Source organism: Cavia porcellus, unplaced genomic scaffold (genome assembly GCF_034190915.1).
Source record: "Cavia porcellus strain 051 isolate PalLab524CR breed Dunkin Hartley unplaced genomic scaffold, mCavPor4.1 scaffold_23, whole genome shotgun sequence".
NCBI lineage: Eukaryota > Metazoa > Chordata > Mammalia > Rodentia > Caviidae > Cavia > Cavia porcellus.
The window spans coordinates 45092813-45381170 of NW_026947506.1; the positions used below are offsets into that span (position 1 = coordinate 45092813).

Sequence of the window (288358 nt, forward strand, 5' to 3'; positions counted from 1 at the left end):
CCTAAATTGTCTTTTTGCTACTTGTACACACACTTACACTTGATTCGAGAACAAAAGATGATTTATTTTAAAACTTCCACTTCTTCATAGCGGGAGTTTTGCCTCATACCATTTGTGGGGTGTGCAGTATTGAGCTCCTGTAAACACACCAAAAACTTAATACAAAACCCCATACCATGATTTAAACTCCACATAATCCTTTTCAAGCAATTACTTGATTTTTTTTTGCAGCTTTTTTTCTGAATAGTCAGTGCATTTAACCCGGCCTATAAATGATTTCTCAGCAGCTATAATGGAAGGAATATTGTTTATGATCTTAAAATCTTCCTAGTTGACTTTTCAATATATAAAAACGGATTCTAGAACCTCATCAGAAGACAGCAGCAAATACTGGATAATTTGAAATAAATGTAAATCCTACTGGACTCCAAGCTTCCACATATTTTAAGGGTTATTGTAGACTAATTGTTAAAGGTCCACTTGCTCAGGGCTCCCTCTCTCCATGTTTTCATCCATCCAATCATTCCCCACTGTGCACCTAAATCTGTGGACAATGAGTATCTATTGTACCTACCTAACTGGACCGTAGAGGACTAGGAGAGTTAAAAACTATGAAGGGCTTCAAAGCCACAGGCTTTGTTTGTGATCCTGTGTTTGTGATGCCTGCTCACATTATTGTAATTAGATCTTATGCTCTGAGTATAAATGTCTCATGTGAGGGACTGGAATACAGGTAGAATGAATTTTAGACTGTCATTCCGCTTGAGTTTATAACTTTGGAAAGTTTCATTCTGAATGCAGATAACAATTACTTGATTTGCTTTAAGGTGATTTCATGACAAAATCTAAAACTGTTCAATTTAAAGCTTGAAGTTACACTGAAAGGTAATTATATACACTAGCTTTTTTGGGTATTGATTTTTATTTTAATACCACAAACTATAGCTTCTTTTGTTTATACTGTTTGCATAAATTAAAAATATTTTACTAATGTAGGTCTGTGGTGCCTAACAGTTACATTCACCTGGGGAAAGTGGTCCACCTAGCATTGCATCTGACACCCAGAAGAACTTCTGGGGTAATTAAATGTGCTACTGGATCAGGGCTGTATTTGAAACTTGAACTCTAAGAAAGTTGTCTTTCCTGCTTAGAAATTGAAATATTACCAGTAATTAATCAGAGTCTGTTGTAAAGGCAACTGTGTCCCTCTCGAGACTCACAGGGTGATACTTTCAGATGTGTCACCTGCTCTAATTGCTTATTGAATGAGTGAAATAACAGCTTAGCATTGAGAAAGGAAACCTGAAAACCTCCAGTATTTCACAGACTTCAGAAATATTTGCAGTGCTCCTCCTGTGCACATGACAGCTGACCTTATAAATCTCCTGAATTTTTAACAGCAGGAACAGTAGTTATTTTCCTGTTCCTTTCTGGCGTGTGTCTTCAGATGCACAAAGACTGTCCCCACTTCTTCGTTATTAACTAGTTTGTATCTCTGCACATGCTCCCTGTACTGCTAAGTGCAAAATGATGAGCCTACTATTTTCATTAGAACAGGAAAGAAAATGGGAAATTTCTGTGACACTAATTAGAAGCTGACAAATAGCAAGTGTTCCATCTCCAACTCTCTTCAGCCTAGCCTTAGCTGAGGTGGGAATGTCCTGCTGAAGCTGGACTCTCTTAGCACTTCCTGTTCCCAGTAGCCGCAGCTCTGGACTCCTTCCCTTCCGCATCTCTGAGGAGGAACCCTTGTCTTCTCCCATGCCAGCAGACTCTTGGTCAGCAAATGCTCCTAGTGAAGATGTATAGTCTCAGATAGAAACTCTACTTGAATTATTATCACCCATGAGGCTCTTCTCACATTTTTGTTAGTCTTAGTTTTCTTATCTTTGCGTTCAAGACATTTTCACCTTTCTGATAACACATTGGAAGGGGGACCATGAGAAGGTACACACATTGCCCAACAGCAGTCTGATCTCCGCCATTCTGGCTGCTGGTATTGGAACGTGCATTTTCCCAGGTTTCTACCCTCCATGAGCAGCAGTCCCACCATCCATGAGGCCTCTGGCACAGAAGAATTCTCCTACTTGGCTCTTCAGCTCAGTTACCTCCTCTAGGTTGTGATTCTTTTCATTTTGAGTGTTGCTCATTGCTAGGAGTCCTTATGCTTTCACACCCATTTTCTTGTCATTATATTCTAAAAGTCTTGTATCTCTCTTGGTCAGATACAATAGGAGATAAAAAAAACAAACAAATAAACAAGCAAACAAAAAATCCCCCCCAAAACAGAATGTTGAGAGACCTGCAATATTGTCAATTTCTTACCTTGAGCTTCAGATAAATACATTGAAATTGTGGTGACCTTTCCTAACCCTAAGACAGTGACACTGTGGTGCCCTTTCTAAACCTAAGACCTGTACTGATGGAACTTAATTCCACTGAGGTCCCTGGTACAAGGTCAGAATATAGAAAGTATAAATATTTCAGAAGTTCTTTATTAAAGTGACTTGTTACATCCAAGAAAGTAGGCAATAAACCCCACATTATTTACACATCCAGAGATAAAGAATGGCCAACTGCTAAACTATGATTCTCACACCAGTCAAATTATATGATTTTATTCTGTGTACCGCTGGCTCTGTGGAAAGTTCTGTTTTATCTAAAGGTCTTGGTCAACATCTCTGCTCTGCAACCCACTAATTGCGTTCTGGATAACTGGATTAAGGCATAGCATATTCTTCAGAATGTTGATATTCAAGGTTAATGGGGCAGAAAAGTAGGATTGAGTGAGGAATTACTTAATAAATAATTACTGTTGTAGTCAGATAGAGACCAAACAAATGGGATAGGAGGGGAGGGAAGGGAAGAGGAGAGACGAGGGGAGGAAGACAGAATACAAGGAATCATCTTCCATGGTGAGGGGGACTCACAGATCCCAACCCCAACGCTGACCTCCTGAAGGGGTGTGGACCAGGAGAGTCACTGGCTTTAGTCTGAAGGCAGAAGACCAATGTCCCAGATGGAAGTAGAACATTGGTAAGAGGAAGCATATTTTCCCTACTTCTCCGTGTTTCTGTAGTCAGCCTGCTAAGTAAGTGGGGAAGGCTCACCCTCTCCCGTGATGCCAGTGTGTTCTCAGTCTACTGTCATGAAAGCTGACCTCGCCAGGAAGACTCACAGACCTGCCCTCCATGCTGCTTGACCATTTACCTGGAGACTTCATAAAGCTGTCACACGGATGCTTTTAATAATTTGGTAAGTGTTTTCAACATCTGTCACTTTATTCTCTGTACATAAGTCTTGTAAAAAGTTACAAATGTTTAGTGTTTGAAACGGACCTGCAAAATTCACTTGCTTGTCAGCCTCTGTGTTACAACACCCCGGATTTGGAGGCAGATTTACTTACACTGACAGGCGTTGATCAAGATCATTCCCAGAATATCAGGCCCTGATCCTGGTGGTCTAGGGCTTACATAGGATAAGCAAGCAGGAAGTGCACAGGCAGCATGGCTTGTCACTTAGGCATTGGTTCTTACAATATACATCATAATGACAGCTACACATCACAGTGACCAGCTGTTTCTAAGAGACAGAAGCAACCAGAACCACAACAGAAGCTATTACCTGGGCAACTATGAAACTGAAGTGTACTGGCTGGGGTGGGGGCCCTTTTGGTTACATCTGCACTTGAATCCAAGGCGTCAGGGTCAAAGTCTCTCGATACTGCTATTTGCTCATCAGTGAATCCAGTACTAGCACTGACCTCAGTTGACTTCATAGTCCTGGTGGAAGCCAGGACTTCAGAATCAGCTGAGATTCTATCTCACTCCAGAAAGAATGACTGTTATGAAGCCATCAATAACAAATGCGGGAGGGGCTATGAGGAAAAAGAACCCTTCTCCACTGTCGGTGGAGTGCAGACTGGAGCAATGCTGTGGAGAGTCCTCAAAAACTAAGATTGAAGCTCCCGTATGACACAGCTATTTCTCTTCCTGGTATCTTCCCAAAGTAGTTAAAAGCAACAAACCACGGTGACACATGCACATCTGTGTTTATAGCAGCAGAGTTTGCAAAACTAAGTCTTGGAAACAACCCAAATGCCCATCAAGCAAAGAATGGACAAAGAAGATGTGCTTTTTATACAATGGAGTACTATTCAGCCATAACATAGAATAAACAAAACATTTATAGCCAAATAGATGCACCATGAGACCATACTGTCAAGTGACATAATGTAGACAAATGTGTAAATAGCACAATATCTCTCTGCTGTGCAAAACTGAAAGTGTAAATAAGAGCCAAAATATGTAACAGATATCGTGAAATAGGAAGAAAGTGTTCCAAGGGAGAGGGAAAGTAGGAAGGGAAACCCAGAAAGGAAAGGAGGGAAAAGAAAAAATGAGACAGAAGAATAAAATGGAGATAGTGCTTTTGTAAATGCGCAGGGGAAGAGGGGTTGAAGGGAGTGAAAGTGAACAGGAAAAAAAGAGGCATCAAGATGTATCATATATCTTATGAATTCCCTTCTATGAATGTGCTCATTATCTCTACCTATACAATAAAATTAATAGTAAAAAACCTCATTAGTAGAGCTTTGAGAGTTAAAACTGTACTAAGTAAATTTCACCCACTTTGCTTAACTATTCCAGGTACTTTTCCCCCCAAACATTTACGACTCTAAATTTCTCCTTAAATAACTTTAAAATAGATTGGTTCCCTGGACGAGGCACTTTCTAGGCTCCATTGTGGAATTAATGTCCACCTCCAAGAGAAGCTCTCAGTGCACATGGAATTGTCTTACAGTTACCTTAACATTGGAGTCCCAGGTGCTCTTCTTTGCTTATTGGATATATATCCTTAAATGCAAGAGTATTGGGTTCACATTAGGATAAACTGTGAGAGAGAGAAGAGTCACAGTTTAGCAAATATCACCTGACATTTCAAAATGTATTAAGAGATTTATGTACACAAGATATTTAATATGAACCTATAAATAAAAATAAAACATTAAAATATGGAGCTCTTATTTTGCACACTTAAGTTTTAGGAAATAGTGCATGGCAAACTTCATTGCAAATTCCCAATCCCATTCTATAAAGCTTGAATGCTTTATTTCTGCCTCTGTTTGGGTAATTCCAGCATTTTATTGTAGTTATGTCTTTCCTCTCCTACACAAGTATTCTAGGACATGGGCCTCGCTGGTGTTTGATCTGTCCCCGTGTCTCTTGAAGGCTTTCCATACCCAGAAATATGAACCCAGATGACAATAAATCTATCAAGTCACAGATTCTTTCAACACCTTGCACAGTATTTAAAGGAAATTGCTTTATTTTATAACCTATTCTAATGGTGAAATATGTTACAGCAGAGAAAATGACATAATAGAAAGAGAAAATTCTTGGCCTGTGGAATTAGAATATGCAAATTTTGTACTTATGTGGTCTCCCTAAGAAATGTATGCTCCATATACCTTAAGTTTTCAGCTGTTCATGGAAGTTTTATATAAGACTTGCCTTATCCTAAATTCCAACTTGATTCCTAGATTTGACTATGAAATGATGGACAGGAGCACTCTCCTGAGTGTCATAGATTTCAGTGCCTTGGAGGGGGAAGACATGAATCGATCAACCACCCCAGGAGGAATGGAGGAAGTTAGGAAGGAGTGTGGCCAGGACTGGGCCAGGCTTGGTGATGGCCTTGCTCATGATGTCACAGTCCTAGCAGAGCTGCACCCTGAGCAGAGCACAGGCACGAAGAGGAACAGACAAGCAAATGCCAGCAAGGGAAAGAGACCAGGTCAGCACTGGGCTTACTCAGGACAGGGTGTGCAGCACATGATGCTTCTGTTCTTGGGAGCAGGGTCTCCAACAGTAGTGATGCTGGCTTATTGGACCTGAAAGCAAATCTTAGAATGAGATCAGTATGATCAGAGCTCACAGCATAAGATAAGTGTGATAATCATGCATATGTGGGCTTTTAAATTTGGAATATGACATTGGAGTCAGTGAGTTCCCAAAAAATTTTAAAATCTTAATTTATGAAAGCAATGCTTTTAAACCAAATTTCAAAAAATGTGAGGGAAAATGTTCCATAAAAACAAACAAATAAAAACACAAAGAAACAAGTGCCACTGTAGCCAATTTCACAACTGAGAAAAGTGTCCAGATGGAGACAGAAATGTAACTTTACTTCTTTTCTGTCATGAGGAAAAACTAGTTGCTGTTCAAAAGTTTAGTTTCAATTTTCCTTTCCTGCAACAGGTACTTTAGCACTACCACCTATGCACCTCAGGATTCTGAAAAGGCTGTGATTGGACTTAAGATTGCACATGGCTTTGAATTGACCCCCGAGAGCTGACACAATGGAAAAAGGACCTAAGAGAGGTCACTGCCATGCTCCAAATTAATCCTGGGAGTTTTCCCACCGGAGACAAAGCTAAGCTGTGAATGCACTTGTGTGGTATGGTCCATTTAAACAGATATGCAATTCACATGCACAAATATACTGTGTCCTCCTGGGTATTGCTGTTATCTGGTTATCTGGGATGAGGAGAAAAGTGTTGTGGCTAGAAAATGGACTTTTGCATGGCATGGTAACATCAAGACTCTCTTTCATTAATACAGATCCCATTTACAAGGGGTTAAAGATAGAGACAGTAGAAATAGTGCAGTAGACTTCATTCAGTTGATTTGTCTCAGGCCTCATTATATGAAGCATGATTCAACATGGGTGAATATTTTGGTTAGAAAACTATCACAGCAAAAGATGCATTGCCATCAGGTCCCTTGAATATTCCTCTCACTGCAAACCTGCCTTTGCTGCCGTTCTCACCTCTTTCTGAAGCAGTTCTGGAAGTCACTTTGCAGTTTTTCACTTGCGCTATTGTGGATACTTCTGTGTCCTTACTTGGCTTAAACATTAATCTTTCCTGATCATTTTGGCTTCAATAAAGATTCAGAAGTTGCAGGGTGCGAGATCCAGTGAGTAAGCTGGGTGAGATACTCTGTGATACCTTTCTAAGCCTGCCTTTCTGTTAGATGGCACTCAGCAGCTGTTCTCAGCACATTTTTGAGTATAACCTGCAGGCCCTCATGAAAGACACTTCCAGAACAATTTCAGTAAGTGGCAATAGCAATGGAATCAATGTGTGTGAGAGGGAAATGTGCTAAGTAGAATTCATGGCAATGTGACTTCTGCTCTGATAATGTTTTTCTAGATAAAATAATCACTGCATATTCCTGTCACACCTCTTAAGAGTACTTCGTAGGTACCAGATTGTCTTAGTTTTCTTTCTTGTTACTGAGATCAAATACCCAGCACCCACTAGGGAAAGGAAAATAAAAAAAGATTTATTTTGGCCCATAGTTTCTAGAGGTTTCAGTCCACAATCAGCAGGCTCCAAGGCAGGTGGCCTGGCACAGGGGCATCCCAGAGGAGAAACAGTCCCTGGCAGGGCAGGGAGGGGAGCCCTCCCTCCCTCAGTCCTTTCACATCCTGTCCAGGCTACAAACATATTGCACAGTGTCAGTCATGTCTAGGATGCGTCTTCCGGTTATGCACAACCAGAAGTGTGTCATACCGTGCAGGGGATTAGATTATTTCTCACACCTCCTTAAACTCTATTCACACACCCAGTTCCAGCTACCTCCAAATAGCCCCACCTGTTAGCACATGAGGCTCTGGGAGGAAACTTACACGCAGGTCACAGCTCTGGACCACAAGGTTCCTGAACAGTGCTGGCCCTCGTCGTCTAGTACTGGATCCAAGGAAGGAGGGTGGGGGACAGCACGGTGCAGCACAATGGACCCAGGAAATTTGAGGGTTACATTCCTAGAGCACCCATGAATTATAAAATACTGTGAATTTCAAATATGGTCAGAAAGTGCCTATAAATGCTTATTTTTGGAGTTTAAACCCTCAGTGTTCTGTGTCTCCTGCAGTTATGTAATTTGGCCTTCTCCTGGTTTCTTAAACTTCCTTTGCACCTTTGGTTTATTACCAAAAGACTTAGCAGTTTTATGGTGCATTGGGGGCGTTTTAGGAATCCAAGGAGTTAAGAAGAGCAAAGCCAGGCCCACTGGAGACAGAAGATGGCCATGTGCGGTACAGCAACCTGCTGTGATGTAGGAATCTTGGAGCATCTGCCCTAGATGGGTTTCAGAGCAGCAGCCAATCCGCAGCAAGGAGAACTGAATAACGCTCTCAGACAAGCTACTTGCAAACCTCCCACCCAAAATTAACTGTGGAGGGTATTTGCGATTTCTGTGAAATTGCACGGATTTCCACAAACAATTATTAGCTAGGTTCTAAGGAAAAATCCGTGAAAGACCGAGTCCGCCAACTCTGAACTGTGACTCTGGGCAAGTACACGGGCCATAGGAAGTGGAGATGGAAGACAGGCCCAGAGGAAGGGGGCCTTCCCTGCCTGCTGGACTCAGCGGAGCTCTGGGGCAGTGAGTCCTGGAATCATCCACTTCTCCATCACTTGCACAATTCATTTCTTCGTGACCCAGAGGGTCAGAGAGGTATATCCAGCTGTGTATGTACTCAACAGTACATTGTTCTTATTTTCATAAAAAGAAATAAATAAACTTGGTACCTAATGCCAAACCAAGCAATTATGCTGGTTCCTTAATAGAGAAGCACACATTGTACAGAAAACTACAGAGCGAAAGGAAATGCTCCTCTTGCTCCCACTTTTTTGTCTTAAAATTGATTAATGAATTTTACATTCCTGTCTTAAAAAGCAATTCAATCTATCCTCTCTGCCTCCCTCCTCCCCACCTCTTTTCCCATCTACCTCTTTATGATCAGAGGGCACAGACTATTATGGACTTTTCCTTTATATTTTAAACTATGGAATTTGGAGACATATCCATTTGATCACAGAAATTTACTGTAATAGACCACTGATTATTTCATTGGATGGTGACAATCTAATTTTATAACCCATCTTCGCTTGTTGAGTATTTTGTGTATTCCATCGTCTTGAGTGTTTGTTTTGTTTTGCTTAGCACGTTTTAGGATTATAGCTACAAATAAACTCTTAGGTTTAAAATTTTTGAAAAATAGATTACTTTTAAAAAACATTTGAGACACATTAGTGAACTGCCATCGAGAAGCTGTAAAGTTCTATATGGGAGCTGAGGAGATATAAAAGTTGTATAACCTTAACATCCTAAGATACTTGGTATTGTTCTTTGAAAATGTTAGCCAATATGATGTGTAAGGCATATTTCATCCATTTATATTGTAGTTCATTACAATAAGTTTTTGGAGAATGTTGACTAAGAAAAATCTAAAACTTAGACTCCAAAATTAAAATCAAGTACTCATAAGGAGATACAGCTAAGGTATTTAAAGGGTCAAATAAAGAGAACACACTCGTGGGACAGCAGAAAGGTTTTACTCACCACCCAAGTCCAGTGCTTCCGTGGCACAAGAGAAACTCTTCCAGAGGATTTTCAAGCAGTCGTGTTGGTACTTCATCTTATAAGAAAAAATTTAAGAATTAAAATAAATTAAAATAATTATTCAATAATCTTCCCATAGAATGCTCTAGTCTGTGGAGAGTCCTGGGCTTTCTAGAGATATATACTTTTCTAAGTTTTTCAATCCTATAAATTGGAGGAAATGATAAGAATATGAATAATTCTTGTTTATTGGAAATAATTCTTGTTTGTCACAGACATCCAAATAAAACCTGATAGAGGGAAAACCTTCCTCTTGGTCTATGGAAAATGTCAATTTTGCTTTCCTTTTATAAAATAATTTCATTACCTCTGTTCCCTATACATTTGCAATCGTTTTATTCCTCTTTTATTCCTTTGAACTAGGAGTAAGACCTTTCCTGCTGCTTTTGTCAATTAATAGCTGAATAAAATCATTGGTAAGTATTCAAAATAAAGGGCAGGAGAAACATGGACAGGAAGTGAATGCTGAATGATGTTTGTTACACCACCTGGTTTTCTGTGTTCACTCTTCTGCTTTATCCTTCATTAGAAAACAAACAAAAGAGTCATCTCAGAGCTGTGGAATGAAGGTCCTCCCAGAACTGGAGACCTTGAGAAATGTAGGGTAAACTTGACTCTGGACTGATGCCATTACCTGTAGCTGAGCAAACAGAACAGAAGTTTGCGAGCGTAGCTCAAACTCAGACCCTGCCTAGCAGTAGCAGTTTCCAAACTTTTCAGCTCCAAGGACCAGTTTGGTTGAAGGTAATGTTTCCACGGTCAATGTAGGCAGCCCGTGGCAGGGCTTGCACTCCTGTGAGAGTCAGAGGTTCCTGTGCTCTGACGAGGGTGTGCATCCAGTGATAACTCAGGCTACGGAGAGCAGCTGTCAAAGAGAAGAAACTTCGCTCGCCCACCTGTTGCTCATCTCCTGCCAGGTGGTCAGGTCCTTGCATGTCCTGCTCAGGGATTTGGACAAACCTGCCCTATGGTATGCTAGCTACATGATCTCAGACCCCCAAAGAAGTTTCCACACCTCTAATAGTCATCATCTATAGATATCGAGTGGAAAATAAAATCAGAAAACCACAATTCTAAATGTTCACTAGTTGCACGGCATTGGTTTGCACACATACCATGCATGCATTCATACTAAAAATTTCATTAGTGTTTTGAAGTAGTGTTCCAATTAAGAAAATATGCATCATTCAGGGAATTAAGACAAGGGACATGGTGGATCTTTCTTGTGCATATTACCCCCAAGTTAGGTCACATGTTTGGTTTTTTTACAGTTTAGATCTAAAATGCATCTCCCATACCACACCCCAACTCTATTTGTGTAGAAAATGATTGGATCATGGGTCCCACACTTCTCAGTGGGCTAATCCGATGAGTTCTTGGCTAAGTGTGCTGTTAGAAAGCAAGACCTGGTGGGAGATGGGTCCATGACGGTGTGTTCTCTGATCGTTTCCTTCCCTCTCTGTTCTCTGCTTCCTGGCTGCCGTGAGTTGAGAGGTTTTCCTCCTCCAGTATCTTCCACCATATTCTTTCTAGCTTGGAGTCACCAGATCATGGACTGAATCCTCAAAAATTGTGAGCCAAAACCGATCTCATCTAGTTTAAGTTGTGAGCACTGGATATTTTGTTCTGGATATGGGAAAATGACTAAAACAATTATGTGCTTCCCAGTATGGAAAACAGTAATAGAAACATGAATTTGCACTACAGAACAAAAGCAGTTCCCTAGAAAGTAAAGGATGGACAAGTCTAGAGAACTTACAAAGAGTCCAGCTCACACCTGAAGGCTAACGTGAAAAGAACTAGAATGTAATCTAACACTTTAGGCTGCATCCACAGAAGAGGAGGCAGGCAGGACACACATTGTTGAGGAGCTGTGTCCTGTTTAATTTTTCATTTTGAATGAACAGCCAGTTGTCTGAGCTCCACTTATTATAAATTACATTATTTCCAGACATCGCTGTTATCCACTTGTAGACGGTCTGTGTCTTTAGCCACATGGACCACTGTTTCATGGCTCTCTACATGTTTGCACATGTGTATGTTTTTGTGTGTGGCTATTCCCATATCAATAATAGACTATTAAACAGGATTTTATGGTAAGTCCTGAGTTATAGTAAGTGAAGTTATCAAATTTATTTTTAATTACTAATTCATATATATATATATATATTACATATAAAATCTCCACAAATCCTATGAAAATGCCTTTTGATTTTTTCATTAAAATGACATTAAATTTGCAACTTCTGCTACCTTTTATATATTTATTCCTCTCATCCGTGCAGAAATTTCATAATAATGATTTATGATTTTCATCTATGATATTTAAAATATCTGAGTTATTTATACTAAGGTGACTTTTATTTGAATGAAATACCATTGATATTTTATTCCAATATTGAAAAATGCCAGTCTGATTATGCATTCTCATTTTATCTCCATTAAAAAATTAACCATTTCTCTTAGGCTTTCTCTAACTTTGATTGCATTTTGTATGTGTACAGTATTATATCTGCCAATGCGGACCATCTGACACCTTCTCTGCAACTCCTTTACTTGTGCTCCTGCACTGGCTTTTTCTCCCCCATACTGTGTAGGCGTGGTGTCAGTGGCTGTGGTGGAGTAACTAAGGGTCAGTTTGAAGTGAGTCAGCATGGAGCTGGCTGTGGAGGACGCACCTGAGGGTTGTTTTCAGATTGTCATAAGGGAGAAAGGGAGAGACTTTCATGGCTGATTTCCTGGAGAAGCTGCTTCATGGCTCTTTTCCCTCTTTGAGAGAGCTTCAGTCCTCCTCTTCACCTTGGAGGTTGTCTCCCGGCTTCCCATGCAGATCTCTCAGCCTGCTGCACAGATCTTTTATACGGTGAGCACAGGTTTTTTGCTTCCACACTGGCCCTTGCACCTTCACAGTGGAGATCTTTGATACGGACTTGCATGGGACATTGCTGTGGGCGCCAAGCCCTTAACTGGGTCTGTTGGGTATCCAGATGTTTTCACTTTTCCACATCTGCATCTAGTAAGACCCGACTAACACAGTGGCCTTGCTCCCATAATTCCTTGTTTTAGGGCACAAAATCTCTCTATTCTTTTACCTCCACTCTTGAATGTTAGTCCTGGCCTGGAGATTCCACAGCTGTCAGACCCATGCTAAAACTCCTGACCAATGTCTTGGATTTCTGTGTTTTGTATTTTTTGTCTTGAATCTAGTCATCGTCATCTTAGTTATCATCAAAAACAACTATTTTATCTACTGGAAAGTTTTGAAACCTGGGAAGTTTTTTGTTAATTCCACTAGGAATTTTATCTAAAATTTTACTGAATTTATTTCTGCCATTTAATCTTCTGTATCAGTTTGTGTAAAGCAGAGGTTTGCTGTCTCCATGGAACTTCCTTCATGGTCTCAGAGCTTGCACATATCAGCAGTAAACATTCACCACGCGCAGTCAGCTTGGCATTGCCCGGAAAGTCTGAGAAATGCAGCTGGTAGGACCACTCGACCCCGGGCCAGTGTGGGCGGGTCCTCAGGAGCCCATGTCCACCAGATTTGGATCTGACGAGCAGCACTGCATTTGGCTTCTGTCTCATGTCATCACAAATCACCGAGAAACTGAGTTTGGGTGACCTGTGTCATGTTACACCTGCAAGTGCATTTCTAATTCTGAAAAGCAGTGGACCCTTGTTTCCATGTTTCTTCTCTGCTTTTGTTTTCAAAGCTACCCAGATCCCTGATTATTGTAGCCCGTGACCGACACCCACAAGCCTTTGTTTAAAGAAAAATAAATAAATAAATACATTAATGCCACTAAAATCACACTTAAAAATGGTTAAGATAGTGACTTTTATTATGTTATCACTACTGCAATAAAAAAAGAAGAAGAAATTTCACAAATATAATGAGCATTTTGGGTAATGGAAATAAAGTTTATAAATACTTAGGCTTTTATTTTTCAGTTGTGTTACAAGGACACATTATTTATAGAACCAAAAGTAAAACAATACAGTCTTCAGAAAACACGTTTGGATCAAATGTATTTTTAATATCTTCTGTTGATTTTCCAAACTGAGAAAGAGTTTCTGGAACAATTTTCACATAAACATGCCTTCCAGTCTTCTGTACACCATCATGACCATTTAAGTAGTCTGCTCTGCAGGAAATGATATAATCTTATGTTTTTATGGTATAAGCTGGTCATTAGTCGTATATGATATTTTAGGCTTCAGATACTTTGCTAATAACTTGGTTAATGCTATTGAAAGTTCGCTTCTGGAGTTACAAGTAAGTTGAGTATTTATGTATATAATTGGATTCACACAGTGAGCATCTCTTGTGGGGAGAGCAACCAGCAGGCTGTCCTAGAGCAAGGAAAGTCCCTCCTAGTCTCCCTTTGGGAGCTCACAACGGGCACATCATGTTAGTCTATAGCTTATTCCTGGATAAGAATGACAAGAAAAATTCTTGGACGGATATGAGAAGAAAGCTGTGTGAAGCCTACTGGAAAACGGTTTTATTGAGATAAAGCATCCATCTTCCGTATCACCTGGTTAAGTCCCACATTTGATAGCTTCTGTTTATTCCTGGGCTTGGGCATCACACCATCGTCTCTGTGACCAGTCTCATTTCTTCTCCACTTCTTCTTCCTCATACTTTCTCATCAGCCTAATGATCAGGGAAATCATTAATCTGTCTTTTGACTCTAGCAGTTTTCTAACTTGAGCATTTCTTAAAAATAGAAGAAACTATGCAATGTTTTGTAACTAACTTTTTAAATTTAGCTTAAAGCTTTCAGACTCAACCAAGTGGTAGCATGATGTAACATTTTATTTAGTTTTATTGGCAAATAATAGTGTGCTCTATGGGTACAATGAAATTGTTTATTCATTTGTCAATGAATCGACTTTTCCATTGTTTCCAACTTTTGCCTCCTAGGAAAAGCTGCTATAAACATCCTCGAAACAAGTTCAAGATGGATGTATGTTTTAGAATCTCTTATCCAATATAACCAAAGAGATTTGTTAATTTGCTTTCTGTTGCAGAGACAAAATATCAGAAAAAAGCACCTTGAAAAGGGAGAAATTTGTCAGTGCGGTCGATTGACAACTGGTTGTCAACTTGTAACAACTAGCTGAACTGAATCAGCATTGTGCTAAGTGTGGATTGTCACTAATGCAAAAAGAACTGGAGAGGAAATGGTAGCAAACTGGGTGCTGCTAGTTCACCTGTTGTTGTGGGTCCTCCTGGAGGAGCTTCTTTTCTGATAAGAACTTGGCTGTTCTCATCATCAGAGGAGCTCAGGATTTCATTGCTGTTGAGAATGACTCCAGTTCACTTTGGAGGAGCTCTGGTCTTTACTGTTTTCTGGCTCCAAAGGAGAAGATGTGTGCTGTTCTGTCTCCAGGAGAAGTCCGTCATGCTGGCTTCCTAACATGAACTTGGCTGTTATCACCATCGGAGGAGTTCGAAGTCTCATTGTCACTGAGAATCGCTGTGCAACCTTTAGGAGAAGCCCTTGTACTTACTTTAAACATTGCTTCCTGGTTCCAGTGCAGAGCCCTCAGCCTGCTGACACAGATCCTTCACTCCTCTGGCACAGACTTTCTGGCTTCCACTGCTGACCTTTGGGCATTTCCAGTGCAGATCTGTGAAATAGATTTGCATGAGACTTTGCCATGGGCTCTAGGTCTTCAGCTGGACTCATGTAGGATGTTGCCTTGGAATCTGGGCTCTCAGCTGGATTCTTTGGAGTCTTTAGGGTGTGGACAACTTTCCTGCTCTTTTTGTCTTTGACTCTTTAGGTGACTATTACAAAACAATTCTGTAAAGTATGTGTCCTGTATTAAATTGCTTTCCTTGCAAACCCTGACTACAACAAATCACACAGTATCTGAGATTTTAGTCCATGGCTGGCTGCTTCTCCTGTGGTGTCCTAGGGTGAGGCAGAACCTCACAAAGCAGAGTGTGGTGGGCAAACTGCTTAGCTCACTGCAGCCAGGAAACAGAGAAGGAAGCAAACAAGGGTAGGAGCAAGAGTTTCCCTTCCAGGGCACACCCCACTGTTGACTCACTACCTTCTACAGAGCCTGGCTTCTCGGGTCTCTAGCACCTCGTTATAGAACTAAGCTGGTGTTCCAACTGTCAGCCCATTAGCTTTTTTGGAACATTTTGATCAGAAGTACAAGGGTACAGCTGATGTTTCCCAGGGTGCAGTGACTTAATTTCATCCATAAATTTGGCCAGACCACAGTTTCTGTCAGGACCATCAGTCCTGATGTTGCTGTGAAGAAGTTTTTTAGATGTGATTAATTTTTACACTCATATGACTGTACAGAAAGGCAATTGTCATTGACAAGCCAGGTGGGCTGTATCCAAACAGGTAAGAGTTGTAAGAACCTAAACTGATTTTCTACAGGAGGCGTTGTTGAACATAATGAAGGATTTTTAAAAGGCCTTTTAGACTTTAGTCTAGACTTTAGTCTAGGCCAGAGTGAGTTGTGTCAGGCACTTCTGACAGTAGTAGAAAGAAATGTCTCATGGAATGCAATTTTGTCAGGCATATCTGAATCTGAAATGATCCTATGTGTTACTTAAATTTCTAGATCTGCATATTAATATCACATTGTCTTCCTACAACTTGTAGGAAGACTTGAACTTAGAATTTTAAGTTCTCTGATTTTGTCCATCTTCAAAGTTTTTTGTTGTTGCTATTGAGCTGGATGTAGTGGCACATGCCTGTAAGCCCAGCACTTGAGATGCTGAGGCGGATTAGTGTGTGTTCAAGGCCAGTCTGGGCTATATAAGCAAATTTAAAGCCAACCTGCATTGGATTGTGAAACCCTATCTTCAAACAAACAAACAAACAAACAAACAGAAAACCCAAAATTCTTTTGTAATTATGGGTCATTTTAATTTCTACATGCATTTTAGCATCAGTTTCCCAATATTTACAAAAAAAGCAGTGAGATTATTATGGGGTTTTCATTTATATTGTAGTCCCACTGGGAACAGAGCTATTTTAAACATTTTATTTTTTCTGATACATGAGTATAGAGATACTTATCCTCTATCTAGATTTTTGCTTTCAAAATATTTGTAAACTATGTGTTGTGTTTTTGTTAAAATTACTTATAATTATTTCATGTTGCTGATGCTCTTTTGGATACTGTTCTAAAGTTTAGCTTCCAGATTATTGATTGATAGATTGATTGATCATACAAAAATAATGAATTGTGTGTTTTGATCATATATGTTGCAACCTTGTTGAGCTTTTTGTCTTACTTTTTCTCATAGCTGAGATAAAATACTGGAAATCCAAAATTAAAGGGAAAAAGATTTGTTCATCTCACAGTGTGTGAGTTCATATTTGGTTGACTCCAAGGCAGGGTAGTGTGGAAGACAGACTTTGCAGAGGAGAAGCAGTTCATGGCAGGTAGAAGGTAGCAAAGCAAACAAGAGACAAGAAAAGCCTCTTTCCATTGCAATTATTGTGTTCAGGTTATCAGGATTAGGGCAGTGGCAAACCATCAGGGGACTGGTTTAGTAATTGCCCACCCTTAATCCTAGCATCTCACGGTGAATCAGTCACCCATTCTAGATTCAGCCATCTCTAAAAAAACTGCCCTGATGACTGCATGAAGTTTTGGTGGGGGGACATTTAGACAAAAGCCATAACATTCATGTAGTGCATCTTCAAGATTTGAAAAAGTCCTAGCAGTTTCAGCATTACTGAAAAGTCCAAATCTAAATTCTCTGAGATTTAAGGCAAAGTCTTAGCTGCAAGCCCCTGTACAAAGGAAAAGGAAGTTAACCTCTTTCAACATGCAGTGTCACAAGACAAACACCCTCACCCCAAAAGGTATAAATAAGAGAATGCAACAGAATGGAATCAAAGCAAATGCAAAGTCCAGCAGGGTAAACATTAAATTTTATAGTTTTAGTCCAGCATCCTAGGCAAGGTATGGCAAGGTGTGAATTCCAAAGGGCTTCGGTGGCTCTGCTCTTATTGCAGCTCTGGTGGCGATAGCTCCCACAGATTTTATCTTGGGCCCACTCGCTCACTTTGTAAACTCCTGGGGACTCCAAGGCACTTTTGGCTTCACACTCATAGCTTCACACTCTGCTGTTTCAGGAGTACGATGCCTTCCTCTGAAATCTGAGTGGAAGCTTTCCTGGCCCCACAAACCTTGCATTCTGCAAGCACCTCAAACCAGCACCACTTGGATGATGCCAAAGTCTGCCATCAGCTGGATCAGTAACCAGGTTTCTTTTTTTTCTTGGCTGTAGAGCATGAATGTCTATGAACCAAATCTGAAGCAACAATTTCCATAGGCTCACGTCATTCTGGGACGTGCTCTGGGGCTCTCTTCTCAAAGCAAATCTTTCACTTTTGCAACTCTGAGGCTACAAAAACTGGAATCCTGCTGGTTCTAGTGTTGCCCTCAGGGCTCTATTTTCTGTTGTGTTCTCCTGAAATTCATGGCTTTTCTTGATAGTACTTTCAGTGATCAGTGTCTCCTCTGTTCTATTTTTTCAGGCTATAGCTTTACTGGAGCTTTCTTTATGGTTAAACTCACATGAATCACTCTGCTGGACTCATTGTTCTTGATTTTGAGCAAGAATCTGATCAATATCGCTCAACAGTAATTTTTTCATTGTCTGAACATTAAGCTGCCTTAAAATTTTTTCTGCAAAATTAATTTGTCTGCCACCATCGATTTTTAATTTCAGAAAAAGTCTCTGGACATGAGAAAAATGAAAACTTTCTGGCAATGTTTAACAGATATTGTCTGGAGTCCAACAGCTAATGTAGTCCTTCTGCCCTTTAGAAATATGTAGAGTCTGGTCTTTCAAAGTAGGATTCTTTTATCAAATATCTGATCTTCTGACCAGAATTCCCTGTCAAGTATCACTTAATGAATTCCAGATCTATTTTTTCAGCTGGTAACTCTGAACCTTTGTGGTGTTTCTTCCCACAAACCTGTCCCAAAGGCTCCTGAAACACATGGTCAGGGATAGTCAAAGCAATGACCACATCTCTGGCATTTAATTGTTTCTTATTTACTTTTTTTTTCATTTGCCAAGATAAAATGTACCATTCCCAAAGGTTAGGGAGGAAAGGTTTACTTGAATCACAGGTTGTAGAGCTTTCAGTGCACATTTTCCTGGCTCCAAGGCAGAGTGGCAGGATAGAGAGACATCACAGGAGAAAAAATTCATGATGGGCAGAAGGTAGCAAAGCAAACAAGAGACAAGACAAGCCTCCTTCTGTTGCATGTATTGTGTCCAGGTTATCAGGATTAGGGCAGTGTCAAACCAATCAGTGTACTGATTTAGTGATCGCCCACCCTTAATCCTAGCATTGCACCATGAATCAGTGACCCATTCTATATTCAGCCACCTCTGAAAAAGCTGCACCCATGACTTCATGAGGCTTTGGGGGAACATCTATTCCTCAGCCACAATTAACTTTTTATTAGCTCTAATTCTGTAGGTGTTTTTTGGAATATTGTAGGCAGGATCACATCACTAGCCGCAACAGTAGTTTGGCTTCTGATTTTCCTGTCTTGTAGAGTTTTTAAAATTTTTTGAAAATTTTATTTATTTATTTTTTATTTACTGATTTATTTATTTTGTCTGATAACCATAGCAACAATCTTTGGCTCGTGTTTAGTAAAAGTGACGTGCATGAGTCAGTCATGGTGATTCATTCCAGACACTTGAGTAGCTGAGGCAGGAAGATTAGTTGAGCCTGGAATTTAGTATTGGCTTGGGCAACATACTGAAACATTCACTTTGAAAAACTGATGTGAGTTTTAGTCCATGATGTTTACTTGATTTCAGCAAGGAAGATGACAATTTTAAATCATGCAACTTGCTATTGTTTACAGATTTTTTTTGTTTTGTTTGAGCTTTAAAGATGGCTTTCATTAGATTGAGGGAGCTCCTTTCTTGAATACAACATTTTTAAAAATAATTAGAGTGCATCAAATTTGCAAAATGATTACTCATTATCTATGGAAATGATCGTAAATGGTTTCCTTTCATAGTAATACAATTATCTATCATATTCATTGATTTTTGTGTGTTAAAAACCTGATACTTTTTAAAATAAATTCTTTAAAATAAAAGCTTGTTAATAAACTTTTCTATGTTTCTGGGTGCACTTTGCTCTATTATTGTATTAATACAATAATAAATATTGTATTACTTTGCTATAAGTATTCATTGAATACTTTTCATTTTGTATTCATAAGAGAAACAGATACTCAGGCTTGTGATTTCTTTCCTAGTTTTAACACCAAATAAAACTGTAGTCACAGGTGGAGTAAAATGATCCTTCCTGTTCTATCTTTTAGCAGATGATAGAGGTAAGAAGGACAAATGGCAACGAGCTGGTGTCTAAGTTTCTTTAAACATCTCAAACGTTTACTGGTGAGCCACTGCGACCCCATGCTATGTGGTTTTAATTAGTAATGCCATTTTTTGCTTGTTATTGGCCTTTTCAGATTTTCCATTTCTTCCAAATTCAGTTTCAGTTGTTCTGAATTCCCAGGAATTTGTTCATTCCACCTAAATTACCTAATAGACTGCAATGTAACTGCAGTGTAACTGTAACCGTAACTGCAATGTTCAGGGTATTCTCCAATATTATTTCCTATACTTATTATTTGTGTAAGGCTTACGATGTCACATCAATCAGTATTGCCTTCAATAATCTGAAGTTTCTCTCTCTCTTCCCTCTCCTTCCTTATCATTATAAATAATTAAATTTGGCTGACCTAACTTTATTTGTAACTCCATTTTAGACCCTGCTATCTTTGGTTTTCTTCCATCTATTTTCTTTAATTCTAGTTTCATAGAAAGTTAAATTTTTCTTCTTTTTAAATGCAGGCATTTACAGCTGAATGATTTCCCTTTCTCCCTAATCATTGGTTGAAACCCATTTTATATCTTTTGATAAGTTTTGGTTTTGTTTTCAATCACTCAAAGAGTATTTTAGTTTCATTTATAAGGTTTTTTATCTTATTGATCAAAAGGGGTAGCTTCTCAAATTCTCACATTTTTGGATTTCTCAAATTTTAATCTTGTTGAATTCTAAATTAATGTAACTGAAACTAGAGAATATATCCAACTTTTTGCTATCATAGAGGATTATTTGGGTGGAATAATGTTACATATTCTCATACGCCTCCAAAAACCATAGATTAAGTAAAAGAACAAAATTTAAAGTACTATTGTCCCCAAGTACTATTGTCATTGGAGGACAGATGTATCCACTGGTCCTTACCAAGCTCTTGTCTTGTTAAAAGAACTGGATGGGACAATCAGATGACTCAATACTTTGACATTTATTGAAGATAATAGAAGTATTATAGGCAAGAAAAGTAGGGAGAAGTGTTCCACAAAGAAGAAAAGAAAAGGTGCTCTAAAAGTAAGAAGAAATTAAGCACTCGACAAGAAGTGCTCTAAGCAAAGGATGAGAGAAGAGAAAATATGCCCTGCACTCAGATGGGCTATTGCAAGAGCAAGAGGACAGTGGTGACAAGGTCCACTGCCATTATGTCTTTTTTTGACATTAGATGCAGGCCATTTCCAGCAAGGCTCCAAAGCTGCTCGTCACATGCATCCTGGCCATGATGTGACAGGTGTCAGCGTTTGGCAGGTCACACCTGATTGTCCAGCTGGCATGCCATCCCCTAATCTCCTCCCTCTATATCTTCCACAAAGCTCTATTACAGACCTGAGGAAAGCCTGATGGCTGGTGCAGAATCCAGGTTCTGATAAATAAATGTTAATTCTCAACTTTGTGTTCACATTTGCATAACTTTGGCTGTATCCTGGGTATGACTGTTTTTGTCTACACTATCTGCTTGCTACCAACAGATCCATGTGTTGCTAGTCAGTGAGAGATAATATGAAGTCAAGAAAAATCACAAGAGCACTTACTGCATAGCTGAGCTCCACCATCTCAGATTTAGGGCCAGTCCCCGCTGTGATGTAGCTGTTTGGAGGAGTCACTGGGTTTCAGTTAATATTACTTCCTCTGGCATTGCCTTGGTCTGTTTCTTTTGTCCTGTAGAAGAAATAAATCACTTCTTGAATACACTTCTTTCCAAGTGCTTGAAAGATATAAAGAATTGAAAACTCTCTGAGGTGTGTTAGTACATTTTACTGTCTGACTGTATTGTATTTTGATGTGAGATCCTATAAACCACTACTTGGATTTTTCTCCTGGGCTTTATAGACAGAAGCTGCATTCAATAACCACTGTCAAATAAAGGTAAAAATTAATTAAGTAATAAATCCATACAAATTGTTACAGAAAAGAAATGAATTCCTTGCATCTTGTATAATAGCAATATTGTGTTAAAATTTAGCTACTATAGTACTCCAGGATGGGTCTGAAGGAAAAGAAAGGGGATTCTTTGCTCATTGAAGAGCTCGTTGTATCTGCTCAATTTGGTTTAGAGTGAAGACTCTGAGACTCATTGAAATTATTTCATATTTTTAAATGCCTTTGTATAATAATTTTGAAATTCAGCCTTTATTTGTATAGGTGTAATGCCACAGGAAATAACTTTGTAACTGTGGAAAATAAATTTTAGCAAAGATAAAATTGGCAGATACTAAAAAATATTCAGGAATGCCAGTTACTGAAATGTTAATGATGGAATACTGCAGAATGATGCCATCAAAGAAGCTACAAGCTAGTTAATTTCCTAGTAATTGATTTCTTGTCTAATAATTAGAGATCAATGGGATTGTAGGATAAGTTTATGTGTCTTCAGGTCATTGCTTGAAGGACAGAACGTTTATCATAAACACATTCTGCTGCAATTAAGAACATGATGTGGGAACCACACATTCCTACAAATAAAAAGTTAAAGAAACCTTAGCAGAAATGGAACCATGTGAGAAAGAAGTGACATAAAGATCCTTAAAATTTATAAAGTTATCTCAAATAACTTAATGGTAAATTATAGTCAAACATTTGATATCACGAGTTCAGTCTTTATTTTGTTTTCTTTCTTTTATCATTTTTTTTATTTTATGGAAAAAAGTAAAACAAAATTTCATAGCAAAAAATAGAATAGCAATAGCTAGTACATTAGAAGTTGTTATCTCTAAGGTACTTGCCCAGGTTACAAGATGCAGGCATAAAAATTTTTCCAATTGATATTAGCATAAACCTTCCTTTCTGTGATCTAAGAGACTCTGCTAGTGTAACTGACCTACATTCCCCTTTTCCCTACTTTCCTACCCCCATCACCTTTCTCCTTGTGATCAATTTCTTCCCCTTCCACAATATCCATTTTGCATTTTAGAACTTATTCACTCTTTCAATTTCTCACTCCAGGGAGACAATACAATCAGTATGGAAATCAGCATGGAGATTCTTCAAAAACCTGGGATTAGATGTCCCATTCCACCCAACTATTCCTGTTCTGAATATCTTACCAGAAAAATTAAAAACATCACACCACAGTGACATATGTGTACCTACAATTACAACAATACAGTCTGTAATAGCTACATCTTGGAAATAACCCAAATGCTCATCAACTGAATAATGAATATAAAAGATATGGTCTTTCTTTTTTATAATGGAGTATTACTCAGCCATAAAGAATGATAAACTGGGGATTTTTATAGGTAAATGGGCACAACTTGAGACCATATTCATAAGTGAAATATGTCAGACTTTATTGTAATATGTAAACAATATATCAAGTATCAAAGAATGTCAGTGGTTAAAAAGTCGTATATAACTTTGATCAACATGTGTAAAATGTTTGAAGTTGTTAGACACGAGGAAGAGAAGAAGTGGGAAAAAAAGGGCTGTAAGAGAGGTAACAGGGCACGAATATGATCTAAATATATTATACGCACTGAAATGTCCTCAGAGTGTGAGATTAGGGAGGGGCGGGAAACACTGGCCATGGAAGGGTTAAAACATATGTGGGTGTCTTAATCTGCCGAGATGACACCTGTTCATCTGGATAATTAGTATCTATGAGTAGAAAAGTCAGAGGAAATAGAAAAACACAGAGGGGAGAGCGGATGGCAGGGTGGACAGGAAACTGAGGGCCATGAGTTCGCATCCACCTGCCCTGTGCGCTTCCACTCCTGCCCAGTGTCCCAGGCTCTGCCCCACACAGCAAGCGACCAGGGCCCGGGGCCTCTTCTCAGGACTAAGTCAGGCAATCTGGACCTCATGCCTTTTGCAAAACACTCAGTGTCTTTAGAAAATAAAATTCTGAGCAGGGTTCCATAACAGTTACTCCAGCAATAGTCTCTTCAGTAAGCACAAGACTTCCAAACAAAATTCTCTCACTTCTTGAAGATATTTTTTATATTAGTCACAGAGACAGTGGAAAGATAACACCAATGGCAAAACACATTTTAGCAGAAATGGATGTTGAACTGGATAGACGTCAGCTGCCTGCTGTGACCTCCCCAGATCACCTGTTGCACTGACTTAGCAGAAGAGTCCTTGGTGGGTATTCAGGTAGGTTTTCCAAAGCCTCCCCCAGCTCAGGAAAAATTAACCTGCTGAATATCCGCCAAAGGACCTGATGAGACCTGTGGTTTTCCATCCCTGTCCCCGGGGGTGACATGTGCTCATCCTTCTGAAGGCAAGGCATGGCACGCCCCTTATCTAGTCCGCCATGCCACTTTCAAAGACATCACAAAGCACACAGGGAGCCATGTGTGGTGGGGCACACCTGTAACCTGAGAACACCAGGAGGCAGAGGTGGCGGGGTGGGGGTGGGGGATGATAAGCTGGAGTCCAGCTTGGGCAACAATGACTTAGTGAGACTCTGACTCAAAATAAAGAACAAAAAGGGGGGAAGTGAATGTAAGCTTAGTGTGAAGGCCTTGGGTTCAGTTCCCACTGTTGGGCGCAGGCACTCAACATACCATACCCCAACCGGGACTAAGGACCACGCCAGCTTTTGTAATGTGCTATGTCTCTCTTTAAATTAGCCAACCCGTGCGCACTTTGTGCTCACTCTGTACTCTGTGGCAACTCCTGATTGGCCACAGCTGGATATGGTAGCCGGAGCCTGCGTCCCATTTTCGCCCTGCTTCCTCGTGGCAGCCTGTGATTGGTCACGGCCAAATGTATAAACCAGAGCCCGCGTAAATAAACCAGCAGTTAACTGTCACCCACAAAAGCGTCTCCTGTCTCCTGTTTTATTGGGGTTGCGCCGGTCAACTGGTGGCCCGTACGGGGAACGAACCTCTCCCTCGGACAGAACAGAGACGTTAACAGGTAAAACCGTCAAGCACCGATAGCGGGGGCTACTCGGCGGGAGGGGGCTGACAGGTTAAACTGCTCAACATTGGTAGCGGGAGCTACGCAACAGGCAGTGGGGGCTACAGGGCCGGATGGCGGGGGCTATCAGGCAACCTTGGGCGGACGCGTCGCAAGGGTCAGGAACTCGTAAAGAGAGTTCCGGCGGCCGTAAAGAGGCCGGTTTTGGGGGCGCCGTAAAGGGGCGCGGGGAGTAAGCTGTCCCTGTTTAAAAAAAAAAAAAAGGAAAAAGGAAAAAATAAATGAATAAAAAGAAACTCTTAAAATTCCGGTTAACATGGGTAACACCGCTACTCAGCCACTGTCAGTCGCCTTAAGCAACTTACTGAGAGAAAAGGGATTATAAATAAAACAAAAACAAATTCAAAACTTCCTCGATAAGGTCGATAAGGTAGCACCTTGGTTTGGTCCCACAGGGTCCATTACCATCCCCAGCTGGGATAAATTAGGGAGAGATCTTGACTTTACAGCAGAAAACGGGCTCCTGGAGCCAGGAGTCAGACCCCTTTGGGCAGTGGTGAGAAGCTGCCTTGCAGACACCTCTTGTCGTGACCATATAAGGGCTGGCGCCATGGCGCTTGATTACCATCAGGCAAAATCCTCCCTCGAGCAATCTTGTGAGCCCAGTGCCACAGGCGAGGCGACCGCACCCACCCAGAAACAGAGGACTCGTCAGATAATGAGGGGGAGGAAGAAGAAGTATACAAAATGGTGGATGCAGACACCACCAAAAGAGGGGAAGTCACACACGTGCAGTCGAGAGGGCCCTACTCTGAGGCCATAAATGAGCTACAACACAGGATTTCTCAGAGTAAATGGGTCAATAAAATCGAGTACGGGATCCCAGGGCCACCCCGTATAAGACCTACGGCTCTACCTCCTGACCCGCCAGATTATCATGCTCACCAGAGACCCTGCCATCAGCTATGTAGCTGTCCACAACGGGTCCAGACGTCCCCTGAGACATTCCAGAAAGACCTTTGACATCAAGTCAAAAGAGAGGACCCAGGAGGCCTGGGCCATTTTCTCCAGGCTTTTCCGGTTGCTGTAGATGCTCAGAAAAACAGAGCCCACCTGCCTATAAATATAAAGGCGATAAAGCATCTTAAGGAGGCCAGAACCATATACGGTGTTAACGGGGCGTATACCCTGTCCCTAGTAGAAGCCCTGACAAAAAACGCCATAACACCTGCTGATTGGGCCAGTTTGTGCAAGACAGTGCTCAGCCCAGGCCAATATCTTGATTAAAAAGCCTAAAATGTTAAACTTGCCACAGAACAGGCCCAAGCTAATGCCCAAAACAATCAGGCCGCCTAAAACGCGGATATGTTATTAGGACAAGGGCAGTATCTCAATAACCAGCTGATATTTCCACAATAGGTGTATACACAGATAAATAAAATAGCCATACATACATAAAAATGGGTCTCGGCTAGGGGAAAAGTCTCAGGCCACTTGACAAAAATTTTACAGGGCCCGAGCAAGCCTTTTTCAGATTTTGTGGCACACATGATAGAGGCAACAAAAAAAATTTTTTAGAGACGCAGAGACAGCCATGCCGCTCATTAAGCAGCTCACAGCTGCTCTGGGTCAGCACCAGGTATAGTTCGTTAACTTGACAAGAGTCGGGGCTTGCCATTGTTAACGGCCCTACCACGAGACAAAACAAAAGCCACATCCAAACTTATTCAAGAACAATTAAAGTTAGACCATATCCAACCCTCAAGTCTATTCTGTTTAAACAAAAGGAGGGTATTGCCCAGGGCATGACACCTAGGGCCAGACTAAATCTTGCCCTCGTCACTTACAATTTTGTAAACATCAACCCACAAGGATCCACGCCAGCACAGCTACATGCCAACCCTGTCGCACCCAAACATGGTTGGGTACCCTGAAAAGACCTCCTACATGGGGTGTGGAGAGGCCCCAGCCCAGTACTTAGTTGGGCGAGAGGGGTAGTTTACATCTTCCCGCAGGAAGAAGGCAGCAAACCTGTCTGGGTCCCGGAACGCCTGATACATCCCTGCAAACCACCAGACCCCGACCCAGAGGAAACGTCAACCACAAAACAGGGAAACCAACAGGAGCCTCACAAGCCAGACCAAGCAAATATACCCACAACTCCCATTAACCATGGCACCTTGGCCAACTCCCCTGGTTAGTAGTCTCCTTTTCCCCTCCTTCTTGCATCTCGTACGGTCCTTGCAGCCAATGACTTTTCTAAATTGCTCCACCACAACCTGTTATGTGTTACAATGTTGGGATAACAGTGCACTTTCAGCTGTTGTTATGCAGGTACCCCAGTTCATACCGGTTCCAGTTATGGCGGACTCAGACGAGTTTCCTGTGATCCAGCTCGGGCCAACTCTCCAATTGGCTTTCATAAAGGAATGGGCAGAAATGGGGGCTCTGGCTACCATGACTACACTTGCCGCATTCGGCAGTCTACTTCTGCTCTGTCGGATTCGCAGACAAAAAAATAGGGACAAAGTATCAAACAAGCATTGCTGATCATAAAATCCGGTCAAAGCCCGGCAGCGTGGCTCACCATGCTGTGACACAGGTGTGGAGCAAAACATCGCAGGGGGTGTCGTCCTTGGCCAGGAGACACCCCGGTCCCCATGTCGGTGAGCATGCGGGTTGGGCTCATAAAACAATACTCCCGCACCCTCCAAAAGAGCACCAATGAGTAGTAAAGCACTGTCATGACTACAGCGTGACACCACACGAGGGGCACCGACCTCTAGAGACCCTGCATCAGTTATAAAAAGAGGGGGAGATGTTGGGCGCAGGCGCTCAACATACCATACCCCACCCGGGACTAAGGACCACGCCAGCTTCCGCAATGCGCTATGTCCCTCTTTAAATTAGCCAACCCGTGCGCACTTCGTGCTCACTCCGTACTCTGTGGCAACTCCTGATTGGCCACAGCTGGATATGGTAGCCGGAGCCTGCGTCCCATTCCCGCCCTGCTTCCTCGTGGCAGCCTGTGATTGGTCACAGCCAAATATATAAACCAGAGCCCGCGTAAATAAACCAGCAGTTAACTGTCGCCCACAAAAGCGTCTCCTGTCTCCTGTTTCATTGGGGCTGCGCTGGTCACCCACTACAACAAACAAACAAGAAAACACACACACACACACACACACACACACACACACACACACACACAGTGGCCGATGCTAAGCAGCAATACCAAAATGAAATAGCAGTGAAAGTGTGAACACATTTCCTAGTGGGTTTCCAATCTACTGACCAGCAATCGTGCTAACGATACTGCTTTAAAGGAACCCGGACTCTTTCCACGATTAAAGCAGTGTAACTGCATGTAACTGTGTGCGGCAGTGATAATCTCCTATCCTCACAGCCATCTTCCTTAGGCTAAATGGAAATTTAGCTAAAACTGTTTCTGATCTTGTTCTTTGTAATATACAATAAATGAGCTGGAAACATGATTTTAAGAGTTTCAATTGAGGTAGTTCTGTGTTCTTTCCTAATTCCAAAATGGCTACATTTAGCAGGTATTTAGATATATTAAATATGTTTTCACCAGCCTAAAATAGATGAAGTCAGGCCTCATTACATCTCTGCATAGGGAAATTGAGATTGATGTGACTCCCAAGCTCTTACCTTCCTATGAGACATTCCACAAGTAGTTATTTTTAGAAAAAGCATAATAATTACAAGAAAATCTTGAGAAAAGAGTAAAGAAGCAGGCCACAGATATTCATAGACACAGGAGGTCCTCAGGGCTTTGCATTTTGCTGGGGAATGCACATGTAAATGAGAGTCTCTGCCTCTTTTCCAACCCTGTTGGAAGGGCAGACTCTGGTGCTGGAGGGAAGCCTTGGCGCTGCCTCCCACCTCCTTCCTCCTTGGTCTTTGGTCCTCGAGGGGATTGACCCCATCTGTGGCCACATCTTGGCAGAGTCTTGGGCTGAGGTCAGCACCCCTGCTATACGCATTCCTTGGGACATTCCAAAGGGAGGTAGTGTCATGGCTAAGATCACTCCCGTGTAGCCACAGGGGCATCGTTACTGTACCCAAAGAGCCCCTGGAACTAGGTGTCCTCGACACGTGAAATGCTTATCAGCATCTCACATGGAGGAGGATGAATTTCTGCTCCTGTTTGTATCTTTCATCCCAGACATGGCCCTTTGTAGAAAGGCGGGTAGAAGATCTGGAGGCCTGTGCTCTACTTGGAACTGGAATCTCTCACTCAGAATTTCCACTCTCAGTTTCTGGGAAAGTGCTTATCCTGACCCCACCATTGTCAGTTATGTACTTTCTCACTCTGCTTAGCTAAGGTGGCCTATGAAATATTTAATGCTATAAGGCTCTAGAATACAGTATCTATGCTTGTAGGCTGTTTTCTGTTTCAGTAACCTAAATAAATATACATCCCGCTTGTTGCACTAAAAGTGTTCCTGGATTCTCCTACACATCAGCACAGGAGCACTGGGGGGTGAAGCCATAAGGCAGAGCTCCTCCCAGGGATGAATGGGACAGAAAAAACTGGCCCTGAATCATAACAGTGTCAGTGACTTTATCATCATAGTGAAGGAGATAATATTTAGTAACGTTATCCGTAAAGGCAGTTTAAGGTCAGAATTTTTATCAAAAGGAATGATTAAAGTTTTCTTTGAAAGAAATACTTAGTGTCTTGTAGATCACTGGGAAGGAAGGTTTGTGCTAATATCTACTGGAGAAATTTTTATGCCCATATCTTCTACCCTGAGCAACTACTTCAAAGGTCACTTAAAGATAGTAATGTATTCACTATCGTTATTGTATTATTTTATTATGAAGTCTTGTTTTATCTTTTCTCCATAAAATAAAAAAAGAAATAGTATAAAATATGCCCAGCTTTCTCATTTGAAAGTAGAATATTCCATGTAAATACTTAATATTAGAGATTTTCTTGTTTTTCATGAGACAGAGTCTTGCTTTGTAATTCAAGCTGGCCTTGACCTTACTTTGTAGCCCAGGCTGGCCTTGAATTCACAGTGATCCTCCTGCCTCAGCCTCTCAAGGGCTGGGATTACAGGCCTGTGTCACCATGCCCAGCATTATTAGAGAGTTTCAAAGTTCCTTTGAGTTAGGTGATTGAACACTAAAAGGGAGGATTTACAGAAAGCATTCGATTCTTTATAAATGAATCACGAGACAACACCTTCAAAAGGAGACAGCTTTGTGCAATCAGTATTGAGATAATCAGTAATGACATTAATGTAAACCCAGGTTTTCAAGAACAGATGCAGGAGAGGCTCTACCACCTGCACAGATCCCCCAGTCCTGTCTGAGACCCAGATCCAGAGGCAGCTGCCTCCTGCCAAAGCAGGCCTGTAGCTCATTCTCTGTTCAACTATGCAAATGTCAGTATCTGACAGCTAAGGCACCTCAATTTCTGAGCTCAGGAGCCACAAACATTTTGTAAAGGTGAAAATTCAAGTGTAAAGCAAAGCCTGCTAGAAACTCAATGGGGAGAGGACAGTGGAGACAAGGCCCACCAAAATCAATAAAAGCGAACTTACAAGTCTGAGCTGTAACCTCTCCAGAACAGTGCTACTGCTGGGAAATATCCCAGATACAATCAGCACCAAAGCGCAGGATCAGAGCTCAGCATCCCCCAGGCACCCGCAGGCCAGAGCCTTGACCTGGTGCACTCAGACCTGAAGTTCCAGGCTGCATCCTTCCAACATGGACAAATGTGCAGACTCATTCTCATTTGTTTCTGGTTGTATTCCCGGTTTTTATCTTCTCCTCCTCCTCTTCTTTCTCCTCCTCCTACTTTTTATTAGTACCTGGATTCAAACTCAGGACCTTCTGCTTGCCAGGCAGCTACTTTATCTGCTGAACTAAATCCCTAGCTACAACTCTGTTTATTTCTTATTTGGTGTGTATTCTTCTGTGTGTGTGTGTGTGTGTGTGTGTGTGTGTGTGTGTGTGTATGTGTGTGTGTGCATGTGTGTATGGTTACTATATATGATATATAAATACATAGACAGTTCAAAGCTGAAGGTGATTGATATGTACACTTTGAATATGAGATGAATATTTAAAATAATTTTATAAAACCTTAACATTTACTGAAGTGTTATATATCATTTGATCTACATAGTGGCCAACTCAGAATATTTGCATTCTTTATATTCTTATAAAAAAGAATCCAATGAGTATTTTTGCTTCTTGAAATGTGAAAATAGTCTTAGATGGTTAGATAAACATCTATGAAGTTGCTGAATCCAACACTATGTGTGATATTGATTATAATAAATGCTGTAAACTTCTCTGAAAATAGCAGAATAGAGATCCATCAAAGAGTAAAAAACATTATGCCTTTAAAACCTGTTGCTAGGATATCATAAAAAAATGTATAATTCATTTCTATAGAAAACAGAAAAAAAACAAAAACAAATCTGGGTAAATTCCTGAGTAGCGACAAACATCCACAGCACAGAAAATTGGTCACAGAAAGATGCCAGATTGACAAGTCCTGATTCCTATTTTGATGAGAACAGCAGGAATCTGCATTGGTTGCCAAAATGCCTGCTCTTACCCAAACTTTAGGCTCAGTTTGCAAAATTGCCAGGGGCTTGCCCACTTCTGCCATGCAGGAAGAGGTTGTCTGTCCTCTGAAGTCTCAGAGGTCTCTAACTCTCCTGCTTTCATCCTGCTAGGTCCTCTCATTCGATGTGGGCAGCTTGGAAGTATCAAATCAACGTGCAGGTGGCGTTAGTTTCTTCTGAAGCCTTTGCTCCTGGCTCATAAACACATCTCTCCCTGTATCTTCGCCTGGTCCTCTGTACACGTCTGTGCCGTGATTGCCTTCTGGAGGACCCAAGTCCTGTTGGAGAGGAGTCCAGCCATTGGACTTCATTTGTTTTAATTAGCTCGCTAAAGCCCATCTCCAAATACAGCTTCATTTTGAGTTACAGGAGTGGGGACTTCCGCCTGTGATTTTTAGAGAGTTCATAATTCTCTCCACAACAGTACCTAAGTATAACTACTCAGATAAATGGCTGGTCACTGAGAGAGGCAGATCAATAGGCAGTTTTCCCAGAGAAATGGACTAAATTTTAGAGAAAAAGACTCAGCAAATACATCAACACCCACACCTAGATGCTTAAGTTTGCAGACATCTCTTAAGTAAAAATAGCCCTCAGGAAACTAAGAAATAATTGGTAGTTGCAATAATGTATTGTCGAAAATGTCCATTTTTCAAGTAAAAATAATAAAATACAAAGAAACAGGAAAGTTCAAGCCATTCTCAGGAGAGAACAAAAGCCTTCAATTCAAGCTGTATCTGAGTGTGTCCATACACTGGATTTTACACTGGCTTCCAAACAGCTACTGTAACTATGTTTTTAAAATTGACTGAAAATATTGTTTTCATAATTAATCAAAATACGCTAAAATTAGTCAATATGTCGGGCTAGCTGAAAACTTTTAAAAATGAGTATTCAGGAATTGGTAAATGTCAAATCTGAAATTAAGAGTTTATAAGTAGTTGTAAATTAGGAATCCAAAGGAAGAATTAGCAACCTTGATGACATGTGAGCAGAACCAATCTCATCTGAAACAAGATAGAAAAAGACAGGATAAATGAACAGAAGCTCAGCACTCTGAGATAATCTCATGTTTCTATATACAGAAAATGAAAATTTAAAAATAGAGAAAAAATGAGTAGCAAAATATTTGAAAATGTAAAAGCAGAAAATGTCCCAAATTTGATGCACTATTTTCACTTATGAATAAAAGAACCACTATGGACCTGAAGTAGAATAAATTCAAAGAGAAATAAACCTAACACATCATCCAGCTGCTCAAACCCAAACACAAAGAAGAGTAGCTTGGAGCAGCAGGAGTAGAGGACTCATCTCAGGTAGGGAAGCAGCATTTGCTCAGTGACTGACTTTCCACCAGAAACTCCACAGACCAAAGTCAGTAAAATGCAGTTGTCAAATGCTAAAATATTTTTTAAAATCTGTAGCCAAAAATTTCATACCTAGTGAAGGTTTCTTCACATTTTGTCAAGGTTTCAGTCCTCAGTGGCTAGTTTCAAGTCAGGGTGGTACCGCAGGGGGGTCCGGCAGAGAAGAAGCAGTCTATGGCGCGTCAGGCAGACAGCAGCGGGGGATCAATGGAGGAGGGTGATACGCTCTGTGACCATGCCTCCATTGCTTCCCACCAGGATTCACCTCCTAACATCACACCCAGCTGCAAACCCTTCAGTGAACTAAGCCAGTGTCACACATAGATGATCTAGTCACCTCCCCAAAGCCGCACCATGACTGTGTGAGGCTTCGGGAGATATCTAGATCTAAGCCATAACATATGCACAGCAATGACAGTGTGATGGGGAACAAGACTGTGTTAGGGCCGACGCCGCAGGGAAAGAGACCCCAAGGACTCAACTCTTGGTGAGGGAAAAAAGTTTATTTTCATGCGCATGGGGTCCCCCAGGCAAACAAGTGCGGAGGGCCCCGAGGGGGAATTGTGTAGGGTTTTTAAGGGCGCAAACGGGAGGCAAGCGAGTTTACAGAAGCAGATTGCATTGGTTAATTTTGAGCAGCATAGGATTTGGCAGAAATTGATTGGAGGGGTTTGGGGTTGAGTAACCATGGAGACTGGGGGTTCTAGCCCAGTCACTATGTGCTCAGAACAGAACAGTTACTTGTCTTACTTATCTCGTTGAGACAGAACAACCTTGCAGGTGCATTCTTTCTTTCTTTTTTTTTTTTTTTTCTCTGCTCTGATAGCTCTGGGGAGTTAGGCATTTTTTTCTGCTCTGCTCTGATAGCTCTGGGGAGTTAGGGAGTTAACCCTTTTATTCCCCCGCTCTGGGGAGTTAGGGAGTTAACCCTTTCATTCCCCGCTCTGGGGAGTTAGGGAGTGAAACATTCTTTGCTGCTTTTTATAACTTGGGGAGGGGGTTATAGCAGGGGGGTCAACTCTCACAACTGTTTTAGTGCAAAATTGGATCGTGATAAACTAACAATGCATTTTATAATCTATGGAGAAACTACAAAATTTAACTAAAATATAATTAACACAGGAATTAAAAGCATTTATTAAAAATAATTAATTAATTAATTTTAAATTTTTACATTATTGGGGCTTGAACACAGAGACTTTGCACTGAGTTCCATCCCAAGCTTCTTCTTTTCTTTTTTGTTCTATTCTTTTCTCTCCTCTTTGTTCTCTCCTCCTCTGTCCTTCCTTTTCTTTTCTCTCTTCTTTCCATCTCTCCCCACTCCACTCTCCTCTCTTTTTCCTTTCCTTTTTTATTTTGAGAGAGGATCTCATTTTCTAAGTCTCTAAGTTGCCCAGACTGCACTCTAACTAGTGTATTTTTAAAAGAATATGCTAAAGATAAACCAAAACAACCAAACACCTGTAATGTAGAGAAAGGTACAAAAGAAAGAGTTGAATGTAAGCAAAACAATTATTATATGCATGGACCCAAACCTTCATCAGAGGCAGACAATTAAAAAGCAAGTATGGTAATGTATTCTCTGCAAGAGATGTACCTTAAAATCTACTGAAAACAACAGAATTTAAAAATGTACATCATCCACACAATAACCATTCAAGAGCTGAATCACCCAAATTAGTATTCTCTAATAATCATCAGGAGCAACTCTGTACAAAAGAGAAAAAATATATGAACACTCATTTTATGCATAAATATAATTTACTTGTGTAGTGTTACTTTGAGTTAAAATAAAGGGACATATAGAGGAACAGAGAATGATCCCATCAGTGTAATATTAAAAAGCACCATCAACATATCCTGTGTATTTCAGAGAAACCAACATTAGTAGTAAAGTTATAAAAGTGCAAAGGATTATTAAATATGAAAATAAGCGGGGTTGATTTAATTCACACATGAAAAATTTATGTATTTCATATTCATAAATCAGTATTGCTGGTATGATGGGGCTGTAATTCTGGTTGTGGGGAAATTTATATTTTACATGTCACTTCATCAAACATTTAAAGACCTCATTTTCTTCAGAGATCTTGATTTTCATTATAATGGGTTTATATATGGTGCATATTTTTTCTTTAGTCAGTGATGTAAAGTTTTATCTTTAGTTTCTTTTTTTTTTTTTTTTTTTTTTTTTTTTTAGTTTTTACTTTACTTTAATTTTTGCTGTGTTGGGAATTGAACCAGGGTTTTTGCAAGGAGCTTACTCAAAAGATTGTTCTTTAAATTTATTATTTTGATGCAGGGTCTTTCTAAGTTACTGAGTTGCCTAGGCTGGTCTGTATCTTATATTCTTCCTGAATCAGCCTCCAAGAATGCTGGGAATGCAGGTGTGTACCCCACACCAAACTGTGAACTTTTTATATAAATTAAAGTTTTCTCATTTTAGAAATTTTTAGAGTATTAATTAAATCATATTCCATCCATCTTTCTTTGAATCAATTCCTTTGAATCAGTCCTACACCTTTTATTCCCACCTGGGCATTTTTTCATATCTGTTTGTATATCTAGGTAGTTTGAACATATTCATTTCATATTTGCTATTTTCTGCTGCTTATTTTATTGATTATTCCCTTCTTTTAAAAATTGTATATCCGGTTTCTAAGACTTTGCTGTTTTGCTGTTTGCATCATTAAATTTCATAGTAAGCTACTTTTCAGATTCAATGCCTAATAAAATCTCTTGTGATATTTGGAAGTTGTCTTCTGCTTTTCAGTTTAATCCTATTTCCTCTGGTTCTAATTGTTCTTTTTGGATGCTTTAATTCATTTTTTAAAAATTGCTTATTTTAGGCTATTTATTGCTTATATGGAAGTTGTAGTTCAATTAGTAGACTTAGTAGATTAGGTTCTGTATCCATAATTAGGACAAATCCATCCCTTCTTAAACTGATTGAGGTCTGTGTTTCTGGCTTGTAATCGTATAAGAGCAAATTTCAAAGGATGTGATTAAACACAAAACAAACACACACACAAACAGAAATAACCCTGTGATGTAAACGTTAGTAGGTAATGACACTAGCTGTGGGAAAGTGTTGCCTGCCTGTAACCGAGGGGTTTTGTCTCCAGTTTCTGTTCACTGTGGAGAGCCGGCTTCCTCCCCACCACTGGCTCCTGATCTCACAGCCCATCCAGTGTGCAGAGGTCAGCATCCCCCAGGCATCCTTTAGCTGGAGTATGCTCAGCTGTTCTTCAGGTAGACATGCTTTCACTTTCTCTGAGATCACCTGTTGACAGATTTACAATTTAAACCTCTTTATGAGTACTTTAAAGTAAAACAAGGTAACAAAGCAAAGTCATGAGAAAGTCACAGTAGTGTAAGAACAGTAATACAAAACTCATCAGATTTCCAGAGTTCAGATCCCTCTCCCAGAGTTCCCCAATCCTCCACTTCTTCATTTTTCAACAGGCTTTGTATACAGCATGAGCACAGAATTCCCAGGACTGTTGACAGCTGGTGACATGATTTGACAGGTACATGGGACAGGAGGCCTGATGGAGCATCGTGACATTTAAAATCAGACAACAAAGACAGGACGTTAGCCCTCAGTGCCAAGCTTTGTAAGTTACATTTGTACAGAAAATTATCAAGTGACGTGTGTGCCATGTATCTTATTTGGGAAGATAGGAGAGTCACACTTCAGAGAATTTTTTCTTTCTTTTCATTATGTCCACAAAAAATAATGTCAGGAGGAAAAAAAATGATTGATTTTTATCTTTACAACCAACTGGAGCCTTAATTATGTTTGTCTTTTTAAACTTGAATTAATTATCTACTATCTCTAGGTCTATTTAATTTTCACTTAATAAAACAGCGTACAACCATGTCACAAATTCTCACTACTATATGACAGAACATCAATAGAAACCCTTGTGATATCATATATTTAGTAAAATGTTTCCCTTTAATTAAAAAAAAGGCTTAGCTTACATTTCCGTGGTTATTGCTCCTTCGGATAATACTCGGGGTATGGTTGCTTTCTAGTAGAAGACAGGAGAGGACTAATGACCACCGTGAAACTGTAGCGAAAGTCAACTGAAAGGAAGACTCAGATTAAAATTTAAAAATGTTAAATAGGAAGAAGAAATAATTTCTTTACATCCTTAAATCAAAACAAACACTTTTGCTATTGGGAGAGTTGATCCAGGTTGTTTTAACTGAGAAAATTTACAATAGATTTGTCTATCTGCAAAAAAACCATAGTTGATTTACTCACATTAGGTTACATTACAGACCTGAATTGGGAATTTTTACACAGACTCACCATCAGAAGTAAGGGAGAGGATTTCTTGTGTGCAATATCAGAGCCCAAAAGATTAAAGGAGATATTTGCTTCAGTAGCTTAGAAGATGGAATAGTTTATAGTTTTAAACTATGCCTTACAGTTCTTTTGTTTTTATTTTAAAAGGAATAAAACAAAGCAAAACAGAACAATGCAGATCAGAACAAAACAATATAATCAACACAGGATTTCAAAACAAGACAACAAGAAGTCAACAGCAGTTACTATAATATCTCTTGTTTTCTTCTAAATAGTTGTTTATATCCTCCTAGACAATGACAAAAATAGCATCAAACTATTCAAAACAAAAGAGTGAAAACATTACACATTTTCAAAACTAGACAATAGGAAAATCAACAATGGCTACCGTAAGGTTTCTTGGTCTCTTAAAGTAGTTGCTCATACATTCACATATATTGAAATTAAATGATACAAAACAGACTAAAATCGATCAAAACAAAGAATACAAGCATTACTAGACTTCACAACAAGAGGACAAGAAATCAGCAATGGCTACCACAATGTCTCATTTTCTTCAAAGTAGCTGCTCATACCATCACAGGCAATAAAATTAATTTTGTAACCTCTTTAGGAGGAGTTCTAGGCATGTATAAGCCTATACACATACATCGATCCTTTCTGTATTAGAGGGAAAACCAAACCAAAACAAACATATTATGAGAAAAACAAGAAACAAAAGACAAATAATAAGATAGGGCCCCAAACAATTAAAATATAGGCTTTCAAAACAAGGTGGTAGGACCATAACTAAAGTTGTTACTTTGCATAGTTATCTTCAAAAGAGTTGCTCAGATTACCAGATTGCTTTATAGTTTTAAACAAGGTGAACTTTTAAAAATTCAGCAACATCTGTAGTTGTAAATAAATAAATATTTACCTACACTGAATTTCTTCTTTAATAATGAGATGGTGTCACTCACAACATTAATGTAATTAATTTTTTGTCAGGAGGATTCATTTTGAACCTATTCTTTTTATGAAAAAGACTCTGTTTTACTTCCATACCAAATCTTAGTTAATGAAATCTTACACTTTCTAGAGGCAGAATTTATGGAACTTTCTATGGCAGTTTATCCTGATTACAGATGGAGGTCGTGGGACACAGCAGATGTCTCATCCCATAATTTAAATTGGGTGGAATGTTTACCTGAAAATACACAAGGATGGTTTGGGGGACAACTGAATTTTAAGCCACTTGCTTATCTCCTTGTATCAGAATTTTTGTTTAATTAGAACAGTCTTGAAATTTTCTTAAAATAACAAGAGTGTGACTTACTTGAATATTCTTTGCATTCAGAGTCTTTATGTATGTGGGGATACATTTTGGTAGGGTTAATGATGGTTAAATTAAGTAATTTCCAATCCATAATGCTTGGCACTTGGTCGCTTTATAAAAATTATGATTTCAGCTTTAGGGATGTATTTCAATCATATTTTAATGGTACGCATGCCTCAGGCGGTAATTTTCAGTAATCCTACTGCTTTTATGCCATTTTTCAAATAGTTTCCCCATAATTTAATTTAATTCTTCAGAAAGATACCAGCTACTCATCAACTGATAAATGGATAAAGAAGATGTGTTTTTAAGTACAACGGAGTACTACTTAAAAATAAAGAAGGACAAGGTTGAGCCATTTCTAGGTCAGTGAATGGACCTCGAGACCACGATCTTAATTAAGTACAAGTCAGACACACAGGTCCAGCTATTGCATTTTCGGGCTGGTGTGAGAAACTGAAAGTGTAGATAAGGATAAAATGTGTAATAAATATTGTGCAATAGTAAGCAAATGTTCAAATGGGACAGGAAATGAGGGAGGGTACAGGGGGAAAGAAAGGAAGGGGTAAGAAAACATGAGAAAAGAAGGATAAGGTGTAAACAAAACTTTTGTAAACAAGGAGAGAAAGCATGGCTGAAAGGAGGGAAGAGAAAAAGAAGCAAGATACATTATGCACAGGTACAAACTCCTGTGAGGAATGTGATCATTACAATTATCTAAAATGTACCCATAAACTTAATTAAAATGGCTTACAATGTGTACTTAATTATAGGACAAATAGTATAATTTGAAACATGGATGCAAAGTCTAGTAATCAAATCATGGTAATTAGGATTTTCACTTTCTCAAATATCATCATTTCTACAGCTTGACATCATTGAACAATTCTACACTGGTTGTTTCAGAATGTATAATTAGCTGGGGTGGACGACAGTTTCCATGCTGTGCCATGGAACAGTAGAAGTGCTCCCCGACCAACTGTATTGTGGAATCTATTACATATCCTCTGTCTTTTCTTTCTCCACCCCTTTCTATCATCTAATGATCTCTATTTTCTTTTCCACTTCGACATAAAAGACAAAATTTGATATTTGTCTGCCTGGTTTATTTTCACTAACACTATGTCCCCCAGTTCAATCCATGTAACCTAATGACAGAATTTCATCCTCTATGTGGCTGGATAATAGTCCATCTTGTACACTCACTACGTTTTTATTACCCATCTATTGATAGATATCTCAGCGGAGTCCACATCTACACAGCTGGAACCAGTGGTGCAATAAACACAGATGTGCAGGGATCACTTAAAAATAATGATTCTGTTTTCTTTGGCTCCAGACACAGCAGTCAGATTGCTGGATCACACGGTACATGTAATGTCAGTTTTTGTTTTTGAGGAAATCTTATGTTTTGCACAGCGGATGTATTCACTTCCACCCTCAGTAAGCTTATATGAATTCTCTGTTTTCCACATTTAATTTCATTTTTCTATTTTTATAACCATTTTATTTTTATAGCCATTTTAACTGGGATAAGATGAGATTTCATCGTGACTTTCATTCGCCTTTAACTGGTAATCCGTGATTCTGACAATTTTACAACAGACTTGATCATTCTTATATCTTCTTTTGACAAGTATCTATCCTGATCATTTGGCCATTTTTTTAATCTGATTGGTTTTGTTGTCATTGTTTCAGTTACTTGCATGCTCTCAACATTAATCCCTTGTTCAATGAATCATTTACAAGCACTTCCTCCCACTTTGCAGCTGCTTTTTTATTCTGTCGCTTGGTTCCTTTGCTCAGCAAAAGATTTCTAGTTTGATATAATCCCAATTTCATAGTTTAGGTTTTTATACAAAAATGTTTTCCTATAATACTGTCATTTCCCCCTGTGCTTTCTGCTAATAGATTTTCAGTTTTTCATCTTACATGTTGGTTCTTGATTCACTTTAAGTTGAATTTTGCGTGTGCTGAGAGATAAAAGCCTAGTTTTATTCATGTAGTAGGTATATTCAGCTCTCCCAGCACCACTGTTGCAGAGACTGCCTTTTACCCAATGCATATTCTTAGAATTTTTCTCAAAGGATAATTGGCTATAAACGTGTAGATGAATCTCTAGGTTTTCTATTTTATTCTTTTTTTATTGCTGTATTTGTCTCTGTGCCAGTAATATGATGTCTTGATTTCTGGATATTTGTAGTATTTTTGAAGTCAAGTATTACGATCCCTCCAGGTTTATCCTCCTTCCTCATGGTTGCTTTAGCTGTTTTGGAATTTTTGTGTCTTCACAGGAATTTTGTGCTATTTTTCCCTAGTTCTGTGAAGAATATCATTGGTGTTTTCGTGCATCATATCTATAGATTTATTTGGGTTCTTAAATTCATTTTAGTAATATCAATTCTTCCCATTAGTTTACAGAGACTATCTTTTTACTTTTGTGTGTGCCTCCTATAATTTCTTCCATCAGTGTTTTGTAACTTTTATTGTAGAGATCATTCACATCCTTGGGTAAGTTTATTACGAGTCTTTTGTAGCTATTATGTATGGAAGTAAAGTTTCTTTTCAGTGAATTCATTACTGATTATAAAAATTTAATTTTAAGTTCAGTTTTAATATTCCTAGTACCTGTTTACAACACATAATTATTACTTTTACTATAGTGAATCAGTGTATATAATAATACATTTAGATTTTCCCCTCTTATTTCTATCCCCATTTTATTTTTGCAGCAATGGCTTCATTTGTTTATCTTATTACACTTTACAAGGCTAATTTCATATGTACATACTTAACACCAGACTAATAGGCCAAAGAACGTGTCAAACATGAGGACAATTTTACTGAGATAAATTATACCTTTAGATGCACTGTCTACCCTGGATCACATTCTCTCTCGTCTCTCATCTTATTGTCTTTTACACTATAAACATGTTAAATGATACCATAACATACACAATATAATGCATATATATGTCATATAAGAGAAACCATTCAATATTTTACTTTGTGTGTCTAAGTTACTTCCCTTAACATTATAATCTCAGGTTCCTCCATGTTCATTCAGATGACACTATGTTTGCCTGGGGATTCTGTATCTCGTCATTTAATAGATTTGTTTACCAGTTTTATTATTTTTGGTGATGTCTTTAGGATTTTATGCATACAAAATCATGTACTCTCCAAATAAAGATACTTTGACTTTCTTCTTCCCAAGTAACAATATGCTCTTTATTTCTTGTCTTGCCTAATTTTTCTAGCTAAGACTTCAGTATTATACTTACCGTGATTGGGGGAAATATTTTATTTTGTTTCAGATCTTAAAGAAAACACTTTTAGCTTCTCCCCATTTAGCACAGTATTAGCTGTGGGACTGTTTATTTTGCTGAGGTATATTTGTTCAATACATAACTTGTTCATGGTTTTTCCATTAAAGGATATTAATTGAAATCACTATAAAGCAATATATTTAACATTAAAACATTATCCAGTTCATTTTGTATTTATTGAATTGTTCCAATATGAAAAGTCCTTCAATTTATTGATGTTCTGAATCACATTTACTAAATTGTGTGTGCTGAGCCATCATTGTGTTCCTGGAATAAATTCCACCTTTTTGAGCAGTGTAATTTTTTCAGTGTGTTGTTGCATTTGATTTGCAAGCATTATGTTGAGAATTTTTGCATCTATGTCCATTAGAGGTATTGTTCTATTGTTTTCAATTGTTCCATAGTTTTCTATATTTTTGTCTTTGTCTGGTTTTGGTATCAGGACAATGCTGGCCTTGTAGAATGAGTTTGTCCTGTTCAATTTGTTGGAATAGTTTATCTTTATATGTGTTATAGAATTCTCCAGTGAAGCCATCTGGTCCTACAAGTTTCTTTTTTGGCATAATTTTTTATTGCAGATTCCATCCCATGGTTTGTTATTGTTCTGTTCTAGTTTTGTGTGTCTTCATGGTTCAATTTTGCACCCATAAATTTATTTCTTCTAAGACTTTCAATTTGTTGCACAAAGTTGTTGCAGTCTTCAGTGGTATTTTGCATTTCTGTGGTATCCATGTTGTTTTCTGATTTCATTCTGGTCTTTTTAAAAAAATTTTTAGCTTAGCTAAAATTTTGTTGATTTGGTTTGTCTTTTCAAAAAATATAATTCTTCATTAAACTGATCTTTTGTATTTTGAGAAATGTGCGCCTACATTTCTTTTCCTTCTGTGATGTTTTTCTTCTACTAAGTTTACATTTGATGTGTTTTTGCTTTCCTAGTTTATGGTATTGTTTATTTAAAATATTTATTTGTCTTTTAAGTGGATAGTTACTGATACAAGTTTCTCAATTAGTAGTGATTTTATTGTTTCCTATAGGCTCGAGGATGGTGTGTTCCTCTTTTAATTTGCTTAAAAGTATTTTTCTTTTCATCTCATCACTGATTTACTGGTAATTCAATAGTATGTTTTTAGTTTTCAAGTATTTTTAAGGTTTCTAAAATTCTTCTTATTCTATTATTATTCAATTGTACCCGGAGAAGGTGCATGTTATAATTTCATATTTTTAAATATTTTAGGACTTCTTTATTTTGCAAGTTATTTTAGACATATCTTGGAGGATATCCTATATGCTAATGCAGATTCTACAGTTTTTGGAAGAAATTTTCCATGAATGTCTACTAGGTTCATTTATTCATACATATGATGTAACACATTTTATCTTTGTTGACTTTTTTAGCTGGGTGATTTGTCTACTGATAAAATTGGGATGTTTTGAAGTCCTCATTCATATATTTGCATTAGTCTCTTAAGGTAGCCTTTGATTTATGCAACAGAGTGTGCCTCTGTCATATAGATATATGTTTACAGTAGTTAATTCCTCTTGATGAATTGTTTCCTTTATCCCTACAATGTGTCCTTCTTTTAACATAACTTGATTTCATTATCTTTCTTGTCTAGAAATAGCTACTCTTCATCCCATTTGGTTTCCATTTGCATGGAATACTTTTTGCTGGCCCTTCCCTTTTAGCTGATATATCACTTTATGTAGAAAGTGAGTTTCCTGTAGGCAGCATACAGTTATATCTTGTTTTTATTATACCAGTCTACATGTTTTAAATGGAAATTTAGTTAATTTACATTCAATGTTATTCATATACAAGGGCTTACCACTGGCATTTTGTGAATATTTTTATTTTGTCTTGACTATCATATGTTCTATTCTTTCTCTTTTGTCCATCTTTATGGCTTGGGAGATAATGATAGTAACCTGAGATGCTTATGTTTCCATCTGAAATGTGCTGGCAGGCTTAAAAGACTTAAGTTTGATGTTCTTGAAATTTTAACAATTTTACCTTTTTTACTTTTGAGAGTTTGTTTATAGCATGTTAAGGAGGATGACATTCCCTGGCATTGTTTATTTGTGGTTCTATGGTTCTTTTATACCCAAATGTCATATCTTTCCAAAGATTCAGGAAGTTTTCAGTTATTATTTAACTTAAAGTTATTGTATTCATTTCCCTATGATGATTGTGTAGCACTCCTATAGCTATTACTGCTGGTGTCCCTGGAAAAAAAGTCCACCCTCTCCTTCTTCCCTGTGGTTCTGTTGCCAGATTATATATGTTCTCTTCTGTGTGGACATTCCTGATGTTCATGTCTTACAGCCTCATGTCTCTGAGTTTCAGTGCACTTCCCCATCTCTCACTGTAGAGTGCAATTACTCATTTGTTGATTTGGATCTTCCTTGTGACTAGAGTGAGCATTAAGCACATCCATTCTACCACCTTGGACTACCTGATCATTTTATTCAAAACTCAGATGAAATATGAGTGAAATATGTTCAAGAATATTATAAGACTTCCAAAGACCATAGTGATTGAGTGGTGCAGAGCAAGAAATTCCTAAGAATTGGGTAAAAATATAAATCATAAGCAGGAAGTTGAGTTCTAAAGGGGCTGTCCCTTGGGTAGAAAATAAATTGAATAAGCTCTTTCTAACAATCCTGATTTATGGGCCACAAAATTTACTGTTTAGTAATCTAAACAGTAAAGAAAAAAATTACAGAGAGAGTTACAACCACAACAATATCCAAAACACCTAGAGGTATGCTAAACTTGGATTACTCGCCAGAAGGCATAGTAACCTGTGAAATGTGAATTACAGGGGGATACAGGTTAATACATGAAAGAGGCAAAATGAATCTTCTTTTAGGATAAACTTCCACATTCAATCTTGGCTCCCTCCCACAAAACCTTCACTGAAAGTGAATTAACAATCGCCAACAACAAAACTAGTTAAAAAACAAAAAAACGCCAAAGTAAAGATTCCTCCTGGACAAAACTGACCAGAAACAAAATAACAGGAATATCATCCCTCACAAAACATCAGGTCAAATGCTGCTCTAAAAAATATACAGCAATATAGAAAAACTAAAAAAAAAAAAAAAAAATGCTTTAAATATGAATTGTTATATAGATCGAAGAGTATTAACCAAAACATATAAACATTTATGATTAAAGTTAAAAAATAGGTCCAGCCAAGCAGAGACTGGCCCTGCTGTCGCCTCTCCCACCCAGGGCCCAACTATGACCGCTGGGGACCAGAAGGCGCACATCCAGCTGAGTGGAGCCTGGCCCTGCTGCCGCCTATCCCGCCCAGGACCCACACCACCACCGCTGGGGACTGGAAGGTGTGCATCCAGCCAGCGGAGCGGAGGCCGGCCCTGCTGCCACCTCTCCCACCCAGGGCCCAACTACCACCACTGGGGACCAGAAGGTGCGCATCCAGCTGAGCGGAGGCGACTCTGGTCCAGCCCTGAAACTGTGCAAATTGAGGAAGCCTTAGGTCTACCTGAGAGGAGCCTGGCAAGCCTCTTTTAATCAAGGGGCTCTGCTGCCCAAGGAGGGAGCTACTACTAGAGGAGTCCCAAGAGCCCAGGACATAAGAGTCAGTTTACAACACAACCAGGGGAAACTCTGAAACAACACTTGAAACACAGTAATATAGGAAAATGACAAAACGAAAGACCAAAATGCAATCTCAAACACCCAACCCATCCCCCCAAGAAAGCCTAGGAGCCATGTACATAGAAGAAAATACATGCCAAATACCTGAAACAATAGTAACAGAAATAAAGAAGCAGCTCTGGGAAGCTTTGAAGGAATTCATACTAGAAATAATATATCAGGTAAAAGAAGAAATAATAAAAGAAATGAAGGAGATGCTGAACATATCTAAAGAAGACACAGCTAAAAAATTGGAGGAACTAAACAAAAGGATAGAATCTCTGGATGAACAATATAAGAAACAAACAGAATATATAAAACAGATGCAAAGAGATATACAGGAAATCAAAAGCAACATTGAAAGTTGTACAAACCGCCTGAATGAATGCGAAGATAGAATTTCGGACCTCAAAGACAAGATTGCAGCCAGTGAACAGGAAAGGAAAGATCTTTTAAAATAACAAGAAATCAAGAAATAACAATACAACACCTGCAAGACGACGCAAAGAAAAACAACATCAGGTTGCTAGGGATAAATGAAAAAGAAGGAGACAATACAAAGGATGTCAAGAGGATATTTAGAGAAATAATTGCTGAAAACTTCCCAAACATGAAATTAGAAACTGATATCAGGATCAATGAGGCATATAGAACTCCAAATAGCCATAACCAAAATAAAACTATACCCAGACATATAATAATCACCATTCCAGAAATCGAACAAAAGAATAGAATACTAAAAGATGTCACAGATAAAAGACAGATCACCTATAAAGGAAAACCTATCAGAATCACAGCAGACTTCTCAACACAAACAATAAAGGCAAGAAGACCATGGAGTGAAGTATTTCAGACCCTAAAGGAAAATTATTTCCAATCTAGACTGATGTACCCTGTAAAACTGTCCTTCAAAATTGATCGAGAAATAAGATACTTCCACGACAAAGAACAGCTGAAGAAATTCATGATCACCAAGCCAATCCTGCAAAGAATACTGAAAGACAGTCTAGATACACTTAAAAAAACCCACTTAACAAAGCAGACAATTAAATGGAACAGAAAGATAAAGATGCAACAGCAGAAATATAATGTCACTAATAAACCAATATATATATAACACTTATAACCATTAATGTAAATGGTCTCAGTGCACTAATTAAAAGAAATAGACTGGCAGAATGGATCAAGAAACAAAATTCAAACATATGCTGTCTACAAGAAACCCATCTAACCCAAAAGGATACTCACAGACTGAAAGTCAAAGGATGGAAAACAATACTTCATGCAACAGGAACCCAAAAAAAGCAGGGGTAGCTATTCTGTTTGCAGACAATGTGAACTTCAAACCAATAATGATCAGAAGAGACAAAGCAGGTTACTACATACTGATTATGGGAAAACTTCAAGAGGAAGAGATAACTATCTCAAATATATATGCACCAAATTCCAAAGCACCCAGTTATATAAAACAAGTAATATCAGAAATGAAAAACCAAATTAGCAGTAATACAATTATAACAGGAGATTTTAACACACCATTGACACCAATGGACAGATCAACAGGACAGAAAATCAGCAAAGAGATAAAAGAACTGAATCACACCTATGAACAAATGGAATTGATAGACGTATACAGAGTATTCCACCCAACAACAACAGAATACACATTTTTCTCAGCAGTACATGGGTCATTCTCTAAAATAGACCATATATTAACTCATAGAACATATTTAAAGAAATGCAAAAGAGTTGAAATCATCCCCTGCATGTTATCAGATCATAGTGCTATGAAATTAGTAATTAATTATAAAAGATGCTGCAAAAATCCCATAAACACATGGAAACTGAATAACACACTCTTGAGTAATCAGTGGGTCGTAGAGGAAATTAAAGAGGAAATTAAACAATACCTACAAACAAATGAAAACACAAATACAACTTACTGGAATATGTGGGATGCAATGAAAGCTGTCCTCAGAGGGAAATTTATTGCACTGAGTTCCCACATCAGGAAAACAGAACAAATACAAATAAATAAATTGATGCTACACCTCAAACAGCTAGAAAAAGAAGAGCAAGTCAAGCCCAAAGCCAAAAGAAGAGAGGAAATTATAAAAATCAGAGCAGAAATCAATGCAATAGAGAATAAGAAAACAATACAAAGAATCAATGAATCAAAGAGTTGGTTCTTTGAAAGAATAAATAAAATTGATAAGCCCCTAGCCAACCTTATTTAAAAGGGAAGAAAAAGCTCAAATTCATGCAATAAGGAATGAAAAAGGTGAAATCACTACAGACCCAATAGAAATACAGAAGATCATCAACACCTATATCAAAAACCTCTACTCTCAAAGGTTAGATAACACAGAAGAAATAGACAGATTGCTAGAAGCATATGAAGTACCAAAGCTAGGTCAAGAAGAAGTAAAACTGCTGAATAACCCAATTTCTATTCATGAAATCGAAAATGTAATTAAGTCATCACCTACAAAGAAGAGCCCAGGCCCAGATGGATTCACTGCAGAATTCTACAAGAAATACAAAGAGGACCTAATGCTAACACTCCTCAAACTCTTATGAAATTGAAAGGGAATATTACTCTAGTACCAAACCCTGAGAAAGACCAAACTGAAAAAGAGAACTACAGACCAATCTCCCTAATGAACTCAGATGCAAACATCCTCAATAAAATATTGGCAAATAGGATGCAGCAAGTCATCAAGAAGATTATACACCATGACCAAGTGGGAATCATTCCAGGTATGCAGGAATGGTTCAATATACGTAAATCAATAAATGTAATCCTCCATATCATAAAGTCAAAAGTAAGAATCACATGATCATTTCTATAGATGCAGAAAAAGCTTTTGATAAGGTACAACATTCATTTATAATAAGAACCTTACAGAAAATTGGAATAGATGGTCTTTACCTCAACATAATAAAGTCCATCTATGACAAACCAACAGCCAGTATCATACTAAATGGCCAAAAATTGAAGGCCTTTACTTTAAAATCAGGCACAAGACAAGGATGTCCCCTGTTACCACTCCTATTTAATATAGTACTGGAAATACTAGCCAGAGCAATTAGACATGAAAGAATAATAAAAGGCATAAAGATAGGAAAAGAAGAAGTTAAATTATCATTATTTTCAGATGATATGATACTCTACATAGAAGACCCCCAAAACTCCATTGAAAGACTCCTAGATATGATAAATAAATTCAGCAATGTGGCTGGATACAAAATCAATACTCAAAAATCAATAGCATTCTTATATACTAACAACAAAATCACAGAGAAATAAGAGAATCCACACCCTTCACACTAGCAACCAAGAAAATTAAATATGTAGGAATTACTCTCATGAAAGAAGTGAAAGACCTATACAGGGAAAATTATAATACATTGAAAAATGAAATTGAAGATGATCTCAGAAAATGGAAAGACATCCCTTGCTCATGGATAGAAAGAATAAATATTGTGAAAATGGCCATTCTCCCAAAACTGTTATACAGATTCAATGCAATCCCAATAAAAATACCATCAACATACCTCATAGGTCTTGAGAAATCAATCCTAAAATTAATCTGGAACCAGAAGAGACCTAGAATAGCAAGGACAGTTCTAAGCAGCAAAGGCAAGGCAGGAAGCATCACAATTCCTGACTTGAAGTTATACTACAAAGCAACTGTAGTAAAATCAACATGGTACTGGAATCAAAATAGAGCCGAAGACCAATGGAATAGATTAGAAGATACAACCACAACTACAAACACACTCAACCACTTCATCTTTGATAAAGGGGCCAAACAGGTTCACTGGAAGAATGACAGTCTCTTTAATAAATGGTGTTGGAAAAACTGGCTCTCCATATGCCGAAAACTAAAACTAGACCCATGCCTGTCACCATATACTAAAATAAAATCTAAATGGATCAAAGATCTAAATATTAAAACAGAAACACTAAATCTATTGGAAGACAAATTGGTCAAAAACCTTGAAGATATAGGGGTAGGTAGAGAATTCATAAACAAGACTCAAACCACACGGGAAATACTTCCCAGAGTCAATAACTGGGATCACATCTTATTAAAAAGTTTCTGTACATCGAAAGAAATCTCTAACATAGTGAAAAGAAAACTCACACCTGGGAAAAAATCCTAGTGAACTGTCCCTCAGACAAAGGACTTCTGTCTGAAACATACAAAAAATTAAAAAAAATAAGACCCCCGAAATTCAAAGACCCCATCCAAAAATGGGCATCGGAGATGAATAAACAATTTTCAGATGAAGAAATACAAATGGCAAATAAATATATGAAAAAATGTTCAGCATCACTAGTCATTAGAGAAATGCAATTAAAACCACACTGAGATTTCATCTCACTCCTGAAAGAATGGCCAAGATCAAGAAAACCACCAATAACAAATGGTGGAGAGGCTGTGGGGAAAAAGGAACTCTCCTGCACTCTTGGTGGGAGTGTAGACTAGTGCAACCATTGTGGAGGTCAGTCTGGAGATTTCTCAGAAAGCTGGGTCTGGAAGCACCATTTGACCCAGCTATTCCACGCCCAGGCATATTCCCAGAAGAACTGAAAGCATCATACCACAGTGATATATGTGCACCCATGTTTATAGCAGCACAATTTGTAATCGCCAGATCTTGGAAACAACCTAAGTGTCCATCAACTGAGGAATGGATAAAAAAGTTGTGGTATTTTTATATAATGAAGTACTACTCAGCTATAAATAATGATCACATTGAGACATTTATACATAAATGGACGCAGCTCAAGACCATACTTATAAGTGAAATAAATCAAACTCACCTGCATAAATACCGAATAGTTTCCCTAGTGTAAGAAACGATAAGAATACATGAAAGTACGTGGTAATCATGATTCCCAGTCACACTGGTTTGAAGCCATATAATGTTTTCACTCATTACTTGGAATGGTTTTAATTTGGGTGTTTTTATTTTATTGTCTGTGATACTACAAATGAGTATTTTGAAGAGAATAAGAGCATAATAGGTAGTGCTGATTTAATATCATCCTGTTTTGAAGCCCCATCGAGTTTTTGTTCATTTGTTTCCATTGGTTCTAACATATGGTACCTTATTATACCTTAATGTATGTGATAGTATAAGCAAGTTTTTTATAGACAAAGAGATAATATAGAAATTGATGTTTGCTTTCTGCTAGCTGATGCTAAATTCCCTGCAACAATTTCATTCTCTTGAACGGTCTCACACTGTCTTGATAAATTTCATGCTATCATATACGAAGTTAGACTCAAATATTTCAAGGAAAGAGTCACTATGGTAACCACTATTAATGTCAAGTTATCTGGGTGTGAAACACAATGATGGTTAAATTTTTCGATTCTGACCGGTGTTGTTATATTGATACGCTCTTGTTAAGAGTGTCTAGTGCACTCTGGACCCCGGGAAGAGGCACACACACACCAAATCGGGACACAGGGGGTGCAGCACTAAGAAAAGAAACAGCAGAGAGACACGGCAATTGCAACTGCACTGCACTGCACTGCACGCCAAGTCTTTATTCCAGGGTTCTTATATAGTGAACCAGATCAACTCACAGAGCACAGACGATTATCTTGAAAAAGCATTCTTTGTGACAAGCTTTGTGACAAACTACAATGTTTATCTAAACTATCTAAGTTAAGCAAACAAGCAAAACCAGTTCTTCTTGCCCCACTAACCCAGGAGGAACTCCATTAGCCCAAGAATGTTTATAGTTCTGTTTGTTCTTTAGTGTCACAATGGTGGTCGGCCACTTCTTCATGACTCTGCAAACAAAGCTGAGTCACACAGCATGGGTTCAGAGGGAGGAACATTTTCCTCACTGGGATCAGGCATTCCTGCCCCGTCTCTGTCCCGCATACTGGGGGCTATTGTTTACTGCAGGTCACGAAGGGGCCAGAGCCTTCAAAGTGACTCCTCATCCTCCACACGTTCTTTTTTTTTTTTTTTATCTCAGTCTCCCCCTCTTTTTTCTTTCCTTTTTTTTAAAAAAATTAATTTATTTCTTAGTATCTTTTCACTAAGGGAAAATCAAATTAAAAAATACTGCGATAGATTATAGTAATTTTTTTTGTTTCCCTATTAACCTGATTTGAACCCCTGTAGTGTTCTCCATATCTTGTTCTGACTGATTTTATTATATTCTGTTTTGCTTAATAGTATCAAGTTTGAGTGTATAGGCAACCATTTGGAAGGCAACCAGATATTCTATGATGCCCATTATTATTTGACTATTATCTTCTTTGGAATCCTGTAAGCTCTCCAATGTGGTTTTATTGGTCTTATGTACAGTTTTGTTCAATTCTTTTATACTAGCTGATATAGGCTATTCTTTTTAGGATAACAAGAGGCATAATAGTAACCATTGTTGATCACCTAGTAATCCCCCCTTTATTTTTTATTTTTTATTTTTTTATTATTTATTTATTTATTTATTTATTTATTTCATTCTATGCTATGTCCATCCTCCTGATCTAAATGGTTCTTTTTTGCTTTGTCACATTGTGTTTTTCTTTGGTCCGTCTTGTTTTGTTTTTTGTTTTTTTGTTTTTTGGACTTTTTTTCAATCTTTTTTCTTTTCCTCTTCAAAGAAAAAGTTAAAAAAACACTGTGGAAGTAATGGAAACTAAAATGCGCAATTGTTAGTATAAAAAAGAGAGGAAGGAAAGTGATCTCAAGGATATAACTGCAAGTTTATTTAAATGTGTAGGAAAGAGAACCATATTGCTGAGTTTTTCTTGGATCATTGAACAGAACTGACTGCAATCTCACTGTATTAATCTCCACTTTGTATGCTTTAATTTTGTAATCTGGACAGCTGTTTGTAAATTGACAATGTGTGATATATTAACTGGTGAACTCTTACTATATGTTTTTTCTCTTGAAATTCTGTGTTGCTTCTAGCCTTTTACTGTCTTGCTTCGTTTAATTTTGTTTTTCTCTTTAAATAAAAATAAATAAATAAATAAAGTTAAAAATATATGAGATATGAACTATAGTATGAGATAGTCTGAAATATTCTTGATTAATTATTGGGAAAAGGATCAGGGGTGTAAATCCTTGCCCAGTGCCTGCCTGGCAACTGTGAGGTCCTGAGTTTGACTCCTGGTACAAAAAAAAACTGAAATAAAAAGCAAACTGTGTAAATACAATCATGAGCAGAACTGCTGAGAATATTAAAAAAGGTATAAAATATTATCAATAAATTTGAGTGTATTAAAGAAAAAGAGATATCACAAAATTACTCTGCTTTCTTCTTAAGAAAAATATTACTAAGAAAAAAGACAAAGAAATTAGGACAAAGAAAAAGAAAAAAATCAAGAATGAACAAGAATTTAATTTTTAAAATGAAATAATACTTAAATATTAAGCTGAAATTTGAAATGTATTGACTAGGTTTTTCTATACATCATATTTTCACAGTGACCTTGATTTTACCTTCTCAAGCATGGTTTCACAAGAGTTCCAAAAGCAAAATGCGTCCTATTTCTGGGGCTTGTGTCACCTCCTCAGGCCAGCTGTGCACGGGCAGTGCAGCGAACAGAAGTGAGAAAGCAGCTTCCCTTCGGCTTACCACCTTTTGTTTAAAGGTGAGCGTTTCTGAATAGTACGTGCAAAATTAGGCTGGGTATAAAAAGCTAGATGACCACCCCAACATCAGCTGTGTTTAGTTCCGGGAGACCTGGGCCAGAGGGACAAGAATCATCTCTCTTCAGCAAGGAGGCTGTGACAGAGGTCAGGGATCACCCATATGTGTCCATTTTGACCTCTGAACAAAGACAGGTGTAGCGGGCATGAGCTCACCTGTAATGTGAGGGGTCTGACCTTTTAACCTCCTGTCTTCCCCCTGGAAGAACTGGGCCTCTCTGCTAAGGTGGATGCTGACAGGAGAGCCCATCCTGCTGCAGCATCGACCTGCAGATACAGAAAATAACTACAGTGAGATGAAAGCATTTCAGGAAAGCCCAAATTGTTTCCATAGCCAGGGGGAAATTCTGTTCAATACTTTGAAATTTATGGATGTTGTAAAACTGTAGCAAACTACAGTCTTGAGCACATAAACCAGAGACTTTGCCATGCAAATATAAAATTTGAGAATATCCAGTGAATTACGTCCTAAATCCCAAGAGTCACTAATCTGCATCTGGGATGTCTTGTTTTACATGGGTTTTTTCAGGTCATCTGGACAAGGAGATTTACAGAAACTGAAAGAATTGTTTTTAAAGCATTAAGAAATTATGATTGAAGAGTTTCAAAGCCTAGTGTTACAGGAAACTCTTTGTGTTTACAGAATAGAAATCACCCCATTTCTTCCCCTTCTAAAGCTCATTAAGAGAAGCCACTGCCAAATCATGCTCCTGCAGCACTCCCTGGTAGTGGGACACTGCTGACCAGATACTTGCTGAACACTGCCCAGGAGGGATAAGCCTCATGTCTTTCACTCTGGCTTTCTGCCTATTCCAGGGGTGGAGGAGAGAGCTCTGTAACTTGATACCAGCATGATTATCCTGTCCTGCCTTGGTTATCTGGGACCTTGCTGGAGCCTAGTTCCTTTCTTCTGGAGGAAGACAGGATCCTCTGGATTTCATCTTCTTGGCCAGCTCGGCCATTGATCTGGTACTAGTTACAGTTACTAAAGATTCAGAGGCAGTTCCTTTGCAGTTCTGTTTTGATCTTGCAAAACATTAAGAACTTCCCGCCACTCTTGTGTTGGTTTTGTTCCATGTTTAATGGCCTCTGGCCTGTTTGTAAGGCCCTAAACATCAAAGGTGCCTTTTCTTTCCAGTAGCTTTGCTTTCCAGATCCAGAGGTGAGCAAACTTTTCAGCCTCAGGAATGTTGGACAAAATGGTAAATATTTCATGAGAAAGTACACCCTCTAGAGTGAGCCTCAGACATTCTAGAGTGCTGTTAATCTCACCAGGCAGTTCCCACTGTGCCTTTTCTGTCCTCTTTGTCTTCAGTGATCTTCCAGAATGAAGTATTCATTTCCTCTATTACTTTTCTTTTTGTTTAAAATTCCATAGAAGGCCATTTATAGATTTTCCCCTTAGATTTCGGCTACAGTTCTCACTGTTTCCTTTGACCTTCTGCTGTTGTCTTTTTAATGTTTGGAGTAGTCTGAGTACAATTTGGGACTCCAACCCCAATTTTGGTTGTGACATTAGCTTGAGTTTTGGGAGCTGTGTTGCTCAGGAAACGCTTCTGGGGAAAAATCTTTCTCAACGGGAAGTCCACAGTCTGTGCTCTTTGTTGAAAGCTGTTGGTTCTATTTGCCCTTATGCCAGGAGTGGCTGGAATGGCAGAATGAAAACTGCCAGATGTTAAATGGGGCTTCTGGTTTGTGGATTTTGGTTTTTGCAGTACACGCATCTGAGAACTAAAACAAGATTGTGTGCACTTCTGGTCTTGCCTGCTGTTTGGATGTCTTTTGTTAGATCCTCCCTGCAGCAAATGGGTTTGGTGTGTTTTATTTTCTCTCCAGTAACTGTGTGACTGTACTTTAGTTTCTTTGGTTGTTCATATTTACTCCTGTTAACTTTTACATCCTTTATGACCACTAGTTTCTTTGATGCTTGAGTCCTCTGAAGGTTTTGAATGAAGTGAGAGGGAACTGTCCTTGGGAGTTTTTCTGGTTTTGTAAGCTCTGCTCCTTTAGAGAGCTGCTGTAACTTTATTGGTAGAGTTCTTTTTGTATTTTCTAACAAACTGTCTATTAACCTTGTCTTTCAGAACAGCACTGCGCACCAGACTTTTCCTGCTTAGGAGTTATATTGCTCTTGGTTTAATTGTAAGTTAGTCTTTGGCTGACTAATGTACATGATGCAGGATCTGTCTTCTCTTCAGGTTCTGATGAGGCTTAAGGTAAGTTCTCCTTGCTCAGCTCTTAAAGAAGCCAGCCAGAGGTTTGCTTTGCACATGGGTGTACATTTTGCATTTGCTTGACATGTCTGTACATTTTGCATTTGCTTGACATGTTATTTACTGCTTTGTAGCTTTTGGTCCCTGTGCCTTAGGTGACCTCATGGGTTTTCTTGACAGTTTTCCTTTAGCTGATGATCCAGCTTGTTGGTGGTGACTCTTGCTGGAAGGTTTCCAGTTTGGGTTAGAAGAAACACCTCCTGAAGTTAGACTTTTGTCCCCAGGTTTTGGTGCCTCTAATTTTGGCTTCTGGGACCCTGTTATAGCAGCTGATCTGGACTAGAGTTTAATGCTGATGGTCCTTGTAGCCTTGACAAGCAAAGCAACATGGCTAGTAACATTCTTTCTGGGTTTAGTGACCTGAATGACCAAGGCTTTCTCACTACTCATCACATTATTTCAGATTGCCTCTTGATTTTGTACTCTGGTGCTATTTCCATCAGACTTGGAAGGTAGTGGGTTTGGGCAATTATTCTTGATTTTTAGATAAGGCGTGGTGGTTTGGCTTTTCAATTTTTCCTGGGCTGCCAGGTGTCACTGCAGCATTTTCTGCCATTCTTCTGCTGTGGCAGCAGTGGAGGGCCCTGGCCTCATCATGACCACTCTGTTTTTGAAACTATTCTTAAATGATAGAGGGTTATAATTTTAAAAAATTTATAAAAATGCATAGACTTACCAATCATAAAGTATATTAATATCATTCACCATACTACAGACATTTGAAATTTTTAATAGCAGAAATATACCAAATGGAGAATGAAAAATGAATTTAAATTGAAAACAGATTGACATAGAACTATCTCCAAAAAGCACCAAATTCAGTAATCATGTTTCCAATAACACTGGTAGTGTCTTAGCAAGGAAAGATAGCTTTGAACTAAAACTATTGAGCCCAGACTTCCACCAAGAAATCTTCTAATTATAAATAAGATAACTTAATTAAGATTGGTATCTGAAAAGTGTAAGTTGGTAAAACCAAAAATATGTAATAATGTCTACAGCAAAATTAATATAAAATCCTAATTTGATAATATTCCTGTGTGTCATGTAATGTAATTCATAACCACCAACAGCATGCATAGGTACGCTGAGATATACTTGTAATGTGAAAAGGAATGAATCATATATAAACATATAATCAAAGGAGACTGCCATACATGTAATAATAAGACACTAAAAGCCAGATGAAAAACTAAATATCATCTATCATGTTCACATCATTTTTAAGGACAGGAAAAAGTGGAGCATGGCTGAGGAACATTAGACTATGAGTATAAAATATCTGCAAAGGAAAAGCATTCTAGAAGAACAGTATAACAGATATTCTGGAATTCTCTCTCTCTAAATAGATAGGAATTCATTAAGCCAATGCAGGGGCAGCATTGATCTGGGGATCCTTTGGACTCCAATCGTCATGTTTACCAAGGCATGGGTATAAGGGGAGCTTGCAAAAGAGGGAAGACATAAGAGACAGGACACAGGAACAGAGCTCCAAGGTGTCAGGGCCGGGGTGCAGCTCAGGGTAGAACTCAGGTTCACAGTTGAGAGACCCTGGGTTCAACCACTGCCCTGTCCCCAGCCCCTGAGAGATAAAAACAGTTCAAAAGCTCTGAATGTTAAACAGGTAATTCCTTTGTGGAAATTTGGCAAGATTTAAAAAAAAAAAGGCCAACTTCTAGGGATATGGAAGTCTTATCAGGACTCCAAACTACTAAACTGACAGGAGACTGCCCTTTGATTAACACTGGAGATTAACAGAAAGAATCCATGGTGTCATTGTTAGCCCTTAATTCCATAAGATGCAGAATATATTTTAGCAGTAAGTTGCATATACAATGTTATACCCAAATTAATATTATGTATAAATATAACTTTTACTGACACGCATGTATCTTATTTATTTATTTATTTTTATTTTAAAGAAGGTAAAATTAAACGCAACAAAACAGAACATAAGAAAGCGATATAAAAGACATAAATTTCAAAGCAAGACAACCAGAGATCTTCACTATCTATCATATTGTCTCTTATTTTCTTCCAAATAGGTGTCCATATTTTCACATACAGTGAATTCATACAAAACAACAAAATATAAAACTAATCTGACCAGAGATGATTAAGAAGGCATTTTAGGTCTTCAAGACCAAACAATAGGGAAGTCAACAATTGTCATAACGTCTCTCATTTCTCTTCAAAATAACAGATACCTTCACATAGGTTGAAATTAAACAACACAAAACAGACTAAAATCACTCTGAATAAAGAATAATAGTATTGCTGGATTTCACATCATGATGCTATGGAATCAGCTCTGGGTACTGTAGTGTCTCTTTTTTTTCAAAGCAGTTGTTCATTTCATCATGCGCTATATGATTATATACCAGTTGTAAAGAGTAGACTGTTTAGAAGTTCTACACATGGATGAGTCTCTACATGTATATCTATCCTTTCTGTATTAGAAAAGAAACAAAACAAAGCAAGACAAAACAAAACAAATTCTTAAGAAACATGAAACAAAAAAGTCATATAAAACCACAATACAAGGTGATCTACAATGGTTACTATGATGTCTCTTGCTATCTTCAGTAGGATTGTCTATATCAACAAGCATAGTATAATTGAATGTAGCATTACATAATAATATTAATAAAAACAAAATATTTGAGGTATTATAAGACTTCATAAGCAGGTGATAATGAAATCAGAGTGGTATCCTAGTGAATCTTGTCATTTTCAATGTAGATGCCTATACTCTCAGATTTGATGCTATCAATAATAACAGATTTCAATAAAATCAGTCAATACAAAACATCAATCTAACAAACCAGATTCAAATAAGATCAGTAATAATAAGACAGTGTAAGTTATACATGGCTTCAAATTAAGTTAATAGGGCATTAAGGATGATTACCGTAGTATATCCTGCTATTTTTGGGATAGCTGTCTGTGCCCTCAAATCTAATACAAGTGGACAAACTGGAACAGAATATGATCAATCCAAACAAAGCAGTGAGAATAATGTGGATTTTAAATCCTGATAGACTATTAACAATGTCCTCTGCCTTCATTTTTTAGACAATTCTTCCCCTTTCACTCCCACAGGGTGCACTGCACATTTTGGGTCCCACCAACTAAAACCTCAGTTTTTAGTTGCAGGGGGCAACCTGCTATTTATCTAAGTGGTTCTGAACCTTTTGACTCCTGGACTTGATCTCAAGTTGCATACCTTTACCTACAAAAGCCTCAAGGTTTTCCTTCAATATAGCTGAGTAGTTCTCTATTGCAAAAAGTATCATGTCTTTCCAACCTATCTGCAGGTACTGGTTGAGTTGCCCCTATATCTCTCTGGTTCCCTGTCACATAGAACATTGTTTCCTCATATTTCATTTTTGATCCATAAGCTCTCAGGTTAATTATATTTCCTATACAGAGCATCTCAGTGGACCCTATCTTCTGATCTATTCTGCTTGGGTTTCATTTTAGTGCATGAAGGTCATCTATGTTAGAGATTATTGCCAACCATGTCTGCCTCATTTCTGCTTTGCTATTTTTCTGTCATTGCCATTTCTGCTATTTTTCTCCTTCATTCCACTGTCTGCCCCATTCATTGGGGGCTCTCTGCCACTGTTCCTGAAATCCTGGTGTTTTTTTCTCTCTATATAAAATGTCCTTCAGTACTTTTTGTAGGATTGGATTGTTGGTCATGAATTCTCCTAGTTCCTCTTTGTCATGGAAGCATCTTGTTTCTCCATTAATTTTGAGAGACAGTTTTCCAAGGGTACATCAATCTGGGTTGGAGGTTATTTTCTTTCAGGGCTTGGGGTACTTCATTACATGCTCTTCTTTATTTGATGGTCTGTGTGGAGAAGTCTGTTGTGATTTTGATGGGTTTTCCTTTAGAGGTGATCTATTTCTTTTCCCTGATGAATCTTAATGTTTTGTTCTTGTGGTGTATTTCTGGGATCTTGTTTATTATATGTCTTGGTTTAGCTCTGTTTTAGTTGTAGGTGGCTGAAGTTCTGTATGCCTCATACATATGAATATCCTTTCCTTTTCCTATGCTTGGGAAGTTTTCCTTAATTATTTCTGTGAACAGTCTTTGTATTTCCTTTGTATGCACCCCTGCTTCTTCACTCACATTTTTATTCATAAGTTATAGATCCTCTTGTCATCTTCTAGCCTTTGGATTGTTACTGCCTGTTTCCTTGTTATTTTTAATGAATCTTTTCTATTGCAATAAAACATTGCAAACCTATCTTCAAGTTTTGTTAATCTGTTTCTAGTTTCTCTCAGGCAATTTTTTCCAGCTTTTGATGGAGTTTTTAATTTCCATGTAATCTCTTTGAATCTGTTTCATGTATTCTAGGTTTTCTTTATATTCTTCATCGAATGTTTCTCTCCTTTTTCTGTTACTCCAGAAAAAGGAGTAACAGAAAATTCTGCCTGAGTCTTCTTGAGAGGTACTTAGCATTTCTTTTATTAATCTCCTTATATCTTGCCTTACTTGAATTAATATTTCAGTTTTGAGCTCGTCCATGAAGTCACAAAGATATCTCATTATGTCGGCTGATGCCATGTCTGATATTGCATGTTTGCTGCCCTCACACTCTTTTGTATTTATCTTTCCTGGATCAACATGCACAGGGTAGGGGGCTGGGGACTTTTTCTTATTTCTTTTTCTTGTCATGTTTTACGTTTCTTCCATACAGGTTTATAGTGGCGGTCCCAGCCCTTCCCTTGTTGGCTATAGTTCTTCTCAAGTGCACTAGCTAGGAAATGCTGCCCTCTCCAGTTTGCTGTTGGTCATCGAGGTGCAAGTAGGGGCAGCATATGTTGGCCTCCTCCCTCTGGGCCAGTCAACCTGTGGAGGCCTTCACCACGTTAGTGTGTGCTGCACTTATGGAATTAGTTTGGGACAACTCACTGGGTCTTGGCCAAGGGCATGTCCAAGGCCAAGCAGAACCCACAAATCTTCTCTAAGTAGGAAGTAACCAACTGAGGTCACTGTCATTCCTTGTTCAGGTCTGTCCTGCCCGATTCCAACATGTTGCCCAGTTAGTCTCCCCTTTCCTTGGGAGGGTCTTATTCCCAGGACTCACCACAGGTTAGTGCAGGTGTCCACGCTGGGTCTGTTCTCTGTTGGTCTCACCAACCCCCTGCTTCAGTGCAACCATGGCTCCACAAGGGAGCCCACCGAGACCATGAGCTTGGGTGGCTCCAGTGAGAGTACTGTGGCCGTGAATCTGAGCTGCTCCAAAGATAGCACTGGGTCTGCGTGTCTGACCAGCTCTTTTCCCTTTAGTTTCCTGATGGGTCGAGAGGATCCATCTCCCTCTGTCTGGTCCTCTCCAGGATGTTTTATTCCGGCATCTGAGCTGTTTCTCTCAGGGAGGCTCTGTAATCTGCTGCTTATTGATCTGCCTTCTTTATCTCCACCTCCTACATTTTTATTTAAAAGTCTAAACATTAAATCAACTTGACATCTTACTTTCACTTGAGGCTTGACTTCCAGAGCTCTGTCTCCGTAATGAGGCTGTGTCTCTGATACTTCCAAGTCCTGTGATCTAGTGCAAATAGCAGCCTCACTTTGTTCCCTTGTCTTATCTCTGATGTATGGAAGAAAGTGGGAGGACTGTTTGGAAGATCAGATAAATTAATACTTGTGGAGTGCTGAGAGTGGTGGCTGGAACACCAGTTTGGAAGTGACCCTGAGATCCTACACAATTGTCCTTTGCTGTTAGGGTTCCTTGGAGCTTACAATTTTCTTTTCCAGTATTGGAGATTACCATCCTTCAACAACAAATTCTTCAGACAATAAAAATAAGAAACATTCTAGTCACTGCTGAGAGTAAATATTTCTGAAATATAGAAAAACAAAGTAGATCACCATGCACCTGCTTTTAGTAGGTCATGACATTTTAAAATATTAGATTCAGAGTTTCTTCTTATAAGTTTTCTCATCTCCTTTTTCATATCTAGAGATTGCCACCTTCTAAAGTTCCTCTCATGAAACTTTAAAAATCTTGCCATCCACACACATGCCCTAGAAACAAATACTATTTGTGTACATCCTGATTTTGCATAAATCATATACATACCGATCACTTTTTTTGGTCTCATTCCAATTACCTGGAATTTATTGTACTATTACCCAGAGTAAATAAGCTGTAAAAATTATCTGTACAAGTTGTACATTTGAAGAGTTGAGACAATGACTGGGTGAATTAACAGACCCACTGTGAGATAAATTCAAGCCAAAGCTCAGAAAAAAAAAAAAAAATTTCAACTGTCCGCTTTCAGCCCCCAACCTAACAAGAGGAGGACAAAAGAACTTCACATCATCTGACACAAATTCCAGCTCAATGTCATAACAAGTAATCTTTGAAATCAGTATTTCCCTGTCATCTTCACACACTTGACAAGTGGCTATGAGTCTTTCTGCAGAAACCTTACAGGTATAATTACTGCAGACGTTTGTGATGCTGTTGCTGTGTTATTACCAAACAGGATCTAGACTCTGTTCTAATCACAAACTGCAGATTTTATTAATGTTTCTGTCCTGTTCATATCAGGAAACCTTACAAGTGACTAGTATTTTCTACTGTGGCAGCTGAGATCTTTGCTGTCTTCTTTAAATTTCTTATTATTGTGAAAATCGAACCTGACTGTGTCCCTCGAACTCAATATCTTGCACCCAGAAGTATTTTGATCCACCCATGTCCCATGGAGGCTCTCCAGAAAAGGGTCTTCTGGTTGGTGCTCAGTTCCACACGTGTGTGTGTACATGTGTGTATATCACAAGTCCAACACGCTCACCTGCTTTAGCTGTTTCTTACTCTGCAGTGCCATGGTAGGGGGAGTTCTGCCACTGCAGTTTAATGTACAGTGCTCCACTTTGTGCCCTGATTTTGAAGGAGCAGGGGACCTGCATTGTCTCTAGGTATTTTTGTCAAAATATAAAATGACAGTAATGACGCAGATGCCCCACATCCCTCTTCTGTTCTGTTTTCTACTTGAGTATTTTACCACTTGCTAGCCTAGTACTCCCTGGTTTCTCCCCCGTGTGATCCCTCATTTCTTACTGGAATATTGGAGCCAAGTTCTGTGGTTCTTTCCCACATCTGCTCTGTGGGTAACTTTGATGATCACCTTAACCCTGCCAGTCTTGACACTGATAACCAACCAATGTGCAGTAAGAGAGAGCAAGCAAAGTCCTGCATGGACCTGAACCATTGGCTCTTTCTGTGCTCTGACCACAATTAGATATTTAATCTGATTTCAGCATGGATTCAAAGCAGGAGCTCCATTATAGTTGACGAAGATGCTCCTGGCCTCTCAGAGCATGACTTAGATTGTCAACTAATTTAGATTCTGAAAATTGTAAAGCTATCAAGATACCATCAACAACAGTCATTATCTCTTCATGAAGCTCATATTATCATTACACTCTTACCAGGAAATGGAGTCCTTAGTGATCTCCTAACTCTTTGCCTTCTCCTTGTCCTGAATTCTAATTAACTACAGAGTAACACCTACATAATGTGAAACTGTGGAATGCTAAGGTTTATCACCATTCCACTAAATACAACATAAGGCAGTCAGAGAGGCATGCAGCCTAAATTTGAAATCCCTTCCTAAGGATCTGGTCTATAAAACTAGACCTGAATTGACTGGGTAACCTAAAAAAAAAATAGCTAAAGCATTATTATGTGCTAATGATGTTCCAGAGACAGGGTCCCAAAAGGTGAGAGTAGGGAAAGAGAATTGTTGAAAGGGAAAGACCCGAATCAATACAAGCTGATCTATTGGTATGCCAGTCACTGCTTCATGTGTGGCTATGAGACCGCACAGCCAGTGTCTTGGCAAGGGAATCTGCCAGGCTCTTGAAGGTCTCCCGACAGCTTTCAAGAAGAACAGCCCCTTGACTCTATCCTCAGTAAAGGGACTGGGTAGGCAATTCATCACCTGCTCCCTCCCTTCCTCTGTCTTCTGTTGGTTGTTTAAAGTGCACATTAAGAATCGATAACTTTCCTAAAATTTAGAGTTACCCCACCCTACTTCAGCTGTTTCTGAGGAAGCCAGATATTTCTTGTTCTACAGTGTGGCATTTCATCAGAGCCAGGAGGAGGAAAGAAGCCACACAGAGAAGTGAGTTCAGGAGAGGATTTCAAAGGAGAACCTATGAGCACTGTTAGCTCTTCACCAGGGGCAGATGCAAGATTTTCAAGGCTCACACAAAATAAAAGCATGAAGAACATGTTTAAAAAAAAAAAAACAAGAGTAACTTGCAGTTGAAGATAATAAAATAGAAGCCTGGGAGGTAGCTCAGTGGTAGACATTTGTTTAGCAGGCATGAGACACGCAGTCTAACTGCTGGAAGAAAAACAAGAGCAAAAATAAAAATAAACCTCTTTCCAGTCTCTTTCCTGACTTGTCATGGGTGCTATATTTGCCATTTAATATTTTGTATAAAGAAAACTTGTAAATTAGTGGTAATTTTAAACATTTGTCTTTATGTTGTTCAGTGAAACTACCACACATTTAAACACATGGAGTTATAAAAATGATCTGTGTCTCACATCTTGCACATGCATGTACTCTGGATTCTTTTCATAATGAAATAGCTGTGTGTGTTTTTTTGTTTGTTTGTTTGTTTTTATAAATTTTCACTTCTTGACACAGGCCCATGCTGTTGATATTATTTGCTTCGTACTTAGTAATGGATACTTCAGACTGAAAAGATGTTTTTCCTGTCTTTCTAGATCATAAATTTCAGTGTCATCATACGTTCACTGTAAAGAAGTGGCATGAGTGCGAAAGTATTTGATAAGGGTCCTTGTTCCTTCATCCTTCTGAGGCCACGATTGTTTCTTTTCTGCATTCATAGCAGAGCTTCTGCTGCCTGCCTTCCACACCCTTGCATTCACTTTGAACGTTGCTCACCCACACTTGTGGGAGGGGCACACCCAATGATTTGGGCAGATTTTAGCACTAATGCAACCACAGCCCCATTCCATGTACACAAAGTTTCTGTACCCAAGGAGTTTTCCTGTGATCCTGCTCAGATAGTTCTTTTCATTTTTGCTCCAAGAAATTTGACCTAATTTCTACATAATCATTTTGCCAATTTCAGAACTTGGTGCAAATAGAATCATATATTATGAACAATTTTTGTGTTTTGTTCATTAATAGCATTTTTATGCATACTTATGTAGTTTTATAAATATTGATTTAAATCCTATTAAATCTCCTTAAAATCGTGCCATGCATATTTGTTACAATCCTTTTTATCCATTTATTTTTTCTAGGTGTTTGAATTATTTCTAGTTTTTGGCTCTATCAAGAGTTATACAGAATTTTGGGGGTTGAAATTTAAACATATTCATGGTAATGAATACTTTTAGCTAACTCCGTAGGAATGAAATTGCTTGTTATTATGATAAGGATATGCTTAAGAAATTTGCAGGTTACTCCTCTGTCTAAATGGTTGTGTTAGTTTCTATCACCAGGAGTAACACATTGGTTTCACTTGATCCACTGTTTCATCAAAACTAAAACTTCTCTTTATTTGAATTTCAGCCCTTTTTAAATTTTGTACTCTCAGATCAATATTAAGTATTCCTGAGGACCAATGACAGTAATCTATCACGCATTTCTTTAATCTCTTCTGAAAACTTTTCCCAACTTTTTTTTAACACAAACATTTGCCTTACTGGGTAACTGCAAATTATCTTTACTTTGGCTGTAAATTATTTGTCACATGTTATATGCTGCACATATTTTAGTCTTCAGAGTGCCTGATCTCTTAATATTCTTTTCCTTTAGACTTAGAAAATTTTGTGTAACTTTAAGAAATCTTTGCTAATTCCAATTTTTTATTTAGTTTTCAATCTCAAATCAGGATCAATAGAGCAAGCATGACTGAGATCCACAGTATCCCAGTTTAATGTTGGCAGTGAGTTTGCTGCCACTGTCTACAAAGTGTCTCATAAAAAGGGTCAGCCCTGCATCTGTATATACAGCAAAGCATCCTACTTAGGTGTTCACTGATATAACAGTAAGATAATCAAGGATTACTCACTGCAAAATAAAAATAAAGACGAATAGTTTTGGATAATTCATGGTTTCCCAGCAAGTCAATTAAGTGATTGCTTTGATTCTGCTGTCACCTAACTGTGTCGTGACTGTTTCGGCTGTTTTTCATTCACAGCTCTCATTACTCCTTTAATCTTGTAGTTTTCTCCCCCGTCCTAAGTTCTCAGAGAGCCTCCATGCTGTAGAGACACTGTGGCTGGGCTCCCAGGCTGGCCTTGCTGGAGGACTCTGAATAGACACCTTCTTCTTGTGCTGTGGTGTCTGGTGTCACATCCCTCTCCGTCCTCCACTTAGACTCTAAAACTGTCCAAGACACAACTTTCCAACTGCATCTCCTGGTACCTTTTCTTCAAATCCTATTGCCTTGGTTTATTTCATACAGCAAGGACTACATTATGCTTTTTAATGCTTTTCTATGACATGCACATGTCATTTTAAAAACTGTGGTGTTAGTGTGCTGCTAATTTGAGGTCTTCAAATATTGCAAGGTTAGAAGGACATACAACAAAAATCTTCCATTCACCCTGTCTTCCATTCCTCGCTCCAAAAAATATTTTTCTTCCTTTCACATACACACGTGTGTGCGATATGTACCATAAATAAGATCAAACGTCTTTAAGCAGATATCAATTTGTAAGTAAATTCAAATGAAAACAATACACAGCTAGAACAAATGTTATTTGCTAATTTAGTTTTGGATGTTGTTTTTATCATTGTTGTGCTAGGGTATTAGTACGTAGTTCAGACTGGACTCACCCTCATAAAGTGGTGTTGTCTGGGCTTAAACTTCAATCTTCCTGCCTCAGAGTCCTGAGTACTGTGATTACAAATGTGTGCCAGCATGACTGGCATTCATTTAGATTTTACCTAAAAAAACCTGTACTTAAGTTTAAAGTATTCCTGGATAATTACACTATCAAACTTTCCATTCACACCGGCCTATTTTGAAGACTTGTTTCATTTTCAGTGGCCATTAATTTTGAAAGATAAAGTCACTTCCATGCGAGGACTTTGAAGTATTCTGAAATGTGGCCAGTGGTCATGTATCTGTCTTTGTCCCTTCCCTGCCCTCTGCCTCTTTGCTTAAGAAAACAGTTACCTGAAACACACCAAAAGGGCATATTCTGGGATGGTAAGCCTCGTACTAGAACCAAGGCCCCGCTGGCAGTCATGTGCAGTTCTCATCACAGCCAGTCCCTTACTTGGGATTATGGGTTTGCTCAGTAATTCATCTGTCCGGACCTTGGAGAGCTAAGCGGTGGAAACGGGCACATTTACTGTTCACTCAGCATGGTGAACGTCTCTGCTGACGTCTAGAATCTAAAACAGTGTTGATCTCATGAATCACAGGACTGAATTCTTAAATATTGTCTTACATAATTTTACAGGATGAGAGGCACAAGCACGAAAGGCACCTCTACCAGCTATGATGAGGAGCAGAAGTATCACACTCCTCATGAGTTCGAGCTGAAAAGAGCCACAACGCTGCAGGCGTAAGGCACAGCCAATGAAAAGTCCTCACAGAGATCTGGTGCGCATTTTTCGCTCCCTGGGCATGGGCTGCATCCTAGTGAGGATGTTTCTTTGTCTCTACAACCTCTGCTGAGTCCCGCCCACACGGACAAGTGAGGAACTGAGCTGTGTGAGCCGAACGTCAGGTGCATTATTAGCATCTTGCTTTGATTCCTTCTGCACGTAGATCTGAAACTTGCTTATAAGCTGAATATTTGCCTCCCCTCAGAACTATACTTTGGTCCTATACCTTGAATATATTTGGTATAAAGGGAAGCATTTTTGTACGGTTGAGTTGCAGTCTTTCCACATTGCTATAAAAGCATTGTTTAGATGACTATGATATACATTTGATATTTAATGTAGACGATCAGTTATATCCTAGTGAAGAGAAAATATAATAAAAGTATTAATGTTGGTGACATGCAGCATATTGTTGAATGTGATTCCTGATATCTGTGTGCCAGTAATTTTTAAGGTACTTTGTAAATAAATAATGGCATTTTTAATTACTGAAAAAATAGAGGTTGCATTAAATTGGAAGAGAACAGATTTTCATGTTTTTTCTTAAAAAAAAGGAAGGTGATGTTATTCATAAATTTTCTACTGGAGAAACTTTTCTATAGTTAACAGTACAGGTTATTTTCTACATGTTCTATTTTCTTTAAAAGAATACTAGATAATGATAGGTATGTCATTTCACTGACTCCATCAGGAAAATAATTTAGCAAAGATGAAGTTTATAGGTTGAGGAACAGATATTGAGAAGTTTTAAGGAAGTTATCTATAACCTTAATATTCGGAAGGAGTCTTTAAAGCAAATTGTTTTCAGTGATCCTTTCCTGGTAACTGGCAAAAAACCCAGTAATTTATTTTCTGTAGAGGTTTATTTAACCAAAAGTTATGTAAGTATGAAACTACAAATAGTCAGAAGACAGAATATATAAACAAGTATTTTACTAGAAAAATGATGTAGAGAAGAAAATAACTTCAGACTTGGAGTGATACATTTTCCATATCATAGCAAAGTTGATAATTGAAACAGTTTTATTCTAGTTATGCATTTTATTTCAAGGTAGAGATATAAATTTGCTATGATTATTCTGTAAAGAACTGAATATTTTGTCCATGGATATGGGAAAAGGGCTTTCTTCTTATTACATAGAACCAGTAATTATGTGTATACAGCAAGTCCTGGTTCAGATTAAATATCTTTTAAAATATCCCACCATTAAAAGAAATGTCTGTGAATGTCAATGTGGGTTAAAATGGCATTCTTTATTGTCTTTTTTTTTTTTTTTTTTTTGAGACGGGTCTCACTATGCAGTTCAGGTTGTCATTTAACCTTTCTTTGTAGCCCATGTTGGGCTTGAACTTGCAAGAATCCTCCTGCCTCAGCCTTCTAAGTACTGGGATTACAGGCATGTGCTACCACTCTCAATTTAAAATGGCATATATCATGGCTGTGACATTACTCAGAGTGCTTTTCTTCAGTTTAAGCTTAAAATTGTTTTATGGATTTACTTCTTGAAAAAAATCATACATATCTGTGGAAACAGTTTTTCATTTTCAATTTGAAATTTTCCTCAGAGTTTTCCCCAAGGATGGATGGTTAGTTCCATTCCTCAGAAAACTGTCAGCTGAAAACTCATCAAAACCTCCCAGGGAAATGAACCTGCAGGTAACTCAGTAATGTGTGTGTGCTTCTTCAGTTCCTTAAAACCTTCTTATTACGAAATTAATCTTATTAACACTGCTTTTGAAAACCAATTATTTTTACTGGTATGTCAGGAACCATTGGAAGGTTATCAACTCTTCACAAAATATAACAAGCTGAAATTAGCAGTGTATCAGGTACACAGTAGCAAAGTGCATTAAAACTCAAAATTTACTTCCAAATTTGGCAAATTCTTGCATAACTAAGAAAAACAGTATATGCAACAAAGGTGAAATGTAGTGTGTCAAAGGACAAAGTTAGACTGTTTAAATTTCCCACAGTGTAGTAGAGTACAGCATGAGTAAGAAGTTTTTTTTGAATATTCCAGGCTGAATACCTACCTCATCCTATCAGTGTTCAGGTTGTATTTATGACAGAGAAAAAGAAGGCACAATCCGATTGGTTGCAATTGCCCTCTACTTGCCATGCAAGGTCATATTTTGGCAGCTTTCAGCTTCTGATTGGCTGGAGGGTCAGATGTTATGACTGGCATTTGCCACGGCCTGCTCTGTCAGAAGCTCTTAAATTTTTTTGCACATCAATGAAGTTTATAGTTCATTCTGTAGAGTGGCTTTTTTGGGCCAAATTTGTCATTCAAATATGGAAGCTGGCTTAGGTCAAATTTATTTTGATTCAACAGACATCTTAGTATAAGTTTCATCCAATAGAAGATGTCCAATAAATTTTTGTTTCTGATCAATTTGTAAACTACCATAATTTATTATCTTTCTAACAATTACAGTAGTAATTCGAGGTAGCTTTGCATCATAGAACTTAAGAAAATGAATATTCTATTAATGACAGATTTATCTTGAAATCATTCTGGTAGTGTAATAAAGAAAAATTCATATTGTATGAGCTTGAGCAAAAATTATTAATACAATAAAATATTTCAAGGGACCCCTTTCAAGTGATGAAAGAATTGCTCAAGATTTAACAGGTATTTATCTCTTGAACCAAAAAGCTGTAACTTTCTAAGACAATATATGAGTTATACTTTTTAATATTATACATAGTAGGGCCCTATCTTACTGTCTACTTTTTAATGCAATTAATTATTTCTACTAAGATGAAGTACGAATAATTTTATGAAGTATGAAGACTCTTTGTGCTGCTAATAAAAATGTTTTATTTTATTTTCTACTTGTATAAAAATGTCTAATTTCAATTATTTTTTAATTAAACTTCTGACGTTTGTGTCCTTTTACTTCAAATTAATGAATATAACTCTGGTTTTCCAAAGGCATCTTTGATCTTCACATTGAAGATAAAATGCTACTTTGTGAAGCACTGAAAATGTGCAAACATTAACTCAACAATGCAAACATTTTTCTTAACAGCGTATCAGAAACAAAACTTGACATAAAATCACTTCTAATATTAGCAAACAAGGCATAACCCTACCCAATTTATAGGAAAACATAAAGTATTTACTCCAAATGCTAACACCAAGGTAATATAATTGTTTAAGAATGTTAAACTTTTAATTTTTTTCTTAGAAAGGTCAGTAAATAAAAGGACAATCCTAATAATGTACAACTCTCTATCATACGTGATTAGTGGATATGAATACTTTATATATAATCATTTCATAATTAAGTGTGATAATCCTTATCCTAATTTCTGCAAAGGTTATGCTCTTAAAGACTGGGGAACCGAGGTTATAAAATACTACAGTAACTTCAATCTGTAATGTGAATGTGGTGGTTAAGTTTAGTTGTGTCAGCTGGTTTGGCTTGGAAGCCATGCAGGGGATTTGTAAAATCCTAGGGGTTCTGGGTGTGTCATAGAGACATGATTTTGAGGACCATGCTGGCCCATGGCCCCTTTCTCTCTGACTCTGTTTCCTGCTCACTTCCCAGCTGCCATGAACTGAACGACCTTGCTCTGTCATGTGCTTCTGCCACGATGCTCCTGCCTTGAAGCCTACTAACCATGGACTGAATCCCTTGAAACCATGAGCCGAATTAAACTTCTCTATCCTCAGGTTGTGGGAGCCAGGTGTTTGGTTAAGAAAGTGAATAATAAGTAATAATTATGTGTTTGTTCTTCTTTAATCTTTTTAGGTTGGCCCTCAGTGATATTTTATCTTATTTTGCTGGAAAGTTGAGTTACACACAAATGAGTGGGAGAGTTTGCTACACTGGACATCTTGGTCCCCTAACTATCCTGCTCATCAAAGTCAGTTATCTTTCCGAAGCGCAGTTCTGACTGCTAATACGTCTACTACAACCTATGCTGTAAACAACCCCATAGCGTGGCATCCAATCCCTTTCTACCTGTCTCTTCCTTGTCTCATCAGGATTTTATTTTTCTAAATTAACTGAGTTTATTGGTACAACTTTGGTTTACACAAAGATCGCATTCATCATAAAGAATCTGTGCCTGTAATCATACACCTTGACTTGGCCCCCCCATCCCCTCCCCTCCCTTCAACTCCCTTAGTGTATTTTTTACAGGAATAAATAAATTAAGTGAACTGAGCAGCTGAACAGAGGAACATGTACTTCTGTCAAAGGAGTGCACTCCTAAGACCCCTAGAGAGTGTTAAGGACAAAGTGTTAAGGACATAGATGCTGCAACATTATGTTTTTCTCATCCTGGGAGGAGAGAGAACACTGGCAAAGCATTTGCATGGCAACCTTGGGCCTCTAGAGGCAAATAAGCAGACTGTAGAAATCACCTGTTCCTCCTCCATAAGCATACAGACCAGCACACTGGCACCATGCAGACCAGCAACAGGGTGTCCTGCTGGAAGGCTGCAGAGATGAAGGCTGTGTGCATCAGGAGGAGATAGAGGAGCCCAGGAAGCCACAGGAAAGAGAGAGACCTGCCAGTCTCCAACACAATCACCTGCAGAAACTAACCGGGTGTACATTCAGGATTTTTACTCTTGTGTGGCCTCATCATTTAATAAGATGCAAATGAAGATCTTCTTAAATTTACAATTTAAGTATTAGGGTTTTTTTTATAACAATGTTAAACTTATTTATATCAAATGGACAGATACTGTTTTATCTACCATGTACAGCATGATATTTAAAATACAGATGACCTCCCCAATTTATGATTACTTTTGACTTCCATCAATTTTCAGTTTCTTTACAGCGCAAAAATGATACATGCTCAGCAGAAACCCTGCTTCAAGTTTTGGATTTTGATCTTTTTCCCATGCTGGGCTTGTAAGTCCCTGGTGCTACAGTCTTTTGTGAAAGTGTTAGAACCCTCCAGCCTCAGCTACAAGCCAGTCACGCTATCAGGACATAACTGATCCACACCCCACAGTGTGCTGCTTTTTGAGCCACCAGGGTTGACTTGTTTGCTGTGTGGCCACAGGTAGTCCAGGCTTTTCACCTCCAAGCTGAGGTGGCATGGAAGGCTCAGCTTCGGGTTGCGTGGTGACAAGGCTCCTCCAGACTCTACTTTGCCTGCAAGAGTCTCAGATGTCTTCATGTTCTTTTTCAGCCTACAGTTGCTCTCTCACAGAGATCTGACTGCGTTTCTCAGCCCTTTCCTCCACTTCTCCACTGCTCCATGTGGTTGCTCCTTGTCCTCATCACCTGAAGAGTGGCTAAATCCCCCATTCCACAGGAGGGTGCTGGTACTTAGTCTCCTTTCAGCTACATGGCTGCTGCTGGTCCTTAGTGCACTGCCACAGCTGTTGGAGCAGGGGAGTGACCATGGTGGGATATCCAAAAAGCTTTACCCTGGAGCCTATGGTCCACGTTACTGGAAGTCCCTCTTCCTGAGAGCAAGACTGGAGAGTTGCTGAGACTCAGAGCTCCAGCACTGTTGAGCAAGATGCCACCATGGCATCTACTACTGGCCTCTGAAGAACCCACATGGCTCCTGATGAGGACTCTGACATTCAACTGCCAGTGAACAGTTTTCTGACCTTGTGAAATTTCTTTTATTTACCATGTGCCTCAGTGTCTTGGTTACTTTTCTCTTGTTGCTGGGACAAAATACTCAACCCTCAAAATTAGGGAAGGAAAGATTTATTTAGCTTACAGTGTTTGGAGGTTTCACTCCACACTCAACGGACTCCAAGGTGGGGTGGCGTGGCTGAGGGGCAACCATTCATGGTGACTGCAAGCAGCAAAGGGGACAAGTGTTAAAAGGGCGAAAGTGGAAAACAGGAAAAGCATGCGTCCTCCCCTCCCTTGTATTTTATGCTGGCTGCTCACCCCAGGAGGGTGCAGCACTCATACTGCCAGTCCCAGTGCTGAACAATGAACCAGTCACACATTCTAGACTCAGCTGTCTTCAAAGGAATGCCCCCACGGCTGCATGAGGTTCTGGGGAGACATTTAAACACAAACCATAGCACTCAGTGTCCTCACATGTAGACAGGGTTGCAGTGAGGATTCTGAATTGGTGCAAGTAGGGTCTTGCCAATTTCTGACACAAGCCAACCATTTACTGCACAGGACTGCTTTTACTGGGGGGCAGGTTTGGGGTAGTTGTGTGTTTCAGGGTGTTGAGGACATAGCCCCAGCTAAGTGAGTGATATAAGAGGGAGGACATGGGAATAGGTTGATCACCTGCTTGTAGAGACAGCTGTAGTGAAACTCTGCAGTTACTATATTTCCATAGGACAGAGTTGACTGACAGGGACATCCATGACTCAGCTTCAGAGGGTCCCAGTCACATCACTGATATTGTAACTGGTGATATTGCATGGAATGCTTCATTGAGAGAGTGTGGACCTTTCATCAGGTTCTTTCTGAGAAAATAATCACAATATTATCATGGTTTTCTGTTTGTCTGCTTGCTTGGTGATTGTCTTACTTTCTTTACAGATTCTCATCTAAATTCATGGTCTGAGGCTGTTTTCAGTTCTTGGGAAGCAGTGTGATCCAAGTAGACCACCATGAGTCCTTTCTCAGGCAGAGTTCATTATTGCTTTGAAGATGATATCACTCCAATGCAGTTGAAGTGAGTACCATGCCTTTGATTACTCAAGCAACCCAAACTCCCAGCACCATAGGAAGTTTCTAGAAAGGGGTAAAGGTGGCACGAGGAGACTCTGGCTAGCAACATCTTCCCTCATTTCAAAACTTCAGACTTCAAGACTAGGACCCAGAAACAGTGCCCATTAGGCCTTCGATTTATCCCTTCAGTGTAAAAATGTTTCTCATGAGTATGTGAAGTAAAACAGAGACTTCTGCACTGTAACATGTGGTCTAAAGCTGCCTCTCTGCACTTTATGTCTGACTTAACGCTTTGTCTGTAGATAGAGCATCATCCCCTAATATGAGAGGCACCTTATTCTTGTATCAAGAATCAAAAGCAGCAACCATTCAAATTTAATTCAAATGAGACCAATGTGAAATGTATCCTGTCTGACTGTCTCTATACCTTGCTTTCATCCTCCAGGTACTAGCAGTCCTCTGGCTGTAGAGATTACCTGTCCAGGTGGGAGAGAGGGACATTCCAAAAGACTTCTGCCTAATTCTGGAATCACAACTAAAGCCAATTAAGATCTGTAAAATTATACCTGTTGTGACTTTGCCTTTTCACAGTGCTTCTGCTAGGCAGGTGAGTTACACATTAGCCTGCCTGGGACAGAGGGCAGGATCCAGACAAGCCATGTGTTCATTATGGTTATGAAGCAGAGATGTCTGTGTGGAACACATGTGTAACTGTTTACCAGATTTGGACCCAAAGACCCACAGTGTGGAAACATTCCAGCTGGCATAGTATGTGGCCCAGTGCTATCAGGAAAGGAAATATTCTTCAAAGCCTTACTGTCTTGGGCTGGGATCAGAATGTACCTTTCCTGAGTTTCTTTCCTCAGTGTCTTACATGATTAAGATCCTGACACCAGTTATTTTAAAAGGGCAAAGAAGACATTTGGCAACTTCAAAGTGACCCCTAAGAAAGTCAGTGAGAAGCATCACCATCACCATAATTCTCACCTCAGGAACCACTCACCGAGGTTCCTGCAAAGATGCCCATATTCACACTTATTGCTGATGTCTCCGTGACCCTGCCGCCTTCTCTCCAGGTTTTAATCTCTCCATATCTCCCTGACAAGCAGCTCTACCTGGACCTCTGCTCGGCTGCCTCTGTGTCTTGACTGAATTCCTCCACCAAAAGCACATGGAGTGGAGGTGCTACTGGAGGGCTGAGGTCTTGCAACATCAACACCCAGTTTCTCGGCAACACCTCTACGTAAAGGAATCTGTGGAACTAAATGAATGGAACCCAGAGAGTGAAGAATTGTACAAATCCTGCATCTGCAGCAGGCATGGAGCTGCTTTCCGGGATGAGTCACCGAGCTGAGTCACTGCGGCTCATGTTTCTCATGCGCTTTTTTTCTAATTTTATATATATATATATATATATATATATATATATATATATATGGGAGATTAAGATGAAAGAGGACATAATAACACAGGTCAGAACAGAACTATTTAAGCAACATAGTGTTTTACCACAGGATAACCCGACATAACAGTAGTTACCATAGTGTCTCTTTCCTTGAAATATTTGAGTATACCCTTCATATACTATAGTATCAAACATAACAAGACAGTGTAAAACCATTCAAGAGGGTAAAAGTATTACAGGGTATTTAGAACCAACTAACAGAAAACAAACAACAGTTTCTATATTATCTCCTTGTCTATAAAAAGTTTTGTTTATACTATCACATATAGTAAAATCCAAAAAGATACAACATAATAAAACCAATAGAGACAGGAGAACAAAAGCTCGATGGGTCTTCAAAACAAGCTGATATTAAATCAGCACTAGCTATTATAATGTCTTGTTTTCTTCAAAATAACTGTTCATACCATCACAGACAATAAAATCAAACACTCCAGAATAAAATGATTCCAATTAATGAATGAAAACATTATAAGTCTTCAAAACAATATAATGGGGAATCCTGATTACCACATACTTTTATGTATTCTTAACAGTTCTTACACTAGGGAAATTATTCAGTATTCATATATGTGAATTTGATTTATTTCGCTTATGAGTGTGGTCTCAAGTTACGCCCATTTAGTTATAAATATTTTAATGTGATCATTCTTTATAGCTGAATAGTACTCCATTGCATAAAAATGCCACAACTTTTTTATTCATTCCCGATGGAACTTAGGTTGTTTCCAAGATCTGGCTATTACAAATTGTGCTGCTATAAACATGGGTGTACCTATATCACTGTGGTATGATATTTTCAGTTCTTCTGGGAATATGCCTAGAAGTGGAATAGCTGGAACAAATGGGACTTCCAACCCCAGCTTTTTGAGAGCTCTCCAAACTGACCTCCACAATGGTTGCACCAGTCTACACTCCCATCAACAGTGCATGAGAGTTCCTTTTTCCCAACAGCCTCTTCAGCATTTGTTGTTGGTAGTTTTCTTGTTCCTGGCCATTCTTTCAGGAGATGGAATCTCAGTGTGGTTTTAATTTGAATATCTCTAATGGGTTTGACAGAGCTGGGAGCAGGAAACAAAGCCCAAGCAAAAAAGTGTGTCCACACATTCCTGTTGGACAGCAGGTGAGCTCTGATGGCAGTAAGTCCAATGCCCTGCCACTATCTGCCGTCGATAATTCCCTCCTATTGTTGCAGCTTTCTGGAATTAACAATATCACTATTATTTGTATTTCAAACCCAGTTAAAAGGAGAGCACTTTTGGACACAATGTTAGGGCATTTTTATCAGAAGGCTCAGGTTCTTAATAAAGACCACACAGCAAAATTCACCACCCACAAGCTGCAAGGAGAAGAGAGGGGTTTTCAATGAAGAGATGATAAATTGCATGCAAAAATGAGAAGGTAAAAGACTGAGACAGAGCCTGAGCCTCCTGGGAATCAGTGCACAAATTAGGCCAAGGTATTTACATGTGTTTGCGTTCCAGAAACAATGAGGTAAGAGGTTTTGGGGGGACATCTAGATACAACCAAAACAGTCAATAAATCAGGCTCATCTCCCATCATACTTACTTTAATTATATATGCAAAGTCTCATGGGCCATGTAAAGTAATACATTCACAGGTCCTGAGCATTAGGACATAGACATCCTTAAAAGCAGAACTTATTTGCTTGCTATATGAATTTAGTGATTCCTCCTACAGTGTACTTATGTCTTATTTAACTAAATTCTGCCCTTATGTTTATTATGTTTCTCTCCTTTCTTCAGTTTACTGTGTTATTTCAAATTTTTGAAATTGATAACTTTATGTATGCATTTAAGATTTTTTGTTTATTTTCAAAGTTTTAATTAAGTTTACTGGTACAACTTAGGCTCTAGGTATGTACAGTGATCACATTCATCATAGGAAACATGTACTTGTACATAATTTGTGGGGGTTTGTTCCTTCCCATTCCCCTCCCCTCCCTTGAACCCCCCTTTCCCTCCTTATTTACAAAGTTTTGTTTCCATTTTATCCTTCCTTTACCATTTTTCTTTTCTCTTTCTTCCTGTCCCCCTCTTCCCTCCCTAGTTCCCCATTTGCTTTTGAGCAATTTCTTCACATTTCACCATATCTCTTGTACAATTTGGTTCTTATTGATACATTTTCTTGCAACAGTGAGAAAATGCAATATTTACACATGCATCCAAATTACTTAAGTATACGATCTCAAGGTCCATCCATTTAGCAATAAATGTATTTAAGATTTCTTTTTGTCTTTTTCCTTTTTATTGGTACTGAGGATCGAACTCACGACTGCCTGCTTGCAAGGCAGGTGCTTATGCCGCTGAGCTAAATCCCCAGCCCTTATATTTAAGATTTTTAAAATCTCCCTAAACGAGTTTTGCTTATTAGCTGGAGGTATGCACATGTTCCATTTTTCTTACAATTCTGCTGAAATATGTTAGATTTCTACTCCAATGTTGTGTTTGATAATTGGAGTATTTGGAAATGTAAGTTTTAATTTTCAAATATTTTGAGACATCCTAACTTTTATTTATTGCTTTAAAGTCACTCAGCACTCACAAGAATACACAAGAGTCATCAAACTACAGACAAACTAATGGAAAGTTAAAAGAGAGCATTTAAATAGGCAGGTCACTGAAGAAACTGCCAACTCTTTAATGAATTCCTAAGATTATTCTCCAAAAAGAATTACTCAGATAAGTGTCAGTTAAAAAAATATATCCTTAACATAATCATAACTGCAAAAGTTAGGAAGGAAAAGAGGCTGGGAGAAGAGTGGTGTCCATAGCTTATGCTATCATTAAAATCTTTTCAGAATTCATGTTCTCTGAGTCTCTTAAATTTGATAACTGTACCAAATTAGGTCCAGGTGGGAAATCCTTTTATTAGAGGTAAGCACAGCAGGTTGCTAGAATGATTTTTCTTATTTTTTATGGACATAAAAATTCTTGATTATATATGAGAAATCTTTGTGCACATAGGAAAATATACACAAATGTTAAGTTATTAGAAGATTTAGTATAGGAACAAATTGTTGGATACTGTACTTCATTCAGCCAAAGATTACTTGTGATTAGAACACTTTTCATTGTAAACAGAAATATCAAAGATGTCATTCTTGGTTTATATAGGTTTTATAAATTATAATTACTCTGACTGTCATTGTAAGATGCCTTTATTAGATGATCATCATTACAGAAAGATGTAATATTACAAGACGATTACAGAATTAACATTACCAAATTACTCAGCACATCTCACACACATTTCTGTGAAGTTCTGTGTGAACTTCCAGGATGCTGCTCCTCAGCTCAGCTACACTCCTACACTCCTCTGATGGTTTCTCTCCCCACACTTGATGCTGCATTTGTATTCATAATTCTGTGATGCATTATCATTAATCATCTTTGTGAAAGCATCTTATTTTTGAAATAGTCAATTTAATGAGAAGAAATAACAAGTATTAAAAAGGAAGAACAATTAACATTAGGAATTGAAGAAAAAATCACGTATGTGACTATTAATGTATGAGAAATAATAAAGTTAGCATTTTGCACATTAGACAAAAGAATACTTTTCAATTGTTGCAATTAAGTAGTTTGAAAATATGACTAGAACAATACATATTTCATAAAGTAGAAAAATATAACTTCAGTGTACAATGCTTATAATAGGTAATCAGTGACAAGAATACCATTGTAATCAAAGATATATCACTCTCGTATCAAAGAATTCAAAATCTATTAAACTAATGTACTCGCAGTATAATTTTATTGCTAAATGTAATCAACATTTATTGGTGTAGTATTAAATGTTTATATCTATTATAAGATTTCTAAGATGATATTCCTATCTTTATTTCTATTTAATTGGAGGAGCAATATATCTCAGTTCTTAATCAAAGCAAAATTTATTTAAAAAAACAACAGAGTGACTGAATAGTTTTCCTATTGTGTAAAGGTAAGTGAACAAGTTGAAAATGGAAGGGAGAAAAATAGTGCACAATGCATGGAGATAGCTGAAAAATGAAGAAAATAAAACCCCTTTACTCTTCACATCAATCACCCCAAGAGCCTGAGGCACTCCTGAGGCTCCCTTCTAGATGTGCTGGGACAGGTGTAGAGGTGTGGTTTGGGGTCCCTGGTTCTTCCTTCCTGGAACTGTCCACCTCTCTGCATCCTGGCTGCCATGAAGAGTGCAGATTTCCACTCATCCGCCGTGAGGCTCTGCTTTGCAGCCAGCTAACTATGGACCGAATCTCCTAAAACTGTGAGCCAAAGGAACCATTTCCTTTTTCAGACTGGGTCCCACCATTGGGAAATCTGATGGACACACTCTGTATTAACCAATGATTAAGGCTGAATAGTATATTACATATTATATCTAAATTGTTAGCCATATATCATTTCTAAAAAAATATTGACACTTAAATAAATAGAGCATTCAGCAACTTTCCTTAATGGAATGGTAGAATGTGTTTCTAGATTAGTTCTTTAAGCATTTTATTTTTCAGAAGAAAATTAAAAGCTATGAGAATGAAAGTAAGAATTCTACACAGTCATTCAAAACTTTTATCTGCGTTAACCTTGCAATGGAAGAATGTTTCATAAGTGAAAATAAAGAATTACAAGTTTTGTTTCAATTTTGTATCATAAATGACAGATACCTTCTTTCTGTTGTTTTTAATGAGTTATAAACATGGACAAACCCATATTTATGACTTTATGATATTCCTACAATAGATGCATAACATACATGTTTTTGGAGCATTGAAATACTTGTATTTTCCTGTTGTATTGACTTTTTGCACATTGAAATTAGTATGTATTTTGCATACACATTAAAAACATTAATAAATACTTCAAATGAACTAGCTTTAATACAAACAACTATTTTAAACCCCAAAGATCAAATAAGAACAAACAAGTCTATATAAATATCAAATAAAATTTAAAAAAACTTTGAGGCTTCAAACAAAGAATCCTCAGTTCAATTAACCATAATAGTTTTGTGATTTTATCTTAAAACATAGTTTGTTACAAATGAACACTAATTACATATATATCAATGGAGCTTAACATAGATGCATTGAGACTTTTTATAGTGCAGCTATCTCATGAAGTATTATTACAGCTTTGAACTAGTAGAATTATCGTAGTATGATTTGGATCCATGGTGATAAAAGTGTGGCCCAAAAATACTACTGAAGTTTCTTACACCGTGACTTTTCTGAAATAGAATTCTAATGATAGAATAAATACAAATATGAAATTGCTCCTTGGGAATACTTAATATTATATTTAAATCACAGAGAAACTATGTGCATTGATATCCTGGACTGGTGAAATAGAAAACATAAAAAAATCAAGAGCTATTGGATGGTGGGAATCCAATTTTTACCTTCGACCATATGATTGTTCAGTTTTCCAAACACTCTGAAGAAATACAGAAGAGAACTCTGCAGGGGGTAATTCCAGATTCCTGGAGGGAAGGGGTACCCGCACCCTGGCTGCCTCTGGATTACTGTGGAGTCTGTAGGGTGCTAGGCTCTGGGACAGCTCGGCTGTGTTTTTCTCCTCTGATGCATCATGAGCCCTTTCTGCTGTCTCCTGTCACCATCAACCAAGGGCGCTTCCCTTCCCAAGCCCAAAACACACCCTTTACCTCTCGAGAGCAGGGAATGATGCCGCCTGGAGGAAGGCTGGTAGCTCCCCTGCCCGGGCAGCTGTGGCACAGAAGTGATGATTCATAGCCCTCCAGCTTGTCTCGAAGAAAGCAACCCATATACCCGTCAGTTTCCAGAAGAAAATAGGCGAGTCGCCTGTCTGGATGAAAATAAAGTGAAACTTTTAGCCTCGGAGTTAAATATTCATTGTTGTCCAACAGCTGGCAGGCAGCGTCTCTGTGCTCTGGCAGGACCTCATCTATTAATTCCGTCTGTCTCATCCTGACTTCAGCCAGGGGCTGGAAATAGTCATCTGCGAGGCTTATTTCATGGGAGCAGTAACCGTCCTCTTTTATTGATTGTCTCTGAGGAAGGCTTCGTGCCATAAATTGTTGTGCATCCTGTATTAGTTCCCCGTCAAAAGTGGAAGAAAAGAGCAAAAAAAATCGCCTTCTTTGTGTCAGCAGGCATTTAACATGAGAGCCAAATTATTCTGCCTATGCATGGAAGAGAATGCAAAGACAAGCAGGCTCATTAAATCTGACGATTAACAATCGCCAGCACCCATTCATCTATTCCTGAGGCAAAGGAGGGACTCTTAACAAGTTTGCTTTATTAGTGAGAATGATGTCAGCCCACCAATCATGGAAAGATGTTAAAGAGTGAATAACAAACCCACTGGAAAAGAAAAACCAAAAACTGAGCGGACCCTTCCACTTCAGTTCATTTGGGTACAGAGCTTTGTAACCAGAGAGGAACGAAAGGTAATCTGAGTTCAGGGGGCATGCTTTCTGTACTATAATCAGATTTAAATGGGTACTGAGATCATATTATTAACTCCAGGCCAGGAAGAAAAAAAGTGCAATCTTGTTTTTTCATCAGGAATAGTGTTGGGAAAAGCCAAAGGGTTATTAAAGAAACTGAATCTGCCATTGAACACACCATGAAAAAGAAATTTCACCAGGCCACTGAAATGCACTGGTGAACTTTTCCAGGCTGAGGCTCCTTACCTGGGATCTCTGCAGTGCTTTCTATAGGGCTGTGCATTTGGGCAGAAGGGTGGAGAGCTGTGGGGCTCTGCCCCCTGTGTCAAGCTTAGCAAACAGTTTCACCTCCTCCTGTGCTTTCTCCGGCCGAGGGCTGACTCCAGGCCTCCTTGATCTTTTGATATTAGCATCCATTTTCATGCACCTTCAGTGTATGGAGCCAGGAAGCAAGCTCCTGTACACACACACAAACATGCACACACCTATGTATTTGCATATTATCTAAATATTAATAGTTGTAAGACTGTGTCTAGAGCTTGCCTTCCAGTCCAGCACTGCAGGGTTTATCTCCAACTTTCTCATTTCTGTATTTACTCTGTCTTTTACACTGAGTCCTACAACTCAGGACATTTCCTCACACACTTACTGTCCACACCCGTTACCTCTAGGTCTGCAAGGCAGTTTCCACAGCCAAGATACATGGGCCACACCACTGCTGTCCAAGAGAACTACTCTGATAATTTCTGTCCTCTGCTACACACATCTGGTAGGTTGGCCAGCTGCTTGAACCCAGTAACGGAGAAAATACTTAAAAATTTTACCATTATAAATGTACTTAAATTTGTAAAACATGTAATGACTTAAGAGCACATGGAAACTGTTTAGTAAGTTCTAGTGAAAAATATTAAGACTTTCCCATAAGGTACTTCATATACTATTCTCAAGTAAATGTTTGTTGAACACATTTTCTAAGGAATATAATTACGTGCTCATTCCTTACAATTTATATGGTTTTCCCACAATGAAACATGAATCTTCTGGGTTTAATGTGGTTCTTTTCCATTTTTGTTCATACACATTTGCAGGACAGAACATGTCCCCTCCTCATGCGGGCTTGGTATGTGAACCTCCCACCCCTGCACTCCTTCGCCGTCCCCTCCCCTCCCTTCCCTCTTCCTTCCCTCCATCTGCGGATCCCCTTACCCTCTGACAAAGACCTGTTCCCCTACTTCCTAGTAGCCGTCTCTTATTTTGCTCTTTATATAATTTGCATTTCTCACATAAGAGAAACCATGTGATATTTAACGAGTACAGGCCTGCATACTTTGTTTATATTTTTTGCTCTAAGAAAGTATGTAGATTTAAAAGATTTCCCAGTAATAGCTAGCTTTAGTTTGCTTCTAGATTATATTCTCCCAAATACACAATCTTATTATTCATTTCAATTATCAAAGTCCAGAACAATGTACCATTTGAAATTTTTGTAAGCATCACAAGGCTATTTCTGAAACTTTAACCTTTTCATCTCCAACTAATTCTATAAATTTGTACCTCCAGTTTACTATTATAAAGTTTGTTTTGTTCCACAAGAGAAACACTTTTCATCTTCAAGTCTAGTTTTTGTCCTTTTACTTCGATATAGGTAATATATTTACAACCTTATTTAAATTGATGTCTTATAATTAATTCTGTCACAATTACTAACCGGGATACATATTCAAGTTTAAAATTTTGCTACACTGATCAGTTACATCACCATTGAAGGAAATAGAGTTTCTGTGGCCTGTACGTTGGAAACTGCAATCAAAGCAAGAAGATCATTGATGGTGGGACTACAAACTGATACGATCACTGTGGAAATCAGTACAGAGATTCCTTAAAATCTAAGAATAGAAATTCCATTTGACCCAGATATTCCTTTTTTGGGTATCTCCCCCAAAAAGTTAAAAACCACACTTATATATGGTGACTATGTTTATAGCAGCACAATTCGTAATAGTTCCATCTTGGAAACAGTCTAGATACCCATCAACGGATGATGATTAAGGAAAATATATTTTTTATACACAGAAGAATTCTGTTCTGCCATAAAGAAAGATGAACTTGAGAGTTTTGTTCCTTGAGACCATAATTTTAAGTGAAGCTCGAACACTGCATGTTTTCCCTTATATGAAAAAGTTAATATGACAAAAATATGAAATAAAAAGCAGGAGAGAGAGAGAGAGGAAGAGGGAGAGAGAAACAGAGAAACAGAGACAGACAGAGAAGCAGAGAGGAGAGGGGAAGAGAGAAGGGGAGAGGGCAGGGGAGGGGAGGAGAGGAGAGGAGAGGAGAGGAGAGGAGAGGAGAGGAGAGGAGAGGAGAGTGAGATTATTGTGTTCTGAGTATGTCTTTGCTGTAGGGTTCCAGTATCACCCCGAAATAGAGTGAAAGCTCTCCTTGCAGAATTCCCATTTCTCTGTATATGCTATGGTCTTCATCATTGCTATGAGCATGGTCTATTTTTTTTTTTTAATTTAAAGGACGAATAAATTTCCAGAACATGAAAATCTAAGAAGATAGAAAATAGCGCCATGGTTGCCTAGATTTAATAGAAGAGGGATAGGGAGCTGCTAGCTAGTGGGAGAGTGTTTTGTTTGGGACTAAAAAACTGATCTCAAATATTTCCATATCAAAAAGCCCAGAGTAAAGCCTTTCTAATTAATAAGTGAAAATTTTATAAGGCTTCAAGGCCACATAATGGGGAATCATGATTATCACATATTTTTATATATTTGAATCATTACTTACATTAGGGAAACTATTCGGTATTCATACATGCGAGATTGATTTATTTCACTTATGAGTATGGTCTCAAGCTGCGCCCATTTATTGATAAATATCTCAATGCGATCCTTCTTTATAGCTGAATAATACTCCATTGTATAGAAATACCACAACTTTTTTATCCATTCCTCAGTTGATGGACACTTGGGTTGTTTCCAAGATCTGGCGATTACAAATTGTGCTGCTATAAACATAGGTGCACATATATCACTGTGGTATGATGCTTTCAGTTCTTCTGGGAATATGCCTAGAAGTGGAATAGCTGGAATAAATCTACATCATGTGCTATGTCTATCCTTGGTTTGGACTTACAGCTTTGTTTTGCCATATTTGACTTTATTCTCTCCCCCCCCCAAGAGAGTAATGAGAACTGAGGAGTAATAAAATCCAAAATGTATAAATTTTGTTATAAAAAAGAGAGGGAGGGGAAAAAAAAGAGCTCTAACGGATATAACAACAAGTGTGTTTAGGGATGTTAAATAGCTGACTATCTTAATGTTTTTGGATCATTGAACACAGCTGTTTGCAGTCTCTCCGTTTGAATGTCTACTTTGTATTCTTTGATACTGTGATTTGAGCAACTATTTCCAAGATGATATTATGTAATCTATTAACAGGTGATTTCTTACTGTTATGTTTTTTTTTTTGTAGTTCTGTATTATGTGTAACCTTACACTGCTTTGTTTTGTTTTGTGTTTTTCTCTTTTTCCTCTTAAATAAAAAAAAAATAATAATAAAAAAAAAACTGATCTCGGTGGTATAACTCCGTCACTATGTTAACATACACTGACTCATATGCTTTAAGCTTGTGAATCGCATAGTATGCAAACTTTAGTTAAATGAAGTCATTATTTTAAAATATTCCTTTTCCTAAGTCTCTGCATGATTCATCAGAATTATGGAAAGGAGCAAAAATAGTTTTGCAAAATCCACAACGGGTAGTTAGTTAAGTTTCACATTGCTTGTAGATTATGGCCTTATAAGCATAAATTATGAAAGCAACTATTCAAGGTTACACCAGCTCACACCTTAACTGCTAAACACTTCCTCCACAGAACACTTCTTACCAAAGTACTGGGAGGAAATTGGATCTGAATATAGAAGTTCAATATGGTGTTTTACTATTAAGGATGATTTATCATTTAGTAACTTAGTATTCTTCCCACAATCCACGGCTGAATGATAACACAGGTCTTTTGATTAAAATGTTTACAAATAGGTATTTTTGAAGGTAGTTTGCATGAATATCTCAAGTAGTAAATGTCAATAAATCTATGCATTGTTCTACGGGCGTACCATAATTAATTGGATAAATGACTATGTTTTACAAGACTCTTAGATTTACAGTGCACCAGAGCTGATTTCTTATTTAAGTTTTCCATTAGAAGACAAATGTTTATAAACAAACATGAATACCTGAAATAACACCAGTAATAGATCTGGCAGAACAAGGAAAGGTACTTAAGAGGGAAGAAATTAAATCTCATGTGAAAACGCTCCCCAATTCGCAGCTTTGGCTTGTGTATCATGATTAAACCCAAATGGTAGATTTTGCACTGTGTAGATTACTCATTCACTTTTCTATCTCCTCCTCTGGGCTGTGCTTTGATCATTTTGGAATATACATTTTAGAAACACATTTTAGAAAGTACATCATTTATATTAAAACACATTGCAGACCACTGATTCAAATATGAGACAGCAAAATAAATCCACTAACAAGCATTGATTGCACATAAATGCTAGGTCATTCTGGGATAAGGCATAAATGATGGCTTTGCTGTTTGCTATAGGATAATATTTTATTTAGAAAGCCGTCTCCCTGCTGTGCTTGCTTAGTGGGAATCATAGTGCTGTCCCTTCCTGACTATGTGCCTTGGACACGCTTACTTTCAATGTGTCAGTTACTGCCTCAAAGGGCAAAAAATGGAGAAAATAAAAATACCTACACCAATGAACTAACATGTATTAAATGGCATTATCATTTTTTGAAAGATAGGTCATTTGGATGACATGAATTAAATTTATAGTGTAAATAGGCATTTGTCAACATTGCAGAATTTTTTTTCTTAGTCCTCTTCTGTGTAACAGAGCCTTGTAAATTAATCCATGTAAGCTGGAAACCCATTTTTCCATTTTAACCAGTATTAACTACCGTTATGTGTCAGTTGTCCTGATCTTTTACCTAGTAATAATGTAGACTGTATGTTATGTTACAGTATTTTATATCTTATTTACCTTAGCTTTCATTAACATCCTCTTTAATTTTTTAGACTTGCCTAAGCTTGCAGGATGAGAAATGATGCCTCACAAGTTGATATCCTGCTGAAATATTATTCTGAGTTCAGCAGTGAATTCTGTTTTTTGTGTGTTCATCCACTCCTTCATAAATCCATGCAACAGATATGTGCCTGTCAACTTTTGTGCACTGTGTCCTACTACGTTTGGGGAGCAAAACGGTAAGTAATACAAGTCCTGCCCTCAGGATGCTTCTAGGAGACAGATATGAGGATAAACCTTCTACATGATATTTAGGAACAGGCTCTGATTATGGTTGACATTTAAAATGCCCCCCCAAAAGTATTTTGGGTTCAGGGGTAGATTTTTTTTGTCTTTTTGAGACAGAGTTTCACGATGCAGTTCAAGCTGGCCTAGAACTTACTTTGTAGCCCAAGCTGGCCTTGAACTCAGGACTCCTGCCTCCATCTCCTGAGAGCTGGGATTACAGGTGTGCACCGCTACGCCCAGCCATAGGTGTGATTTTAAGATGTGGGGCCTGGGTGGAGGTAGGTTCCGAGGCATGGCTTAGAGGGGTGTATTCTTATTCTAAGTTTCTTCCTCTCTCTGCTTCCTGGATGCCACGGGTGAAGCAGCTCTCTTCTGTCAGACATTTTACCACGCTGACTCTAACTTTGAATCAGCCAAGCATAGACCTTTGAACCACGAGGAATGATAAATTACTCTTTCCTGCCATCCTGTGTGTCAGGTGTTTAGTGAGTCACACAAGCTTTTAGAGAGATAATGGGTTAAATGAGGCCACATAGTGATAACCACGTACAGGCATGTCAGGGAGTCATTGTTTGAGAGGCCAGAAGAGAATCTCACAAGGAAGCAAACTTGGCAGCACACTGCTCTCGGTCTTCAACCTAAAGAGATAAGGGTGAGTAATTTCTCTTCCCAACACCCAATTTAGTAATTGTTTACAGCAACACAAGTCTACTAACTCAGTTGTGTTTATGAAAGCATATGAACTGCAAATCACTTCACCAGTCTGGCTCAGAAGATAACTAGTGTTAGGAGGATGCATTGAGTGTGATACCCAAACCCACATCAAACTCCAGGCAGGATTTTCCAAACGGATGTTCTCACTGACACAGAAGTGTCAACCACATCCTAAGGATGGCACAAGACAACTCGAAGCAGTTTAGGAAATGATTTTAGGAAATAATTATCCTCAAAAGATGAAAATCTGCTTCAAACATGGTTTCCAGGTGTTCAGCTTCCCAGAAGATAAAACGAAGAAAATGAAAGATGACAAGTTAAAGGGAGACAACGGAGAAGGAGACAGAGGAAGACAGTGAGGGAGAACATAAGGGGAGAGAAAAGAAGGAGAAAATGAGCAAGAAAGAAGAGATGTGGTGAAGGGAGGGATAGATGAAGGTTGGGGGAGAAGTAGCTGAAGGGAAGGAAGGGGAGGAGACTCAGATGTGACCCCAGTCCACTGCCCTCTTCCTCGCTGGCCTTGGTTCCAGCTTTAACCATTTCAACCTTAACAGCTTTCCTTATTATCAGACCTTTGCCACCCTCCCAGTCCTTGGTCTCTTAGCTCATTTTGTTCACTAAAATCTTAACGAAATTCCACTCTAGCCTGGTGTCCGTCCACTCTGATTCAGGGAGGTTCAGTCCTCATTCTTTCCTGTAATCTCGCTTGCCCTGTGGGTGCCACACACCTTGGACATCAGCAATAAGGGAATAAGAGCGTGAAGGCACTGTGCGTGCTTGAGGCAACACCTTCCAGCAGGAAGCACAGTGGAAGCTCTGTGGAAATAACTCTCCTCCAGCGTGACGTTGGTCTCAGCCCACTTCACACACTGTGAAGATCCTGGCATGATCTGATCTAAGGTCTTCCTGTGATGTAACACAAACCCACTGCGTTAACTAAACTTTAGATATTAGCTAGCGCCAGTGTCTTCCGAGACCTGAATCATAAAAGGCTAAAAATGAAAGTGACCTTTGCCTTTGTTCTGGCTGATACTAATCACTGTAGATCGTCTCCAGCAATTTAGTCTAGATCCTCATCACCTTCAGTCAGGGCTGCTTTTCTGTTAGGCCAGCCCTGGTTTACCCTGGGGAGATAACAGGACCTGGGCAGCATCTTACCCTGGCAGACATTGGTTGGTGCAGCTGTATGTTTGCACTGCCATCAAAAAACCGCCATTATTTCCCAAGTCTTCAGTAATAACCTTGGTCCACTCTCCACTGCCATCGTTTCTCCTCTCTGCTGTGGGCTCCTCACTGTAAAGACCACACAGTGACCATGGGGAAGTACAATAGAGGCTTAGCAGCTACAGCATTAGGATTCTTGAGGAAGCTACGTACAGGTAGCAAGAAGGACCTAGGGGTGGGTGACTCATTATACACTGGGGACACAAGTGCTGACAAGAAGATGGGCCCATCCCACTTACAATTGTTCCATTTTTAGACTCACATAAAACTATAGATGTTGTCAAAATAGATCTACTGCTGACAGATGTTGCTAATTTCATCATCACACATTCTGGTACATGTACATAGACATCACATACACCTGGTACATAGTGCCAGGATCCTTGTAGTCTGTTGAGCTCTAACTGACTCATCAAGAAAGTCTTTAAAAGTCCATGTCTAGTTCAGTGAGACTGCATTTTCATGAAAGGGAGTAGCTTGCAAAACCAGGGTCACCTGTGGCCAGGCTTCTCCCAGGTCAGTAGCTGTTCTTAGGTTGTACATATGGTTGGCAGTTCCCTGCTCAGACTTGATAGACACCTAGGACTCAGAAAAAACTGTTTAGTTATGTTTAGGTATGGTTCATGATAGTGGGCTTAAAATTAGCAAAAGTGGAAAGAAGCATGCAGAAGAAGCAGGTGTGAGCTTTACACGTCCCATCTCTGCTGACTTCCCATGGGATGCAATTAATTCTTCCAGAAATGACGAGCGACACCACAAAGCATCACTAATGTGAGAACCAAGCCTCGTTGTTCAGGGTTTTCATGGCAAGTTCCTGATCACTTATAGACATGTGGCAACCCTAAAGAGGAGCCCTGATGCTCACCCTGAAGTAAAAGGAGCTACTCACTACAAGGCTGGTCACTGGGATCAATGCCTCTGGTCTCAGTGGTAAAGTGTGGCCTATGCCTTATGCATAGAAGTGAACTCCTGCTAGACAGACTATTCCGAAGACTCACAGGCCATTTCCTGGGAATTGCCAAGGGTCAGTCTTGAGTTCAGGCTTTTATTCCAAACACACAAAGTTTGAGTAACAAGAGCCTGCTGAGTTCACTCCTTCTGCACGGAGCCCTAACAGATGGTTTTGGTATCATAGAGACAGGTACAGGGGATGAAGACCACATAGACCACGCTTGGGACAAGATGATGGGAGAGAGGAGTCAATGAGTTGTTCATACACGGAACTGTCCATGCCCATAGTAGCTGACATGAGAGGAAGCAGGAGAATTCAAGACAGAGAGTGAGAGACCTAATACAGGGGACAAGAGAAGGGTGGGAAGTTACCAGCTCTCACCAGGCTCGCACCACTCTTTTCCCATGCAAGGATCAACACGACATATGACCACGCTGAGGGAACAGCAGCAGAGTGTGAGGAACAAAGTCCCAGACCTCTTTGATTTTCCTATGATTCCAGGAAACTTGCCTCAAGATTGTGGTCAGTATCTTCATAAATCCTGGGGTGGCCCAATTGGAAACTGATCAAGTCAGAAGCAATCAGAAGTTGTGTTGCTCAGCGTATTGATAAGAGCTAGAATAGAATATTCTATTCAAGCACGTGTGTGCGGAACTCTTGGAAGAGAGGATCTAGACTTTTTGCACACTGGTGAAGAGTGTCAATAGCAGCAGATACTTGGTACAGTTTTATAGGTAATTTCCACTCTGCACTCAGTTACTAATGTTGCTTTGCTACACTACCATTTCTAAGGTAAATTAGTTCTTCCTGTTCTGTGTTCAAAATGCTCCATTATTCATTCTGCATGGCGGCAAATTTTAACTGTGGTCTGGTGAGTCTTGTTTCTTTGCCCTTGCTTTCCCCTTTCCTGCTTCCTGTACTGGCTCTTCCTGTGATCAGTTCTTATTTTTGGCTTCTGTAATAGTCATTTTACAGGTTTTTATGTGGTTCCAACATTCGGAATACCTGTGTACACATCCTCAGTAACATAGCCAGTCCTGAGGCTATGGTAACCACATTCTACTTTGTCTTTATACCATGCATGCTCACCATGCTCACGGCCTGCTCACGGCCTGTCTGTGTAGTGGGTCTTGCACAGCTTGGAACACCTTCTCTTCATAGTCAGTGCTGGACTTCATTCAAACATAAGATCAGTATCTGGTAGCAAATGTTTGTGTCCCTTACCCCTCTCCTTTTATTTTGGATGTACTGGGGACTAGAACTAGGGCTTCATACTGAGCTACTGCCCTAGTTCTTTTTCATTTTGTAATGTTGAGACAGAGTCTAACTAAGTCACTAAATTACCCAGGCAGGGCTTGAATTTGAGATCCTGTTGCCTCAGCTTCCCAGAGTACTGGGACTATGGGCATCACCATCACACTTGGCTGCTTCCCTTACTCTATGTCCAAGACCCTAAGCCCCTGCACTGCTGCAGAAACTGTTCATGTTGGTATTCTCACCCAGCAAGCAGTTTGTCCTGTGGTCATTTACTGTCTGACTCCTGGAAGAGAAGTGTCACACCATGTCCCTCTCAGGACCTTTGCAGCGGCTACAATTCGCAATGGTGTCTCCTCCAGGGCTCCCGTGCTGAAAGCTTGGTCCCAGCCAGTGGTGTGAAAGAGAGGTGCTGGCAGCTTGGAAGAGTCATGTGGGAGGAAGGTAAAGCTGATGTCACGGCCTTGGAAAGACACTGGGCCTCCAGTTCTCTTCCCCTGTCCCTCTGCTATCTCTCTGTCTTTTTGTCTTTCTGTCTATCTCTGTCATCCCCCCACCCTGTCCCTGGGCATCACAGGGCAGCATACTCCCTCCACCATGTGCATCTACACAATGTACTGGGCTGCCACAGGCCCAAAGCAGTACTGTCAGGTGACGATGGGCAGAAAACTCTGGAACTATAAGCTGAAATGCAACTTTCCTCTGTATAAATTTGTTTTTTCAGGCATTTTGTCACAGTGACAGAGTGCTGACTGGCTCTAGTACATCATGAAAACTAACTGCCATGGCTTTGGTCCCCATCCTGATTGACTGGAATAGGAAAATACTTGCAATTCTTGAACTCAGTGAATTCCCTGACCCATACTGTTGAATTTTCAAAAATGAGAATCAAAATTATGCCATAGTAAAGTAGCATGTGTGCTATCAAAACAGTTTTCAAGCCAGCATCTCACTGCAGATTTCAGAGAGGGTTAATGTAGGGGTTACTATCACTGGTTTTAAATGAAAGATATGGAGAAGCAAATGAATAATAATATGACCTTTAAGGTGCAATTCTAAGTTAGCTTTGCTCACATCAGCATCTGGGTGCTTATTGTAGTTGAGGAAATGTGGGAAAATTACGGTCAGCTGATATTTCCTATTGTGTCAGCAATTTTCTCCAGTATTGTATTATGCTATTAACTCACATTGTGTTCATCCTCGCCACACTATAAACATATGGTTATTAGATTTGGAATATTATTAGCATAAATGTAATCCAAATAACATGGAAATGAACATGAGAAAACTCAGAAACAGCCAAGCAGTGCTCTCTTTGCTTGGGCTCAACTGAAATGTTGATAATTAGCATAAAGAAAAAAACAAGGAATCAGCAAAAAAATAATAATATCAGCGGCAGAAATAATAAGACAGCCATGCAGTTTACCAGGCAATTGCATTGCACAATAAAAAGGAGAAATTTATTCTTTCATGGCCATTAGAAATGCCCTTTAGAGTTTTATTTCCAAGGTTCTTGAGATAAACTTGTAACATTTTGGGCCATCCATTAATTCAATTTAAAAATAATTGATTTTGGTCCTTTTTTATGTCCTTACAAAGACTGATTGTTTGAAGGCAAGAATTCAGAAAGGATTTTATCTTCTAGACCATTTCTCAAAACCATTCTAGCACCCAGTGACCTTGTCCAGCATTTCGCAGACTTTTCAGAAATGAAATTTTATTTTATTGCACTTTGCTATACACCTGATTCTCTCTTTCCACTATGAAAACAAGTTGGTGGAACCCTAAGCGGATAAACTATGAAACATGGAGAAGATTGACTCCTGGTCCCAATGACAGAAATGGATTATTTTTAGAAAATAAATATTATGCCCCTCTCGGTACCATTTTTATTCAACAAGAGGGAATGCAAGTGGAGACGCCTGAAGGTAAGGGAGAATGTCTTGAAATTATTGAAAAGTCATGTTTTTTACTTTTGCCGTGAGTTAATCTCAGAGGTATTCCCAGTACAGAGTTAGATGCCAGCAGGTGACATGAAGAGTGAGGAAAATAAATAGGGACTCTGAGACCTTTCAGAGAAAATGGTGTCTGAGCAGAGAGAAACTTGACAGCTGAGAAGTAAAAGGTGTGATAATTAATTGAAATTGGAGTGAATGTAGGGAATTTGTGACTCATCTTTTCAAAAGGAGTAACCTTCACACATATATCATCAAGTTATTCAAATTACTGTGGCTAGGGAGAGTCCCCCCATGAACTAAACATTTCAATACCTGAACGGAGGCCAGGGGTGCTTGTAAACAGCAATGGCCGAAGAAGATACAGCGTCCTGTTCAAAAACTTCTCAGAATTGGAAAGAGTTCTCCTTGGACACTGATCAAAGGCCAAAGAAGGTACAACATCACATGCAAAACTTTCCTCTCTTGGAAACATTTTTCTTGGTTTCTTGACTGTCATTTTCAAACTGTTTTGTCCTTTGTAAAGTGCTATTTTGCTTCTGGTCACTTTAAATGTGTATTCAACTGTACCAGGTAAAGAACGAAAAGGTTTCCAATAGGCTCAGTCCTGCATAAGAGGATTCAGATATGTGGGTGGCGCTGGGATCCACCGCACACATGGCTTTCAGAGTCCCAGTGTCAGGGAGAAGGGAATGGTGGGCTGGGAGGAGGAGCACTGCTCTTCCAGGGGTCCCTGTGCCATGGTGGAGAACGCTGGGATTTCGAGGGTGACATTTCACCAGAGGGCCAACTATGGTGCTGCCAGTTACTCTGGGAACGGAGGCTGGCCAGTTCGAGGCCAGCCCCGGCAACTTATCAAGGGCTCGGGTCAAAATGTAGCATTAAACAATAAAAAGAAAAAGGAGTTGCAGTTGTAGCTCAGCAATAAAATGCTGGTCAGCACGTGTGAGGCCTGGGCCTCAATCCCCAGCACGAAAAGAAATTACTGTCTCACCGCTGTCTTCAGCTGGGAAGGAGAGACTGAGTCAGGCACACGTTTTCATCACAAAGAATCACTTTTATTTTGTTTTTGTATTTATAACCTACCATGTCAACAGAGGTACATACACATCTTATTTTGTCTCTGATTTTTTATTAGTGTGTTTGCAATACATAATAATGACATTTATCTTGGAAAATCTGCACATATACATACTGTATTTTAAACATTTTAAAGTGGTGATGTTCAATTATGATGCATATGAAACTGTACATTTATCAGTATGGGTAAAGGTCGGCATGTAAGGCTTTTGCCTTTGAAATGTTTACGCCCATTTCTGTTTTCTGCTCCTTGTCTTACTGAGCCATATCCCATGTTGTCTCACCAGTAAGGCAAACAAAGCATTGGCTCACACATACACATGTACACACATGCATGCACATACACACAAAGGGAGACACAGAGACAGGGAGACAGCCATGCGGGCATGTCCATATAAATCAGACTGTGAACCACACTGCAGGGCAAGCAGAGCTCCTGTATCTGATTTTCTTCTGCATTTTGTAACATTAGTTACATCATCAAGGAGCCAGGCTCGCCTCTGTAGAGGGATCTGTGTTGTTTAGTTCTTCACAGCATGGAGACCTGTTTATTCACCAGCCTGCTGGCACCGAGCTCATATTCTACAGACCTGTGGTTCTAAAGGCAGGCTCAGGAAAAGCAAGTCAGAGCCCTCTTGATTTGCACACCTCCCTGCCAAACCCAACCTTCAGTCCCGAGGCAGGGTCTCTGTGAGACCTCCTTGGCCAGCTGTTCCCTGGCTCTCAGGCTGTGAGAGGCCCTGTACACACACCCCATCCAGCCACCCCAGTCAGGCCTCCCCCAGGCTCCTGCCCTGTGGCCCAGCCTCCCCCTGCTCCCCACCTGCGTCTCAGCACTCGCTGCCTTCCTACCTGCTCCGTGTAAAGCACACCCTGCATGACATTGCTGGAGCACACCTGTGCCCTGACTCCTGGGAGCCCATCGCTGCGGGAAGGGTGTCTCTGCACTTTTACAAATACGGAAACTGAGGCTTAATGAATGAAGACCTCCTCAGAAGGAGAGATGGGTCCCTTGACTAACACTAAGGAAAAAAAAAAAAAAAACAGCCCTCCAGCCACAGTGCTTCGTGGGTCTAAAGCAGGACCCTGATCTTTTTTAGTACTTGCGTGCTAACTGTGACTCAGTTTCCCTCTGAGGGGCCCACTCTCGACACACCCACCTCCTCTGCAGCCACTTCATGTGTCCAAGTCGAGTTTCTTTACCTTTTGAAGCCTCACCTGGATTTTAAAGGCCCTGATTACAGGTAGAAAAGCATTACTGTTTCTTCTCATTTAGAAATGAGACTAGGGAGCGGTTCCATGGATCACAGGCATTGAGCTACCGAGACCCAAGCGTGTAATTGATGATGGGTGGCACTGGTCTGTCATTCGGCTATATCATGGTGACATTGAGGGTGCAAGGAGGAAGAATCCATGCTTTGGAATCCAAAAAGGAGGTCGACTATGTCTCTGGAGAGACAGACAGACAGGGCCCATGGGGTCAGGGAGGTGGTGGTCAGCTGGGGCGATGGTGCATGGCTAGAAGCCCAGCGTGCTAGGAAGCTGGGGCAGGCAGGTTGCAAATCCAAGCCCAGGCTGGGCCTCACAGCGAGATCTTGTCTCAAAATAATACAAAAGATTAAAAAATGACTGGGGATGTAGCTCAAGGGGAAAGCCAAGAAGACAAAGAAGAAGAAGAGAAGAAAAGGAAAGGAAAAAAGAGGAAGCAGGTTTTCTAAAAAGAGTATAAATTTGGCATTAAGAGTCTTTTTCCCTCAATAAAAAAACATCAATAATGTGCAAGAATCAACATGTTTCCATGGTTTAAAAAATGTTTCATTTTTCTTCTACCATTTAGCAGTACAGGTTAATACATAGAATAATAATTTTTAAATGAAAGTAATAAAGACAATGAAGAAAAATATTACAGGGTTTGTAAAACTAAAGCATTCCAAACCAAGATTTTTCTCTAAGGCATACTTTTTGGAGTGGCCTACTGTACTTCTTAGGCAGCAGTGAGGGGAACTCGATAAAAGCTAAGTTTCCAGCTATAGCTGCAGTTATAACTACATCCCACCAGATGCGTGATTAGGTAATTATGAAATAAGGAAAGAGGAAGCTGTAGTGTATTTAAACCATGAATTGTGGGAGAATTTGCTTGGGAAATGGAAGAACTCTAGAGAAATGCTCAACAAGATTTTCCTACAGAAGCAACCAGACGGGCATCTACACCAGCGTTTGGCAGTGTGTAATGCCTGTACCTTACAGAGACCTCTGAAGGGATATTAAATCCCAACCTCGGCCCTGTGCAAAGTGCTGTTCCAACGTAAAAAGCACACTGAAAACAGCCGGTATTCACCCTTGAGCTCCGTGACCTGTCTTAGCTCAGACGGAGCAGACAAACCTGAAGCATCATCTATAAGGAAACTGGCTTGAAGTGCGGTCTTGAGAATTTCGCTACAGCATGGGAGCGCACATCTGCTGTGGATTCTGCTGAGTTAGTCTATGAAAGTTTCGGTTTAAATTTTGCTCCCAGTAAAACATATCAAGAATACAATCAGTGCTCCATCATGAACACACGTGTCCCCTGAAGGCCCCACATCTTCAGCGTGTGCTACATGTGGACAGTGACATGCAAGGTGGAATTTTAAAAAGTGACGCTATGAGCAGCATCCTCTCTGCCACTTGCTGATATTGAGCCCATGTGACACCATGCAAGGCTGATTTTTCTCTTCCCTCCTTCAGCCTCCTTCGTGGACACCCACTCCACTGTGTATCTTTGCAGTGTCCCACTGCCATATTCCCCTGGATAGTGTCATTTTCTGCTGAGTCCACAATGGCCGTCTGCATACTAATGATTTCCAAATCACTGGATCACACATCTACCTTCTGTCCCTGGATTACAGGAAGCACTCGTGTTCCCTTTCCTAACATTCCAATGTTTATGGCTGTGTCTGTCATGAAGACACAAGACACAAGAAAGAGACAGAGAAAGAGATTTTGTCCCAGTGCAAGTTTCAAAAGTGATTTTTCCCCACCTTCTCCTTTGATTGGGGTTTAATTTTTGTATGCTGCTGTTTTGATTATATATGCTGAATTTTGGTACATATCCGTGATTTACTCCATGTAGATTAGATAATGCTCAGCATGTAACACCAGTTGAACTGAGGCAGTGAGGTTCTGCATGTGGAAGACCCACCTGAGGATTGTTGCCAACAGCATAGAGGAGAACTGGAGGGGAAGGCGGTGCACTGTTGATTCTCCTGGACAAGTTCATCATGTTGAGTTTGCTGATATGAACCAGCTATTCTCATTGTCGGAGGAGCTCGAGTCGTTGCTGGCACTGAAGATGCCTGTGATTCTTTTTAGGGGAGCTTTGGTCCTTATGTTGAACATCACTTCCTGGCTCCAGTGCAGATCCCTCAACCTGCTGGCACAGCTCCTTCACCCTAGTGGCATAGACTTTCTGGATTCCACTGTTGACCTTTGAGCCTTTCCAGTGCATATCCTTGATACAGACTTGCATGAGACATCGTTGTGGGCTCTAGGCCTCCAGTTGGACTTGTGGAAGGCATTGCCATGGACTCTAGGTCCTCATGCAGGACACTGCTGCAAGATTCCAGCCCTCAGCTGGATTCTTTGGGTCTCTAGTGTGTGAAAATATCTCTTGTACTCTTCTGCATTTGACTTTCTGGGTGAATATTATAAACTAATCCTATAAATTATGGGTCCTGTATTAAATTTATTCCCTTGAAAATTGTGACTACAGCACTCCACCTAGAATATATTTCTGCTTACTTAGTTTGTTGGATTGCATTCATTGTCTTCTTTTGTAATCCATAGTAACCAATCTGCTGTGGCCGCACACTCTGAGAGTATCTCTTCTGGTGCCCATACACGCTGTATGGAATTGTCTTGGTAACTGTATGTTTTTGACACCAGTTGTTGGACTATTTCACAGGAGTGATTACATTGCATTCACCTGAATATCCTGATGTCAATAATAGTTTTTTGAATAAGAAAAGCTACTAAATGCTTGTTGAATAAATAAATTACATAAGAGGCATAATGAGAATATTGGCAAATGGGACTCTCTGCAGAGACATGTTCTTTGTGGAAGTTAATTTCTTCTAGACACTCATGTGTGCCCATAAGAAATGACTCACCTTCAGAAGGTGCTTGGGACATAGAGAACCTTTTTAAACCTTATTTTAAAATAGCCTGGTGCTTTCCTGTTAGAATGCTCTTTTTGATTACATATTAGATGTGACTGTTCATCCTAGATGTTAACTTTGGTGGGTTAAGAGAGGACTCACAGTTCAGGAAAATACATTCCTAGGTATGCCCTGGTGAGTTAGAGGTGTGACCTGGAGGACTGTGTGACCTGGACTGTGAGGACTGTGTGACCTGGAGGACTGTGTGACCTGGACTGAGAGGACTGTGTGACCTGGAGGACTATGTTTGGTCCCTCACCCACTTCTCTTTGGTGCTCTTCCCCTGCTCGGCTTCCTGCATTTGACCAGTGAAGTTGTTTTATTCTCCTGTGACCTTCCACAGGATGGCCCTGCATTGGAGCTAGCTGTCTATGGACTGAATCCCCAAGTCATGAGCGAAATTAAACATTTCCTCCTTAAGCTGTGGGTTTTAGGTGGCAGACATTGTGTTTCTTTCATGGGCAGCTGATGGTACAGTAAGAAGGGAATAATCACTGGCCAGCCCCACAAGGTGCCTCTGTGGGACAAAAGCTCCTTCCCAGTGCCAGTGACTCATCCTTTTCTGGAGAAGGGCAGAAGGGATTAATGACCTTGACAGCAGTTGGTCAGGACCTGTGCTAAGGCTCTAGTTAACGTGTTGAGCAAACACTTCTTCCCAACATGCTAAGGTGGTTTCAGAGAGTGAATAAATTTGAAGGAGCCCGTGAAAACATGTCGGAATGAACGAATAACAGAGGAAGATCTTTGAGGAGGAAGTCTTACCAGGAGAGCAAGTGTCTTAGGTGCTGTGAGCAGAGCTGCAGAATTAAGGCACAGTGAGTGGTGAGTGAGCAGCTTGGTGTGACGGTGTGGGAGAGGCAGTGTGTTGACAAGGAGGGAAAAAAGACGGGGACTAAACCTTAAGTCTGAAAAGGGTGTGTGGTGAGAAGGTCTATTTTTATCGCCACTGTGATTTTATGGAATAGTCATTGAAGTTTTACTATATACTCAAGATAAAAGAACATTAAAATACTGCCTGTAATCCCCACTGCATCAGCTAAGGCGCATCTCATTTTATGTTTGTTCTAGAGATGAGGAGGCGAAGGTGTGATGGGCATGCTTAGCTTCCTCTACGCCACTCTGCTGGTGTGCGGCGAAGTCAGAAAGCCAGGCCAGTGCTCTTGGTGATCACTCTCTGTGGCCACATTTTGAAGGCTTCCACTTCCTCCATCCAGGGAGTGTTCCTGGAGGGTAGTGATTTGCCTGTCACTGGCTGAAGTTAAACCCTCCTTCCAGCTCAGTGCTCCCCTTCATGTTCACTAAATCTGTATGTAAAAGCCCAAAGCCTATGGTCACAGTGACCCACTGGCAACTCAGCAGGAAGGATTTTCACTTTGTTTTCTGTAGCCTGAAGATTTCCCTGATCTCTGAGATTATCCACAGGACCCACACCCTCAAGAGACCATCTCGGAGCAATCAATCTTTTTTTTTTTTTTTCTTGTTTATTTTAGAGTATGCAGAACACACAGCAGTAACTGGACTTAACAAATGTTGAGTTTTAAACCCAGATTATTTAATGAGGATATGATTTGGAGAAAATCATACATATTTAAATAACAGATAGAACTCAGGCAGATGGATGCAGCACTCTCTCTGCACTCATGGTCCCAGTGTCTAAGGAAGTCTGAGACCTACACATCTTCTTGTGCACCCAAATGGGTGCACAGCTAAGGCTCAAAGGAATGAAACACGTGGCATAGTCTTAGGCTGCAGGAGGAATGAAACCCCCGGCAGAGCTTGTAACTCTGCTAGCCAGCAGCGAACTGAAGCTGGGTAGCCCATATTTAATCAGAACAAACAAGGAGGTGAGTGCATAATGGAGGAAACCTGAGCAGGATCTTGGGAGGGCTTCAAGAACCCCTCAGAACAACAGATGATGCGAAATAAGGAAAACCAGAGAGTCTGCAGGTGGACTCAGCTGGGGCCTAGCTTGCCCCCTGAGGTGTCTCCTCCTTCTCAGTTCAATCATGCCCCAGCTATGCCACAGACCCGCATGTGTATTCAGCTTCAGTGCTCTCCGGCATCTTCTCATGTGTTTCTCCCACTGATACCATTTTCCCTAAGGGAATATTATAACGGACTCTTCTTTCATCATGTTGGTTTCTTATCCATCATAAAAATAATCAAATGCAGCCATTTGTATGTAAAGACTTCTATGGTCTGGGGGTGGATTGGAGTCCCTCCGGGGAGTATTTCCTACATAGATGATTGACATGTAGGTTGCACAGTGAGGAGGAAGACCTACCCTGGTTATAGGCCTGGATGGACAGAAAAGCAGAGTCTTCCTGTTTCAGCCCTCCGTGTGTATGGCATGGGATGATCTGTTTGCAGGGTGAGGAGATGATTGGCCTGGCAAAGCTCTTAAGTGTAGTCCTCCACTGTGTTGATGTGTCCACTTGAAAATATTCATAAAACGCTTACCCTGGGCTTACATTGTGAAATTCATATGGTTCCCCTTCTAGTGAGTTCCACCATGGTCTCATTGATACGCAAATCTTCACTACTGAGCAATTATTCTACCAAAAATATGAGGATGAGTTAGAGGCCGGACTTATAATGCTCAGCGCTCTCTTAAGTGCAAAAGAGGAAGTTACGCATTTGCATGGAAATCCACTGTAAAATGCCTGCACCTGGAGGTTTTTTCTAGGACTTGAGACTGGTTTCTTTCATACTAATCTTCCTTTAAATCTTAGCCCCAGGTAGCCACCATTTATTGAATACTTCACTCTTGATGCTGTATTTAGTATTTTGCAAATATGATCTCATTTCATTTGCTCAATGACTCAGAGACAGCTCTTTTGTGATTGTGTACATAGAGCAATATGGGTGAAAATGTCCCTTCCAATACTGAGCTGAAGCTGATCTTACTTCTGGGAGCTCCTGGAGGCCTGGAAACAAATGGCACATTCAGAACATGCACGTGCATGAAGCTGTCGCATCAAGGCTGAGCTCGAAGAAGTGAGCCTTGGAAGAAGTGAGCCTTGGCAGGAGTGGGCGAGTCCATGGTGTGGCCTGCTTCACCACTGTTAAGCAGTTCTGATGATAAACTGAGGTAGTGCTCATTTCTTGAGCTCCACCACCATGCTATTTAAAGCTGAATCACGACCAACTAGTGACACAGGAACACATGATGGCACAGAATATGAAGGATTGTAGTGCTATGCTTGTTTAGTTCACCAGGAAAAACATGAATCATAAAACTTGGGCGTATTAGAGTTTAGTTTATGAGGTTCCTTGGGTCATGGAATCTACCAAAGACTGCCCAGGCGTGTGAGCTGCAGAGTGGATCAAATCAGGCCAGCACATGGTTTAGCTGAGTGATGGCTGAGTCATGGTGTCCGCTCACCAGGTATTCCCATATGACCACCTCAGGGGCTCTCCCGCCACCACAGGAAAGGAGGAGCTAAGAGGGAGAAGTTTTCACACTGGGATATTTAGATAGCTTAACTGATATTTATGCAAAATATGTAGCTGACCCTGGATTGCAAGCTAAATCCTCACTAACTAACCATTGATTGAAAGCAGCAGAGCTGGTTTGAGGACTGAGTTTGATGTCTTGCTCTGTAATGATACGATTAATTATTGAGACTCAAAGCCCTTGTGAGTGAATTGAAGGTTTTCTTACACGAGTGTTTTACCACAAGCTAGTGTGCAGTGTGCGCAGTCTGTTTGAAAGATGCTGAGTTAGAGCCCTGACTCCTTGTTTGCTTCCTAAAGTAGCAGTGGATTCCTTTGTCAGAAATTAAATTGCCCTTAATCAGTTTAAGAAAAAAGCCATCTGTCAGGTGTGTGAGCTTAGCTTGTGATGTTTTGAACAGACCAGTGTGTAATGGTAGTGATTTCATTACGAGGCGTTACAGCTCAGTCATGCAGAATTCTGTCATTACAGTGTGTGTGCATTTTAACAGCTCATAAAAAGCCTGTTTTTGGGAGAATCTTCACACTCTGGTTGGACACAACAACACTTTATGGGGTGCTGAGTCCTAATGAAGACATTTGTAGTGAAGTCAGTCACACAATGTCTCTTGTGGAAGACGATAACTGGCTGACTGAATACGCTTCTGTCTGATGTGTGTCTGGACGTGTCTTGCACATCTGCTGAGCACCTCTGCAGTGGGCACCGGGCCGTGCACCAGGATTTGACAATGAGCTGGATGCTGTTGCTTCTTATGTAGCATTTTACAGCACAATCCAGAGAGCCATTGCCATAGATTTGTGCAAGTAATGAAAAGCTTCTAAAGTATCAAACCCTGTTCTAACACGGTCTTGATGAATCCTCACAGCTTGCTCATAAGTTGGGATTTCTATTTTACATAAAGACAATGTGGTTAGTGAGGGCTGAGATTCAGGAACTGGGGATCTAGTCAGAGGGGGTATCTACTGACAGGTAATCAAGGACTCTTAAGGAATGATAAAAATCACTTTATAGGGCACACAACTGGGATGTGATATTTTAGTGTTCAGAGTGGTAATGTTTTAAGCAAACTCTTGGGTATTCATATATAATTTCAGTTGTTAAGTTGAATTTGATTTCTTGTGTTGGTCTGTGTTTTAGTGTGTGATGATCACATGAGTCAATGCGTCACTGTTCCCCGTGTAAAAATCTCATTTCTCTCCCTTCCCTCTCCTTTCCTTCCACTCTTGGTTCCCTTTCCAAGGAATGTGCTGGGATTGTCTTGTAATTTCTTGGAAGGAGAGTAAGTGGAGCTCCTAGATTTTTACGGATTCCTTTAATTAGAAAGAAGGGAAATCTAGACAACTGGAATATCATTACATCAAAGTTACAAACTGAGTTCTGTAAATTCAGCCAACTGGAGTAAAATAATGTGGGAGCTTAGAACTCTGCTCTAAAAATGACTGGCTAGAACAAGAGCAAGCATAGGAGAAGAAAATGAAGGACCACTGACAACGTACAATAGGTCAGGAGGCCATGGGACCCCGGCATTTTTCCCCTGAGGCACTCATCTAAGTACTACGGTACCTTCTAGGTAAGTGACACATGCCCTCACAGCGCGCATGGATCCCTTAGGTCACAGCACCTGCCTTCTTCAACGATGCCTGCTGCATCTCAGCCACACTGAAAAATATAAGCCTAAGTAGGAATTCTTATTTATCTCATGAACAGACATGTTCATTCATTCATAGGAATCATTCAGATGTGGAAGAGAGAACATCTGAGGATCCCAAGCAGCAGTTTATAGTAAGGGACCTCAGTATTCCCTGGTTTCCTAATAGCAAATAATCTAAGCCACTTTTGGCAGCATTTGTCACAAAGAAACAAAGATTTTAGCACTTCAGAGGTCACAACCAGCTTTTGCAGTGTATGAGTTTCAGGTTCGTACCTCAGCAAAATTGCAAATTACAACCTGACATAGTCTTTCATGAATAAAGACAAAACTTGGAACACTAAATCTGCAAATGTCAAAGGGCTCCTCTAGTACAAATGCCAGCGACTGAGCATAATTTTGAAGAATCACTTTCTTGAAGTTGAAAGTTAGTACTGACACCTCACCTTACACACCATGAAAATCAGGCTGATGAGGAGACCTCATGCTACGCTGATACACATGACTCTTCCTAGTTGGTTCAGCAATGTGTGGGCTCGCTTTGTAAATATCGCTTTCCTTAAGGCAAGAAGCATATCGATGAGAAAGGAGCAATTCTAAAATTTTGATCCCAGGAAATAGCTTTTTTTAAAATAAACATAAGTGCAACCAAGGCTGGTGTGGGGGGTTCTGAGACAAGGTGAACTGAGCAAAAGGGAGTTAGAGGGTCCTTGTCTAAAATGAATGTATATGGAAAATAAAATGAGCATATATGGGGAAAGAACATAATACTATATCAAATTAGTATGGTAGTATAAGAAATAAAGAGTTGTTTCTAACTATCTAGAAAACAGCACCAACATCTATCAGAATTCATCAGCTATGACTGAAGCCCTAAGAACAGTAACATGAAATCGCAATATGTTCAATGGTCTTATTAACAATAGAATTATTGCTCTCATTAATTTCAAATTAAGTTGATAGTGTAAGAGAAAGCACAGAAGTCATTGTGCTGATGTCATCGGGAAAGAGAATAACTACAAATACAATACTGAGGAGCTGTGTATTCTCTCAACATTGAATTTTAATTAGAATTAATATAACAAAATTGGAGTTTTAAAAGTCATACATTTCTTCCTAAGAAACACTCTGGAATCTCTAATTCTGTCTTAGCAAAGTTCTCTCCAGAAGGCAATCTGTCCATTTTTGTAAATTTATTTCTCCACCAAAAAGAATCAGAGCTTTCCTTGCAAAATCCAGCTTCATCCAGCTGGGAACATAGATGTTGGGCAAGTTTAGTAATGCGATCCTGTCCCAGTGGGAGGGAGGGAGTGCTCTCTACTGAGAGTCTTCTTAGGATCCCCCAGACTTGCAGACTCCTCGGGCATGACAGGCATTGACAAGCCTGGCTGCAGGGCAGCAGGGAGCTTCCTCCTCAGTGCAGGGGCTGGAGCCACACACCAGGCCCGTCAGGTCCTGAGAGAAGAGATCACAGGTGAAGACAGGAGGGCTTCCGTGTCTTAGAAGCCTCACTTCCTCCCAGAGCTGCTAGCTCTTGGGACAGCATCCTGCAGAGGAGGCTGTGAGTATGCAGCTGGCCCAGGAGTTAGTGCACTCGGAGACCACAGAGGCTGAGCTGTACATCCAGTACCACTGCTCCAGACCCAAAGAAGTAACTAATAAGCTGAAAATTTGTACTGCAAGCAATGTGACTTAGTAATTTGTCTTTTTACTCTATTTCCAGAGAACTTATTCAGGGTCAGAGTCTCAGGCAGAAGGAAAAAGGATTTTATTGAACTTTTGCCCAAGGAATGTTCAAAAATTAATGCCACTTTAAAAAGAGAAAGTAAAAAGCAATATAGTAATTTGCTAGCATTGGAGATGGTTACAATTCCAACACTTTAATCTATAAATTAGTAATTAAAGGGGCTAGAACTGTCCTTTACCTAAAGAATCCAGGTGGCAGCCTTGGGTGAGGATGGAGTCTGTGAATATAAAAACATCAAGTAGGAAGATGGAAAAGCACAACTTTGAGATCCTTAAAGAAATATTTCTTTAGAGCAAAGACCATCAGTAAATGTCAAAACCACCAAGCAAAAAGGAGTCTGGAACTGGATATTGCTTACATTCATGAGGACTGTATCTTCCTATGCAATGTAGGCTTTGCCTTTCTCCATCATATCCAAGGGGTTGAGAGGCTCTCAGGTTCTTTGCTCTTCACTGTCAAAGGAGAAAATTACCTGAATTTGGTGCCCCAGGGAGAAGCAACAAAGTCACTTCCTTTCTACCTTTGGGAACCACATAACCAGACACCACCATGTCACAAGGTTTGACCAAGTTCACTCCGTCCTGTGGTGTCTCAGACATCTGCATGGTTCCTTGTACAAGCAAACCTGGAATGCCACACTACCACAAAACCTGCACAACACAGATGTGCCACCTCTGCCAAAGGGAGGCACTAGCCACCGTGGAGAGAGTCTTCCACCTGTGTGTCTCTTAGCACAGCTTCCTCCCTTCAACCTGGAGTGTTCCAGTAGTGTTGGTTGAATTAATGTAGGGATTACATTAGTTGCACGGTTTGTATTAATTCTATATGTTGTATTAATTGTCCCCTAGCTTCCTAACATCCAGTAGATTTGAAGCAATGGTGAATTTTTGCAGGATATCAGAGAATGGCAAGAAAATGAGGGGAGGTGTTCATTTTCCTGGGGTTCTGTGGAAGTGATCTGATGTCTTTTCTCTCACAAAGGTCACCGACATATATAAAACTTGAGATTTCAGTCACACAATACATGATATTTTTAGTATTGCCAACAATTATCTAAAATTTTTTCTGATAATTCTTATTGCTTGTTATCAATATTTTTCTAATAAGATATATATATATATATATATATATATACTGGTTTTTTAACTTGTATTTTTTATCAGTACATAGTATCTGCATTCCTTGTGGGGAGATAGCACATGTACATATTCTACTGTGTATCTTGTATTTTCCTCCACTTTAATCTTTATGTAGCATATTTCAGGAGGTATTTCTAAAAGGATAGAAAGCCTTTTGAACAGACATCAATGAGAACTTATCATGTACTTACAGTCATGCCAATCTGATCCTGGAAGACCCACAAACAGGCTAGTGTTAAATCCTGTAGACACTTCACACCTTCACAGGTCACTAGAATGTCTTGTTTAATTTTTCTCTGAACAACTTTCTCATGGCAGTAATAAGGAGTCCTAGAGTCCTGTTTATTATCTCTCCTTAAGTGGGTTCTTTTTATTTTGAAATATATGTTTTCTAATTTAAATGTTGTTTTGTTTTTGTTATAGGAGAAAAAATGTATTTTATATAAAACCCTTAGGGTATATAATGTAAATTGCATTTATGCACTAATTTATTAAGCCCCTATTCTGTATGTTTTTCTTGTGCATAATTTACAAATCTGTGGAAGTTGTATACCTCATCTCACGTTTGTTTTTCTCTTATGATTAAGATAACTTTTTACAAATGATTTGCAGGTGTTGTCTTGGGGTTGTTTTTGAGAGTGGGTGTGATTGTTAACTCCAGTGTTATCCATACTCAAGTTATGCTGGATGGTTTGTTAGCACATATAACACTCCAATAAATACATTGCTACATCAGTTATTTTGTATTATGAATATTGCTGTAGATAGCATAGAAGTAATAGCTATTTACTAAAATAATTGTGTGAATAGAACTCAGAAGTCTATAAATACTATATAAAGTGGGACTCTATAAATCAATTACCATAAAGCCAAGCTCAAACAGTGGAAAGAGGCCTCAGAGCCACAATGGAGGCGTTGACCGTGGGATGTGACAGCTGGGAGCAGTCCTCTGTGATAAAGTTGTGTCTGCTCTTCCATCTCTTTATGTACAAAGTTTTAGATAAAATTTTAGTTCAGATTTAGTGGAACCAAAAATTGATATGTACACATCACTGTAGAAATTTTACTTTAGAAATTTTAAATCTGTAAAATAAAATTTGCAATCCAAAGGTACAAAACATGACCTTAGAACTTTATTTCTGCACACGTATGATTTGGTGATTTATTAGGAACTTACAATTTTGTGCAAACAATTTTGCTACATAAGTTATGAAATTATGACTTTTCCCACAAATATAGATTAGTAATATTTTAATCATTAATGTGTTTCAGCACTTTGAAACAGATAATTAGCAAAAAGGATCTAAGTTTAAGATAAAATTATAGACAAAATATAAATTTGAGAAAGATTCCTTAGCATAAGAACTTTTTATGCCAATGGAGGAGAGTTCACATTCAATGTTACAATTTGCTACACATTTTGTGATAAAGGATGGGTTTTATGAATGATAATTTTAAACTGTTTAATAATATCATTTAGATATTTAATGATTTCTCATTTTTGCTTGTTCTGCTCAGTTATTGGAACACAGGGCTGAAATTTCTGATTTAATTTGTTTTTGATTTCTCTTTTGTTTCTTTTCATTTCTAGCATTAGTTTTTGTTTTATCCATTTTGAAGCCTCGTTATTAGATGTTGATGCATTCAGAATTTCCTCCTGCTTTATCTTATGAAATCTACACTCATTTGTTAGCACTGCTGCACCCAGACACCACCAACAGATGGTGGAAAGAAGCAAACACTGCATCCTGGTTTCTGAGATGGGACATCCACAGTCAGGTCCTGGCAGGGTCCCCTCTGCTCTGAAACCTGCAGAGGAGCCTTCCACTTGTCTTCCTGACTTCTGAGTTTTGTGACCTCTCTGGCCTTTCATTGGCATGCATCAGTGTATCCTTCACACCTCTTCTTCAGGGACTTCCTCCTTGTAACTGTTCAGGTAGTTTTCTTATTTAGGGGGCCTTTGAGAAAAATTCTCCTAAGGACCCAACTTCCCAATACGGTCACATTTAACTGGCAGTGGTGGCACATGCATGGAATCCTGATACTCAGAGAAAGAGGCAGGAGTCTTGCAACTTCCAGGCCAGATCAGAAAACTTTGCAAGATTCTATCTCAAAATTTAAAAAGCACTAGGGCTTTAGCTCAGTGTAGACTTTGGGCTGAGTCTTCAGTCCTTCAAAAATTAAGCGCACACACACACATACACACTCACACACACACACACACACACACACACACACACACACACACACAAAGTCACATTCAGTGGCCCTGGAGGTCAGCAGTGTTGCAGGACTCTCTCAGGTGACATGGTGTGGCCCCTTCACCATTCCTCCCCCATCTGCTCTTCCCGTCACCCAGTGTCCTCTGCCTAGACATTTATGGGATATTATCTTGAATCTCCCTCTCTTTTTTTCTTTTTCAGTTTAACAAATACATTTACATTGATTTATTATTCTTGTTTGTGTTGGAAAGAAGCAGTAGAAAGACAGCACGCTGTCCCTCTGCAGTATTTAAGAAGGTCTGGTCAGTCCCCCATCCCCACCCCACACACCACATCCTCTAGTGTCTCTATGTCCCCTTCTTCAGTGAGGGTTGGCATCTCCTTGCAGTATAGAGCCACAGTATTTATCTTAGCTTTCAAGTTCTGGGAGTTCTCAATGTCAATTCCTGACTCCATAGTTACTGCCCCAAGGAATGTTTTGACCTGACTCCGTCTCCTCCATTATCAGGAGCCCTTCAGACACTATATCTCTATTACAATCGGCATGGGTAGAGTTTTTTTCTCCCCAAGTTTATGGATCCCATAAATTATTTATGTAGACACAAGCGAGATAGTCTGTGATTACTCATTTGTTTTGATAATTCTTTCCCCTCTTTTGATTTTGTAAATTGATCTGATCTTTTTGAATTAGTGTTTTGCTTTTGTATTACACTACCTTGTTACAGGTACTCTTTTTCATCTGAAATATTTCATCCCAAATTTTCTAGTTTTAGTCTCCAATTTTATCTCACTTAATCTAATCATTTTTGTTTCTTGTAAGTTGTCTTGCTGGCAATTTTATTTTTCTAAACATTTTTAAAAACTGTATATGGAGTTTTGTATTTTAAAAATTCTTATGTGGTGTAAAGATTTTAATTATGTGAAATATCCTCCAAACACTGCACTACAAGCTGTGTGGCAAATTGGTATATGTCTAGATTTTATTATTTCCTTGAAGCTCTGCAATTATGTTTTGCATTTGCCTTTGATCCAAGATGTGCTTCAAGATGTAATTGACACATGGCATGCTCATTTCTTGAATGATGTTTTTATGATTTGGTTGCTGCTGCTTCTATTTGCTATGAACTTGGACTGAAGGGGGTCATTTATACTGAGAGTTCTGCCAATTCCTATGCTGGTGTGACATATGCCTGCCACTTGCAAAAAGTATTGTCTCTCTCTTTTCCGTACCTAGGAGTTTACATTATGTTAGGTTATATGACACTGATGTTATGTTATGTTATGTTATGTTATGTTATGTTATGTTATGTTATGTTATGTTATGTTATGCTCCATTGTATGAGCCTGATATAGCTTTGATTGGAAAGTTTTCAAAGTTCTCTAAATCTCACAAATATCTCCAGAATGAAAATTCAACCTCTTTTCACAGAATACAGGGAGATTTTGGTTCCATAGTTACTTTTGTATCTCATTATCAAATATTCCCACTTTTGTTGTGACCATCTGTTGCTGTTTGTGTCTTGATGTCCCCCCAAAGCCTCATGCATCATAGGTGGGACTTGTTCAGAGAAGGATGAATCAGTGATGCTAGCATTACGATGGGTGATTGCTAAATCAGTCCACTAGTTTGTCACCATCCTAATCTCAGAAACTTAGACAGAGTGCAAAATGGGCAGAACAAAGCTAAAATTCCCTTGCTTTCTTTGGTATCTTTTGCCAACCGTGAGCTATTTCTCCTCTGTCATGCTTGACTACCATGATACCCACTCTTGGAGTCAGGCAATTATGGACTGAAATCTCTAGAAACTGTAAGCCAAATAAGCCTTTCCTCTCTTAATTTTAAGGGTCAGGTATTTTATTTCAGCAACAATAAAGAAAAGTAAATAGGATAGAATTTAATACCAGAGAAATGTGGTCCTTGCTGTGACTATACCTGACAACATGGCTTGGAAACCTTTGGACTGGCTTGTGGGAAGAGTTTGGAAAGTTTTAGAGATGCCAGCTGAAAAAGTACAGCTGGAACACCTTAGGGGATACTTCATAGGAGATTCTGGTCAAAGGCCAGAGGACAACAAAGCTGATAGAGAGCCTGCTGATGAAGACCAAGCTCAGAGATTTCTACTGTGAAGAGGAATTGCATTGGTTGTTAAGACTCCAGAAAACATGTGTTATATCTTGGCAGAAAGTTGGCCTGCATTTTTCTTATATCCAGAGACTTTGCCTGAAACTATGATTAAAGGGGGCAGAATAATTAATCTTGCAGAAGAAATTTCAAGGCAGTCTAATGTTGAGACAGTGACATTGTTATTTTTGCAGGCTTTTAGGTAGATTAATGAATCAAGAGCAAAGAACAAAGAAGAATTATTCAAAATATTATGTCTTACCAAACAGAAACTCTAGTAAAATTACAACCAGAAAAAATGCAACGGAAGAGAAATTGGCAACTAAAAAGACTATCAAGAAAAAGCCAAATATTCCAGAAGACAACAGGAAACATAGCTGTGCACATCTCGAGAATCTGCAGGATTCCAGCCTTTACAGCCTCAGTGGTGCAAGGTGAAAGAATTTTGCTTTGAGAAGAGAGCCCCAGAGCATCATCTTCCAGAATAACATGGAACTAGGGACATTGTCACTCAGTACGTGGTTCATAGGCACTTACCCCCTACAGCTGAGAAAGAAGGCTACTGCTCCAGCTGGTGTCAGAACTTGGCACCATTGACATAGTGCTGGTTTTAGGTTCATGCAGAATGAAAGAGTTGTGGGGTCAAGCAGGCTTCTATGCTGATTTTGGAAGGGCTGAGAGCCCAGGCAGTGTGCCCCTGAGAGGGCAGTGTGTGAAGCTGTGAGTGTGAAACTGACTATTCAGTGGAGACCTCAGAAGTTTGGGGAAGCCAGGAACTTGAATCATCTGGTGAAATCTGCAGGGAAGGAGCAGAGCTAACCCAAAACAGAAGCCATGGAGGTGCAACCACTGGAAGTGCTATAGGAGTGGAGCCACCCAAGCCCCTTGGTGTTCACATCTTACCAAAGATTGCCTGGGATGCAGCATATGGAACTATAGGGTTTAACATTTGTCTTGCTAGATTTTGGACTTGCCTTGGTCCTATTCGTTTATATTCACCTATTTATAGTGATTGCAATGGTTATGGTTATCTTGCAGCTAAAAGTTTGCCTTAATCTCAGAGGACAATTTGGACTTGAACTTTTCAGCAATGCTAAAACTGTGTTAGGATTTTGCCAACTTTTGGAGATGGGCCAAATGTCTTTTGCATAAAAGTATCTGCATTAGTATTTGGGAGACCGGGGGTGGAATGTTATGGCTTGTGCCTAGATATTACCCAAAAGCCTCATATAGTCACATGTGGAACTTGTTCAAAGGCAGCTGAATCTAGAGTATGTTATTCTGAGATTATGGATGTATGATTACTAAGTCAGTCTCCTGATTTATTTGGTGATTAAAATAATCCCAGTAGCCTAGATAGAGTATAAAAGGGGCAGAAAAAGGCTACTAAGTCCTCTTGCTTGCTTTAGTGTTTTCTGCCTGCTGTCAACACTTTCTCCCCTGTGATTCATATCTACAATGTCACCATACCTTGAGGCCAGCCAATTATGAACTTAAACCTCTACCAAATGTGAGCCAAATAAACTTTTCTTCTCCTAACTTTGGGCATTAGGTATTTTATCACAGCAATGAAAAAATGTACTAAGATGCTAACTGATTAAAACACTGGGTGTGAAATAAACACATAGTGTAATCAGAGATGTGCATATTTTCTGAATGAGGATTAGGAAATTTGTAGTATGAGTGGGATTTGTGAGGCTATGCAATCAAAACTGGACTCAGTGGTTGAACTTCTGTGACGTATTTTGCTATTGGAATGTTTTCTTTTTTTAAAAAAAGTGCCCAGGTGTTATGCTGAAGAATGCAACTTTGTATGTCCTGGAGTTCCCTGAGATGTTTGCTAGATCAACCTCACTGAAACAAGTTATTTGATGAAAGATGGAGATGCAAGTAGACATAAAAGTGATACCAAAGTGCAGATGATTGTAGCTCAATTATGATTATCATGATTTCAAAGTCCACAAGAGAAAATCAAAACAAATTGAGACAATCATACATTTTAATGGATTGAATGCTTAGAATTGTTCCTAATCTTCTGTATATTTAAGATTCATGTGGGACCTCAAGGCAGGTACCCAGGTGCTTGTATCAAGAATTCTGTCACAACGAGTTTAATTATCCACATTTTAGCAGTCCTCACAAGTGAACTCCTCACAGGGAGTTCACTGACTTTGAGTGCACTGCCCTGAAATACTACACACAGGCACTGATTTATGACCGTCTAAGTTAAGGTAGCAAGTTAACCCTTTATTTATCTTTATCAAATCTAGAAACCCTTAAAATCGGCCCAACATATTGGCTATTACTAATAAATTCATTTTTATGCTATGCTGTGTTTTGTGCAACCAGACACCCACTCTGTGACACTCCTCCCAGATCTGCATGCTGATAAAGTATTCTCTACTCTGTTTTTTTCTTGTTTTAATTGGCTTCATTCCATGAATAACAAAATCTACATATATTATATGCCCACAATACATGACCTATCACTCCCATTAGTTCTGGACAGCAACCAGCTAAATCTTATAAAAGTGAAGAATAGTAAGGATATTTTAGAAAATTAAGAAGATACATATTTAGATTCAAGAACTCAGCTACAGTAATAGACTGGATATAAATGATGTAAATATGTGTACATGCAAGTAGATGCAGATAAAAGTCCAGACACAGGCAGAGGCATGTATCTCTGTTGCTTTACACTTGAGAAGTAATGCTTACATATAATTTAAGCTTAGTTTTACAGCATCACATGTTTCCCCCAGAGATAATATTTCATATTGAGTAACGAGTCCTTCAGTCTTTCCTTCTACATCTGCTTATTGGCGTGGCTGGCTTGAGAGATACTTAGAAATTAGCAAAGCTCACTATATGTGTGCCTAGGTGGATCATGACTCAGGGAGAGCGTATGGTCCCTGGACTCTTCTTCTGCACTCTTGTCCTTGCTTGTTTTGTCTCCTGGCTGCCACTGGGTGAGCACCACTCCACGGACACATCCTTTCACCAGGAGTATTTGTGTCATGCAGTCCATCGACCAGGATGAACTCTTTGTATCTGTGTTGGGTGTTTCACCTTATTGATGGGAAACTGACCAAATACAATGATATTCCAGATAAAAATGGTTTTTCCCTGGTTCCCTACAGTTGTCCTTGAGAACATCCTCATTTTTTCTTTATAAGGGGCATGTGAAAGGAAATTTTTGGTGCTTTTAGTATCTGGAAATATCTTGCTTTTTTCTTCAGTCATTAAGTGATTTGAGTTGGAGAATGGCAAACATTTGTGCATGACGACCGTGCTACCCAGAAGAGGAGCCTGAGGAGTCACTGAGCTTCCCTGGTGTTACTCACATGAAGAGCAGTGACTTCTGGAGACGGGGCCAAGCCCTACTCTTTGAACTGACCCATTCAAGAAGCAGACGTTCTTTAATTAAGACAAACATAAGAAATGACTAAATAATTTTTTTGAAACAATAAGGGGGAGATTGAGATAAAACAGGACATAAAAAAAAAAAAAGAAGCAGACGTTCCCTTACTCAACTAAAGACTGCTGAGTCTGTCATTCTCCAGGTTCTACGGCTGCAAAGATGAAAGGGAAAATTTGCTGCAGAGCACATCAGAGTTAGAAGGGTTTTCCTTTACTTTCCCTCCTCCTACCCTCCAGCCAAAATGAATCATTAATCACCTTCCACACCCTTCCCATGGTTACTCCTACAGTCCAGACGTGACCTTCGACCCTTCCAGTCTCCTGTTAAGAGTGATTCCCATAATGGGCTCTTCTGCAAGTTAGCAATGTTCTCTGCTACCTATCCCAAAATGTCCTTCAGCCTCTTGTGTCAGCCATCAGTTCTTACTGCTGTTGGATTTATAAATGTGTGTATATACATCCTCGTTACAAAGACAAAGCTTTTCAGACCTTAATTGTTTCTATTTCATGTATCTTCACTGAGGTTAGCAAAACCTCAGGCTTATACCTGACTGGCCAGAATATTTACTAAATTGGCACTTTCCTTAGAGAGTTCTTAAGAGAAGTCTAATCACTCAAATAAAATAATTCTGGTTGTCATATTATCTACAAGGTCTCTCTAAATTCCAATATTGTAGCTTATACTATTTTCTGTAATGCACTATAGACTTTACAGTCCTTAAGGGCAACGTCTTGGTTTATTTCATTACTATATATCTCATGATGTAAACTCTGACAGAGGTGTTTGAAAAGTATTTACAAGAAATAACTTATTGACAACTAAGAAAAATACCTAGTATTATCAATGATTCTCAGCTGTGAAATGAACTGAATGACAGTTTCCTTCCCTTGGATAAACGTTTTCTCTGTCGCACTCTTAGTTCTTGAACACCTGCTGACTTGCACCTGCAAATCTTCAGTGATGCAGGAAGAGTTTTCTTTGACTGAATAAGGATCTAAGCTTAACTATTCAGAACAATAAAGAATGCACAGAGAAAATGGGAGTTTACGATAACATGGAAGGAAATACATATATCAAAACCCATGAATTCTGAAAAGAAGCACACCACCTACTGAGACACTCATAATAAATATCCCCTATTAGTCTTGTATTAGTTTTCCTATTGCCGGGCATAATACCAGATCCTCACAATTTAAAGGAGCGGTGGTTTAATTTGACTCACAGTTTGAGGGGTTCAGTCCATGGTAATGCTGCTCCAAGGAAGAGACATCATGATGTGATGGCCAGCCAGGAGGGAGAGCCGGCAAACAGCACTAGAACAATAGGAGTGAGGCATCAACCGTGGGTCCAAGACCGCTCCTTCCTGACTAACCCAGGTGAACCCACCAACCTCTGGGGCATATCCTAAAGCCAATGAAAGTGACACTGTACTCCAACTGTCACAATCCTCAGAAATAATAGAAGAAAAGTTTTTTCAACATTTTTTGAACATTTCTTAGAGGCAGTGATCTGGATATTTTCTAAACATCTCATGGGAGCACCCAATCTTCTCTAACTTTCACCTGGGCAGAACTCATAGATTAGGTTAACAGCTGCAGAAATGCTCATGGAGAAGTTTCCAAACTAACAGGCTTGCTGTGGAATTATGGGTTTGCAAGGCAAGGCAGGCTGGTCTACCCTCCACAGTTCAGTTCCTTTGCCACGGTGCCTATCTTAATTTGGGCCTCTAGAGAAGCTGATGGTGTGTAAGGAATTAAGGGTCAGTCCTGTATGCTTGTAAGGTGGAAGGCGAGCTCTTGGCATGGTGTGCTCCTGAGTATATTTAATGTTGAGGGTGTCATGGGGCATTGATCAACATACCCCAAGCTGGGAGGCCAGGCAGCTGGGTGCCATCCCTCAATGTCCACTGTGACTCTGGATCACTAACAGTAGGCACGTGGAGCATCCCAGTGTGTGCCTGGGGCCAGTTGGGCAGGAGAAGACTCCATCAGAGAAGCACAGGTGCTCCATTGAGGAAGGGCGCTGTGGGCCTGTGACAATGCTGAGGAGGGTGTCCCTCCCCCTGTCCCTCATCACCCTGGTCCTCCACCCTCACTTCTGCTCTTAGCTCCTTTCCTCCTGCATGGCAGTCAGTCAGCCATCGTGCACTCTTGGCCCCTTTCATCTGCCACCTCTGTCATTTAACACTGGTCCAGAATGAGCCAGTTGGTGTGTGACCTGGTTCTATAAATAGGAATGAAGTAGATCTCTAGTCTGATAATGGGAAGATGAAAAGAAAATCTGACACATTTTTAGCAAAGCCAAACTTGACAGGAGCACTACAATGGCCTGATGAGCAAGAAGACAGGAACACTTCCAGGGAAGCTGAAGCCAGTGTTTTTGAGTTGGCATTGACACTGGAACTAGAGAGCCCAGTATCTAGTCCCAACACGAGCACTTTTCAAATGTCACTGGAGACGGAGGTCCAACTGGCAAATGTAAATAGCTCTTCCGTGACTGGTACAGCATGACCTTTGACTAGAAAAGGAGCAGGAACAAGAGACACGGTGTGGGCTACCAGGACACGTGCATGCACTGCCAGCTCCAGAGACTCAGGCTGCTGCCCTAGGATTAAATTTGAGTCTTCTGCACCAAAAAACTGTCTTTGTCCCAGTCACCTCCATGAAAGACGGATAGAGACCTAAACAGACGACTAGCTTGCATGTCAAGGCCACAGACCAGATGTTCATGATGAACGATTTAGGGCAAAATAAGTGGAGATCAGGAACAAGGAGTAGATGTTTTTAGTTCATAGAAATCTCACTGTCCTATATCACCATTCTACCTAAATTCAAGTTCAGCTTCTGAAAGGCATGAGTTATTAGTCCATGCTGGATAATTATTTTCCTATAGATGAGGTAAAAGTAAGAATAGCACCGACCTGATAGAGTTGTTGGGAGCATCACATTAGATGGAAACCTCCTTTGTGACTTAGCAGGACCACAACACACAGTGTCTACCAGCTAATGCTGGTGTTTTTTCGTTACTCTGTTTTCACAAGAACCATCACGACTGGAAATTCTTCCAGTACAAGGTACACATTAATTTCGCATAGTAGAGCGATACATTGTCTCGACTAATTTTACTCCTTCCTAAATCAGAAACAACCATACAATTGCATAATCATATATCCAGTGAGTGCAAACATAATTAAATGTGATTAATGTGTTTTTGCTTAATTATTTAAGTACAGCAGTTTTTTTCTGGCTGGCATGAAAAGTTCCCAGTTAAATGATTAAAATGCTCTGACATGGTTAGAACTGTGATGTTGTAAGCAGCTCAGCCACATTTCCAACGGAAATACTTTTTAAAAAATAAAGAGAGTAAATTAATGGCACTATTAATAATTTTTTGGTTTTTTAAAATAATTCATTATTATTTCATATTAAACTGTAAATTTTGAATGATTTATCATAACGGCTATGAGTCAGGAGGATTAAATGTGTCCATGATGAAATGAGTTCCTAAAAGTCAGCTACTTAATTTATTTACAGCCTGACTCTTTTTAGCTACATGAAAGAAGCTTTACCAGCAAATATATGTACTAAAAATCAAACTACAAATGACATGAAAATAAAAGCCCCACAAAAGAGAGAACAAGCACAACACTTGCAGGAAACCAATGCAAGTAGGCAAAACTATTGTCTTAGTTACTTTTTAGTCGTCACTGAGACAAAATACCAGATGCCCAAAGTTGGGAAAGAAAAGGCTTATTTCTTACAATTTTTGGAAGTTTCACTTCATATTCAGTTGACTCCAAGGCAGGGTAGCATGGCAGGGCCACAGTTCATGGCGGCTGTGAGCAGCAAGGCAAGAATTGGCAAGAGAGCAAGACACACCTTCTTCCTGCCATTACATCACATCCTGGCTCCACCCCTAGGCCAGCGTAGCAATCACACCCCCAATCCAGGTGCTAGACAGTGAACCAATCACAAATGCACAATGCAAAGGCCTGAGGCCTGGGGGCCACCAACATAAACCATGACAACTATCAAACTATAACTGCATGGCAGCGAGTGCGAAACTGAAACAACGTAAGGTAGGATTGAGTTACAGTTTCTCATTATTGGAAGCATATTAATCACCAAAAAGAGACCAATTTAATTCCCTGAAAACTAAATGAAAAATTTGGTGCTTTTTGTCACCCTACCATTTACTATGACTGTGTGTTACATCTTTAGGTGGAATCATGATGTGCACCCCAGTAAGTTGTGTGCGCACCTGGGGTATCTAATCCTGCGAGGCAGGTGGGCAGTCTTCAATCTGGAACAAGCAGGACCTGTACTTCTTGTCTTACAAATAAAAGCAAGGCACAGTGCACACACACAAGCTGAAAAACACTATCAAACCAAATGCCTACTGCAGCTGTGAAATTTCCAAACCCAAACAGCCCCAAGTCTGTTTTATCTAGAGCATTAACAAACCCCACAAACACATCTGTTTGGATCAGAAATGATTACTTAGACTAATTGCTAACATTTTCCATAGACAGCCCATCCCCAAGTCTTGTCAGACTTACCCCTAAAACACATCTCACATGCGTGTTTACCTGGTATTTCCCCTAATTAGCTTGGGGTTGCTGGTTTGGGATGAAATATTATGCAGGGAAGTACTCTTTTCTCATACCATCCTGAAAGCTGTGAGATGACTAGGCTTTTGCCAGTCGTGGTGACTTGGAACCCTTGGTGAAGGGAGCATCTGCCAGCTCACTTCAACGAGAAGTTGCCATTTTTGTATTTTTCACCTTTTATACTATGGGAGGAAATTTCTATGTCTGCCCACAATCATATGGAGGTGAATTATTGTACTCACAAAAGGACAATCCATATTCTGTGTTTGAAATTTTCTCTTAGGAAGATTAAAACTCTCTTTTTCATCCCTTACTGCTTAAACTTCAGGCCCCTCCCTGTGCCTCTGCACCTACTTGTTTCTCTCCCGCCTGCCTTCCTTGTCCTCATTCTTCTGGAAAGGGTCTGTCGGTTTACCTTCCACACTGTCATTTTCCTTTCCCGGTGTAAAGGTAGCAGTGAGGAAATTTTTGTTTAAAATGAATTATAGAAAGGGTGATTGGTAAAGATACCCCAAAATACTTAAAGCATGTATCATACATTTAATTTAATAGTTTATAAATGTGTTGCTGTACGGTAATTCACAGAAAGGTTACATTACCACACAGTGAACTAGAATGCTACTGAAGAACCCTTTTCTATCATTTTGTGTGATCTCCTTATGACTGTAAATTGGCTGACATGACATTGTATTCTTCATATCTCTTCTTTCAGTGTAGAAAGCCTCACAAACAACAGTGTAAGCCACTGCGGTAGAGTTTTATATTCTTGAGATATTGCAACAAAGGCTAAATTTAATCCTGCTAACTGGAGACTTTTTAGTGGAAATATATTCCTTGATCCCACACACCTCTCCACTCCTCACCATGAAGTGGAAAATCATTTTGTAGGAAGAACCTCTAGGATGACTCGGAGCCTGGGACCCTCCTGCCGCATTGTATTGTGGATGTGCTAACATTTGCTAGGAGGAAAAAGCAAGGATTGCAAACACCCTTTGTACAGCCAAGAAATACCTGAGCTTTAAACAACCTGGACAACCCCTGATTTAAGGGAGGGGTGCTTGGCCACCAAGATCCAGGAGAGTCCATGGTGAAAGTCTTCTTTATTTCTAGCTTACCCCTGATGACACTTGGAATAAACTGAAATTTAGTTTTGCAGGCAACATTTTAATGCATTAATAATTTAATTCATTCTCAAGCCTATAACTAGATCCAGTGAATACATACAGCTTACAGATTTCTTTTTCATGACTTCTCACTTCTGTGGATTTGCACTACTTATTTCCCCTTGTACAAATCTCTCCATGAACTCTTGTCAAACCTAATTCACGTGGGTTCTTCCAGATGTCATTATGATCTCTAGCAAGTATCACCCCCTTGATTCTATACTGTTGCTCCTAGTTCCCACTCCTCACTCTCCAGTAATTATTAAGTCTTCAGGAGTATGTGCAGACATTAACTCCCATATCTCCAATAAAAATTTTAGTACAGTATTACTTCGAAAGGAAACAATGAGAAATAAGTTTTCAAGTTTGTGTCTTCCAAATCGAAGTTCTCTGCTTATTGAATTTATTCATGCTGTAACTTTAACCATAATCCCCATGGCAATGGTAGTCAAAAGCAGGGAAGCTGGGGCCTGCCCAGGTCACCTAGTGCTCACAGGTGTGGAGGGACAGCAAAGCAGCTCCTCTGGAATCAGGAGCTGTGTCTCCTTCTTGCCACTTTTCACCCAGACACAGAGCTCAGGAAGCTGCTCTTTCCTAGGATCCTGCAAGGGTGGGCTGGGGCTCCCATGGAGGGTGAGTGACACAGGAGCTCCTGGTGACCCTCTACATAATACTGAGGCTTTCTAGACCTCATCAGGCCACCCGAACCATTTCCCTGGCTTCCCACATGCTGGGTGCCATGTGTGTTGTTGTATCTGAATAGGGTCAAAGAATGGTCCTCATGGAGGAAACAAAAGAGTCGTCCTGTGACAGAAGAAGCGATGTCTTGTGGAGTCCTACCATCCTAGGGAACACAGTGGTGGGGATACAGGGAAGATCAGCCAGTATGCAAGGATTTTTTCTGGCTCACTCCAGGTAAAGATGGGCTCAGCACACACCCATGTACATGAACTCAGGCTGTGCCAAAATTTATACAATCTAAGCTGTGAATATACTGAATGTCTAGCCTGGCTGAGCCAAAACAGAACAAAACATTGATTTATACAATCAATCAGTCAGTTTAACTCACTGAATTCCAACTTGTACCAGCAGTGTGCAGTGAAGCTGGACCAGAGCTCTGAATAAAACAAGCTCCATTTGTTGCCTGGGAGAACAATCTGCTTGGGAACCATCCCATAAAGAGATAAAATATGGAACACAAAGTGCTGAGAAACTGAGTATATACCATGTGAACAAAAATGAGGAGCAGGGACAGCAGGCACTGCTGTTTTGGGTGAGGTAGAAAAGCTCTCACTGACAAAGTGGTGTAAACAGGACCTGAAAGCCATGAAACAGTGTGCTGTGCAGCCAGGGGTGCAGGGCGGAGGTCTGGACACTGACCTGGAAAGAGTGCATGTGAAGGCCAGGCACACTTTCCCCAGGGCTGTAGAGACGCCTTGGTAATGGAGTAAAGTTAGGCGAAGGATGTGCAGTAGGAGATGAGGTTGGTGGTGGATGTGGAACCAAACGTGAGTGTCCTAATGGACGTTAAAAGATGTGCTTTTTGAGGTTTATTCTCCATGAAATGGGGAGCCACTGAAAGCTTTTAAAAGGTGGGATTATCAGTCACTTTTCTGTTGCTGGAACAAACTATCCACGATCTGTGATTCATAGAAAAGAAGCTCATTCTGGCTCACAGTTTCAGAGAGTTCAGTCCATGGTTGGCTGACTTCAAGATAGAAATAGCACGATGGAAGGGCATGATGGAGGAAAAGCTGCTCGACCACAGCAACCTGTTGGCTATGAGGGTGTAACGGGAGGACTGAAGGACTAAAGCATGGCCTTTGTGGTCACATGGCAGAGACCTATGCAGTGACAAGCAGACACACCAAAAGACACCCAGGATTCATTTGGTGGCAGATTCATTTGTGCTGCCAGGTACTGATTGGGATTACTTCCAGAATATCAAGTCTCAATCTCTGGCAGTCTAGGGCTTATATGGGATAAGCAAGCTGGAAGTACGTAGGCACAATGGCTTGTTAACTGGGGATTGGCTTGTGTGCACGCTGGTTCTAAGAGATGGAGGCAACCGGAATTGCAACAGGAGCTATTACCTGGGAAACTAATGAGCTGAAGCATTTTACACGTGATCTTTGGAGACAAGGTCCCATTAGAATTTAGTCCTGGCTGTTCTGTGACATTATTTTCACAAAGAAATAACAGAGTTAATTTGACCGAAGAGAGTGTTGGATGTGTCTCAGACACTCATTAAATCTTAAGTGTTTGATTGATCTTTTTTCTATTTTGGGGTGGCAACCATCCATAGAATTTAATACAAAACAGCAACAACAACAAGAAAACCAATACACAGCTAGCAGGGAGGTGTGGTGAGCAGAATCCAAGTTCATTAACAAAAATCATAGCTAGTAGGGGGAGCAGGCAAGCAATGACTGGAGAAACTAGCCTGAAAAGACACAAAAATTAAGTGGAATAGGTATGGGGCTATCCTGTGAATGTTGGCCTCAGGCTTCTGCTGCATGTGGACTGTCCAGAGTGACCAGAGAAGGACTTTGAGTTGCTTGCCATTTTAGAATGAGCTGTCCAGGTAAATTTTGTAGCCAACTTAATGCTGGATTTCTGAAACTTGGTGGAGTAGTTAGTACGTATGTGGGTCATATGTGTGTGAAGGAGTGTTTGCAGATATAGCTTGTCTTTAAATGGGGAGAGTCCACTACAATGCATGAGATCAGGGCTAGTGACATAGACCCTGAAACCTGAGCAACCTGCAAGGGATCAGGTCAGCACTGAGGCTTTTTAATTTCAATCAGCACTGTAGAACCAGTGGTGGGAGCAGGTTTGGCTCTGATCTCCAGGAATATTGGCTAAAGTTTTTCTGGCTGGGGTTGATAATTGAAGCATTTGGATGCCTGAAGGGGGCTTAGGTTTCTGAATCAGACTATTTTCATTGTTGGTGGCAGGTTTCCAAACAGCATTTGCTGTGCAGAAGAGGATTGGCTAAAATAGTTTTGTTAAAGGTGACCATAGCATATCTAGCCTATTGAACCTTATTCCTAACAGAATTACTTTCATTCAGAAACATAGTGTACTTAGCACCCATCAGGGATCCATTCTTAAAAGTTCATGGCAGTGCAGTATGTTTCAGAGTAAGGTAGCTTGTTAGCTTTTTGATTAGAAAGACAGTGGCTGTTACAAAGCAGAGAGGCAAACCTTGGTGGGAATTGGCACTCCAGGAACTGATACTGAGCCAGCACAGAGAAGCCAGAAGCTCCAAGAAATGTATAAAGTTTTTTGTTGTTGTTTCTGTTGTTTTGAACCAGTTTTTACCAGATATTTCATCAGACTTATTGTCATTGATTAGAAGGACTTTTTAAAAGTGGAAACATGTTTTTGAACCTCTAACAAATTGAGTCCAGGTCAGTTGGATTTTGAGGCCAGAACTGGGGTCTTTTTATTTAAAGGCAAAGAGGGGCTGGCTGGTAGGAGCCAAGTGAAGGTAGAAGAAAGCACATTTTAGGTCCAAGCAGACGTGCCAGCAGGCTGAGGGAGGCAGAAGACTGAGGCAATGTATGTGGAAGGCAATCGAGGTGGCAGTGGCAATTTGGAGATCTTTGACTGGCTTTACAGGCAGGAGAGGTGGGAGCTTCATCACCAAAGGCACATGATTGAAAGTAAGACCTGAGGTTGAGATCTTTGTTTGTACTTCTGAAAACAAGGATTTTTTTTTAATTTTAAGTTTATGATTTTTAGGCATTATAGGCTGATGTAGATACTGTTTTTTCCTTCTAGGATACAGTCAGAGTCAATACTATGTCTGGGACAATAGATTTCAGTGTGAGGGAGGCTGATTTCATCTCAGGAGAGGTATGAAGCACTTATTTAAGTGTCCATCAAGTTTACTGGACTTCCTTGGGAAGAATTTTTTTTAGTGAGGGAATCAATAACTTTAGTAACTTTACCCGTGCTTATTGGCTTTTTGCTTCCCTCTTTGAGGTTTGCCAGGAGAGCAGTGTGGTACTGAGCTAAAGCTTAATGGCCTTCTGTTGCGTTAAGGTCATAGTTTGGATAGTCTTGGGGAAGGATGGTGTTTACCCCAGTGTCAGGATCAGTCACAGTGGTGGGGACTTTTGACTTTAACCATGCTTGGACCCCATCTAAACTTTGATGGAATTCTTCAGTATTAAGCAGAGTCAAATGGAGTTTCTGACAGTGAAGCAGGAGGCTGCGGTATAGGAGACAGAACTGGTGTGGTGTCAAAACTGGCTGAGCAGCTGGGAGGTGATAAATGAAAGGAGGAGGAAGGTCAGGTTTGGGGTCCTTAGGCAAACAGGATAAAGTTTATCTGACTTGGGCTGAATCTGACTGCCCCTCAGACAACCTCAAAGCTTTGCTTTGATGACCAGGATGGTTTTTTTGTTGTGCAGGATACAAGCATGGAGTCAAGGTGGGAGGGTTTTTAACCCCTTATTAACAAATGAGTCCAAGTGAGCTGGCTTTTTATTTTAGGATTTTGCCAGCTGAAGAAGCTTATAGGATCAACTTGCAGGAAGAGTAAGGCATCTTTTAAATGTAGACTAGTCTAATAAAGTGTATAGGTCAGAAACTGCAGAGTCCAAGATGATCATTGTGTTGTTGATGGTGTGAAGATCTTGCCTATGGTGATTAACAGTCAGGCTAGTGTGTGGCCAGATGCCTCTTTATGCTTCCCACAACGCTGATGGCAACGGGGATCATAGTGAGGTGGTGTGGCTGATGGCCAGGTCCAAAGGTGTGTTTTTAGTTCATATCTCTTCAAGGAAGCGTTTTAGAAATTCAGGGTTGTCTTAGCTGTCTTACACTGATACAGTTGTCATCCTTTTCTCGGGGAATAGTTAAAGTTGGAAGTGCAGAGTTAAACTAGAGGGTGACTGACTGCCTTGGTGTGAAGGAAACATCTTCCCAGCCTACAAGTTTGTGCCTGGCAGAGGGGTGAGAGGCAGAAGTCCCAGTTGCCCTAGTGATGGTGAATTTTTGACAGAGGGAACATTTTAAGGCAGTGAGTTTTGTTCCATTGTCTACCAGCAAAGTCACAGGTTTGCTCCCAACCTGTGCAATGACCATGGGTTTTTGGGAGCCCAATTTGATACAGCTCAGTCTGTCCTATCTATTCAGGCCTGATAGGGAGTGATTCATTTGTCAGGGCTGACAGCTCAATTTTTTTTCTCTTTCAAAATGTGGAATTCAGAATAAACCGTTGACAGTTATCTTGGCTGGTTGTTAGAAGTCATCTGACCAGGATAGGCATGTAAGCAGAAGGCCTTTGGGGAAGGACCTCTGTAGCCAAAGAATGCAGTGATTAGCTGGAACCAGTCCAGCTGGCTGGGAGTAGATGAGTTGGGAGTGGGAAGTGAAGAGATAAATGTTGGTAGCAGCTGCAGAGGCTGAAGGAGCCAAGGCAGAATTCTCAGGAGGAATGTGCCTGTTTTCTTTTTCTTTTTTTCTTTGAGATGCAGGGAGTGATCTGGTTTTACTTTTAACTCCATAGAAACCCGTCTTCTTGCTGTGAGGGATTGTGTGATTCAGCTAACTAGTTCTTATTCTGTCTCCCTATGGTGTATGTTGTGTATCCTTGAATGGGAGCACAACATACAATAGGTGGGTGACCCACAGAGAGAGACCTTTCAGATGCCCTCCTGGCCATGCCTCTTGTGGGGACTTAGGTGTAATTTAGTCAAGGAGGGTGTGAGTCCTGAATTATGCCATGTGCCTCACTGCAGGTGAGGATCCATTTAACCACCATGACCCAGGCTTCCCACTCTTGGTTCACAGATTGAGCAGCCCATTGCTTACACAGCCTGGCCCACTCATTCACACATTTGTTTAGCAGGCACTTACAGATTAAACATTCCAACTCCTCATTCCTTAAAGGGTGGTCATATCTAACAAGAATTGATCAAACTCTTCTGCTCAAACTGAGCACGACTGACAGGCTAATTGAGGTGTCCCGGGAGTCTTACAAGAATCAAGCAGGCAGGTAGGGAGGCAGGCAGGTCAGCAGGCATACACACAGACAGACAGACAGACAGACAGACAGAGACAGATTTCATCTTCCTCCTTTTGGGGTCTGACATGAGCTGCTCAAGCAGAGAGCCAGAAATTCTCCTCCAGGTCATTGAGGGGACTCAAAATATCTAGAGGATGCACCTTTCTATCAGGACCTGGAAGGGTCCTTTGTGACTAAAGAGGTCAGCATGGTTGGTCTTTCTGACCAACACAACAGATATAATGGAGAACAGAAACACTGAAATGGCACCCAGATCTATTTGGAGGCAGATTTATTTATATTGATGGGCACTGATAGGGATTATTTCCAAAATATCAGGTCTTGATCTTTGCTGGTCTAGGGTTGATATGAGATAAATGGGAATTACAGAGGCAGAAATGTTTGTCAATTTGGAATTAATTTATATATTGTGTACCATAGTGACAAGCTGTTTCTAAGTACCTAAGTATCAACTATCATTGTAGAGGATTTATTGGTAACAATTTAGAAATGCAGGGTAAAATATTGCAAAATGCAAAAGAAAAAGGAGAGTGCTAGTCTCAAAAGAGTCCAAATTTATTGCAAGTGATAAAAGCAAAATTTTACATTGCATCATAATAAACCAAACATAGAAATATTGATTCTTCAACCAATGGTAAAAGAATAGAGACAAAAATGTATACATAACAAGTTGGTAGGCTAAAAATTAACGTGGCAATTTAGTTTATTATTTCAAAAGAAAAAACACTGAAAGTATCATAAAATAATTGAGTGAAGCACAAAGCAAACATCACATGGTGAAAGAAATCAGATGCCACCTTCAACATGCATAGAATGAATTTCCTGATTAAAGATCAGGAATGTACACATTGATTTTTAAAAATAGCTTTATTTAGTAGTAAAACTGCAGTGTAGGATATGTGTTGTAAAGCATATTTACAGTGTTTCTCTGTTGAAAAACTGTCTGGACCCCTATCAAGCTTCCCCATTGCCTGAGGTTGGATGGGTGAGATTAGGGTGGGGACTCATCAGTACCGGTTGGCAGAGATGGAGATGTTACTGACCTGGCCTTTTCAGCCTGGAAGGAAACTTCAGGGGTTAGGATTCCATTCCCTGGACATTTAGGGTTTGGAGGAGAGGCTGCTGATTTGTGAAAACAAGCCTGCAGACTATGCATGGGATGCAGTGCCCTGTGTATACCCTGTTTCACTGAAACTCCCTCTGCACTCCAGCCTGCATCAAGAGGGGCTGAAATAGTCACGCAGAGGAAGCAGACTGTGCCCAGGTGTGGTCAGGCAGATGGCATCAAGGTGAGCTCTGCAGCTGGAAACTTATTTTTCCATCTGCACAGTGGCTCCTTCTCTTGTAGATTCCTTGTGCAAATCCTTCTAATTCTCAGGGGCCAATGGGTGGAAATCAAGAAGTAAATATGAGCCCAAGTGAGCATAACCTTTTTGATGCATAATCATCCATATACTGTATGCCCAGATGCTTTTGTTGTCATTTGGGGGGGGCGTTTTTTTGTTGTTGTTGTTGTTTTGTTTTGTTTTGAGAGATAGGGTGTCACTGTGTAGTTTAGGCTGTCCTTGAACGCATGGCAATTTTCCTGTCTCAGCCTCCCAAAAAGGATTTTAGACACCTCTGCATCAAATAGGACTTTTAGTTTTGCTTTACTTGGCCCATTTGCCTAATTCCCTGATTATCTTTCTCTCACTTGATCTGATATTTTATAATATAACCATGGCTTCATTCTTCATGGGGAAGTAGCTCATGTACATAACATTTCTCGGTTTCTTTCCAACCCCTCCGCCACCCCCTCCCTGCACCTCTTGGGCAGGATTTGAATGCAGTGCTTGATGCAGCTTGCAAATGTTTGTGTACACATGCTGGTCACATTTGTTGTAGGGACTCAGAGCATGCACACAGCGCTTCACGATTTCCCCATTTCTCAGTAATTTCCTTTTCCTTTTCTCCTTCCCTATGCCCCAGTCTTTTGATTTCCTTCCCAATGCTAAAGACACTTCTCAGTATATACCATGTCTGTTTTTTGTTTTGCACTTTATTTACATATTGAATTTCTTATATAAGAGAATCATGAGATAGTTAAGCTTGTGTGTTGAATTTACTTCACTTACTGTTATAATTTCAAGGTGCATATATTTGCCAGCAAATGGCTCAAATTTATCTTTCTTTATGGCACAGGAGTACTTCATTGTATGTAAAGTACCAACATGTTCTTTAACCAGTCATCTGTTAGTAGACATTTAGACTGTGGATGTACTTTAACAAAGAAGACATAGAAAAATAACCAATGTATGGAATGATGTTCAACAACACTATTATAAATTATAACTCTTTAGGACAGTGTGATACACCTAGGAAAATGACTAAAAACATATCCTCAGAATATTAAATGCTTGGGAGGAGGTGGCAAAAATGATTCCATCATTCATTGCTGTTGGGAACACAAAATGAGGAGCCACTTTGTAAAGCAATTTGAAATTAAAAAGTAAATGTAAGCATACATTAACCATATCATTTAACTATCATGTAGCTGGTAATACCTCTTGGAGGTTTCAGTCCATTCTCAGCTGGCTCCAAGACAGGATGACATAGTGGGGCAGCCATTCATGGTAGCCACAAATGACAAGAGCTAAATGGCAGAAAAAGAGAAAAACACATCTTCTTCCCACCCATAAACTGTATGCCAGCTCCGTCCCAGGGCAGGTGCAGCACTCACATCACCAATCCCAGCACTGGACAACAAACCAGCCAATCCCAACCCTAGACAACACACCAATCACAACAGCCAGATTCAGTTACATTCATAATTGCATGAAGCTTGGTGGTGGGGGCATCTGAACACAAACCACAACACATGCTAAGGTTCATGGATGCTTTGTTTTGCAGTCAGTTAAAAAAATAATCAACTCAAATGTCCTCAGTGAAGGAATGGATTGAGATAACATGGTGTATCTAAACAATGGGGGACAACTCAGCAATAAAAGAGAATGAACTACCAATCCAAACAACATTGAAATGAGTCTCAGAGGTATCGTGTTGGATAAAAATGTCAACATCAAAGCACTATGTGTTGTCTGGCTCCTTGAATATAACCTGCTCAAAGTGATAGATTAGACAAACAGATTGGTGGTTGCTGGGGTAAAGGTTGGGGGAAGAACACAATTGAAGTCAGGCCCCAGGGACAGAGTCTGAACCCTGAAATGTGTGTTGTTAGGTGATTGGGCTGCTGGGCAAGCAACACAAAGAGCACTTACACAGACTAAGATGGCAACAACGTCAGAGTGGTAGACCAGGTCTCATCACAGCCCTGCAGGAAATGCAGAAATGTTACGTGGCATGTGACTGCGTTGAAGGATACTTTCAAAAACAGAATGTTTCTATGTTCCATTATGGTTACTCGCATCTGTGCATAAGACAAAATTGTATAGAACTACACACTCAAAAATCTATGCATAAAAACCAAGAATAAAGCCCTATATTGACTTCTTCACTTATCTTTGTCCAAACTCCTTTAATAGAGTTTGGAAATTAACTGATGTTAGTAGATCAGATCATTGCAAGGAGGAAAAATATAAGGCTGTGCCAAATCCTATCCTGTAAGTGAAGTGTTGTCAGAATGCTGAGTACATGTTGCTCTAAGATAGGATCACATGGTCTTTTGCAAACATCTTCTATTTATATTACCTTCCAGACTAAAGTTATAAGCCAGCTAGCACAAATCATATTCAAATTGGGCGTGGAGATACACACCTGTAATTCCAGCACTCAAGAGGCTGAGGCAGGAAGATTGCCATGAGTTCTAGGCCAGCCTGGGTTAGAAAGTGAATTCAAGGACATCCTGAGTCATATAGGGGAAACCCTGCCTCAACAAAGGCCAGAAAACAATATCAGATTTAGTTGGGGGTATTGCACTTGAGGCTCTAAATTTTTACTGCTTCAAGACAGTGGTCAGTAATTCAAAGAATGGGGTAGTGAACAGAGGATCAAGGGTAGAACACAGAGAGAAGTCATGTTTGGGGTGTATATAATATGTCTATAAAATACTTAGGTTTTGTTTCAAAGGACAGAACTTACCTAAAGCAAGTAGCAAAGGACAGAACTTACCTAAAGCAAGAAGCTCACACTTTTAAGTGTGATTGTTAGCATTTAGTGAGTGACGGCCCAACGCCTGACAAATGAAGCTAAGCTCCAGAGCTCACACCACAAAAAAGCAAGATACACAGTTTGTGCAGGTGCCAGGAAGTCCGTGTTCACCACTCCCTCAGATATGGAATAAAGACCTTCAGACAAAGAAGGTACCTGTTTGCAATCTCTTTCTGACATTGGACACCACATGAAAATGTAATGCCTCTGTGATGGTTTATGTCAGTGGCCCTCAGGCCTAATGCATTTGCATTATGCGTGTGTGATTGGTTCATTGTCTAGAGCTTGGATTGATGGTGTCAGTGCTACACACACATAGGGGTGAAGCCAGCATACAATGTAATGGCAGGAAGAAGGTGTCTCTGTCTTGCTGGTTTCCACCTTGCTGTTTGCAACCACCATGAACTGCAGCCCTGCCTTACCATCCTGCCTTGGTGCCAACTGAGTATGGACTGAAATCTCCAAAAAGCATAAGAAATAAACCTTTACTTCCCCAACTTTGTACATCAGGTACTTTGTCTCAGTGATGAGTAAAATGTTACTAAGACAGCCTTGAAAATCTAAAGTGAAAAACAGTACCAAAAGTCATCCAAAAAAAAAAAATCTAAAACTCTCTAAGACAAGGGAGAAAAAAGGATGTAGACACCAGTAGTTCACCAGACACAGTATGGGCTTACTAAGAATCCACACAACATCCTTCTCGAGTCTCCTGAGGGACCAAGTCTGCAGATATCGTAGTTATTTAGTTCAATATCAGGAAACCTACTGGTGAAGAAGAAAAAGATAATGCTTCCTTAGACCCCCTCTCATGTTGGATGATGTTTTAGTTTGTTTTTAATCTTTTTATAGCCATCTTAATCCAGAGGCAGGTAAGGGGGTCACAGGCATGTACTCAGTATGGTAATAAGACCACAGGTGAGTCAGATTCTGTGTGCTGGGCTTTCTTTGTTTTGTTTTACACATGCATTAGTTACAGAATATTTCTGAAAATGACTTAGCCATTAGAGGAAATGGAGCTCTACAATAATTTACTCTCATTTCATGATTAAATTTTGTTTCTCAACTGAGAAGCATTGTAACTTGTGAATAAATCAGAGAATATGAGCTCCACAAAATTTGGTCCTTATTTTAGTAAGGTAGTTTAGTAATTCAGTCTTTTTGACAGAAACTCACTTGGCCTGCTCTGTAATTTCCTTATCTTAAATTGGTATGAATGTTTATTTTATAGAATTTCTCTAAAGATTGAAACACATGTCCACATGTGGTCACACAGGGCAGATCCACTAAATCCTGATTCCCACCCTGGGTATTTGCTGATCAGATCTACAAAATGAAGTTTGTGTGTCACAGACAAAATATACCATAAAATATACCATAGTACCAGAGATCTTTCCACTCCACATTTCTTCTTCACCTACTTAACATTCAAGACAGTCTTGGATTACATTCATTATTATTATTCTTAGTTTATGTGGAGAAAAGAAAAGAATTAAGAGGTCACATAACTTCTACATTACATAGAGCTCATAAGAGAGGCAGCCAGAATTTCAATCCAGAAACAAGATTTGTCTTGATGAATGTTAAAGCACATATAAATTCAGAATCACCCTAAATGCTAAAGAAGGTCTCAACACTGTACATTTAGTTGAAATATATGCTTTCCCTGACACACTCTACTAATTTTTCATAGTAAGACTCTAGAGTTGAGTGGCACCCAGGTGGAGGAGGGAAATACATCTTAGCAAAAAGGAGTCCTTAGGCTTCTCCGTTGCCCATGACTTCACCTTTTACCAAGATTCCTTACTCTTTCCCTGCATTCATCTGTGCAAACATCTTGATTCCAACTTGTCACTGACTGAGTCACCAAAGATGGAAAGATGCTCTCGCAGTCCTAAATTAGTCACATGAGTCAGAAGAAGGGAAATCATTGCTGAAGAAGCAGAAGACAGCATCAGCCTCACTGGAACTGATGGAACTGCAAAGCAAGGCAGAGAGGATTAAAGCTCCTCCCACAGAGAACGAGGACTCCTCAAACATCTCTTGGTCCATTACTAACCTGGCTTCTCTCTAAGTGATGTTGCATGATATTTGAATTGAGTAAGCATGGGAAAAGTCTTCAGGGGCTGGTGCTACTATTTTTATTTTTCACTACTTCTTTAAATCTTTCCAGAAAAATACTTCTTCTGTCCTAATTGCCCCCAGAGTTTCCACAAAGCATACATAAGAGACTGGTGCTTGTTCTCCAAGCATAGTTGAGAGCTGTTATGTCTCAAAGCTGAGAGTATTAGTACGACTTGAAAAAATATCTGAAAATTGTTGATAAAAGTAATCTCTCCTTGCTGTTTATTCCAACCTGAGAATAAGCAACAGTTTTGTTCTCGTTTAATTTACAAATAGAACTTTTTTGTAGTCATATTATAATTGAAGAGAGAATCAGGTTCTCTTCATATGCATGGTTAGTGAATTTCACATCCAAGTCTTCAAAGTTCTTGCTTCTTGCAACAGGAAATCATCTGTGACTGAGGAATATAGAAATCCAGGTACTGGAAAATGGGCAGAGTCACCGTTCTGTGTTGTTTTTAGGGTAGTGATGGTGACACACCCACGTTTACATCCTCAGGATCTAACAGAATGCCCACACATCCCACAAAATTTAAACAATGTTGATGAAAGAATCAAATAAAATTTACTGAACATCAGCAAGACAGTGAAGCAGGAGATCCCAGCCTTCCAAACATGTACAGAGTCAGAATCGAATCATGAAGCGAAATACCTCTGGGAGAGCTCCAGGGAGTTAAACAGATGCAGGAACACAGAGCAGCACAGCAATGGAGCACAGCACTGAGAGGAAAGCAGTGCCTCCTTCCTGCCTGCAGCCTTTTGTCCTCCTGGCAAGCACAGCTCTGAGCTGAGCAGCATCTCATCTGCGTGCGCTGCTCGTGGAGCAAAGCAGATATAGCTGAGCCACCAGCCTCCTGGCCCTTACAGCTGCTTCCTGAGAGGCCCATGTTAGTGTTACTCTATCCAGATCTCTGTGATGGCTGGCATAGCCAGGGCAACCGGAAGTGACTAAAAACCAAAGAGAAGGGCAGGTGCCATGAGCATTAATTAGCCATGAGGTAGGTGCCTGTGCTGTCCTGAATAGCTGTGGGTTAAATTTGCTATGTCCACCAACGCCCATGTATTCAGGGGAGGGTTTTTTGAGGCTGAATGGGTCATGGTGACCTACTGGTCAGAGGTGAGTCCTGGCTGGAGGGGACACTGGATCGACCTGGAAGGGTGCATCTTCCTCTTTGGCTCCTCCATTCTCTCTCTGCTGCCTGGCTGCCATGATGCCAGCAGCTTTCCTCCACCAGACTCTTCCACCCCTCTCTTCCCAGCTTAAACAACTATGTACTGAAACCTCTACAATCCATGAGCCAAAGTAAATCTATCCTTCTTCTTTAGGTGAGTGTTGGGTATTTTGTCTCAGAAAGTGACTCCCATCAAGCACTCTGTTCCTTGAAGGACCTCAGCATCCCTCATCAGTGAGGACTTCAGTAACCCACTGCCCATCGTGGACCTTCTGCAGTTGTCACTGCAAAGGACCTTGTAATTTCTGGCTTCAGAGCCTCCAGCTGGCTGATCTGGCCTCCTCCATTGGAGCCACCTCCTGTGCTTCAGCCCAGAACCCAACATGTCCCTGATCCCAATCTCTGCAAACACTGATGCTATCTCTGGCCTCTACATGTCCTGGCAAACACGCCATTCCAGCCAGAAGCACCACTGAGGACTCCAGCACCTGTAGCTGTCACCTCCAAGGGGTCATATAGTGGGTGCCCTAGCTATTAAGCCATCATGTTCCCAGAGGTGCCATGGGTTCAATCACCAGTTGTATCCAGTGCCACAGTAATTTCCAGTATGCTTTTTCCACATCATAGTCCTGTGTGCATTCCTTCTTCAGCAAAGTCTTCCCTCAAGTCTAAAAATCTAGAAGCAATTACTTCTTCAAGGGACCATAGACCTCTAGAAAATGAACCCAAAAGAATGAGACTCAGAAGTTGCCTGACAAAATAAGCAGTTCTTCTGAAAGAACTCAGTGAACTGTGAAAGAATTGAAATAACGAATAAAATGAGGAAACCAATATGAGATTGAAATAAGAAGCTCGGGAAGGATAGAAAACAAAAAAAAAATGAATCAAACAAATGCTGGAATGAGAGAATTCAATGACTCAACTAAGACAAATAAATATAGATTGTCAAGAGCAAGTTCAATCATGGAGAAATGATTAGAAAATTCCAAAAAATAATTTGAAATTCTCTAATCAGTGGAGAAAAAGGAATGCGACAAAAAAAATGAAGAAAGCCTATGGGACACAGGGGTTTTCAAAAAGTGAGAGCAAAAAAAAAACCAAATTATTAGAATCCAAAAGAAAAAATAACAGGAAAAGGGACCAAAATATTAAAAGAAACAATAACTGAAACTTTCCCAGATCTGGGATGGAAAATCAGCAGCCAGGATAAAAAAGGCTGTAAGATGCCAAAAATGTGAAAGTAAAGATGTCGATACCAAGATATAGTAAACTGCTAAAAACCAAGATGAGCAGAATTTTGAAAGAGCAAAACAAAAGTCATTTATCACTTGCCAGGGAGGTTTCATAAGATAATCAATAGATACCTCAATAGAAACCTCACATCCTAGAAGAGTGGGGAAATTTATTCAAACTAAGAAAAGAAAAAATTTCCAGCCAAGAATGGTATACCTAGCAAATCTTTCCTTCAGAAGTAAAGGAGAAACAAGACTACTAAACAAATGTATTATAGTATATATATGCATATTCATGCATATTTGTATATATGCATATATTTAAATTTAAAATAATGTAATGCCACAATGGTGACATGTAAATCTTTTTTGTCTTTAGTAAGAGCTTTAAATAATAAAACTATTAAGAATAAATATAGACAAAATAATTTATGGATATGCAATGTATAAAAGCTAGAAATTGTGACATTAAAATCATAAAGCATAAGGGATGAGTAGAATATAGTTTTTCATGAAAAATTAAAGTACTATCAGCTTAAAATATACTATATTATATGTAGTCTTCATAATAACCACTCAGTAAAACATTGACCTTAAATATATTAAATATAAATAGAAAAGAATTAAAGCACACTATTCTGAATAAATAATCAAACTACAATTGAAGGCAACAATAGCAGAAGAACAGAGCTTTTATGCAACTTCCAAAAAAAATTTAAGAAATGTATAAAACCTTACTCATTTTAGATAAAAATGGATCAAAATGCCCAATCAAAAGACACAGAATGGCTCAGTGGAAAATGAAACCAACACCATCATGTGTGATCCACAAGACACGGATACCAGATGGCAGGAGACACGTAGCACAGCACTGGAAAAAGGTATTTCATGCCAAAGGAGACCAAAAAGAGGACAACAGTGGCAAATCTCATGTTAGACAGAAACACTTTAAGCCAAAAAACATTCACTGGATAAAGAAGGTCATTATACAATGATAAAAAGTTTAATTAAGGGACAAGATACAGTACTTTTAAGTACATATGCACCCAACATTAGGCTTTCTAAATGCATAAGACAAGCACTGACAAATCTGAAGGATAAAACTGGCACTAATACAATGATATAGGAGACCACTACCTCCCTTTAAATAATGAGAAAACACACAGGCAGTGAACTGGTCAGGGAACAGCCACCTGCAAAAGTGTTACAGACCAGATGCACCTAAAGGACATCCAGAGAGCTTTCCACAAACAACCCAAAGTAAGCATTGTGCACACATGCGCAGGGAAAATTGATCAGGTAAAATGCTAGATTGCAAAACAAGTGTATAAAAGGTTCAAGAAGAATGAACACATACCAAACATCTCAGCATATGTCGGAGGAAACAAGAAATTAATAGCAGGAAAAAATGGGAAAATTCATCCACCAGTGAAAGCCAAACAACACATCCTAAAAGCATTCATTAGTAAAAGAGGAAATTAAAAGGCTATTTAAAAATACCTAGAGAAAAGTAATAATGAAAGTATAACTCATCAAAACATATGTTATGTAATAAGAACAATATTAATAGGAAAATTTGTATCATTAAGTAACTACCTTGATAGAAGAAAAATGCTAAGTATTGTAATTTTCCAATTAAAGGAAAAATAATAAAATCCGAGATAATGGACAGAAAACAATAATACAGATAAGAACACAAGCAAACAAAATTGAAAATATCGTGTAAGGAAGATGAGATTTTTGAAAATTGTAACAGAATAAATAAATCCTGTTAGATCCAGTTAGAAAAAAAGACAGAGAACTGAAGCAAAATCAGAAGTGAAAGAGGAGACATGGAGTGACCTAGAGCCAGGAGGGAGCAGGACGTCTGCAGTGAACACTTACATAGCGAGAAGCTGGACGTGATGAAAGAAATGGGTTTGCTCCTGGAAACCCAGAGCTTAGCGGCCAAGGCAGGTAGGAACAGAAAGGCTGAGCAAAGTCACCAGACCAAATCAGTAATTAACGATCTCCTATGAAGAAATGCCCAGGACCAGACGGGCTAACAGTGACGCCCATCAAATATTCAAAAAAGTAACACTAACACTTCTTAAATTCTCCCAAAAAGAGCACAAAGAAGAAACATTCCCAGATTCATTTTAGGAGGTCAGTGTCACCCTGATTCTGAAGCCCTGCACACATAAAAAGAGAAAAGGGAACTAATAGCCAGGGTTCCTGAGGGATACACAGGAAAAGTCCTCAATAAAGCTTAGCGGTAGATAGAAAGGGTCACATATTATATCACACAGGAGTAATCCTTGGGATAAAAGAATGATTCCCATTGTGAAAAACGATCAATCGAATACAGGAACATAATGAAAGATAAAAATGGTGTGATCATCCTAAGAGGTGCAGAAAAAACATTTGACAGATTTACCACTTTCTCATGAAAAATTATCAACAAAATAGAAATCATCCCTGCACAAAAAGAGCCCATATAGGAAAAACCCACCTGAAAATCATAATCTATGGGGAAAACCTGAAAGTGTTTCCTGTAAGATCTTAAATGAAACAAAAGTGCCTTTTATCACCACTTCTATTTGACATAATACAGGGAATGTTAGCTAGAACAGCAAGAAGAGGAAATAAAAGTTATCGCAACTGGGAAGGAAAAATTGCAAATAATATTTGTAGGTAAGAAGACTGTACAAATACAAACTCTGGTGACTGTGAAAAAATTATTAAAACTAGCAAACAAATTCAACAAAGTTATAGAATACAAAACCAACATTAAAAACCAGTCATTTCTATACAATAATAAACTATCTGAAACAAAATTAAAGAACAATCTCATTTAAATTGCAACCAAAAATAGGTAAGCAAAAACACTTTGGAATTCACAAAATTAACCAAAGAGATCAAAGATCTATATATCAAAAATAATAAGACATTGGCAAAGGAAACTAAAGAAAACACAAATAAATGGAAGTATGTCTGGGGTTTATGGAGTGGAAAAATTAATATTAAGATGCCCATACTAACAAATGATCTATACATTTAATGCAATTCCTACCAAACTTTTAACAGCATTCTTGAAAAAGTAGAAGAAACAATCCTAGCATTCATACAGATCCAGAAAATTCTCCAGCACTCAAAGGAGTCTTGAATAAGAACAGCAAAGTAGGAAGCATTAGATTTCCTAAAGTCAGATTACAATACAAAACTCTAACTCTAGACAACAGGTTATTTGGCATAAGAATAAAAGAGAATCCATTCAGCCAATAGCACAGACTGCAGAATACAGAAATTAACACATGTTCCACAAAGATTCAAAAACATGCAAAATGAGGGGAAGGATAATCTGTTCAGAAAGTGGTGTTGTTAAAATGGCCCTGACTTGGAAAGGAAGAATTTGAACCCCAAATGTCATATTGTACACAGAATCAGTTCAAAACAGTAACTTAATTTAAATGTAAAATGTAAATTCATGAAATTCCTAGGAGAAAACAGGAAAACCTTATGCAAATGCACAAGAAGCAAATTCAAAAATAAATGTGTGGAATTACATCAGACTAAGCATTTCTTTTAACCAAAGCAAGCAAGAAACAAACTGAAAAGGTAGCACATGGGGAAAATTTGCAAGCCATATATCCAATCAGGAGTTACCATCATGGTATAAGAGATTTGACATCTTTATAGGAAATAGAAAGAGTAACAGGCAAAGAAAGTTAAAGGGCATTTCCTCCAAAGAAGACACACAAATAGCCACAAGGTATGTATGACAATGCTTAACCTCAGTAATCTTCAGAAAAATGTAATTTCAAACCAAAATAAGCCCTTGTCTCACATCTGAAAGAAGGACTTATCAAAAAGACAAAATCTCACAAATGTCGGCAAAGCTGTGGAGGAAGACAGACAGTGTGTTGATCGGCACAGCCTTTCTGTGAAGCTGTGTGGAGTTGCCTCAGAAAGCTAAAAGCAGAGCTGCTGTCTGATCCAGCTCTCCAGCTCCGGTTACAGAGCTAAAAGGATCAGAAACCAGGTGTGAAGAGAAATCTGCACCCCAAGTTCACTGTTCCATTTCAAGTGGGTAAGATGAGAAGCAACTTAAATCCATGCCTCCTAACTGATGATCCCTGGAAGTGTGTGTGTGCGCAATGTGGTCTCAAAAGCAGGAAAATTCTGCCATTTCTGCTGGCTAGAGCTGGAAGACATTGTGCTATTTGCAATGAGCAGGACAGAAGGAAATATCAGACAGAGTTCTCATCTACATGTGGATTCTGAAGCAGTCAAACTGTCAGAAACAGACTTTCTGTGATGGTTAGGGGCTGGAAAAAGGAAGAAGAAACATGTGTCAAATGGCCTAAATCTTGGTTCTGCAGGATGAATAATTTCTAGAGATGTGATGTATGGCACAGGGATGATGGATAGCAATGTTGCATACTTGGTGCTGGCTAAGAAGCAGAATCCTGTCTCTTCGTGTCCCATACCTCCACCCCTGTGGTACCTGCGGCCATGACACACGTCTTAATTAGTCAGAGTGCAGTCACCATTTCCATGCATGTTTATACTGAGCAACAAAGCTGTGCACCTTAAATATATACAACCTTTCTGTCAACAATTCAACACAAATCTGCACCAAATCGTCTCACTAATTCCCAGTGAAAGGTGCGAGCTGGGGCATTATGAACTAGTGGTGCTGAATTTATTTTGTCATCTCCATGGCATCACCTCATCATGCCAAAGCCACCCCTGAGCTTCAGGAGAGAAGCCAGGAGCCACAGAATTTGAGCTTGAGTCTGCCAGCTTACAAAGACCTGCATAGGATTCTAGGAGATGAAAGGAATGGCCATGTGTCTCGGAGACAGGGACAACCTGTCTCATGTCACCCAGTGCACTTGAATGCAGGCTCTGCTGCTGCCCAGTGACAGATGAGGTAAGAGCCACCCACAAAGCTGAAATGGGTTTCTGAAAATGGCTCCTATGTCCCATATCGGTGACACACTCCTCAGAAAAGCCCCGACTGTGGCTCCTCCAGCCCTTCCACTGTGGCCTGCACAGGTGCTTCTCTACCTCAGAGCCTTCCACTTCTGTGTGCCTTGACTCCTACTCCTGCATCAGTACCTGGTGCCTGCTGGAGCCCTGACTCAACTGTACTCAACAGCCTCTGACCACCTCTGTGCCGGTTAGCCTGCACCTTCCTTTAACCCTCCCTCCATCCTATGCTTCCACCAGAACCTGGAGTCTGGCCAGCAGCAATGACACTAGACCCAGTGTCCCAGCCTGCAACTAAAATCAAACCATTCTTGAACTTAGTTCTCCTGCCTGTCCCTGTTCTGTCATCACCATTTGTCCTGTGAGTCTGCAACAAAGTCTGTGCTGGAAGCTGAAGTTTGCAGTGACTTTTCTACATACTCCACTATGAATGGACATGGACTCGGCAGATTCACTTGCCCATTCGCAGTCCTTGCAATGAAGGAGAAAGGCTCAGTTGCAATTTTCCAAAAGATTCGGAAGGGGCTTGTATTGCTCTTGGCTTCCAGGCCATGATATTATCAGGCTAACACTGAAACTTAAGCTAATCAGCTTTTTTGTCTGTGCTTCTTGAGTAATATCACCAGGAAGTCATTCCCATAACTCAGAGCATTTCTCTGTAAACAACTGTCTTCATCCTGAGATGCAAGTACTCATTATGGTACACATGCACCATCTAATTGCAAGGGATGCCCACACCTCAGTCAACCACACTCTGACAAAGTGGGAATGTCTCATATTTTAAGTTTTCCAACAGGGAAAACACGCAATGCCCTAGTCTCTGAGTGCCAGTGACTGTGCATTTTTTACAATTAGGGTTTAAATCTAGAATATCTTCCAGAAGTTTTGGGTGTTTCGAGGTGGAACATTTGGAAGGTGACTGGGGCATAGTCACTGTGCTCATTGGTGGACTCACCCACAGGGAGTTGACAGCTGACTGTGACGTACACACTGGGGCCAGGGTGGAGGTGGTCACTGGAGGTGTGACCCTGAAGGAGATCACTCTCTCCCCAGCCCCTCCCTTCTTTCTGTCTTCACTTCCGGGTCCCCATGATGCGAGCAGCTTTTTCTGCATGAGATGCTTTTAGCATCTTGTGTCTGGCTTGGATCAGCTGAGCACAGACTGAGGCTGTGAGCTAAGAATAAACCTCTCCTCCTTTAAGCTGTGTGTTGGGAATTGGGTCTCAGCATGAGAAAGCAGATGGAGACATTTGCCTTCTTATGCCCAATGTGCTGCTCTCCTAACTTTAGGGGAAACATCTGCTCTCTAGAGCTATCTTTTCATTGCCTTATTTTGGTTTGATTCTGACCAAACCACCTTCCTTTTCTACTGTAGGCTACATGGCTCCATCACATCACACACCATCTTACGGAACATTCTAAGCCCTATACTTCCCAACTTTTCACAGTACCTCAGCCCTAGTTTCACCCCAACAACCCCTTACTTATTCCCTGCAGCTGGCCTGCAGCAGAGATCCCTTAACTCCAGGGGATGTGCTAACCAGGAGGAGAAGAGGCTACTCACCCACTGTACGATCTCAACTGGTCACAGTGACCATTTCCCACCCTGGAGAGGATCTGTTTGAAGCCAGGGTTTGGCTGCTTCTCTTCTCCGTCCCTGGTGCCTCCGTTAAGAACTAGCCGATGTTATGTGCTAAGTGAATCTCTTGCTTAACTGAATGAAGATCAAACCAACACTGGTAAAACACAGCCAACGCTGTTCAAGTCAGTTTTTCTAAAATTTAGTCTTTTTTCCTACTGTAGCATTCCACACAGTCTTGAGAAGACAATCTACCTTTCTCCTGAAAAACAACCTATATGGCAGAAATTCTTTAATTCACCAACTGAAAGTCTACATGGCAGGTGTCAGTCCTAGTTTTGAGGAAGATGAGCAGAAATACCACTTTCCTGTTCTTTCCAGATGAGATTAACTTCCTGTTCCTGATTGAGCAGTAGGAGGCAGCCCAGCTCACTTGATCCGATTCATGCTCCAGGCTGTCGGTGAGGTCTTCACTGTGACTGTCATCTCCCAGAGTATTGACACCAAGACAACAGGGGTGTTTATCCCAGCAGATGGAAGCTAGCTTTGGCCACCACTCCCCCTGCCTAACCTCAGGGCTCTGGTCACCATGTCTTCCCCACACAAGGCTGAACTCGCCCAAGGCAATGATGACTCCTCTGCGAGCTTACTTTGCAGTGAATGGGAACGCGATTAAATACAGGAAGTAACTTTTTAAACATGGCATCCTCTGCTCCATCAGCTCCCGCTGCCTCCAGCTTCCTTTGTCCCTGAGTCTCACCACTCCCCACTCAGGAGTGCTCAGGAGGTCTCTCTCTCCACGCATCCTTCCCCAGAGCCTGTCTCCAGGGCTCCAGCTGCCTGGGTGATCCTGATGGCACACTTCCCTCGCACAGCTGACAGGCACACGTCCAGATGGTTTTCTACAACAACTGTTGCTAATTGCACAAAAATTCTCCCAAGACTGCAAATCCCTGATGAGATCAGGACCCAGCATCCTTCCGCTTTTAGCAATAATTTCCCAACATTTTCCCTTCCAATTCTAACACCCATTTAGGGGTTATTTCTTCCTTGGAATATATTTTATATTAGAAATTCTTGGCTATGTTTTCAGAATAATGACAACAAAAACTGCAAAAAATACTGAAATTTAGATTTAGGAAAATGTCAGCTTCGATTTATGATCACTCTCAAAACTTTCCTGTTATGGAACAGAAGAAGCAGCCCTTGACATTTAGTGAGGGGCTGTATGAAAACGTTTCTAAGCTTTCAGATATGTGCTGCAGGTCACCAAATGCGTATATGGTGCTTGTGTTCTCTGACCTCGGTCCTCTGCCCTGGCATCTGCAGGATTCCTGGGATTCCGATCTTTCTCTTTCCCTTCCTGTAGCTCATAATGAAAAGGCATTAAGAAGTAGTTAAAATATGAAAGATTTTCCGTTAGTGTTTGCATCCCATAGACTTGCACAATTTTGTTTTTATGTTTTAAATACTAAAACAAATTCAGGCACTATATATTACAGCATAGTGCCTTAATCCTTGGTATATGGGAAAACAAAGTAACCGTGGGCCAACTGTGAAGTAGGAGCCTCTCTCAAGAAAGGTGAACAAGATCAAAGAAAGAAGAAATGAAGAGAAGAGAGAAGAGAGAGGAGGGAGAATGGGCAGGGAGGAGAGAGGAAATTCTGAACAAGAACTCTCCTCCCACAGAGGTACAAGTTCCACAGCATCAGGGACTCTGTATCTGTCTAAGCTGCTTATGGCTGCCTGACCTGTTAGGGGACAGGTAGTTGTAAACATGCTGTGGGAGACTTAGTTCCCCTTACAGAAAACAGTATTCACTGGGTGCTTGGTCTGAACAGGATGATAATACATGGAATCACATGTTTTCCCTAAAACATGTGATTATACCAAGACTGTATTTTTTAAATAAACCTATCATGAACCAATTTAGTAGAGAAATCAAAAAAAATATCAAAGACTTAATTTACAGGAATAGTGTTGTATTCAAAGCAATCCAGTGTTAAAATTAGATGTGTATTGATTTAAAGTCCCACCTATGGTGCAAGATTACTTGGAGGAAATAAATAGCAGAAAATAAATCTCTCAAAATTACATGAACTACCTCATGACTTTCTTCAGAATTTGCCCATATTGCTGGAATTCATTGTTGGCCAAAGCGGGGCACACGCCAACTTGGTCAAAGAGTGAAACTCTTGATTCCAGACCCTTCACTTATCAGTTGGGTGACAGTGAAGTAACGCACTGACCTCTCTGTTCTCCTGTGTCCTTATGGAAAAGTAGTTTTCACCTGCCTCGATGCAGATTGAGATGACTCAGCTTCTCCACGGTCAGTGTGTGGTGCCACATTTGGCTTGGAGCAAATGGTCCACACAAGACAGAAGGAAGTCAGAGTTATCTGCTTGCCTGTCACCCACCCACTAGTGAGCAGCTCAGGGGTCACAATATCTGGGGGAGAAATCATGCAGCTGATAAGGGCTCCCCCATGGAAGTGCATGACTGGGACCTAACCAGTGTCCTGATCTTTTGGGCAAGTGTATGGTGAAGGTTAAAAGAAAACAGACAGAGTAATGTGGTATAATACAGGGGTCCGGGAAGGTCAGAGTGCTTGTGGCTAAGACCTGGGCTTCTCCAATCTGGCCACTGTTTATTGTTCATCATATTAGGGACATGAGAGGGGATAGTAAGGTAAAAGGCAAGATGGCAGGCAAGGCCTTGTGAAAGCAGAGCAGACATGCTGGGCGGTAACTCTCTGTTTAATGAGCGAGCTGTTTTATCTCTAAGGGAGGCAGCAGCTGGAACTCTGTGTAGCATCAGTGTCCTCGGCTGCAGTGTAATTTGCCATCAGAGACCTCATAGGTCACAGCCACTGCAGGCCTCTGCCATGACCCTTGGCATAGAGAGTTCTGTTCCTGCATGCCAGCCCCGCCTCATTGGGCCAGTCACTTAGGCCTGGGACAGACTCTTGTGTTACTATAGAAAATCGACTGGCTCTAAAGCCCGCTCAGCGCTGCCTCAGTGTGGTCTCTGTTGGAATGTTGTGCCAGATTCAACACTGAACCCCTCCCTCCAGCACTGGTGCTCTTCCAAAACCTGACTAACAAGAGCTTTAAAACGTGTTTGCACAGTGGTTTCATCTGTCTATGACTTCGAATTTTGATGTGTTCTTTACGTACATCACATCTTTAAGATTTGTGATTAGAAAATTTTGAAAATATGTTTGTATGCCACGTATATGTAAGTGAGTGTGTGCTGAATATTTTTCACAGAAGAAGAATTATATAATACCACTACAATGTCCAGAGAATACAAAACATAGCAAAAGTAAGCATGCATCCTTTCTTCAGTTTTGGAGAGAGATCGCTGGCAATTCTAAATGCCCTTAGTCTAAGCCTCCCAAAGCCTGGCGTCCACCCATCACAGAAAACACATTGCTATTCCAAAATGTCTGTTCATAATAAACTGAATTGTGGACATAGCTAGTTATCTTACATCTGTATTTATCTTCAATGGGCCCTTTCATTTAGTCATGTTTAAAGCTGAAGAAATGTCAGTGTACTTATACATGTTTCTCCAGCTTGTGCTTTCCTGCTCAGTGTTGGATCCCTAAGATCCCCACCTGTCATCAAAAATGGTATTGCTTTCCATTTTATTATTATTATTATTATTATTATTATTATTGGTACTGGAGATTGAACTCATGACCTCGAGTTTGCCATTGTTTTATGTCACTGCATTTTTAGGGGATAACACAATGGATTTTTCCATTCTACAGATGATGGATTTCACTAGTGCAGGTCTGCAGTACAGACCAATCACATTTATCATGGGAAGCTGGTACACTAACACAGCCCCCCTTCCATCTGTGTCCTCCCCTATGCCTCTGGTCTCTACTCCTTCTCTCCTTTGGTCCAGTTCTCATCTGCAAAAGCTCTATTTTTATCTTTTCCTTTGAATTATTTTATAATTTTTTATGTTTAGTTTCTTTTCCTATCACAAAAAGTATTAGTTTGAGTTTCTTGCATCTATCTCCTGATACAGCCAGGCATGGGTTTCTTTAGGATGTAAAAGCTAAATAGGTCCTCAGCCATCTGTTTGATTTTAATTCGACTATTTTGTTTTGGGAATTATTTACTTGTCAGGCATTGCTTAGGCACTGAATTTAGAAGAAAGTATAAAGATTCTCCTTTATGATGTTTTTCTGTGGAGAAAGACCTATTTCATAGAAAGAAACAATGTGGTTTGGGATAGGCTATCTGGCTGTGTGACAAGCAACCACCAACCTGGCATAATTTTACATGCTCTGGATTACTTGTCTTCATTGTGCTGTGTGAGCTTTATGCTGCATGCTATGAAACAGTTACTCATGAAGAGCATTCACAGGAGGTGACTGGATTGGAGAACGCCAACCTCATCAGGAGTGAACCTACCAATAAGTTACTGCTGTGTGGGGTACTAGGAGGCGGGGCCTGGTGCAGGAAGTGGACCCAGGCTCATGAGACTCTGGTTTCTGACCCCTTCCTCTGAGACTCTTCCTGGCCACCAGGAAAGGAGTTGCTTTTCTCCATCACACCCTTTTGCTGTAATGTTCCTGCCTGGGACCTGGCTGTCTGTGGTCTGAGAACTCTAAATCTGAGCCAGAATTAACGACTTCCCCTTCCAGTGGAGAGGATCCAGGATTTTATCACGGCAAGTGGAAAACTACTTAGCACAGGCTCTATGTCCTCAGGATTTAACACAGAACATTGTTCACATCACCTGGTTGCCGTGTGGAGACCAGAGGTGACTAAATCACCTCCCTCTGCAATGTGGTCTGCACTGAAGAGGAAGGAAAAGTGAACACAGCAAAGTCTATCAGGACCTGCACGCTTGTGCAGGAAGCACGCGGAAGTGTACTGCATGAGGATACTCACCTTCACAACCTGAATCAGTCTCGGTGGCCTTGCTTCCAGCAGGGGACATCGAACTCCTACAGGGAGTGGGGAGAGAACAGTGATCAGGTATCTGCAGCAGCTCCAAGGACTTCCCAGACAGAAATCATTTGACAGTGACAGTGTAGGGGAAGACAGACAACAGGAAAAGCGTTGGAACCACCCAGCCCAGGGCTGGGAGCAAGGTTGGGAGGGTGATGAGAGGGTAATCAGAAAAGGCAACAGTAGGATGGAAAGAAGGACATAGGCTAAGGAGGGCGCCATTCTGGAGGGTGCTAGGATGGCGGCCCCCCAGGGGAAGGAGCTAAGGAAAAGCTCAGAATAGTGGACACTAGCATGAAGATGGAGGAAGAATTGAGTTCAGGAGCTGAGCTGGGGCCGGCTGAAAAGGCACTTGTGTAATAAGTCATTTATTGCGCATAACAGGTTTGTTAAAGGGTGCTCCAGTGTGAATACAAAGCTGGGGAGAGGAAGGGAGAGGAAGTGGCAGAGGAATGGTTACTAGAATGGTTAGTATTTCACTAATGCAGGCAGGTGGTGATGATGACAGAAATGGGGATAATTAACATTAGAAATGGCCTGGCTTCAGGCTTCTGGATTTAAGGCTGCGCCACAGGAAAAGTGGAGAGGCCTTTTTCCAGGGGGGAGCACCCTCTTTAGCTTCACAAGAAAATGAGAAAACATTTTATAGGACAGTGGTCTCCACTGCCCTTCCGGGGGGTGCAGTCATCTTTAGTCTCTTAGCAGTATTACCTGGGGATTTAACTTCTTTTTAAACTTCTAGTTATAAAATATCAGCTTGCTTTATTTTTCACTTATAGTGCCTCGACTCCTAATGAAGTACTTTTGAGATATTTATTTGACAAGTAGGATTCTTTGTGTCTGAAATAGTGATTCAATTATTTTACCTTATTTTTTTATGTAGAATTGTCTATTGTTTATTGTTTTTAAAGTTATTTACGTTATTTAAGTAGAACAGAAAACATCTTCTAATTCATTACTTACATATTTTCTCCTTACTATGTTGTCACTTATTAAATTTAATGTATTCAAGTCCATCAACTCTCTTTAACTTGTTCCATTTTATCTCTTACTGACATTAAATCTAGGTTATGGTTGGGCTGTCTTATATTTTAAGCTGTACTTTCGGAATTTTTCTGTCCATATTTGTCTTTATTTGACACCAAATTGATCCTTCTGTGGTATAAACATTGCAACAAGCCAGCTGTTCTGTTGTGTTGTTTTGGAATTACACGGGAGACTGGGGGTGCAATGAACCAGCATGTGAAGTTTCAGGGTGTGAGGAGCAGGACGGCGGGGCTCACAAGAAACTGCAGTGAGGATGCGGCTGATGTTTGAGCCAAACCAAAGTTCGACCTGCATCTGTGACAGGAGGCCGCGCTGCCTGAATGCAGAGTCTGTGGAAGACCGCTTGGGTGTTGCTACAACATTGCAGAGAGGGAGAGAGAGACAGAGAGACAGAGAGACAGAGAGACAGAGAGACAGAGAGAGAGAGAGCGAGACACAGAAAGAGAGAGAGAGAAGTTGCCCATGTCCAGCCTGTACTTAATGGTACTGAAGATAAAGTAGACTTTATCTATCTATCTATCTATCTATCTATCTATTTATTTATTTATTTGGAGACAGAGTTTCACTGTGTTGCCCAGGTTGGCCTCAAATTTGTGATCTTCTTGCCTCAGCCTCCCCTGATGCTGGGATTACAAGCATGGACCACTCCATGTCTTCCTGTAGAATCTGCTTCTTGAAGGGAAAGTATCAAAGAATGTAGGGCGTAGTTTTTAAATCGCACCCCTGATTTTCAGGGTCATTTTTCTCACATTTCACACGTGCTTATGTCTGTGGGTCTGTCACTTGCTGCAGAGTTCTGCCTGGGTGCTCCTGTATCAACCCACTCTGGTACAGCCTATGGGTTTGGAATAAATCTTCACAGTTTTGAAGGTGGAGTCCTTGTGGGGCTCCAATTCATTCTCAGATAAACGCCATCCTGTCTTGCTGTCTTCTTCCTCCTCCTCTTCCTTCTTCTTTTCCACTTATCTCTTGGTTTTCTCATCATCTCTCAGGATTTATTTACCCTACAAATTTTTGTATGTATTTTAGTCTTGCTATCTATTGAAATTTTAGTTGAAATTGAACTGACATTAGTTATGAACTTGGGAAGATCTACTGCTTAACCTTGAGTTTACCTTTTTAATATGTTGCAAATTTAATTGCCTTGGGCTTACTTTGGTCATTGTAACCACATTGCTGCAAACATCTCTCAACAGTAGTTCACCTGTTACACCTGTTAACATGACTTATTACAGTGGCACCTCAGTTCACGAACTTGAACTTAATTCTTTACATAATTCTGGTAGCAACCAAATTGGATGAGAACTGAACTGAACCCAGTGGTTAGGTTCAGTGTTGACTTTCTGGGGAAATTTGATTTGGTTCTTGTCCAGTTCTGTTTGTGACCAGAATCATGGAGAGAATTAAGTTTGTGAGCCTGGGAGCTACTGTATTTAGATTTGTTTTATTTCCCACCTAATATTTCTGGTGGCTCATCAAATAGAGTCCTTGCCTTCAGCAGCAAGGACAGTGTGGAGGGGTAGATGTCACACCACATCTCACAATGCCATGCACTAGCACCATTCTCCACGCTGCTGAAAGAAAACTTCTGTGGATAAAGAAGAGAAAATGTTGAGTGAATCTCCATCCTGAAGACACCCACGTGCGCTCCACCCCCTGCCAAGGTCTGCAGTTTTCTCACCTCTTGTTTTAATTCCTCGCTCCAATTTTCATGAAGCTGCTTCTCTAGGGGTTATAAATAAAGTCACATGCCCATCACAGGATTTCTGTGCATTTTAAAAAATAAGTAGCATTGTAGTAAATACCTTGAGGGCCAGAATTATACCTACCTATGTCCCACTGAATAATCATTAACTACAGTAAATACTTGAAGTTTTGTTCTACTTATATTTCCTATAGTTGTTCCTGTTTCTGTTACAAAATAAGAAGAATCTAGATTAGAATGTGTCAATTACAGCCAATACCAATTTTAACAAGGTCAGCCTAGGCACCTGTGCACGTGTGCGCACACACACACACACACACACACACACACACACACACACACACACATACGCATGCACGCATCCCTATGTTGCATTGATTTCTCTTGCCAGCTATGCAGAGTCCTTTGTTACTGGGGAAGTTCTTCACAAAGCTATCCTCAGGCAATGCATTTTGTATTGACCATATGGACAGCCCGTTCCTACACTAGCTATTTTGGTATGTGCACGAGGGTGCCATGACTGTTTCTCTCTGCACTGTTTGAATACACACCTGGATACTTGTTTAGTGAACCTCCTTGTAAGATGTGACTAAAGTACCTGCTTCTGCATTCCAGTTCTCTTGAGAACCTGCTTATGCATAACTTACCTGAATTTGTTTTCTGTACTTTCACAGAATTTACTCGGGGTGTATTTCATGACTCCGTCCTCTGGTATCTGTCAATGAGTAAATAATCTCTGGACTTCCAAGTCCACTTTCTCTCTCAGCTCTGTGCACTATGCCGATTCAGCACTGTCTGCACCAGAGTTCTTAAGTGTGTGGGGCACACCTCTGATGTCTGGCTTCCAAACAGCAGTATGAATCCCCACTTGGATCATGCATATAGCAAGCACACTCTATGACTCAGCCAGGAAGAAGCACAGCTCCACCCTAGCTGGTCTTAGGGCCAATCTCTGGGGGCCCACACATGGTGGAACCCTGTTTCTATATGATACAGCCTCTCCTCTGCCTTTGAGGCTCTGTGTTGTCTGACATCTTTCTGTGATGGACATAGCCTTCTAACATCCGGTCATAAGAAGACAGTCACTGTCTTCAAATAAAGTCACTTCAGGCTCTGCATCAGATTATGTCACCAGATTTGCTGAGTCCTAGTGCTGGACCCTTGCCAGAGACTCTTGTCCCCTGTTGTCATTACTGACTTTGCAGAAAGCTTCTGCGTGATTGGATATTTCCACCCAGCTGCACTGCCTCCTCTGCAGTCCTTGGTAACCACTGATGGGTGCTTCTGCTCAAAGATCAGTGTCCACTGAGGTTTCTTCTACACACCTTGTGAGCACTCCCAGCACAACTCCTCACAGCAGTGATGTGGCTTTACCCAGTCTCACACAAGCCTGAGGGTTTTGCAGGCTTCCTCCTCAAAAGCTGATCAGTGAGACAATAACTTTTCACACTCTCAAGGATGTTAATCCCATAGGGTTGCCAAAGTCCTCAGTCTAGAATGGGCACTGAGCGTGGGCTTGGTGTATTCCCCACCCTCTGTCACATGATGGAGTCTGGTTCTTGTACTCTCCTGCTTTATTTTCTTCAGTGGAGCAATGGTAATGACAAATCACCACTGTGCATTAGCTGTTACTGTGTCCATCCTAGACCTCTATTCTCTTAGTTTTTCTACAAGAAGAAAGCACAGACCACTCCAAAGGCCCCCACATTCTGAGGAAAGGGCTGACATGGTTGCTTTCTATGTGGGCAGATCTACTACAGAGCTTCACTATATTAATTTAAATGATGTTTTCAGGAATCAGTGAAGCCACCACACCTTCATTTTATTTTCTATTTTGCAACTGTCAAGATAGATTTAAACAGAAATTCTATTCAGGTCTTTCATTTCCTCCTTGAATTTTTTTTTTGTAGTAAATTACACACCGCACACCATTTCAGCATTTTATGTGCACAATACTTAGGCATTAAGTACATGACAGTGCAGTCACACCTAAGGAATATTTTCCAGGGTTTTTCAGCAAGAAAAACGCTGTTTCCACCGAAACAATAACTCCCTATGCCACCTCCTCTCCAGGTCTCCAGTGATATTTATTCTCCTTTCTCTTCTCCATGAATTTACCTAACTATGCAACTGATCAGTTTGGAGGACCAATCATTACGTGGATCCTAGAAGCCGTACTCCCACTTTAGACCTGTTTTCCAAAAGTTATCTGAAGCACTGCACCTGCTGAAACTGTGCATTTTTTTTGTTTCCTTTTTCGATTGTTCCCTATTTTTTTTTGAAAAAGTGAGCCTTCTGACATTTAGCCTGTCCATGCCAAGTGAGTTATCAGATCAATTGCTGACTCCTGACTACTTTGATTTTCCTCAAAGAACAAAGATATGTAAGACACTCAGAATCTGGCACGCTCACGACGCCTTGCCAGGTCAGTGACCCTGGGCTTTCTGAGCTGACTGTGTTCCCGTCAGCCCCAGAACAAGCCCCACATCCCCTTCACTGCTGCCATCCCTACCAGGAGCCACACTGGGAGTAAGGACATTTTACAGTCACCTTTAGAGCCGTCTACAGAACTCCACCCCTACTCCCTGCAAATAGTTAATTATCATAGCATTTGTAAAAGCTTGTGTCACCTTGGAAATCTGTTCTGAACTTAAATTATCCTGCACACTCACGAATTTATACAATAAATAGGTCACACACCTCCTTAGTTGCTTATTTTGAGAGAGCATCTTGGCTTGAATGCATAGGAGTTTGCTGATATTATCTCCGAGCTCTTTCATGCAAAAATTTATGCATCTTACTGTAATGTGGCTATGACTTCGCATAATTCTCTAGTCACTTTGGATGATCATTGATTGCGAGTGATTCTGAGAGTGAATATTTGTTGCGTTGAGACACCCTTATGAGTAACACCACAAGCTCTAGATATGAGACAGAATGGGATTTCTTCTCTTTTTCTCTTCTACTTTTTCCTCTAGATTTAGTTATTCATTTAGATTTAGTTTTTGACAACATTTGCCATATTCAAGAGAATATTATTTATCAATGTAGCACTTTGGAGCTGTTTCTCCAACTACTGATTCCTACTTCCAGGACTCTAATTTTTCCAAATTCCATTGGAGAGGAAAGGTCACACATCACTGGCTATGAATCTCTTAAACCCGGCGCCGTGCACAGGAAACAGCCCCCACAGCAGACTCTCATCATGCTTTTTTCTCCTCCTCACACGGTGAACCAAAAAGACTCTGCCTGTTACTTGTGAGCCTTATGGACAGTCCCACCCAAGGAACCCAGGTCCTCTGGCTGAATGTCATGTGTGTCAGTAATAAAAGTCACACAGTGTCCCCAGTGGAACTGTTCCTGAGTCCTACAGATTTACCGACCTGTTTGCTCTCTGTGTCCCAATCACAGTGCTTTGATTTATGTCACTTTGTGATACACCAGGTACCAAGGAACAGAAGTATCTGAGGCCCATTCTTCTGCCAAGTGATGGTTCCTCATTCAGATCTTAGAAATCAGCTTCTCACTGTGCACAAAAAAAAAAAAATCTATTCAATACCATTAAGATTGAATGTAGAATGTAAATTGATAGGAAAGAACTTGTACTTTATAATATCGACCTTCCAATTTATAAAAGAAGATACATGGTTCACTTTACTTGGGGTTTTAAGTGTTGTAATAATAATATGTAATTATGTAGAAACTAATTGATCAATATATTGCACATCAATATGTGATATATGAATATTAAAACATAACAAATAATGAAATATTTAATATGATTTAATATAATCCATTATGTAATGACACAGAATAATGTTTACATAGAATAAAATCTATCACTATATAATCTATATAATGCATATATTTCTGTGTAGAGATCTTGTACACCTGCTGATTTATTTCTAGGCATATGATGTTTCTTGATGAAACTGTAAATATATACACAAAACTTATTTTGTAACTGCTAATAATTAATAATATTGTTTGATCTATGATACCGATAATTTCATATATAGATTCTTAAGGTTTATTCAAACATATCCAAGATGGTTGCTTCATGTTTCTTGAGTGTAAGTCTACTATATTTTAATTTCTTCCTTTCAGTCCTCATGAACCCAGTTTCAGTTTCTTGTCCTATAGCATTAAGACTTCATTAAAATGTCTCAATCAGTGGCTGTGAGAAGCATTCTTCTTTTATCCCTGATTCTTGGAGCAAGCCGGCCATATTTTACCACTGAGCACAATCACTCAGAAACATTTCAGTATTTTCTAAGATTGCTGGTATGATCAGAAAGTCCTTCTTTTGCCTATTTGTATTCGTAACCCCTTCTCCCTGAGTATTAGGTAAGAATGGTAAACAGATGAATTTTCTCTCATGTCTAATGCATGAACCTACAAGTCCCTAACTGTCACTGTTTATCAGTTCATACTTACTTGTTCAATCCCAACACACAGAAAGTAGTTTCTCAGTCACTGACGTCAGCCTTTCTGGGAAATAAATTTACAAACCAGAACACAGTGCTCTGTTCTTCTGGCTCCAGAGTCAGAGTAGCGAATGATCCCGAGTCCTATTCAGACAAGTGATTTAACTTAGTTCCTTCTCTCTGCCACTTCCACTCTAGCTCATGCAGCAGTTCACTTTGTCAATCCAGTTCCTGCTAAATTGAATCTATTTTTGAAACCATAATCAAGGATCGAAACCTAAAACGAGTGTTTTCTTCTGGTGGTCCACTGTCAACCAAATCGATAAACCAACGAAATGCAGGCAGCTTTCACATGCACAGCATACACTGAATTCAGAGATTAATTTGAAAACATGCTGCATTCAAGAGTTCACAGAACAGATGCTCAGTGTTTTTCATCTAAACCCTGGTGCTGAGAGATTCTTACACCCAGTGTTTTTCCTATAACGCAGCTGCTTAGCATCCACAGTTATGAAACTGTAGTCTCAGGCTGCACAGAGAGACACTCTGTGGGGACACACAGTGGGGAGCTCTGCGCATTCGCTGGAACTTTCTGAAAGCCTAGGTACATGCTGTTTTCACAGGATGACAAAATGAAGGGAAATTATTTTTTCCCCAGCTTTGACTCTGATGAACACAGAAACTGAACTCCAGGAAACTGCAAAGTATGACACTGACATCAAACGTGGTCCTGTGCATTAGCACAGTGGGGGTTCATGTTCAAATGACCTCTGTCAAGCGGGTTGTGGAGTCTGTGTCAAAACACCAGTGGTCACAGAAATCCCTCCAACTAGAACATCTCAGCACCCTGCTGTATCAGGGAGCAGGGCTGGAGTGAGAATAGCCCGAAAGGGACGCCTGTACATCCAGTAAAGTCCAACGCCATGAACTTGAGATGATTCTTCTCATCTAATAACATCGAAAGTGGTTTAAACAGCTATGACTGAGTGCTGAGGCATGATGGGAAACCATGAGGAAAATGCAGTCCAGATGTCTGAGCTAGAAGTGGACACTGAGCGCCCCTGGATGATAAAGAACAAGGGTAAGGATGAAGATGGCTTTGCCAGCTATTGTCTGGTACCAGCGCCAGTTTTAGTGATCGAACTAAACCCACGCCAAGAAGGAATACAGCAGTAAAAGATATCATCAGAAAAAGTCCCGAGCTTTGAATAACTGCAGTTCTACAGATTCTTATCCCACATTTATCACTTCGTAAAAATCTGGGGTTAATCAGGTGATAAGCCAGTGCCACAGACTTCTGGGAAACTATCAATAAACACTATGACATTGGTGGAATGCTCCAGAAACAACTGTCCCTCAGGGGAGATCCACGGAGAGGAAATGCATGGTGCAGAACCTACCTCTTTCAAAGACAGGGCATTTACATTTAATAGAGTTTTACACAGTTATTCTTTTCAGGAATAATATACAAAAATGAACTTTAAAATTTCAGTATCCTTTGTTTTGCAGGAAAGGTCCAAGTGCTGCAGAGATAGCCACCAGTTTTGATTACTTTTTAACTCTTGACAAAATACTTTTGAGAGACCTTAACAAAGTTTTCTGGACCAAATTCTAAAAAAAAATAAGAGTTTAGATATATATTACTTTATTTTAATACTTGTTATTAAAGCTAGATAGGCTAAATTAATTAAAAAATAAGAGCCATATCCATTGGTCAATGAAAAACTTAAAAGTTTTATTTAAATGTTGAAATATAAATGTTAAAATATATAAATATGTATTAATACAGATAATCAAATTTTTATTAAAATTATTGCTTAGCACGTATAGGTTTATATGTGCCTAGAACTTCATCTAAAGGATTTACAAAAATTGATTTTAGTATGCGTGATAGTATGAAAAACTACACTGAAGAAAATAAGATGCCATGGTAGTCATTGCTGATTTCCTATAATTTTGATCAAAAACCAATAATGCTTTTATTCTTGGTTTCGATTTGTTTATTCTGTTTTCAATCATTTGATTTCAATATGTATGAAGGTATGGACAGCTATTTTGAAGAAAACAAGAGACATTATGATAACCATTATTGATTTCCTAGTGTCTGGTCTTGAAAGCCCTGAAGGCTCTCATTCTTGTGTTTTGATTGCCTTTACACTGTTTTGAAGTGTATTAACTTATTGTGTGTGAAGGTATGGACAACTATTTGGAAGAAAACAAGAGACATTATGATAGCCACCATTGATTTCCTGCTGTCTTTTTCTGAGATCCTGTGTTATTTGCATTGTTTTACTCTACTCTGTTTTGTTTTATTCTCTTTAAAATAAATAAATAATTTAAAAAAATAAAATTATTGCTTGGTTAATGCTGAACAAGTTTAAAAAGTTATAGGTGTGTCATTCACCTCTCTATACTGATCACTTATGAGAATAGTTAATAGTTACAAGGTGAATATTTTTTCAGTTTTTGACTTATTTTTAATAATGCTCAGCTGAGTTACTTTTAATGCAGGGTAATTTTATTTCTATTAAGTAAAACCACTGAACTATTTGCATATGTTTGTGTCTTCCTGTTAAATTCTGGTAATTCATTTTAGGTATTTTTCACAACTTGTCAGTGTGTTGCACAATGGAAATAACAGCAGGCAAATAAAACGGGGTATAGTGACACACCTCTATACTCCAGTACTCTGCGAGGCTGAAGCAGGATGATTACAAGTTTGAGCCCAGCCTGGACAACTGAATGACTTAGTGAAACCCTGGCTCACAAGGAAAAAGAGGAAGGACGAGGGATACAGCTCAGTGCAAAGCCAGGAAATTCAAATCCCAGGTCCAAAAAAAAAAGGCAAATAAGCAAAAGGTGCTTGTCCTTCCACAGGGCCATTTTCAGGCACTCAGGGAAGGCTTTCATCCTCCACTGTGATGTCCTACAGAGTCACAGGGTGACTGCCATTGCAACCTCAGGTTTCTGCAGGGGTGAAGAGAGCTTCTGATTCTGGTGCTTGTGGACCTGGCTGGCTACCAGCAGCCACCATGCCCTGGATCCAAGCACGAGCGAGCTCTCCCTCGGTCCTCTTCCAGCACAGTCACCTGAGAGACCCAGAGGTGACTGCTTAGGGACATGAGAGACTCCCTGCCCCTGGAACCTTTGCTTCCTGCAGGATCATGAGGCTCCAGGCCTCTGCGCATTCCCTGTCTGCCCTGCTCTACTTTCTTCTGCTGAGCTGGTTGTACTCAGAATGTACAAAGGATAGAATTTATTCTGAAAAAGCTGAGAGAAAGAACTAGGGCCAAAATAAATGACAGAATCAAACCAAGGCGGGGCAACAGGCCTTACTATTGTGATGCAGAATGCCAGGCCTAGTTCTTACCTGTTTATCCAGACATAGCTTCCTTGGAAATGGACTGATTAAAGGCTTATGTTGGACTCTTTTATTGTATAATATTTGCTTTATTCTCCAATGGATTTCCCCTCACTGGTGTAGGAAAGTATGCAACAAACAGCTCACAGAGGACTGCTAGACCTTAAACCTATTTTCCATCCCCCACGCTCCTCTCACTAACCTTCCTGGCAGCACTGCATGCTGTTTTAATATTAATTTACTATTACTGCATGGCTTTGTTAATAGTAAGTAAACTGTGAGTTGCCTAATACGTAAAGCTAATTTGGCTGGAAATTCTACAATGCAAATATCCCTCAATTACTCTTTGCTTCTGATGAAGAATCTGCACTTCATTTTAATTTCGGCTTTCAGAAATGCTTTTAAGCTTGGCCATGATTCATTTTTATCAAGTCTTTCACACACTTACAGGAATTCCATCTTCATCTACTCTTCCAAATGATAACAGATGGAGGAAATCACTCATAATAACATGGTCCAGACAGATACCTTGAGCTTCTGGCATTCAGCTCCTTAAATCATGTTCGATCTGGTCTGATCAAGAGGCCAAGTTGGCTTGGGAGGAGCAAATGGGTGGACTGCAAAGCAGGTTTCTGGTTTCTGGGAAAGATAACCCTCGGGGCAAGGCATGCAGAGCGGTATGGCCTTCCTGAGTTTCAGTACCTCACTGGGACACTGGAAGCCAATGGAATGATACTTCTCCGGAGCAGAAAATGTATAGAAAGAGAGGAAAGGGGAACCAATGACTCTTGAATGTTTCTTGAACACCTCACCCATGTCAGAAACTGGTCTCAGAGCTGGGGTGCACCAAGGAAGGAACCCAAAACCCGTGCCTCTGATTCAGGTATAACCTGAAAAAGCACAGTTTTGCCAGGAGGCCTGGGCAGCCATACGCATCTTCTACCTCAATGATGAAGGACACTGGTTCCCCTCTGGAGCTCGGTCCCACCCAATTAGGTGCCTGGGCCCTGCAGAGCACCCTCCCTGAAGCCCAGACTGTTTGCCAGCCCTGGCCCCATGACACCCTCACCAGGTAGAAACCCCCATTTCCCTGATGTGAGTCAGGATGGTGCACAGGAGACAATGACTGCATCCTGCCATGGGCTAGGGACGATCAGAGGCTCCATTTACTGGGTTCTGGGGTGATGTTGAAAAGTCTGTCATGGAAACTGTGTTGTTTAAACTTGAAGCTGGAATATTTGACACTGACCAGTCACCCGAGAAAGTCAACAGTTTCTAGAAATCTTTTGTCAGCTGGCAGATGAGGAGCTCCTGAGGTCTTCACTCTGGTCCCCTCCTCAGGAGCATGGCAACCCCATATTGCAAGTGGGACAGACTTTCCATTGTGTCCTACACCATCACACGAAGAACGATTTTCCTGCCTGGGATTTTCTACTTGCATTTGGGATGTGGATCTTCCATCTACTGAGTATTTTCTGCAGAAGTAAATCTGTTTTCCTGTGCTTCTGATGTCCTATCTCTTCTGAAACTGATAGTGCAAAGCCCGCCTGTTTGTGTTTGACTCCAAGGTGACACACTCACATTAGTGCTGGTCTCACTGTGTATAATTTCTACAAGAAAGTGTTGAAGTACAGCAGTATGAACCTTGATTTCTGAAATGTCCTTTTCGTGTTTTTTTCTAAACAAGTGCTGCTTTTCCTTTTATCTGCATGGTCCTGTTGATAAAAAGCTTAACTTCTATTTCCAGATCTGTTTTTATTTTTTGTTACACCTGTCTCACATTACTGAACACCATGACCACATTACTCTGCAACACAAAGCAGAAAGAACCTTTACAGAGACGTCTGGCCTGGAATCTAGAAGGGTTCACTGATGTCCACTATCTAGAGCTCTCAAGGTGGCAGCAGGCCACCTCACCCAGACATTTGTTTTGTTTTGTTCTTTTTTTTTTTTTTTTCTTTCTTTGAGATGGGAGTCTCCTTATGTAGTATATGCTGGCCTTGAACTTGCAGTGTAGCCCAGCTGGCCTCAAACTCACAGCAATTCTTCTGTCTCATCCCCCTGAGTGCTAGGATTATAGGCATGCACAACCTTGCCTGGATCCAGATATAGTGTTGCAATGATCCGGCCTTCCTGACTCTGCTGGCCCAGGTCGACCTTCTCACAATACCATCTTATGACTGTTCTAGTGGCAAAAGCTTATGAGTAGTATATACATTTTTTGTCACTCTGCTTATACAACTGAGATAGAACTGCATTTTTGTCATTTTGATGATAACGTCATTGCTCTCTTATGCATATGCCAGAAGGTGTGCTTTATTGTTCAACCAAGAGGAATCACACCAAACTTGAGAAGAATCAAAGGCTGCAGAAAGATCGTGATTGTGCGAAATGAGCAAAAAGATGCATGAGGAAAGAGATAGAGTATCCACCCTGAAGACCTCCCCAGGCTTTGGAACATGGCTGTTCCAAGAACGGTTTTCAGATTTTACTGTACATTCACAATTTAGGGCAGTTGCTACTGAGTGGGTTTACCACATGCGGTCCTGAGCTAGACAAAAGCACATCAGTAAGTGTTCTAGTTGGATTGCGTACTTCGTGCTTGAATATTTTGTGCAGTTCCTGAGAGAGCGAGTTAGGAGCAGGCACTGTACTGGACATTTAATTTGCTGACGTTTTGCCTGGTGTTGTCTAAGTGATTTCTGTCTGCATAAGAAGCTTCAAGAGAGCAGTTGGAAGTGCCACTCTGACTTCCAGATGTGGAAGTGCAGACAGCAGCAGGTGGCATTTGCACAGGTGTCTATGAGAGGGGGGTGTCATTTGCACACTGCACACACTAACACATGAAGGCCGGACTTACCTCTGTGTCTGTATTGCCCATACATGCTTGTGTGGGAGCTGAAATTCACATGAGGAATTGGTACAAAGAAGGTCTTCTGTTGTTCCCAAATGACTCTTCTGAGATAAGTTTAGAAGTAGAACCTCCAAGATGATTCATTACTTTCAAAATTTCCTTTAAAAGTTCAGCTATGATATAAAGACCTGAATACAAAATCTATAGTGTTTCCTTCTCTTTTGGTCTGGGAGTTGACAGTCACGAGCAGAATTCCTGTGTGAGTGATTCACACAAATCTTCTGCACTGGGTGTCTGGCTCCCACTGAGCAGGTGCAGTCTCCTAGGTCTTTGTGATGTGACTGTCACTGCAGTGGCTGTTGGGGTAATCCCCTCTTCCCCAGTGGTTTAGTTGGGTCACTGTGTGCAGCCTGTATTATTGGAAGCAGATTCTCTCTTGCTTTTGTTTTTGCTTCATTGTAATTAAAAACCCAGAAAGTCTGAAGCAGCACTGCAGCAGTGACACCCAAGGGGAGAGGAGAATCTCAGGACTGCCTCACCCCAATGTTGCTTTGAGATGGAGACAGGAAGCAGATTCTCAGGAATGGATAGAAAATCAGAACAAAATCTACAGTTTCTTCTGTTTTGTATTATGCTCAGATTAAAGTTGTAAAATAAAGAAGACAAGAAGAAGTGGAGAGAAAGCAGAGCTTCAAACATTCATGACAGAATCTGAGGTGGAGAGGATCCCACCTGCACTTCTCCGGGATGATGGATGGGGCAGAGGAGGAGGCTGGGAAGGTGGTTCAGAAGAAGGAAAGGATGAGTGCCTCCCAGTACCCCGTGGCTGGGCTGCACTGCTTGGGTCTAAGGACCAGCAACAACCCAGGACCCTTAGGGGAGCATGGCCCAAGGACGGGGCACCACAGACCTTGGGAGCCCTGTGGACCATGCCCTTAGGCGAGCATGAGCAGGAAAACCCACGCAGATAAAATCTTCAAGGATTTAACAACACAGGTTGAGTCTCCAGGGCTTGCACTAACCCAGAGGGGAGGGTCTTTGAGGAGCTAGGTATGGGAGGTCACAGGAGGGAAGACCCACCCTGGAGCAGGGTGGCGCCAACCAATCTGCTGGTAGCCCGGATAGAATAAAAAGAGGAAGAAGGAAAAGCTCCCTATTGCCATGATCCTTGGACATATTTTCCAGTTCCTTCAGGATTCCAGCATACACTTTTCATCTGACCACAGAGACCTTCAGAATCTCCAACATGGATGGGCACAGGACTCTGCAGTAGGCTCCAGGCCTTTGACTTTTGAGTGGATCCCCGGTGCCCCAGCTCTCACTCTACTCTGCAGGAAGCCATTTGTAAGGCTTCTAGTCTCCCTGAGCTCTGACTGATCCATCCTAGACTCTTGTCTCTTTGCCCACTTTGCCTAGGTACCCCTGGGACAACACAGTTCTTTTAAGATTTCTATTTTCCCTTGCCCGTGATCTCTGTTTATTTCTTTCCTTCTTTTTTCCAGATTTAAATGGAGAACTGTCTTCAACTGAACTGTGAGAAAAAACAAAAACTGACATTGTTTGCTCGTGTTGTTAGATTCATTTATAAATTCTAGTGTGGCAGATAGAGCTAAGCAAAGGCATAGCTAACCGGAATAATCACAGTGCTGCAGGAAAGAGAATTTTGTTCAGCAGAAGAAAATTAATCTTGCAGATCACATCTGTCCTGTTGTTGTTGTGCTCCGTTTTCTGAAAAGTTTGGCTACGAATTTAGCATCTCTGTCCTGTTTATTGACTTCTCCACATAGCCCTTGCCTTCAAACTGCTGAAGCATAGAAGGAGCTGACTTGGCACAACTGAAGCTTGTTATTATCAGCACTAGTATCAGGGTGTGTTGCAGCCCATAGGGCTCCTTATATGACTAACAAGTGTCGGGGATGTTTTGCAACCCTTTAGATATCAATCTTGGTGTGGCATAAGCTTTTTGCCAGTCTCTCCCATTTCTCTCCATTTCTGGTCCTTGTGGAGGCCTCAGGGGCATTCTAGCGCAATTCAAAGTCCTAACTACATATGGAGCTGCCTTGATAATTCTGCTTCACCTCTGCTAAATGTCAAACTTGGGGACTTGACAGACACTATGGTCCCCTGCATAATTTTCCCAGGGGCCTCTGTGTATTCAAACATACTGGCATCCCAGAGCATGCTGTCGGACCCAAGCCCACTAGGTTTGAACACATAACTCTGGGTCCCCTGTCTATTCCAACACAGTATTCAGCTCATGTCTGCCTCTCGGGCTTAAAAACCTGTGGGGTACAGTGTATTTTTACCACCATGGAAGGATCTACGGAGACTTCTTTAGCATGTAAAATTGGCGTGGGTGACTTTTGAGCATGTATCCTTAGATCCTCAAAGCTATGGCAAAGCTTCAGAGGAGGAGGAAGAGTCCTAGTATTTCTCTTCTGTCACCTATTTCACACAGCATAATTCTAAACACATAATAGTTGTTCAGCGAAAATGTGCCAAATATGTATTGGTGCAAGTTTATCTATTGACTCCTGATTACTAAGATTAATCAAAAATGACAGTGAATTTCATCACTATAGAAAAATGTGATCATATTTGAATGAATCTTTTTCTCTGATAATATATTACTCAGTTCTTGTCAGGTTGCTTTGAAAGTCTATTAGGGGTTAAAAAGACCTTTGATATATGGTTTCATACTGTCTAGTACAGTGTACTTTTCAGTGACATTATACAGCTTTACAAATCTTGAGTATATTCATTGTTCAGAGTGATGTTAGTCTAGTCTCTTAAGTTCAATTTCAGCATATGTAAGGATAAGGGCAGCTACTACGAAGAGAATGTGAGACACTGTGGTAGTCATTAGTGTCTTCCCCAATGTCAGATCTTAAAGACCTAAAAAGCCTTCATCATCCTATAATGATTTGATTAGTTCTATAATATGCAGTATGTATTCATTGTGTGCAAAGATGGGGACAACTATTTGGAAGAAAACTAGAGACAATATGATAGACAGTGTAGATCTCCAGTGGACTTGCTTTGAAATCTCTATTTCTTTAAATTGTTTCTTTTTGAACTGTTTTGTTCTGTTTTGGTATGTTTAATCTTACTCTCTTTAAGATAAAAAACAAGTGTGTAGGACTGATAATCATATTACTAAGTTTTTGTTGGATCACTGAGCAGAAATGCTGGCAGTATCGCTATCTGAATGTCACTTTACATACTTTAATTTTGTAACCTGAACAACTATTTCTAAAATGACAATATGTAACTTAAAAAAAAAGAAAGAAATCTTGAGTACTTCCTATTTCCAAAGAGTTGTTACAGACAAAAATCCAGTAAGCATATTTTAAGTAATACATTCTCTCCTTTGCTCCTGCCAAACCTCCTATAAATAGAAAACTCAAAATATTTCTGCCTATTTCCTGTATTATGCTTTCCACTGGAGAACTTCTATTGCAAGGGTAGATTAAACTATTTTTCTTGAGTGTTGGCATTTGGGATTGAGTCAACATAATTATTCTGAAATAACCCAAATAACCTTTCCTTCAAAAGAAAATCTCGAAGCACACCGCCTGTTTTGGCAGCATGGACTGCACTCTCTGCCCTCCCAGGGCCATCTTGGCCAAGGCCAGAGTGGGGACATCTTGGCACAGCTGTGGCCTCTGCTGGAAGCCACCCTCCCTGGCCTCAGCATCCTCACCTTCCAAAACCTTCTTCTGCTGGTGGATGACCAGTCATACTGGAAGTTTCCTCCTCCACAAGAGTCTGATGGCATCAATCAGGCTGGTGTGAGGTCACAGAGCCTGTCCTTCTTGGCCATTGGAGGAAGTTCTAGGGCTCCTGCCCCCACTTTGGTTCCACCCAAGGACGTCTAAACCCTGGACTTATGTCTTGTATACAGCTCACCTCACAGCCAACAGCACCTAACACTGTGATGACACTTGTCTGAGCAGAGAAGGGCTGTTTCAAAGAAATCCTAATTTATTATTTCACGTTCTTACACTGAAAACTCCTTCTCTGTCAGGCTCCTCAGTGGCAAACTGAAGAAAGACAAAAAGTTGAACTGGAAACAAATCTACCATTTTAGTGTGATCCCCCTAAGAACCCAACTATCCATGTTTTCTCATTCTAACTAATGAGCAAACTAAGATCCAAAGGGCTGAATTCTCTTAGGCGGAAGTTGCTTAATAATTTTGAGGATTTGGATGCAAACATTATGCTATCTGGTGTGAACACAAGATGCCCCCACATCCCTCTCCTTAAGGAAGATAGAGAGGACCTGCTGGGTATTGCAACAGCAGGAAAAAAGAAGGGGGAGGAGATGGAGAACTGTAGGGGAGATAGGATTGGCTCAGAGAAGAAATGCTAAGAATTTTAGCTAATATTTTTTTATTGTAAAATAATAGAAATGTCTGTCACAGAGCTGTAATCACTTCTCAAAGTGAAGGGCAATATTTTCAGATTATGGAAAAGGTGAATAAAACTATTTGGCAACACCAAGTAATAGTAATGTGTTGCAGTAACAGCCAGGCATGGTGGTGCCCACTTATAACCCCACATCACAGCGGGTGAGACTGGAGGAAGGAAAGTAACCCACCCAGCCTTGGTAACTTATTGACTTAATGAGACTGTGCTCCAAAATTACATAATCAATAATTATTGGCAATGTCTGTGTGAGATCCTAGATTCAAATACCTCCAAAGAATAAATTTAGAATAGTTGCTGTAACTTAGGAATGTAGTCACTTAAAACCAAAGAAACATCTAAAAAAGGGCAGAAAATAAAGAAAAGAGTAGGGATAGGGAAAAATTTTCTCATTAAATGATTCAAAGTCATCAAATTTCAAGACCTAACGAGTGTGAATGAGTCACCATGTAACTAAAATAAAAGGGCTTTTGCACAGGACTGCGATAAAGATCAAACACCAATAGTCACTTCATATGAACTGAATACGAAGTAGGACCTTAAAGCAAAACTCCATTGCTCACTAGAAAAGCAGTAGGCTTGAAAGTAAAGATGTTAATGAGTAAAATTATCAGGTGATAGAACTTTTAATTGTGATCATGAAGAGAAATAAAAGCGGTTGACATTTTGTAATTTGCCCCTTGCTTTGTACAAATGATTAGTTTTCATATGCAGTGGGAAGTATGGAAAAAGAGTGAGAAGAAACACCCTTTCCTAGTGTGCTATGTGGCATGGAGCGGGCATCCGGGCTGTGGGAAGTTTAGGACACTGCATCAAATATCAAGGAACAATGTTCTGTTTCATTTAAGAACTTGGCTTTTTTTCCTAATGTTTTTATTAGTGCATGTTTGCAGTACATAGTTATTAAACTCGTGGTTGGAATAGGTACATGGATACGATGCATTTTAAATTCTTTTTTTATCTTCTCTATCCATGACCAGATAATAGTCTCTGAGCCTGTGACAGTTAAACCCAAACTCCCCAGGACCATGGTATTGCTAATCCGATCTTTTCTCTGTGGCTTATACCTGCTCTAGTCTGCATGGGAGTAATAGTTCGAGAATGCCCAGCCGAGCACCCTGGGTGCTGTGACGTCTTGTCTGCCCCTATAAAGTCAGGTTTATTCTGTGACCTAAACCAAGACACTGCCTACAGACTGCATGTGCCCAGATTTCGGGTACTGGGCTCCCCAGTGGATCCTCTGCAGGCTGCTGGGGTGAGGGGAAGAGAAGAATGGACGGTTTACTCCTCTGACATCCCTCCAGGAGGGAGCTTAGCTATGTCTGTTTTCCTCTACAGAAGGCCACAGCTCTTGGCAGCGGCCTCAGCTTCCCACTGCAGCTCCTGTGAACCTCTCTTCCTTTGTCCTTACCACCCTGAGGCACGTAGAGATTTCTTCTCCAGCTTGCTCCTGGGACTTCTGGAGACTTCCATTGGCTTCTCATGACCCCACCCTTACCTCATAAATATTCTTCTTCCTTGAAGCCCTCTTCACTTAGGAGCATGCCCTCTCTTTCTTGCCAGCACTTGACGCCTCTATAAACGAGCGGAGTCATCCACTGGTTAGTTCATTCACTGACACGACACACATTTATCCTTCAAAGACTGTGTGAGGAGCCATGAGCTAGAAAGTAAGAAAATGGAGAGGAAGAGTAGTCTAAGCCTCTCTTTCATGTATTTAGTGAGCCATGTCAGCAACCTTATGTGAAATGTATGTTCATCAGAATAGGCTATGGTAGGTTACACAGTACAAAGGAGTTCCAGAGCTCAGAGGTCACAACAAAGCCATGATTCTGAGAACTATCACAGTACACTTTGGGACAAAGATTGTCCTGCAGACGGAGGTGTTCACCATTTGTGCAGACACACAAGGGCAGTCACACTCAAACACACTCACTCTCACTTATTCCATAAGCACAATTTGTACTGTGACTTGAATTTTCAGTCTTAGTATGAGGAGTCAGAGAAAAGTGTCCAATACAAAGAACATTTCAGGTGATTTTAAACCCAAAGTGTTCCTTACAAATACACTGAGGAGAATCATTCACAGATGTGATTTCCTGCACGCCCACAGACTGGATTTCCTGGAGCCCTGGCAGGAATAAGTCTATTGCACTGTGAGTTAATTACTGCTGACCTGGAGGCAGTTTCTTCAAACTAAAACCATAGCCACAGCTCCAGGTAGCAGGGAGGAAAGTCAGCTCTATTCTTTCTGTGCCACACTCTGCTGATTTAAGGGAGGAAAAAAAACACAGCCACAGCACATAGCTAAAGCCAATCTTGTCAAGGAGCCACCCTCAGCACCCATAGAACACAGAAGATTGAACAGGAAGCACATCAAGGAAGGACGCTGAGAATAAAAAATTTGAGATGCGTTTGTGGCTGTAGACTGGAACAGAGCTGTGAAAATGAACCCAAAATGTTCCATGGAAAAAAGAGTCTCACATGAAACTTATAGTTCCAAATAAGGTGATTATTGCCATATTGGACGTAAAGAAATCAAAGAGAGTCATTCAGAGGAAAAGCAATTTTGTCTATGGTATTTCTGGAGATCACTTAAGTATCTGAAGGCATTTTACATTTGTGCTATGAAATTGCCACTAATTGGCCAAGTTTACTACTTTAAAAATGAGATTTCAGAAAGTACTCAGTAGCATCAATTAGAGAATTTTGATGATGGTGTTAAGTTTCACTACTCAGAAAGTAATGGAGAAATGTGCTCAATACTGTTTTAAATAACCCTCATTTTATTGGTTAAGATGGAGTCCACTGCAATTCAGTCATCACTGATGTGACGCAGAGTTTCAGATCATGTCTTTACCTTTAGGGTCCGGTGAGGGATTAAGAAAAGTGACCTTTTATAGCTGTGCTCAACAGGGATCAGTTTCCAGGATGGTAATGGCCACCACAACCACTCTCACCATCATCACTGTCATCGTCACTGTCCCCACCGTCCTCTCAGCACAGTGTCAGTGGGACGTTCCCTGGGAGATACAGAACTCTGGGACCTTCCCATGTGGAACTAGTGAGGTCACCCTTTCCTTATTAACTGGAAGTGCACCTCAACTCGGTGATTGGCGGGATCTGTTTCAGTTTTGGTGTGAGGAGACTTCACTTTAGAAGTCTATAGGATTCCGAGCTACTCTGTCTTTTCCTGGCTGTTGCACCTAGCAGCACTGACTTGTCCACTAGGATTTTCCCCTGGAGTGTTACAGATCCCTTCCAGCTTTGATACTTCCCCTTTCTCTCACTAAAATCCTCCATCTCACACATGCCCACAACTCGGTCCCATCCCATGCTTGGCTTGGCACATGTAAAACATAACCAGATCTCGGCCTGTCCCACTGTCCTAGCTCACCCTAAGTGTGAGAGGGTATCTGTTAGCTTCTTCATCCTGAACATGGAATTCAAAAATAAGCGTGCTTGTACCCCTTAAGGTAGGGCTGCGAAGTGCCCAGCTATCAGCCTGAAGTGAGGGCCATTCCACTGTGTTCTATTGGAAGGCGTGGTTTTATTTCTTCAGACACCATGCTGTGTCTTTTACATAAAATCCTTTACAACCTTCAAAATAGGAAGCAGACTCTGTCCCCAGACGCCCCCCAGCACCGTGTCTTCCTTCTTCTGCCCTGTGGATTACATTTCTGAAGGGTCCGAGTTCACAGGCCCTGCTTCATTTTCAGTGCCTGGACACGGATTTGGTTAAACGTTGTATAGCTGGTTTTCTGCAGCTCCTCAAAGATTCCTCGAGTCTTCTTTAAACTCAAGCTTGCCCCTTTCTACTTATGTTAGCAAACATGCCCCTTTTTAAAGTCAGGAAGTAATTATGCCACTCCTAGGATGAGAAAAATTTGGGGGAAACACCTAGACTTTGGGGGAAGTCCAAAGTCCTCAGAGGGCAGTACAGTTCAAACAGAAGCACTAGTGATGATGGGCAGCAGCCAACGCCCCAGTGACAGTGGGCAGGAGAGAGGCGGCTTGCACAGATCCTCCCTGTTGTGATCACAGCTACTGTGCAGAACGGATGTCGTTAGTATCTTGGAGGTGTCTTTGAAAACGTTTCTTTGCAGAAGTCCAGTTATTCTTCCTTTGTAATTTTCCTTTTGATCTATTGCTTGAATGGTTTTACAACATGAAACTTTTTTCAAAACAGTTAATTCCACCCATGATATGCGCACTGTCTTCCTAAGAAGCAGAACTTTTTGGTCAGTCTTTCCTTTCCGGTACATCTTTAAGCTGCGCTTTAAATCTCTCTGCCTTATTCCTTCAGATATATCAGCCCAAAAGTTCTCTCTTTATGCACACCCCATGGCTGTTTGGTCTCACGTATTTCAGTTTCATGGTATTCTTTAAAGTTTCCCAGCACGTTTACAAGCACCTTTTTAGAATTTCTCTGTGACCAGTCTGGCCACCTATGCTGCCATTACGGAATTTACTGGTGAGAATGCATTTATTTTGCTGCATTTATAAGATCATCATCTTATAATGGCTTTTTGTTTTTCAAAAATTCCTTTCAGGGCTCTTAGCCCCCACCCCTACAAGTGTGCACCTTCTTGAATCTTTCTGGGAATGCACTTCTAGACATCATCTTACTTTCTTTATGCATCTGCTGTTCGGTGACTTCCTAGATGAACATTAGTTATGCTTTTGTCTGGAGAGGGGCAAGTCCACCGCTCCTGTCCTTCCAGAGCGATTTCTCCAGGGTGCAGTGTCCCACCTTTGAGAAGCACCAACTGTGGGACTGGACCTCCCCTGGCCAGGGCAGCTCTCTTGTTCACAGAGGATGTTTTCAACACCCTTGGCCCAAACCACTAGATGCCAGCAGTGGTCCCCAAATGTGTCCGCAGAAGTTGCCCCCGTGTTGGGGAGACGTTAGGTTATGCCTGTTGGAAAACTCTTCTGGGGGGAATCTCCCCAGTCCTAAATGACACCCTGGTAAGTTACATGTGTGCTAAATTAGCAAGAGTAACTTGAATTCAGGGTAGAACATCTATGTTTTTTAGGAATCTTCTGAAGGCAGAAATAGTTTTTTCAACTATGTGATAGCACAGGTAAACAACTCCCTGTCAGGAACCTGCAACTTGGGGGCTCTTTGGATATATTTCAGTCAAATCCTTCACTCAAAATTTGTCAATTAAAAAAAATGACACTTCCACTGAAAATGGTTGTGCACACCTGTAATCTCAGCATTCTGCATGGCTGAGATAGGAGGATCATAGGTGGAACCCAGTCTGTGAAACCGACCAGGGTGGGAAGAATCTGTCCCAAAATAAAAACATAAAGCTGGGCTGAAGATGTTGCTCAGTGCAAAGACCCTGGGCTCTACACTTATTGTCACACACACACACACACACACACACACACACACACGCTGACCAGTCCACTCTGCATTTATGTAGCATAATTGGTTATAAAACTGACCCTTGTGTGTCCTGTAATCTCTTTCATTTTCAATACTATATTGTCATTGTTTTTCCAGTATTAGTGAAGTGTTTTTAATTTTGGCCAATACATCAAGAGTATCTATTAGATTATGTAGCTCAAATAATCTGGCTCCTTTTGAAAACAGAAGCTCAACCTTCGCCCTGCTGGTAGTGTTCTTTGCTTCCAGAGTCTAAGGAAGGTGTGCCAGATTGATAGCTGGTGGTCAGTTTGTAACACCAGCCGAACTGAAACAGCATAGTGCTAAGCATGGATGGCCCACCTGAGGACTGTTGCAAAATAAAAAGGACACCTGGGGAGGAAGATGGGGTGTTGTTGGTTCTCCTGTTGCCGTGGGTTCTCCTGGAGAAGCTTGTTGAGCTTCTTTCCTGATATGAATTTGGCTGTTCCCGTCATCAGAGGAGCTCAGGACTTTGTTGCTGCTGAGGATGGCTGTAGTTCACTTTTCGGGGGAAATCTGGTATTTACTTTACCACTTCCTGGCTCCAGCAGGGAAGTCTCCAGGAGAAGCTTGTCGTGCTGGATTCCTGATGAAAACTCGGCTATTCTCTTCATTGGAGAAGCTCAGGACCTCATGTCACTGAGGATGACTGTGGTACTTTTCAGGAGAGCCTTGGTCATTATTTTGAGCATCATTTCTTAGTTCCAGCACAGGACCCTCAGCCTGCTGGCACAGATCCTTCATCCTGCTGGAACAGACTTTCTAGCTTCCACCACTGACCTTTGGACCTTCCCAGTGAAGATCTGTAAAACAGACTTGCATTTTCATGGGCTCTAGGCCTCCAGTAGGACTCACGGAGGGCATTGTCGTGGGCTCTAGGTCTTCAGCTGAATTCTTTGGGTCTTAGTGTATGGACAGATTTCCTGCACTCTTTCTTTTGTATTTGACTATAAGGGGTGACCATTATAAAATAATTCTATGAATTATGCACCCTGTATTGAATTGTTTTCTTTGCAAACCCTGAATACAACAAAGGGAGTGGTCACAGAGGGCACCTGGGAAGATGCCAGAGTCCAGCCTCGTAGAGAATGTTTCTCTTTTTGATTCCTGTGGTAGTTGCACTTGTGCATATTTAAAATAGTTCATGAAGAGGCAATGTTCCTAGGAGTGAGTTTTCTGAATATTTAGTTCCCTGGTGACTAATCTTCCTATAATTCAGCACTTCAAAGCATCAGACACTCTTTGTGACAGATGAGTATCTCACTGATTCTTAATGTTCTTTTAATATTTCATTCAATTTAAAACCTTTCTTGATTTATTAATTAGCTAATTAAAATAATTTTCTTCATAATGTCATCTTCTTTATGTTTTTCTAAAAATGATGTTTAAATATATTTCTGTGTAATTATGAGCCATTTTTTGAATTATGAACACCAAAAACAAAAAGAAAATGAAGTTTCGTAAAGTTGTGTTTCAGCTGTCTCTGCTGTTAACTTGTGCCATTAAACTCTCATTGGCTCATTAAAAATCCACTGAGAATTCAACAATTCTATGTGTAGAAAAGAAAGAGAAAAGAGGAGCAAGAATTAAAACCGAATGTGACATTCAGAGGAGACATGCAGTTCTAGGTTAAAGTTATTAGATGAATTACCTTTTTTCTAAAAATATTTTTATAAAACTAGACTATTGATAAAGTACTTGTGTAACCAAGAAAAGAGGAATAAAGTAAGTTTTATCCAAATGATAGATTGTGACTAAGAAATTAACCCAAAGTTTTAGTTCCCATTATTACCACTGACAGTGTGATTAAACACCCATTGCCTCCTATCTACCGTGACTCAGTCTAGTGTGAGCCCAGGCCCAGAAACATGATGGAGAAGCCCAAGAGGACTGTGTGCTGTGGGAGCTGTCCAGGCCTCTGAAGTGGTCATCCTAGTGCAGGACGATGACATAGAGCCATGTGGAAGGAAAGAACTAGGAAAACTCAACCAAAGGGCTGATGTGAGAGAAGATTCCAAAAAACTGCCAGAGTAATTGTGGAACAAAGTAAGGAAGAGCCACTGCTTGCAAAAGGGGAGAAAGGTTTCAGGGGTCAGAGTGAAGCAGCAGTGAGTTAGATCATGTGGCCCTGCACAGACACCGGCTGGACAATGGGACTGAAGTCAAGTCCAGAGTCGCATGGACACAGCACACCTGTGCCTCTGCCCCCATCACCAGCCCCACTATGGACGCTTCTGTTGTTCCTTTCGGAACAGCAGCGTCTCAAGCATCAGGCCTGGGTATCTTCTGTTCCTTATCTGTAACCACTCCTGGGGCCTTAGAGTTCCCTCTGGTTCAGTTCCATCCCCACACTGATGACTCTTTCCCTTCTGGTCTTGCTAATTTCTCACCTTACAAGGCTAAAAACCTACCCGAAGTCCTCCTATTTTCTACCCCAGACTCCTCCCTCAGCCCCATGTTTTCTCATCTGAATGATTGTCCACCTTATTGATCCATATCCACAGGACAAAATTCTTAATAACTAGTCCTTAGTTTTCATGCTAGGGAATTACAAGCAATAGTTAAACTGAGTGATTTATAGCAATGTAAAAATTGACCAGTTAAGAGCTTACACAAGAAATTTGGATTTTCATAACACGGGAAGTTCTGTAGGAGTATGAATACAATTTTAAAGCATTTTTTAATAAAACATGTTTATAAGAGCATAAAAATATGCAGTTAAAAACAAGAATTTTGACTTTTGTTTTCCTCAGTGGGGAAACTGGGAGTTTTGTCTGCATGAACCTTTGTATATATCTACAGTTTTCTTCTACAGAACCAACCAAGTCGAATAGAGCACAATGTTTACACACACTCAGCTCTTGTATGCAATGTTGCTTTCTATTATTTCACTCACATTAAGTGTTGCATTGTATGAGGGAAGCAAAGAATGAGGAGGAAATAGAGGCTGTTGTCACAGGCGCCCACCCGCTGGGTGGTGGGAAGTCTTCCAGGGAGTGAACTCAGGGCACTCACAGGGTGCTGAGGGCAGACAAATGAACCCAGAGTGGAACTGCTTGTTTATTTAATGGTCTGCATGTTATAAATATTTCACTGGGCAACACTCGGGGAGGAATCATCCTGAATACACAAGAATAAGCAAACAAGAAATACGGCGCAGGGAGCCACTTCCCCGGTTATGCTGGTGCCTGCCATGTGGTGCAGACTGTACATCAAGAGGGCCTGAGGCAGAGTAGCTCTCTGCACAAGGCAGACTTTTCTCAGATAAACGCGCATCTCTGTGCTCTTCCAGCTCTCAAGGCTTGCTTTTGGTGGACAGCTTTAAAATTTTATATGCGCATGGAACCTGGGTTGTGCAGGCAGCCAAAAAACTGCTGGATATTTTTCTTTTTAAATGTAGTTCTACATGCACTGTTTCATTGATTAAGTGACATCACGATAGTATCAGTTTTGAACAGTGGAAATGATGGTACATGACAGTTAATTGACTATGGTATCTGTCTATTAAATATAAATATTAATAAATATTAAATATGTTATGAGACATTTGATAGAGTACCATCTATGTAGCAAGGTTCTCATAAAATCTGCAATTCTCATAAACTCTACCATTTGTTCTGAAGGAATTGTAGTTGGAACAATTTTCCAGGTGGAAAATTTTAGGCTGAAATGATCTGGTTCAGGCAGCCTTTAATACAGGTATTTCTTGACTGATTCTTCCTCAATGTACAGGGCCTGATTTAGGTTAGTGTTCATCTCAGCTTTGGGAGGCATGGAAAAATGACAGAAGCATTGGGTTACTGAATAAAATTTATGTGCAGATGATTGTAGGCCTGAGTAAGAAATAAATACATGCCATAATTGAAAAGCTTGCCAGGAATTTACTGTAAATACCTTGGCTAGTATATGAATCAAGGCAATCAGCATTTGCTGATGTAAACACTTTGAAAATCTATGGTAGCTTCATAAAGTAAAGTTTATGTCTTGTTCACCTCACAGCCCGTATGGCCAGCAGCCTTCACAGGAGACGCAGCTCCACCATCTTGGTGGGGAAAGTGTAGGAAGAGATGTATGTGGGTGCTACATTCTCTGAAGAGCCAACTGTGGAATCCACTCAACCATGGCTCCCAGTTGGTTTCAGCTAAAGGGAGGCCCTGATCAATAATGAGGACAGAGGGAGAGGAAGGTTGGCTGACATTCACTTTTCCCACCCATCCAACAACCTAGGAGTGAGAGTTGCCCCAGCAGCTGTAGGCCTGGGGGCCTGCCTTTCTCAGGTTCCATGGTGTTCCTTTTGGGGTTCCTGCCCTGAGGTGATAACGCCCCCCTGCTTATCCATCCCCAGCACATTTCCAAAGCACAAGCTTCCCAGGGAGCATCAGCCACATCCCAGGCAGGGAGCCCTTCACAAAGCTCTATCCATTAGGGATTTGAGGTGTCCCAGTCCCCTTCGGATGCTCCTACTTTTCATTGCCCAGAACATACTGCAATGACCCGGCCAAAGCCAGGGGATGGATCTGTAATCCCTTTCTCTTCCTAGGAGGGGACACAGGTGGTGGGCAACCTGCTGGCCTATGCTTCTTAGGTATCTTTCTGGGGACAGTGTTTTCATTTAGCTTCACAACGAACCTGCTGGTGACCAAGAGTGTCTGAGAAGAGCCCTACTGAAGACATGTGCAGGGCCTCTCATGCTGTCTCCACAGCACAAGGAAAGAGGAAGGTATTGATGTGCACGAACCCAGCTCTGAGAAGATGTCTGCAGAATGGCCCTTCTAAAACCTTATAGTCTTGTTCAGCTAAGGATGTGACCAGGGTTCTTTCCAGGAGGTCACATTTGGAAATGCTTTGTAGTTCCTTCTCAGTGAGCAGCTGGTGGGCCTGTCAGGAACACTGTGGAGGAGAATATTTTTTCTGGTGTCTCGCTTCCCTATTTCCCTTTTTCTAGGACCTGTTAAACTGCTTTCATGTGTCCTACACTATTCTTTCTCTGCATCACCCTCATCGCCATATGTTGATATATTTTGCAGACATCTGCATTTACATCTTCATACAGTCATGCTGAACACATTTACCAGTCTTTTTGTTTCTCTTTTATTATTGCTCCTTGTGTGTTTTTATTTTCTTCGTTTGTAAAAACAGGGTCTCTTGAACATTACCCAGGCTTCCCTTGAACTCCTAGGCTCCAGTGATCCATTCTCCGAGCTCAGCCTCCTAACCCTCTGAGATTAGAGGTGCACACGCCATGCCTCATTTTTACCAATTCTAATTTGAGTTTGGGTGCCTCCAGCATGCTCAGCATATCCTGCCTCTCTGCTTCCATTGTAAAAACATCATTCCTAGGACATGCAAAAATGGGGTGAACATAATGTTAAAATAATGTCTGTGTCTAACCCAACAATACCTAGAGAAATGTCCCAAAAAGCCTTTCCAAATTGTCTACAGAGTCAAACGTGAGAACAGTATGAGGCCTCACACTAAGAGCCCTGTTTCTTAAGCATCTATATTGATCAGAAATATTTGCAGTATTATGCTGCTCAACACCTAGAATATCTGCCTAGGGTAGGACCTGCTGTGGTGTCACCGCCATGGCACGGTCACTAACACAAGCTCACTGAGGTCAGGAAACTGAGGTAGTGGCAGGGCTAATGAACGACAGGGAAGGAAATAATTGCCTCCCACAGTGCTGCTGTGACGTGAGGATGGACTTGCATGAGTAAGAGGATGGGGGGGGGATATTTTAAAAAAATAAGATAAACAAAAGAAAACAGGGTCCAAATGGCATGAAAAATACTCAAATGGAAGGAACTGGGCAAATGAGCTCACATCAAAACAAACCTTCGTGATTGCACTAAGTAACTTTCTTAGGAAATAGAAGCAGAGAGAGGCAGCCATATAGAAGAACCGATTGGAGATACAGATCTGGACAAAGACAAATAGTGAAGCAAGTTACTCAGAGTATGGGTTGAACTGCAAAACCTTTTAACTGAAATAAAATTAGTGAGCTGATAGACAAGGTCAAAACCTCTGACAGAAATCACCAGTAATGGATAAAGGACAGAGAGAAAAGCTAAGAATGGGAGCAGATGAAAATAGAAGTATCTTATACGTTTTAAAGCAATTACAGAATTGGCAAAATGTATAAGAAATCAAATTGAGACGGCACATGAAATTCAACTAGAAGAGATAAAGAAATAACACAAGACAAATTTAGTTTTAAAATACAGAAGAATGTAATTTCAGGGAAAATACTATAAAATATTCTTAAAATAGCTAACAGCTCAGAATAGACAATGAGACAAGTGTGTCAGTAGGAGAGATACATACTGAGCAGACACCAGGGGAGGGGACGAGAGGCAGGGAAAGGAAGGACAACAAGAGGATTACTCAGATTGTAACAATTTTCTCGTAAAATTAGATAAAACTTACCATGCCATCAGTTCTATTGCTAGGCTTTACCCAGGTGAAATGAAAACATTCATCCACAAGAGTGTTTTTGTAAGAGTCTTCATGCCTGCTCTGTATGCACGAGGCTGGACTGGGAAGGACCAGATGGCCGGGAGGAGGAGGAAGAGTCATTACCAGTGTGTTCCATGATAGAGAAAGTGAACTGGAGAAACCCAATGACAGGGCACCAGAAGTGCTCACACCACAGGGCTCTGTTCACACAAAGTTTAGGGGAACTGGGTGGTGGTGATGCAAATGCAGCCATGGAGGAGGCAGAGGTGAACAGAAAGGAACAGGAAACACTGCTGGGCTGATGTGTCAGATGAGGGATTATCTGCACGGAGAATGCACCAGAGTGCCCTGCAGAGTGGCTGCACTGTGTGTTACCACCTGCCTGCAAGCTGCCCCCAGATCCCACCGGGGCATGAGAGGTACAGAGCCCGACAGAGGCCTTGCAGGCAGGACAGGGACACCACAGACCTGTCACTGGGTCTTTCCCCAGGCGATGTCCAGCCATGTTCTACCTGGGGCCATCTTTAGCCTTTATCAGAAATGAAAATTCTGGTCTTAATTTCCATCTACCATTGATTACAAAAGCACAACTCTATATTCAAGGATTCTGAAAACTAAAAATGGTGTTTACAAAGCACACAGCACAGCATCTAGCAGGGCAAAAACTAATGGTCACAGGCAGTGTTCCCTGTCTTCCAGCCCCTGGGGAAGAGGTTTACTGGATTGTTTCATCTAAACACCACAACTTCCAAAGGAGGTAATTACTCCACAGAAAGACAGGACTTCACACAACCGCATCTCTCATCTCTATAGACTATACGTATTTCTCTACGTACTGTACAGAATTACTTCTCTATAGTATATATTGTATTTCCCCCACCCTCCCCCACTTTTACAGAGCGGATGCAAACAAGAATCACAGTACCTGCTCACGGTCATGTGTTACGTTTATGTTGCAGCCAGGTCAGCACTTGGGGGACTTGGCTTCCACTCTGAATAACTGCTGCACAGGGAGAGGAATCTTTAAGTCACTTTAGGACCAACAGGGATAAAGGAGTTTATTCTTCCGAGGGGTGTGGGAGAAGGTTTTTGGGAGTTAATAATGTGTAGCTATATTTTAATAAGAAGTTTAATTATCAAGATAAGTGAAACCATGCTCTCAATCTCGGTGTTAATTGCTTTCAGTTACTGTGGCACCAAACCTGAGAAAATGCATTTACAGGAGGGAAGATGCATTTTGCTTCACATCTTCAGAAGCTTTGGTGCACAGTGAGTTGTTTTCACTGGATTGGGGCCCAGGTGAGGCAAAGCAGAGGATCATGTCAGGAGTGCATGGTCAGGCAAAGCGGCTTACATCATGGGGAGAAGGAAGGAGGGAGACAGATAGAGAAAGAGAGAGAGGCAGAGGGACAGACAGAGGTAGAGACAGAAACAGGGACAGAGGACTAGAGCACAAGGAAAGTCAGAGGGACATGACGGTTCCTTGCAGAACCTACCACCTTGGCTAGGGACAATCTCCTACATTTCCATTACCACCCCATGACCCATGAATCAGGAACTTATCAGGAATGTTTATCAGCGGGTCACCCCCTCCAGATCCTGTCACTTCCCCAAGCCCTGCCTCCCAACATTCCAGCACTGGAGGCCCAACCCTCATCTCAGAAGCGCCGTAAACCCAGACTGAGCAATCATCCTCACCCAGCACTCTCTGAGGCCCCAGGGACCCCATGCAGGGTCCACACGGGCAGCTTGGGAGACAGCACCCCAAGTGCTGCCCCGCAGATATGGGCTGGGACTCGGCTCCACCCAGCTCTTTCTCCTCCACACCAGCTGCACACATACAGCTTTTGGGGGTTTTAAATGTGTTTTCAAAATAATTTCTGAGCCCTCTAGTCATCTTTTATCCACATGGTAGAGAGGTTATTTAAGTAAATATATTATCACTATGTCACCGTCTGAATTAAATGACTCAAATGAAGTAAATATTCGGATATTTTCATTCAAAACTTATTATGAAAACTGGTTTTAAAAGTCTCTTTTAAGTGTTTCACTGAATTTCTCCTGTCTTTCCTCTTTTAGTGTAACAAATAATAAAACATACACATCTGTAATTTACAGAATACTCAAATCACCTAATGTGTTCACCACCACAATTTAGGAGACTTTTCACATTAACGAAAGGTTGTCTCAAAGAATTACATGACAAGAGAAAAAAACACAACATAAAAATGTTCATATAGTAATTTTATTTTGTTTTCACTTTTAGATAGTTCATCTGAATGCATAAAATGTGTTGTCCTTCCCTAACTTCAGCATAAAATTCACCCCAAGTGTTAACATCTGGCAGCCTCTGTTTCCAGTTTACAGATTAGAGTAGTAGAGCAGGAAGCCCAGGAGTAAATGTAAGGCTAAGCAGCCCTGGATTGGAGGTCGGAGTTAATTTAAACTATGGGATAAATGCTCAGTGTGGCTTCACCCTGCTCTTGCAACTGCACAGCAAGGCCGGTTTCTAACCCTGAAAGAACACGTGGAAATAGACGCCGTCATCCTTGACTGAAGATGAGGAGGCAGGAGCTCAGGAAGTTCCCCGGGTAACTGCCAAGTGATCGAGTTGAGATCCCAATTCTGATTTATAGCACCTTTTCTTTCCAGTATACAATTTTACTTTACATTTTTAAATCAGGCACTGACCTTGTCTCGTTTGAATACTGTGTTCAGAATCCTTATTTTAATTTATAGTGTGTGGACTTCGGGTCCAGGTTGCAGGAAAGGAAACCAAAGCTAGGAACCGAGGTAGGCAGCCTTGCTGGTGAGCATGCGCAGCTTCTCCCCTGCAGATCAAGCTGAGCCCGCAGTGACCCGGTGAGGGGTGGGTGGAACAGACCCAGCCTTTCTCTTAACTCCACATCAACTCTTTACCTGCAGGGCCCATAAAGAGCGCTCAGGCGCCACGCCCCTTCATACCCGCTGAATCACCCGGAGCAGCGCTGATGCTATGAGTTCGTGGTTTAAAACACCCCAGGCAGAAAAAGATTGGATTTGCACTCTGGTTCAATTCTTGGCGAAGTTTTGAAAAGTACTAATCATGCTTTAAGGCCAAACCCCAATGCCACCTCTTGGGCTGTCGTCCTCCTGCACACCTGCCACAGAATTAAGTGACCCTTCTGAGTTTGTATTTGTGTTTGTTTACAACTCTGTAACAAAAGCCTCCAAAGGAAGCCCAGGTCTTTGAGTCAGAGCTGCAGGTAGGCTTTGGGGATGCAGACAGAGGCCAAGAGAGCTGCAGAAGAGCTGTCCCAGGGTCTTTGTTCCCCTAGCCTCTTGCAGGGACCAGGGCGAAAGCAGGTTGTCAATGAAGTGGGGTGAACTTGGCTCATTGCCATCTGGCCTATCCCAGTGAAGCAGTGGGTGGTACTAGGAGGCTTCCTGTTCCAGCAAGGTGGAGTAGAAGAATCAAAGAGAAAGAGACAAGAAAGCCATAATTCAAATAATCTTTAAGAAGATTGAAACTTCTAGGACCCTATTGGGTTCACCCAAGGTCATCCATGTCAATCTTCCCTTGCTTAAATGTGTGCTCCTTTCCTTATAGACCTATCACACCCAGCGTTTCTCAGAAATACTGAAAACCAACTTAGTAAAATGTATAGAACTAGAAACTTACCCTAAGACAAAAGATCAGGCTGAGAGAATTTAAACAATGCTTAAATTATGAAAGGTGTCTGGGATCCGCATTTGGAGAGCCTGGCAGTTGTCATTTTTAAACATGTGAGTGTGGAGCGTGGGCTTTGGAGACAGAGTGTTCTGGTTTTCAGCGGCGGCTCTGTTGCTTCTAGACATGTAATTGGAAAGCGATGTTTATGAGCCCCTGTGAATCACCATTTGATCACTTGTAAAGACAAGATGAGATTTTATAGAGACGTTTTATGGGGAACACAAGATGAGACCATGTTTGCAGCTGCTGCACGGTTTCTGCAGTGCGATCTTCTGTCACAAATATCAGGTTCGCCCTGATGCTGGAACCCCAAGCTTCCCCCAGCTCCTCTCCTTCCCTGCTGGCTTTCCACTGATTAGTAGGGCTACATCCTATTGAATAGTGAGTTCACTGGGCACAAAGCGCTCAAGTATTCTATCTACAACCTGCCATACAGGAGATCAATGTCAGGATGGCAGATTTGGGAGCAGGTCAACCATGAGCCCTACAGCTAGAAAATGTGATCCTAGTGAGAACAGATTCACTTACAGCAGGAGTGACAGCCTAAGGAAATGCTGTCTGCAAAAGACTTCACAGTAAATGACTTCACAGTCTCTGATTGTGCATTAACACTTCCGATATATGTGTTTCATAATATGCAGCATTACTGTGTGAGAAACAAGCCTACAGTACATTTCTTACATGAGAAAAGAACTATTTTGGCCCAAGTTTTATTTTATGAAAATTATAAAGCATCTCTGACATGCAGAGAGAGAGTATGAGGTACCAGTTCTTTTTTCGAAGAGCCCCTGCTGGATTCTAACACTCCCGCCTCACTCAGCTAGCTAGCTTGGATCATGTTTGCAGAAGCAGCCCACCTCTCCTCCATCGCCACCCCATGGCTTGCCCCAGAGAGCCCATCTGGAAGCCACTGTTTTCCCCACATGGTTCAGAACCTTGGTCATAAAATAGATCCTGCTGTTTCATGCATTTTCAGTTTTATGAAAATAACACTGTGTATAGCAAAATAATAAGGAACAGTTTGCACCTTGCTTGTCTGTGTGATATTTTGAGATTCATCCATGTTGATGTTGAGATGGGGAGGAAAAGTGAAGATGGCTGGAAAGAAGACGAACTGTCCCTTCTGGGACACAGAGGTACCCAAGGCAGCCACTTCCTGCTCCCTGGGGTAATTTCCACCTTTTTCTTTGCACATCCATCCTGTCCCAAGTGCCTGTCCCAAGTGCCAAGTCCAAGTTAATAAGGACTCCTCACATCCATAAATTGTCAGGGACGAAAAAGTAAAGGGAAAGAATCTGATCTTAAGAGAAAGACTGAGTGAATTCAAAGAATGCTGAAATTACCCTTCTTTAAAAAAAAAAAAAAAAAAAAAACGGGTCACACCTGTAAAATGGGATTTACCATGGGGGGGGTACCTTTTCCACGGATTTCCACTTCCTAACCGGAAACATAAATATTTCAGTTCCAAGAAATAATATTTCATTTCTCTAAAGCCCACTTTCCACTCTAGAGTATCTATTTTTTTTTAATAAATCCTTTGCCTGCCTCTTACTGAATTGTGCTGAAAATTACTTTTCCAAGACAGGTGCCAGCAGACATATCTGCAGGTAGGCTGGTTTTGCTTCACCATCTCCATCTCAGGAAGCTCTGGGACCCTACCTGGTGACACATGACAAAATTCATTTTTATTTTCAGTATGGCTCTCCATCCCTGCACATAACAGAAGTAATTTTTCTTTTGTATGTGATGGGGCATTTATCATTTTTCTCAATTTTTATTTCTATATACAGCACTGCACTGGAAACTTTTATATACACAAATCATATAAAATGAAGTGGTAAGGTAAAAGTGTATCATTAATTTAATTTGCCTGAGTATATCCAGTTTACTCTGAAAATGCTTATGTAATTTCAGCTCTGACTCATAAAAATCTTGGCACTTGTTATTCTCATCTTTACAGAAAGACAGAAGCTGAACCAACAGAAAACCAATGTCTGTTCTCAGAGCAAGAGTGAAGGAGCACATGGAACCTGAAGGAACAGGTGAGTACAGCGGGTCTCAGGCAACACCAGTCCCCTGCTCCAGAGCTCCTGGAGCCGGACGCCATGAGGAACCTATGAACTATCACTTCGATGGACCCCTGGAGGCCACAGGTGGACCAGACTTCTTGGGTCCCCTGTACTCTCTGGGCTTCACCCCAGAAATTCCACCAGGTCCTCACAGCCACCATAGCAAACCAAGAGCTAAACCCTCATGTTCCTGTCAGCAGGAGGGGAAAACCATTTTAAATGAATCTAGATTGTTCTCTGTGACAGGAGTGGATTACACCACCAAAATCAGATTGACTAGGACTCATCTCACTGAGGAGAGAGACGGGGTATCCTGCCCAGACACTATCCAGGCTTCTGTTCTTCACCCACAGAGGACAAGTATCAAGAAACAGCCCAAGAACCTGGACCACGAAAAGCTTGGGCCCCATCATAAGGTGCTGAAACAGTCCCCCTCCCCACACATCACCGCTGCACCCACAGACACCGGACACAACCTCGGGGGGTGACAGATGCAAGATGGAAACTGAGTCTGAGGAAATCTAAGGGAGAGAGAAATGAAAGGAGGAAAAGCAAGGACGCTGGAGGAGCTTGAAGCCAGCGATCCTTTCATCAGCCCAGGGGTGGGGAAGGCCCAGCCTCTCACGGCTGTTGAGAGGCTACGGTGGTGAAGCTGCCACTGAGAATATTCTGGAAGTTTCCAAATGATGAAACAGTTTCTAGCTGTTCTGCTCCTAGGAGTGTGGGCCAGAGAACTGAAAACACATTGCCAGCAAACCATAAGAGACAAAAGGTGGGAACACAACAAATATCTGTGCCGTGGTAAAGGCAGGAGAGAAATGTGGCGTAGGTATGAAATAGAAGCTAAAGCCACCGTGCTGGGAATGAAGTCCCAATGCAGGTCCCACAGGTGCTTTCCAACTCTAGCTCTGCATACAGCCTGCACAGTCAGGAATGTGGGCCCACGAGAGTGTCAGCTTTTCACGTTATTAGGCGATAGTTAGCTGTGTTCTTCACAACGTGACTGGACAGTGGTCAAACACAGGCCATGCAGGCAACACAAGAACGCTGTGTATGGGAGTGGGCAGTGCAATCTGGTCCAGAAGCGGCCACACACACGGCCGGAAGGGAACCCACAGAACATCAGACTGTATGTGTATTTATTCCCCAGTGAGTAAAACACAGCAGTCACACGCAGTCCATTCCCAACCTAGCTGCGCATGTGGATGTCTTGTTACTAAGCAGACATCTAAGTTTCCCTCTTTAATTATTAATGTTGAGCTTGTTATTTCAAAAAGTAATTTAAAAGATTAAAGCAGAAGACAAAGGAAGTTACGTTGCATGAACACATTAACTGATCTTTTGCTGCTTTCTGAGTAATTACCAAGGGAAAAGCAGCAAAGGACTTACTTACAGCTGAGCTGACGGTTCCCAGCTATCATACCTCTGAGCTCTCCCGAATAGGTCTGCCCTGGGATAAACCAGGCTGCAAGGTGCTTACAGATTTATTCAGAATTCCGGTTAAATTTATAGAAATGCCCTTGTATAAGAAGGGTCCAAGTAAACTTCGGAGGTTCATTGGGGAAAGGTGAAGGCACAGCTACTGGAACAGAGCACCCTAATTTTTTCAAGAAGAACCAGCTGCATCCCTGGGGTAGCAGTCCTTAGACTGCAGGATGGTGGAGGAGGAAGCACACAGATCCATGCCTTCACAAGTGCCCCACAGAGATGCTCTCATGAAGGACACTGCCCTGGAAGCCCTCCTGCATAGATACAGATGCTCCCTGCTCCCTGGGTCTTAGATGTACCAGACCCATCAGAGGACTCCATCCGAGGTATGGCCCTTCTTGCCCTTAGCCCCTGGAAAGTCTACTGGACAGGGCTGGTATGACCCAGCACTGCCCCCATGAGCACTGAGCATGTACCCCCACCCCATTCCCACAGGGTCCCTGGGTCATTTTGTGGGTTCAGTAGATGCCATCTGACCGAGGGCCTGACACATAAGGTGGGCCAGGCTGGACTGACTGCCTTCTACTCATCTTAACCCAGACCAGGACAAGCTTCCGCTATGAAAAAGAAACTTGGAAACCTACACTGTAGCTGGAGACACCCAAGCTGCACACACCCAAATGACATAGGTCCACTTCGGGAGAAAAATGCAAATGGTAGTTGTTTTTACTAGGAGCCTGCAGGTTCCATGACTTTACAAGACAGCCAGGCTTTTGCTTCTCTCCTTTCAAAAACAGTGGGTTGTACCTTAGGGTAGCCAAAGATGAAATCGTTAATCACAATATATCAGCTTGACTTAGTGCTGCTGAGAAGCTCAGTAAAGCACAGTGGCAGTGGGCGGAGGTGTGGGTGTGCTGATGTGTAGCCCAGCAGACTGAAAAAGGCAGACCCATTTTGAGTGAGGGTGGCACCACCAATAGACTTGTAGCCTGGACAGAAGAAAAAAGAGAAAAAAAGAAAGTGTTGCTTTTTTGGAAGAGATCTGGTATTCACCATCCCCTCTGGACTTTGGTCTCCAGTTTTTGCAGCCTCCCAAAGGAGAATAACACTGGTGCCCCTCCAGGAAGCTCCCAGAGCTCCTGCCTTGGGCTGGAGCATCTTTCTATCCTCTCATTCTGAGGCTTCCATCTTCTTGTCCTGAGCAGCTTGTGGATCCCCACCTCCGATCTGGAGGCCTAGATCATCAATCCTCTTGCACAATTAGACATACTTTTTACATGGATTCTGTTTCTCTAGACAATCCCAACACAGCAGAGATCTGCTTAAGTATTCAAGTGAATAGAATCAGTAGGTCAGGGAAACCTCAGATAACCACAGATATCCATGCGGTGAGGGATCCTTCTGGCTCCTGAGGCTGAGAATGGCTTCGAGGATCAGAGCTGACCCATAATTTGTGAACAGCCTGTGGACAGTTTTCTCGGTCATTTCAGCTAAAGTGAGCATCGGCACCAGCTTGACCTTGTCAAACATATAGGTCAAGTTTGCCTCATTGGTCAGAGTCTGTGCACCATGAAGTTGTCCTAGATTTCCTCTGGAGCCCAAGACAGAGGCTACCTATGCTCTGAAAGATCTGCCCTTAAGCCACCAGGAAACACCCTCTCAGAAATGGAAACTCAGACACCCAGCTTCATATGCAGACCCCCGCCACACACAAACAGAGATTTATTCATCCTAGGAACATAGCTGTGATTCATATAGTAGAAGACCTTTGTGCCACAGTGACATGCTGCCTGGGACACCCGTCAGCTTGACCTAACCTCTCTTAGTCAGATGAATCAGCTAACATAGCATGCTCCTGGAAGTGTTCCTCAGAAGCCACAGTGATGCAGAAGGTGAGAAGGATGTTTTTATACAATTTTCTCTGGGTCTCACATGTCTCTATGTCTCATGAACAGAAGATCTAGCAGCTTTTTGCCCCAGGCAACCCTTTCAAGATTATTTATTTGGTGAACCATCTTGCCAGGCAGAATGTGTCTTCCACTGGAGAAGGGAGCAAATAGGATACTGTGCAGTGACATAAAAATAGCACCTTCTTCTAAGGCAGAGTCTGGGAAACTTTGCTCAGAATGGTTTAGGTTTTCTGAGACAGAGGCTGGTCGCACAAAGGAAGAACAAACCCAGTACAGGCCCAACAGCCAGGCAGGGTCGGTTTGCTCATGCCTGACCTCTCACATGGGGGCTGGCAGGGATTATGCCTGTCTGCTATGTGATGTGGAGAAGTCCTTTGTCTGTGACCCACAGGTCTGGTGTCTTCTTATAGCCATGAAACTGTGAGTCTAACTTGCTTCCCTGGAAGCAGAATAACACCCCAGCCCTCCTGGTTCTTAGCAGTCTGTGCTGTCCCAGCCTGAGAAGCAGGTGTGGAAGGGTGAGGGGAGGGGAGTCATTGGCTCTGAATCCAGTTTAAACATTTCTTTTTCCTGTAACTTTCCCTGATTCTCCTTCCAGTCCCTACTGTACGAGTTTAGCTTTGCCTTTATTGTTTTTGTCTATTTTAACGGAAACAATCAGATATTTTTGTCAGTGCTCTTCACTGGTGTCCTTTTGTAGTCTGTTTTTCTCCTTTCATTCATTTTCACCAACAATATCTTCCCACTGTTCCTCCAGGAGGCGGAGTGTCACACTAGACCGTGTGTTTTCCCCTTATTGATGGTGAATATATTTCATACATAGTTGCTTTCAATGTGCCGATGAGACATCAGGGAAGCTGGGAAGAGATGGCTCCTGCTCTCAGGTGAAAACACGCTCTGAGAACACTAATGTAATGGGGTTAGACATCCCCTCATCTGGGAACCTTCATCATGCATACTGCTTCACTGCTGTCTTAATAATACTGCATGTCCTTGTTATCCACTCTGTGCTGTCTGTTTTGAATTAAAACAAAGTGTGGAACCACTTTCTCTGAATCAAGAACCACAGGGCTTCTCTCTCTCCCACCCTCCCCTTGTTCTCTCCTTCCCTCTACCCTCCCATTTCCCACTGCCAGACCTCTGTGATGATTTTCCTGGTAAAGTATCAGATCGATAGAAAGGAATAGGGAATCTGGAGACCCTGTGTATCATCTAATTTTGTCACAGTGTTTGCTTTTCTCATGTTTAAAGTAGAAATAGTATTACCTGCCACCCACAAAATTGTGCTGATTTAATAAAAGAAGATACAAAAGCGTGTATTAAATTCCAAAGTGCTTTAAAATGTGAGCTATGCTGCTGTTAAGGATATTTGTTAGGGAGAATTTGTTCCAGGGTATAGGGGTTGATATGTTGCATCAACTTGAGAAGTTTATGAGTTTAACTAAATGACTCCATAAACATCCCTTGCCTATGCAAGAGGAAGGCAGGGAGACCAGGTGAGTGCTGTATCCACCTAGCGCAGGGAGCCTGCCTACCATATAAGGGAGGAAAACAGGCTTGACCTCTCCGTTTTTCCTCTTGTTGATTTTGCTGCCTTCCACCACCATGAATAGTGGCCCTTGTGTGATGACACCCTGCTTTGGAGCCAGCAGATTACGGACTGAAACCACTACAAACTGTGAGCTAAAAAATATTTCCCCACTTAATTTTGGGCATCAAGTATTTTGTTTCAGCAATGATAGAAAAGTAGCCAAGACAGAAGAATAAATTTTTCTCTGTGTTGTTATTGAATTCAAGAGTTTCTGGACTGTTCCTCACTGTGAGTCAAATCTTGGGGTCTCAGTCTTGAACCAAGTGATCCTCATTCGTTCATCCCAGAATTCATGAATTTACTCAAGATATACTGGAGCATATTGTTTGTCATCATGGCAGACCACAATGAGGACAACACAAAGATTTTGTGCTCATTATAATAACTCAGCTGTGGAGATGGGATAGGACGGCAGACACTGAAGTCTAAGTCCACAGATGGCAGCTTATGTCCATGAGCAGTGAGGCCTAGGACCCTAGGACTCAGCAAACCACTCTCAGCTCTCTGGTTTTGCTGAGCATGCCCGCTTCATGATCTTCCTTTTAAAACAAGGCACTACTGTCATCAATCAGCTGAAGGTTCTCTCATGTGGACAGAGCACAGCCCCACTCATGGTTCCAAGATCTGAGTAGCCATGACCCTCTCAGCTCCTAGTTTCAGGGTCCTGAGCCCCAGTGATACCAGCTGACACCAGTGAATGCTGGACATCATGGGTCTGACCTGCAGTTCCTGGTCTCTGTAGAGATTATCCACTGTGGGTCTCTGGTGGTCTACAGGGCTAACACCACCAAGTATTCACAGGTCTTTTAAACTTAACTTGCTTTGTCCACGCTATTAAGATAAAAATGATCTGATCAGGATCTGTGTCATAACTGTGCTTCTGGGTGCTTTCCTAGTCCAAACTGAGGAAGCCGGGAAAGGTGTGCTGCTTAATATAACCACAGCAGCCCTGCTATTGGTTCAAATTCAATCCTGCTGATTGGTACAAATTGCAGATCCTGACTGGTCCAAATTCAGATTTACCAGTTGGTCCAAATCTGTCTGAAGTCAAGCCATTCCTTCAGAACTTATTGATTTGTTCAAACTCAGTTCTACTTCTCATTTCAAATTCAGTTCCACCATAGATGCCTTCCAGAGCAGGTGCAGAGGTCCAGGACAGACCGCTGTATCTGTCAAGGCAGCAGGGCAGTGGAAACTCTGGCGGGTTAGCTGTGGTCATCAGAGCTGACTGGGTGTGGGGAAGTTGGGGAAGTTGACATCTGGCCAGGATCCTGCCCTCATCTCTGCCACTTTACATTATTTTCCCCGTGATCCTTCAGAGAACTTGGGTGAGGAATAGGAGCAGCCACCAAGTGAGGACAATGAGGTCAGCTGAAACTGTTCACCTCAGGGAATGGGAGGGGCAAAGGGAGCTGAGGGGAGGAGCCTGAGAGCTGCTCAGGGATTCACCTTCCCTCTGGCATCACAGGGAAATGGAAGACTCAGGTGCTTCTCCTCTTTCTGTGACCACACTTTGGAAATCCCTGCTTGGCATCTGAACTATATGGAGAGCCCAAATGATTTCTTATGTGCTGGGGGTACTTGTTTTCTCAGCTCTGATGGAGGAGTCGAGTAGTGTGACATCACCTTTCCTCTGGGTCTAGGTCTTCCCTCAGCACAGCTCGTGCACTGGTGAGCTTTGCGTTGCTACCACAAATAGCTGAGGAGATTAACTTGGAAAGATAAAGGCTTTCTTTTGCCTCCCAGTTGTGGAGGTTTGAGTTCATGATCAGTTAACCTGGTTGCTTTGGACATGTGGTAAGAAACAAGTCTTTGGTGAAGATTCGGGTAACAAATGCCAGTCACCTCACGGTCAGGGAAGAAAAGGGAAAAAGGAAGGTCCAGGGTCCCAAAGTCCCTAAATGTTCTGAAGACTTTTTCTGTAAGCTTTACCCCTTAAAAGCCTCAGTTGCCTCCCAATGACATCATGCTGGGACCAAGCCCTTAACACAGAGGCCCTGAGAAACATATGAGATCCATATTACAGGAGATCACTTTGCTTGGCCCTCTGAGAATCTCTTCCAACTCTGGGAATCCCCACAATTCCTGGAGTCAGCTGTCTCTGTAATTGGACTCTGCCGCTGTGGGCTTTGACTTGGGATGCTCTGAGAAATACCTTGAGGATAAATTCTTGTTAGAAACCTGCTGGGCTTTCCTAGCCAGCTGGTGATCTACATCTGTCCTGGCTTCTCCTGGGTCAGGGAGGCTAATTGGGGCACCGAGCAGGCTACATGGTCAGAGCTGTGGCAGTGAAAATAATTCTTCAGACTTATCAAAATCAGGGAGCTTCTCACTGAATGCCCTTGATTTGGGAAAATTTTTCAAAATATGCATTTTTAAAATATCTTTCCTGAGTTTTGGTTTTAAATGCCTTCTCTGGACAAACAGTAGAACTCACTAACTTTAAGAAAATGCAGTGCTGGCATACATGAACCATCCTATAGTCAAATACTGGTTTCCTTTCTAGAAAGATTCTTCAGATGGCTCTTGCATCTTCTTGTTTTCCTTGCTTTTCTTCTCTTCTAGAAAGGAGTAGATTGTTAGAAGTTATTGATTCCTAAACACGCAAAAACACAGTTGCAGTTTCAATAAGCCATGTTTTCTGTGGATAATAAGTATACAAAAAAACCTAATTTAGTTTCTAAAATTTTGTCACGTTTATGTCTTCCTAGGAGAAACAATAAAGGGGTAATATTTGGTATCAATAAATTATACCCTCCTCTCTGTGTTCCTCATTCTGGCTGTATTAGGTGTCTTGCTCTGATGTGACTCACGGGAGCCTTTCTGTGAAGCTGTGTTGGTGACTGAGCTCCTTACTGTGTCAGTGCGTCTCATCAGATCTGGAGACACTGAATAGCTGTCCACACACCTGGCCTCAAGCTTCCCCTGTACTCCTGCTTTATCACCAGAGTGTGCGATGTGCTATGGCTGTCAGAGGAGCTTGTGTTATCCCCGAGGCACCGCCTGCTGTGCCTCTCTGACTGCTGATGCACACCTCACCCACAGCACGTGTGGAATCATCTCTGTGTTCACAGTGTTCCCAGCCTCACACTCGTTTATATCTCAGTTCCATAAACTCCATATGCATTAAGTTTTCCATGTTCTAATGAAAGACAGTTATGTGTAACCCAAAGAGAAAGCAAAATTAAAATGCATAATTTACAGGAAGAGCCGACAGAATCCACAACCACCACCTAACAATCAATAAATGCTTTCACGATGTATTTCCATGAAATGGCTTGAAAGTTATGCCAGTTTTTGAAACTTTGAATACCAGGGAGCATACTGTGTCTGTGTAATAAAGCTGCTGTTCTTATTTAAAGACTTCCCATTCATGTTAGAGTTCTGAATAGAAGTAAACACCTTCATATACTCTGAGGTTTTCTGTTACTGAAGTCTTACCTGTCACAACCCAGGACACTTTTTCTTGCTGTTCCCCAAGTCATCGCTGCTTTCTCTTTAGCACACCATGATTCTTTTCATTCAGTGTCCAAAACTCCTAGAAGCAAATTATTACTTAGAGTATTCTGGTGGTGCAGTGGAAGGTTGAGATCCTCTAACCTAAGGCTTCACATGTAGAGAGGAAATGTCACCGAGACAGAGCCCTGAAATAGGTCACTCAAGCTTTTATTAATAGAGATGGCACTGGAAGCTAGCGCCCCGTCTCTTACTAAAAATCATGTTTCTGACCACCAATTTGCTCATGTGCACTTACAGATAACTTTCAAGAAGTTGAAATCTCTTACTTAGTTTCAGAAAATAACATATAAAAATAAAAGACAAGGCTTTTTTCTGTTTGTTCTGACTGAAGTGATAGCATGTGTATTCCAAATAGTAAACATTTACTTGGAAATTAATCTATTCATCAGGAATAATTTAACTTAAAACATGAAGAAGGGAGACAAAAAGCAGGCAGGGAGACAATTTGCAATTCATTAATCCAAACAGAACAAATCTTACTTCATTTTTACAAAGCTATACATTAAAGATGTCTATTTAAGTTAGTCTAAGCAAATGTTGAAAAGGGAAAATTTTGAAAGCAAAATAACTTTTTTCTTTCCTTTTCTTATTTATTTCTAGTTCTGTGAATCAAACCCGGGCTGTGTACTTCGCAGATGAGTGTTCTACCCGGAGCTTTCCCTCAGCCCCACAAGTAATTATCTTTAAACTGTTATCTCATTTTGGGTCCTGATTAAGTCTCATTCTAGACCAAATGTAAGAAAAGTGAATAAAGCATACATTTTCCTTCCTTTCTACCATCTTTTTCCTAAATTCCACACACAGAACCACAGGAGTACCGCATTGTATCAAATTCTCTAATGAGAGTCTTTTGTCTATGCTTGCAGCATTCTGAAAGTAAGCTCAGGAAAACTTCTAAGCTGAAGAAGCCACAGTATCCCATTCACGTCAGGGCCTGTGCAGAAGGTTCTGTGTCCACTAGGTCGGGGAGTGGGAGCATTGTGCAGGGGGAGCTGCCTGTTACACGTGGAGCAGCCTGGCCTTTGAACCATTTTATTAAACTTCCATCTAAAACAATCGCCATGTGGAGACAGAAAATGAAATGTGGGAAATTTTGAAGCAGAAACACAGTGTCAAGTATTTCAGTCTAAGGACCCCTGTGTAGACAGTGAGGGCAGCACCACCAAAACCAAAACTATGGACAGCTCTGTGAGCCCAAGACCAAGGGTTCAGGATGATGCTGACTCTTTCTGTGGCTGAATTTAGTATTTCCTCTGTGTTCCTACCTCCACCATCTCCTTAATGAGCGAAGAGCATTAACAGTTTTTTATCTTTAAGTTCATCTCCTACACTTAATCTCCACTTTAAAAGGACACTGTGTGGAAAACCGTAATGTGGTGTCACAGCAGCTGAAAAACTGTTGGTGCAAATTAAAGCGTGTAAACTGGATGACATGAATTACTCGACTGCACTATGAAGTGACATTTCCTTCCTTGGAGTGTAAATTGCTGATAAAATCTAAATATTAATTTGTATAAAGGATGAGAAGCAAATTACAATCTAAGGAGAAAAAACTTGGGATTACACAGTTTTTACAGCAATATTAAGATCACAGATAGGCACTTTGGATGAACAACTTGCCCAATTTGCAAATTATGTATTTGTGAGAATATTGAGTTTAACACAAAGAATTAATTAGGTTTTATTGTTGTCACCTATATTAATTTTCTAGGGCTTTCATCATAGTACAAAGTGATGTAGTTTTAAAAACACAGAACTGTATTGTCTCAAGGTTTTTGATGTTAAAAATCCAAGTCAAGGAGTTCTGAGAGGATGGTTCTTCCTGAGGATAAGAGCACACTGCTCTGGGCCCTGTCTTGACTTCAGGGGATTGCACTGAAATTTTGGAGGTCCCTCTCCACATGATGTTCTCACTGTGTGCAGGCCTGTACCCCAGTTTCTCTTTCAGTATGGATCCCGGCAGTATAGCTCATGGAATCCAGCCGACCCCACTTGGAACTTGTCCTGTCTTTAATAATCACATCTGGGAAGGATTCATTCTCGATGAGGCCACTTTTTATTAAAACGTGACCCGGTGCACAATTGTGCTACTATACTCTGCCTTTCTGGTCCTGCAAAATATTCTCAAAAGCTTTAACTCATTCCAATATTAAGTCTTAGTCCAAAGTCTTACTTCAGTGTAATCAGAATCAAGAAATGAGTGAGGTCTGCATGGCGAGCTCGCCAGCTGGACACGAGTTAAATGCGACAACAAGCCGTTGACTTCCAAAATGGAAAGGTGGGTCAGACTTAGAACCTTGTGTTTCCACAAACAAGAAATCAAAAGGAGGAAAAGGATCACGGGATCCAAGCTAGCCTAAAACACTGTGGGGCAGACTGCCTTCAAGCTGCAGACCCAAGAATAATCCTCTTTGGTGCTATGCTCTATATTCTAGGCTTCCTAGTTCAGTGGTCACTTCTCCTTGGCCCTGGGCAGCAGCCACAGCCCTTGGTGTGTGCACTCAGCAGATGTGGAGAATCACAACCTCAGTGAGCCCTAAAAATGAATTTCCCTTCCCTTTGGGCCATTTCTGACCTTTTTTAGTCCAAGCAGGCTTAGAAGTTATGTTGGAATAAAGTTCTCAAAACCTTATTGGCCCCTGTGGGTCTAGACTGAGGGGAAACTTCCAGGAAGGCCACTTTTCTGAACTCAGATGGGTTATTGGTTAAGCTGAGGAGCAAATGGCCATGCAGACACCTCCTGGCCTCATCTCCAAAGCATCTGTGCAAACAGGTGGAGAATCTTCTGAGTCTTCAAGAGCTTGTTTCTTCTCACTTAGTGTTTCCTCCTTCAATTTATTCTCTCTTCCTGCATTTCACTAAAATTAATAACAAAAACTAGACCAAGCCTACAGCACTCTGCTTGGTAATCTCCTCAGCTATATATTCAAATGTGTCACACACTCACGAGATGTGATCAGAGTGTACAGTGAATGTTTAAACAACGGACTTTACAGTAAAGACATGCTGCCGGTCACCTCAGAGTCCTCACTTCCCATACAGTGATCTCAGCAGTCTCCATACTCACTGAAGCTGTTGTCCCCTGAGTGTCTTTAGATACACCGTTCTGCCTGCCTTGACACCCTTATCAGCTCCCTTTCAATGTCATTGCGGCTTGGGGGAAGAGCCAGGAATTGCACGGAGCCGGATCTGATGGGTAAGGGGTGTGAGGACACACTGCGTGTTTTCATGAGCCTGCCTTTGCGGCGGATGACCCTCGACATTCAACAATACCCACTGTGTTTTTAGTCACAGTGTATAAACACATTCATGAAGGAGGAATTCTAGAACTTTTCAGGAAGTGTCAAGAGTAACGGGACAGTGTGCTCACATTGGGGGAGGCATTTCGAAGGGGACTAATGACATTGCTGCTACTATAGTAGTTTCTTAATTAATCACTCACACATATTGGAGCCTCCACAGAACAGGAGTGCATAACGAGACTCACTTCTCTGCTGTGTCCTGACAAGAACTGCTTTTCCTTCAGTTTCTAGTTCCACTTTCAAACACTCAAACTCCGCTGAGATTTCCATGAGAAGTATTTTCCACTTTGAAATTCTACTAACAACCTTCTTTAGAGAATATCTAGGCTTTTTTGGTCAGGCTCTCAAACCTATTCCACCTGCTGCTCACTGCCTAATTTCAGAGCCTATTCTACATTTTCTTTATTTGATTAAAAGCATTTCATTTCCTGGCACCAACACCTAGTACAGAGATACTAGGTTCCTAGTACAGAGAAAACAAGTGACCAATTTTACTACGTCCTTGTACTTTTCTTTCAAGAATAAAACACAGTAAGATGTGACTTAGACTGGCCCGATGTGGCCTCCAGTCAGTTCACCATGGACAGAGCTAGGTCACTGTAATTTCTATCTCTTGACTTTGGTGGCTTCTGTAGCACATTCTTCAAGTGTCTGAACAGAATACACTTAAGGGACTCACTTGACTTGGATCTACTGCGTTAAATATTAAAGACTATACTTGAAACATTATTCTTCAACTAGTGAACACATTTTAAAAAAATTTAAATGAAAAAAGAACCAAAATCATGATACACAATTTCAAAAAAACCTAACAGGAGACTCACAATGGTTAATTATCCTGTATTGTTATCTTTGAAGTATTTCCCCAGAATACAAGATACAAGCATGAAAAATGTTCAGACAATGAAAGCATAAACCATTCTTTTTGGTGAACTAACAGAGATTGGTAGTATAATTTATATATATATATATATATATATATATATATATATATATATATAGAGAGAGAGAGAGAGAGACTTAATCTTTTCCCTTCTTTCTTTTCTCCTTTCCCTCATCTCAGTCATTCTTTCCTTTTGAGCAGTTTCTTTCCCCTTCACTTTCACAATGAATACCTTAAAAAAAAAGCAATGTTTTGACCCAAGTCTAGACATTTCAGTCCTGATCAATGGCTGTATGATTTCATACCCTAATTCTCTGCCTAGATTCCTTAACTTAAAAACATGTTTCTTCTAGGACTGGGGAGCCTGTTTGCTCCCATGAGAAGATCGCAGGATGCAGCATCAGCCCCTCTCATAGTAATTTATCCTTTCACCTCCAGTTAACCTATTGAAATACTCCATATCCTTTGATGAAGCCAAATTAGCACAAATTCAAAGGCCAGTGCTCTATGCTTGTGGATACTAAGGGAGATCATTTAATAGTTGTTCAAAAGCACAAGAAGATCTAAAATGTGACTACAGCCAAATAATCTTGGAAAAAAGAATTTAATATACGGGCTAATTTTAATTATTATAGAGGGATTTAGTAACATATGCGGTAATCCCAGCACTCTGGGAAACTAAAGAGTGAAGACAGAAAGTCTGAGCCCAGTCTGAGCAATTTAGGGATTTACCAAGACCTGTCTCCAAAAACCTTTGAAGCAGGATGGAAATAAATTTCCATCCTGCTTCAAAGCATATATATATATATATATATATATATATATATACAGGGCAATATGCTCAGTCATATATATCTATATATCTATATCTATATATATATATATATATATATATATATACATTTATTTCCATCCTGCTTCAAAGCATATATATATATATATATATATATATATATATATATATATACAGGGCAATATGCTCAGTCATAAAGAGTATGGGAAGGATGGATAAACTCTGAAAACACTATGGCAAGCGAAAATAGCTGTACTCAGAAAGTTAAATATCATATGGTTTTTCTTTATGAAAAATCAAAAACTAAAGAATCCATAAACTAGTAAATAATTAAAATAAAAGAAAGATCAGGAAACCAGTAGAAGGACTTCTGAAAACAAGGAAAGGCAAAAACAGGAGGGGAAGAAAATGGAGAGGATAATAATAAAATTGAAACTGGTGCATCAAAAGCACACAACTTCCCAAAGCAAACCCCACCATCCTGTACTATTAAGTGAAAGAGGTACTGGTCATATTTAAAATTGTAAGATTTTCTGGGGCTGAAGCATGGTGTGAAGGTCATGCATTCAACCCCCACCCAGTACCACATAAGAAAATAACCAACTATTATGACTAGGTGTTAAAAGAAAAATAAAATTTCACGAAGGTGAAGTAAAACCCTCCCTTTGGAGAATGTAACTCATGACCGTAACTCAAAAAGATGTTAAATTTATTGAAAATAACTCAAAAAGATATCAAAATTTTTGAAAGTAACTCAAACTGTATTAAAAATAAATATTATACTACTATTTAAATATCTAATAAAAGCTTGACTTACCTAAATATTAAATATATAAAATGATAAAATCTTATTAATGATGTGAATTTTGAAGCATGTGTGGTAATATGTACAATTTATTTTTAAATGCATCAAAAATAACAGTTGATAAACGAACACAAGAATGGTTAGACAGCTCAGATCGTGTAATGAGCACAGTAAAATTACCATAAAGTATAAGTATAAGGTACAATTCCCAGTATAAATAAGTAAATAAATAAGTAAATAAATAAATAAATAAATAAACATATTTTAGGGTGCAATAAATAAATAAATAAATAAATAAACATATTTTAGGGTTTGGGAATTTAGCTCAGTGGTACAGCACCTGTGTGGCAAGCGCAAGGTCCTGGGCTTGATTTCTAGTACCAATAAATAAATAAATAAATAAATATAATAAAATAGCTTAAAAGTAAATTGGAATAATATGCTTCATTAAAATTGAGTCAGACATAATTTAATGGCTTTAATCTCATGAATTCCATGAAATGGCTTCATTATTTTTTTAAAATAAGGCTTTGACTGTGTTTGTCTAGGGTTTTTGTTAAATGGAAAGGAGAACTGACATGTCATGGGAAGTCTCAGTGGAAATAAGGTTTGCATAAGGTTAGTGGTAGGAATTGTTTATAAAAATGAGAGACTACTGTATCTGTAGACTTCAAATATTTGAGCTGAATTCTAACTCAATAAATAAACTTTGCTTGATGCTGTATTGATGACAGACCCCAAAGAAGTTACAAATCCACAGAAAGAAACAAACTGAAAGACCACGGGATAAAAGGGCGACAAACACAGAAGTATCTCAAGGAAGTTTATTACTTCTGTTTTCCCCCTTGTGAGGAAAATTCAATAACAAAATGACTAGGACAGACAGTACTGAATTAAAACCATTGTCCTAAGTGTATGATAGCATATTGAGTATATGCAAGAAATAAGACTTACAATTAAATATGAAAAATAACAAGGAATGTTATTAAAAATGTCCAAGTTAATCCTATAAAAATTTCCTTCTTGTTCATTGTCATCCCGTTACAGAAACTTTCTTGTTAGACTACCCGAATAGCAGAATAAGGATCTAATTTAACTTCTCTTCTTCTAAAAGAAAAAAAATAAATATGAACAAAATAAAATCAATCATATCAGATCCTAGCATTTATTTAATGCCAGAAAACACATTGAAAAGTTTCTGCCCAAGAAAAACTACTGAACCTTTTAAGACGTACGTCTGTGTTGCTTTAGCTTGAAGTTCCTTTGTTCCCCTCACGCCTAGGTCACTTTTGATACAGCTAACAACTGGAAGGATTGCAGAAAGTGGAGGGTTACGACCGCATCAAAATCACTACCAAATTTCACAGTTTGTGAAATTTTTGTCCTGAATTTCTGTTGCCCTTGGAAATTTCCATTCTCAGAGGCAGAGCTATTTGATTATTTCTGAGGTCAGCTCAGTGTAGGCAGAATGCTGTATTCTAGTCCCTGAAATTATCTAGACAATAAAAATGTCCTGGCAAAATGCAAGCACCTGGTTGTACTTTTATCTCATATTTCCTGTCTGGAAGTAAAAAAAGCAAGAAATCTTTGAGAAATACACAGACATAGAGAATGTTTAAAATGTCCAGTGTGTTCTGGGATTCAGCAGGCAGTGAGGAGAAGGTACCTGTGTCTCCCCTCTGATCTGGGAGAGGTAACTCTTCCCTCTACAACCTGCCAGCTTTGCATCACTGACACAAATGACTGAACACCCATAAATTTACTGTTTTAAATTTGGCTCACGGTTTCCGAGGATTCAGTCCATGGCCACTTGGCTTGAAGGCAGGAGCAGGGTGGTGGAAGGCTGTGAGGAATCAGAGATGCTCAGTTTTGATGATCATGAAGTAGAAGAGTCCCTGGTTACACACCGTGACCTACACAGATACGCCCAGACCTGTGCTTTCCTAATTCCCTCTGTGGCTTCCAAGCTAAGCAACCTGACATTTGAGCTTACCTGTCACACTTGTGAAATGCCTGAGCTTTGAAAGTTTGCCTTCCTGAACAGGAACACTAGGCACAGGATGGGCAGTGTAGAACCAAAGCACTAAGGTCAGCTAAAGTACCGATGCAGTGCCAGTGTAGGTGGACTTCACAGCAAAGCCACGAAAGCAAAAGAAAAACTGGGCTCAGAAATCTGTGACTTTACATTTCTCAGACAGCACTACAGCGTCACCCCGGAAAGTACGAGGAAGATCAACGTGTGTCATCTGCAGGAAATGGAGGCACCCCGAGACCATGAAATTAAGTAAAATAAATCAGACTCACAAATTCAAATATTGTATGTGAGAAATCAAAAGTATTGATAAAACACAAAGTAAAAGTTAGATAACAGGAAGTAGGTAGATAGATCTTTCTCAAGTGGGGAGGGGAGCAAGAGACATGGGAAAGGGAAAGAAAGGAAGGGAGATGGATGGAAACAGGAATGGAGATACTTACGCACATGCACCACACGAGGAATGTAAATACTATGCACTGTAGACACAAACTAACAAAAATAAAAACACGTCAATAGCAACGGTGAAAACAGCCATCACCACAAGAAACACTAGCAAACTGGTGACAAGAAACTTTGAAGAATGGAGGAATTGGAATAATTGCTGTTATTGAAAAAATATCTAGTTTTCAATAAAGAATAAAAAGAAACAGGAAAATATGATTATTCATGGAAAAAAACCCAGGGAATAGGATATGATGCCGAGGAGACACAGCTTTTTAACTTACCAAACAAAGACTTTAAATAAGCTACTATGACCTCTTTTGTGTCTTTATGTGATGTGACAAAAAATTAAACGCCATTGCTGAGTGCCTTCCAACAGAAAAGCAGACTCATAAAACACTACAGACTGTCATCCCCCTTATTCACAGGATGTAGCACCTCACAATTTCTGGCTCTTTTCTAAGTCAAACTGATCCTGAAAGGGAAATGTTTTAAATGGATTCAGAACTTCTAGATGAACATAGCAATGAAAACCTCTAGAAAGTGGACACCAGAACTGTTTCAGAGGTGGAAGGATGATGGGATGAGTGTATTTGAAGTGAGAGGGATTCACAGTGAGGTATCCTGTACTGTAACACTTTTTATTTAAATGTTTGTCATGGTATTTAATGTTTACACCTCACATTTAACATGAATCCTGAAGCTACAAAGTGCAGTAACTGAATAAAAAGTTCAATAGAGGAGGTAAATAAGGTACCACACAAGAATAAAACAATAAATTTAATGTGAAGTTAACAGAATTAAATCTGAGAATCAGAAAAAATAATGAATTATAAGCAAAGCTCAAATATGTGTACAGCGGATTGGATAAGGGTTTTATAATAGAAAGTCTTTTACTGGTAAGAGAAGAGAAAGATAAAGAGATGCACTTGAAAAATTTCAAATACACTTGGTGAAAAATATCAATCTGTAATATAATGAACTATCATAAAATAAAGCCCAAGGCACCTGCATCTGGGCACATCTCAATGAGATTATGATTATCAGAAAGACGAAAACAAAATCTTGAAAGAAACAAGAGAGTCATACCCCAAGAGCTTGGAATGCGATAAGAGATTCGCCAAGCACAGGAGACTGCCACCAAGCTAAAACACTGATCCCTCATCAGAAGGTTCAATGGCTAGCAGACACCATTATGACATCAGACCCTCATAAGAAAGACCATTGACCAATAATTCTATATTCAGAAAAACTTTCAAACAAAGTGAAATATTGAGGCACTTGCAGACATTTGCAAACTCACCACACAGATTCATTCATAGCAGAGAGGAGCTCACCTCATTAAAAAGCTTTCTTACAACAAAAGAAATCACCAACATAGTGTAAAGACAAACCACAGAATCAGGAAAACATAGCCAAGTGTCCTGCAAGGGACTTATATCTAAAACATATCAAGAATTGAAAAAATCAGATCCCCAAATTTAAAGGCCCAATCCAAAACTGGGCATCTGAGGTGAATATGGACTTCACAGATGAAGAACTATGAACAGCAAATAAATATATGAAAAAATGTTCAACATCATTGGTCATTCAGGAGACACAAATTAAAACAATCTGAGATTGATTCCATCTCGCCTCAGTAAGAGTGGCTATCATCAAAATATTAACCAATAACAAATGCTAGAGCGACTATGGGCGGGGGGGGGGAAGGAGCCCTTCTCCACTGTTGGTGGGAGTGCAAACTGGTGCAACCACTATGGAAATCAGTGTGGAGATTCCTCAGAAAACTAGGATTACAGGTCTTATTTCACCTAGATATTCCCCTTCCGGGTGTTTTCCTAGAAGAATTAAAAACCATCATAACACAGTGATATTTGTGTTTCCATGTTTATAACAGCCAATTTGTAACAGAGAAATCTTAGAAACAACACAAATGCCCATTAACAGAGGAATGGGTAAAAAGATGTGGGTTTTCTATATAATAGAGTGACAGTCAGCCATAGGAAGGATAAACCTGAGACATTCATAGGTAAATAAATGTAACTTTAGGCCACACTCATAAACAAATAAGTCAGACTCATGTGTAAACATCACACTGTCTCCCTTGTGTGAGAAGCTGAAAGAATAAATAAGATCCAAAATGCACAATAGATATTGTGAAATGAGAAGGAACTGTTTAAAAGGGAAGAGAAACTGGGATGGGGGAAGGAGAAAAAAAGAAGGGAAAAGTAAATATCTACATGTAAAGTAGTTAAGATATGTGTACTGCTAGTTTCTCCTAGTTCGTTGAAAAGAAAGATTTGTGCTAATTTTCTTTGGACAATGTTTCATTCCTATATCTTGCACTCTGAGTAAACTACTTTAAAAATAGCCATACGCAATGTATTGACAATTGATACTCTCCTGTTACCTTGTTTTGAGATTTTATTCCATTTTTCTCTTTAGAATAAAATTTTAAAAATACTAACCAAAACATTAAAATGCTTAAAAAGTATACTAAAATGTTCTAGCTGAAGTGGCAGGACACTGAAGGGTAATTTAAGTGATAGGTATGGTGAGCACACACATTAGATGGCAGTCAATATAAACACACTCTTATCTGAGATGCTTTCCTTTTCCTGTGTATTTTAAAAGAAATTATAGGAAGCAATAATTATGACTTGGCTGACAGTCTATACTATATCTATATGAAATTTCTATAATGAGCATATGCCCAAGGAGAGGCAAGCAAAGAAAGACGTATTGGAGGAAGTACTTTGCCCACAAATGAAATTGCTTGTAGTAATCTGAAATAGAGTCAACTACAGTCTTTGTGTATGAGGTCTATTGATTTTCCCTGGAGTCAGTTCCTAATTCTCTAGTGCAAATGGTATCCTTTGTCATTTCTTTTGTGTCTTATATTTTCTCTGTTTAGAGTTGACTATAATGCATATCATAACATGGAAAATACAGGAATCACATTATCTCTCTTCTGAAGCCTTCCCTGTTGTTACTTTTGTAATTCTGGATTCTTTTAGGGACTTTTGTAATGTATGATTCCTTTCTCAAGGGTAGCTTTGAAGACGTCCTTACTGTAACGGGAGCTGGTGACCAGCTTTCCGCAGATCATCTCTGTGGATTGGCGGCCTTTCCTCCAGTGCTCAGCGGGGCAGCTGACAAGCCTTCCTTCGCCTTGCTTTCTACTTGCACAGAGGCTGAAGACTGACAGAGGTGAGAGCTGAGGGTCTCCTCACGTCTGGCCCTCCACGGGTGGAGATTACACGGGAATACACAAAGTAGCTGTGCCTCGAAGAACTGGATTCCTCAGCCGTCTTGTTCACGTTTGTCACTCTGGTTTATTATCACTGTTATTTATGAGCTTAGGCATCACCTACGAGTGCCCCTTGTGCTGTGAATATTTGGGAAAAACCTTCCCCACTTATCCGCACTGGATTAGGAGAGTTCTAAGCAAGGTGAGGGCTGAGGCCATATCCAAGGTTAGAGCACTTGCCTTGCATGTGCGAGGCCCTGGGTTCAATCTCAATACCACAAAAAACATTTTTCATTAAAATTCTAGGTGTTTTGATCTCCAACACTACTGAAAAAAAAAAGGACAGGAAGGAAGAGAAAAGAAGGCGAGGGAAAGGAAGGAAGACAGAGGTTTGTATAGAGCACTGGCCTATCCTTTATGAGTCCTTGGGTTTGATTCCCAGCACAGAAAAACCAATTTTTAAACAAAAAACTAGGAGTGGTCCACAAAAGGCAGGATAAAAGCAAGCCTTTCAAGCTTTTTCTTCTGGTGCCCTCACCAGACAAGCCAAAGCACACGCCTTGGACTCTTTAACCTAGATGTCCTTTCTGCTTCTCCTGGGCCAGGTCCCCTTCCAGGAGTGTGGAGGGGTCTTGACGGCCAAGGCCAGGAGGGAAGCGGCACTGGAATAAAATAAAACTCCCAGAAGTGCGCTGTTCTCACCTACACTGAGCTGCTGCATTTCCTCAGTTAATGACCTAGTGACCAGGGCTTCTGCTGAGTTTCCAGAACTTTGGAAATACTCATCCCGACAGCCCTTCTGAGTTTTCAGCTGTTTAAGGAGGAACAAATATCTGTGTTTCCCATTCTGCTGTTTCTGATAGCATCACTCATGAATATATTTTTGAAGCCAGGCTCAAAATTATTTTCCAGATGAACAACCTACAATTATGAGATGGAAAGCATTTTTTTCTCCAAAGTTTTAATAATTTCTAAGCATTTTAAGGTAGGTTCAGTAAGACTGAAATATTAAAGTAATAAGTTTTTCCACAAACATGTCTGAATACCAAGCCCCCAAATAGCACATCCTCTTTATTCTTTCTTTTAAATCATAATGTATTTATTTATTTCCCTTGAAATTTTGAAGTCTGCATAGTGAAGGGTGATCTTGGATCTTTGAAGTTTGGTTTTGAAGTTTATTTTAAACTTTTAAATATGCCTGTCAATTAGCATATCTCTCCCTGGAAAATCCCTTTTTACCTTCAAAAGCTGTTCATCTGCTTTTACCTTCTTTTCCTCTGAGATTAAAGTTGACACTTTTTTGTGAAGGCTGAAGGTTACACATTGAGTTGGACCTTATATAATCAAAGTGACCCCTTTTCAAGGAAAATTTCCATGTTTGCTTTGGCAATATGTTAGAAGGGGCAATTTACATTCTGCAAAGAAAATCTTTAAAATATTGAAAAATACCTTCAAAAATGACTGAACTGGCATAAAGTTAACTTTTTAGAGACCTCCGTATTGGAATTTGTTCAAGCACACAGCAGCTGCTTGGCAGAAATTTTCCTTTTCCTGATTGGCAATAGTTACCAGCTGCAGACGAATAGCCACTCAGTTTAGTAAGTATCCCTGGCATGCTTTCTGCGTGTCACTGAATCTTCAGGCACTGTGGAAATAGTAAAAGGAAAAAATATTCCTTTTGTTCAAAGAAACATGCTTTCTGATGGGAAGTGTTTTGTAGACAATCCAATGTAGGCGTCAGAAGCAGGAGGATCACAAACTTGAGATCCCTTGGATAACTGAAAAAGGGCCTATGTCAAAATAAAAATAAAAATGGTTGGAAATATAATTCAGTAGGAAGGTTTTGGGTTCAGTCTTCAGCACAGGGAAAAAAATTAGTGCACAGCGTGCAGGCTGCACCCGTGTGTGAAGAGGCACAGTAAAGTCAGGGAAGACAGACTCAACCACGGCTGCATTTCCCTTCATGTTTGCACTTTCACTGCTGCTTTGTGTGACTTAATTTATAATAAATCACTGTTTAAATACACAATAAGGCAATTTAATATATAATAAGGTATATAGTAGTGTTTATATAATATCGGAATTTGTCAGTGCTTAGGGAGAACAGAAGCATACCTTCAGTCAGAATGCGGGACCCCAAGCCAGTAGGTGCTCCAGAGGCAGGAAGAACAGAGCTGAGAGATATCCAGGCAAAGTGGGTTAGGAAAGTGTAGCCATCTGTGGTCAGAGGCGTCCAGCTGAGAAGGTAGAACCAGCTGGAGCTGCTCCTGATCCCCCAGATGTGTGGTTAACAAGGTGATCTGAGTGGAGATGAACTCAGCAAGAGAGAAGATTGGTGGGAGGGAGTCTGAGGGTCACATCTTGTCGTGTTGGAATCTAAAATGTCCCACACCAAAGGCTACTGTGTTGCAGCCTTGGTGGCCAGAGCGTGGACTTTCAGAGTGACTGGGTCGTGAGGATTCAGACTTCACTAAGTGGATTAAATGATTGCTGGGATCACTATTTGGTGACACCTCTGGGAAGTGATGGAAACCACAGGCAGGGTGTGGGTGCAAAGAGTTCCTGTGTAGGCATGGCCTAGGGGACTGTATCTCTCCTTGACACCTTCCCTTCCTTCCTGGGTCTCCTTCCTAGTTCCTGGCCGCTTTCACCAAACGCTCTGCCGCCACGTATCTGCTTTGCCGTAGGCCTGACACCTTGAAGCAGGAGCCAAAAGGATCCATTTTGCTCAGCAGCTCGGTCCCGCAGTGGGAAGCGGGCCAGCATGCCCTGTGAAGGAAGGTGGGGAAGTTGGAATGCAGGTAGAGGTCAGAGAGGAAGATGTAACTTTTAGAGGAATCCATGTATGGACGTGATCGCTGGGGAAGGAGGACTCAAGCACCAAACCCAGCAGCATTTGCATTTTTAATATCAAGACAGGGAAGAATACATCAAGAAGATAAGGACCCCAAAACAAGGGTCTGGAGAAGCACTCTCATGTCACAGGTCAACAAATGATGTGCTTCAAGGAGAAATCACTGAGCACTTGTGTCCAAAAACAGACACTGTGTATAACAAGTCCGATATCATTTGATGTGTTAAAGCACAATGTATAAAGTGCTGGGGGGAAATCCTGGATTTCACTCACATGAAAAATGATTTCACATTTTGGTGACATGCACTAATGGTACACACCCACCGTGTTCAGTGTGATAGTTCACAACACAAAGAAAATGTGGGCTGTGTACATAGTGGAGTCTTATTCAGTTCTAAAGGAACATGGAATCCTGTCAGAGGTAGCAAAATAAGTGTAACCAGAAGCAGTAGACAGAGAGACCCAGTACATGTATTCTGTCCTGTGCTGAAGCTGAAATGTTGACCTAAATGCAGAATAATAATTGCTCGGTGCTGGGAAGAAGGGTGAGGGGGTGCAAAGAAAAGCAGGTTGGTAACAATCAGCAAGGGAAAATTTGAGAAGGAAAAAATGGGAATTTAAATAAAGAAAACACTGGTGGTGAATTTTTGTTAAAAAGTAAATTAGAAAAATAAAGTAGAAATGGGATACAATTTCATTTATTTTAAAGAGAGGAAGATCATAAGGAAGAAAGAGAATTCACTCAAGCTGGAGACACAGGCAATGATTAAGCAGCGTGTGAACCTGTGGGGAATTCTCTTGATCATCCGCCGTGTGCTCCAGGGTGCCCGGTGAAAGTATTTCAGTGGATGATCCAGAGCTCTGAGTACAGTTTGTTCGCCGATGTCAGTTATGATTAATTTGGTCCCTTGAACTCCAAGCAGATACTGTAGGAAGGAGGCAAGCACAGAGGAAACCTTTTGGCTGCTGGTGATGAGATGTGAGATTTTGCAGGATTTTTCATTGCTTAATTCATTTTGCCAAGTGCAGTCACTAAAATTTTCTTCTAGACGTTTTGGCTTTTGTCTGTATAGCTATATTCCTAAGTTTTGTATATGTTATACAGGAAGGATTAAAGCATGTTCCCATTAATGTCTTACTCAGCCAGCATTTATTGAGCAGAATGCCATTTGTATCATTTTTCTGATGTAGCATCTTCCTTAAAAATCCAATTAGCCATAAGTGTGTGGCTCTATATCAGTCCTCTTGGTTCTGTTGAATTGTTCTCTGCATGCTAATGCCATGCTCTCCTAGTTACTTTAGCCTGAGAGATTCTGGAATTCATGAAAGATCACTGATTCAACTTCATTATTCCTTATCAAATCAGTTTTGCCTTTTCATACAAAATTTTTAATGAGCTTGTCAGTTTCTACAAAGAAGCCTGCTGGGCACTTGATTTGTGTTCCATTAAATTTATAGATTAATTTTGACAGAAGTGAGACCAACACAGTAATGAATTTTCTAAGCTATGACCACAGTGTAAAGCTCTTCCCTTTTTTGGATCTTCTTTAGTTTACCCTCAGTGTTGTTATATAATGTTAAGAGTGTTAGCAAATTTGCTAAGTGAGTGGTTGGCTCTAGTAGGCTCAGTAGGACTTTCTCCTTAGGGGATCATTTAGAGAAAGATTTAGCTGTTCCTCTCCAATCTGGGTCTGTTTTATCCATTCCTTGCTACACTGAGTAAAACCTGCAGCACAGTCTTTTACAGAAATCATGAATCTGACATTCTTGCTATCTATATTCATGACCTCAATAGGATGACATGAATCTTTCAACTTTAGGCACAATGTAAGTTGTGAGTGTTTGGCTGGTGCCCTCTCTCTGCTCAAGAAAGTATGTTTGCATTCATCCTTTTCTGGAGAACTGGTTTGGTTTGGCTTGGTTTTTTTGGTGTTTGGTTTTGTTCTAATAAAAACTCAGTGTTGGATTTTTTCTATTATTTCTTCAACTCTTGAGATGATATTTCTTCTTTTCTTCTTCTTCTTCATCTTCATCTTTGTCTTTTCTTTCTTCTGCTCCTTCTCCTTCTTCTCTTTCCTCCTCCTCCTTTTCTCCTTCTCCCTCTCCCTCTCCTTCTCCCTCCCCTTCTCCCTCTCCCTCTCCCTCTCCCTCTCCCTCTCCCTCTCCCTCTCCCTCTCCCTCTCCCTCTCCCTCTCCCTCTCCCTCTCCCTCTCCCTCTCCCTCTCCCTCTCCCTCTCCCTCTCCCTCTCCCTCTCCCTCTCCTTCTCCTTCTTCTTCTTCTTCTTCTTCTTCTTCTTCTTCTTCTTCTTCTTCTTCTTCTTCTTCTCCTCTGTCTTCTTCTTCTTCTTCCTCTTAGATGATCTACACCATGGATTATTCTATTTTCTTAACATGTCTTTTTTAATATTTTCATTGAGTTATAGTTGACAAGAATTGTGTAAACTTATGATGTATAATCTGATGTTTTTGACATATTGCAAAACAAACAGCATAATCAAGGAAATTAAGGTATCCTTCACCTCACATAGTTAGCATTATCTTTGGTTTCATATGTGATAAAAACACCCGGTATCTATCTTCATAGTGTAATGTACACAGCACTGTACATTGTCATGGCCCTGCTTTACGAGAAATTTCCAGAAATTATTCATGCTACATATTTTAAGAGTTAAATGTGAAAGTAATGTTAAGAATTGCCTTCACTAGATTATTGCAGTTTTTTTTTCTTTTCTAGTAATTCTACAGTTTTGGGTTTAAGTCTTTAATCTATTTTGAGTTGGTTTCTATTTATAACGTGGGAGAGATCGATTTTGTATCTTTTGCATGAGAATATCCAGAGTTCCCAGCAGCATTCAGCAGGGAGACTGTTCCTTCCCACTGTTCCCTCTTGTCAAACACTGATTAAGTCTGAATGTGTGTTTATTTCTGGGCTTTCTATTGTTGCTTTGCTGTATATGTCTGTTTTGGGGCCAGTATTTTCTGTCTCCACAATGACTGGTTTTTAAATACTGAGCTCTCCTTGTATTCCTGTTATTCCCAGCTGGGTAGACTAGATTTGCAAGCCTTAAGTGCAAATTTTTGCAGCTGTGCTCACAAGAAGTAACCTGTGGATTTCGTGTTTCACAATGTTTTCTCCTCATTTTTGTTTTAGAGGAAGGCTGGCCTCATAAAAAAAAGTTAAAGTCTTCTTTTTTTCTATTTCACAAATGTTCTACACAAAACTTTTATTTGTTCTGTAAATAAATTCAACAATGAAGCTACTTGGCAAAAAGTTTTTTTCTTGCAGATTATCACAGACTCAGCTCTTTACAAGTAGCTGCAGTCTATTCTGCATTACCAGTTTGTTTTCTAATAAATCTCAAAAGATGGCACTGTCACAAAAATGTCTCCCTTCATCTAAATTGCTGAATTGATTGGTGATAAGTCATTTATAATGTTCTTTTTCCTTTTATGGATACGAAGTCTGTTATGATGGCATCTCATTCATTCTTTATATTGCAGAATTTTCTCTTCTCACTTTTTCTATGTTTGTTTAAAGCATTTATTTATTCACTTATTTATTTATCATGCTGAGGATCAAACCCAGGACCTTATGTGCACAACACAAAAACTCCAACCCTGAGCTACATCCCCAGCCCTGTATAAGGTAATAATTATTTTTTTAATTTATTTTCTGAAGGATTCAACCACTTCTTTACTAATTTTATTTATTACCTATGTTGCATAGTTCAATGATTTCTTTTCATTATTTCCTACCTACTTTTCACACATGGCTTAAGTTGGCTTCTTTCTAGTTTCCTAAATCGATGCTGTCCTGAGACCACTGATGGTTTTATTCAAGTATTCAGTGCCGTCATGCAACTATTTCCTGGCTGTTTCACCTGATCCTACATGTGCTCATATATTCTATTCTATTTTTAATTCAGTTTAAAATACTTTCTTATTATCATTGTATTTATTCCTGTACCTGCGATTTATTTTTAGCAAATTTTGTTGTGCAGATATCTTACGTTTTTTGTTTATTTGGGGTTTTTTGAGGGGAGGGTGGGAATGGGGTTTTGGTTTTTTGGGTTTTTTGAGGGGTTGCTTCTGGGAATCAGACTCAGAACCTTACATATGCCAGGTTGTTATCATACCACCAGAGTCCACCCTCAATCCTTCTGTTTAGTTCTAACTTAATTTCAAGTAGTGACTTAACTTTATAGTGGTCAGAGAGCACAAATTGGGCCCTCACTGTCCATCACCTCTGGCTCCAGGCTGCCTTTGGGCCTGATTTGCTTCATTTACCCCTTCGTGGCCCACTGCCTTGCCTCACAGGTTTGAGACTTGAAAGTTTGAATCACATAACCCATTTCTTCTAAAACTCTTCTGCTACATGTGTGCACACACATGCAGAATTATACACTCTCCTTTCTTTGTCTATTGATTCTGTTTCTTTGGGAAACTCTGAAAAAGGGTGATTTTGGCTCTCTGAACAAGTGTTCTATATGGACTTGAATAGAAGCTACATTATCCTGTTTTGGGGGAAATTGTTGTACAGTAATTGCCATCTGGTTAAATTGGTTGAGATTGCTGTTAAATTTTCCTACATTCTTTTTAATTTTCATTCTTTCTCTCTCAGTTTGAGAAAGTGACATTCATCCCTAACTGTGGATCTATTCACTTCTCATGGTTTTTATTAGATTTTGGTCCATGGACCTATTTTGAACACTAAAAATAGATGAACGCAAGGATTAAGACGTCATGAAAAGTTAACACCTTTATCACGAAGAATGACTCACTTTATTCCTGGGAATACTCTTTTCTCTTAAATAAAACATTTTTTATACCAGTTGAACAATTTTAGCCTTCTTTACATTAGTATCAGAGTGGTAGATTTCACTGTTTATATTTAGCCTATTTTTTCTATATACTTACAGTTAGTTTTCAGCAAGGAACATATTCCTGGAACCTGCTTTTCATCTGACACGGAAGTGTTTCATTATCAATCTGGTATTTTCTGTGATTGTCCATATTTGATCTGCACCCATCTTTTACCTATCTTTTCCTATTTGTCCCATTTATTTTTTGTTCCATTTTCTTTGGACTGAGAAAATTTTTAATTTTTTTTTTTAAATTATGACTTCCTTTCATGTCTCCTTTTTATTAGGGAGAACTCTCCAGAGACACAGAATCAATAGAAAACAGGTGCACCACAGTGACGGGAATTTCTTAAGCAGCTAGCAGGATCAGATGCAGGAGAGTTCAGAGACACCACCCACCGCTGTGTGCCAAGGAATCCTGGAGCCGCTCAGCCCACGAGGATGGAGCTGTAATACAAGCAGGGTCACACACGCAGCACCAGCGCGTGGTTTCAGGCCTGGAAACTCCCTGGAGGAGCACGGGAGGAGCCTACATTGAAAGGCTGAAGAAACTACAGACCAAGGCAGATGGGAGTTCTTTCTCTTATCCTGTCCAACTCACACTCCTATTGGCTGCTGCCATCATGATCACCATGGATCTTCTCCTTTAATTTGCTGACCTAAACGTCACTCGTCCACAGGCACACTCCCAGAACCCTGCCGCACCAATCTCTCAGCACGTATTAGCTCATTCCAGTTGACATGTCATAATTAGCTATCACATTTTTATTTTTTCCCTTCCTTTTTGGCTTGTTAACTATTACTTTTTGTTTTGTTGTTTTAGTGGTTTCTTTAGAGTTCTTACTAAATATGTGTAATTTACCACGGTCTCCTTTCAAGCTTTCCCAAATGTCTTTATACATTATGTAAAAATAGTACAATATTCTTTGTTGATCTTGGGAAAACATTGTCACATTATCATGATATCATATTTCCAAATATACTTTATATATAAAACACACAGCTACTGGATTGCCTTTTAAAAATTGAGTGTAAATGTAACGGACTTAAAATCAGAAATAATGTTTATGCTTCTGCACATAAGTATCATCTCCAGTGTTATTCATTCTGCTATTTAAATCTAGATTTCTTTGGGGTATAATTTTTGATGTTTGTTAAATACCTTTTTATGTTTATCTGTACACAGATGACTAATAATAAAAATCTTTAAGCTATTTATAGGTAAATGGATGCAACTTGAGACCATACTTATAAGTGAAATAAATCAAACTCACATGTGTGATTGTCAAAATTAAAGGGGAAAAAAGTGCTCAGAATGAGAGGACAACTGGGATAGGGGAAGGAGACAAGGAAGAAGGGAAAAGGTTATGTGTACAGGTGTACACATAAAGATAGATAACTATGCTACTAATCTCTGGAAATTCAACAAAAAACAGTTTGCTTTTGTTGATTGTTAGATCAGTTTTTCATGCTTAACTCTTGTAATCTGAACAACTACTCTTATAACGATAGGCAATATATTAATGGCGATTAATTTCCTATTTTTGAAATTCTGTATCATTTCTATCCTTGTTTGTTTTGTCTTTAAAATTAAAAAAAATCTTTAACTCTCATAGGTGTGAAAGACTTTGTCTGACATCCCTTTTTGAAGGAAGGGGACCTGGTTTTAGCATGCTGATACCCTAAAGGACTCCATCTTCCCTGGCACAGGAAACTGAGTCCAAATGCCTTCTGTGGGAGGCCAGGCTCTCCTGGGATCCCAGAGCAGCTCACCTTGCTGTGCCATCTTCTACGTGTTCTTCAGATGCCTCTTGCAGCGTCTGTAGGGTTTTCAGCGGTCAGGAGGAGGAGACAGGTCTTTTCTGTCTTGTCCGGGCTTGACGTCCTCCATGTGTCTCCTTTACTGCAGCATCCACTGGCACTGCTGAGCCACGCTCTGGGCCCCCACCCGGGCAGCTCAGGTCAGTGCTCTTGCAAGTCGCCCCTCACTTCACTTCCATGATACCTTATCCTTATTTTCTGGTCCCTAACAGTGCCCCCCTCCATACAGTATACACTATATACTAGTGTATAAGCCATAGCATAGTATTGGGGGACAGCACTGCAAATATCCTATTGCTATTCACCAACCTAGAACTACAGTGAGAGTTTTAATCAGGGAAGGGTTGAGGAAGAGGTCAAATCTGTCCTTTGTCTTACTTTTGTACATCCCTGTGAAATATTACTGATCTCTGGAGAATTGTTTTCATGCTTTTACCACATTCTCCTGGTAGCATTCACATAACTGAATATGCCAAGAATTAAATTACAATCTCTGGTCAAATAGTAACCTGAAGATTCTCTCATGCCCAAGAATTTCCTTTCTGTTTCTCCTTTCATATGTTTTCCCTTTGGTTCTTTCTCTTTCTTTCTTTCTTTCTTTCTTTCTTTCTTTCTTTCTTTCTTTCTTTCTGTCTGTCTTTTCTCTGCCTTCCTTCCTTCTTTCCTTCATTTCTTCTTTCCATCCTTCATTATTCCCTGGGACTTTTGTCAAAAATTTAAAATCAAATAACCCCCAAATATATTTTAAAATGATTTGTTATTCAAAGACTATTTTATTTAATTAAATTTCTCTCCATAGTATTTTGAAAAACCAAAGCCATAAATATAGAGCTTATATGTCACCTACTTATGATTTTTCCATTCATTAAGCTCCAAGAAATGAGTTTTAAAATCCTCACATAATTTTGTAGCAGAGAAAGAATTCTGTCAGATATTAAGGTGTCCTGATGTCCTGTCACTGACATTGGCTTTCTATCCCAAGTGCTGTGAAGTGTGCAGCACATTCTGATGAGCAGGATGGGAGAGTTTGATATATTGACAGCACACTAATAATGAGCAGAAGTCAAGATGAATGACACATTATGCGTATGAATGTAGAATCTATTCATCATGTACCGCTTATCTGAATTCCAAATAATAAAATGTGGGTACCTCAGAAAGTCTTTTTTAATTAAGGATAACATTTCTGTAAGTAATTCCCAGTTCAAATGTACTATCACAATTTTACATACAAAAATACACATTAATTCTTATAATTAATAAAATATATCCCTCTCTGAGACAGAAATAAGGTTTAAAAATGTGAATATTAAGTACACATTAAATATCAAGATTTCCACTAGGCATCTTCATATCAATTATTCTATTTAGTTCTTATAGCAAGTCAGGATAGGAACTATTACACTGGCTTAACTAAAAAAGGAAACACAACTTCTGATAGGTTTAGGATGATTTCCCACAATAGCATTGTTACAAAAACAACAGGTTTCTTTCACAGCTAGTGAAATTTTGATACAAAACTCATGTCACTTGAGGCATAGCTCATGGTGACTTTAAGGTATGAAAAACACTAAATAGTCTAACAAAACAAACAAAAACCCGAATGACATTAACACTGACACAAAACAGCTGTCACCAAGTAAACACAGGATGGTGTGCACAGGAAAAGAACAGAGAATGGAATTTATGAAAATTGTGTGGGAACAAAGACTTCTGCTTTCAGTCAGATTGGAGAAAAGGCTGTAGTGACCTTCGCACCTGAGATGATGACAATGATGGTGCTAGCAATAGCAATGAGGCAATTGGGAAATGCTGGCATAGCAGCCTTAAACACAGAGTGGAGGAGACCACAATGCCTGGGAACCAAGGTGACATTCGCTACCCGCAATCCTTCTCTGGAGAGATATTCAAGGTCACCTCTCAGAGACAAAGAGCCAGGTGGAATGCAGTCCTCAGTTTTAATCAAGAAGCCAGCAGAAGGTTTGGTCAGGGGAAGTTGGGTCCAGGTCACAAGGCAGAGCGCTTGACGGGATACGTGCAAAGACAGGGCTGCAGAGGCTTGAGGCTGTCAGTAAGTGATCAGTGCACACGAGCATATTATCTGGATAACAGTGACCTAACACAGTACAGGGAAATATCTGTCGAGTTCACAAGGGTGAACACAATCTTTCATTGCCCCTGGCTACCACGTGTGAACATGGTCCCCAAGCATTTGACAGGGGGCTCCGAGATAGGTAGGAGAGCAAGCTGGGGAAGACAAGTGAAGGAAATTAAGCAGTGTTCCATGCGTGCACTAGCTCCACAGAATGAGTATAATCATTAGCTAGGGAAAACACAGACATATAAAACTTTCTATTTGCTTTAAAAAGAGTCAACGAAGGAGAGGATGGAAAGTGTTCTCAAAAAGAAAGGTTGGGGCCGGGGACAGCTCAGGATCAACAGCAAACAGATGGCTGGGGCAGGGATGCCCCACAGTGCCAGTGCATAACTGTGGTCTAAAACAGTGCTGTAGGGTGGCAGGCAGAGCCTGCCCTGGGTAATGCAGAAACTCAGACAAGTCCTGTGTCAAAATTCAGAAGAGAAAGTGCTGGGGATGCTGCTCAGTACAAAGGCCTGAGCTTCAGTTTCCAGGATCAATAACAAATGAACAAACAAATAAATGGGGGTGGGGAATTAGTCCAGTGTGGCACCTAAAAACCATCATATTTAAAAGTAGAGAAGGTGGATCAACATTCAAAATAGTGAGGTTTGTACAGTCAGTTGAAGGCTGACACTCTGGGGTTGTAATTAGTCACCTACACAGAAGGTGATACTCAGAGCAGAGACTGTAAGTGGATGCACACAAAGGTACATAAACAGCAGTGGTTCTCACATAACATTAAGCAAACCCAGGAAGGAAGGGACAGAGGAACACGGGAACAATAATGAGGAAGCACACATTAAAAATAACACAATAAAATGACAGACTTAAGGAAAAGCATATTTATAGCTACCCTAAACTTAAATTATCTAAATACACGACTAAAAAATAGGATTGGAAAAGTAGAAAATGATCAATCAAATTGATGAATTTTACAAGACACATCAATCTCAACACATACATAGAACTCAAAATAAAAGAAAGAAAACCACTGCATCATAGAAGCCTTTCTAAGGCAAAAACTAGAGTACTTTATTAAAATATGATAAAGTAGACTTCAGAGCAAATAAAATTACTTAGAAGCAAAGAGAGATATTATATAAATGTAATAGATCAGTGCATCAGAAATATTGATCTTGAATGTGTGTGTGCCAAATACTGACATGGTAAAACCAAAGCACTCAGTAAATAAACCCATAAATGCAATTTAATACTCCAGGAAGTTCCCTTTAGTGACTTACGGAATGGCTGGACAGGAAACAGTCAAGGGCATTTAAAGTCTGAGCAACACACTCCATCAGATTTATCTATCGCAGAGTCACAGAGCGCTTACCCAAGAGCAGAATACTCATAGCTTTCCCGCTGCCCTGCATTGTTCACCAAGCAGACTGTGCTCTGAGACATTGCACAGAGCTCACTGGGTCTGAAAGAATGGAAGTCTGGCAGCATGTGCTGTGCTACCATGAGAGAGCCTGAGTAGATCTCATGTGAGAAGCAGGCGAGTCTCCAAGAAGGTGAAGGCTCTGTGGGTCTCTAAGTAGTGCTTGTGCCAAAGAAGAAGTCATTACATAAATAAAAGGGAATATTAAACTGAACTGAATTGGAAAATAATATACCACATTTGTGGGAAAACAGCCAGAGAAATATTGAGAGGGAAATTTAAATGTACAGCTCTCAACACGTATTTCAGGATGGCAGAAAAGATTCAAATCATTTTAGAGATGTAGAAGTAGAGCCAAAGTAAACCACAAAATAGGAAGAAAGAAAACAATAAAACAAAGAATAGAAATGAGTGAAACTGAAAAAATATAAAAACAACGCCAAAAGATCAATGGCATGAAAAACTACCTCTTTGAAAGAACTGTTACCCATCACTCTTGTCCAATTCTAGAAAACTACAGAAGATATATCAAAATGGAATGGAGAAAACCAGAATAGAGTCTGCAGATTAAAGCAGTAATGAAGGGTCACCACAAAAGACAACGAAGTTCATAAATTCAAAATCATGGAAGAAATGGAATAAGCCTTGGAAAATCACGGAGCACCACAGCTGAGCGGGATGAAGCTGACAAAGTGTGCGGTCTTCCAGGCACCTCAGAAACTTAATCTGCAGTGCAGAGTTTCTTAGTCACAGCAAGGCCCAGGTGGGTTTATGGTGTGTCCTCAAAAGTTGGAGGATAATGTCAGGGTTAAGGAATCTCATTCACCAAGAGTGGAACATAATTTCCAGTGCTCTTTATTTTTATATTTATTTATTTGGTACCAGGGATCAAACTCATGACCACGTGCTTGCAAGGCAGACACTTATGCTGCTGAGCTAAATCCCAGCTTCCCAGTTCTTTTACAAATGCCAGTATTTCTGTATCACCAAATCAGAGATAAAACTCTCTCTCTCTCTCTCTCTCTCTCTCTCTCTCTCACACACACACACACACACACACACACACACACACGGAATATAGAGAGAACTGCATCCAATAGAAATGTCAGTACAAAATTTCTCTACAAAACATGAACAAATGTAATTCATAGATGATCAAAAGTGGTGCATTTAAAAAATCATCAGTGTTGCTTTCAGGTCCATTCCAACGTGCCTCCATCTCCTACTTTCCTTTTGCCAAAACCAAAAATTAATATGATTTCAGTTACTGGTATATGCAAGCAGTTGCTAATATTCAACATCTGTTTATGGTACGGATTCTCAGCTACTTAGAGACTGAGAGAAATTGTCTCAGCTTGAAAACATTTAATAAAAATAACGATTTAATGTCATGCTTAGTGATTAAAAACTCAAAGCTTTCTCAATCAAATGAAGGCTAAGGCAAAAATATCTGTCTTGCTAGTCTAATTCAATATTATGGAAAGTTCAACTTATTGCAAAAAGATATAAGACCGGGAGGGAAGAAACAAATTTGACCTTATCTTCAGATGACATGATTGTGCAAAAAAAATTCAGAAAGTATACAGACCAATTTCCCACAGTATTAAATGACTCCCACAGGTGTTGTGATAAAAAGACCACAAAAACTGACCAGGTCTCTACACTCTAACAGTAACCATGTAGAACAAAAATGAAACATTTAGCTATAAAAGTTTTAAAATAATTTAAAATTTATGACTACTGAAAACTATGCAATGCTAATTAAAAATAAACAAAACCATAAATAAGTGGAGATATATGAAAGTTTTTACTAGAAAACCCAGTATAACCTGATGTCAGTTTTCTCCAACTGATCTCAGGTCTAAATCAATTCGTACTACAGATCAACAGGACTTTTTCTGACATTGTATTTTTCTGGTATTTGAATGGAAAGAAAAAAGAACTAAAAGAGTTGAACAAGTCAAGCCAGACACATGGGGTGCACCACTCTGTCTGGTACTGAAGTGTGCTGTAGTCCCCGGTAACCAAGACACTGCTCAGGGAACACGGGTCCCCAAATCAGTGGAGAAGAACACACAGTATAAAACTGGGCACACATAAATATGGGCATTTTGATAGAGAAATCAAACAATTTAATGATTAATAAATGTTACTGTATTATTTAAGCATTCATATGCAAAAATAAGTCTTTGCTCCAATATAGCTCAAACCCAAAGGAATCATGAAGTTAAATACAATATGTGAAATGATAAAACTCTGGGAAAAAAAATTAAGAAAAAAATTTCCAAAATTTAGACTCCACTCTAAAAAATAACTAGGACAAGTTAGATGACTTTAATCATGACACAATGCGTGCATGTACTGAAACATCACCTGTACTCCATTAATAGGCAAGCATTTTACATTTTAATGTAAAATTTCAAAACAAGTTTAATTCAGATTCTAAAAATTTTAAGCAACACAAGACCTTGTCACGCTCACTGTAAAACTGGCTCATCGGTGCATGAGAGATAGAATATAAAACAGTTCTGTTAAGACTGAAAAAAGTGGACAGTTTCTTATAAATATAAATAAATGATTACCACATTGTACAGCTTCGTGGTATTTATCACAGAAATATTAAAACAAATTTTCACACAAAGTTTGTGCACACATACTTATAGTAGTTTCCTTTTGGGTAGTTCAAAATTGGAAGTAGACCAAATGCCTTTCAGAGTGTAAAACAGTAACCAGACTTTGCTATAAACACACTATGTGAACCTGTTCAGATACTGGAAGAGACTGGACCTGTGTTACACTTTGGAAGTCACATTAGGTGAACTGTTACACTACTCTTTAAGTAATAGCGCTTGAAGAAGAAAGTTGGTCACAAGGAATTTTACACTGAACAACAGTGAAATTTTAAAAAGTGGTACCATTTTGAAAATGAGAGACAGGTGAGCATTTGCAAGGAGTCGAGCTTGGGGCGGAAGAGGTCAGTGTGTTATAAAAAGAATCCCTATGGTGCTGGGTCCCTTCAGCATTTTGAGTATGGGTGACAGCAAAATCTCTATGCTAGATAAAAATGTGCAGGTTATTAAATATGCAGAAACACACAGAAATGATTGCAAGTGAAACTGGAGAAAGCCAAACAAGACAAGTATATTGTATCAACTTCAAAGTCATTGTGGTACATTATGGTTTTGTAAAGTATCAGCATTAGATGTGACTGGGAAATGTGTACATGGAATCAGTGATTTATTTATTCCAATTCAATGTGAATCTGTAATATCTCAATGCAAGTTTCAATAATGAAAAAGACAGTCAAGTAGCATCAAAGGCTTAATTAATCAAACCAATGTTTGATACAAAACCAATAAGCCTGTCTCCAGATGCTGGGCTTCTGTCTTACATTATTTTGTCTCCACAGAGATGCTAAAGAGAATGTCTAAGAATATAGCTTAGGGTTTTGCAAGATAAAAGGCTCCCAAAGAAGTTAGGCTTGGCCTGATACAAGTACATTTTAGTCTGCATTCCAGCGGCTTCACAGTTATAAAACACAAAGTTCCTCTCTCCCTCTTTCTGTCACTCTGCACTTTCTGAAAAGATTCATTTGTACTCCAATGCTGTTTTCAGATGTTCAGAATATCAGAATATATGCATGAATTTGTGAACGAATAAAGTAAAACAGAAAAAAACAGAGGTAGAACATTCGCTCCCACAAACAAATTTAAATAATTTCCACCACAGAGTCATCAGATGTTTTCTTTCTACAAGAATCCAGTATCAAGTCAGGCATGGTGGCTCATGCCTATAATCCCAGCACTCAGGAGGCTGAGGCTGGAGGATTGTTGCCAGTTCGAGACCAGCCTGGGCTACAAAGTGGCCAGCCTGAACTGCATAGCAAGACTCTGTCTCAAAAAGACAAAAAAAAAAAAAATCCAGTATCAAGAATCCAATATCAACATCAAGTCCAATAAGTTCATGATTCTTTTTGTAAAACTTTAAATACTTACATGGTTTTAAGGTGGCCATATCTGTAAGCTTGCCTACACACAGATCTAGCTGCATGGAGATGCTTTTAATTACAAAATGCATAACGCAATTTATAAGCATGAAATTGTATTTCATTCAAAACCACTTTTCCTCAGCATAACAGCTTGCAGCTTAGCAGAAGTCTCACAGTTAGACCAGTTACAGTGTTCATATTGACTTGTTACTGAGAAATTCATTGTCAGTATTTTGACAGAGCTTCAAAACCTTAGATTCTCAGTGCCATGATGTTACATTGCCTATTAATGTCTTATCTAAACATGTCTCACAGCTGACAGCAAGTTAAAGGTTACACATTAATCATAATTTATGTAACCTGGAAACCATGATTACAGCAAATGTTTCTAATCAATACATTTTTCTTTTATATTAAAGTGGAGAACATGAGGCAATAATTTTATCATTCAATAGTCAAACCAGATGTGTAGAATGTTTCAAATATGATATCTACCTCCCTTTTTAGTGACAAGAATAGCTATATAGATTGTCTTACATGGTTGGAAATAATTATACTATGAGTAACAAAAATTTAGATCTAAATAAGGACCATAATAACTTAAAGAAATGGTAATTGCAATTCTCAAAACTCGGTAGAAAACCTAGCTAATTGATAAGTTGTTTTTCTAAACTGAAGGCTCACAGGATGTTCAGAAATAAGTACACCCCTGCCCATAGCACTGGATTTAAAATCTGTTTCCCAGGATGCACCACAAGTACCGGAATAATACTTGTATGGTAGGATTCCTAACAACCAGACTCTTATTTGGCACTGGGAATTCAGCATTTCTACAGGCCAAAGCTTTCAGAAAGAAACCTGATTCAGAAGAACTGGTTCTCCCCTTAAGCAGCTTTGACGCCCTTGCCGTGGGGAAAAGACTGACACGGTTTTGGTTTCTCCAGTACAACCACAGCCATGTCACATGTCAGTGCCTGATGCTTTGGGGGCTAGAAAAGAAGTTACAAGGACATGCTGAAGTGCCAAAAATGGGGACTTGAGACCAAAGTAGCTTTTCTGAAATATAAAACTAACGTGCACCAATGATTTTAATTCATAAGTTAGTAAATGAACCAGGAAAACGCTGTAGTCACCCCAGTGGTGAACTTTTTAAATAACATGTTCAGGTCAACAGCAACGTGGAAATCTATTGACCAACATGACTTTAACAAGGGAATATTTTCACAGGCAGCCGGTTCTGTTTCTGTGAAGAATCGCTTTCGGCACGTTGAGTTTTATAAGACCTTCGGAGCTGTGACACAAGTCAAAGTCCATGCAAAACAGACTACACGGGAAGGTGTGCTGCAGAGGGTGCCAGTAATCTTTCTGCTAGCACAAAGATGTGGGTGTAGGAGAGAAAGAAGAGAAAAACTGGGAGAACAGTGCTGACTAAGCCCCATTATTGCATGGCAGGATAAAGTGCATTAAACCATTAATGTTTTATAGAGTAACTCGTGCTGCTGAAATACCCCAAAGGGGAGTCAAGGGACACACCCAGAACTTCCATGGCGTGAAAATCCTGTGCATAGCTGATGCCAACTCACTTAAAGCTTTGTGCGTTTGTATCCCTCTTGTCTGGTGCTGCGCTCATTACAAAGTGAAAGAAATAATCCTGAGACATAGACACAATAAGTTAACATTTACTAGAAACTTTCTGTAGAGCTGACGATAGAGACCATCTCTACCTCACAATGTTTGTACTGTCCTAATCATCTTCCATACGGAATAGCTCACTGTGATGCAAAGCACGAACTGAGCAAAACATACACTTTTTCAACTACTGTTTATTTGGAAGGGAATTTTCCTACAGCGAGGAGAAGGTTACTATGCTCAACCAGCCCAGACCATCAAATAAGTCCCAGTCTCAAAACATTCCAAGAATTTAACTATCAAAAAATATATATATAATCATTGCCTATGCTGAATTTAATTCATTCATAAGAACTGATTTTAACTGACTTATGTGAAATGCAAAAAGTACCTGTTGGAAAAAGGGTTTTTAAAAATCTGAAACGCTGTGAAATCTTTGTTTTGCAATGAAGTCATAGTTAGTGCAAAGAAATCTTCACATATACTACATATTAGACAATAATTTAACACATATATAATTCTTTAAGTCTATGAAAATTGCTACTTTTTATTCTGTGACTTTAATTTAAGCCCTTTTATCTTCACTTTCAAATGGACATTGGTAAGAAAGTGTTAGCTTTATTAGTATTTGTTCTTGAGTTTTGACCTTCAATCATGATTTTGAATGCGGTTTTAAATTGCCTACGAAATAATATTTTCAGTAAGCTTTATGGACCAATATAAATTCTAATACATTTAAGATTATCCCATGCTTTTTATTACAGCTGAAATCAAACTTCCAGGACATTAAGCTTTTAAATCACAAACATATTCCCATATCTCAGGATATTGTACTATTTCTGGGCATTTGTTTTACAGAGGAAAATAAATCAGAGAAAAACTTTTGCTTCAGGCTCTTGGAGTAGACATAATTGCATATCTACACCCCTTGTGCTTACATAAGATTGCATAAAAGCATATCTACACCCCTCAGCGTTATATAAAAACAAAATAAAAAGGCACTGAGATTTGGGAGGAGAATGGCAGGTTTTCTTGGGCTCTGAGGCGCCCCCTGAGTTTGCTGTTCTTCCTGGCATGGTTCAATGGTTCACACTGGTGCTGTACAACCAGCTCCAGCCCTGTCAGCAAGAGCCCACAAAATAAGCACCACTCAAAATCTATTCTTTCTAAGCAAAGAACCAGGAAAGAGGCAGCCTTCAGGAAAATAAAACTGAGCAAATCACCACTCTACCCTAGCCAAGCACCGCGGACAAAACTGTGGACCCCTCACTGTCCACAGAAGGAAGGCAGAGTGGGCAGTCCAGCACCCACCCCATGATGCAATCACAAAGCAGCTACAAACTGCCTCTGAGGGTTGGTTGCCTGAGAAGGCCATGTAGAGGCCTGGGCTTCATTGCTATGACCCTCTAGTGAAGACACTCTCACCATCAAGCTGTGGGTCCTGGGGCAGGACTCACTCAGCACTAACATGACTTCTCTTGCACTTTCAGCTGGGAGCATAAGAAAAGCGGAGACCAGCGTGAGCGTCTGCCTGCCACACTGAAGTGTCAGGTGCTACCGTGCGGGTCTGGAGCTCGTTGCACTGCACACAAGTGCAGTGTCTAAGGAAGCTGAGCATGAGTCCGGACATCCATGCACTTGCACGAGTGTCTGTGCACATGTGGCTGTATGTGTGTGCACATTTCTCTGGGTGTTTGCGTTTATCTTTGTGTCATAATACATTAGGTCTATGTCTGTTTGCATATGTGTATGATTCTTCTGCTATGTAGGCACATTTTTGTGCAAAAATGTACCTTTATATGTGCAAATGTGTGCATGTGTTTCTCTGTGTGCTTTTATGTACACATGTGCACTTGTCTGCCTTCACATGTGTGTGTTCCCAGTTGTGTATCTGCCTGTGGGGTGGCTGTGCAGGTACACCTGTGTGCTTCGGTGCAGTGCTTGTGTGGCCATGTGTCTGTTTGAAAGTGAGTGTGAGTAAATATGTGTGCCTACTATAATCCCCTTGTATGGGAGAGCACCTCCTTTCCCTTGGCAGAAAAATATAAAGAACAAAATTAAACTAAAGTTTTAAATAAGATAATCAAATATTTCCATGTTGTGATAGAAAATCGGTCTTATACCAAGAACTAAGACTATCTCAAAGTGAATAAAAAATAGCAGATCTGGACCCTGTCTTAATAAACATACGAAAACTGCCCGGAGAAGACCTTTGCCAGCCAAGATGAAATGCTTCAAAGAGCAACTACAAGCATATTAGAAACAAATAAGAGAAGTTTTATGCAGAGATTTAATGTAAGCACAATAAAATATTAACAGTGTTCCTCACAGAACTAGAGGAAACCATTTTAAAAGTCATATGAAACCCAAACTGAAAGGAAACTGGGCAACAAGGGCAAAGGAGGATCCATCACAGTCTCAGATTTCAAGTTATGTTACAATGCTGCAGTGATAAAAACAGCATGGTGCTGGCACCAAAAAGGGTATGGTGGGTGAATGGAACACAAGAGAGGGTGCAGAAAGAATCCCAGATGCTTTAGCTAACTGACTTTTGATGAACAGTCTAAAGACAAACCCCAGAAGGAAAATAGTCTTTTAGTAAATGGTGCTTGGAAAATTGGCTATCAATATACAGCACACTGAATTTAGACTTACAACTCTAACCATGTATGAAAATAAAATCAAAGTGGATCAAAAATGTGAATATTGAAATAGAAACATCTAACCTGCTGGGCATTAAAATAGATAAAGCTCTTGATGTCTTAGGTATAGGAAAGGATCTTCAGGACAGAGCCCCAGTTGTATAAGACAAAATCACAAACTTACAAATCAGAATGTATCAAATTCAAAAGCTTCTGCACAGCAAAAAAAGCCAAGCCACCAACAGAGCAAAGAGATAATCTACAGAATGAGAAAAAAAATTGCTAGCTATGTGGCAGATAGGGGGATATTTAGAATGAATAAAGACACAAAATATTAGACTCTACCAAATAAAAGATTCAATCAAGAAATAGGCAGCTGGAATGAACTGAGTCTTCTCAGAAGAAGTACAACTTATCAGTGAGTACATGAAAAAAGTGTTCAACATTGCTAGCAATTAGAGAAATGCAAATTAAAATGACACTGGGATTCCACCTTACTCCAGAAAGAATGCCGCCATCAAGAAATCAAAGAGTAACAAATGCTTGATCAGCTGCAGGGAAAGAGGCTGCTCTTGTTGGGAAGGCAAAGCAGTAGCACTGCTATGGAAATCACTACCAAGAGTCCTCAGAACACGAAAACTGGAAACTGCATCTGACCCGGCTGCTCCCCTCACAGGTTCCTTCTGAATGAGTGAAAACATCATCACAGTGACGCAGCCGTTTTACAGCAGCACAGTCCATACTGGTAGCCTTGGGGGTGGCCTGTGTATCCATCAGGAGATGGATGGATAAAGAGCATGCGTGACACACACACAGAGGAGCACTGCTCTGTGATGAAGAAGGACACCTCTGCGTCAGTGACAAGAAAATGGACGCACCGTGAGGCCGTAATTTAGTGAAATAAATAGGACACACAAGCTCAAGCATAGCAGGGCTTCTCTTGTATGGGAAATCCAAAGTACAAATACACTGAAGAGCAAAACAGAAGATAGATGACAGGAGACATGCAAATGAGAAAGGAACCAAGAGCTGAAGACACAGAAAATCCTACACGCGAGAGAAGATACAAAAATCACAGAAGAGAGATTTCCATTCTGTAGTTAGTTCCAAAGGAACAGGAATTAAGAGTGAATAGCTCACTCGAGGAAATCATAACTGAAAACTTTAAAAACTTAGGAAGAGGCATATACTTACAGATTCAAGAATTATCTGAACACTGAACATGAGAAACACAACAAAATCTATTCCGGTGCGCTAGAAACTTGTGAAAGCTAAAGACAGAAACGAAGAATAGATGAAGAAATGTAGTAACTCAGGCACGGAGGAGAACCACTTAGAATGGTAATGGATTTTCCCTTCTGAAATCACGTAGCTGAAAGGAGATCAAAAAATTTTGCATGGACAGAATAGAAAGAACTGCAAGCTGAGAATCTTCTGCCCAGTAAACATATTCCTCAGAGATGAGAGCAAACTGGGATATGATCTGATGTAGGATAACACAGAGACCCTGTCAGAGGGCATCAGTAGCTAAAGGAAATACTCAAAATGAAAAGGAGATTTGTAAGAAGAGATTTAATGAAGGATGATACTAAGCAGAGGTATAGATTAACACAGTAGGTCTTTCTAATCCTCTCGTGTTTTGAAAAAAATATGTTTGCTAGATAAAGCAAAGATTGTAATATCTTATGTTGTAGTGAAAGATATAGATGAAATACAGGTAATTGTAAGTTTGAGAGGCTGCACACACATAAAGGAAGATAAGCTTGCAGTACTTAAATAGACCAAAGCCATATACAAATTTGTATATCATATCATATCATATCATATCATATATTATATTATATTATATTATATATTCTTATGCAGAGTTGCCAAATGTGCTTAGCCCATTTCAGCTCCCTCTTTTATCTTCTTTCCTTTCCCTCCCCTTTTCTCTCCCTTCCTTGATTCCTTTATCATTTGAGAAAGAACTTCTCCCTACATCCTACTATCGATTTTTATTTTGCACTTTATTTACAGCTACTGTTTTCAAATAAAAGACACCATGAGATACTGAGACTGTGTGTCTGATTTATCTCACTTAATTTTATGGTGTATTCATGTTAGTGCATCTATTTACATATAAATGATTTGTTTACCTTTATTTATGACAAAGTAATATTCCATTATGTATAAATACCACATCATATTTATTCATTCATCTGTTGATGGACGTACAGGTCACTTGCAAGGTTGTACTGCTATAAGACAGTTACACATGGGTTGCTTTAATATGGTGTCTTTAACTCTTTCAGGAACATAACTAGAAGGAGAATAGCTGAGTAAAATGCATTTTCTAGCTTTAGTTTTTGTAAATTTTCCATATTAATTTTCATAATGATTGCACTGGTTTACATTCCCACCACAGTCTATAAGGGCTTCTTTTTCTCTGCAACCTCTCTAACCTTTGTCATTATTTGATTTGATGGTGTAAACAGGTACTATTAAGAAAAAGAAAACTGGTAATCATATAACATTTTACCATGCAACCACTGAAGGACTGTATAAAATGCACAAACATTTAGATAAACAAAATGAATTTATGAATGATTACATAGACTTCAAAAAGGTACAAAAATGCTAACAAAAACTTAGATGACGTAGAAAGTAAATAATCCAATGATAAATGTAAGCCTCAAAATAGAAGTAATTATATTAATTGTAAATGCTCTCAATATATCAATCAGAAGGCAGTGATTAAAAAGCTGACCTACAGATTTTCCTCAGTATATCAGTTTTACCAACATAAGCAAGTTATCACACAAGAGTGGAAAGTATATATCCTGCAAGCACTAACCAAAGAAAGTATGGGAGAGCGACATGAGATAAAGCTCGTGTATATGAGAGGGAGAGTGTGCAGTGAGAGACAGCTCTGTCTATCAGGGAGCCATGGCAATCTTAAGCATTAATCTAACATATAACACAAATAACAGCAAAGAGAACGATAATAAAAAGAATTAAGATCTGATTATGCACGTACCTGCTCCCCACAATAAAAACAATCATTTTCTACTACAAACATTGCTAATAAAATACAAATAAAAAGCAAGAAATAACAGAGCCACGAAACTTGCAAAGCAAAATTAGCAGATCTAGAAAAGAGTTAGAGTAGCCCATGAACATGGTTGGAAACTCCGACGACAGTCCTCTTCAAAATGGACTAAACAACTAGTTGGAAAATCAGCAAGGATGCAAAGGAAATCAAGAATGTCATCAACCAAAAGACCCAACCAAAGTTCATTTTCTTTGTTGTTGCTGTTGTTTTGTGTTTTGTTTTGTCTTTTTGAGACAGAGTTTCACTATACAGTTCAAGGTGACTGTGAAGTAACTCACTTTGCAGCCCAGGCTGGCCTTGAACTTGCAACAATCCTACTGCCTTAGCCTTCTGAATGCTGGGATTTTACACATGTACCTTCATCCTGATCTAACTGAAGTTTACACATTAGTTTATCCAACAACAGCAGAATATAGTCATTGTAAATAGTCCCCAAATATATTTCTGTATACAAAGATTGTTACTTTGACCAAACAGAAGAATAGTGGAAAAATCTCCTGTTCTTGGAAAATAAATAAAAACAAACTCCAAAACATTTTATGGACTGAGGAGTTTCTCAAGTTATTTTTTAAATAATTACATTGACTTAACTGAAAATTAAAATTCACATACCAAAATTTCCTGAGACACAGCTAAAAGAATTTTGACAGGGAAATTTATGACACTAAAGCACCCATTAGAATAGAAACAAAAATTCAGTTCAATAATCTAAGCTCCTATCTCAAGACTTCTCAAAGAACAAAGGAAAAGGAAAACAAAAGCAGAAGCAGGATACAACCAACACCAGCAGAAATTCATGAAAAATTCAGCACAACCATAGGTAAATTGAATGAAACAAAGAGCTAGTTCTCTGAAGACATCCATCAATAGAATTGACAAAGCACTAGCAAAAATGAGAAAAGTAGAAGATGAAGACTCCCAACACTGAGAATGAAACAAAAGATTCATTCTCTCATTCATTCATTCCCAATTGCTATGGACCAGGCAGACAGCAAAGGCCGTGAACAAACAGTTTAGCAAACTCTGTAAATGTGCATTTCAGAGCATGTGTGAAATGGAACAGTTCTTCACAGCCACCATGGAATTCACCCAGTAAGATACACATAATTTGAATTACTTGTTCTGATATTAAGGGAAGTGAGTATTTAATTTTTAAAAAATTCCAAAATAGGAATCCTCAGTCACACACGAGTACACTGGAGAACTCTAAACACTGAAAGAAAAATTAGTACTAACTCCAGGTAATCTCTTCTGGGAAACATGAGATGCAGTTACTCTTTCCAATCCATCTTCGGTGCAAATGTTATCCTGATCCCAAAGCCAGGTAAAGCAGCACAAGACTCCGTGGATTTTTATCCAGCTAGAGGAAATAAGATGACATGATACAGGCACAAAAATCAAAGGATCAACATAAAAACTCCAGAAACATTTTGAAACAAATAAGCCGAACATTCAAAGAAATTATAAAGCAATTCAATGGAAGAAAAAAAAAAACTTTACAAATAATCAAATAATTAAAAATCCCTAGGCACAAATGAATCTCAGCCTAGGTTTTATGCTTTACACCAAATCTGAGTCATGTAATTCAGGGCCAAAGTGTGTGATAGATATTGTGAAATAGGAAGACACGCTTCCAAAGAAATGGGAACCAGAAAGGGGGGAGAGGAAAAGGAAGGAAGGCAAAAGGAAAAAACGATAAAAGAAGGGTAAAGTAGAAAAAAAGCTTTGCAAATAAGGAGGGGAAGAGGATGAGGGCAGGGATAAAAAGGAGTCAAGATAAACCACACACAGGCACAGATCCCTGTGATGAATGTGATCATTATGTGTATCTATACTGTAACAATAAACTTAATAAAAACAAAATTAAGTGAATAGTTAATCACAGAACGCATCTATGACCACAAGAAAGGCTCTTATAAGACCTGGAGAGCCACAGCCAGTACGATCTTCAATGGTGGAGGCTACTTAAGAGATCTTTACCTCGCTCGTGAGACTAAGGACCGAGAGTCCTTCGTGACTAAGTAAATTTGATATTAGTGTTTGGTGTCATTACTTACCATGTTTTGAAAGGTCTCCCTTATTCCTAGTTTTCTGGGAGTTTTGAAATACATGGGTGTTGGCTTTTGTAAAATATTTTTCTTTGTGAATTGATATGATCAGAAAAATCATGGTGTGGTGGACTCTAGTAATTGATCTACCAAAGTTGATCCATTGTATTAAATTATAATTAGTGTTGATTATAATTCATTTTCTTACTAAAGAATTCAATTTGCTAGTGTATGTTTTAAGAATTTTACATTTAGGCTCATGAAATGCATAAGTCTGTGATTTTCTCTTTGTAAAGTTTCAGTTTTGATATTAATATGGCACATGCCTTAATACATCAGTTAGAAACCATACATTTGGTTTCTTGAATATATTTTGTAGCACACTTTCTTTCATAGAGATTGCTTGGAATTTAATAGTGGAACAACCTGGGACTGCTTTCTTTATTGCAGGATTAATAATTATTTATTTTAGATATTTGTATTGAATCTATCAGCACTATATATTTTACCCTGTGTGAAAGGTTGCACTTTGCATCTTTTGAAGGACTGGTTCATTTAATCTAAATCATCAAATAGAGTTCTTCATAATATTCTATTGCCGTTTTTATATCCATGAAATCACTAATAACCATTCTTTCATTTCTGATGATAGCAATATCATCTTTCTTTATTTCTTAATTAATTTATATAGAGTTATGTATAATTTATTTACCTTTTCAAGCATTAGTTTTTAGTATTATTGTTCTCTATTTTTTTTTCTCATTTTCAATGTTCTGGATTACTCTTTGATTTCTTTCTCCATGTTTTAGGCTTATTGCTTTAATTAGTTTTTCAAATGCAGTCTTAGATTGTTGGTTTTGAATCTTTTTTTTCATATATGTAAATTTAATCATTATAAATTTCCTTAAGTACTTCTTTTGCAGAGTCCCCTAAAGTTTGACAAGTTGGATTTTCAACATACTATGATTTAAACTCTTCTAAACTCTTTTGTGAGATTTTATTAAATCTCAAGTGTCTTGAGAATTTCCAAGTTGCTCTCATTATTCATTAGTTTCATTGTGCTTTTGCAGTACAGTTGACAAGATTTTATTCTTTTAAACTTACTAAGATGCTTTGGATTGTCCAAAATATCATATATCTTAATGTTTACAAAAGCTTGAAGAGAGAGTGAGCTCAGCTCTTTTGATGGTCTATTCTGTAAATTACACTAGGTTGGTTAATGGTACTGCTTAAAGCAACTGTATCTTCGATGATTCTCTGTTTGCTGGATCTATCAATCACCAATAGAGAAATGCTGAAATTTCCAACTGTATTAGTGGATTTTTCCACTTGTATTTTTTTACATTTTTTCCCTGACACATTGTGGCAGGTGCACATACCTTTTACCACATGCATGAATTAAGTCCTGGTATTTTTCTCTTAAAGATTTTATGCATTGTCCTTTGTATCATAACCTTACTTTTCCCTGATAAATTTTCTATATTCTGAAATTTCTCAGTTACTTGTATATCTTTTTCAGCTGCCTTTAATTGGCATTAGAAAAGCATATCTTTTTCCCAGCCTTTGCATTTGCTATGGCTTGAATGGTTTTCCCAAATTTCATGCACTTGATAATTCCTAGTGTAACAGCCTGTTCTTAAGAATGGATTAATGTCATTATTACAGGACAGTTTGTTATTCTGATAGTGAGTTATTATGAAAGAGAGTTCTCTCTCTCTCTCTCTCTCTCTCTCTCTCTCTCTCTCTCTGTCTCTCCCTCTGCTTCCAGGTGTGCCTGATTTCTCGCCCCACCTCCCATCAGTCCATGATACATCAGGTGGCCCTCACTTGATGTGACCCCTTGATCCTGGCCTTCCTTCTTATCCTCCAGAGCTGTAAACAATAAATCTCCATCTTTATAAATTACATCTTCTTAGCTATTCTGCCACAGCCGCATAGAATGGACAGAACATCGATCGTGAGAAATGGGAGCATTATTATAACAAATGCTAAACAGAGCTGAAGCGGCTCTGGATCCGCACATTGACTGCAGGCTGGCAGAATGTGGAAGGCACGCTGGGTGCACCTGGACCTCTGTGAACTTCGAGGGGGATTCAGGTGAGCGCTCAGTGAGTGTAAAAGCAGCGTGGAGAGTCTGACTCGTTTTAGAGAGATTAAGGCATTTTGATTAAATGTTCACAGAAATACCAGTGGTAAAGCAATTCCCGTGAGATCTCATACAGAAATGGGAAAAAGTGATTCTTGAAATTGGAGAAGAAGCCGCACTGGTTATAGAGTTGTAGATAATCTTTTCTAACTTGCATTCATGTCCTAGAATTTCATGGAAAGCAGAACTTGACAGTGATGAACTAGAATATCTGGTAGAAGAAAATTCAAAGAATATTTGAATGTCCAGATAGCCCCGACAGAGACTTGGGCCTGTGCGTTCTCTACTGGAGTCATACAGCCAGCTGAGGGCAGCTGGATTCCAGTGCCTTGGTCACTGGGGCAGGCCTGGAGTCTGGGCTTGCTAAGGTAGTCATGGAACTCCGATTCACATGGTGGGCACTGGATCCCAGGTTCACAGAAGGTCCTCAATCTTGAGTCTATGAGAGGAGACACAAAGCCAGGTCTAAGTGCAGTAGCACCTGGGTTGATGGGGAAGACCCCAGATCTGAATCAGTGCAGGCCAGGCCGAAAGCTGCAGGGAGCCTGTGTCCTTACACTGCAAGAGCTGGCCTGGCACTGAAGCTAGCCTTCCACCTGAGTTCACAGATCAACATGCAGCCCAGGCCATGGGGGCTGTCCTGTCTATGGAGTGACCTGCTGTGTGGCTCCTGAGGTTCAGCCTGGAGCTTGGTGCCGAGGAGCTGGGCATCCTGGGCTGGGCCTATTTCAGAAGTCTGCAGCAAAGCAGGGTACCCACCTCTCCTTTCTCCACTAGAGGGTTCTTTCTTCATGTCTGGCTGGACAGGATGTGAGGAGGGCCCACACTCAGAATGCTAAGCTCCCTCCCATCGCCTTCACTGTGTCTCTTATTTCTAGGCCAACACTTCTCACCCACATTCTAGTCTTGCGAATGTAAATTTGTTCACATGAAATTGGTTGATTTTTTACATCAGCAAGTTTAAACCTCATTTTGAAGATTTTGGACATTATCATTATTTTTGTCTGCAGTATTTTTCCTATACATATATTAAGTAGTCACTGTTACATTTCTCTTCTCTGTTCTCCAGAGCGGACGGCTTCTGTAGACTGATTTCTCTGTCAGGTTCTCTTTTACTGTTACACTGATTGTGTAAAATGTTTGTGACCTTTCCATTCCCAAATTTCTCTTTAGTTTTTTTTGGTAAAACATTGTTTTTATTTCTCTTCTGAGAATCTCCTCCTTTCAGTTTAGGTTGGTTTTCCTTTAACTTCTGGGGCCCAGGCCGATGGTTGCTTTAGTATTTTATGACAGATTAAGTTATGATAATGTTTTCAAGATGGATTCTTCTGTCTGTCACTGTGAGGTTGCTATCCCGTAACGTATTCACAATGAGCCTATGCATTCCTGTGTCAGAACCAGCCTCATTTCCTAATGCTTTGGAGATGGAGACATACTCAGATGCATCTTGGATACGGTCCGTGGTGTGAGCTCTACTCATTTGCTCATTAGGCAGAGAAAAAGCTGGTCCAGACCCGGCATCATATCTGTCTCGCCTCCCGTAGGCCCTGGTGTGATTTTTAGCCTCTGGACCTGGGCTGCACATGCAGTGTGTGCCCTGCTTACACATATATCAGTGTTCGGGCTGAAATTTAAGTGGACAGTTCAGTCTGCTCAGAGCTGGAGGGCTTTTCCATTCTGCTGTGGTTCTGCTCACGAATGCATAATTCATGGGTTAGGCAAGAGGTTAAGTGAAGTAATTCACAAAATTTGAGGATCTTGTTTTGGCTTTTTTGAGCCCAAAGGGACCCCTTTCCCCAATTCTTCTGTTCAGGAAGACAGGCTGACTTGGAGAATGTTAGTCACCTGTGCTTTAGGGATTCCCTAAAAACAGGGCGTGTCCTCTGAGAAAAGACACAGAGCTGTATAGACTGCGTTTCTTTTTTTTTTTTAATTTTATTTAAAAGGAAAAAGAGAAAAACACAGAACAAAACAAAGTGGTGTAAGGGTACACGTAATACAGAACTACAAAAAAAAAAAAAAAGACAGTAAGAAATCACCAGTTAATAGATTACATATTATCATCTTAGAAATAGTTGCTCAAATCACAGAATCAAAGAATACAAAGTGGACATTCAAACAGTGAGACTGCAAACAGTTGTGTTCAATGATCCAACCAAAAACATTAATATGGTCAGCTATTTAACACCCCTAAACACACTTGCTGTTGTATCCTTTAGAGCTCTTTTTTTCCCTCTCTTTTTTACAACAAAATTTACACATTTTGGGTTTTATTACTCCTTAGTTCTTATTACTTTTTTGGGGGGGGAGTAAAGTCAAATATGGCAAAACAAAGCTGTCAGTCAAAACCAAGGATAGACATTGCACATGATGTAAAACAGAGTACAAGGTTATCAACAATGGTTATCAACGATGTCTCTTGTTTCCTTAAAAAGAATTGTCTATCTCATTAGATATTATAAAGTTGAACAAAACAGTAGAGAACAAGACCAATAAAACTTAGACTGCGTTTCAAGCCACAGCACTGTATCTCTCTCAGGTCCCCAGGCCGGCAGTGGCTGTGCTCTACTCAGAGACCTCAGGGGAGCCAGGGCTGTGGTGCAGCTGACAAACCTCCATTCTTCTGCATCAGTATTTCTGTTTATTTGGGAGGCGTTCTGCATATTCGTCTTTGGGAAAATATTTTATTCTCCATGAGGATCGTTCTAGCAACCGTGGGAAAATCCTTGTCAATACCTGGTTCAATCTAAGATCATACATTTTCTTCTTCTCCTCCTCCTCTTCCTTCTCCTCCTCCTCCTTCTTCTTCAAGATGTAGTGTATTTCCTTGACTTTGCTGTTGTAGGTAATTCTGAGTTGTATCCCAGATGCTGTGAATGTTAATTGGTAAATATTTTGGAATCTGGTCTTTCTGAACAATGGCTGCTTTTGTTTTGTGTGTCTAGGAGAGTGATTAATTTGCACTGTTTTGTGGGCTAGCAGCTTCAGTCTCAGAGCTGAACTGTTTCCCTGAGTGAGTTTCTTGAAGAACCTGCATGGCTCAGTGTGTAGCGTACAATCATAGAGCGCCTCTTGGCTCCTTCTCTCCTGCCTCTTTGTTCCCTGGCTTTGATGTGATGGTTCTCCAGCTGGGAAGAGCACAGGATTTTACATAAATGTTTCTCTTGCCCAATCTTCACACACGGTGTCGCCTGCACTTTGCTTAGGGCTCAGAGCTTCAAAATGAAGACTCACTTTTAACGGCAGTTTTCATAATTCTCTCAGCCACATGCAGTAAACTTCCACTCATTCTCCAGCTCAGGAAAGTGCTTGCTGTTTCACTGTGTCCAGGATGCTCAATGCTCCCTGTGGGCTGCAAGGAATTAGGGAATCATGCCCTTTCCTTATCATCCACCAACAATTGATTTTCTTGGGAAAACAAGAATTATTTGGAAAGATCTTGAAAAAAATTTGAATACTCAAACAGATCCCTTGCTGTATCATTTGGAGATTTTTTTTTTGCTGTTATTTATTCTTATAGTCATCAAACTCTAATTGCTTGATCCCGGTTTGGGTGATTTGTCTGAACCTTATTTGACCCAATCAAAGTTTATTGTTATATCAATATGAAATGAGTTTGAAAAGAAACTAGATGTTTCTATTTCATGAACACAGCTTCTAGGTGTCTATTAATCTAGACTTGTTAAATCTGTAAATTATACATTTTTGTTAGTCCAGATGGTCTTCTGCTGTCTGAAACACATTTCTTGAAGTGCAGTATGACAAATGGGAATGCATATTTTTATTAAAATTTGAATCTATGCTATTCCCTTTATAAAAGTTTATGTCTGTGATTTGTTTTTGATGGTTTTGGGAACTCTTTTACATATAATACTATCCTCTCTAAAATCTATGTATCTATTTTATTTGCTTTTTATGTACTTTATAGATATGATCAGCTTTTTCCTTTATTGTTTCATAAATTTGTCTATATTTATTTTCATATTTTTGTTGCATTCTTTTGGGTCGTATTGCTTACAGAAATAGTTTTCTAAAGTAATCTGATTACTTTTGAGGGTTTCTAATTTTCATTGAAATTTTTCAAATATATCCTCAACTATATAGTATACATAAGTCAATAAAATGCAGTCAAATTTTTCTCAGTTTAGCAACATTAGTTTTATCCATCACCTTCATTGTGATTGCTGAAGTATTTTCACAGAAAATTCTTGAATTCATGTCACTTCCATGCTACAAAACTCAGCCCCTAAAATTTTATTTTCTTTGGCAATTGCAATGTTGTTATCACACCTAAAAATTTGACGGTAAGCTTTTTATTATTTGATACTCACTTATGAGATGGTTTTTAATCATCTAATACTCAAATATTTCCCATAGCCTCTAATCCTTTTCAGAATTTTGTGGTTTCAGCTGGATCCTGATAAAATTCACAGGCCATTCTGTTGCTGGGTCCTTTTTGTCTCATTGCTGAAGTGGTCTTTTCCTCCAGGAATGCTGTTTTTGTTTGTTTGGTTGGTTGGTTTGGTTTGGTTTGGTTTTTTGCTTTTCTATGCTGATGACTTATTGAAGAGCATAGTTAAGTATCTTGTAGTACACTTCACATTCTGTATTTATCAGTGTCTGTATCTACCTCCCATCTATTTACGCTCTCTGTAACTGGGCAGTTTTTTGTTTTACAAGCTTCATATTATTTATATGCTATTCACTTTTGGCAAGAATATCTCAAAGAGGGAGTTTTGTCCATCAAGGGGTGACACGTAACAACTCCAGTCGATTCTGTCCTTGGTGACTGGTGATCCAAGTGGCGACATCTGAGGGCTCTGGCCCAGGGGTCCTTTGCCTCACAGAAAGACACATTCATTGGTGTCTTCTGCATGAATCAATGGCTCAAAGCTATCTGTCTCCTTCTAATTATGTCTTTCCCTCCATAATTATTGCTCAGGATTTTCCATAGAAACAAAGCTTTCCCTCAGACACTACAACTATTTGATTTACATGTAACACTGTTTGTAGAACACTGGCAAAATAGTTACCTTCTCTTCTCCCTTTGTACTTAGATTTTCATGGCAAGTGCTTCATTGATAATTCTTTCCAATCATGATTAATGAGACATTTAACTTTGTTTTTGTTTCCAGGTTGTTACCTCTGGTCTCTGCTCTCACCATAAACACAAGTGGCTCCACACATACAGTGATTTCCCACTGTACTTGTAGTTTTGCTTGTGATTTTAGGAGTCTCTTTTTTGTCCTGCTGCCAAGCAAGTCACCTGAGTTCACTGACAGTGTGGGATTTTTTCTGCTCAGATGAGAGATGCCAGGTGTATCACACTGTGTCTCCTGAGTTACAATCAGCCCTTTCTGAAAGAAGTTCTTCCTCTTTCCAGTGATCAAAAAGAATCTTCAGACTAGGACTGCTTATTACTACATAAAGAGCTGGTTTCAAATAAAAATACTGACTTTTATGAAATAATACGAACTCACGTTAAAATTTCTAAGGAAGTTCTTCATGCCTTTGTCTTTTAATCCTCCTTAGAATTTCCTAACCCTAAATTTGTTTTTTTGTTTTTTGTTTTTTGTTTTTTTTGCTTTTCCAAATAGGAGCATAAGGTTACTTAGTTCAAAGAAAGAAAAAGAAAAACAAACAATAAAACACGTAACAGAAACTAAAATTTCCTAACTAAAATATTTAAGAAGTTACTTCAAAGCTGTATTTACCAAAATCATTTAAGCACCTATTTTCCTTTCTATAAGTTTTCCAAAGTTTATTAAATCAGTCTTCATTCATTACCAGTACAAACTATTACACAATAAGCCTCAACAGAATTAAACAAGATAAACTTTCTATTTGGCGTATATATTTACACATTGGTTCCCCTATAAAGAATGAAAGTTTGTTTAATTTTATTACACTAAACAAGCTTCCTTACTTTATCAGTCTCATTTTCCATTTATAGTAAAATTATAGATATTTTCCTTCAAATGCTCATCAAAAAATAATCATTTTACATTTTAGATTTTTTCTTTTATTTTTTTTCTTCTCTGATGGGAAAATTGAAAAGACTATATAACTTATGTAGCCCAAGTTATGATTTCTCTTTTTTTTTGTTTTTAATGGAAAAAAAGTAAGACAAAAATCTTATAACTTTTATAGGTAAATGCATGCAACTAGAGATCACACTCCTAAGTGAAATAAATCGAATTCACATGTGTAAACATATTGTCTCACTGATGTGAGAAACAGAGTAACTAATGTCCAAAATGTGCAAAAGATGCTGTGAAATGAGAAGTAATTATTCAAAAAGTATGACTTTTCTTTGAGTGAAAACAGTTTTCCCTGGTTAATGTTTACAGAAGTTGGAGATTCACAGAAAGCTGTGTGGAGAGCACAGAGTCACCCTCCCTCACCTTTCTGGTTCACCTCTGCATCTGGGCTTCCAGTCATACCTGTCCTGCAAGAGCTCACAGACATAGAACTTTGTCCTCCGTTTCCTTTGCCTTGGCTGCTTGCGCTGTGCACTGTGTTTCTGACAAATGTACGATGTGCATCCACTAATGAAGACCCACAGGGGTTATTTCCACTGCCAGAAGCACCTCTGCCCCACTGTGGCTCCCTCCTCCCCTTGACCACCCGTCCTCCCAGTTCCTTCCGAGGTGCAGTTTGCAGAGTGTGGGGGTGGAAACCCTGTGGTATGCTGCATGTGTAGATGGCTTCCTCTCATCTAGTAGCTGTGGTGTGTACACGTAACGGTATTTAATCTGGATTTTCGAAAGAAGGGGTCCTGTCACATGTGACAACAGGAATATACCCGAGGGACATTATGCTAAGTGCGGAAAACCGGGGACAGGCGATAGATGCTGCAGGGTTCTTCTCTGTAAGGTGTCAAGACAGAGGAGCTCTTGCAGTAGAAGGAAAATGGGGAGTCTCTGTTCAACAGACCTCAAGAGTGGATGTATGAGTCAGATAATTTCTAGATTTGTCGTATAACACGTTGCCTGTGCTGAACTCTACAGCTTTGTGCACTTAAAATGTGTTAAGGGCAGATCTTATGTCAAGTTTTCTTCAAGAATTTAAAATACAAGGCAGCTATTTTAGAAATAATTTCATAGCTACTTAGTATCTAATACAGAATTCAATGTATTGCATCTCGTGGTGTACATAGCACATAAATAATCACTTGAAAGTTTCAGGGTAAAATACGAAAAGTCAATAAAATATTGTCCAAAAAGTGTACAATGTTTATTACAAAACATATATTTATTAAAGCTTTGCCCTGGGAACTCAATACTATTTTCTCTCTCTGTCCCTCTCTCTCTCTCTCTTTCTCCCCTTCAGAGCTAATTTCCCAGTGCATGCTGATAAAAGTCATCCAATTATTCTTTCTTCTCTTTCTCTTCATATATTTATATAATTAGACACATATATTTATACAGTCACATATACACAGACATAGATATGCAAATGGATGTAAGGAATACGGAATGAAAGTTCATGAGGATAAAAAACATTTACAACTTTTATAACTATGGATAAGAACTTTCTAACTGTTGCTGAGAATAGAAGAGGTAGCAGAAGATCTCATGGTAACTACCCTCTTTCCCCGTTGAGGAGAGCGTGAGTATTCTTACCTAGCTGCATAGAGACAGCCTGCTGCTACACGGTACTAGAGCAAAGTTCACTCTCAAGCCCACTTGCATCTTCAAAGTTCATCTTCCCACTCCCGCTCCCGCTCCCAGATCCTTCCCACCCGTGGTCTCCGTCATTTCACCTGGGCAGAGCCAGACTTGGGAGCTGCCACCTTTCACCTCCTATGTAAGTCGTGTGGTCGCTCACCTGGTCCGTGCTGGGCTCTGCCAGGTCCCTCCTCTGCACAGCCCTCCTGCACTGGTTCCTTCTCCCCAGGAAGGCGGCGGTCCTGTTTCCTTCCAGCCCCCTGCTGAGCTTCTCCTGCCAGGTATGAAGACAGTCCACACTGCAGGTATGTCACCATCTACCCTCAGATCACAGGTGCTAGGCTGCCAATGAGGAAAGAAGCTCCAGGAAACACTGAGGACCTTGAGTGCCTGTTTGATGGTGTAACCATGACCGCAGTTGAAATTTACAAAAATACTACCGAGCGCGTTCCCTTTGAGCAGCACTCAGAAAATCCTAACTGACTGCTTCATAGGTGAGCGTAGCTCTTTGTACCAGTGAGCCCAAGACTTGTGCAATAAATAAATCACATAAATGGTTTCATGCAAAGTACCCAAGTGGCCATGTTAATAGAGACTGATATTGTCTTGTCTTTTGCTCATTTCTCTTAGTTATTTTCATTTTTCAAATACTAAAGCAGCAGCTAGGTAACAGGAATGTGCTACTAACTGCCTTCCAATATATTTGAAGTGGAATTCATTCTGAGACTGGGGGTTTGGCTGATTCCCCTCTTCTCACCTGTGTGCTTGCCAGATTAAGATGGAATCAGCCCAGGGCCTTCCAGAGCTTTCTGCCTCCCGAGGTCGCAGGACAGAAGCATAGACACGGAGGGATTTATACATGAGAAGAGCTCTGATGTTCTGATCACATGTTTTTCTGAACACTCTTTCATAAGTTCTTTTTCCAACTAAATTGTGTCATGGCACATTATCCACTGGCCCGCCCAAGCTAGCACATTAGAAATTTGAGAGAAGTAAGCACTTTTATCCACAGCAATATTAAAATGTGCTGTTCACAAGAAATGTGTTATGTGTCGCCAAACAAAATAAATACCTGTCAAGTGACTATACACATAATTTACCACTTTGGGTAAAAGGATATATATCCATTATACGTACACATTCTATATGTGCAGTGGCAAATATAATCAAGTATTTTATTTAAGTCAAGTCCATATAAAATACACCTTGAATGTTCTTGGGGCAGAAAGTAGAATAAGCAGTCACTCCCGAAACAACAACAAATTCCATTTGAAAGAGATGCACTTCCGGGAAGCCAGTTCGTTACATGGCCTAATAAGCTATGGCAGGGGAAGCACATAGTAATTTAAAATATGATCTAACAAGAACGTTGACTTCTACCTGCACTCCTAGATTTGAAAGTAAAATGACTCTCCATGAATCCTTCAGATAGCATGCTACCCTGGGGTGTGCCCTCGGCCGTTTATTCATAGCCCGTGGGTTTTGGAGACTTTCTGAGGCAGTGCATGGAGTCTGGGACATAAGGATGCATAAATCAAGATTAAATCTAATATCAATTCCTTTACTCAGCAGTTAGTTGTATATGATACATGGGTCATAGATGGTGCCTGGGCTCACTCTCTGTTCACCCCACATCTTCTCCTCGGTCACATATCCACGCTGCATTTCTCCGCTTTTATCTCTCAAAAAATTACATCCTAACATGCAATCCTGGGGCACCCAGAAGGGGAGAGCAAATCCCATTTAGAGGGTAAGAACAGCTAAATCCCTGCACATTTCCCTACAGAAGATTGGAGTCAACTTGAGCTCAAATCTAAAATTACAAAGTTCCCCGAAACATGAGCCATGACATATGAGGGTCACTAGCAATAATTTGAGGTAACATTAGTCCTATAACCAATTGGGGTAGTGGGGTTATAAGGAGACAATGTAAGTTGGGTGCAGTTGAAAATTCAAGAATAAAGAGAGGGAGCAAGACAGTGTTAAGGATGATGGTGCCCACTTCAAAGTCTCTAGCTGAAAAGCTCATCCAAAGACTACTTAATTATTTGTAATAATGTGCCTGTATGTTCATTAACTTATTAATACTCAGTGTTTATTCTAATTTGTAGACTTAGTTGCATGGAAATAATCCCTTAGTATTGTGTAATCTCCCTTTATTTGTATTAGCTATTATTAACAACTCTTTATTGCCTATATTATATAATGTGTTTATTAAATTATATATAACTATTTTCTATGTGTGATATTCGTTGTGTGTATACATGTCAATAGCAAGAGAAACCGATGTTTATTTAAGAGATTGATCACATGAGCTTGCTGGAAAAACGAGAGCCAAGTGTGTTTGTTCTATTCCAAGTGTGAGGCCTGGGGACTGGGGAGGTAACAGTCTTGTGCAGCATAAACCACACTGGACCACGCACAGCGCGATTCCCAGAAGGAAGGAGTGTTTTATTCCATGTCCAACGGTCCCTGTCCGAGCTCTCAGGCAAGAGGAATTCCCTCTTATATTTTCTCCTTATTCTGTTGAAATCTTTAATTATTGAATCGGACCAACCACATGAGGGGGACAATGTAATATACTCAGGCACTGATTCAAACACAAATCTTATCCAGAAGCACACTTGCAAACAGACAAGACAACACATAAAACTGTACACCCCACTCTTCCAACTGCCTTCACCACCATACGCATCATTAATGAGCTGAATTTTCATTTTAACACAAACCTGTTCAATCACATCCTAGACAAATGGCAGCCGCGAAGGAGGTTTGACAGGACTCGTGAGTTGTCCATTCAATCAAATGTCCCTCTCTTCCTTTATGAGGGAGTCCAAGCTGGCCAGGAAGCTGTGTGTTTAAGGGGCTGGATCCACACACCTCGCTGTGGTTTGATGTGAGTCCTTGACCACGTGATTATTGGCAAAATGAGGCAGAAGCGGGATCTGTTATTTCCAAACCTCGCCTGTAACACACCAGGCTGTGTACCTTTGGCTTGATTCTCCTTCCCAGGCTCTGTCCCGTGAACCTGTCCTTATAACCTGTCCTTGACAAAGATGGATTTAGCCAGCTAAGAGACAAATAAGACTCAAGGAGGGGAGCACGGTATGTGGTCTACCTGTGCTGCATTTTTATGTGAGAAGGAAAACATGCAATGCTTTGCCCCTTAAGACAAGAGAAGAACAGTAATCAACTATCAGTGTGTGCTTTTCAGTGGTCTCCTTTCCAGATGGTGATGGTTTTAGTCCTCGTGTTTCTATTACGTTGTTGCTATCAGGTGATGGCTTTGGGATTGAGGGTAAGGGTCCAGGCTTCTCTCAGTCCAGTTCTCAGCCCCCAAGTCGTAGATGCTGGGCTAAATAGAATGCAACTGATGGATCAGATTCAAGGTCCACATTGAATGAAGGGACGAAGGCATCTTTTTTGTGGAGAGCTGAACTGCAACTAATGCAGCCACCAGAGAGCAGAAAAATGGTAGAATTTATTGCTAGCTCCCTGGCTGATCCTCTTCATTTCTCCACCCAAAGCTGCAGATTCCCAGCTAGGATAAAAGCAAAGCTATCGCTACAAAAACCCCTGCTCAGGAAATTAAACAGGGACTGCTGTGCCTTAGCCATCAGCTCATGTCACCACGACCCCTGATACATCACCCTGAGCCACGAGCTCAGAGGTTTTCAGGTTTTCTCTTCAGGGAAACATGGAGTGACTTTTATTAGGGTTTATTCCATTGATTGTAGGTAAATAAATACAGTGTTTTTCCTTTATTTATTCTTTATTGCTCTGGGGGTCCACTTTATTCCCTGGGTTTCCACCCCTGAGAACACAATACTCCAGAGTCCCTCTGCTCAAACACCCTGGGTTCATTCCCTGGAAGAGGAAAGGCTCAGTGTGAGAGCACTGTTTTATCTCAAGGTGTTTGTTTGTTTGTTTTCCTTTTTTCCTGGAGTTACCCTATTTTGTGACTTTGGAGAGGCTGGGAGCTGCTGACTGTTTGTAGGTAGAATGTTTGGGTCCCTCCATCCTTGGAAGATCAGTTTCCCAGGTGTGAAGAAAGACCTCCTGGGCTGCTCCCTGGTCCTACTGTCGGCGGGCTGGCTAGGTTACACCTCTTTTTGTAGAAACCCCTATGCTTACAGATAGATGCACTGCAAATACAGTTTCTAGACCTACAGCGAAGTGCAGTAGCCAGAGAGGAGATCATGTAGAACAAAATCAGGAGCATAATCTTACTGAGCCCAATAGGCTGATTAAAATTAAAATGAGATAACCATGGATTAATTATGGAGCCACTAAAATGGCATGGAAATGTTGCTCTGATCAATCTAAGAGCAATGTATGAAAGTTAAATTCTTTGTATTTTAAATATGCTAGTGCCTAAATGTTTCTGAATGCCACTCTGTTTAATGACTAACTCTGACTACTTCAGTCCAGGCTCTCTTTGTCACTTCTTTGGTTCAAAATTCAGACCTGAAATCCAAAATCTTATAATATTCAAGGTTTTCTCTACATCTGAAAATTTGTGAAATTTCCTCATTGTCCCAGGACAACCCTAAAAATTTACTCTTTGCATTAAAAGATGCATCACAAAAACACAATTGGATTTGCTTGACACATGTAAGTTCAATTGTTCAGCACTATTATGAAAGTTCTTAAAGTTTCTTTTATTAAAATGGAACTATTTAGCCTTCCTGGGAGTAATTATATGTAAGCAATTTATTACGTCAATACATCTCCACAGTTGCACAGTTTTCCTGTTAAGAAGCAACTCCTTGGCATTCATTGTCAAAGGCTAATGTGACAGTTCTCTACCATCTTCTATTTTAGAAAGAATTTCTCCCTAGATTTCATAGAGAACAAATGTAAAACAATTTAAAGCAAAAATTAAAGGTGCTAGGTTCTTTGCCAGAAACCAAACTGTACATAATCAAGTCTCACTCGGCGGTGAATATTAACTAAATCCTTAAAAAATGATGCACATCATGCTTCCTTGAGTTGATCCCACACATTCTGCCCGTAGTTGGTTGTTATAATGAATCAGTCATAATCTTATTTCCATCAACTTTACAATGGCTCACATATAACCTGTTGGTATCAACATTTATTTTAATGCTTGAATTATTCAAGATTTGGCTGAGCGGAACATTCCTATGCTGACTTCATCCCCTTTGGCATTTTCTCATTCTTTGAACATTTCCTCCCACTTCAGGTGAACAAAATTTTCTAGCTCATTCTCTCTTTTTTTTGCCTTACCTTGGATAATGACATTTCACCTAGTAGCTATGGTTTCTTTCTGTTTTTTTAATTTTTCAATTTTATGTATATTTTCCTAGCATGCATTTACTATACTAAATAATTACCTTCACCCAGGAATCTGTGCTTATGCCTGGCAGATCTCAAGTTTTCTTTTTTTCCCGTTCCCCTCTCATGGCTTCAACACTTCATCGCCTCCCCATTAACGAAGGCTCTGTGTCCATTTTTAAATCCCTTCCGTTTCCCTTTTTAAATCCCTTTTCCCCTCCTTCCCTCCCTCGCACCCCCTCCCTTGCTCTACTTCCCATTTGAAAATGTTCTTCCTATTTTCTAATATCCATTTTCTTTCTTATTTATTTTTTGGGTTTCTCATACAATACAAACAATGTGCCATTTAAATTTGGGGTCTGATTTATTTCACTTAAACCCACAGTCTCAAGTGCAGTCATCTGCCTGCAAAGGATCCAAGCTGACCCTTCCTGATGGCACAGCAGTGCTCCACTGTGTGCAACACCGTGCTTTCTTTACCCACTCACCTGCTAGTGGATGTGTGGGCTTCTTCCAGGATCCGGCTGCTTTAAACTATGGTGCTGTAAACAGAGTGTGCATGTACCATGGTGATGTGTGCTGAGAGACCCTGAGAAGGGGAAGAGATGTGGTTTCTTTAATAAATAAGTATGGTGAAAGCCGTACTGGAAGTGCTATTGCTATTGTGTAATCATTTTTCTTTCTCATTGGACTAAAGGAGGTAGCACATGTGTGGCTGATAAAAACAAAACAAAACAAAGCAAGCATCCTGACTCCTGTCTATCTGGTTAGGACACTTTATTTCCATGCAAGAGCAATAAAATAGATCAAGTCTTACTGCACCTAACTGAAAGTCCTTCCTTTAAGAAACTGTGTGGAACACCAATGTATGGACCGCTATTACCATTCTACACTGCAGTGTCTCATAATTTAGCGAGCATACGCACCATGAAGACTCCCCTCATGTTAGGACTCATATTCCTTGGGGGACACTTTAGTGAATTTTGTAGACTCCTTAAAGTGGGTTGATCATGGCCATGGTGTAGGTCACAGTAGGCAAGTGAAGCACAGCCATGGCTTTCTCCTCCCGGGGGGACAACTGCAGAACCAGTGGATGTAGCAAGGACCTCAGCTGTGGTCAGCAGAGCGATTGAGAAGCACCTGGGTCTCAGATGTCTCCTCATCATTGTGGTTTTACTTATTCTATGACAGCCACAAATACATAGGTAGTGAACAAGATGATCAGTACAAAGCCCAGCGACTGGGCTTGTGCTGAAGTGACTTCTCAATGTGCATCAGTAACAAGAAAAAAGATCCCAGAAGGAAGTCCCCCCGTGTAAGTAGAAACTCAAAATGCACACATCGCTTATCACCATCAAATCTCACCAAGCATGTAAATCCTAGACGATAATTATGATTCTTGTTTCAGGGAGATGAAATAAAACACAAGGGTTTTTATAGCCATTAGAAGACATTAGACAGTGGTTAAATTTCAAGCTAGCTGGGATATAAATTTAAATAAAATTGAATTAATCTAAAGGAATTAGAATAGAAATATGGAAAAATTTAAGGAAATAGTGCAACATAATGGAATAGAAATAAATATTGTATTCCCAAGAAAAGACCAAACAGTAGAAACATTAAAGTGTACCCTAGCAAGACTTCACTTACAGTATTTATAAACATGCACCAAGGAAGGATTGGCTACTATGTCATCCCAGGGGGAGGCTTTGTCTTCAATGTTTTTGTTGATGCATGTCTGCAGTACACATATTTTACAGTTATCAGGAGGGATGGGTACACACAGTACAGCTTGTTTATCTTTTTATCCCCTTTCCTTTCCCTCTCTCCTCTTTCCCTTTGTCCTTCTCCTGCTTGTTGACATCATTAAAGATCCATGTTTATGACATGCAATTTTTATGTCACTGAGGTTATTGGGATCCTGTATGTGACAGTCTTTAGTCTACCTCCCCCTCTCCTTATCCTTTGCCTTGGTCCCTCGCACCCCTTTGCAAGAGACCCCTCCCCTTGTCTCTTCTGTCCTTTTTTTACTATTCTCCTTGTCTGTTCTTCACCTCACTCAAATGAGGGATAGAGATTCAGCTGCATGAGAATTCTGACCTTGGTGGATAAAGGGAAGGTGCCCGTGTTAATTGACTTTCTGTTACTATAAATAATGTACCTGCAGCAATGGATTTGGCTCATAAGGCTGGAGATTTCATACCATGGACAGTGAACTTCATTGCCTCTGGCCCTGTGGCCACAGGGGACCTTGAGGGGCAGGAGCTTGGGCAGAGGAGGAGGCTCACCGTGTGGGGACTCACAGCCAACAACAAAGCAAAGAGTTCTACCATGCCACAGTCCCCTTCCAGAACGCACCCCCGGGGACCAGAAGATGCCCAGAAAGCCACCACCTCTCACAGTGCCCTACTCCCAAGGGTGCTGCAGTATGGGAACAAATCCTTCAGTACCTCCTCAGAGGGTGCCTTTTCTGACCCCAGCAGTTTCTAAACTGTCAAAGGAGCAGCAGACTGCTGAGAAGAGAGAGAAGATTCAGAAGACATCCAGACCAAAGCCGTTCATCTGTGAGGAGTGAGAGAACATGAAATTTCAGCAGCAGCAAAGGCCTCCTGAGAAGAGTAGGAGAGAACTTTCAGTGTGCTGCAGCAGTGTTAAAGTAAAATGCAAACAACAGGTACAGGTGAGCCATAAAACATACAGTCCACAAGATGACATGAACAGATTACAGCCAGTGATCACACCAGGTGGGCTGTGGAAGCTATGGTGCAAAAGCTGTGGTGATCCATATGTGACTGCAAGGACAAGACCTTGTGTTACATAAAATAATAATATTTCCTGGGAAAGCTCACAGCACACAATAGAAGTTGCTTTCAGCAAGAAAGACAAAGCATATGTCAGGCCCTGCAACCTGCTAAATCTGTGATTGAGGGTCACTGAAGATGGTGGTCATAACATTCTACAGCCTCATGAGTAAATCACTAATCTGTGAATTCACATTACTGGAGACAAGCAAACAAAACGGAGCAGAAACTTTGAGGAAGGAAAATTGTTTGCATGATTTTAATATTAATCTGCACAAGCATACTTGCCATTAACCTTTTCAAAATGGGTCATTTGGGGCAGGGGATTTAGCTCAGTGGCATAAGTACCTGCCTTGGAAGCAGGCGGTTGTGGGTTCGATCCCTGGTGCTGATAAAAAGGAAAAAGACAAAAAAAGGAAAAAAGAAAATGGGTCATTTAATTGGAGTAGGCTGGGAGACAGATGCTGCACAGCCTAATCCCCAGGGTGGGGATAAATCACCAGTTTCCTAAAAATAGAGCTGCTTTTAATAGCAAATGGCTATCTGGATGGCAACAAAACCAGGCATACTCCGAGTACATGTCATAGCACATGTCCAACACCACATGGAACCAAAACCAACCCACCATGATCAGCTGGATTGCATTGAAAAGTACTCTAAAAGAAAAAGGAAAAAGCTCGAGTGTATGAGGCTGAGATTTCTGTGATGTAAAGAACAGCACTGGAACATTAATGTAGATTTTTAGTGTGATAATAACAGTCTTTAAGGAGAGACAGGAGGGGATTTAGGAATCACCAGTGTGCATGAGATTTCAGATAAAGTAGGAATGCTTCGCTACTTGAGCCAGGATATGGGTTCTGTTATGATGGCTATGTAATTATTTATACCATTTCCGTGCTGAAATTCAGCAGAGTATGTTTCTGAGAGATTACTTTGGCTGCCTGCTAGGTCGATGGCACTGAGATTAGAAGCAGGAGACCATGTGGGAATTGGCTTCAGTGTCCTGCCAGGAGGTGGTGGTGGCTCCAGCCAAGCCACTGGCAATAACGACAGAGAAAAGTAGGTGGTTAAAGTGTGTGTTTTGGCAGAAAGACGCAGTTGATTTTGCAGATGGAGTGGTGCAACTACTGATTAGAGGGAGATTACAAGATGAGTGGAAGTGGGTTTTTTCCACTTTAAATAGAAAACATCATTTGGTGGAAATTAATTTAATGTTGTGAGATTGATGTGCAAGGAAGGATGCACAGAGGGAACACAATCCTTTACCAAAAAACAACTCAGGGTTTGTTACTCCTTTTTGTTGTCTCTGTTAATTCTTTTCATTGTGTTTATGGTCTGATTTAATTCTTGTTTTTTTTTTTTTTTTTGTTTTTTTTTTTTTTTTGGTCTGGCAATTTGAGAAAATATGGTCTTTTGCTAGTCTCTGAAATGCAATAAATTGTAAGATGTTTATTTTAAATGTTATATATGAAAGAGATTACACTCAAAATTGACCCCATGTTTCAAAACAGAATGGATTGCCCAATTTTAAGTCATGCTATTAATTACTTTCTTAGAGCTACCTTTGCTGCATTCCAGAAGTTTTTGTCTGATGTATTTGCATTTTGATTTTCATTTTAACCTGGAGGCAGGTCGTTAGCTGCATCAGGTCCACATTCAGGACCAATGTTTGTGGACTATTTCCCCCAGCACAGGGGGGCATCACTCATCACCAGTCCCCTGCCCCTTGTGCTTCTCTGAGGGTGAGACTGAGTGTAGAGGCGATTGTTTTTGTGTCTGCACCTGCGAGCAGCGGTGGTGAAGAAGTGGGACCGCAGCCTTGACTCCTCAGGGCAACTTCCCCTTGGTCCGTCCCAGTTCTTCCTGGTTTTACAACCTTCTCCATGGAAACAAGTCCCTTATCTTGTGTTGAAATCCTCCATCAGTATTTAAATTTTGCCCATAGCTTAGTTTTTAAATAATTTGCCAGCATTAGGATCCAAATCCGTTCAGATGTTGCCTTTTGATGTGTTGTTTTAATACATGTTTCTCTGTGCTTATTTTTCCCAACAATTTATTTATTGAAGATAACCATCCCATCAACTGTCCTGTAAAGTTCCTTGCAATCTGAATTTTATGATTATACTGGCCTTGTATCATTTAAGAAGTCTTTTTTCGCATATGGGTTTGTAAATGTATACTTCTCCTTCTTGGTTTGATTTCTAAAACAAGTTGATTTCTAAAACCAGGAACTTGGTGGTTCTATCCTTAAACAAGTTGTGGTTGAAGGGTTAGGGTTCAGTTCCAGAAGGTAAAAGTGATTCCACGTGTGAGAGAGAGGAGGATCTCTACACAGCTGTAGTTGGATCGGGAGTGTCTCCCAGTGTCCCCCCATGGCACTATTGGGAGGTGGTGTCACCAGAAGAGGAGGTCAGTTGGTGAGGTTAGCTCACTACAGGCCTGGAAGAGGGCACTGGACCCTCGGCTGCTCTGTCCTTCTTTTTGCTTCTTGGCCGCATGTTATGAGCGACCTCCTTCATTGAGGCCACGTACGGGGCCACTGTCAGCTCACAGCCACGGGGCCAGTGGGCCTCGAACCTTGAACACGTGAGCCGGAACAAATTTCAACTTATCTGATTCAGATTTTGTTACAATAATGGAAATCTGATTTTCGTGCTTGTCCAGGATACAAGTCTGAGTTCCCAAAATCAGAGCCGCAAACCGTATTTCATTTCTTAAAATCTGCGTACAGTTTGATTTTCACATTTCATTTCTTTCCACTAGTGGAAAAGTTAACCTCGCCACTACCCGTCAGCTGACCGGAGTAGAAAGCACACAGTGAAAGCTCAAGGTGCTTCTGAAAGACAAAGCTGGTTAGTCCACACTGGCAAACATTTGAGTAACGCGTGCCCAGAAACGGGGCGGGTGGACTGCAGAGATCACCAGTCTAAATGCTCACCGATCCTGACCAGTGTCCTTCCTCCTGAGAAGTGTCTTGTGCGGCACCTTCAAAATCGGCCCCATGTTTGAAAACAGAACGGACTGGCCAATTTTAAGTCATGCAAGAAGTGAGCATGGGTCGGTTTGCTTCTCACGTGCTGCCCCCTCTTGTCTACTGTGGTAATTATCCTGTGTCTTCCAAGGGTTATAAACAAAGGCAGTTTGCAGCTCCACACAGCTCCCAGCCCTGAACTCCAGGATGTGGCGCTGTGCTCAGCTCCTCTCCCAGGGCTGACAGCTGGGAGAGGTCTCCTCAAAAGAGGCAGCACCGATAGACTCTGGGTTCAGGAGGACTTTTTAATTTTGTTTTTTAGAAGCTACTAATCTCGGGGATGTAGATTGATAAACATATCTAAAGCAGGGAGCCTGAAAAGGTGTTAATTACCTGGTGACAACTGTCTGAACTTTCAGTTCCAGGGTTTAAGTACAGAAACAGAATTCCATGTTACAAAACTTAAAGGGGTTTCCAGCAAACATAGGCTTAGACTAACAACACTCTGTGTGTGTGTGTGTGTGTGTGTGTGTGTGTGTGTGTGTGTGTGTGTGTGTTATATGTGTGTACAGGAGAGTAGTTTAAAAATTTAATGTTTTTCCACAATGATGCTTAAATTGTTCGGTTCTGAACTCTTGTTCTGTTACTATGTCTTCTTTCATCTCAATCTCTCCCTTTTCTTAAAAAAATTTAATTTATTTTTTCATATTTTTAAGGGAAAACTAAATTTAAAAATAGTGGGATATATTGTAGTAACTTTTTTGTTTTCCTATTAACCTGATTTGAACCCCTGTATTGTTCTCCCCATCTTGTTCTGACTGATTTTACTAAGTGTGTAGGATAGAAAACCATATTACTGAGTTTTTATTGGATTACTGAACAGAACTGTCTGCAATCTCACTGTATGAATGTCCACTTTGTATGCTTTAATTTTTTTTAATTTGAACAACTGTTTTTAACATGACAATATGTAATCTATTAACTAGTGATTTCTTACTGTATATTTTTTTCTTGAAATTCTGTATTACTTGTACCCTTTTACTGCTTTGTGTTTTTTCTCTTTAAATTAAAAAAAAATTAATGTTTTTTTTTTCCCTTAAGGCAGCAATGTTTTCCAGTTATTTCCTGAAATGGGTGTTATTGTGGGGTTTTCACACATTTTTTTCCCTTTTTGTACCTACCAACTAATAAATCACTCTCTCCCGGCAAGTTTGGCTTTTCATTTGTGACAAATTTAAAAACCTGACTGGCTGAAAAAATGGGAGGGTTTATTTTTCTTCCTCTGTTCTGAATGAGGCATTAAGTATGAAATCGCCGTCAGTGATGAATTCCTTTTGTCCTCAGTCCTTCAGGGAAACACCTTAGTGAGCTGTGAACAGCAGAAGGCTTCACATGAGCAGGTGATCCCAGCGTGGTAATAAAATCCATCTTGAGAACCAGGAGTCATGGAGACAGGCTCACAGTGTGAATTTTTTTTAAATTTAGTCTTAAATAAAATAAAATATAAAACAAAACTGAATGGCATCATGTTTCCTAATTATTTTTTCAGCTGAAATGAATTTTTTAGCCTCTGTCTTATGTTTGATTGTCTTGGGCATATAAAGAATTTTTATCCTCTTTCTTTTATCTTGCAAATACAACAAAAATAGCCGTGGCTCTCAATTCTCTTTATAATTGTCTGTGTCATAGGAGAAAGTCTTTGAAACATTATTTTGATGCCTAAGTCTGCTTATCCTTAGCAAGGAAACTGGCATTTGAACCTACTTGTTTTCCCCAATAATGGGAGTTGAACCCAGAGCCCACCCCTGCATACTAAGTCTTCCCCCATCCTCCACCCCTGTCTGTCTTTCATTTAAAGATTGGCTCTTCCTGCATTGTCCAGGCTGGGCTGAAACTTGTGATCCTTTTGCCTCACTTTCCCAGCATGCTAAGAGCACAGATGTGACCAACATACCCAGTTAAGTCCAGTTTTCACTCACTGAAAACTTTTGATGATGAACTATATGCTAACAGTTATCTAACTTCTTAGGGATGCTAACACAACTAGAACCAGTCCCCTCATCCAAACAACCAAGCAGAGGGGAAAAATCAAGACCAAAATACATTCTCCTCACAGATTCGAACATTTAAATTAGCTGCAATGGGAAGCAAGGTAGAAGTGCAGTCAGAACTCTTCGGATGACAGTCAAAAGTTCGCTGTTTTTGTTTAGGAAGTGGATCCAAAAGGACAAAGAAGACTTGTGTGAAATCAGAACAGAAGCAATAGAAGGTGTAACAGGCCTAGAGGAAATACAATCAAGACAAAAGGATTAAGGTGCAGGAAATTGTTCTCCAGACTGTGTGAGAAGAGGTAGTTGACAAACCAGACCAAAGGGTTAGTGTTGGGGCTTCACTAAAAGCAACTGAACGAGTGAAATGTGAATCTGACTTTACCTTTGTATAATACAGGATACAAAGATTGAGGTTAATAAACAATTTCCTAGACTTCTTCATCAACACATTGGTTTAAATTGACTTAAATTTTGGTGCTCACCTGCCAAGATTTGACTTTTGGTTTTAAAAAACACAATTAATATTTTTATCTGAACTTCAAATGTCATAACCTGCAATGAGCACCTACGTTTGCAAGAGTCTTGTTTAGGTGGAATTCACATAACATAGAGTTCTCCCCTTTCATGTGCACAGCTCAGTGAGAGTTAGTGTATGGATGGAGTTGTGCAGTTATCACCAGGATCTGATGTGGAATAATCTGGTCATCCAAAGAGCAATCTCAGACCCACTGGCAGTCAATTTGCATCCATCCTCTCTATGAATCTTCTGCCATCACAAATCTATTGCCTTTCTTTACAGGTTTGTCATTTTATTTTATTTTTTGCATTTAATATAATCAAAGAAAGATAATGTTCAGTCCTTTCTCTTATTTCAGTTAGCTTAATGTTTCCAAGGTTCTTTTATGTCCTAGCAACATTTACAATACTTCATCCTTGGTCATAACTCAGTAGTAGTAGGTGAAAAGGATACACTACCTTCTATCTTCTCATTAATTAGGGATGAATATGTGAATGGTTTCTATTTTTTGGCTATTGTGAACAATGCTTCTATAAGCATTAATGAGTGATTTGTTATTTTGATGTGCATTTCCCTAATAACTAATATTGTTGAGTATCTTTTCTTGACATTACTACTATCCACTTTTCTCATTGAGCCCATTCATATGATTTGCTCATTTTTAACAATTTTATTGAAATCAACTCACAAGACATTTAACTCGCTCACTTAAGCGTACAATTTAATAGTTTTGGTAAGTCACATAATTTTTGAAGATTGTAGTAAAATACATACAACATAAAATTGCACATTTATCTTGCCAATTTAACCATTTAATGAACAACTTAGTGACATTAATGATGTTGCCTATGTAGTGTAACTATCAGTACTGTATCCAAAATGTTTCATCACCAGCAAAAAAATGTATAACTGTGAAGCAATGTGCCCAACATTATGCCCCATTACACTCTGCCCAGCCCTGGTAACCTCCAGGGTACTCTAGAATTTCCATATTGAGGTACCTCATATAAATGAAATCATAGAATATTTAGCCCTTTTGTGTGTCTTGTTTCACTTAGGATGAGTTTAAGAGTGTATGTAGTCCACTCCAGAACTCTCTTTCTTTTTCCAGGTGTGTATAATGTTAGCTGCTCATCTCTGCGTGCGTATTTGTGTTGTTTCCAACCTCGTATGTGATGTCACCGTGAACGCTGGTGTATGAGTGTGTACTCAAGTTTCCACTTCAGAGTGAATCCTGAGGGATGGAATTGCTGTAACCCCTGGAATCACTGCATCACATGGTGTCACTGGGTCATACGGGTTCACTGTATCATCACATGGAATTTCTGTGTCATCACATTGAATTGTTGTGTTATCACATGGAATTGCTGTGTCATCATGTGGAATTACTGGGTCACGTGAGACTGGTGGCTGCACTGCTTCTCCTCCTAGGAATGTACAAAGGCTTTAATTTCACTGTGTTCATATAAAAATGTCCTTTATTTTTGTTGCTTTATTTCTAATTACTAAGTTGATTGGTATATTCTGGATATATATAATGATCATATTCAACATAGGAAACGTGTGCCTGCACATAGAAATCTTGATTCTTCCTTTTTCCACACTCTCCCCCCATTTTAACCCTTCGTCTCCTCTTTATTTACAAAAGCTTTGTTTCCGTTTTTTCCCTTCTTTTTATTAGTTTTCCTTGTCCTTTCCTTCTTTTCCCCTTACCATTCCCCTAGCTCCTATTCCCATTTGAACATTTTCTTCCTATTTTACAATATCTATTATACTTTTTGGTTCTTATATAGATTTTTGGTTTCTCACTCTAGAGAAATAATGCAACATTTGAACATTTGAAATAAATTGAGTCCAATTAATTTATGTCACTTAACAGTATCATCTCAAGGTGCATCCATTCACCTAAAAATGTCTCAGGTTTATCCCTCTTGCTGACTGAATAGTACTCAACTGTATAAATTCATTGGTTGATGGGCATTTTGATTATTTTCCACATTAGTCTATTCTAAAATGTGCTGCTATAGACATGAGTATGCATATATTGCTGTCGTATGATTCTGTTAATTCTTTCAGGAAGATATCAAGAAGAGGAACAGTTGGGTTTAAGCACCCTCTAGTCTTAGTTTTCTGAGAAATCTGCACACTGATTTCCACAGTGCTTGCACCAGTCTGCACTCCCACCATGAGTAGAGAAGTGCTATTTTTTCCCACCATATCCCCTGCATTTGTTATTGGTTGATTTCTTGATCTTGTCTATTCTCTCTGGAATGAGATGGAATCTCAGTTCTAATTTGTATATCTCAAATGACCAATGATGTTGAACATTTTTTGGTATATTTATTTGTAATTTGTACTTCTTAATCTGAGAAGTGTGAATTCAGATGTCCATTTTGGGATGGGGTCTTTAAATTGGGGGTGCTAGTCCTTTTTTAAAAAATTCTTTTCAGAAACAACTCCTACACCCTCAGCCACCTTATCTTCCACAGAGAAGCCAAATACATTTGTTGAAAGAAAGACAGCATCTTAAATAAATGGTGCTGGAAAAACTCGTTTTCCACAGGTAAAAAATGAAAACTAGACCTTGTCTCTGACCATACACCAAACCAAAATCAAAAGAGATCAGATATCTAAATTCTAAAACAGAAACACTAAATTGGCTGGAAGAGAAAATAGGTAGAACTCTTGAAGACATAGCTGCAGGCAAAAACTTTATGAACAAAACTCCAATCACATGGGAAATGTTAGAAATAATTAACAACCTCATCTTATTAAAAAGCTTTTGCACTGCAAAAAAATCACCAACAGAGTGAAGAGACAACACAAAGAATGGAAAATAAATATTGACAACTATTCCTCAGACAAAGGACTAATATATAGATTTTTTGTCCTATAAGAGACATTTCGAATGGTTTGAAATGATATCTTGTGGCTGGTTTTCGAAAACAATTCTAACTGCTATGCAGAAATATAAAATTTGTATGCAGAAATGGGATACCATGCAATGTAAGGTGGAGGTACACCCTGCATGATGCTTAACCCGCATTAAACACGTCTATCTCCTCAAACATTTACCACTTCTTACGGTCAGTCTTATCCACCCTTCTACATCATGTACCTACCCACCTTCCAGAAGCTTCTTCTAGATTTTGCGATGTACAGTCCCCAGCAGTTATTCACTGCACAGCGCCACCTCTGCACTTCTTGCTTCATCTACCTGTGTCTTAGAACCTGTAGATCAACATTTCCTGTGGATCCCACCATCCTTGCCTTCCAGTGACTGCCATTCACTCTCAGCGTCTGCCCCACTGTGGTTGAAGTTTACATTTCCCTACTGAACAATGGTCTTGCGTTTTTAATCCAACCTGTGGTCACTGATTTTTAATGGGAAAGTTTACCCATTTAAATTTAGTGTTGATATCAGGGTAGGACATATTCTCCTACTTAGATATTTGTTTTCTATGTACCTTGTAACTGAGAATTTGTTGCCAACTCTTTCATCATTGCTTTAATTTGAACTCTGTTAAAATTTTTATAATATACTAATTTGATATCCTTCTTTTTCCTACATGCATTTACATTTTAAGTTATAACTGCAAAAACACACATGAAAAATCTCAAATCAAAAACAAGACTAATACTAGGAATAGTAATACTACCAATAATTTTTTTAAAATTTCAATATACAACTAGAAGAGCTACACAATGAATGATCATTCAAGCTGGTTAAAATTCTTTTAGAAGAAATGTTAGGCTTTGTTTCTAGACTCTTAATCCTGTTCCATTTTTATGCATGGCAGTTTTATGCCAGGGGCATATGATTTTGAACAAGGTTGCTTTGTAGTAAATTTGGACATGGAAATCTGTAAATTCTCCATATTTAATCATTTTAAGTGTCCTTATCATAGGTCATTTGAGTTTCCATAGGAACTTTATCATGAGCATGTCAATGAACTAGCTATTTAAACTATTATTGCTGAATTTTTAAATTTCTCATTTCAAATTTAATCAAGGTACATACCTACTTATAATTGCTATATCATTTCATGGAATGATCCTTTTGTAAGTAAGATCATTTTTAATGGTTAAAATGTTGGTTATTATTTTATTTTTTATTAATCAAGTATTTATTGTATGTCATGCTCTGGGAAAAATAGTGAATAAATATGTAAAAGATTTTATGCTTTTGAAGCCTGAATTTCAGCTGGGAAGTCAAATAATATATAATCACGAATCAGTAAATATTATGTCAATATAGGGAAAAATAATAAGGTTAAAGGTTATCACTACTATCCCGAAAGTCTGAAGGCAGGTTTGACCCATAATCTATTTTGGGTTATCAAGGCAGGACATGACAAGCCAAAGTGACATATACTGGTAAGATGGAGAATTGGGATTTGTTATTTAAAGTATTAGTTCTTATGCAAAAAGAGTTCAGGTGACAGAAAAATAAATGAAATTTGAATAGCATATATATTAGGCACTCTTTTAGGTATAAATCAAGCATTTTATTGAAATGAGTTTCATGGCATTCTCACAGCTGTCTTTGTTGATAATCATTATTAGACTCATTTTGCAATGAATAAATTGAGGTTGAAGGTATTTATTACTGATAATCATGGTTGGAACCAGGAATTATAATTCTAAGCTTTTTTATGATTCTATTAATATCAAGTGGCTTCCCATACATATTCAAACATATTTGATAGTTTTTAGACAAAGTCCTTGATATATTTAAGTGACTCTCTCAAAAGTGGTAGAGAATGTAAAACACAATTTCTATTTAAATTCATTTTAATTAATTAAAGGTTCCAAACTATTGTCTGAATATTTTTACCTTTTGTATGAATATTGTATGAATAATTATCGTTTTTAACCTTCTGTGTGCTTAAAACTATTCAATACATGGAGCACTAATACACAGTCAGCTGAATTTAAATTATTCATAGCATATTAAAGTTTTAATTTAGGTGTGGTGGTTTCTGTTCCAGTTGCTTTTTACAAGAATAAATTTTTGAAAACAATGGTTTTTAAAGAATTAAATTAGGAAATTGTAAGTTTTCAAGTTTGAGAGACAGTATGTAGTGTTTTTACTTTTATTAATTAGGTACAGATAGAACGGCTCTGTAGGATTACAGAAAAATTTTGTTGTAATCTGAATTACAAACCTTTTTTCAAATATTGTAGAAGTATTCCAGTGCTCTCAGGCATGGATTTTATACTTCTGTGTAGGAACATATTTTCTTCTCTCTATAGCTTCTTAAATTATTAAGCAGATTAGCACACATTAATGTCACTGTACATTATGAGCAAGTCAATTTCCATGTCACTAAAGGGGAGCCAAGGTAAAAAGTGAAGTATGATAATGTTGCTCTCATATTAACATCCTTATTAATGTGAGAAGTATTCATTAAATCTGTGAACTGTCCAGAAGTGATAAACAGACGTGAAAGGATTTTACAAGTTATAAATGTTTGAGAATCAGAGGCTGAAGAAGATAAACTTCAGCATTTGTTGTCTTTTAAACCTGAGAAGGGAAAGAAATTTGATAAAAACTATTATTCGAGTCCAAAAAATGCAGAAAGAAAAAAAGAAAAGTACAGAAATGCGGGAGCACCTCAGCCTTCCTATGCTGTGTGTCTTTAGGTATAAAACCCTGACTCTTATTACCCACTGTGTACTATTACCTTCCAAGGGGGAAGCATCCTTTATTCATCTTTGTTTAGTATCCTAACCCGTTTCTGTCCCAAAATTCCTACTGAGAATGTGATAAATTTTTCTTCAATAACTTCTTCAGTGAAAACTAGCTGTATCTAACTGCTATTATTTAGATACATACGATCAGTTTTGTCAAGATTTTCAGTCTAGTAGCACCGGATCTAAATCTCTTCTAATTACAGTTAAGACTCACCCACATCTCTCAAATAAAAAGAATCTTTTATTTCTTCAGCTTTATTATTTCATTGTTTGTGCTATCCAGTAACTGTAAATCCATGTAACCACAAGCATCATGTGAAAGGACGTTTAGATAGATTTTAAGGTTTCTTAATACTAACTTTTCATGTCCAGATCTACTGTTGCACTAAAGATCAAGGAATGCTAGTTTGGTTTCTTTCTAACCATCCTCACTATGCTCAGAGTTCCCCGTTTCTCTTTTAAATGGGGGAAGGAGATTTTAGGGAAGTGCAGAGGGAGGAGGGAATCAGCTCAGAGAAGCTCAGTAGAAAGGAAGCAATGAAGCACATCTTTAAGCCGTGAGATTAGAATGCAGTCCTACCGCCATGTGAATTTCCTCGTACATCTCGCTTTGGTATGTATCACCAAGTAATCGCTAAGAAATCAAATTAATTTGCTTCATAACAGTCTGTATTTGTTTGATATACTGTACTTCACTCATTTGTTTAGATTTTTAAAGATTTTTCCAACATAGTTAATTAAGTACACAATCATGCTACCATCATTTCTGAGTTAAATTTTGTAAAATGCTGGCTAAATACTGTGTCAGAAAAACTAGGGAGCAAAAGGCATAAAGAAAATGCAAACTTTATTTTGCACTAAAAGGATATATCTCTGGTCAACTGTTAAAGATTAAAATGGTGGCATCTCTTTCTTTACACGTACTCTTAAAAAGTTATAGCATCTTTTTGAGTCTCTGAAAAAGCACTGACAATGTTTAACACTTCAAAGCTTGAGGTCTTAATACTTTCTATCCATCTAAATGCTATGTCAGGACATATTTGTGGAATTGAACTGAAATCAATTTCTTTGACTAGAGGAAGAATCAACAGTTTTCTCTAGTGGCAGCCACTCTGGCGTCTGAAAGCACAGGAATTTTACCATTAACCTCATTTTCAAAGCATAGGTTAAGAACAAAATATATAATTATGACTATGTGTTCCTTTATGAAATGTCCAAAGTCATAGTAGAGTAATCATGCGCTAGTGTCTGAGGTCCATCCATTTTCCTTTTATACCCCAAGGGCAGCCCAGCTGTTTCTGCTGAGAAATTACCTGAACTGCCCTGAAAGTTCAGCTGCTGTCATTTACTCTTCATCAATTCTAGTGACCTTCAAATAAGTTTCTAGGAAGGAGCTTACAATCACGCGCGCGCACACACACACACACACACACACACACACACACACACACAAGCACGCACGTCTTCTTACCAGGTTTACTGTACAATATAAACAAGTCTGAGGTGCATAAAATATGCATTTTTTTTTCACTTGAAAAGCACTTTTTCATTTATTCCTGCAAGTTTTTTGGAATTTCTGGTGTTTGTCCTTTTTTCAGGCTAAGAATCCCATAAATGAATGGTTCAATATATAATGAATAAAATGAAATATCATTATTTGTTAACCAAACTTCTAGTGGAAAAAGTAGCAGATTTGTCCTTAAGCAGACACAGGGCTGCCATAGTGCAGGAGATGGGGACAGTGGCACATCCTTGCACCACTAAAGCTAGGGACAGAAATAACACTGCCATGTTTTTATACAGCCACTAGTTTTGAACATATCTTAAACATTAGTTGTCTCAGTAGCAGAGAAATCACTCTTATCTACTTCATGCTAACTGCAGCGTCTCTCCTGGAGACAGAAGTAGCAGCTTGAAGTACTGTGGGGACACAAAGCTTACTTGGAAACCTCCATGCGGTCCCTGCCCATCGCAGGTGTGTCTAGTCCTGATAAAGGTAATCTCAATCTTAACTCAACAGCCGGGACCTGTAGGAAAACCTTTACTTATGAGCACTCACTGATGATAAATAAAAGTAATGTAGCCTGCTGTCATCTTAGTTTATCCAACTGGAGTCTAAAATATAATAAACCTTGGAAGTTAGTCTGAATTCTTTGATAATTAAGCTTATTTTTCATATATTAAGCCTTTAGTGATTCAAAGCAGATTGCCTAATTATGAATATTGGTAATTGTGTTATGATGCATTCCAGAGCTCAAAGATCTACATTTCAAAGGAAAAGAAAAGTAAAGAAATACACTGCGGTTAGACACATGTAATAACAGCAGAATTCCCATGAGGAAGAAGTGACACGGATTGATTTTTTGCTCAATAATTTCCCATGCCGTTCACCCCACACACGGTCCTGAAGTTGGCAGAGTGAGCTGCTTCTGACTCGTAGGCACAGCTTCCCCGCGCCACATGTTCTTCACAGTAATCACAGGTTTATCACTGAGTTTTCTTGGAATTAGCAGCTTGCTACATCATGACTTTGCTAGCTTAACACTACAATGCTAAGCATAAATTATTTAATTTGTACTGTATTTCATCTCAGGACCTTTAAAGAGGGGAAACAATAAATCACTCATGGTTTCGTGATGGCCTTTTGCAGCCCAGGTCCACAGGCCTCTGAGCTGAAAGTGCATTTTATCTATTCCGGTCTCTATCTCCAACCCCACGATGGTGCCATGATGGAGAGATTTTGTCTGAAACTGCCTCGTCTCACACTAACCATGCAGTTCTGTTCCAGAAACAAATCTGGAGATGGTAAATCACAAAGCCTGGCAGCATCAATGTGTCCAGTGCACAGCATTGGGTTTCAGGTGTGCAGTGATGAAAACATGGCTAGAGAAGTTGTAAGTGCATATAAAATACGATAGCCAAAGCCTGGTATGACCCATAATTTCTACCACTTGATCTTCAAAACAAGCCACTGTTTTTATTCTTTTTCCATTTCACACCACTCTTTCCCTCAGCTAAATAGATTCTCTGCTTTCAGGATTCAGAAGTCATTTAGGCCCACCCAGATAGCCCTTATCAAAAGGTCAGCATCCTTAATCAGATGCAGTTAGTTTCCCTATGGAGTGTGATGTACCTACAGGCCTTTGTAGGTGTTTATTTCCTGTAACTCACCTGAAAAATATATATTATTTAAAATAGCATAGTAAAGGCTTTGCTATTTTAAAAAGGCTTTGCTATACCACAGGAAAGGCTTTGATATAAGTAAAGGTTTTCCTACAGTTTGTAAGTAAAGGTTTTACCAAAGCAGTTCTGGAACCTTCCTTCTTGATGGTCTTTAGTTGTACTGTTGTGGCTGCCACGGTTATTTGTCTTTAGGGAAGAGCTAGAAGTCACAAAGTACCAGATGAGGTAGACAAGGGCATACTGTCCTGTTTCTAAGAGCTCCTCATCCTGTTGGATGGGACTGATAGCATACTTACAAAATTTTTGATCGCACCTTGCAAAGACACTCAGGAAAGAAGATTTCCAGGGTCACTTCAGAAAGTGTCAAGAATGACAGGTGAGGAGTTACGTGTGTTCAGAGCACCGGGAGCACCTCAGAGGGATTCTCAGTGATGCATCTTTTCTGCAATACACGTTTTTAATTTAGACCTTCACTGCATATTGTGATTACCCTGTGTATATTCCTCAGTGTAATCCAGATATTTCACATTTCTAAAAGATTAAACCCTTTCTGGAGGCAAATTCTTATCTCCCTCCATAAAATTTCAACACAACCAGGGCAAAACACTTGCACGGAACAGGCAGGACTCTGGGTGAGCCCTTCCACAAGCTGCTTCCTTCCAAAATGCCATCTTTACTTTTCATCTAACGGTAGAGCAGTCTCCTTTCCAACTCACTAGTCTCTGGATTCCAGAAGGTTCCTTCCCTGCAGGGAACATATATTCCATTTGCGCCTTGACCCATAAAATGTCAGGAGTATTCTTCAGGCCACTCACCATAGTCCTAGGAAAAGTCCTGCAGTATTTCAGCCCATTTATGACCTGGTTTTGCATACGATTTTAGCATATGCATGAAACATTCAAAAAGAAAGAAGTGGGCAGGCTTATTAGATATGGCCACAGCTTACCTGAGTGCCTAGAATATAGTATATGCTCTGGCGTAAGAATAACTGGATGAGGGAATTAGATGCTGCTGAGGTGAACTGAACATGATACAGAGGGGCTACATTTGAAATTTCAGACACGGCGGGTGTAATCCATCAAAGAGAGCCACTTAAGCACACAAATAGTGTCAGATCCATACACAGATGTTCCTCCTTGCTGGAGAAAAGCTTCAAGGAACAGGCTTCTGAGGCTCCAGGGAGACAGCTAGGGAGCAAAAGGAGGCTCTATTTTTGCTTTCTTGCCTGAGGCAGGCACTATTGTTGCCACAATGAGATCTACAAGCTGATCTCAGAGCTGCAGGAGAAAGCTGGAGTCTAAGGGAGTGTCTGCATTTCAGCTCGCAGGCAGAGGTGCAGATCTGAAGAACAGGAGAAAAGACAATTAGATGATCACCATAAGTTTGGGGGAAGCTGAGTGGAAGCATTTGACCCCAAGGACAGGCTGAAAGGGAGCAACTCATGTGTGGTGTCAGTGATCAGAAAAGGCTCATCTCTGGAGCCCAGCTTCCTGGAGAGGAGCCTGCCCATGGGAGCTTCACAAGAGAGCTTCGTTTTACACACTTCTGGGTCCTGGAATGGGTAAGATCTTTCTAGGCTTAAGGAGAAGTGGCAAGGCACAGGCTTTGTACCTGAGATGTGCTGTAGGGAAGACAGCGCATCTTCTGAGCAAGCCCACTCAGGGACATGCACGTGTTCACTCACTGCCCTTCATTATGGGTTTTCAGGAAAGCCTTTCCCATAGCTCTGCCTGGCTGTGTAACACGAGGGACAGATGCTCACTGCAGTGTTCACAAGGGCCAGCCTGGCCACTGCGCGGCAGAGAGCGAGGTCCACAGAATACATGCAGGACCCCATAACAGGCCAGACCTCCTGTGTGGGGTTTCCTTAGCCATAACCATTCTATTCAAGGAAATGAGCCTTTCTTGCAAAGGAACTCAAGCCAAAGGTATTTCTTATCCTTGAATACTAGCAGTTCTTTCCATTTAGAAACTCACATTTCTGTGAACCTGACTAAAATAACAATAATGTACATGTTCTCACAAAAGGAAAGCATTCCATAGGACTTCACAATGTGCACAGCACAGTAAATCCACACATGAGGATCAAGGAAGGCTGCACCCTGGAGAGAGACTGAAGGTTGAAGAAGAGTTCAATAATCTAGCAGAATAAAAATATATACATTTATAATATGAAGGAGTCTACACACAAAATGCACATTGTGTGAACCAAGAACTTTGTGCTAGAGGTACAGCCACAGTCTTCTGTCCCTGTGACAGGACCAATCCTGCTCAGACAGCCTCCTTGGAAGAAGGGTCTGGCCCAGGGCAGATGTCACCACCCACAGCTTCATCTGTGACATCGTCAAGCAGCAATGCCCACCAGGAAGCCTACAGAGGAAGTTCTAAATCCTGAAGTCTTGACGTAGCTTATGTCAAACTAGACTTGTCCGTAACATACAGGGCAGGGTGAATGCAAGAAAGATGAATTCTGAAGCTAAGGTTTAATCTAAGTCAAGAAAAAGTCACATTTCTAAAGTGTATTTAATGTGCCTGATAGAAGGGTGAGCCTGGACAAAGCAAACTTGATGGGATTGCACCAAAGGTTGATAATGTTGCATCAAGGAAACTGTGATTCTGAAAGACAGAAGCAGGTTCTACATTTTTCCAGGAGAATGTAGTTAGTCTATGAATGACAAATGCCACTTTGAAGAAGTCAGAGGTAGCAGTGAATGACTTACCGGAAATTCCAGCAGTCAGTACAGGCCTTGAGGACCTTTACTTGTCTGAAGCTTGGAAGGGCTGAGCCACAGCTCAGGGCCTCTGGGCTTCTCTGCTGGAAGGCACAGGTCGAAGCTCAGCCTCTGCAGCACTGAGAGCAGGTCCACACCTAGCTCTGCAGCACCCAGCCTTCCCCTTCCAGGAACCCACTGAGGAAATGGGCATGGCGCATCTGCCTGAATTCTCCACTACTAGACACCAGCAGGGCTTTAGGGTGTATCCTTTCATCATCTGAAGACTGGGGCTTCAGGGCTGGTGGCCAGGATAGAAAAGGCTCAAAGGGGCCCGCTTGCAACACCAAGTCTCTAATGGACAAATGCAGGGAGGCCTGGGCAATGGGCTCTGAGAAGAAGACCTGCAGTCTCCAAGGAATGGAGCGCTGCTTGGAGTCGCTGTGCCAGCAGGCGGGAGTGAGCCTGCAGCTGATGGCTGTGCTTCAGTGGGTCGTGTGGGCCCAGTGTGGTCTTTGCAGCAGTAGGAGATGGCAGCTGGAAAGAAGTCACGAGGGGCCCAGGCTCAGAAGCCTGAGAACACAAGCCCCAAGGGTGACACACACAGACTGTGGACTTTTTTGCCAGCCAGCACCCTGACCGCAGTGAGGGCAGTGTTACACTAAGATGCTGAAAAATTAAAATAATTGATTAAAAGATAATTAACAAAAAGTCACTTTAAAAGATGGTTATTAGCAGTATTGTCATTCTATACTGAGCTCGTTACCCTAGTAACCAAGCACCAACCACATAGTTATAAATTAACTGACCACGTTGTTCTGCTGTTCTGTAATGCGTCATCCCCCCTACCTTAGTAACCTGTGTGCTATGTCAACCTTTGTTCCCTTTGTAAGAGACAAATGATGCTGTGTCAACCATTGTTCCCTTTATGAGAGACAAATGTTCCTGGAATTGGCAGACCAAGGGCTATGAATTGGCTAACCACCCACTGTGAAATGCCTCTGACCTCAAGCAAAGGGGAACAAAGGCCCACCTTGTTTCTGTTTCTCATCACTATGTACTTAATGATCAATGAGCTAATCATAAATGAACTATAAAAATCGGTCAAAATTCTAACTCAGTTGCATAGCTTTGCAAATTCCATCTGCATTGTGTCGCTGGGCCAGCTAAAATAAAAGCACTTCTTCCTAAAAACAATGTCGTTCTGCCCCATCTTTTCCATCTCAGGGGTTTTGCCCCATTTTTCATCTCAGGGGCCTTTTTTGGGAAATACAACAGGCAGCACCCCTACACCGCCTGCCCTGCTGCTTTGGTTCTCCTCTCTGAGTGGAATTTGGCTTCCTGGCTCATTCCGAGTAAATAAATTTAAATCAAGGAGGTCACAAGCTTTACAGGCTGACACCGCAGCAACCAAGAATGAACCCTAGTGATGCCAGGCTGGCATCGCGTGCCTGTGATGAGAACAGAACCTCACATCTGCACCTCCCTCCCCAGTCAAATATGACATCAGTGTAATTTGCAGACGACTCCTGAGAAACCCAAAAATTAAGGTGCACTCTATGACATATCCATCCTGCTCTCCTCAAAAATGGCAAGATTGGAAGAAATGATGGAAGTCTGGAAAGTGCTCTCAAGTCACAAGAATGAAACAGACAGGAAGACCAAGCATGGCCTGGCACCCTGGGTTGGTCCTGGACAAGAGAGAAAAAAAAGAGGAAAATATGGCAAAATCCAAATGACAGTAATACGTCAGTGCTAACAGTTTAGTTTAGTAAATTAACCAGAACTGAGTAACATTAGAGGAAGCTTAATGAAAGTGAGGTGCAAGGTTTACTCTATGATTTCTCCATAATTCTGAAATGATTTTTTAAAAGTAAAAGTGGAATAATAACTTCCAAAATAGGAACTATTTCTCTAACCCAGTTATGGCAAAAGAAATGGAAGTAAAACATGCATTGGGATGATATTGAGCATCTCTCAATGGCAGAAATGCAAAACAGCTGACAATGTGCTCTATGCATGCAGGTCAGGTAGAAAGCCGGAGCCCTCGGGCATGCCTGGTAAGGATGTCCAAATGTTCACTGACCACAGGGCGATTTGGTGACAACCAGAGCAAAATAACCTACACGTTTACCTCTTACAGCCTTTCTCACAGAGAACTGTAACAATTGCATTGGTTAAAGTAGCTTTTTCTATTCTGACATTGTCTGCAGGAGCAGAAGCTGGATGCACATCAAATGTCTAAAACTGCAAAGCTGATCATAACAGAGAGATCTGGACAGTGGGACCATCTGCATCTGTAAAAAGGGGTGAGATGGGGCTTTGATATGAACTTATTATTAGAAGATTTTATCAAATTGTACAAGGACTGAGCTGCATACACAGTGTAGTATAACATTTTTGTAACTCTGGAGAGCAACTAGTATGAGAGCAGTGAGGGGTGGAGGAGAATGTATGTCTTCCAAAATAAAATCTGGAATATACAGACAAAGTAAATGATAGCAATTCCAAAAGATCAAAGGCCCAGGATGAAAGTAAGAATGTTCAAAAAAAATATTTTCCAAAATACATTGACTTGAAAATCCTTCATTCTGACACTTATGAAGACTAAGAAGTTACTAAATACCACCCCCTCGGGAGCTGTGCTTGTTCCCTCTGCACCCCACAAATAGCCAGATATGCAGGTGTTCATTTTTTATATAAAAAGGAATCATGTTTGCATAAACAAATCCATATCCTCCTATGTATCCAGTCATCTGTGCATTACTCATGATACATAATACAATATAAACTCCATGCATACGGTTGTTATATAGGATGTTTTAGGAATAATAAGAATAAATGTAGATATATGTTCTGAACAGGTACAGTATTTCCCCATATGTTTTCTATGTGGCCAGGTGGGTCTCTGTATATGTAGAACCCAGGATACGGAGGGCTGGCTGTGTAAGAAGAATGATTAAACTCATCCCACTGCCTCACATTTATGTGAAAACAATCTCAAAGGTTAATGATTTTTGAGAAAACATTATTCTGTCTCTATATCTTTGTCAAATACAGTTTAGAAATGCTAAGTAGACTTCCTCTAATACTAGTTTATTTTTTAAAAAACTATTTCCTCTGTGTACTAGGAAAATAGAAATAGTTACTACACCATTCTCAGGATTCAGCATTATCATGTAAGAGAAACAAAGAAAATTTAAAAGCAGCGAGGTTAAGGAAAATCAGTGCGTGTGAACTCTCAGATGTATCAATGTAGATGTTTGCTTTTCATTTTAAACTGCAGGTTTTCTTGCTACATAGGCAGAATAGCTCTGAAGGCTGTGACAATGCCGTGGCAAAAGTCATAGTCAGTGACATGTTAATAGTTTCTAGACAGCACTTCCCTGTTGAAAATCGCCAGAGTGCGCTGGGCGAGTGCTCAGTCCCCACAGAGGGCAGGACCTGTAGTAGAAGATGCAGTTACCTTACCGTGCCAGAAAGTGAGGCAGCCTCAAAGACTGGTGAGGTCCTGCAAAACCAACCAGAATTCAACACAAAGAACCCCATTAGAAGGGAAGCATTGAGCATAAAAATTATGGATATCAGTGGATGGCTTTTTAGCTCCTTAACTGCAGGAACAGGTATGTAATCAGTGAGGAATGTCCTGTAAGCCCAAGAAAGGAAGGAAGAAGTGTGGGAGGCAGTAAGCATGCTCATGGGGTATCTGAGGGACTTCAAATGTGCCCCCGCTCTTTCCCACTCCTCCTCAAGGAGCTGGGTCTCTTCCCTCTGCCCCAGGGTGCTGGCTGGGCTGAGTGACTTCCAAATTGTTGAACAATTTTGGGCGCAGTTGGCTTTTGAGTGTGACTCTGGAGACCAGGTCACAGGAGAGCCTGTGGTGACCTCCTGTCTTGCTGGGAGCTTCTCTCTTTCTCTTTTTCTTTTCTTCGGGGACTCAATAAATATTTTATGAGAATATATTTGCCATGCATAATTATTGCATCCACCCCAGGGAACCAGTGTCTCTACATCCTGCATCTCGGTCATTTTTACTTCCATCTCCTCCCTCGTTCCAGTCTCCCTCCACCCTCAGACCCCCTTTCCATCTGTGCAGTGTCTTCCTCCCTGCTTTCTGCTTCTCTTTTCTAGTTTGGGTCTTTAAATTATTTATATTTCAGATCTCCCATGTTAGAGAAGCCAGCTTCTAACCTCCTGCCTCTGGTTTACTTCCCCTAGCATTAGGCTCTCCAGAGCCATCCACGTTCCTATCAATGACTCCTGTTTCTCCCTTATAACTGAGTGGTACTTCATTGTGTAAACATGTATTTCTCTTATTTGTTCATCTGTAGAGAAAATTTAAAAGCTGCTCCACAGCAAAGGAAACAACTGAGTAAAGAGAAAAACCTACAGCATGGGAGAAAATTTTATCAGCTATATCCCTGTGTTCAAGGTCAATATCTAGAATATACACATAATTCCAAAAAGCTTAGATCTCCCAAAGTAGAAGTCCCAAGCCAAAAGCTGGGCAGCTACAGTGAAAGGTGAGTCATCTTTGCATGAGACCCTGTGTCCTCAGCCAGGGTGCTGAGGACTGCAGCTCTGACACCCGACCTTTCTCCAATCCTGTGGGTGGCCCTGGCTTGACCTTCAATGAAGCTTCCCCAGGGACCTGCTGTCAGAAAGTGCATCACATGATGAGTGCTCTTTGTTACCATCTGTGCTCTGAGGTGATTTCTATACAGAAATAAATGTTAAGGCTCCACACGATTGGGAGCAAGTAAAGATACCAACATTGCACTCAAAAACTTAGGTCGGAAAGGAAGATGATGCATAAGGTTTTCAGTTCTGACATGAACTCTATTTCTTCTATTTTTGTATCTAGTGGATAAGAGAAAATTTGTTTCCACAAAAGGAACAATCCTGCGGACCAGTCTTCAAGCCCTCCAAGGCATTCATTGATTTAGACAACACCAGTGACACCAGACCAGGTGGGCAAATGCTGACTGTTACCTCAGCGCTGCCACCAAATAAAGCTACGAATTAATCCTAGCACAGACTTAAAACCACATAAAATAATTGTGTAAAACACGATACGTGTCACACATTTTTTTCTTGTTCTACACAAACACCAGAAACAGCCTTTTTGAGAAGACAGTGAACTCGGGATACAGATGGAGATGACTCCCAGGCACTGCTAATAACGATTCATAGGGCATGGAAGTGGTGCTGTGGGTATTCAGAAACGCCCATCTCTCATAAACAGAGGTCAAACATGTATGCACGGAATGAAACAACTCCCCGGATTTCTTTTAAGGTGAGGAAGCAGGCCAGTGTAGGCTACAGTGAAACAGCAGGGCAAGGTGCTCCAGTGACAGAGAAAGTTAGGTACCTGTGCTGTGGGAGGAGCTCAGTGCTCGGCACCTGACTAATGTATTACAGCCCCCGAGTCTGATGCTCGACACCGAAAAAGAAAATTGTACAATTACATCAAATGCGGAAGAGTTGCATTACAGCAAAACTTTAGACTAATTAAATTCAGCAGAGTTTATTTAAAGAAGGAAATGATCTTGTAGGAGGCAGCATCCTGAACCAGTAGGCATTTGGCAGAAATATTTATAGACAAGGAGAGGAAGTGAGTGAGGAACAGCTGGATTTGGTGATGGCTCCGTTCTTGCCTTATATGGACATGGTGAGAGCCATTGGCAGTCTATGATTGGCTGGGGCTTAGCTGCTGTCACTGGCCGAAACTCAGTTATTTCTTGCAAGTATATTCTCTTAGGTTGCAGTTTGCAATGTAGGAAATCAGAGCACTGCTGCAACTTCAGGCCTAATTTAAATTAATTTATCTACTGTTAGCATTAGTGTGGGGGTTGGAGAGTTTGAGTACAAAAGGAGCAACTGGGTGTGCTAGAGCGTACAGCATTTATAATCTAGTCATTATTAAATACAGCTTACAGGTTTTAGAAAGATTCTCTGCTTGGGCTCCACTTCATTGTAAAAAATTAAAATAAAATCTTCATTTTCTTATGGAATACCACTCTGATTGAGGGCAAGAAGACACCCTAAAAAACACGTTTTTCACTAACAAGCAGTGAAGCTATACTTTTCTTTGCATCAGTGAAGAAATAGATGCACGGGATTAGAATTTATAATCATGGTGTTAAGAACATCAACAAATAAAAACAGTCACGTCTAAGCAAAGGACCAAAGAATGCATGAGGACATTTGGCTTCTACACAACGGCGTTCTGTAATATTTGGTTTCTTGGTTGTGTGTAGTTATTGTTTTTATATAGAAAGAATGCTCCAGTAGACTTCCAGGAAAACTCAATGATAAGCCAATTAAGCCTGAAAAGTGTAGCGAACAAGCTGATTTCTGCATGGCTTATAAAGAGCATCACTTGCGGTATTTGATTCTCCACCTTGGGTCTCTGGCCCTTTCCACATTTATGCCACAACTATTTTCATCTCTCAAGGCATCTAGAATTTACTATTGGGTCTCCTCAGTTTTACTGTCTTTGCTTAGGTTGAATCTTTTACAAACCATATGTCTCACAGGGATTTCGTACACCAGACTGCTACCTGGCTTTGTTCTTAATTCCTATAACGTCCTATAATGTCCTATAACTCGACCACGACCTCTTCCTTTGAGCCAGCATGTCTTAATTTAGGGATCAGCCTCCCTTTTCTGGAGTTCAGCTGAAACAGGGCAGATGGAAAGAAAATAAATACATGCTTCCTAGGCCTTTTATGTTTTCCTATACCACACATTTTAGCATGAAAAGAGTGAATGAATACATGAGACTTAAATAAGGAACATAAAATTATGCTGTGTTGTGGAAACATTGATTTAAGACAGGTATTAGCACTCCAAATGAAACCTACTCTAGAGAAAAGTGACAGATATATATTGTTACTGCCATTGACCATCACAGAAGCAAGTTCACTGATTGTTGAAGTAATTTCATTTTAAATCACTTTGGCATAAAACTGAATATTTTGAATTATACAATAAATGGAGTTGCGGAACTCCTACCCATTTATGGAAAACATACTCATATTACTGGAATGTTCAATTTATGGTAAAACTTAAAAAATGCTAACTAAAGTATGAGCCCATCATACCTAGAGAAAAACACATCTTTAATTTTAAAAAAAACCTACTTTGAAAATTGGTTTATAAACTTATTTCACTCTCTATTACAAAAAGAAAGAAAAAGTAATAGGTAGATTAAAGTGCCAGAGGAAAAAAATTAACTTATTAATAAAAATTCTTGGAGTCAGTAGGAGCTTTGATTTTTGGATGAGACAGTGTTGTGTACATGTAAAATCAAATGAAGAGGGAAAATTCCACAGGGACAGAGAGCAGAGCAGTGTTCTCCTGGGACTGGGACCAGGAGTGGGCAGTGATTGTCCTGAGGTAGTTTGCAAGCAATGAAAATATTCCCAAACTGCATCCTGGTGATCGTAGACTGAGGCTCTGAGGCCTCTGATGGCTCTGAAGATTTGCTGAAATCACTGAATTCTACACTAAACATGGGTATATTTTATAGCATGTAATAATCTCCATAAAGCAGATTAACTGCATGAATTGTTTAATAAAACTAGTCAAGCTTCAGTTTGACATATAAAGACTTTGGAAGTCACCATTCTTGCTGTTATAATCATAAAATCAAGGTAAATTGAATTTCAACAACTTTTTTTTCATTTCTTCAAAGAACAGAGTGTCGATCTCAAAATGGGAAGAGCAAGATGCATCCAGAAAATTAAAGCTGTGCCCTTCTTACTTTGCTTAGAAGAGCACAGACACACAAATGGTAGAAAACCAAAATAGTGACGGGGAGGAACTGCTAGGGATGCAGGGAGCCAGTACGAAAGAGTGCCCTGTGTGGCTCTGCCGTGTGGAAGGATTGTTGGCCCACAGGCTGGACAGCATGGTGCAGCTCAGTGCAAGGCTTCCTCCCACTCCCCAAAAGTGCCACACAATGTAAAAGTGGTGAATTGTTTATCGATGTATTCAAACCATGATTGACTTCAGTAACAAACTATTAGCAGTGGAACCACAGGCAAGGGGGAGGACTGTGCTCTTGTAGGTGACACCCCAAGACACAGCTTCCTGGAAGGCTGCAGCCCAACCATCCATTGGGTTAAAGAATATCTCCCCTCCTTCAGGTCACACAACTGGGCTGCAGCTTCTTATACCAACAAGCACATTCACTATGGTGATCAAAGATTACATCTTCGAGAACCTGAAGAAGGATTGTCCCTGAGGAGGACTGCGAGGTGTCATGATGTTTTATCTGGATGGGTTAACAGGCAGGGCTGATCACATCACATAAGTGACAGAGCTAACTGCTCTGTTAGGAGGCGGAGCCTGGTTGGAGAGGAGGTCACTGAGGTGTGGGCTGCTTTCCTCCCTGCTTATGCTTCCAGGTCACCAGGATTCCAGCAGCTTTACCTGATTTACCCCTCTACCATGCTCTTTCTCCTTTGGACCCCACCCATCATGGGTGAAACAAATCTCTTTTGTTGAACTGTGAGTGTAGCCAGGAGAAAGTCACTAAGACAGTAAATAAAGTTAAAGAGAAGGGAAGAGACAAAACATGGATAGCAGAAGAGCCTGAAACCTCTAGTACCTGAAGCTAGGAAAAAAAGATACAGCCCAACTCTGAGCCAGAGTATCAGGATGCCCTGACAACAAAGGCTTCTGAGGTTTGCTCCACAATTCAAGGCATCCACCTTTCCATAGCAGGGTACACTGTATGCAAGAATAACTACACGGGAAGGAGCACAGAAGTCATCAGAAACAGGCTCAGATGGCACAGAGATGTCTGTACCGGAAAACAAAAGTAACCGTGCATAACCTTTATTATGATTAGTATGTCAGGGATGGTGGCAGAATCAGAGAACTGGGTAATGTCAGCAGAGAGATGGGAATCCCCAGAAAAAGCCACAATGAAATGTTATCAGTCAAATGTGATAACAAATAAAAAATACCCTAAATAAACTCATCAGTGGATTCAGCACAGCCACGGAGAGATTTGGTGTGCTTGAGGACAGAATCTGGCCACCTTGGAGTGCAGAGTGAAAGCACACTAACACTTCTACTATGACCAACCATGACTATTATCAGCAGAAAACAGAGATGCCAGGGCAATATCAAAGGCACAAAATATGTGTAATTAGAATACCAGTGTGGGGTGGTGTCATGGTTTATGTCTGTGGCCCCCAGGTCTCTTGAGTTTGCATTGTGCATTTGTGAGGGTTCATTGTCTAGTGTTTGGATTGATGGTGTCAGTGCTTCACCCACATAGGGGTGGAGCCAGGATGTGATGTAATGGCAGGAAGAAGGTGTGTCTTGCTCTTTGCTGGTTCCTGCTTGCTGTTTGCAGCCACCATGAAATGCGGCCCAGCCATGCACGCCTGCCTTGGAGCCAACTGAGTGTGGACTGAAACCTCCAAAAACTGTAAGAAATAAACCTTTCCTTTCCCAACTTGGGCTTCAGGTATTTTGTCCCAGCAATGAGTAAAAAGCAACTAAGACAGGTGGGAAAGAAGACTTCCCCTCTGCACTGAAAAGGTCCAGTGGGATAAACTACAGCAGATTAAACAGTACATCATGTGCACACTAATTTACTAGCCTGCAAATGTACTCACGTGCAAAAGAGAATGGGGAACACAGAGGATTTTTAGAGGAAGGGACAGTGATTCCAAAGCAAATCAGGGGGTTTGGATAATATGCAGGGACTGAGACAAATTCTGCTGGCCCCATAGTACACACAACATAGAACCAATGAGTCTCTATAGGAATGGGAGAGAAGATAACTCATGTGCATGTGTGTGTGGGTGTGTCTGTGTTTGTGTGTGTGATAAAAATCCACCCAACTGTGTAGACACTTCAGCCTCTCCTTCTGGTAAGGCATTTAGTTAGGACTTCCATGGGGACACAGGTCAGTTGCTCCCCATTCCAAGATCTCTGATGGGGACCTCCGTGAGTGGAGCCATTTTGCAAAAAGACTGAGATTATGCCAACTGGACTGTAGCCCACCCTGCAACTGCAGAAAAGCCACTCCCTCCCCTTGCCGAGCCCCTGGTCTAGTCTTTTCCATCTGAAGTGAGCCATCTTCAACTCCTCAAGCTGAAGTTACTTTTCATTTTCTCTCACTTTCTTTTTGGTAGCGGAGATCGAACTCTGGACTTCACGCTGCCCAAGCAAGTGCTTCAGCTGCTGAGCTAAATCCCCAGGCCTCCCTCTCACTTCCTAAGTCTGACCAATAAATCAGTTTGTGTCTCTCATTTGCACACCCTGAAATTCTTTTCTGTGAGGAGATGTTGCCGAGTTACCTGTGCTTGAAATGTTTTCATCTCCTTCTTAGAGGGACCTCCCCACACCCCATCAGGTGACACCACATATAACATTAATTAATGAAAACGCAGAGAAATGAACAGGGGTATTTGTATCACTTGGTCAGGCCTAGATCTCAGACAGATTGAGGAATTTGCAGAGGCTTCTGTGTACACCTGGGAGGGGATAAACAGTACAGAGTCACAGCAACCTCTGACCTGAGTCTGCTTGTGAGTCCTTTTCATTTCCTTTATATCAAATTGCTCAGCAAATGACACCACCCATATTTTTTATGTGTCATTCTTTGATCCTCAATATCCCCAAAATAACCCAGAGAAGACAGAGTATAAAAAATACACAAAGGGGTAAGTTCTCCCAAATTTCCAAAATTAATTTGTTCTCCTCTTTTTTGATTTGTGGGAGGTTAGGCTATGACCAAAGCACAAATTCAGGAAAGTCTTAAAACCTGGAGTTTAATAACAAAATTAAAACAGATCCTATTCAAACCCAGAAAGCCAAACACAGTGTGAAAACCTTGAAAGTACCTGGAGCCAGGGTGGGAGAAAACCTCACAGAAGAATAAGGACAAATGTAACAACAGACTTCTCAGTGTGCACCCAAGGAGACACTGGACTGACATTTTAGGGTTAGAAGGAGGTTGCCAGCCTGAAGCCCGTATCCTCCATTGCACTGCAGCTCTGAGGTAGGGATATACACGCCCTTGGTTAAAAGCTGAAATTATTCTTTAACCAGAAACCTGTTCTTTGTGAGATATTAAGAGATTTTTTTTCAGGTATAAGGCAATTAACCAAGATCTGAAATAAGCAGATATGAAATAAATATATGTAAGAGAAATCACCTGTCTAGAAAAAACAGCCACACTTGTAGCCTAACCTTCCCTATTATCAAAAAAGAAGAGAACAAATTAGGCTCAGCACGAGCAGAAGAAACAAAGCAGTAAAAAGTAAAGTGTAACTTAATGGGAGCCATAAGTGAGTTCACAGTGCAGATTAGAGGATCCATACAGGAAAGTCAGTTTTCCTCGGTATAACAGAAGTGCATAACAGAATTTAACATTGAACAGTAGTGATGGCATTTATAACAGTCTATAAAATGGTAGCACATAGGCCAAAACTTTACGACGTACATGTAGGGTCTATTTGCAGAAAACTGGGAAACCAAGAGGAAAAAGGTCAAAGACCCAAATAAATAGTAAGACATTCATGGAGTGGAAAATTCAATAGAGTTAAAATGTCTACTCTTTCTGATTTTTTTATACCTTCATACAACAATCAAGATTCTAGTAAGTTATTCTGTAGATATCAGCACACTCATTTTAAATACATGATGAGGCCGAGGATCTAGAAAAACAAAAACAGTAACGAAATACAGTGCTGAAGAGTCTGTTGTTCACATTTCAAGACTCACTTTGAAGCATGGGTAGAGAAGACAGCAGGACACTGGTAAAAAAAAAAAAAAAAATGATGGATAGGTGAACAGAAGACCGTCTCAGGGCCAGGCTCACAGTGGAGCCGGATGATTTCATTATTGAAAAAAGGGAAAAGGAAATTAAATCAGTAGATTCTACTTGAAATGTAAACATCCATAAGCAAAGTCAAAACAATAAGGAAGAATGTAGACACAGAGCTTTATTTCATCTTGTACCAAAAGGCACTGTGGAACACAGACCTAAATGTAAGTGCAGAACAATAATTCCTGCAATGGAAAACACATGAAAAACTTACATGACCTAGTGTTCGGGAATGTGATGTTAGAGGCAGCACCATAAATGTGACCATGAGAGAAAAATGGATGATTAAGATTTAATTGAAATTAAGTTTTCTCTTGAAAAACATGAGGAATATGAAAAACTCAGGCTGCAGAGGAAGAGAAAATAGCTGCAAAACAGCAGGTACAAACAATTCTGAAAACTTAATAAACTTTAAAAATCCATGTTTAAAATAATAAGAACATTAGAAAATAAATATGTAATTGGGCAATAAGAATGTTCATAATTTCACAAAATCAGTGTTAACACAAGGATAGAATATTTGTTTCTTTTTTGAAGTACTGAAAACCAAACCCATGGATGCTATGCACTAAGCTACATTCCCAGCTCTGTTTTATCTTTATTACGAAAATAATCTATCATTAAGAGGTAGAAGCACTACCCTACTATTAAAATGGCTAAAGTGCAAAAAACAGGCAATTTCCATTTCTGTTGATGACACAAATCAAAGTTCATCCAGTAAAAGTGTCCAGAAATGTTTCAGGAAGTGGCAAGAATGGCAGGAAAAGTACATTAAAAGCGAGGAATTATTCTGTGGGGGTTAATGGCAATGTGCCTTATACTGAAATTTTTTTTAAATATTTAAACATTCACCACATTATTGGATCACTGCATAAAGAAAGATTTACAGGCACAGGTCTGTTGCTCCAGGAGTCAGGAGATCTTAGAATTATCCACCTCTCACAGTAATGAACACACCAATTTTCAGATCTCAAGGCCTAATACCATCTTCCGATAAGATGAAACAAGGTTACCTGAGGAAATGATCAGGAAATGACAAGAGATGAACCTGGATCACACTGTGAAACCACAGTGTAGGAAGTACTAGCAAACAAATAAATATAATCTCAGGGACGTAATAAAAACAAGGCTGAAATGGAGGTGTTCCCAGTGACCAAAACTGCAAAAATTGCAATCACAAAATAAAGGAAGTAATCTTGGATTACAACATAAAATATAAACAAATGTCCAGGAATCTATACCGGTATAAAGTGGTTATCAAATATGTAACAAGTGGGAGAGAATGCACACACTTCCCACTCTAAGTTCTCTAAGCTTAAGAAGTGGGGTTCATCCTTCCTTCTCCTGAATCGTGAGCTACGCAGGGTGACTTTGTGCCAGACATTAAAATACAGGGAAAGATCAATGAGCAGCATCTCAGACACGAAATCTGCCCCATGGTCCAGCAGCCAGATGATCAAGGTCAGCATCAGCCGGACAGGTCATCCCGACAGCATGCGCCACCACAGGACATGGCGGGAAAGGTGCTTTCCTCCTGGCTCCTTCCTGGGGAGGCAGGAACCCTAAGCTAATTCTAAAAGAGACACCAGTCAGACCCATCTGAGAGGTGTTCTCCAAAATGCTTGAGCCCGACCAGACCTGCATGATCAGAGAGAAAGAAGGAAGAGAAAGTCCGAGAAACTATCACAGCCAAGAGGAGCTGAAGGAAGCATGGAAAATGTCACGTGGGATTCTGGAGGGACTCTTGGGACAGAAAAGGCTATTTGATAAAAACTAAGGAAATTTGAATACAGCATTGACTTTGCTTAACAATAATCTGTTCACTGATTGTGACAAAGGCATCACAATAATAATGTAAGATGTCAGTAAGTGATAGTAGGTGTGGTTTATATGAGGATGATTTTGTTGTTTTCCCAATGTGTTTTTATTATAAATCTAAACAGTTCTTCAGTAGGTTATTTATCCACATCATTATTATACTCATTTAATTGTATATAAATATTTCTTTATGACAAATAAAGATGCATATGACGCACAAAGTTGATGATCAAAATTGCATATACTAAATGACTCAAGCACATAAAACAAAGGATTATGACATATTTGTTATTTTAATGTGAGCTTTCTTGGAATATGTTGATTGTGATCGTTTTGTTTATAATTTCTCAGTTTACTACCAATTGATATGTATGTTTGAAATGAGAAAAAAATGTAATGAAAATAAATTTTCTTTTCCTGCTGAGTAGAAAGACAGCCACAGGCCATCCTTTATTAATAATAGATTATGTCCATAAAATTTTCAGCAGAACTTTGTCTTCAGATAATTTATGCTTCACTTGGAAGATCAGGTATCCTGCAGGAATGCAGAATTAATTATAAATTGGAATGCCTCTACGGAGAGCCAGGAGGGCCAGATCTCTGAAGTAAGGAAGTGTTTGCCTCTGACATCTCTCGTACCTCCCATGATCACTGCACTGTCTGTTTCAACCGTAATTTCCCAGATTCCCAGGACACTGAAACTCTAGATCAATTCTGTAGGATTTTAATCCATGCAAAGAATAGTGAGCACCATTGTATAAAAAATAATGTGATATCATGAATTTGGAAAAGTATCTTCACATACTATATAATTGTTAGGGGAAAAATTTGGGAGGAAGAGATAACAGTCATAAACATATGCATCAAGTATGGGAACACTAAATTATATAAGACAATTATTAATAGACATGAAAAATCACATAAACAATAGCAGAATTGTAACTGAAGGCCTTGATGGCCAATTATCACACAGAGATAGATCAACTAGAATAAAATTCAGCAATAAAAATCAGAACTGAACCAAACCTGTGAACAAATGGATTTAGGAGATGTTTCCAGAGTGTTCCCCTCACCATTATAGAATGCACAATCTTCTCAGTTGTACATGGAATGTTCTTTAAAGTAGACTGTATATTAACCCATAAAAAATGCTTAAGTAAATGCAAAGAAATTGAAATTATCCTGTGCATAGTATCTGAGAATATTGCAATGAAATTGGAAATTAACAGCAAAAGAAACTGCAAAAACATAAAGACATGGAAATTAAATAGCACTATTTTAAACAACCAGTGTGTGACAGGTGAAATGAAGAAATTAAACGGTGTCTACAACTAAACAAGAATGAAGATGCAACATACTGGAACATATGGGTGCAATGAAAGCAGTCCTAAGAGGGAAATTTATAGCAGTGAATTCTCATATCAGGAAAACAGAACGAGCTCAAATAAACAACCAAATGTTGCACCTCAAGCTTCTAGAAAGAGAAGAGCAAGACAAGCCCAAAACTCACACAAGGGTAGAAATTATAAAGATCAGAGGACAAATTAATACAATGGAGACTAAAACAGTACAAAGAATTAATGGACTAAAGAGTTGGTACTTTGGAAGAATAAATAAAATTGGTAAACCCTCAGCCAATCTTATTTTAAAAAGGAAAGAAAAAACTCAAATTTCCACACTGAGGAAGGAAAATCACTATGGATCTTGTGGAAATTCAGATCATCGATGCCTACTTAGAAAATCTTTACTCTCATAGGATGTAAAACAAAAGAAATGGAAAGATTCCCACATGTGTATAAATTACCAACTTGAATAAATACGATATAAATATTTTGAATAACTCAATATCAGTTGATGAGATTGAAAATGTAATTAAAAACTTGCCAACAAAGAAAAGTTCATGACCTGATGGATTCATTGTTTAATTCTATAAGAAACTTAGAGAAAATTTAATGCCAATACTCTTCAAAATCTTTAGTGAAATTGAAATGGAAGCAATATTCCTAGTACATTCTTGGAGGCAACTTTTTCCCTGATACCAGAACCAGAGAAAGACTCAACCAAAAAAGAGAATTACAGACTAATCACCCTAATTATACAGATGCAAAAATTCTCAGTAAGATATTAGCAAACAGAATGTGGAAAATCATCAAGAAGATTATACAATAAGACCAAGTGGGATTCATCCCAGAAATGTAGGATTGGCTTAACATATGCAAATCAATAAATGTAATACACACCATCAAAAGAGTCAAAGACAAAAATCCCATGATCATTTCAACTGATGAAGAAAAGCTTCTGACAAAGTCAAATACTCATTTATGATAAAAAAAAAACCTAGAGAAAATCAGACTAGATGGTCTTTACCTCAGTCTGCTAAAAGCCAACTATGACAAGCTAACAGCAAACACCATGCTAAACAGACAAACATCTGGAAACATTAGCCAGAGCAATTAGACAAAAGAGAAAAATAAAAGGATAAGAATAGGAAAGGAAGAAGTTAAATAATCATTATTCTCAGATGATACGGTGTTTTATTTAGAAGACCCCAAATCTTCACCAAAAGATTTTTAAAATTAATAACTATATTCAATAGCATAGCTGGGTACAAAGTCAACATTGAAATATCAGTAACATTCCTGTACACAAAAATAAATTCACTGATAGAGAAATTAGGGAAACCATACCCTTTACAATAGCATCCAAGAAAATGAAACACTTAGAAATTAATCTAACAAAGGAAGTAAAAGGTCTATACATTGAAAATTACAATACACTGAGAAAGGAGATTGCAGAGGACATCAGGATATGGAAAGATATCCCTTGCTCATTGACAGAAGAACTAACATAGCGAAAATTACCATACTCTCCAAATTTTTATACAGATTTAATCCCCACCTCATGAAACTATGATTAGCATACCTCACAAAGCCTCACAAAATGGATAAAACAATCCTAAAATTCATCTGGAACCAGAAGAGACCTAGAACAGCAAAAGCAGCTCTGGGCAGCAAAGATAAGACAGTTGGCATCACAATCCCTGACATGAAACTATACCAGAAGGCGACTGTGACAAAATCAGGATGGTGCTGACAAAAACAGACCTGAGGATCAACGGAACAGATTGGAGGATGCAGACACAACTACATATACACTCAGCCACCTCATCTTAGACAAAGGGGACAATCACATTCACTGGAAGAAAGATAGCTTCTTTAGTAAACAGTGCTGAAAAGTTGGCTTTCCACATGCCAAAGACCAAAACTAAACACACGTCTATCACCAGGCGCTAAACTACAGTCAGAATGAATCAAACATATATCAGACAGACACTTTACAAACAGAGCCAACATTTTAAAAATAATTTTAAAGTGATGAGCTGAACATTTATTATTTTTTCTTGTGCTGATTTAGCTGTAAGTTTACATAACTTAATTTCTAATTGTGACTATGCTTATGACTGGGTCACAGGTCTTTGAAAAAACTACTTATTAGCTCCCATGAGCTGGGTCAAGTCAGCTCTAAGATAACACTGAAAATGCTTTGGCTGTGTCTGTGGTTGTAGCTACAGTTAAAAGGTAAGCATAAAAGGAAGCAAAGCAAAAGGGCCATCAGAAGTAGGAAGATTCTAGCTGAAGTCAAGGTGAAGGTCTGCAGAGCAGGCGTGAGGACCTCATCCTGGGCTCCATGGAGAACATGGGAGGTGAGAGTGAGTGAGTGAGTGTGTGAGTGCGTGTGTATGCATGTGCGTGCATGTATGTATAGCTGACAAACACTGGCACACGTATTTGAAGGCAGATTGTAAGCGGGCAATGTTGGACAGAGACACATCGTTTTGTGAGTTTCATCTGAAGTCACAGAGAAGGTGAGGAGACCCTGAAGAAGCCGGTGATGAACAGGGTGTTGATGAGGAGGGGGTGCACTTTCTGCCAGGAACCTTAGATTCTGAGGAAGAAAAATGAAGCTGGTGGGGGCAGCACAGTCACTTCCCAGAGACACACAGGGTTGGGGAGACCACCAAGCAGCCTGGAGCTGCATCAGGGCCGCCTGGGCCAGAGGGAGTCTGAGCTGCATCCCCAAGGGCCAAACTTAGGCCAGAGGGGGAGAAAGGAGAGCATGTGGACGCAGAGGCAGCAGGGAGACTGTGTCCCTGAGAACAGGAAGCTGGGCTCTGCCACGCCCACGGGGCACAATGCCGATTCTGTCACCAAAGGCCACTGCTGGGTGTATAACACCTGTGCTTATTCTTCAGAATATTTCTATGCATGAATTAGCATCCTCACTTTATGTGTTTACTATATTAAACAATGAGTGTATAGCAAGAGAAATATCAAAAAATAAAGCCTTGAATTTTTAATATTTAATGACGGTTGATTAAAAAAGCATCAAAGTTTTCAACACTGACTTTTCCCAGTGTCCCAAGCCCAGGTAGAGGCTCGCTTTCCCCACGATGGTTCGCCAAGAACAGAGGACCAGTTTGCCGTACAAGGCTGAAAGGGGAAAACCTTACAGGAGAAATTATTCCAGTTAGAACTTTGTTCTTTTGAGATGGCCTAGCTCTGCGATTGCTTCATGGCTCTGTGACTACCTTCTTCAGCCCTGTAACCACGAGAGCGGAACAGAACCCGCAGCTGTCTGATTGTACCCTTGACTGGGTTTCAGAAGCTGACAACCTTTCATCTCCCCTTGTAACAGGTGCTCTTGCCCTGCCAGCTGATCAGGAGAGCGGCCAGGCTGTGCTGTCCTTGTTTTGCACCTCCTTTCTTCCACCTGCTTGTGCATCATGTAAAGCCCTAGACCACCAGGGAGGGGGCCTGGTATCCTGGGAATAACCCCCCTCAGTGGCTGTCAACATAAATAACTGCCTTCAAATCCTGGGTGTCGTTTCTGTGTTTCTGCTTCCCTCTGCAAGGTTACAGCTTTGCATCCTTGGTGGGGTCAACAGAAAACAGTGAGTCAAGTCAGAAGAGGCTCAGAATTTTCATTCAAACATTCCAAATCTCAGAGACCCTTAATTCACATTCTGCTCAAACTGTTTTGGTTTCAAATCAGGATTAATCTGAAATGCTCTGTTTCATTCTGAGATGTCTAATAGAAGTTCCAGGAACAGAGGAAGTAGTTTGGGAAGAACAAACACTAGAACATAGTAAACATTGTTAAAACAGCTCACGGTGGGGAGTGCTGCAGCCAGGCAGGGCCTCTGTCTTCCTAAGGAGAAACACGAGGTTCTTCCCACTGGATTTCCTGGATATTTTTTGCTTCTCTATGGGCTTCAAGTTTCACACTTTATTTTTTTTTTTTCTCTTTTCACCTGCTGATGGTTTTCTCAGATATTAATATCTGTGAAAAATGAGTTGATAGTATTTCTCCTCTATGAAACAGCCTGGCAAAGAAAATGGAAGTTGGTGTTTTAATCTTGCTATGTATTTGAAGAAATGGCAGAGAAAGTTTTATATAATTATATATATATATATTTTTTTTTCTTTTGGCCTGCAAAGATATAACAGACCTGCTGTCCTGCTGTTATCAAAAAAGGACCAAACTGACCTTCATCCAACTATTTCACTTGTGTGTGGCACTACCAGGATTTCATGGAAACTTCCACACAAAACTTCCTGTTGGCTCTTTTTATTCTTAAAGCCATTCTCAAAATGCAGTCAGAAGGAAACATTCAAGTAAATTGTTTACTCAAAACAGACCAGTGTGTGTGTGTGTGTGTGTGTGTGTGTGTGTGTGTGTGTGTGTGTCTGTGTGTGTGAACGATGGAGGAGTAGATACATAGAAGCATGTTTTAGAGGAATCAGCTTCAGACGCTCAGGTCGGGCCCCAGAAGGAGCAGGTAAGTGCAGACTGTGCATACTCAAAGCCCATAGATACTCAAAGCAAACCCTGCAGAATCCAAGCTGGAACCCCAAAGCTCATTGATGATTTTCACTTACCAGATTTTGTAAAAGAAAATTTTAAAGCACCCAGGTAACCAAGCTGCAATTCCAGCCTGTTTCCTGCCCACTCTGCAAGGGGTTGGAGGAACCAAGGGCACAAAGCAGCTGCCATGGACATCAGTCAGCTGGAGGACTTTGGCTTCTGTAGGCCAGGTCAGTGGCGGTGATTTCTCACCCTTTCAGGTTGGATGCTTGTGATAAAGGTGTTGATTACTTCAAATGTCTCCTACACATGCTTCAAGGATGAAATAATTCTGCAGTTTTGCGTTTGCTTTCCACATGGATCAAAGGGGCCCCAGCCCCAACTAGAATCCTCTAGAGAGGAGCAGTCCCATAGAAGGACAAGGATCTGCAGTCAGGGGTCGCACTGCTTAAATACATGGCTTTGAGCAAGTCATGAAATGCTTGCCTGCCTGGGTCTCTTTCTCCAAACACCAGTCTGAGTAATGAATAACGCTGTGAGGGTTACACAAGCTGTGCCACACACAGCAAGCAGGAGAGGAGGTGAGCATCATCACTGCTGGTGCAGGGACCTTGGTAATTGCTGGATCACCTGTGACATTGACTAGCCACTGAGTCTTGACATGTCGGTGAGGAAATCAATCGTACTAATCCAGTGAAAAACATGCTAAGTGCTCTTCATGGAGCCAAATTATTTCCTCCAGCCTTGTGAAAGCCTCGTGACCACTGTACCAACTGTTAAATGTGAACACATTTTATATGGGTCAAGAAATTTTAATAAAGACATGGGTAATTTTTTTTACTCAATGTACCAAATTAGTGGTTTTTCCTCTGATTTTCCTATAGTTTCTGAAGGATCAGCTTCCCAGCATCTACACCAACATCTCCCACAAGCACAGCCGCCTGTGTGCCTCTTCAGTCCTCACTCAGGAGCTGTCTCTGCTCCTGCTTGTAGTAAATACCTGCACGCTCCCAGTGACAGACTTGTCTTGCTGTTGGGAGCACACAATTATTAAAGTGCTGAGTTACAATGATTTCTTGTGCATGGAATATTTACTAAGATAGCCCAAGTTTCTGAAAACTTTCAGCATGAAGCAAATAACCTTCCTATGACTCAATAAAATTAATCCATCATACTCTCATGATTGATTTACTAATGTCATCAGATTATCTGGAAAAACAGTTCTCTTACAGCTATTACTAAGCGTCTTGACCATGAATTTGTGAATTTCCTGAGAGACTACAGGGTCTTGCATCTATGTTGTTGCCTGAGCTAATTTATTCCCTAAATTAAGGGGGCACCATTTGGTCATCTACTCATTCTTCCTAGATCTCTCCCTCTTTTACAAATCAGATTTAGGATGGCATGCTGGCTGGCAATCACTCAAGTTCTTGAGTTTGGTACGTCAATATCAATCAACTTTAACTCTCCCATCTACTCACCCAAAAATTCAGCAACATTGCAGTAATTCTTCTTTGAAAATCTGTCCAAAATATTCTTTTTCATTCATGTCTGCATCAGAGTTTTGTGGCCATTTATAATTTATTGAAGAAAATAATCGTCTACCTTAGCATAAATCGTCGCTGCCATCAAATGCTGAAAAAGACACTTGATGTTTGATCTTCATAACCTGGAAGAAAATATATTACACTTATCCCTGTCTTGTGCATAGGAGATAATCAATTGGGAAGCCAGACGTTTTAAAAATGCTCATAGTTTAGAAAGTTCTAACACTGGAATTTCAACAAAGCAACAGAGAAAATAATCTTACATGAGTTTTTTGGGTTGTACTTTTCTTTGTTTGTTTTGCCTTTTTTGACCCAGGGTCTCACATGCAATTCAGGCTGATTTTGAGCTGACTTTGTAGCCCAGCTGGTCTCAAACTTGCAGTGATCCTCCTACCTCATCCTCCCATGTGCTGGGATTACAGGCATGAGCCACCATGCCTGGCTGGGCTGTACCTTCCAAATCAAATTATGGGCATAAATTTGTGTGTATAACACAGGTAATTTAACTTTTAATTGAAGAATACATACATTGGAGTCATTGTCATATTACATCTGGAGAGACCTCCTGACACAAGAATACTCAGTCTTGCAGATGTGCAAGCTACAGGTGTCAGCCTGCCCCATTCTCGCACCACCGTAGTATTGCTGTCTTCAAGTCTGTAGAGCGAGTTCCTTTTGCTTCTGTTTCAGCACCCACAGCTCAGAGACACCCTCAGGCTTCTTAGTGCGCACCTCAGTCAGTACTGTACAGCTCTGCCTCTGTGTTAATGTTTTGTCTTTTCTTAAATGTGATGGATGGACCTTCGGTATTTGGAAACCAACACAGTCTCTAATATAGAAAGGATTTCCTGACAAATACTACTCTAGGTCAGCAAGTTATTACACTGAGTCAATAAACTCAGCCTTCAGATGGATGCAGCATGGGAATACGGGGGTAGACTGGGGTCAGGACAGCCAGCCAAGCTCTTGAACTTCTCATCGGGAGCGCCATGCAAAATCTTTGCACAGAGACGTGTCCCATGGCTGAAGTTCACATTCCTGTGCTGCGGTAAGACCATGATTACAGGCGCCTGGCCATCGGTGTGCGGAGGAGGAGCTGCGCGGATCCGGAGCCGCCTGCAGAGGCCCCTTCCTTTGTCTGGAGGAGGAGGGGTCCCGGGTTCCTGGGGCACCTCGGCCTGTGCCCAGCCGCGCCTGGCCATCGGTGTGCGGAGGAGGAGCTGCGCGGATCCGGAGCGCCTGCAGAGGCCCCTTCCTTTGTCTGGAGGAGGAGGGGTCCTGGGTTCCTGAGGCACCTCGGCCTGTGCCCAGCAGCGCAGAGCCATCTGCGTGCAGAGGAGGAGCTGGGTAGATCCGGAGTGCCCGCAGGAGGCCCTTCCTTTGTCTGGAGGTCTGTGGATATCTCTGCAAGCAGGGAGGGATCACAGGCTCCTGAGGCACTGCAGTCTGTGGTGAGTACCCTAACCCGGCTGCGATCCAAGAGCTGTGGATCTACCAAGGGGCAGGTGGGCGCACAGTGTCCCTGAGGCCCAGCTTGTCTGGAACCGCGGAGTTCTGAACAAGCAGAGAAGGGCCATTGGTTCTGCAGGCCCAATGGCCTGGGGTAGAGTGGTGCCAGAGTCTCAGTAGCTGCAAACATAGAAGGGGATTTTCAACAGATCCTGAGGAGGCTTTCAAATAACACTTGAAACACAGAAACATAGGAAAATGACAAAACGAAAGACCAAATTACAACCTCAAACCTCCAGCCCATCTCAGGAAACCCTAGGAGAAGTGTATTTAGAAGAAAATATATCCCATCCTCCTCATATATTAGACACAATAGCTACTGAAGTTGACAAGCAACTCCAGGAAGCTTTAAAGAAATTCAAACTCGAAATAATATCCCAGATAAAAGAAGAAATGATAAAAGAAATGAAAGAGATTCTAAATATATCTAAAGAAAACACAGATAAAAAATTGGAGGAACTAAACAAAAAGATAGAATCCCTAGAAGAGCAATATAAGAAACAAACAGAATACATAATGCAGATGCACAGAGATAAACAGGAAATAAAAAACTCCACTGAAAGTTGTAAAAACCGCCTTAATGAAAGTGAAGATAGAATTTCAGACCTTGAAGACAGGATTGCAGCTAGTGAACAGGAAAGGAAAGATCTTTTAAAAATAACAAGGAACCAGGAAACAACAATTCAACAACTGCAAGATGATGCAAAGAAGAATAACATAAGAATGATAGGGATGAATGAAAAAGAAGGAGACAACATAAAGGATATCAAGAGGATATTTAGAGAACCAATAGCTGAAAACTTTCCAAGCATGAGATCAGAAACTGACATCAGGATCAGTGAAGCATATAGAACTCCAAATAGTCATAACCAAAATAAAACTACACCCAGACATATAATAATCACCATCCCAGAAATCCAACACAAGAATAGATTATTAAAAGCTGTCAGAGAGAAAAGACAGATCACTTATAAAGGAAAACCTATCAGAATCACAGCAGACTTCTCATCACAAACAATAAAGTCAAGAAGAGCATGGAGTGAAGTATTCCAGATCCTAAAGCAAAATGATTTCCAACCTAGACTGATATATCCTGCAAAACTATCATTCAAAATAGATGGTGAAATACGATACTTCCATGACAAAGAACAGCTGAAGAACTTCATGAACACCAAACCAACCCTGCAAAAAATGTTGAAAGACAGTTTAGATACACAAAGGAAAAAACCACTAAGCAAAGCAAATAATTAAACAAAACAGAAAGATAAAGATGCAACAGCAGAGAGATAAGAATCCTACAATTAAACAACATTTAACAGTAATAACCATTAATGTAAATGGTCTCAATGCACCAATCAAAAGAAACAGACTAGCAGAATGGATCAAGAAACAAAATCCAACCATATGCTGTTTACAGGAAACCCATCTAACCCAGAAGGATACTCACAGACTGAAAGTCAAAGGATGGAAAACAATTCTTCATGCAGCAGGAATCCAAAAAAAGGCAGGAGTAGCCATTCTGTTTGCAGACAATGTGAACTTTAAACCAACAATGACCATAAAGGATAAAGAAGGTCACTACATACTCGTGAGGGGAAAACTCCAAGAGGAAGTGATAACTATCTTAAATATATATGCACCAAACTCCAGAGCACCCAGTTATATAAAACAATTATTAACAGAAATGAAAACTCAAATTATCAGTAACACAATTGTAACGGGAGACCTTAATACGCCATTGACACCAAGGGACAGATCGACCAGACAGAAAATGAGTAAAGAAATAACAGAACTGAATCATACCTGTGAACAAATGGGTTTGATAGACATATACAGAATGTTCCACCCAACAACATCAGAATACACATTCTTCTCAGCAGTACATGGATCATTTTCTAAAATAGACCATATATTAGCTCATAGAACATATTTAAACAAGTGCAAAAGAGCTGAAATCATCCCTTGCATGTTATCGGATCACAGCGCTCTGAAATTAGAAATTAATGATAAAAGATACCGCAAAAATCCCACAAACACATGGAAACTGAATAACACACTCTTGAGTAATCAGTGGGTCACAGAAGAAATTAAAGAAGAAATCAAACAATACCTAAAAGAAAATGAAAATGCAGATACAACTTACCGGAATCTGTGGGATGCAATGAAAGCTGTTCTGAGAGGAAAATTTATTGCACTGAGTTCCCACATCAGGAAAACAGAACGAATACAAATAAATAACTTGATGCTACACCTCAAACAGCTAGAAAAAGAAGAGCAAGTCAAGCCCAAAGCCAAAAGAAGAGAGGAAATTATAAAAATCAGAGCAGAAATCAATGCAATAGAGACTAAGAAAACAATCCAAAGGATCAAGAAATCAAAGAGTTGGTTCTTTGAAAGAATAAATAAAATCGATAAGCCCCTAGCCAACCTTATTAAAAAAAGGGAAGAAAAAGCTCAAATTCATGCAATAAGAAATGAAAAAGGAGAAGTCACTACAGACCCAATAGAAATACAGAAGATCATCAACACTTATTTTGAAAACCTCTACTCTCAAAAGTTTGATAACACAGAAGAAATAGACAGTTTCTTAGAAGCATATGAAGTGCCAAAGCTAGATCAAGAGGATGTAAAACTGTTGAATAACCCAATCTCGGTTACTGAAATTGAAAATGTAATTAAGTCCTTACCCACCAAGAAGAGCCCAGGCCCAGATGGATTCACTGCAGAATTCTACAAGAAATACAAAGAAGACCTAATGCCGACACTCCTCAAACTATTCAATGAAATTGAAAGGGAAGCAATCCTTCCTAAGTCATTCCTGGAAGCAAATATCACTCTAGTACCAAAACCTGAGAAAGATCCAACTAA

The 288358-nt window shown here is 40.1% G+C and overlaps 1 pseudogene; it reads right to left on the reverse strand.

The window, feature by feature from the left end:
- Positions 1-53537: 53537 nt before the first annotated feature.
- Positions 53538-237982, reverse strand: LOC100734872 (cytoskeleton-associated protein 2-like; annotated as a pseudogene).
- Positions 237983-288358: the final 50376 nt, after the last annotated feature.